Source organism: Melanotaenia boesemani, chromosome 19 (assembly GCF_017639745.1).
Source record: "Melanotaenia boesemani isolate fMelBoe1 chromosome 19, fMelBoe1.pri, whole genome shotgun sequence".
In the NCBI taxonomy this organism is placed as follows: domain Eukaryota; kingdom Metazoa; phylum Chordata; class Actinopteri; order Atheriniformes; family Melanotaeniidae; genus Melanotaenia; species Melanotaenia boesemani.
Genome location: NC_055700.1, coordinates 17828545 through 18074899, shown reverse-complemented (window position 1 = coordinate 18074899; position 246355 = coordinate 17828545). Strand labels below are relative to the sequence as shown.

Genomic DNA, 246355 nt, shown 5'->3' with positions numbered 1-246355 from the left:
TCTCAGTTGTTGTTCCAGACATGCAACCTGCTGCCGGTGCTATTAGAGATGACAGAGGGGTGGTTGGATTCACTTTATGGGGTTCCAGCAGTGGATGTTAAGCTGCTGCCAGGTGGCTTTAATGGTTTTAGGGGGTCATTTGATGTAGAGCAACATGGGTCAAGACCCCACATCCTGTAAATGTTTATGAAATTAAATAGAAAGCTGTGATTTATAGTGTGGTTAAAACAGATTAAAAGCAGGATAAATTGTCATACTAGTGAAAGCCAAAAGCAAGTCAAACATTCAGGAAATACACTGCAAAACTGTTCAGTGTTAATTTGTTGTAATTTGCTCGTACCAACTTTGTAAAATCATGTCATTGTAAGTTTCTTACTGCAGTATAAAAAGAAAATGTATTGCTTGACAATCAATACAAGGTAAAAACTGAACTAGACTTTGTTTGATTTGACTGAATGTGTACTATTAAATCCAATCTTTTATCACAACAGAATGTTGATTTTAATAGATCTGAACACTTGAGTTTTCTCCAGGTTGATGTAAAGCTCCCTGGTTGAGTTTTCTCCCAACAAGATTCAAATCCCACATTTGTCCCACATTCTCAAATTGTCTTTTTAAAAAATTGTTTTTATTCAGTTAAATCAGGTTTTTGATTAAAACAGTACCAAGAAGGTTCTTTACAGATTGTCAATGACCTCAGGTGTAACTTGGATGCACAGAAACTTTCACTCCTGGTTCTACTGAATCTAAATACTGCCTTTGATACAATAGATTTTATTAAGCATTTTATTAAACAGACTCATAAGTTTAGTGTGCCTCTCAGGCACTGATTTTACATGGTTTTATTGCAATCTCACAGAACCACATTTTTTTTAAGTATGGATACATGTTGCTCAAGGACCCATAAAATCCAGTGTGAGGATCCCAAGGATCAATTTAATGTCCAATTATTTTTAATCTTTGCATGTTTTCACTTGGGGATGTCATCAGGAGGCACAGCATTGATTTTTGCAGCTATGCAGATGATACATAACTTTACATTGCCATGTCTCTCGATGACCTGGAGCCAGTTAACATCTTTTTAAACTGTATTTTAGATATTGGGTCATGAAAAGCAGAGAATTTCCAATGGCTATACCAGGACAAAACTGAAGTTTTAATTATTGTTCCTGAAAGAGAGGGATCATTTTACGAAAAATATTTAATTTTAAATCTTCCAGAACACATTTCTCTAGTTTTGAAATTGCTGTATTGGCTCCCCGTGCTTTTCAGGATTAATTTCAAGGTTCTTTTAGTGGTCTATAAATGTTTTAATGGTCTTGGGCCTTCTTATTTATCTGACCTCCTTTTAAATCATGAGTCCTTGACAACCCTGAGGTCCATTGGTACCGAACTTTTAGTTGAAGTCAGAATTAAAATTTACAGTAAGCCTTCTTCCACCACTATGGCCCTTGACTGTGGAACAGCTATCCAGTGGGCCTCAGGGCTGCAGAGACTGTTGATGTTTTTAAAAAGAGGCTCAAGATCTACCTTTTTAGCTTTGCTTATAGCCAAACTTTTATTTTATTTTGTTCTAGTCTTTGTTATCTAATTTTTATCAGTTTCTTTTTTACTTATTATTTAATTATATACTATTCTGTTTAATTTAAATACCGCCTATTAATGTTTCTATTGTTTTATTTTACCTAAGTCCACTGTTTTTACAAACTCTTTTATTTATATTTTATTCCTTTTGCTTTTATTTGGTCGTTCTGTCTCACATCTTTAACTCCAATGTTTTCCTCATGGGGCTCCATCATGCCGAAAGCTTTACCTGCTTGGTTTGCAAGGTAGTTACTTTGGGAATTGCTTCTGTTTTGGCGGCTGGGGGTCCTGCAGTGCAGCCCTATGGCTGGTAAAGATAATGACTTAAATGAAACAGGTGCATGGCAAGCAGTAAATTAAACCCAAAGACTAAGAAGGCAAACTCAAGTAAATGCACAAAGGAATGGTTGTGTCAACAAGTGAATAAGTGAAGTTTTAGAAACTCAGATGATGTACAAGAAATATAAGATTAAACCCAAAAACACGAGGAGACCCCCCCCCCCCCCCCCCCCCACCCCCCAAAAATGCATCTTATGACCATGAGTTTAAATCAAACAAATAAATTGCAAAACATAGGTAAATAAATAAATAAAAATACATCTTTTATTGGGTCCCCTCTACCTAACTACTTACCAGTTTGCATTAACTGCTTAAAGCTTAGTAAAGCTTAAAGTTTCATAGTGTAAATCAGAAGCTGTGATTCCTTTGATCTTTGATGAGGACTGCTCTGTGTTTGGTGGAAACTGGCAATAATTACACTATCTCTCTGAACTGTGATGGTGAATGCCGTAAACATCATGCCTAACAAGAACAAAATGACTTTATGATGTAAGATTAAACTCTCCTTCACTAAAGTCAGCAGTAATAAGTCTCACTCCTCATAGCTGGCTCCTCACATCAGTTTGATTTTGGTATTAGCAAAAAATAAAACTATAAATGTTTACTTTTTGCAATGACTGATATTCTTGTTGTGTCACAAGCATGTAAAAGGGGGAAGGGGGGAAACACCATGCCTGCTAAACATCAACATTACTGCATTATAATTGTAAGCGTGGTCACATGTGTTTTTGCTATAAAAAAAAGAAAAAAAAAGTTTTTAAGTGCTTCATATATACATGCAGTTTAGGGCTGATTTAGGTACAGTATACAATAATTGCTTAGCAAATATAAAGAATACATTCAGATTAACTTGTGTACCATATATAATCAGTTTCACTCTTTTCCTTTGTTATATCCCAATACATTTGTAACCAATGTCTGAATTAGATAATGATCTAAGGTATCTTTCTGTTTCTTTGACGTTTGAAGATTTTACACCACACAATGTGGCAAAATAAATGAATTATGTACATATAACAGTTCATTCTTATTTAAGTCAGATGTTAAAAAAATATAATTCCACAATAACGCTGATGGATTAAATCAAAATTGACCCAAGAACCTTTTGACATCCAGCTGAACTATGACCAGCTTGTGACTCCTCCATTGTCGCTGAGGTCATCCTAGTGTATGATTATTAGATTATTAACCTTTACCGTCAGTAATCCAGCTCAGTGATGAATAGAGAACTATAGCGATGTTCCATCTTAATAATTCCTTAATACCTCTTATTACTCCCCATCAGCTAGATGGTGATAAATTAATTTTCATTAATCCATCAAAAAAGGATCAGCTCAGTATTATTCTGTTGATGGCGCTGCACACAAATGGCAGGGATCATGTGAACAGATTAATAATAGAAAGTGTGGGTCAAAAAGGCCCAAGTCAGTTACTGCATTGCATGTTTAAGAAGTCTTCTGAGTGAAAATCATTGCAAACTATTATCTGTAATCTCACAGAAATGCTGGAGCCTAGTTTCTGAACATAAAGCTGTTGTTTAACCTGTGTAGTAACAATAGAGCCGGTCAAAAAAAGGGCTGTCTTTTATAACATTTTCTCTGAAGTCTATGGATTTCTCGGCTAAGATGAGACCTGGGCAACAGTTCCTTTCTTTCACACTTTTATGAAGACAACAAATAAATGGTCCTCTCAGACCAAATCTGAAAATCAGTTTTTAACCCCTGCAGGATGCTTCAGGGAAATAAAATCCAGGCAGTGTCTCCTCCCTCCCCTCCACAAATAGCATTCCCTCAAGGCACTATGTTGAACAGGTAAGATGCTTGGATCTTACCCCGTGCTGGGCAGCGCATTAAGGTTGGAGGAGATGGATGGATGAAACCATTCAGTCTCATCAAACTTTTTTGTTTTGAAATTATCTCTTCTGAGCTAAACAAAAGGGGCAAAAACGTTCAATACACAGCTGCAAGTATTCATCATGGCAAAAGGCCTTCTTATGTCCATACAAGAGGAGAGTAAAGCATGTCACATCACTGACATTTTAAGCAAGCAAAGAAACTGCAAGGCTAGATTACTGCTGGCAAAGCTGTCAACTCCCTCAGGATGCCAAACCTTCTGGCAGCTTAAAAGCCTCGGGTTTGCTGTGTGGGAAGTAGTTTGTGATGATTTGATAAACTGCAAATATGTTTGGTAAATGCATGTATATGCAACACCTTATGTCGCCTTAAGGCAGTTTGTGCATTGTATAGAGTTGAAACTTTGAGATTTTGTAAATTATGCCCCAACTATTTGAGTGTGTATGCTTATCCAACCAAATGTTTTGAATGTGCAAAATTATATGATAAAGTAATATCTCCACATGAGAAATATCTGAAAATGCTCTCTACCTGCATCTAATATATTATATTACCAATGTTCTGAAACCACATGTAGAGCATTTACCTTGAGGGTATAAACCAGTAATGGTATTTGATTTGCAATTCAATCCCATGTGCTTCATTAACATGAGGGCAGATATGCTCAGACCTACAACAAGTAGAAAAAAAAGGCATAAATAACAATTCACTTGCCTTTTCCTAGTGGTTCTCATGTGGTTTAATCAAGTACCGACTACTCCATATAGCAAATCCACTGAATAAAATGTATAAATCTATTTAGGCCAAGACTTTAAAAGAAATCTCTACCTCGCCACATAACAAAAGGCTTCTCAGTGTATCAAAGTCAAATTAGAATATTTTACCTGGTAGTTCCCTGCTGTGTTTTTGGATGCACTGGGGTAGAATGGACGAGGAGTGTTTAACTGGCGCTTTGAGGTTCTGTGAAATATTCAGAAAGGCCAGCAAGAGATGGATGTCTCGTCATGCCCCCCTCTGGTGGCGTGGCAGGTAGTACGAAAGCGATGATAGAGAGGTTACAACCGGCCAGAATTTTAAACATCTATCGGCCCTCTGGGATGCCTGAGTCTCACAACTCAATATAGATCTGCTGGATAGAGAGGGAAAATAAGGGTGAGAGCGGGCTTCAGTAAAAAACAGAGGAGAAGATGAGGAAGAAGAAGTGGGAGAAGAGGAAGGCTGTGTGAGAGAAGGAGAAGAAGTGGCAAATATATTGAAAGAAACAAAACAAAGATTCAATGTTTTGCCAATTTAATTTCCCTCCCCCTTTAATACCCTGAGAACAAAATTTTGGTTTCAACGTAGCCCTGCTAAGAGACTGCAGCATTGTCTCCCTCATTCTTTGGGGTTGTTTGAGTCAAACTTTATTTTTTAAGACATGGTACTGCAAAAATAGATACATAAATAGCTGAAAGACTTATTGGCTTCCAAGTGCATGTGTAATTTGCTTCTATGCCCAACTAGACTCTCAGTACCCAACTAAATATCATTGCTGCCCTCCAGAGGATTGTGGTGAAACAGCAAAATCTGGCAGTTATGAACATATTTTATATCTTATATGACTTAATGAATTTGTTCGTTCTTTAAATTGTTGTTTTTGCATCATAAGTACCTGATTAAAACACATTATTAAATAACAAGCCAATGCAGTTGAAAACTTGAATGACAATTCATCATAGTTTGGGATGATTTGAACCATTGCATATATGTGTGATGAATCCAACACTTCATGTCACTTTATGGTTGTTTATTTATTATGTGGAGTTAAAACTTTCAAATTTTACTAAATGTGTTACAATTATATGACTGTGTATGTTAATTAATTCAACTAAATATGTTTCATGTGCATAATCACATGATAAAAATAATACATGCACATGATATCTGGCATATGCACAATGTTGTTTTAAATTAGATTTCAGTCTAAGTGAACAACTCCTCAGTGCCCATCATTGAAACTTTTACTCATGTACCTCAGATATTACCTAACTTGTTAATAACACAAAAAAATATTCTTGGGTATGTTTAACAGCTTTTTAAAATGTATTTATTCATTTTTAAACCATAAAAACATTTAAAGTAAATCTATTAACAAAAGGAACTGTTACTTTGTGTGTTTATGTTTGAGTTGAACTGCCCACTTGTGTTCTTGTTGCAACACACAGACTTTATAAGTGTGAGACACCGAAAGTGTACAGACATGAGTTTGAGCACATGTACTGATGAGCTGGTATGAATTTGATGAGTCTTGGTTTCCATTTGACTGGGAATGATGAATTATGTAGTCTTACAGTGTAGAAAAGACAGATCTGTCTCTTTATAAACTGTTGAGACTTCCTCCATATAACCCCACAGGCAGTCTGTACAACGTCCCTGCCTTGTAACACATAAATGTTATGATTCCCTCTAGTGCTGCTTGTATTTATGACACCTTTTTGTTATTACTTTGATGACACTGTATTTTAACCCAAGCCCTATTTTTTCCCTTAACATAACCAGGTTGTTTATTTGATGGAAATTCTTGTGATCTGTCCTGAAGCCAGTGGATGAGACTGACTCATCAAGGAGAACTGAAGGCACTGAAAAACTGAGTTCAGCCCTGAAATGCAGCTCTGAAAACTAATCTCAGCCATGTGCATTCAATGTATGTAGCCTGCAATGTTAACAGTTCAACTTGAGACAATGATGATTCTGGAAGTGCTTCCGGGTCCTTTATTGTGATCTCTCAAGGTGCTCTGTTGGTCTTCCAGGTGTGTAGATTTCCTTTTTACTCCATGTAGACTTCTTGCTTAAAGTAAAAAACTTTGTAGAGGCAAATAGCCTACAAAATTTGATCAAAGGCTCTCTCAAGAGTGATTTTCAAACTTATATTAAAGCGTTTACTTTTTACATGGCAAAAAAAAAAAAAAAAAAAAAAAAAAAAAAAAGACCATATAACTTCAGTCCTCAGATCTTTACACTGGTTTCCTGTCTCTAAAAGAATTGACTTCAAAATAGTTAGCTTACAAAGCTCGGAATGGTTCAGTACCAAAATACACTGCTCAAAAAAATAAAGGGAGCACCAAAATAACACATCCTAGATCTGAATGAATGATATATTCTTATTAAACAAAGTGGAAAAACACACTTCAGGCTGATCCAACTTTGATGTAATGTCCTCAAAACAAGTCATAATGAGGCTCAGTAGTGTGTGTGGCCTCCATCTGCCTGCACGACCTCCCTACAATGCCTCGGCATGCTTCTGATAAGGTGGCAGATGGTCTCCTGAGGGATCTCCTCCCAGACCTGGACCAAAGCATCCGCCAACTCCTGGACAGTCTGTGGTGCAACGTGACGTTGGTGGATGGAGCGAGACATGATCTCCCAGATGTGCTCAACTGGATTCAGGTCTGGGGAACGGTTCCAGTCCATAGCATAAATGCCTTCGTCTTGTAGGAACTGCTGACACACTCCAGCTACATGAGGTCTAGCATTGTCTTGCATTAGGAGGAACCCAGGGCCAACCGCACCAGCATATGGTCTCACAAGGGGTCTGATGATCTCATTTTGGTACCTAATGGCAGTTAGGCTACCTCTGGCAAGCACATGGAAGGCTGTACAACCCCCCCACCATTACTGACCCACTGCCAAATAGGTCATGTTGGAGGATGTTACAGGCGGCAGAACGTTCTCCACAGCGTATCCAGACTCTGTCCTGTCTGTCACATGTGCTCAGTGTGAACCTGCTATCATCTGTGAACAGCACAGGGCGCCAGTGGCGAATTTGCCAGTCTTGGTGTTCTCTGGCAAATGCCAAACGTCCTGCACGGTGTTGGGCTGTAAGCACAACCCCCACCTGTGGACATTGGGCCCTCATACCACCCTCATGGAGTCTGTTTCTGACTGTTTGAGCAGACACATGCACATTTGTGGCCTGCTGGAGGTCATTTTGCAGGGCTCTGGCAGTGCTCCTCCTGTTCCTCTTTGCACAACGGCGGAGGTAGCGGTCCTGCTGCTGGGTTGTTGCCCTCCTTCGACCTCTTCCACATCTCCTGGTGTACTGGCCTGTCTCCTGGTAGCGCCTCCATGCTCTGGACACTACGCTGACAGACACAGCAAACCTTTTTGCCACAGCTCGCACTGATGTGCCATCCTGGATGACCTACACTACCTGAGCCACTTGTATGGGTTGTAGACTCCATCTCATGCTACCACAAGAGTGAAAGCACCGCCAGCATTCAAAAGGGACCAAAACATCAGCCAGAAAGCAGGAACTGAGAAGTGGTCTGTGGTCACCACCTACAGAGCCACTCCTTTATTGGGAGTGTCTCGCTAATTGCCAATAATTTCCACCTGTTGTCTATTCCATTTGCACAACAGCATGTGAAATTGATTGTCAATCAGCGCTGCTTCTTAAGTGGACAGTTTGATTTCACAGACGTGTGATTGACTTGGAGTTACATTGTGTTGTTTAAGTGTTCCCTTTGTTTTTGAGCAGTGTACATTCAGGATCCTCTGGTTCATTATGAATCTACCAGATCCCTCAGGTCATCAGTGTCAGGTCTACTTTCTGTTCCCAGAGTCAGAACTAAACGTAGAGAGGCAGTGTCCAGCTTTTATGATCCTCACATGTGGAACAAACTACCAGAAAACTGCAGGTCTGCTGACTCAGCAGTTTTAAATCAGGGTTAAAAACTATTCTATTTACTGGAACTTTATTTCTTGCATTTTATCTATTTTATTTAGATGTTTTTCCTTTCTGTTTTTATTTAACTTTTTTTATTTCTCTCAAAGTTTGTTTTTAATGCACTCGTTATTGCTTCCTGCACCACACTGTAATGCGTTTAATGTTTTATGTAAAGCACTTTGAATTGTCTTGTACATAAAATGTGCTATATAAATAAACATGCCTTGCCTTGCCTTGATCTGTGACACAATGTAGGCTTTTCATAGGTGCATGCATAAGTTTCAACATATCAATTTTTAGTTTAATAAATCTACATACTGGAAATCACTACACCGTTTTCTTAATGACACAAGTTAATTGTTATCAGGTAATAAGAAGAAAGTTTATTTTGGGATTTTCCATCCCAGCAGCTACTTGTTGAAGCTGTGAAGCTGATTACATCCTCTCAGGGCTTCCATTAAGTAGCCTAATGTATGAGAAAGCAAACAGTTGGTAGCATGTGGTGTGTACTTTGAAAATGAGTATGGACTTAAGAATGAAACTTCTCAAAGATTGATCTGTTTTGGGATTTGCTAAGGAAAAGTCTTTAAGAGTGTGCTAATGTACTATGTTTTTACCAAGAGACGGATTAAGCTGGACCACATCCATTAAGATACAGTTTCCACTGAAAAGCCTTCTGCTTACTATAAGAACCACTAATGGTCTATCAAGTCCCTGAAAAAATGTTTTAATGTGAAGATGTGGGTGGGTGCTAAGGCTCAGCTACCAACATCATTTCTTGCCTATTCTTTTTTTTACAAGTGTGAAGTTTCACTAATTTGTGTAACATTATTATAATGGAAGATAAATCATAATGAGCATAATGAGGCCACGATCTCTATCAATCAAACCCATCAGTACAGGATATGAAGAGATTTGATTTTTTTTTCTCCACAATTAAATGTTTCATGTTTTTTTTTCCTTTATTAAATCAATTATGTTGCAATGAGATTAGCTCACTAATGTGACACTTTGTCAATCCTTATGATTAAGTTTGATTGCTTCTCATTTAGTTGAAGCCCTTCAGAGAGGAGTGAGGACAGATCTTACAATGCCAGAGCACACACAGCATTGTAAGCTTGCCCAGCAACAAACAAACAAACAACTGAATCAGCTGAAAGATGGTCTCATTAAGTGATCATTGTTGTGGTGGGCTGTGTCAGAGATGGACCAGAGTGAAACTACACTGGGTGTCACAGCCAGCCGTCTGAGTGAGGTGAAACAGGACCCAAATGGCAGACGTGAACACTGTTGAAACAGAACAATTTTATTGTTTACGGGGGTCTGAGCAGTCCGAACTGGGGAGGGTCCAGGATTTCTGGATCTCTGGGAGGAGAAGAGAATGGTAAGTGGCAGTCCTGATCAAACAATATCCAGTTATCCAAGCTTAGTGGGTGGCTTACTGTATCCAGGTGGAAATCCTGAGTGGAGGGAGAGGTTGCTGCTGCTGAACCTGAGCTGGAGCGTAGGGCGAGGTAGGTGAGGTATTTAACGGCGATCGGAGAAGGAAGACTGGAGGTAGAGGTGAACTGGAATTCCAGAGCAGCAGGGCAATGCTAGAGAGGAAGGAAAAAGGCAAGGCAAGGTCAGGTCAGAGCACTTGACTGGAAGCAAAGGTAATACTGGTGGCGGCCTGATTTACCACAGGAACAGTGAGATAATCTGGCAAGGTCTGGTTGCTCCTGCAGTCCTCATAAAGGGAGGCTTGATAAGGGTTGATGGAACACAGCTGCGGAGGCAGGAGCAGACCGGACTCCGCCCAAGGCTTACTGAAACCAGTACAGCCCCACCTAAAGCTCAGGAAAGGGAAGGACAAGCAGCAGAACCGTGACACTGGGATGGTTAATAAATATGTATTATTGTCCTGTAAGAATCATCTGGTCTAAAGACCAAAGAAATGGTGGTGAACTTTTGGATGACAAGATCTTTGACCAAACCCATTTACATCAGGAGCTAGAAAGTTGGAGTCTTAAAAATTTAGCATGAATGCACATCTGATGGACAGACTGTATTGAAAGGTAAATGTTGATGCTGATTAGAAGAAGCGGACGAGCAGAAAATCTTTCTGAGACAGCTCAGACAGCAGAGATGTCTTCAGTAAGAAACTGGAGATCTGTGGTGGTAAATGCTCCCTACTTTGCTGTGTTCTCCTGGAGGAGCAGCAACAGTGGCATAGATGCCAGCAGGATTATTAAAAGCATTCAAACTGTGAAGCAGGGTGAAACTTTGTGTGAATCTGGAGACGTTTCAGTTGGTGAAGAACAGGAGGTCACCAGACAAACTGTTCTCGATGGCATATTACAATGACAGCAGAGCTATTTCTTCAACAAACTCCTGTGGTCCTCAGCACTTTAGAAGATCATTAAATCTTTCACAATAATTCTGTACTACTGCTCATCTCTGCATATGTACTGAATCTCAATTCTAAAAATGCTGGGATGTTGTGTAAAATGTCACTAAAAACAACAATTTGTTAACAATTGGAGCAGACCAGTTGATGGACTCTTGGGAGAGGAGTATTGACCTATTCTTGTCTGATACAGGATTAAAGCTGTTTGATAGTCCAGGATCTACTTTGTTTTGCCTGTTTCATGGTGTGTCAGATGTTTTCTCTTGGGAAAAGGTGTGGACAACAAGCAGGCCTGTCCAGCACTGGTCTCTTCTGTTATGTTATGTTATGTTATGTTATGTTCTGTTATGTTATGTTATGTTATGTTATGTTATGTTATGTTATGTTATGTTATGTTATGTTATGTTATGTTATGTTATGTCAAGGCCTGCCTTGAAAAATATGTTTGTATCAGAGCATACGTGTTTTTTATAACCTGTATATATACCTTTCAGGTTAGGTGGGGCCTTGCCAGATGTGCAAGTTGCCAGTTCCATAAACACTAATGCCCCCATATAACATGCAGGCTTTTAAACTCAGTGCTGATAACAAATGATGATGAGATGAATATGATGCAAAATGTAGATATGTTCAGATTTTAAATAGCGGATGTAAATATATCTAAAGAGTTGAGATGTTTGAGCCTTTATTGTAAAACAGTTGGATTTAGTTCTGCTTTTTGTTGAGCTTTTTTGACATTATAGTATGAGACTGCAACACATTTAGATGCAAAATGTTTATATATATATATATATATATATATATATATATATATATATATATACATATATATATATAAGGTTTGATAAACCTGCTCTATGTGGCTTGTAAAAGAAAAAATAAACACCCATCATATAGTTATTTTCTAAAAAATATCAAATTTAATTTGATTATAAAAGTTGTAGTTTTTTTTTTACATGCACACCCACACATAATCATCATAAATACCATCCAATGATTTCAGTTTTACTTTTCTCTTTTTTTTTTTTTTTTTTTACTTTTTTTCTTTTTTCTTTTTACTTGATTCACAAAGCAAGCACATACGGTGGACTGATACATCTGATTTCAAAGGACACTATGGAGAATGCTTGCAGTCTTTTACAGGGAGAGAAATCTCAGTGCACTAAAAAAAAGGCTGTCGTAAAATCAAGTAGAAACATTTAGAAATTATCTACAAATGGATCATAGTACAAAAGAGCTACACCATTTGGAGACACTACACTCATTCACAGGTGAATGATTTGGTTTTGGAATACCATATTATTTCAACATTGTGAACGATTGGACGAGAAATTATGGTTAGCTTTTAAAAGAAAAGAAAAGAAAAGAAAAGAAAAGAAAAGAAAAGAAAAGAAAAGAAAAGAAAAGAAAAGAGAAAAAATGTAAACCTGTTGCACTGACTTTTTCCTTTGATCTGGCTAACCTCTGTTTTCAGTCCATGTCATCATAAATTTAGATAAAGAATGCAGAGGGGAACCTTTCTTCTCACCATTAACTCACCTCAAGGTCATAACATAATAAAGAAAAAAAAAAGATTAAACGCAGAGAATGAGCATGAAACTAAACAGAAAGTAATCAAAATATTTAAGCTATGTGCTATCCCTCCCGCTAGTATTCAAGTTCTTCAGCACTTCTATTAATCTCAACTGCACAAAAATGTTGGCACAACCTACAGAGACTTTTTTTAATCTTGTCAGATTAACACAGATTATGTCTGTCTCCTTGAAAGCCAAAGACTGAGGTATTTCTAGGTATTTTCCCTAGATTTTTAAGCTTCCCAAGATACATTTTTCTTGGTTTATCTAAGTGCCAACACCATCATAAAGATGTTTGAGCTGAATTTTAAAATTCTGATCACAGAGGGATATATGGTTTCAGAAGTGATGCTAAATATAGAACTATATCTGTTATTTTTAGAGCTTTATGTCCAAATAAAACTCTAATTCCCAATGAACAAATGTAAAATAATCTTCTTAAATAAAAACTTGCAGCTGATAAGAGCAATCTCTTTGAGTTCATCTAATCTAATAAATTATTAAATCATTCAACATCATAGGAATAGAATAAAAATCAGGTCTGTACCAGGTTCCTTTGGAACAATCACATATATGTTGTTTAACACATCAAATTTGTATAAGTATAGTCCTTATGTACTGTAAGTGCAAGTAGAACATGTAAGCAACACAAAACTTGAGTTAAAGAAATTAATATTTCTCTACAGACATCATGTAACAAAAGCAGAGAACAATGCACGCCTCAAGAGCTTTGATTTGTAGTTTTTATGTGACTTCAGCATGTCCCACTAACTACAGATCTGTGTGAGACAACCAAACTAAACAGTGCACAGGCAATGGAGGTAGCAGCACATCACTACAGATCACAGGACCAATAACTACATGAGCTTTCCGTCAGAAAAAATGACTAAACAGAAGAGAAGATCAAATATAAAAGTGCAAAAAAATAAATGCATCACATACTGCCTTACATACTCACAGGCACACAAGCTATGTCTGTAACCAATCATCGGACAAAACACCCACCTTTGTGCAAGAGGAAGATAGACACAAAATTTCATCTTGAACTAGGCGTTTCATGACAGTTTGACAGCAAAGACAACAAATATTACTGCTCTAATTAAGTTCTTAAAAATGACAAAGCACAGGCGACCCGTCATAAAACAAAAACCTGGTTTAAGTCAGTTTTGTAATCAAAACAGGAATGTCATGCTCATATTGGTTTCATAAAGGCCACTGAGACAGCTAAGCTCTCCTGGTGTTTAATGCCCTGGAGCCAATCTACTATTCTTTTCTAAATTACTTTTATCAAATAAAAAAAATCCTGTTCTCAATTCCAGCAGGTAGAAGTGGAAATCTGTCTCTTCTCCCCACATATGCTACCACCTCTCTATGATATTGCACTGAATAAAGATTTTAGTTAGCAGCCAGCATTGATTCACAGAATGTGTCATAACAGTGTAGTCTGTATCATCCCCCCCCCCCATTCTTTGTTTTTCTTTGCTGAGGAAAGCCTTTTGAAAAGTTGAAACCAGATGCTTTGTTTTCACAGCCACCCTGCTTCAAATAATTATAACATTTCTTTTGCCTGATAATAAAATAAGAGAGGAAAATAAATGTCATGAAAATCCTAGTTTTCTTTCTTTTCTTTTTTTTTTTTTTAAACATCCCTTATTTAAAGTACATCACAGTAATATGTGTTTATGTCTGCAAATGACACCGCTCTTAATTTTGGCACTGCACTGTATAAAATGGTCAAACCAGTCACTGAATATAACTACTGTTTATCAGTTGTCAGGCTCACATGGACCAGAAGACAAAGCTCATGTCCTCTTTGTCGTGTGTTGTCAGATCAGAGTTGATTGTATGGATGCTATATACAGAGCCCATCATGTACATGTACAGCACATTTATGCTTCTTTGATTTTTTTTTTTATTTCACAGGGGAGAGTCTCTTCAGGAGTTTCTTTCCCTTGGACAGTAGTCCTTTTTTCTTCTTGTTTGCCAGATCTCTGGGGTCCCTGGGATCCAGTGGGACGTGTGGACCCCTTGTAGGGCTGAGGGGTCTCATGGTACCTGGGAGGAGGGGCCGAACGATCGGGGATGGCGCCCGGACTGGTGTAGTGATGTTGTTGGCCGTGTCAGTGGTGTCTGTGGTAACCTGAGGAGATAAGTGGTGGGGAGGTGTGGAGGTAGGGGGCAGTGTATTACAAATAAACCAACATTTTTCCTCTTTTTTTACTTCAGTGGTAAGTTGCTCTGTTATTTTGATTGTCCTCAAATTAAAACAAAAAAATTAGCAATTCTGAGTTTGGGTAGATGATTTCTAGTGTTCAGACTTTATGCTTTTAGTTAATCATATGGGCTTTTTAATGATGTGCATTTTGTCAACAAGATAGATCTCTTCTTCACCTGCATCTATTTTAAACAAGCTCGAATCCCACAGAAGGCATCATTTTCCTTGGAAAATGTCTTTTATATTTATTATTTTTAGCTTGCATTTGTGAATACAGCAATAAACTGTGGTGTCTGTAAATGTTGTTTTTTTTTTAGAAGTATTTCCAATCCCGTGCAGTGATCTCCACAGCAGAATTGTGTCTACTTTAATGATATTCCCTCTGGTATATTATTGGGAACCTTCACATTTTTTTTATGATATTTTGAACCATATTCAACAAAATACTCAAATTCTTTGCAGTTTTACATCAAGTGATGATAAATGGCAAATTCACTCAAGTAATTTTTTATACAGTGAAAAAAATCCCTCAATCTTTACCTCTGAAAGACAAAGCCTATCTTTCATGTTTGTTTGTTTTCTTATATACATACCCAATCCCATTGCTGATCTTTTTATTAATTATCTATACCACTTTATCCATTAAGGGTCATGGGGAAGCTAGAGCCTAACCCAGCATTAACAGGTGAGAGGCAGGGTACATCCTGGACAGTTCACCAGTCCATCGCACACTCACTCCTAGGGAGAATTTAGAGTGACTAATTAAGTTAACATGCATGTCTTTGGATTGCTGACCTGTTTTACATAATCTTCTTAGTTAATTTAACTAATCCACTATTTTGTTTGTGTTCCAGCTTTTCCAGGATTTTGCAATAACATTTAATACTTCATACGGTATGTTGTCTTTGTACTAATATCTGTTCGAAATGTGTTTTCTTTTTTTTCTTTTTTTTTTTTTTTTTTTTTACAGGGTGTTGAGGGCTCTGAAAAAAGTAAAAACTTGACAGAGGGCTCAAGCATTTCTTTAAACCATAAAAAGGAAAGTTCAAACTTCACAAGCAGCAATGAAAACTTAAAAAGCCTTTCCATTTACTATAAAAAGTCATCATTGATCAAATAATTGATCAATCTTGACTGAGTCAGTAGTTCATAAGGTTCAGGTTCAAATGATGGTAAATCCTGCTTATGGTATGGATAGTCCTACCTGTTTAAAACCATTGAGAAACATCCACTGAGAAATATATAAACTGGGTGAAGAAGACTGGATTTAGTTAAATCTTGTCATTCATGAAGAGTTGGTAGGAAAGTACATTTAACTGCAGAGTTAAGAAGTATGAGGAACTATTTTCGATTATGGTAACCTTTAATAATAATAATAAAAATAATACTAATATTGCACATTTTACTTAAGAAATTAATTTCCAAATCCTTTTTTTGTCTTAGATGGATGCTGGTAAGGTCCATCCTCTGCTTGCCTGCCTGTTTGTCTTATTTAAATATACAGGAGAGATCATGTTTTAATAAACATAAACATTGTAGAAAAGTAGAAACAGAGAAGGAAGCCATCAAATGTTGAACACATTAGCACACCACATAGGCGAAGAGGTCCACCATCAGTAGGCCATGAGGGAACATAGAGTACAGTCAGATACAATACAACACCCAGGGAGACAACGTTAGATTCCAGGCTTCTCCTCTAATGCAGCAGCTTGTATTTCAGCTATCTTCATAGACTAACCTGTCATGTCAGTCAATTTGTGTGTGATTTCACAGACAGTGATGAGGACAATGCAAAAGTTGAGCTAAATTGACAGATTTCTCTAAACTGAGCAATGAAACAAGTCATTACACTAAGTGGCCTTTCGAAGCCTTCCCTGTAACCACAAGCTGTGTGCATCAGAGCTGCGAGCCTGTTATCTCAAGTTGCAAACTTACTGTACAAGGCAGACAGAGCCAATTATGGTGTGAAATGAACAATCTTCCTCTGTTTGTTTGTTTAGTTTTGCCAAGCGGGTGAGGAAAAACAGAAAAGAAATCAGATGTGGCAGCTTTGTCACTATTGAGAAAACCCACATCACTATGGCAACCAAAAACAACACCAACAACAACACCAACACACATGAACACAGAGCGCAAACAATAATGCTTTTTAATATCCAATTTCTTTTTCTTTTATTGTTCCATTGTAACAATACAGGATGGATGTCGCAATGCTGTGGTTAGTTTTGTCTCACGGGCTCAGAGCAAACATGGCGTATCCACTGTCAACAGGGCTGGAAAAAATAGATCTGATGTGTGGGTAATATACATAAAGAAACAAAGCCTCTTTAAGGAAATACAGAAGTCGAGCCAAGAGAGTTATTATAAAATGTATCAAGTTTGAAAAAGTCATGCTTTTCTTTCTGTTTAAACTTAAAACTTTTGTTGTCTAGTAATTCCTTTCAGTGTCATTGGGTATTGTAAAGCACTTATTTATTATAAGAATTATACACAATAACCACAATTTGATTTTGTGTTTCAGTGCAAAAAAGTACCAAATTACTGTGTGTGAAGAGTAAGTTGAGCCTTTTTACGTGTCCTTCTTAATCGGTACTACATGCATGAATCACCCGCACAGAGCTCCCACAGTTCTCTCTCTGTCCGTGTCAGGCTTTGCTTCTTCCTTTCTCTGAGACTAAGAAAGGTGTTCAATTGGATTTTGCCCTTTTCCAGAGGTTGAGGGGGAGGTTGTTAGTCTGTTTAGAGTCACCACTGTCACCACATGGACAAACACACACAATGAACAGCACACAGACTGCAAGTGGAGGAAGCAAGAGACGGAAATCAAGAGAGAGGACGAAGGATGGATGAACACAGGGCCTAGCGCTGAGAGCGACGATGATGATGTACCCGTTTTCCCTCTGATACGGTGGCGGCAGAGTTGGCAGGGGGCCGGTTGGTGGGCTCTTCCTGGGGGTAGTGGGACGGGGTATCGGTCAGATAGACTTCCACGTCATCAGGCACTTCTTCTAGGAAGTTAGAGGGAACCAGACCGCGATGGCCATTGATCTCACCCTGCAAACAGAAATAAAATGAGCAGAATACCGGACCTTAGATGAAACAAAACATCATACTACCACCACCATGTTTTACTGATTTTTAGAATCCTAACATCAAATATAATACATCATATGTACAAATGAAAATCTCTATGTAATTCTAATCTAATTAAAGCAAATGTCAAGTGTTCTTTCGTTAAACTTTTCATCCAATCAGAATAATAAAGAGCTTTAAGCAAAGAAAATTATGTGAGCAGGAGCAACACTTGCTCACTTGCTGACACTTTGAAGCCAGCTGTAGCTGAGTTTAGGGCTATAATTGGTCCAAAGTTTTGTTTTAATTAAGGTTAAGTAGTTTTTAGCAAATCCAACAGCTGCTGGACAAGTGAATGTCAAAATTAGCCAGAGTCAGAAAGGTCTGTTGTTTGAGGAGCATTCAGCTTCTATGTGGCCGTGCAGACTACTAAACACTTTGCTCTTGTTATCTTTAGCAGCATTGCGTCTCTGTAGCAACTTTCCTCTAGATATAGATGATTTGGAGGTTTGTGGGTGTTTCTGAGCTGACGCAAGAAAAAAAATAAATAAGGAGGAGATATTCTTTAGCCCTACTTTGTCCTTTAGTCTGCAGACTGAGATAAGAACCTTGTATTTATTGGGGTAGAAGTAGATTGGCTGATTACTCCCAAAATCTTAATTTTTGTCTTAATCATTTAATGTTGTAGCGTCTAAAATTAGTTACCTTTATTTTTCATTCTTTATTAAGACAAGCCTTTCATGCTGTTGCAGTGAATAGATGGATCAATATCTTGCTATGGTTGTTGAGTTGACCAAGGACAAGGAATGAAAAGAGAGAGTAAGAACTTGAGGACAAAGCATTGGATCGAAAATAAATGAACATGGCTTTCAGGGTTTTTCACATCTATTCTATTTAAAGGACTGATATAAACACCCAAACCGCTTCATAATTTAACAGGACTGTACCACATTAGTTATTTGTGTGAGCACATCTGCAGCATCCTTCCATATTTGCATGAGGCTTCACTGCTCTGTCTGAGCACTGTGGCTCAGCTGATTCTATCAAAAGGTTCAATTTAGTAGAATCTGGAAAGGATAAATATGTTTTTCTTTCGTGTGTATGTTTTTTTTTTCTTTCTTTAAATAGGCCAGATCCAGACACAGAATAACCTTAATGATTAATTAGAAACCCATTCAACTTGGAGAAGTAGCACTCACATAATAAAACCCATCTTCATCGATGTCTCCAAACACAGCAATGATGTCACCAGCACAGAATGTCAGCTCAGCCTATGACATGACAGAGATACGTTTGATCCAGTTTATTACGTTTCTTATGCAGTTAAGAAAATAAAGAATTTTCTAGACTTTTATAAGCAATACGAATGAACTTGTTTAGTAATTTCTTTTTTTTTTTTTCAAAATTTTGTAAAAAATAACTTGATAAACAACCATTAATTATGTAGGTAGATAACTGTGATAAAAATACATTATAAATCTTTGCACAAAGAAAGCTACAAGTGTAATGTGCCTTGTCATTATAAGATGTATCTAGTAGGTGTTACCTCAACATCAACGTTAGGGGAGCTCTCTCTAGGGTCATAGTCGTAAAGAGCCACCATCCGTCTTGAGGCCTGATCTCGACGCAATCCTCTTCTGTTTTGTTCTGGAGGTGACAATATACATTTTAGCAGAAAGATTCCCTTTTGTTTATGTACCTCTTCTGAAATATTATCTTTGTTTACATCCTGAAATATTGTGTTATTTCATGTTGCATAGCTCTTGCTTTTGATTTTGCACCTCAGGGCCATCAAATCCAGCTCCATGAAAGTCTGTACAACTCCAGTCTGTTTAAGGACAGACAGCTAACATGCTTCTGCGATACCTATTCTGTCCACGGGGGTGCTGAGGGGCAGAAAGCCCTGTTTCATGAGCTCGTCCATGGTCTCTTCGTCGTCTGCTCGTATCTCTGACACCATGTTACACGGGATCAGCCCCATCCTGCCTCGCACTTCTCCTCTGTAAAACCCATCTGTGTCTTTATCGCCATAAATCTGGCAGAGAGTGAAAAACCAATGTTTAGGGCTTTTGATACTAGCTTTTCTACAATGATGATTTTACATCTCTGGATACTTTTATAACTGTGTATCATTGTAAGACTAGCAGGTAAAGACAGCTGTAGCACCCTCCTTTTCCGGAGAGTTCCCCTCATAACAATCACGATCATGAAAGCAGTGCTATAAATATCATCTGAATTTGAATCTCCCACCCTAATGATTTGCCCTTCTTTGAAGGGAAGCTCCTCATCAGCTGCATCTGGGTTTGGGGACATGGACAGAGGATCATAGTCAAAGAGGGCCACAAAGATCCGAAAAGGCTCCTCAGGCTCTGACTCATCATAGTATGTAGGAGAGCGGCGATCTCGATTCCTGTGGCCATCTTAAACAGACGACAAACAAAAAAGACAACTCATAAAATCCCACCCCATCAGGCCACATTACTGCCAAGAAGCCAATAAATGTGACCAAACACTTGAAACAAGCACATTCTTGGACATTTTGTTCCATAGTACTAGAGTGAGGAGCCTTTGTTTGTGATATTAATGATAGAACAGCTTTCAGAGCACTGAGTAGCAGAACTTCAACTTTTTGCAGCACACAGTGTACATCACTTCTATGATAAACAAATGTGTGACATATCTTTGTCATGCTTCATTCAAAGGAAATCAATGAGAAAATTCTGTGGCTTCATAATTCTTATTGATTTGATCATGCTCTGCATGATTGATTTGATTCTCTAATCTAGCCATATTTGTGCCTGTCAGCATGCAAGAAGAAATCTGTGACCAGTGAACTATTTAATGAATTTCCTGCCTCAGACACACATGCTTCCACAAATACACGCACACATACTCAGGGCATGTATTTCTTCAATTCTTTTTTTTTTTTTTTTTTTGAGGTTTAAATGTGCAGAGAAACAAATGAGGGGCAACAAATTGTGCAGTACAAAGACAAATGTGAGTCATGAACATGACACAACATAAGACAAGACTCTGACATGCATACAGGATTGCAGGATTGAGCCTGAGTCTCACGGAGAGTTGTGAGCCCATTAAAGCTAGAAACTATCGGGCCAATGCTGAAAAGTATAAGCTAATGATGTCGATGTATATTGCTCCAAGGTAAGTTTTTGGTAACTTCTAAATTATTTGATAAGTGCATTAATGTGCTGCTAAGAGAGAAGTGTGAGGGATGACTACATTTGTGACAACTACTTTCTCAAACTGATATTTCTACAATATTTTCAATTCTCTAACAATAGTGTGCATGATTGCTGCCATATATTCAAAGTAGATGTGGCTGTATCACAAAGGGAAGGGTTTTAGCAGGGGTTGAGAGCATTGTGCCTTAGATTCCCTGAGCACTCAATCAACCATAATCATCTGCTACTTCGGAAACTTCATTCCTGGACCAGACGTCTTGCCAATGTGTTCACCATTCCAGTGCAGTGCAGTCATGCTGTTCAACTGTAAGCATAATACTAACTAAAATTCTTTAAGACAAACAAACAGGCAGATGCAAGTGTCCACATCTACTTCCTGCTATTTGCGAAGTGCTGGTGGCCTGTTTTGCTGCCATGCTGTGGTGGTAGAAACAGCACTGCAGGCACATACCATGGGGAGACCTGGTGCCGCCCATGTGCCTGCGGGATGACCATGTCCTGTGCCGAGCTACTCTGCCATAGTTAACATCCTTGGCGATGGGGGAGAGGTTTCCCTCACTGTTATTTTCAGAGGTTACTTCTACAGGAAACACCAGTTAGAAAGTGAGGGGGTTACACAGCAAACTTAACCTTCCCATCCTAAAATATTTGTGTTGTTCCCTATCATTTTGAAGAAATACATGTGAGCAAGTATGTAAATCTGCTATAGCAAATCTATTCTTTATTAGTGACAGAGCACATTCATTTATCACTGTGTAGCACAAAAGTTCACAGCAGTTAAATAAAGCTGCATCACGATAAAATCAAAGTCTGTGTATTGAAAGGAATGAGCATGGTTGAAAGACACAGAGGTGAGCTGAAAACACAAAGAAGCTCAAGAGGGTTTTAATAGAGCATCAAACACAAATGTACCATGGCACAAAAAACATAAAATCCTAAAACAGTCTTTACTTGCTTTCTTTTAACCACCTGTCCATACTAACCAATGGAGGGGACCATTAGAGGTCGCCTCTGGGGATGAGGACCGCCGTGATGAATTCGTCTACCCCCGTCATGATCATGGCGGCCTCCAGCTGGAGTGTTTGACTGGAAAACACACAAACAAAGCAAATATTCACAAATATTAAGAATTCATGAGCTGGTCACAGAAATTTGGGCGTGCTCATAAACAGCATGTGAAAGAAAGAGTGTGAAATTGTACAAATTATATGTCAACAAAACCATGCAGGCAAGCACTAAAACACAGACGTTTAGACTCACATTCAAACATGTACAAGCCAATGGGAAATCTTCGTGTCTGAATGAAACTATAGTTAGTGGAATAGTACTGAATCAAACTTGGAAGTTTAATAAAACATTAGCCAAAGACATTAATGATCTGTGTTAATGCCTCAAAGTTCTGTCATATCTCTGTGGTAAGCAAATCCAGTCTGTCTTTGTTTTTCTGTTTTACTGAAACATCAAAGATGCTGATAGACAGCAGCAAATTTACAGAGTAATTTGCTAAATCAGGCAGATAAAACAGTAACGGCGAGTTGAAACAGTTGAATCATTAACAACTGCAGCTGCATAGAGACTCGACCATATGTATTCATAAGAGCGTCACTTAAAACTGTGAAACAATGGAGCTCATCAGAAGTACCAACTGTTCACCGTGTGGAAGCGACTTAAAACAAAGAGTATCACTGTGTCTTTCTCTGCTCTCCATCATAAAAGAATTATCCTCAAGGAGTTCAATTGAACAGTAAAAAAATGCAACCTCCTATAATTTTTCTTGAGTGATTTTCCTTGACCAAATTGGAATAGGGTTGAGGAAAAGTGGAAGGAGGAATTTAGGATGATGACCCTACTTAAACTAAGCAGTGATATAAGTCCGCTGCACTGAAACTACAAGTGCTCAATAAATATTCAACAAAAATGTTTTAGATATTTAATCTGATTTAATCTTATCACAACATCACATTGACTACTGTAACTCAACTACACCTGAGGCCTTTTTTTATCTCTTGTCCATTGTCCTGTAATTGTCCATGTCCATGTCCATTGACCTTCTCCTCCTACCTTCTTCATCTTAAGATACTGCTGGTTTCTTGTGAGAGCCATGGAATCCAATCTTGAGGGAATCCATCTTTACATGCAGCAAACTCTGTTTGTGGGTGCAGCACAAAAGTTCAAGCCACTCAGCATCCTGTACAGGCAGCTACAGGTGGGTTTTAGTTGTAATAACAATCAATAATGGAGGTTAATATTCACTTACTGGTTCAGGTTGGAACATTTGTTCATCTGATTAGCTGGGTAATCACCAGCTAAGTTTTGTTTGGGTGCACCTGCCTTTTTCCAAACACTACTTAGGAAGGACTCTACCGGTAATTGGGTGAAACGAACTGGCGTGCCAATTGTTTCTGTCCAATGAGCTGCAACTTTTTCTACGTCAATTTGAAATAAACTCAGCACACGCACCAACAACACATATCAAATGCAAGTCAAGGCAGCAGTCTCATTTGAAGTATCTGTGCCTGTGCAGTTCGCTAAATAATAATAAACATGAGTGGTGGAGTCTTGGGTTTTATAATAAGTGCAAAGAACTGCACCTTGGGCGTGTTGTGCGAGTTGCGTCGCCGTCCCTCTTCCAGCTGCATCTCAGAGTACAGCTCCTCCTCATCCTCTTCCATGATGTCAGACAGGTCAGAGCCCCGGCTGCTTTCGCTGTGATAATCTTCATTGTGACTATAGTGAGGCTTTTTGTTGTTACAAAGACACAAACACAAACACACAGACGCAATTGTTTAAGTCTACAAACAAATGACATACCAAAGAACACAGGGATGGGCACGCACATGAAAAAACACAGAAACGTGGGCAAAAGAGTGGATGCATGCAACTATCCAAACATGCATGCACAGACACACACACATCCTAATACAGCTAAGAGGTTTTCCACTGAGTAATACAGTGTTCACAGGAGGGCAAAGAATTCATCACTTATCACTCTGTTCTTACCGGCCTCCCCAGCTCAGAGCCTCTGAGAAACTCATCAACTGAGGGCCCTCTCCTACGGCCACGTGCAAACCCTTCCTCATCTTCGTCTTCCTCATCAGAGTGATGCTGGTGAAATGAATAACCCTGCTCTCCGTATCTGTCCTGCCTCCTGTCTCCCTGAAAACACAAAAGAAATACAATGAACATTTATCTTCACTTTGTGTGAAGGTGTCATTTCAATGTCATTAGGCACAACTGCATCCAGCCTTTCATTTCCAGACCTTGCCAGTTTCTGCCGCCACCCTCTGCGCTGCTTCTCGGGCAATGGCTTTGGCCACAGTGTCTGGGATGAGCGTGCCTCTGGGCTGAGGAAGAATCCTCTGAGGGGATGGAGAACGTGGATTGGCAGGACGAGGGGCCTCAAGAGTGTGGCCTTGCATGGGCACAGGAGGCTGTGAAGGAGATCGTGTGGGATCCCAGCCAGGCTGGCCAGGTGGAATAGCTCCTCCGTGGTGGGCGGTGTGCTCTTTGGCATCCAGGTCTCTGGCACTTACTGGTCTCTGAGGTATAGGGTGGGGTTGAGGGTGGGGTAACAGAGGGAGTTGGTGCTGGGGCCTGGGACCCTGATGAGGTGGATGAGGCTGAATATGTAAAGGTTGGGGATGTGGGAGTCCAAGCTGGGGCTGAGGGGGCCCTCCTGGATGGGGAAGTCTAGGATGAGATTGAGGGTGTGGAGGATGTGGCGGAAGTGGTTGTCCATGGGGCGGAGCAGGAAGCTGGGGGCTGGGGTGAGGAAGGTGAGGGGAATGGAGATGGGGTTGAGCATGGGGGTGAGGCGGGGGACCCGTGTGAGGGTGCATTGGTGGTGGCAGGGGAATCGGAGGTAGAGGCACAAGCAGGTTGTTTGGAATGACGGCGACTTGGGAGTCCTGGGATTCTCCCTGTACTGACAGCGTCCTAACAATGACTTCTCTGGCCTCCAGGCATTGAATCCTTGTCAGCTCAACAGTAACATAGTCTGCCATTGGGAATAACACCTCAGCTACCTAGGAAAAAACAGAAGGAAATAAATTGTAAATATCAAAAGGATCTGCATTAGAAGTTTTTGTTTTCTTTTTTTTCTAGCAAAACACACCAAATGATGTTGTAAGTTGCAAGAGTGAAAACAGTATTTATGCCCAACTACTGCAAATTTTCCTACAGCTGCTGCACAATCCTTCATATTACACATTACACATATAGGCTGACATGACATCAGGCCAGATGTTTATGTCAACACTAACTGAACTGGGTATACCATAACCGTGGTTTGGTTTGACAGTCTTCCTCAGCATGACTGAGAAAGAAACTGATGTTATCTGACACGCTTTTAACTCTCAACTCTGGGTATGGCCTGTGAGTTCTATGTTTATTTATCCCAAGTAGTGTAAAAAGAAAAAGGAACTGTGCTGCTCAGTACAAACTGAAACACTTTATTATGTTTTATTTTGGGTCTTTGTTAGTCAAATTTTGAAACAAATTGATATAAGTTTGCTTGGGTGGGAAAATTAATCCTCAAATTTTAACCGACAGACAGCAGCTTTGAAGCAAATCTAGTCATAAACTGACTAAACTTTTCAAATAATTTGTGTTGATTTATTTAAGCAGTCACCAGAGGGGGTGAGAGACCTTCCCAAGACATTTACAGGTTCAAGAATGAGAGTCATGTACTGAGCGTTAATCACAAGTAGGTGGCAATGTTGAGTACACTAAAGGCACTGATGACATAATACCCCTGCCAAAGAGGCTATTAACATCCCATCTGTGATGTATATCCTAGGTTTTCAACTGGATTAAACATCATTAAACAATTTACACGGTGTTTACAGTATTTAATATTATATCTGTGAACAGCATGAGGATCTCTGACATACAGATTCCCTTCTCACTAAGCATGATACTTTTCCCCCTCTAAATCATATGCAATGCCTTTAAAACTAAAAATGGGCATCCCACTATCACTCTCTATACCTTCCTTATAAAAGGCTAAGATGAATAAAGAATAAAGTCGATGTCAGTATTATTAAGACGTGCTTACTCACCCTCTGTCCTTTAGTACAGACTGCATAGCCGATGACATTTGCCCCGTTAGACGTGCCTGTGGGAGAAAGGATGGGAGGCTTCCAGTGAACCCGCAAAACCCCTGGAGCTTGCCCACAGAGCACCTGCACATCCTGCGGAGGCAGCGGAGGGCCTGGAGGTGAAGAGCATGTGTAAGAAGAAAATCTATTATTTTGCTTCCCTAATGTTGCCATCATATTAAGAGGAAACAGATGTGAAGCATTCATCTAATGCACAAATGGGTACAAACACAACCATGCACAGAAATGCCTAGAAATAAATGAGGGAGTGAGGAAGTGGAGGGGACTACAATACAAACTGGCTTTATTTTACAATTTCCAATATAAAGTTACATGTGTACAATAATTGCATAACATCTTTTTCATCTTTTGTGGGGATACATGCAAAACCTTTAGTAGCTGGTGGGAGGCATTTTCAAAACATTCTGGGCTCCTTTTCATAACCTTAAAACTCTGTAATTAAACTGAGTAGTAGAAGTAAGTTGGCTTAATGTTTCTAAAACAATATTTTTGGGGGGTTGAGTATTAAAACTTAGCACTAATCCAAGGGCCCACCTGTCCCATTGCTACATGGAACCAATGCTGTCTCTTTTCCCTCTGTACCCGCATGCAGGAAACAATACAGAGACCACCTACAGCTAATTCTTTGTCTTTCTCTCAGCTGGAATATTGGATAACACATGCATAACTACATTCAAGCAAAAGTAAATGCACAAAATAAGAAAAATTGGATTTTCAATAAGCAGTAGGGGGGGCACTGCTTTATATGGAAGTGTTTTTTCCAGGCTAGGCTACAGGCTGAAGAAATGACTCACCACAGTAATAACTGATCATATCTCATGGTGCTTAGCCGGTCCCTAATTAGTGATGTGCTCTGCATGGCAAACTTGGGCAAAATTGCATTTGAATTTGGTTTCAAGCAACAATTCATGTTTAAATTTGAATGCAATTTAAATATAACACAAAATATTGTTTGTAAATGAGAGTAAATGCTTTTAATCTCCAAACCACAGCCAAATGCTATTTTACCCACATGCCTTCAGTGATTGATTACACTGAACAATGCATGATCATCATTCTCAATTTCACTCTCATGACCCTCTCCCTAAAGCATTAATTATATCTATATACGGCTTTCCATATTTTTTATTGCTAAAACACAGGAAAACCAGCCCAGCACTGATGTTTTATTCTGACCTGTTCTGCAAAAAGGTGTTGGACCTGGACAAAAAAACAAAAAAACAAACCAAAAAAAAATACAAAACAATTGCATAGTAAGGAAATGAGATAACAAATCACTTCAACATTAAAGCTAACTTTACAGTTTATAGGAATCAAAAAGGTATCAGCAGTCTGAAACCTCCTAACCAACAACAGGATTGTTAAAATCTTGTAAAAGAAACAATAATAATAATATTGATGTTGACTGTATATGATTGCAGAGAAAATAGTGTTTCTCACCAGCTGCTTGAGTGCAAAACTCCACACCAGCTTCTTTCCTCTCTCTCTGCTCAAGTGGCAGTTGCCATGGCACCTGGTGGGGCTGCGCAACCACCGACACCTTGTACACTGTCAGAGGCTTCAGGTTGTGAAAGCGTAGTCTATACCTTCCTGGTTTTACCACTGCATGCTCCACTCCATCTAAGAGCACAGTGTGACCATAATTACTGTTGCTAGGCAGCCAAGAGAGCTCGGCAGTGTCACGCTGGATGTCATCCACCCGAAGACCGCATGGCGCCACCACCACGTTGGCTCCCACCAGCAAGGTGCAGCGCAGCTCATCTGACAAGCCCCTGTCAGTGACAGTCAGCACTGACACGCGATGAACGCAGCCGTCCAGGTCCAGCTTCTCCAGCAAACACTTGGTCCGACCGCTGTATGGTAAACTGGCACGAAGTTCCCCGTCCACTAAAACGTTGTAGCCAGAGATGTTCCCCCAGCCCATAGGCACTACTGGAGGCTCCCAGGCCACAATAACACTTCGTGCCAGCTGCTTAATCAAAGTGATCTTACGGGGGTAAGGCACAACATCTTCAGCTAAGTCCTCGAGATCCAAGGGCCCACCTGTCCCATTGCTATATGGAACCAAGGCATTACTTGTGCCCAGGAGGCCATCTTGGGAGGCACCTCCATCCGTTGCCATCAAGGCCAGGGGTGCATGGTCCAGAGGGCCCATGTCTTCCCCTCCCTCCCCAGCTGTTTTTTCTTTGTCCTGGACAAATTCCACAAAGTTAGAAGGAACAAGTCCTCTTTGGCCATCCAGCAGCTCACCTGTGATACAGAAAAAGGAGGGATGTATAAAGAACAACTCAGAAATAACTTTTTGCCTGCCTCCATGTGCATGTTTTTTTTTTTTTTTTCTTTATTTATACATGTAGTTCCATTGAGACAAACAGTCTCTTTTACAAGAGAGACCTGTTGGGGTGATTACTTATGATTGAAAAACATGGAAATGCTGGAACCTGAAGAAGCTGTAATTCTACAAATGCTTCCACACGAAAGGGTAGCACCCTCAGTGATTCCCCCCATTATTGTTTAAATTAGGCTCCACTCATGGCCTACTACAAGACAGAGGCATTAATAAGAGCATTTTGGGATAATCTGTGAGCCAAAGGTGGGCGGCATACATCAGATGCTTCCTCTCATGCTTCTTGCAGTAAAAAAAAAGGAGAAAACATCCCTTCACAGGTAGTTGGACTTTAGTTATTCTTTTGGAAAATGTCCAGGAACACCCTTGAGTATGTAGTTTCTGCAGTAAATTCAGGAAAAAAAGGTCACATTTGTGGTGCAATTTTACCTTTAGGCAAGAAGTTTCTCTTCGACAAAGGTCCTTATCATCTTGCCCTTCAATCCCCTTTTCCACAGATGCCTGGGTGACCTTAAGACCATCTCCGTGCAATTTCTCAAGTGTTTATGAGATAGACTGTGTGTGTGTTGTTTTTGTATGATGGTGACTAAGCTGAGCCCCACTGGATTAGTCATCATACTAAAAGGGACTAAGGTCCCATCTTGTCAACAGCTTGGTCTGAGGCCCAAGTCTCCCTCCTGTGTGGTAAATACAGAGCTCCTCCACAATACCGTGCAATCTGACCGCCCACAGCTAATGAATCACTGCAGCTGAGTTCCACTGTGAGTACGACAGACTGTGCTGGCTGCACGATTGCTAGCTAGGGGGATTAGGATTGCCTCTGATGGAGAAGCCTTTATAATTCTAAAGAGATTAAAAAGAGAGTCACTCCAATCAGCAGTTATGAAAAAGTATGCAGGAAGTTTTCCTGGTGACACCCAGCATTGACTAAGATGACGTCACAGAATAAACATGGCTAAAAGGCATGTGATGGATATGCTCAGTGTAAGGGCGCCAAGTCATTCAAGCTGTTGTGTAAAAACCATCTTGCAGCAATGTTTACAGAAATTATTGCATCTTGAGCACTGTATGTTCTTTCATATTATGGTTTGATTGAGCCGTATTGTCACATATTAGCCACATAACCCAAAGTGTAGGAGATTCATCAAGAAAAGGTGCAAAATGCATCACAATATTTACTATGGGCCATTGAAGTCAATATTCCTCGGACAATAGATGAAGTGATTATTTAGAAAGCAGAGAACTAAATCAGTGAGAGCAAAATGTGAACTGACACACACTTCTTGTTATTTTTTGTCATTTTATGACAATTCACAATGATACAAATGCTGTGTTGTGTGTTTTGTTTTGTCTGTCAAGCATTCTTATCAACATCAGACAATGCAACAAAGAAATTAAATTTTTGTTCCTTGTGCAGCACTATTTAGACTTTTGTTGTGCCTATGAGCTTGATTTGCATACTAATGCTGCTGTTATTTTACACCTAAAGAACATCTTGAAATGCAGTTTTACAATTTAGGCTAGCATCTCACCTTCATAGAAGCCATCATCATCCATGTTTCCATACACGTACAGATACTTTCCAGCCACAAGGGGAAGCTCTGCTTCAGGATGCTCATTCGGTCCATCATAAGGGTTATAACTTAAAAGAAAAGAAACATTAACATTTTATTTCATTCACTTGTAAATGAATAGGCTCCACGAATTTAACGTTCTTGTTGCTTGTTTCGTTCACCTGTAACGGGCAGTGCAAAGGCGGACCTGGCCTGTGTAGCGAGGTTTGGACCTGGGTGATGGGCTGGTCTCATCCTCCATCTATTGATTAATTATAAGTAAGTGTTACTAATAATTAAGTCATAAGTAACATAAAAATACTAGTCTATTACAAAATTTGATCCAATACGTTTGAACACATAACAAGGACAGAAAAATCTTAATGACATGGCAAATTACACGTGTTTCAAATGAATGTGATTATAGGTACTGCTGCACTGTCACTCAGAGGCACCTCTGATGGAGAAAGCTGTCGAAGCCTGCAGGGGTAGTCCGTTGTCACGGTGTTGGATTTGATAGACAGCTGTTCTCTTGGTTCTCTCTCTCCAATCTGGAGAGCACCGGGCAAGAACTGGGAGATCAGTAGTGGTGTATTTGCAGCACTCTCATCACCTGGGAGACATGGATTTAAATAGCAAATAAAGAGCAGCCATCATTCCCTCTTCACCCATTTGATGCTCATTGCAAACCTATTGATTGCCTGTTTAAAAGATGGTACAGTTAACACCCTTCAGGGCGAAAGCTACTCTGTCCCCATAAGACCTTTCCCTCTGCAATCAACATATATCCTAAAGTATCACTTTGGAGGTAAAAGCACAAATGAAAAATGCAGCAAATCTCATATAGAAATCTGCAGCCTAAAAGTACAAACAGTCAAATTCCTTGAGGAAATTAGAAAAAGTCAACAACACAGATCCTCTCCATCACAGGGTGAGAACTGTAATGCATTAGCACAAAAGCACCAGTGAGTTCAGTCATAAGTGAGGAGAAAGATAAAACTGGATTTCCAGCACTTCAAAGACCTTTAGTCTGTGCTAGCCTGTATAAATCTACATCAGTAATATGGTTGTATCTGCAGGCTCTGCAGGTTGCACAATGAGCCATTAGAATACTAATGTGTTAACTCTCATTCATCTTACACATCAGGTTTGAGATCAATTTCAGTAGTTTCAAATTACAAATAAGTAGTTTCTTCATTATTGGTGTATACTTCTTATCAGGAGTAGTGGGCTGATTCAGCTGCTGTGGGAACAGGTACCCATTTCCCTAAAGGTTGGACAGTTCTCTGAAATCCTGCAGGAACTTAAATCTGTTTGAAAGAAGTACAAAGAAGTTATTTTTCTGTGTTGACAGATTTCATTGTATGCTGTAATTAATGGGTATTTTTATCTGATTAATAAATCTTTAATGGGATTTGGCATTAAGTGATAAGCTACAACCTTGGCTGGAAAGACTAATCCTCCAGTGGATGTTCCTGTTATACCCAATCCTGACACCCTCACCTGTGTTGTTGGCATTGAATTCTACATTTTTTAATATATATTTAGTAAGAAAGCAAACAATAAAGTCAGCCATTGACAAAAATGAAAATAAATCCAACACAATTGCTTATAGTAATGAACAAATTTATGCTCATTTTAGCAACTAAAGAAAGAAAATTCAAACAAGTTCAGAATATTACCAAAACTATCAAAGGTTTGACCTTTAGTCACTGACCCACCTTTTCTGGACTGGGCTTCAAATCCAACCGTGACCTTTGAGGGTTTCTTCTCTGTTGATGATGGGATCTGGGATGCAAAGGTGGGATTATTTCTAAGGATCACCACAGGTTCTGATTGCAATCGAAAATTCAGCAGCTCTTTGGAAAGCTGACGGAAGTGATCACTGTGGAACCTGCATTTCTTTTCTAGGTCACAAACCTTGACCTTTGAAAGATAAAGAGAAAAGGGAGAAAGAGTGTTGATGAGCAAAGAAAAGAGGGGTTAGGGGGAGGTTGTGGGGAAAAGAGTGAACTAATCACACATGTAATTACATAGATATGGGTTAAAAAAAAGTTGTTGTTTTTTTATCTATCAGTGTGCATGGAACACTGACAACATTACAAAAGGTTCCATAAAGAACATTTTTTTTAGCTTTGATGGTTATATTCACACCTCCAGCAGTCAAAACAAACCATGTAGAAGTGAAGAGTCATCTGCTGATACATAACAAAACCTGATTTTGATAACTAAGCCTGAGCACTGCAAAGAGTTAATCCATTATATCACAGGCATCCTATCAGAGGAAGCCATGCAGGATCTGAGGTGTTACAGTAAATAATGTAGTAATCAATCTCACTGAGTGTTCCTCTGGATTTTTATTTACTATAAAACTGTTACAAAACACTTTGAGAAGGTTTGTGACATATAAAGGAGGAGAAATCTAATCAGGGAGGAAAATAAATACCTGAAACATTCTGTCCTTATTGTTCTGTTTTGACGGGGAAAAAGGAAAGGAAAAAAAAAGAAAAGGAGAAACAAAGAATGAAAACTTAAAAGAAAAAAGAAAAGTGATGATAAAACACAATATTAAAGTATAAAAAAGAGGGAACGAGCCAAGTACAAGTAATGTCCCCCACCCCACCCCCCCACCCCCCACACACACACACACACAAAGAGGCCTGTGAAAAAGATTTGTACTGCAGGAAGAAAACTTACTCCTTGACTGAGGAACTTTAATTTTTCGAACCAAACTGTTTGTCTGAGCCAAACTCAGGCTGCTTGCTCAGTAAAATCGTATTAAAGTGCTTGATGGATGATAACACGACCTCACTTGAACTGCACTCAAAGGAGTCTGTGACCCATTGTCACAGAGGGATTTAGGGTGAAATTATAAAATAATTCCCACTAGATGAGGCAGTGACGCATCTCAAAAGGCTGTGATGAAGTATCATGGGTCAGCTATTTGAGCGCAGGGAGAGGGTTAGCACAGATGCAGCAATAGAATGTGTAGGTCTAAAACTAGAAGCCAGTTAGACAAGTTGGGTGATATTTTTCTTCAACACAAGATAAAAATATTAGGAAGGGAGAGAAAGATTTATGAATGTAAATCCCAATGCAAAACTGGTGTTTGAACGCATACCTTTCATGTTGTAATTTACACCTGCTTCACTGCAGAGGGCATCAGGCTGCAAACTGACAGTGATCCCTCCATTTGTGTGACATCACCAAAAAAGTGGCTCAGAACTACAACAGAATCCATTAAGTTTCTGTCACTGTGCATGAGAGCTGCATGCACTCAGGTTAATAGATTTAGGAGCTTTAATTTTGATGCATTACTGTTAGTAGTTGCAACATGAGGCAACCTTTTTGTCCACCATTTGTCCACCTTTACAGATGTTTATACTTGTTTAACCTGGTAACACCTCAATTTAAGGTACTGTAGGTGTCTGCAATCTGTGCCTTTTAGGCCTTGTATAAAAATGCTTTGATATTTTGACAATTGCATACTTTTTCTATGCTACTCAATCAATGATCAGTGCAGCTCCATTGCATGGAGAATAAACTATTTAGCAGATGAGAGCCAACACCTCTGGATTATCAAAATCAATGCTTTGCAATAAGAGTTAGGAGGATTCAGGAGAAGAAACTCAGTCAAAGTACTTGTGTCCATGTAAGCAAAGCAAGGAGCTATTGTTTTAACCCACAGTCCCCTTTTGGATGGAGCTGGTTCCTGGCCGACTTAAGAGTTTTGAAACATGGACCAACATCTTCAAACCAGCGAAGCAGATTATAAGAACAAACAAAACTGGTCTAAAGAGGAGACCTAGTGTTTCCTTGCATTATGGTTGTTGCTGAAATCTAAAATAAATAATAAAGAACAAAGCACTGATCAGCTAGTTAACAAATTGAAAAAGCTGAAAAGGATTTCAAGTACCAGATAAGAGAGGTGGGATGCAGACGCAATGGGAAACCCCCCCAAAAAATATTCACATTTCAATTAATTGAATTCTGTTCTTGGAGACCAGCCAGCAAACCAAACAACTGGCATCTTTAACCCCACCACAGCTGAGTCCACCCTCCTGTCCATGGTGGAGGATTTCAGGGTGGAAGCTCAGAATGCCACTGAACCTGTTAAGTGTAGCAGTTTTATGGCATTACTACTGTGTAACAAGAGGAAATTCCCTTTACCTGTGACGTTAGATATGTTATGGATGCAATGTACGAATAGATGTTTTACATGACGTTATGATGACTTGGCTCTGTTTGTGGATAACAAAACTAGCACCAAACTAGCACCTGTTCATCTTTGGTCGAAAAGGGGCTTGTGTGTGGCAGATTTCTTTGGAAAATAGTCCTGATTTGTGCACTACAGTGGGCTAGATTAACATATTCCAACAGCTACACAATGATTTCATGATTTCTCTGACTGTTTTCCCTTCTTAATAAAACAGTGTATTGCCCCTGTTTCATGATGAAACGTTAACTTAATACTCAATGAACCATCCTGAAAATGTATTACTTCATAAGTTATTATTCAAAGAAACATTAAACTATTTCTCAGAAATGTTGTATTTATGTAAAGCTTGGCAAACATGTTTCTTTCATGTCACTATACCTTTAACAGGTGTACTGCTTCCTCATGCTCCTGGTCAATTTGAGCCCAAGCCTGCAGGGAACATACAGAAACATACAGTGACAGCTGACACCGTGATCACAGTCCATGATGCAGAGTAGACAGCACACAGCTGACATGCTGTCAGCGCAGTAACATGGATGAAGCTCACTGGTTCATCATAACACAGCTCAGATGAAGAGTAACTGGTCTATTTTAAGGTATGTTAAAGTCCAGTTAAAGGTGGTAAAAGTCTAGAATATTAAGCAACACTTTTATGCAACAGAATAAGTCACTGAAACTGTGTGCCAGTGGTATCTTTTATTTATTTTTTTTTCATAAATCATAAAGTCAAAGCTTTTATGTAGGGTTTATAAGCTCTAAGTTTAACATTAGATATTGCCAGACTATGCCTATAGAATTATTTTAAATAAATAAAACATGTAAAGACAGAGTATGTAAGATTAAACTATTTGAAATAAATTTTAGTTAATCATCAGGTCTTGAAAAAGTTTATTTCGATCAAGCTTCTCTACTGTTTTACTTTTTTTTTAAGATGAAATGCAGGTTCCTCTCATCTTGAGATGAGCAGCTCTGCTATAAATGGTGTAATCCTACTTGTCAAAAAAAATCTTTCAAAGTGCAGACATGGATTTTCTCCAGATATTTTTGTTTTTAGTTAAAATCTAGAGATTTTTAAACCTTTTGCTGAGGTCTTTGTGTTTCTGGAATGATAGCAGTGATTCTATGACAGAGAATCAGCATAAACTGGCTACTGCTACTGATACATCAATAATTGAACAAGCAGCTTTGGCGAGAAGTCACCGGAAAAAATCAATGATCTGTTAAAAATAATCTTTGTCAGCAGAAAGAAAGTAAAAAAAAGTTTATATATATATATATATATATATATATATATGGCCATACCTTTTGCAGCTGATTGATCTCCTTCTGCTTGGTGTGAAGGGCCACCAAGGCGTGCTCATGCTCTATCTGCAACTGCTGCTTTAGCTCTACAGCTTCATGCATATGCTGGGGGGGCAGAGAGACAAAGATTGCTATTTAGAGATGATTTCTGACAGTATTGCCAAAGAGTTGCCCAGCAACAGGCTTTCTTTGCCAAAAGTAAAACTTTAGAAGCCTTAGAACTTGTTTAAATGCTGCTATTTAAGAGAGGTAGGTGTATTCTGCAGGAGCAAGTGGCAGAGCTAGAGGAGTGGTTAGGAAGGCACTGGGGACTTCTGAAATCCCATTAGACATCCCACATGCCAGCTAAGGTGATTGACAGATCACAGCAGCAGGAGGAGGAAGTGGTGGTGGTGGTGGAGGAAGAGGAGAAAGATGGAAACATTTTTCCAGGTACACATGGATCACCAGTGTCACTACACCAATCTGAAATAAATTTTATAGGATCCTAATTAGTAATAGTTTAAAAATATTGACATTTGGCTGTATGCTCATAGAAGAGATTTTGTCCTTGTGCAAGTACAATTGCTAATGTTATGAAAGGCTGATGTTAGTCTGAAGCTACGTAGCAGTGCTAATCTAGTTATATGCTAGCACTAGATTAGTTTCAAGATTATGTGGAGAAACCATGTCACATTTTTCTTAGTTTTCACTGAGTGTATTTAGGAACTAAACATCAACTTAAATCAATCAGAATGTTTACATAGGAAGAGAAAAAATATATAAAGAATGTTTAAAGAGTACTTCAGCATGCAAGTTACTTAGCACTGACTATGGTCCAGTTGACTTTAAACAGGAGGCTAGCAAAGCTGTTAGTGGATTTTAAAATAAGTTACGACATGAAAATGTGGAGAAATATAGCCTTTGACTTTTGTTATGAGGAAAGACACAGCTCAGGCCGAGACACAGCCCAGTCCAAGTGTCAACAGCCCTGATAGCTCCCAATGTGGAGTTGGCCACAGAAGTCTCTATGGTCAGACAAAAGGATCCTGTCATGGGTCTCTGGACTCCATCGGCATCGCCAGACCCCATTTACTGAAGCACATGCCCCATTCTAATTGAGCTGTGCCCCAATATATAAGCTACGATTAATTTTCGACAATAAATATTTATCATACATTAATTCAGATAATTCAGATGGGAAAAGATATATATTTCAACTTAAATGCGTAGCAAGGGCGTTAACTCCAAATTGGAGATCCAGCTTAGAGGCCATTCTGCCTCTGCATGTCACCGTGCACGAGCAGTGGGTGAACCACACACACGTCATGCAGCTCTACAGTGTGTCAGTAGAGCGGTGAGTGCACAGCGCAGTTTGAGGTCTCGCAATGTGTCACAAAAACAGTCAATTTTAGATTATTTTTATAAATGAAACCAAATGACCTTACGTTTACCTTTCTATTGACCCTTTTGAGGTTGTTGCAAATATTTCCACTGGTGATCCAGATTATTAATGTAAAGACATTTTATCACTCATGTCTCTCTAATGAGACAGCAGTTATCACAGCCCTGCATATGTGTTTCAGCAAGAAAAACTGAATAATTTCCTTTTTGGCCCCCCTTATAAGCTCTTGTCCATCCTCTGACCACCCAAAATATAGAAGCTAACTCTGCTACAGTGATTTGCAGTTAGCAACTCTGCATTCGGATGATAGCTGGGGGAAAAAAGTAAAAAGGAAAAATATATTGCCGATGCAAAAGCTCAGTGCATCAGCTTGATTACAATAAATCCCATAGTTTAAAGAAAAGTATTAACTAAGCTTCTCAGATTAAACCAAGCTATTGAACAAATGGTTTTCAGGAATTAGATGAGAATACTGATAGCACTCAGCTGCCTGTATATTAAATACAATGCTACCTCAAGCAGTCACTCAATTTAGCTGTAAAAACTGGAAGCAGGGAAAAACAGCTGGTTTCCCTCTCTGTGACAGTGTCAAAATATACCTACCAGCCATCTTAAATGTCAGTAATTAACACATTACGATTTGTGTTTTTTAAGGTCACACTAATCCTCTCATTGCACTCTCATATGAAATGTCACTGTGGAAGCACAGTAAGCAAATGGAGACTGAAGAATGTCCAGTCTTGCTGGCTTTTTGCTGCATAATGTTTAATGTACATCTATGACATATTTTACTCTACATTGTGATCTGACTCAGATAAAGATGTCATACATGGCCATCCAAGCTCATCTCAAACCTGTGCCAAACGACTATATAGTATCTCTCCGTGAAGTCCCAACCAGCTGGCACATCTTGCAGAAACTGAGTTAAGGCCATAAGATGGTTCTGTGAGTTTAAGAAGAAGAGACAGCTTAGAAAGCTTAGACATTTGGATTTCTCCCTGTGTTCTGTCTTCCTTGAAAAAAGAGGCAAGCTTCTTTACCTCCCAGAGTGACTTCGAAGCATCCTGAGCAGGCAGACTCTGCTTTGCATAATTGGAGAGGATTTAAGCTACCAATGACTGGGGTGGCTAAGAGGCTGTCACTGGAGCCTGAGTTAAAACTTGTTTTTTAAAACATTGCACATTTAGGCTTTACACTTACATGGTCACACCTTTTAACAATAACCCATGAATGACATGTTAAATATAATAGTCCTAGGAAGCTTCGGTGGAGCAGCATGATTTTGTCTACTTAGTACACCAATTTTAATTTCCAGCAATTGTCCCAAGAAAAAGTTTGCTGCATCAACAAGTGTAATTCCAACTTCACCACAATCAAGGCCTGAGCACAAGCAAGTTACTGTCTAGCAAGGAAAGGCCTTGAGAGATTAGTCTAAGGTTTATGATATCTGATTTTTGCAACAATGATACTGCAGTATTTACACTGCCAGGCCTAAACAAAAGGTGCCACCTAGATTGAACTAAGCAAATATGTACACGCCTCCTATTGGATAATTACTGCATGGGTGATTATCTTTCAGCTGGCAACAAGTTATTTAACCTGCAATGACTCAATGAGTTGCTTCTCATTTCTTAAACAACCATAAGCAAAGACACATCCCGTTGTTGTGGAAAAGACGTTAGTCTGTTTAAGAAGAGTAAACTCATTGGCATCAAGCAGAGAAAACATCTAAGGAGATTATTGAAACTTAAATGTTGGGTGAAATCAAATCGAAGAAAAACACTAGTATAACTCAGGGCTATGCTTGTACAATGCATTGTGCACAATGTGAAGGGAACTGAAGGGATTAAGACTGAAAAGCTGTGTAGTCGTAAGAAAACCACTAATCAGTGAGACTGACTAGAGAGAAATGTTTAATTTTGCTAGGGAGCATGAAGATTGGATTCTGGAGCAATGGAAGAAGGTCATGTGATCTGAGGAGCCCAGATTTATCCTGTTCCAGAGTGATGGGAGCATCAGGGTAAAAAGAGAAGCAGATGCAGTGATGTAGCCATCATGCCTAGTGGCTGCTGTACAAGCCTGTGGGGGCAGTCTATGATCTCGGGTTGCTGCAGTTGGTCAGGTCTAAGTTCAGCAACATTATGTGTCCAAAGAATGAGGTCAGCTGACTCCCTGAATATACTGAATGACCAGGTTATTCCATCAATTGATTTTTTTTGTCCCCTGATGGTACAGATATATTCCAAGATGACAATGCCAGGATTCATTGAGCTCAAATTGGGAAAGAGTGGTTCAGGGAGCATGAGACATCATTTTCAATAATGGACTGACCCCCAGAGTCCAGACCAGAACCTCACTGACAATCTTTGAGATGTGCTGGAAAAGGCTTTGCCACAGCAAATGTGTGCCATAATCAAGCTAAAGGCAGTTCAGCAAAATATTATAATGTGTCATCTGAGAACATATTTTCACATATTTCCACCTCCAGTCCTCAAAAGACACTTTCCAGGTGGTTTTATATAGATACACCTAATTTGTTTGTCAAAGTTTCTATAAGTTTATCAGTCCACCTGTAGTCCCACATCCTGAGGTGTTGGACAAACTCTCAAATTAAGCAAACTATTGGGATTTATTAGAAAATGGATAATGTCATTAGAGTAAAATGGCCATGGAGGCAACTGCAACATAATGTCCACAACTGTAACATCAAGCCTTTTGTTATTTGCTCAAAAACAGAATTTCTAGTGCCTATATGACTAGAAAAGCTTTTTATTACAAAAAATCTGTTGCCTCTGTTTTTTTCAAGCTTCCGCCATCTCTGAATTCTTCACCCACATCGTCCTATGTAATTTTCTCTTAATAGTCTCTTTGCCTCCATAATCAATGCTCAATAAGAAAGTGACAAAGCTTTCATTGCTGTATCTGGAAGCGGGTCAGTTCTTCTCATATGGGACATTTCTCTTTCAAATATCCTGACAAACAGACAATCGATAGGAGATGCAGGGAGGCGAGGATTTGTAATGGGAGTGCCTCTTGTAGTGCAGTGAGCCTGTGTCTGATTACTACTGGCAGACAGAAGCTCAATGAAAAGAGAGCCTCTCATTGAAACAAGTAATATTTCACCTCATATGACATACCAATTTATTTCTTAAGTTTTCTTAAAGTATAAACATATGGATGAGGGAATAATTTCAAACAACTGGGTATAGTTCATTTTATATATATATATATATATATATATATATATATATATATTTATTTATTTTTATTTTTTTTTTCAATATGATGACTGCTGTGACCCAAACACCACCACTGACAAGGGATGATTTAGGCATTAGTCATTATTAAGGTATCATAAGCTGATCTCTGTGTGTCTTAGTCCACATTCAGAGAAATATTTGACATAAGTAATCTATTAAAAATGAATAATGTTTAACTGATGATTTATCATAGAAATAATATAATGTCTAACTTGAAAACTAGACTATGAAATTTTAAAAAGGTCAACATTAATAAATTTGATATCTTACCTTTAGAGCCTGTTCCAGGTTATCCACTTTGGTCTGGAGTTGGCTCCTCTGCTGCTGGGCCACTTCTCGCTCCTGGCTTACCACAGCAAAGGTTTGTCTCAGCTGCTCATAGTTAGATTGCACCTGCAGCGACATGAATCACAAATGAAGTCCAGATATTAGAATGAACAGAGCAAGAAGGATAAGGAGAAATATGAGGAGCAAGCAAATGTAATGTTGACTGTTAACAACGACATGAATTTAAAAGACAGTAAACAGTCAGTGGAGACAAAAAGAAAAATATAACAAACTGAAAACTGTTTTACTTCAAAATGTGGCCATCTTTATTATTTTAAGAAGAAAACATGGATGCAATTTTTATGATGATTTTTATGATTTTTTTGTAATGTGTTTTTTTTTTGTTGTTGGCTGGAGGGTTGATTTAGAGTTCACAAACTGAAGAGAAATTAATCAGCACATTTTCATTTAGTCTTGATGAGACAGAGGCACCGACTTAAGCATTCTGCCTCTCATTCTGACATCAGTTATTGGCCTTGAGCTTGCTCCTCTAAAGGTGGCCTCAAAAGATTGGGCTGAACCATGCCTAAGCCATGCAACCATCTTCTCATTAATTAACAAAACACAAAGAATCTTCAAAACCAAGCAGCTGCAAAGAAATTAGATCAATTTTTGGGGGGGAGATTCATTTTTAAGAGCTGCAAGTTGCAAGTGTGAACTAATTCTCCACAAAGATGTGAGAGGAAGCAAAAAAATATGAAACGTTATAAATGTTATTGATATTTTATAACAATTTCTTCCTGAAAGATTTTTTATTAAATTTTCAATGTCCCTTCCCCCCATTTTCTATGATATACACATTAACATAAATTCAATATATATATATATATATATATATATATATATATATATATATATATATACATATATATATATATATATATATATATAAAGATATCGATATATCAAAGATATAGATAAAGATGATATCTTTGAGTCAAAATTGCACACATTCAGTGACACACAGGGACTATCTCAAGCTGGGCACCAGTTCACTCACAGCATATGACCAACCTAGACCTGTCCCTTCAAGCCTCCTGCACTCAAAGACCCACCGCTATTGCTGCTGTGACAATCACAAGACTGCACGTTACATGCTGGCTCTGTCAGGTTCCCCATGATTGGCCGAGAGCCTATTCACTTACCAGCTGACTAGGATCCAAAACATAAGGATGCATGCTCTAATATTATTTGAAAGGAAGCCACCTTTGTGAAATAAATAAGCAAGACAAACTACTTTAAAAAAACACACACAATTTACTTCACCCAGGAATCTTGTGCAATCAGATATTTCTGGCTAAAACACTGCAGCTCTCATCCAAAACAGCCAACGACTGAACCAGTGTATTATAATGTCATTATGATTATAATGGACATTGCTATGAGCTAAAATGGAAAGTTTTTGTCATTCAACCAAAAAACTCCACGGGCACTAAAAAGAAATCCTCCTTTGCAACAACCACCAGTGAAAATGCATGTGGGAAGGCAGCAACTGCTGATGATTTTTCAGCCGACAAAGGTAAGCGCAAATGAAAGAAGACCCCAAAATATACAGATAATTATATGAACTTTGGATATAATCAAGGTGCGATTTTTAAACTTAATGGCTGGTTTAAAGAGTAGATTAATTACACTTGTAAAGGATGTAACTCCAAATGATTTTGAGTTAAGTCAGTTGTTCCTAAAGACTGAAGTGCTGAATTGTCAGATGTCATGGACTCTTGTCATGACAGGAGTCAATATAGCCAAGAGGAGTGCTTTGCAAATGAATCTCTGAGGGACAAGAAGACAATGAGCTACTGAAGCACTCGATGGCTTCAACATGAAACAGTGTTGTAATGTGTGCTGGAATTATACACTTCTATCTGGAAGTTTTTACTTCTCCAAAAATGCACAGAGCTGCTGCACAATGTTAATGTCTGGATCACCAAACTCACATATCTTACTGACATTTTCAGTGAGATAAAGAAAACTCAAGGTCACAGAACACATGCCAGCTGTATAATCTTTCCTGCTCCATCTCTGCATCTACTTGGGGGTCAAATGTTGTCCCCTAATTCAAGTATGCATCTAAGTTCAAGAATATTTATGTTTCATCATTTAATGAACTCTGAGAAAACCAAAAGTGTCAAATTTGTACAAATTGTGTACCATTAGAAGCGAATCTAGCTTTTTCACATTGATGTAAGCAACCGGCTATGTTCTGAAAGCGATTGTTCATATTTGCTTGTGCAATGCTTTTATTACTGGAGGATTCTACTAGGGTGCACATTGGACCTTCTGTGAATCCAATAATTAGGGTGTAAACAAAATATTAATCTTGGCGATAATAGAGGAGAGTTAACATTTTGTTAGTTTTAAAATATGGAAAAATAAAAAAAAAAAATACAGTGGCAGCATTGTAGATGGGATGTAAGACCCTTAAAACAAGCAGGCTGTGTGTTGTCTTTGAAACTTTGTGTAATTTTCACAACTCAGTCCTTAGACGTTACATCTGGTCAAATCGATCCACACTGCCCCAACTGATTACTTGCATACTGGAGCTTGCAGCATTAATTCCTGAGGACATGCACAAACAACTTTTCAAACAGCTGCAAAATACATTTGTCTGCCAGGATATTACATATAATTAAAGTACCCTTCCTCTGGACCCATTATTCCATTTGTCTATTCCAGGCTACTGTAGTAGCATGATGGTGGAAAATGGTGGAGGATGACCCTTGGCAACTTTGAAAATAAACTACTTCTTTTAAGCAACTGAAAACCCAGTGATTCCTATTTGCACACAAGTCCACAGAGATTAAAACATAGTTATGAATATATCATTACATTTCTGTCAACAGATGATCCTAAGTGTAAGAGCATTCATTTTTCTTTTAAAACTGTCAGAAAAAAATCTAGAATGGTTAATTCCCTTCAGCACTTAAAGAGGTCTTTCAAAGCAAGTACAATTTATTTTCTGTGATTACTTTCTCTAATGATACCACGACTGTCTTGTTTCCTCATTTCACACTCTGTGTCTACAGCTCTCCTTTGCCTCTTTCATTATTCATTTGCTGTCTATGCACCGTCCAGTACATTCCGCCTGTGCCTTGCTATGATTGCCTTTACAAGCCAACCAAACACGCTCACACTGTATATTTGGCAAGAGTGGAGATGCAGTAGCCCCACTTTTTTTTCATGTCTGTGCCCACCTTGTCAGGGCACAGATGGCATCATTTTTGGAGCAAGAGCGCAGAACAGAGCGACTGGACATGTGTCAAATCTGCCCCCTCTGTGAAAGGCACTATTAGCGCCAGAGCAGCTAATCGCCTACAATCACAGACGATCACTGTCTCTCCTTCTGGGTCGGTGAGTGTGGAGTTTTTTTATATGCATGTGTGAAATCTGTGGGCTAGGCAGGAAATTTAGATTACATTAATACCATATGTAGGTTTTTAGTGTAAAAAGTAATATGATAAAAATGAATAAGGACCAAATAAAAAGTTTGTGGGTTGGTGATACCACAGCTACAGGTGTGGAAATGAAAAACGTTCCCCACTGAGCCTATAAAAAGATGCAGCCCCTCTATCACTTAGAATCCAAAATATAAAAGATTTTACATTGATCACAATCTGCTCAATCATTCGTCGTATATGTGTGAGAGTGTGTCCTTGAAATATATGATTTGCACGATAAAAGTTTGAATAACTGACCTGGTCATATTTGGATGCTTTCAGGTGGTGGTTGATCAGCTCAAGATTCAGACGATTTTTCTCCTGCAAGGCGGCATGGAGCTTTGCTTTCTGAAGAGAAGAGCAAGGGGAAAAGAAGAGTTTATTGTCTTGTCATGTTATGATACATCTTCCTTTTTCACTGACTTTATTTCTGAGTGCATAATGTATGCAAGCCACACTGAGCAACTCCACATTTAAGTCATTATGTAAGAGACAAATGAAAGACTCAGGTTAGTGCTGATCTCTCTCTATGCCTTTGTGTGTGTGTGTGTGTGTGTGTGTGTGTGTGTGTGTGTGTGTGTGTGTGTGTGTGTGTGTGTGTGTGTGTGTGTGTGTGTGTGTGTGTGTGTGTGTGTGTGTGTGTGTGTGTCTGGATAAGCTTTTCTCTAAGATGCTGTCTGGAGGACAAAACCCGCAGCTGCATACTGTCACCCTCCATTTGCTATGTGGCACTGGTAGTGGAGGAGGAGTGCTGAAAAAGACAAGAGATCAGGAAGAAAAAGATCAGGAGTGAGATGGAAGGGTGTAAGGGAGTAGACATGGGAGACTTGGATGGCAAGAAAAAGCAACAGGAAGCGAAAAGAGATTAGGAAAGACAAAAAGAGAAGAAAAAAGTGTAAAGCAAGAATGACGGCATGCTAAATATGCAAATGGGTGTATAATCTAAGTAAAACTGCTCCAGCTCAAGATTAGATTAAATTGAAAGATGTGTAAAAGGATTAAAAAGAAGTGTGCAGTTCCTGTCTGCTCTCTCCACAGTCCACATTCACAGTCAGAAGTTGTCATGCCAGTGGTACTGCAGGTAGTCAAGCATTACATAATTATGCCAGACTCAAAGTAGGGCAACGCTCTCCTCCTCTCACAGCTCTGAGCATTCAAGAGTGATTTTACTGTGACTGACCATATACTGGCACTTAATACTACTTTGTGCTGCTGTTTGTCATTCTCAATTTCCCTAAATTATAATGTGGGGTAGTCATTTATAACAGCAGTTAGTCTTTTTGTCTGGTCAGCTTTGAACAAAGAGCAAATCAGTTGTCGACCAGTTTAATCTTCTTGATAAGACTAGCAGGGCAAAGCAGCAGAGTCAGCTGAACATCACTCTGTTATTATAAAAACTATAAACACATTTATGTAAAAAAAAACAAATATATATATATATATATATATAAACTCTTCCTTCACCCAACCTCCCATCTCGGCCCCCAGTGACCACTGGTACTACTTCACCTTCCAGGCTTTCTCTAGCTCTTTCTTGAGTCCTTGGTATTTCTCTAGTGCTCCTTTTTCCTGATATTTCCATCATTGGAGATGGCTACATCGATCACTAGGGCTTTCCTTTGCTGCTTATCGATGATAACAATATCTGGTTGGTTGGCCACCACCTTGTTATCCATCTGTATATGGAAGTTCCACAGGATCTTAGCCCTCTCATTCTCCATCACCTTGGGAGGTGTTTCCCATAGTGACCTAGGAGTCTCCAGTCCATATTCTGCACAGATGTTTCTGTACACTGTGTCGGCTACTTGGTCATGGCATTCCATGGATTCTTTACCTGCCAGGATTTTGCACCCTGCTTTGAGGTGCTGGATTGTTTCAGGGGCCTCTTTGCACAGCCTGCACGTGGGGTCCTGCCTGGTGTGATCTGGGCCTCAATTGCCCTGGTACTCAAGGCTTGCACCTGTGTTGTCATGATTACCACCTCTGTGCTGTCCTTCAGTCCAGACCTCTCTAGATATTAGGAGGACTTGCTCATATCTTCCACTTTAGCTATCTCTCGGTGGTACATCCCATGCAGGGACTTGTCCTCCCATGATGGTTCCCCCATTTCATTCTCCTCCAGGTTCCTTTGCCTGAGGCATTCACTCAGTGCTCCATCCCTTGGGACCATCTTCCTGTTGTATTCATGGAGCTTGGTTGTTTCACCTTGGATAATGGTCCTGATGCTCACTAGTCCTCGGCCTCCCTCTTTGCACTTAGGATAAAGTGTCTGGAACTTGGATTTGGGGGGGAACCCTCCATGCATGGTGACCAACGTCCTTGTGGTTTGAACTTCCTCCTTTGACCAGCTATGTCCTTTAACCAGGACACAGCTGTTAATTGCCTGGATCTTGTTCTTGCCATTGAGTTGACTTCTCAGAACTTTCCTTACTCAGTGCAGGTATTTGGCTGTGGTAGCTTTCCTTGTGGCTTCTTCGTGGTTGCCGTTTGCTTGTAGTATGCCAAGGTACTTCTCAACATCTGCTATTCTGCCCTCTAGGAGTGCATTGTCCTTTGTGTGGACTACCTTTGTCACCATTCGGCCACATTTCTCCAGTCCAAATGACATTCCAATTCCCTGTTGTCCCTGCTGTAGATCCTGGTGGTGTGGATCAGTGAGTCAATGTCTCGTTCACTCTTAGCGTATGGTTTGATGCCATCCATGTAGAGGAGGTGACTGATGGTGACCCCATTCCTGAGTCGGTAGCCATAGCCAGTCTTGTTGATTAATTAGCTGAGGGGTTCAGGCCTATGTAGAACAGCAGCAGGGACGGAGCGTCGCCTTGGTATATACCATATTTGATGGAGACTTGTGCAATTTGCTCGAAGTTGGCCTCAAGGGTGGTCTGCCACAGTTTAATTGAGTTTGCAGTGAAGGCTCTAGAGTGTTGCTAATCTTGTGCATCTTCAGGCATTCCTGGATTCATGTATGTGGCATTGAGTCATAAGCTTTCTGGTAATGTCTTAATTTTTTTGTAATAAATAATCATTACCGCATTACTGCAAGTCCCACCCCCAATATAAACATAAACTGGTGAAATACCAAGGAATCTAGGAGAGCTGGAGAAAGCCTGGAAAGTGAAGGCAACATTTTTACAGGCACAGCTATGACATGCCATCATGTAAATCAGATCAATAGCATCAGACTATTTACTGTTTGATAAAAGGACGAAGTGTGACTTTAAATTACCATATCAGATTTCAACTATGTGCATGGTGACATCACATCCTGTTGTTGAACGTGACGGCGCCCGTTAGCATTAGCTGCTAATTTGAGTGCCGGCGGTCTTAGCATTTGCTGCTGATGTGAGCAGTAATACACTGCAAAAGATTTTATTGGTAAATGTAATCCAGTTGTGTCTATGTATGCTGAACAAATTATTTGCATATGACATTAATAAAATATAAAAAATATATAAATATAAACAATCCTTTCAATTAAGACATTTAATATAATTCTAATGTTGCAAATATATGTGCTGCAAAAGTGTACATTTTTAGCTTTTTATTACAAATAAAGAAACTGATTAATGTTTATTTATTTTATTCCAGCAACTGTACATCATCAGGGAGCAGCCATCTCACCCAAAGTGGTTTACTTAAAAAAAATTTTTTTTGTATTACAAAACTTACAAAACTTCATGCATGCAGATTATACATTTTCTAGGTAGAAGTTATAATTTTTTGCATGTCTCAACCAAAATTAAATGAATACCTAAGTGTATTTTGGGTGTTTCATCAGTTTGAAAAATTAGACACCGTGGAAGGCAAAACATTTAAAGTCTCACACTTGAAAGAGAAAAAACTCCACCTTGCAGAATTTTCCCCTTACAACAGAGTCCAGAAAATCTGGAACACTATTGCACCAGTGAAATATGCTTTCTAAGTTATTTTATTTCATCACAGAAGAGCTGCACTCTTTAAATCATTACCATACTGTGATACGCTTTATATAAATGCATTATGCTCTCCCGCACCCGGCCTATTACACAGTCAAGTAAAAAGAGAATATGATTTGTCTGTCAACCTCTGCGCAAGAAAATATTGGGGAGCTCAGAGGCTTATGATCAAATTTATCTCTACATTCAAGGAACTCAATAAACCCTGGCCAAGAGGAGGAGAGAGAATAACAGACCAAGTGAGGGACCAGCCAGACTCATTCATCTCTTTGCGTGCAAGCAGAAAGGCAGCCAGGGATGTCGAAGAAAGACACAATCAAGTCAAGACATCAGTAGAGAGCAGACAAGGGCAAAAAGAAACGGACACTGGTGAGTAAGTTACGTGCTGCTTTAATAGTGACACTCTGTTGCCACATCACATCACTGCAGACTACACAGTTTCCAGTGGACTGAACCACACCCAGCTGTAGTAGCAGCCACAAATGCTCATGTCCCTGTTCCTGCCTTTAACTATTAATTATGTAGACGTGGCAAATCACGAGGTGTCAGCTGCAGTCATCCTCTGCAAAGTTGACATGCTCAGACGCAGCCTTATAGTTGACATGTAATGGATGCAGGTTGGATGTAAAGGATGTATATATAATTGGGAAGATGAATGTGATAAAAAGAAAACAGACAGTTTTGCTGAAGCAGCCTGGGTGTCACAGTGAAACTCTAAACTTTCTTTTGCTCAACTTGACTTCCTGTCAGGAGAAAGAAAGTTCAACTGGGACTGTTGGAAAAACAATAGACACAAAATAAACCTACTAGAAAGAAAAGGAATGACCTTTTAATGACTTTTTTATGTGCTGCAGGAATGATTTCTGCCTCTCCACTTCCTCTCACTTCCAGCAAATCACACATTCACAGCTCCACTTAACACTCTGTAACATCTTGTGAACACACTGTTATACTGCAATGCCAAGGGACACACATATTTTTGTGCCAATTTAGACCTTCAATATGCTCAAATCAACAATGAAATCTTGTTTAAAAACAAAAGAAAAAAGAACATTTGTCCACCTGTTTTAGAAAAAAACACAACACAACAGGGACGCCTATTATGAGTAACCATGTGTGACTCTTTGCATAGTTGTGAAATTTGAGATCAATATGTGTATGCAGGGAGAGTAAACAGGCTGGGGGGGGGACCTCAACACCACTAATGCCTAATCCACTCTGACAACTTCTGTCATATTCCGTCATCGTTCCCAATCTATATCTTTACACAAACAAACACACACACACACACACTGACAGATGCATGCACTTTCCCTATTTATCAACACTATGATTGTCATTTTTATCCCAGAACCAATAACTGGGCTGTTAGCATATATCTGCTTAGGGTCGGAAAAGTTAGAAAGAAATAAACTTATTATGCAACTTGCAAAAATTCCAATAGTAAATAAATGACAGCTTGGGAATGGTGTGCCTGGGCAGTAGGAATAGCTGCCTGACTCTGGCCAGTCATGCAAGCTTGCAGAGACTATTTTCATCTTTTTTTTTTTTTTTTTTTTTCATTTTTCAACCAAATTAATATTCTGACAGACTGTGCTATAATCATCTTGACACCACATTACTTGTTTGATCTTAAATCAAACTAATCACTGGAAGTGTTCCACTTGTACCAAAAATAACACTATTACAAAATGTTTATGCAATGAGTCTGGCTATTATAATGCCATGCATCAGTGAATAAACAAGTTGCAGCATATCATATATTTTATGTCATATGAACTCCAGTCTGGTGCAACCAAGTCAGAAAATTTCCTTAATTTGGCAGACAAGGTGTCTTTATATTAAAAAAAAAAAAAAGAAGTGAACATAAGCACAGAGGCATTTTACTAGCCCTACACAACACTGACATATAAACAAACTAAACTAAGTCAAATATGAACAGTAACATGTTAAATTAAGTTTTTCCTTGTATTCCTCAAAGAGCAAACCCATCTTACTTTAACTGAATGGAAAAACAATTATCATTTTATGTTGCTCCTTTTATGTTTTAAAGAAGGAATTTGGTGGATTTGTTTCATTTAAATCTATTTTAGGACATGTTTGTTCTGTCAAACTGTGGATTTTTCAGTTGAACAAAAGCCCCATTGAAAAGCATTAATTGGAACATTTAAGTGATATCCATGGCAAGCCTGTGGGAGGACTACATAGGCTGGATCCTCCAGTTGAAAGATTCAGAAATACATGTTCTGGATTATATGATAATATAGAATATTGTGTTTTTATATTTGACAGAATAACCAGGTACTTAATACAGTTATAATGAAGAATCGATGAAAAATTAAATCATGTGTGCAAAGATTTGCAGAATGGTTACTGATTATTTTAAGTAAGCTTCATATAATTATGACAGAAGACTTGCAGTCTCCCCCCAGGATATTTGTAAATTACAGGTGTAAAGACTTCAACTATTGCCTTAACGGCCATGAACAATATCTCTTTACTGCTTAAGGTATGAATTCAGCTCATCTCCAATAAACTTTGTACTAAGTGCTGCAATAGGGTCATTATAATCAATGTGTTTGTGTGCATACAACATCGTGTCTATCTCTCTGTCAAAGGTTGTTCTGCACTTCTGATTAAAAAAAATGACAAATTACATTCATCAATGGCAGCAGCTGCAAGAATTTCTCATAAAAAAGTGCAACTGTCAGGACCATGGACAGCTCCTCAGCTTAGTTTTATTAAAGATCCCAGTTTCAAGAAGTTCATAGACATGAAAATTCACCAATACAAATCAATATCTGGCTTTCATTTACAGTTAATAAGGCTATGATCACCAATCAGTCCTGTGCCACATGACTGCAGCAGAGGCAAGTATCTATCTGATAAGCACTCACTTTCACTCTGTTGCAAAAGTGACAATGGCATCTACAAACGTTTTAAATGTTTTTGAGTCTCTTTTGTGAAAAGTATAAGCTAATTTTCTCAAAAAGATGTGCTTTTCAGGCCCTATGGTCCACCTCAAGCAAAAAGGTTTATAGTCAAAGTTCCGCCCTTCTTATTAATTCCTTTAATAGCTTATTAGAAAACATAATTTACTGGACATATATGCAGTTTTATGAGTATATGCACAGTCATTAGCACATCAAAAATAACCACACTGGTATAGTAATGAGAAATAAATGAACGCCCTTGGAGTTAAAGAATTGCTTATATTATACACTCCAATGTTGGTTCAAAAAGGGTATCGGTCTCATATGACCCTACTGTATACATTTAAAGTAAAATCACAAGTAATAACAAAAGTTACTCCTGTCTGACACTTCCAGAGGACTGCTGTGTTTGTCTTCACATTGACATGAATACCCTTGTGACATTAAAAAGGAAAGCAATAGAGTTAAGGCATACACTGTACAGCAATGACGTCACATCTTTAACACAGTCCTTAAACTATTATTTGTCTTTATGTCTTTATGAATTGGGCAATTTGCTTATTTTATAATCATGTATTCCAACTATAATGGAATACATTATTATACTTATATGTAATACAAGTTTGAAATTTGACATTTCCTATACATTCTTATACACATCATACAAAAAACCGTTGAGACTAGTCTCACCAACTTCAAGTATATGGACAATGGGTGATCTTGAGATTCACAGCAGGCTAGTCTGTTGCTTTTTATAAAACCTTTGCTGGCTGATATTCACATCTTAAAACATATAAATGTGAAGTGATAGACATATTCACATTCATTCATTCATCTTCTATACTGTTTGTTCCAATTCAGGCTTGGACTTGTGGGGAAGCTGGAGCCTATCCCATCCTTTAGCAGGCAAGAGGCAGGGTACACCATGGACATGTCGCTAGTCCGTCGCAGGGCCCTCACAGAGAGACAAACAACCACTCATGTTCTCTCCTGGGAGGAAATTTAAAGTGACCAATTAACCTAACATGCATGCCTTTTGATGGTGGGAGGAAGCCAGAGTACCTGAAGAGAGTCTATGCAAACAAAGAGAGAACATGTAAACACTGCACTGAAAGGCCACTGTTTTGAACATCCCCCCAGCCGAGGCTCGAACCAGTGACATTCTTGCTGTGAGGCCGCAGTGCTAAGCACCACTCCACCATGCAGCCCCAGGTACACACATCACTGGAAATAATAATGATGATAAACAAACAAGAAACCAATGCATGACATAAATAAAACAACTAGTACGATAAAAAAAAAGGGCACTCTGTCAAGGTTGCTGGCAACTTTAATTGTCATAAAGTGAAACTGTGCATCCCTACTTAAGGAATTGGCTGTGAAAATGAGGGACATTTTTGGGGATTTATTGTGTAGCATTAGTGAGATCTACACTGCAGAACATAGGATGATATATATTGCACAGAGTTTGTCCTCTGAAGGGCTTAGTAGACATTTGTCTTTTCACAAGGGGGTATGACTTCAATCCCACTTGATCACCAGCCAAACATTAGCTTCTTTGGCAGACTGCACTAAGTCGCAGGAGCATTTTGAGATCAATCGTTAAAAATGCTGGTAATGCTGTGCATTACCTTTGGTTTACAACACAGGCATGACACCAGACAGAAAATCTGGCCCTCTCTATGTCAGCTTCAACCTTCCATGTTGCTTTCCTTTCCTCTATGTTGCACAAAATACTGCACATGCAAACTGTTGCCATAATGTCATCAATTGATTATTCATAATATCCTATTAAAATATTCTCTTCGTAGTGCCAGAGCATTATCAGCTGAAAATCCCCCAGCCTGTGCCATTAATGTCTCTCTACAGGTGCCTCATTCATAAAACATAAATGAGTGGTTAGTCTAGTTTAGATGCTAGGCTGTGTGTGCATTTGAGTTCACGTGTGAACACACACATATATGTCACAGTCATAAGACTCCCGAGGCCATTTCCACAAAGTGTAAACTGTGGACGCAGATGGCAGCGATTAATACCAATACAATGAAGCGTGAATGGAAGTGTATGCATGCTTGTGTGTATTTGTGCATGCAAGCTGGAGAGAGTTGCATAACATCACCAAGCATGCATTAGCCTTTTGCATGTCTGCACCCACAGTTTTCCAGGCCTTTCATCTGAATCCTAAATATTCAAAATCTAAAGAAGTTAAAAATGTTGCAAAACTAAATCATAATTATAAATCTGCACAAACTCCTTAATGTAAAAAATAAGTTCTGTGATATATTTCAATTAAGAGGAAACCCCTTTGTTGTAAATGAATGTCATGAACAGTTTTGAAAGAAAATATCTCAATATAAAATATGTGATTTAATCCTGGTGATTTAATAAACTGGATGAACTGGAGCTTGACTAGAAACCTTGCTTACACAGTCAAAGGCAAAAAACTCTGCATCATGTCAGTGTGTCAGTCACAATGCACATGCAAAATCTGCTAAGAGAAAACTGAGCACTGTGCATTCTTTTATACTTAGAAACACACATACTTGAGCTTTTATTGAAGAACGAAGGGTCCAAAGGGTTAAATATGTGCTTACATAAAGACTCTTGTGTGACATGCAGTTTTTGCAACCCCTTAGGCAAAACTAAAACAGCTGATATTTGCTGCTCCAGTGTTAAGCCCCCTGCACATCCTGCTTTGTGTGTACTCATGTGTTGTGCACATACGTGACCTCTGCAGTCCGTCTCTGACGAAGCAGGAGACAACTCAGATAAAGAGGCTGGGAGAGGCCTGCTCCGCCATCAGGACAGATTAACTTCTCAACATGGGACACATACTCTTGCATACAAAGGGTTTGGCAGAGCTGAATTTCTCAATTACAACACTTCAAAATTTTAAACAAACATCTGAGTCACTTTACTGAGGCTATTCTACGCAGGTTCCAGTTTAATCAAATTTGCAAAATCTAAATTGCAATTTACAAAATAAGATCATATTCTATTTCAATAATGTTGATGTTTTTTATGTTTTAGTGACTACAATGTGTTTTTGAATCAATAAACATGCACTTGTCCTGGAGACTGGAAAAATGCAACTAAGTGAAGAGAAAAAGTTAATCATAGACCAACATTATACATGCATGGAAACCCTTGTTTCCCGTATGACCCTCTCTATTTAACCCATTCTGAAAGTGTATTTATGATATTCCCAGCTAGGGAGAAAATGAGAGCCCATGCTAACTTTGATTGTGTACCATCCCTTCAGGGGAAATCACTGCCCACTCTTAAGAATACAGATGCTCCATTGTACAGATTAGGGCATGGTATTGTGCATACTGGATTTAATGCATGCTGTAAGTGCAAACTGTTTGAGCAGACAGGGAAAATGAAACTGGGCTCCACTGACGTGGGCAGCAAAGCTTTAAGTCACACTGATGTCATAACACATTTGATGCAAGGGTGACTTATTGTTCCCTTAAGCCAAACTGAGGATATCAGAGGGCGGGACAATAAGTTCTGAGGAAGATCAGGGTAATGCTAATGAGGAGCCCAGGAGCTGGTTAGGGATTACATGTGCTTGGATGGACCTTCATGCTCACATAATGCTTGGATGGACCCTCATGCAGAATACACAATCTCAATCACACAGAGACAAACCAGCATACAAATGACTCTCCCAGTCAAACCAAACACATAGGGCAATAGGAAAGCACACACTTCCCCATACAAATGCTTGTGCTATCAGTGTGTTTTTCTAAGCCATAGACATACATCCACAGATACAATTGCATGACCCCAATCTGCAGTAAAAGTTACTGCACAAGTGCTTAATAATTTACATCTGACCTCATTGCACAGTTAAATGTACAGTACACTAGAATCACTCCACCAGAGCCTAAGTGGAGGTTTCCTCACCACTGTTTCCATTGAGCCTTAAAGTCTAAATTCTAGTCTGAAAATCATTTTACTTTAAGCCTGCTCTAGAAGTACTTATCAAAAATAGAAAGTAAAGGTAAACTATGTAAAATATATTTTCAGCAGTTGCCTCAAAATGCTGCAAACTAAACAAAGACAAAGCACTGGGAGAATGTTACGCTAGAGTTGGCCTCTTTCCATTGCCAGAGGAGCTCAGAATCTAATATAATATAGGAGATTCTACCCATCATGCACTACACAGTGCAGCACTTGGGTACATATCTGAATTGCTGTGTCCATATACTTTATTAACATAAAGTCCCTCATATTTGCAAACAAGAGTTTACTCAATGTCCAAAGATGTGGATCTAAAATAATGCAAGACCAAATTTGAAGAGTCTTAACTCTTAAATTTATACTTTTATGTGTTGGTTCTCATTACTCATCATTCTTTATTTTATCTTTAAAGTAGAAAGACTTCTTGTGAAAACCTTCTTTAAACAAAAAGAAAGTAAAAAAAAAAAAGCATTACACAAGTAAATTCTCTTTTATTTTGAAGGTAACAGAAACGTTAAGTCTTACGGCTCTCAATAGGCTCAATCACAAGTGTCAGATCAAATATGATTGTTTTTCAAAATGAATACGGGCAAGTCTTACTGTAGCTCTCCACTGAGCATGGCTCAGTAGCACAGAGAAATAGGTGACAGTTAGAAGAGCACAGGTCCTGTCATGTCGTCTGCATCTGAACAGGCTTGCCTTTCTGACATTGTGTATTCCTCTTTCCATCTGCTTGCCCTTGGTGATCAGTCCACTGCAGGCTTCTGTCCTAACCATTCAAGCCATTCCAGAGACAGAACCCCTGGGACTAAATGAGAGAGGAAGGAGGAGAAAAGCTGAGAGAAGGAAGATGTAGCCAATGATAGAGGCACAAGACAAAAACGATTTAAGAAGGAGAAGGTAATCAAATAGTTATTTGGTGAGTGAAGATGAGTGACTGAGTAATCAAAATGGTAATCAGGAAAAAATCAGGGTTAAAGAGGATGAGAAAGTGGGGTGGAGAGAGGGGAAAAGACATCCTAAAACAATTACTGGAGGCACTGGAAGACAGTCACTGATGTGGAATTAACAGGCTATTATCAGCATGCTCCTTTGCCAAAAGGCTCAGGTGGCCTGGCAGTGTCACGCTGAGATCATGGAGCAATGAAAAAGCAAATTAAGTTTTTGAAAGAGCATTTTAAGCTGGTATAACCACGTCAAACATATAAACACTGTAGAGGGCCAACAAGGTTTTTTTGTGAAATTATACCAAGGCCTTAAATTATATTAATTACATATGATGTAGACTGCATGGGAACAGAAAAGTCAAGAAGAATTCAAAAGTAACACCAGTGAATCTTCTTAAACACCTCTTTGCATCTAGTTACTATTTAAAGAGAAGCAGATACTCTGCCACCATGACAACACAAGTTAACATCTGTTAAACACTATCTGTATTTAGACTTCAATCAGACATCCATTTGCAATGATATTTCTTCTCTTCCTCTTACTTTCCCTCTCTGCCCCACCCTCTTTCTAGTGCACGTCTCCCTCTGCAGTGCTCTGAGTCTCTCCTTTAGAATAACTTCTGTGTATCTTGAAAACCAGCCAGGAAATGTGAGGAGGAAATGTTCCTTTATTGTTTCTATCTCTGCTCCCCCTGGCCTGCTAAGTGACAACGATTGTATGCAATCAGTTCAACGCTCTCTCATATTCAGGCATGTACTCACATTCTAAGCTACACACAATGCATGTACAACAGCGGTGGGGGCAATGGGAGGGGTGATGGGGTTGCTATAGAAACTGTTCTCCTTCAGGTATGAGTCAGGTTGATAAATAGGAACAAAGTATCACAATGCATCATATCTGATGCCCTTTGAACTGTGTGAATGCTAATAAGATGTATAAACAAAAACCAGATTGACTGTCTAACATATTAATTTGCAGGGTGAATGAGAATACTCCTGAGGACAAAAAACGTTCACACGTATTATAAGCAACAAAATATTATCAATAACATGTAAAACTTATAATACCCACATGTACAATAAAACATACTATAGTTAAGCTTATGTGTTCTTGTACTGAAGCCATTAGTTACTCAATAATTACTAATAGATTTGTGACTTAAGTTTGTTCAGTTGTGCATACTATATCCGTAGTGATATGTGCCACACCCCTCCAAAGTTGTCACTAAGGGGATTATTGCTGCTCTTGCATGTTCGGGTGTCTTTTGGTTGCCAAGCTTCTCAGTAATCTCAAGAAAGGAGCAGAAGAAAAAATCAGTCATGAGATGAAAAACACATGTTTCATTTCCCATATCTTTTCCCCTCTTATTCTCTCCTTCTTGCCCTCTGGCATACAACTGAATCAGCTGGCACAGCCGACCAGTTTGATATATGGAGATGTTGCAAGAGGAGCAAGAGTAGGACAGTAGCCTGAGTTTTTCTTTTTTCTTTTTTTTCTTCTTCTTTTTCTTTTTATGTATTTTCAAAGACAAAATATTGCATACAAAGGAGAAAGTCGTGCCGGTTTTAAAGTACAATATAAAATGATACAGAAAGAGACTTGTATAGTGCTGTCTGTGCGTACGAAGCACTGATTCTTTCCATCTTCTCTGCTGTATAGTATCTCCCCTTTGGTGTCTCAACCACCTACGCAGCCATATATTCAAGCATATGTATCATGAAGGCATACCCTGAGTCGATTCCAGTATTCACATTAACACACAGACATGCAGGATCTTAAACTGAAAGAGTGGTTGGCAGTGCAGTCATAACTTCATGATTAATCTCTTGTTTCAACAGCTCACCTGATAAAAGCCTGGTCAATTTCTTTTATCAGTAAGATGCCAATTTCTGCTCTGTGCATGAAACATAATTATATTAAAGAAAAGATTACAATATCAACAAGTCTTATGTTGGTGTTTTTAGTTTTTGTTTAAATGTATTTAATCATACCTTCAAAACTGGTTTAAAACGTGCAAATTAACAAAAGAGCTGCTGCATTTACAGCAAAAATGCTTACATACATTACATACTCTTTAGCACCACAAACTACACCACCCAAAATGCAATGCCATTGACTCAACACCTTTCCATTTCAGCAAAATCTTTATATCTTTACCTTCATTGTGTAGAATTATGACATTATTGTGTAACTCTGCAAAACTTTTACTTACAACAAGTGTTTGTGGAGTGCCATAAGCGCATATGGTCAAATAATCTTGAGTTTCTCATCAAGATAAAGGATTGGATCTATCAGTCATGAGTGGGTTAATATTTATCACCAACACCTGGCAACCCTTCAACAGTCAGGAACCAGGAAAAGCTCGGGTTACTTAAGCCAATAATATGAAAGCATGCACACAGAAATCCTAAATCAATTTGTTTGAGAAAGTACTACACATTCTTTCTCTCTGCATCCCTAAGTGATCATGTAAGCATGTGTCTAAAGATTTAAAAATGTAGAGTGTCATATATCATTTGACACAAAACCAAAAGGCAGCACTAACCTACACCCTATGACAAATCCATGCAAGCGCATATAGTCAGACATGTACCTTACCAAGAAATAAATGAACCATAAGACAGATACACTATAACCCCACCCCTCATCCCTCTACACACAAGCACACACACACAGCACACACCCACACATCTCCAAACAGGTGGCTCTGCTTCAGTCAAGACACAGCAAAGCTGGATGTTGCTTTCTCGTCGTTTAGTCCCAGAAGAGACTAAATGTACTAAATCCTCCTCTCCTTTCCACCTCACTGTGCACATCTGTCTCCTCCTGCAGCAACTGCACAGACAGGTTTTCCCCAGCTGCTTGGCTATGCTAACCCTGTGCACTATATATAGGACTCAACAGAGCTAAATCAAACACACTCGAGCCAATGATGCAGAGACAAACAGCAGTAGTGAAGAGAAAGCAGTGGTGATAAGGGATTTCTATTTACCGCTTGTGTTGGCTAGCACTGGATCATCTTTACAAAGGTGTCGCTTACTCCTTCTTCCTCTTTGCTCTGGTTCCTTCCCTTCTTCCGCGATCTCTATGGGTGGGGAATTGTCAAACGGCTGCAGCAGCGGCAGCATCAGTAGCAGCTCTGGGGCCTGTCTCTCTCTTTCTCTCTCTTCCTTTCTATCCTCCGCCCCCTCTCCACACGCTCTCTTTCCTATCCTCCCTTAGCTCTAACTCTCTCCCCACCCCCGAAGACCCTCCTCCTTAACACCCTTCCTCCATCATTTTCTCCTTTTCCCATCTGCGCTTTATCTTTCCTCAGCTCAGTTTCCCCCTTTCTTTCCTATACTGGATGTGTGTGCCGAGAACTGCAGAAATACACTCTGTTGAATTAATAAACAAGCTCCACTGCTATAAACATCAGCTTCATCATAGGGCTACAGTCAGGTGAAAACAAATCACAAAGATAGACATCTTGGAATCTGGATACAATAGTGGTTTCATTGTACAGCTGAAGCTGAGTGAATATGTCTGCTTTTCTGCTTCTCAATCCACATCTTCAGTCATAATGTTCATTTAAATGGGTCTTGACTAATATCACTTTAGTTTGTTACAACAAGGAACCCATGCCATGTGCGCTAATGCACCCCAAAACATTTCTAGATGCTGGCTTTTGAACTGTGTAGTGAAAACAAATTTGATGCTCTCACTCCGCTTTGGCCTGGAGGACACAATGTCCATGGTTTCTGATTTTAAAAAAATGGCTAACTTTGATTCATCTGACCACAGGACAGTTTTCCACTTCACCTGAGTCGACCTGTAATGAAGCGTTGTACCACTGAAATTTCATTTTTGTATAACAGATATTTAACTTGCATTTGGGGGTGCAAGCCCATTAACTGGTTGAAAGAGGTCTTCCTGAGCCCATAACATGATTTTCATTACAGAATTGTGTCTTTTTTAATGCAGAGCTACGTAAGGATCACAGTGATTCAGTATTGGTTTTTCAGCTTGGTCTCATGGGTATAGACATTCCTCTGGATTATCAGAGTCTTTTAATGATATTGTGTAAATTGATTGCAGAGTATTGCTGAGAAACATTCATCTTACTAATCTGTTCAGTTCTTTCCCAGAGTGGTGAGAAACATGGGCAGTTGCAGTGGGACTTATTTTTTTACGCATATTTTAACCTTGAAGGCATCACACATTTTTGATTAATTTCTAAGAACATCTGATATGTTGGTTGCACATTTTTCAAATGAGTAATTTAAATGGTTTGCAAATCTAAGTATTATCATATATTTATTCAAATTAGAAACATGATCCTGTTTTTTTTTTAAACAGGAGTACACTATATCAGAATGTATCCAAATCCTAAATAATGGAATTTGGGTCTCCAGCGGCCTTATTGTTATTGTTTAATTTATAGTAGTATGTTGCATGTGCTGCAATTAAAATAAATGTAATTTTCTTGCACTGCATGTTAAGTGAGCAAATTAACTCAACATTAACTATTAAGTGTTGATATACTTAAATGTGGATATCTACTACACAAAATCTAGTAAAGTTTGTTGTTTTGTTTTTTTTAAGGAATTATAAGCAATGATAATTGAAAAAAAAATTTAGAACTCTTCAGCTTATTAAATGTGCAGTTTTAAGCTTTTGTTATTGGAAATAGTCAAAAGATTAACTGCAAAAGCTGCATCAGGTTTATGGAACCAGCAGGGTTGTAAACTAACTTCTTTCATCACTAGCACAATGGGGCTGGTAAATTCCTAAAGTTACCAGGGAATCCGAATTTCCACTAGCTAATTTTTTTGTCAAGAAAAATAAGCTACATTCAAAGTGCTACTTAATGCATTTAACATACACATTTCTTTCTTAATTGTTTTTATTTATTTTTAAATAAAGACCAAAAACATTTTCTTAAAGTTCTCTTTTCCAGCAAGGAGAAAAGTCACCATTTTTTGTTAACACATTTGAAATTATCTACTATACCTTTAGCTTGGTAGATTGTATTTTACATTACTTACATGTGTAAATGTCTTTCATACTCTTTGGTTGTCAGCATTCTCCTCTATCTCTTTTCTTTTCATGTAACCATCCTTACTACCACGTTTTTGTTTTTTGCTCAACATGTCACTCCATTAAATTGTGCTCCTCATTCAGCTGCGCACAGCCGATACATCATAGGATAATGTTCACGGGACATGTATTGATAGCACTGCCAGTACAAGTAACCAAATTATTTGCTCCATTCACCTCCTGCCAAACTGGCCAGTAAGTCACAACTGCCCACCAAAATAAATTTTAACCTGCTTTTGGCTGGTTATGTCTAGCTATCTATCTTGTAATACGCTAACATGGCAATGCTAACATGTTAGTCACAGAGCTAACGTATTAATATTTATTACATAATGTTTACTATGTACAACATCATACATTTGCATGGCAGTATGCTATATATTTACTAAGAAACACTTCGTGGAATATGTAGTAAAGGGTGAGTTTGTAGATATCTTCCTTAAACTAGGTAGGAGTTTTGTCAGTAAGTGCTATATGCTAAACTGTGCTAGGCTGTTGTTGATGGAGAAATTGCTAACTCGTCATTTAGATGCAACAACACATACTGTTAACAAAATCAGTCTTTGGATAAAAACTTATCTCGTTTTTCAACAAAGTTATTTTCTCTTTAATTTATGTCCACAAGTATTTGTTCATGGGAGTAATAAAGTCTATTGGGTATGTCAATATTGATTTGTGTAAGTCTTTTATATCTCTCCTAATGCATCACAACTCTTTCAAAAAAGGAAAAAACATGATAAAACTGAGTTCTGTGTCTACCTGTTATATCATTTAAAAAATATGTTATATTCATCTATATATTACCAAGTACACAACATTATATTTGCATACCCTTTTCTGAGCTAGTGGGACTGTTTCATATTAGTTTTGCTTTGTAATTTAATGTTCTCCTATATTTCTTGCTGACTTACCCTGATTATATTCATTGAAAGATTACTGAAAACACAACCCAAACACACTGAAAACACAACCCAAACATACAGTTTTTTTGTGTGTTATATTCTGCTTGTGTAAAATGTGGGGCTGAGTGGAATCTCCTGTTAAGCCTATATTATATTTTCTGACTGTTCCAAGAGTAAATTCACAGATTTTGGCTTTTAACTACAACATGGCACACACTTGCCATCACACTGCCTACACTATCTTGTCACAATGAGTAATTATATCAAATAGACATGCAGTGACTCATGCATATACTCTTATGTGTATGTGAGTGTGGTTACAACATTCTTACCCCAAAAAACTATATAATCCGGTTAAAGGGATTTCAAATTAATCCAAAAGGACCCTAATACACAGTGCTATATTTTTAGCACATTTCTCATTTAATTTTGAGACGTTTTTTGTTTTTTTTTTTCACAGTTTACATAGGTAATATGATTTAGCGCCTTCAAAAGATAGATTCCAAATTTGTTTTTGTTTGTTCGTTTTTTTGTTTTTTATTAGCAACAAGAAGTGTTCTGAGAAGAGGCCAGTGGTAACTATTTATCTAACTTTAAGTCTTCATTTCTTAAACGAATGCAATTCTATTATTCACAGTTTTGCTTTTTGTGTATATATTTTAAGCATCTTCTGAAAGTCTGAAACAGTTTCCAAGGAAGCAGCACTGTTAGGTGCTTTATTAATAGTAGAAAGAACATTGCAACTATGCATGTTGAATACACCTCTTGTTTAAGGTCTGCTATGAAGTCTCAGAATATGTCCTAAATCAAATCACAGCTTGGCATGGCCCTCCCTGATATACATCACATCTGCTTAGATTAATGCAGTCATGAAGCTGCACAGGCCAGGCCAGTGGCTTCAATTAACCACTTTGCCCTAGTGTTGGCACTGAGGAGACTGAAAGAGCTGGTAGACCCTCACAGGGCTGCAGACACACACATTAAACATTCATTTCTATTTTTTTTTTTTTTTTTTTTTTTTTTTACCCTGAAAAATAGGACAGCCTAATATAGTTATACAAGAATATCTGAAAGAACTTTATCAGAAATAAATCCAATTGAAAACAGAATTAAAAATATCTTAGCATTTTTAAAACTAGTCAAGATAGAGAGAATTTTCTGATTGTCCTATGGGTGGTGCTATAATTGTTCCTGCTGAGTTGTAAGTGAGTTTATTAACAATACACTGGACTGTTATTAACCCTGGTCTGACAGTGCTTTTTCAACCAGAGGAACTTAACATGGAGATTGCAGGGTTGGCTGAGAAAACACAGCTATTAGGGATTATTGATTAGACATTGCCTCTCTTTGCACAAGGACAGCCCATTTCATCGTGAGGGCTATCATCTGAACGGACCAGCTGCTAGCAGTACATAATTGTTGCCATAGGGATGGTGTCCAGGGAGACAGCTGTGGCCTTTTAGCAGACACCACACAGCACACAGAAGGTCATTCCTCACCTAGGGTACCTTTCTCCGTCTGTCCATCACAGATTGTTTCCAGGCAACGAGTCCAAAGGTTCAAACAGTCCACCTTGTTTGTGCGTTTTCTTGCCATTTAGGTAGCAAAATATCAAATTAAAGATCAGATGCTGACATGAGAACAGAGCTGATGGCCTGTTGAAATCCATTCTTATGAACAGCAAATACTAGATGCATCTCAGGTGATAGCCTGATCAACAAAAGAACTGGGGAATAAAACAAAGAGTGAAGTTTGCAGCTGAAAGACATGCAGAGGCTGCTGGTATCACAGAGGATACAATTCACACCACATATCAGAAACAGTTACACTAGCCAACTTTGCCAGGGTTTGTTCACATAATTTAAAAAAATATTATTTGTGTTAGTCTTGAAAATTTGACAAAACCCTGAATGCCTGTGACAACAGATAAAAGCTGGATCAATAAAATTTTGACATAAAATAATCTTTTAAAATGAATTTGGAACAACATATTAAACAGCTTACTTTTACAATTCTTTTAGTTAATCTTTTAGTTCATGATATCCTAGATAGATGTCATGGTTTTTGGTGTAAAACTCTTCTGACAATTCTTTTAACTCCTCAGCCAGAAATCCTGTGAAAAACACCTGGTCATGGCCAGTTTATGGTGAAATGATGTTCTTCCCACTTCAGGATTTTGGCCCCAACAGTGCTCACTGGAACATTTAGAAAAGTAGAAATCCTTCTGGAACCAATGCCATCAGTATGTTTTGCAACAGTATGGTCTTGAGTGCTCTTTGCTTTTACCAATCACGAAATACTTATCGTGTAAGACCTTGGCAATAAAACACCTTTTTATCAGTTGGGACTAAACCAGCTGATATTAATTTGCATTGAGGGGCAGGATTGCTCTCTAATTACTGATAGATTTTAGCTGGTATCTTGGCTTTCTGTCTTTTTGCACTTCCATTTCTTCATGTGTTCAAAACATTTTTAGCACCTTCCTGTCTTTTAATATCCTCACAAAATATAAGCCTGTACACCACATCTGCTTAAGCAAAAATATAAGAAAGAAGCAGTTCTTATATCTGAGCCTCTCAGCCTGACTGATCCATAGCTGAGTCTGTCTTTGCATAAATGAACATGATGCAGTCTGTGTGAGTAAAGCTGTCAGTAGTGAGAGCAGAAACACTGTCAGGAATCCATCTGGAGTGTCTCTGAAAAGTGTCTCCCTTAATAAAAAAAAACAATATATCAAAACTCACATAAATGACAACATTGCTTATTTAGCTCATGACCACAAATCTTGTAAAGAACTTAAAGAAAAATTAATTTAGATAAAGGAAGGCAACGCTGACATTGTACTGTGATTTATCATTAGAGAAAAATGTTCTGGTGAATTTTTAAGTTGATGTGGGAGGGGGAATTTTATCATTAATTAACTTGTATTTGACAGACTCTTCATAGAGTGGCAGCAAAGATTTGCATTGGCACACGGAAGCAGGCAGATATGGTTCTGTTTTAGCAAATATTATTTCAAGCCATCAAAGGTTACAAGAGAGGCAGCTATTATGTTCTGTCAGTTCCTGTCTGCCAGTATGTACACACTCCTGTAAATAGGCATGTTGCCAAGACAACATCTCACACACCTTGCCATCTGAGACCACCTGGAGGAAGCCTCCAAAGGACAAATTTGCTAGATACACAAATGTATTGTCATAATGTACAAACAAATATTTATGCAGTGTTGTAATATTATACTCCACAATATAAACCAAACCACATGCACCCTTTATCCATACACCACATCATACTTGCCCTCATGCCCACATAAGAAAGACTGAGCAGAGAGAGCATATGCTATGTGAGCAGAGGGGCATGTACACTACAGCTGTATCCTTGAAGAACAAAAGCTGAATCAGGGACTATCATGTGTGCAACACTGAATCTTAACCACTTTACGTCTAGCAGCAATATACAAGAAAGTAAAGCATTCGTAAACTTGTAAGTAAGTACATTTGCTGTCCAAGTATGATTTTTTATTATATGAGTGGCAGAGCAATGCAGAAGTTCTTTGTGTTTCTGTACAAGCCACTCTCACAATAGAATATGGGATTATTAAGTAGGTCCAAAAAGAAGAAAAGAAAAAAGAAAAGAAATATTTAAAATGTAAAATTTAAATTGTGCCATGTTTGCATTAGCTTGATTTCATGATTCCATGTCATGTGGTCACTGTTCTACATACAGTCTTAGGATTCATTATCATCTCACAATGTCTAACCATTGATTGTGAAACTAAAACCATTATACTATTATACCCTTTTCTGGTGACACTGGGGTCCACTTGGGGGAAGACAATGATTGAACTTGGGAGTAAAAATAGTAGGGATACCAGTTTTTTATGCTGCTGTTTCTCTTGGCGCAGCGTGGCCACTTCAAGTTTCAGAGTTCGGTTTTTCTCTTCCAGAAGTCGAAACCGGTTCGCGTTGTAGACTGTAGAGTGTCCGGTCACTGGCTGGGATGAAAATTCATTTCTCAACTGAAAGACAAAAAAAAAAAAAAAAAGAAAAACATTTAATAAAAAAATAATAGTAGTGGTAATGGTTGTAATGCTAACAGCTGGCGCTAACATGCTAACAGCTCTGGGAAACCAACAGACACAGCTCAATACTAACATCAGCATGCTGACATGCACATAGTCACACTGTTTGCAGGTTTCATGTGAAACATGTCCACTGTTATTAGTTTTTATTTAATTGTTTAAACATTTATTTTACCAGGTAAGTCCCATTGATATTACAAACTCTGTTTTTCAAGGGAGCCCTGGTCAACACAGCAGCAGACTAAATTCCATTACAGCCAGTAATCATTAAAACAACCTTTCAAAAAGTCAAACTACATAACAAATACAAAATAAAACATATAAAATATACATGTAAGTGGGCAAAAGAGCCCTATTATGCCACATTGTGCAAAAATAGTACATTTGTTAAAGACAAAAGTTAAACATCAGTATTTTGCACAGTATTTTTGTTTTGAGTCTATCACCTAGTGTATTCTGTTGTATTTACTTTCTGCTGCCCCCTGTAAAGCAGCTAAGAACCTGTTACACCTGGTTGTTGGCTGCTGATTACCACACCTGCTCCTTGTTTTGTCCATATTCTCTCAGTATACAATCTGCCTGATTTTTATTATTCCATGTTAGTTTATTGTTTGTTGCTATTCAGTTTGTGATTAAGTCAGACCTGTTCATCTGATCAACCAAATCACTGACAAAGAAACCAAAGGGCCAGTCTAATCATAGCCTGTGGCAAACAACATGCATTTGAATAATATAAGTGATGAAAATGGGGCATATGGTCATTGTCAATCTTGCTTACAACCATACAATCCCACCTCATGGGGCTAGTCCCAGGAAAATGATTATCAAGTCTAAAAAATAAGCTGCTGCCACAGATTTTGAGCTTCCAGTATATTTTTTCTTGTCCTGCTTAGAAATATTCTTGATAGCAAAGAATATTTTTTAAAAACACATTTTCGCTTTCTTGGCTCCTCAGTGCAAAGATGTCATATCTCCAAGAGGCAGGCTGCAAACTTCTCTTGAGGTCTGTGTGTAGTTTCTTTTATTGTCCTCCCCCATGAAAGAAAACAATTTTACGAAGTTGGTGGAACATTTGATTTTATAGTTGCCTTGATATGGAACAGAAAGGCTGTACTGTCAGTCTTGTACTTCTTAAAATTTCCAATCACTGTGAGGCCACCAGAGGGGCTGCAGGTAGCAAAAGAATTAAGCAGCCTTTGTAGAGAAGGTGAGAGAGAAACTGACTTGTGTGAATACAAACTCAGCCTCCTAAAATTACAAACTGTCCAAGGAATGAATGCATTTGGTCGTAAACAAACTCTAGCTTTAATCTAAATATGGATTGGGTGCTTTCTTATAGCCAACTTACTTTAACTAATTTGGTCAAAGTATGAAATGGACACATGTTGGAGAACAACAATTTTGAAGCCCAAAGGCGGAGTAGTCTTCCTATCTGCCAACTGAAAAATCCCACGCCAATATTATCACTGCTTTAAAAGAAGAACATGATCACTCTAGGCAAAAGAAACCTTTAGCTGCATTGGTCTAAAGTCTGTTCACTTTCATGTTTTTACTCTCTCTCTCTCTCTCTCTCTCTCTGCTCTCAGTCTTCACTTTTTAAATTAACATTTCTATTTGATGAAAATTAAGAAAAAGTTGAAAATATTAGATTTTTGTTGTCTTCAAGCATCTCAGTAGCAGTCTTTAATGCACCAACTGACAGATGGCTCTAACACCAGTTAATAATTCCGATAAACAAACGAGCATGCCACCAGAATATTTGGTGTCTGGCACCCTAAAGAGCTCATCCAAACAATGGAAACTGACTAGTAGCCAAACTGTCAGTATCTACTGAACAAATACTAAAAATAAACTGTTTATCATGACAGCTAAACACTAAAGTTGGGATGACAGACCTGCCAAGCAGACAGAAAGACAGTGAGATTCACCTGCTCATAGCAGACATGCCAAGCAGACAAGCCTTCCAACAGACCTGCCAGTGTAATATGAAGGACTTACCAAGACGAGACAGAGAAACGGTTAGATCTGCCAACCACTGTTCATTTTTAAAAAGATAGAAGACTAAAACATTCAGTCAGCCATTTAAAGAAACATATTACTCCATACCCACATCCCTCTGAGAAGGGATGTCAAATGGTCATTTCATTTAAATAAATAAATAAATATAAACAGTTAAAAAAAAACATTTGTTGATGCAGTCCCAGGAGAGTCCTGCAGGTTTTCAATGTGTCCCTGCTCCAACACACCTGACTCAAATTAATATATCCAGCCCTTTATAGGCTTATGGATCCATTTCATTTGAATCATTTGAGTGTTGAAGCTAGGACACATTGAAAACATGCAGGACTATGACCCTCGTGCCAAAGTATGAAAATCTGCCAAAGTATAGATATGATGCTTTACCAGCCATCTTAAAATAGTAACCAGTCAGCTTGTCACCACATAAAAACTATATGTACAATAACTGGACTGATGATAGAGATGATGTAGAAACATTGTCATGCATTTGTTTTCAGCTGCTGTGATGGAGTTTTTACAGGTCCAACTAAAAAAAATCACAGACAACTGTAAGTAATCCAGAATGCTACTGCTCATGTCCTCACAAAGACCCAAAGACATATAAGGGAACATAAAACTCCAGTTCTCAAATCTTCACACAGACTTTTTTCATGGTGGTGTGGTAGTTAGCACCACGGCATCACAGCAAGAAGGTCGCTGGTTCAATCCTCAGCTGGGAGAAGGTTCAAACAGTGGCTTTTCTCTGTTCTGTTTTCCAGTGTATGTGTGGGTTCTCTCCAGGTACTCCAGCTTCCTCCCACTGTCCAAAGACATGCATGTTAGGTCAATTGGTCACTATAAATTCTCCCTAGGAGTGAGTGTGTGTGGTTATTTGTCTTTCTATGATAGCCCTGAAATGCACTAGCGACCTGTCCAGGGTGTACCCTGCCTGCTAAATGCAGGTATAGGCTCCAGCTTCCCTGTGACCCTTAATTGGACTCAGTGGTATAGAAAAAGAATATATATATATGTATGTCTATGTGTGTGTTAGTGTGTGTGTATGTGTGTGTGTGTGCTTACACATATATATGAGCTACCAAGACTTATAAAACGTCTTGATTTCCATCTTAAGAATTTAAACTTAACATGCTAAATCCACATTTAATTTTTATGCTCCAGATATTAGTAACACAAAACCAGAAAACCAGAAAACCAGAAGTCAACTCTAAACCTTTTCTTGTGAGCTGGGTCTTAAAACTGTTTAATTTGCAATAACTTTTAAGTAAGCATGTTAATTGTTTTCTTTTTTCTCTCTCTCTTTGAATTTATTTCCTTAAGTATGTACACTGGTGATGGTGATATATTTATTATATGTCACTCATTGTATTATCTTTTGATTCTGTACAAAGCATTGGGTTGCCTTATGTATGATATATGACATATACTGTACAGTAGATAAATTCGACTTGCCTTACCTCATAGTAATTTGACAACAAAACTAGAGAATGAAAATAAAATTTGCTTTGAATATTCTCTATTTCAGATTTTTCAAGCATGTTTCTACTCCAGGGGTTTTCCAAAGTCTGACAGATTCAACCATCCCATCAGATGAAGTTTGGGCACTAAACTCACTCCAAATTTATGTTTGGTTAGTTAAATTCCCCTGCAGTGGTGATCATGTAGTGTAATATTTTAATTAATCAAATGAAATATTAAACAAGTAAAAATAAATCCCCTAGAAGTAAAGCATCTGAGCTCTTCAACCACATAACAATTATTAAAGGGATTTATTTTTCCATGACTAATGCTATATTTCCTCACACTGAAAAGCATTATTTTATTCTACACAAAATAGGGAAATGATCAAATAGATTTTAGCATCTGGTTAATGAGACTTGAAGCATACAAATCACCTCTAGTAGTGGCTAAGTCATCTAAGTCAGACATGATTCAGTACATTCAGTATCTTAATCCGTTGGTCAGGATGAGCAATGGTTCAGACCTGGTGGATGCTGACAGCATACGAAGTGACTACAACCAGTCTTGTGTCGGGCAGCAGGAGCCCATTGTGCCATCCAGTTGGTAAAACGTCATCCATGTACTGAGGGGAGATGCTACTCTGACAGGAGATGCTACTCTGACAGGAGTTGCGTCACAGATAGAGATGACACGTACGTGCACTATAGAGTCACAGAAAATACTGACAGCATTTATTTCTCCATGTGAGTCAGAGGGAAAAGAATTAAAGAGACACAGTGAAAAGTACAGAGAAATATTCAGGGCAGGTTTGTGGCCTGCTCCTTCATTTTCCTTCAGTTAGCAAAGAGAAAAATGCTTCTCATATTTAGATTTGCTTTTCCATTAAATAAATGTTACATATATCCACAGTTATGTGCTGAATGAGTCACAATCTTGGAACCCATCAGCTTTTGACTGATGATGAGGCCTCTGAGGGTAACATCCTTTTTTCCCTGGTCTTCCAATATAGTCAACACATATTAAAGAAACAAAAAACAGACACAGCATCTAGGCCAGGACGTCTTGTTCCATGTTCTGGACATTGTTTCAGTCTAGATAAAATGTAATAAAAGCTCAATTGTTGAGAGGCAGTAGCTCACAGCTACATGTTGCAGCAAGACCACTCAATCATGATTAGTCAATATTACCTCAAGTATGCACATATAAACCAAATATTGCATGGTGCCAAAAATATCTCCCTTTGCAAAATTAGCATATTCTTACAAAATTATCTGTTTTTTTTTAGATTAAATAGAGATGAAGTTAGTCATGATATATAGCTTATGGAACATTCTGCTTGTCTTTCAAGGGGTCTGTGATGGCAAGCATTAAGCTCCAGGCCAGGAACTGCAGATGACTGTAATCATCAAGTATAACAGTACTGGTCAGCGGACTAAAAATGTATAAGGATGGTTAGACGAAGGAAAATAATTAATTAGTAGATGGAAAATAAATGCATACCAGGCAGTCTGGAAATGAAAGAAAACCCTGCAGCAATCATCTTGAGACGCCATTATTTAAGCATTTTGCTTTGTGTGTGTTTAATATTTTCTCATTAAGATAAGATACCTGCAGAAATATATTCAAGTTTCCCAGAGCCTGTGATTGAAAACAGTGTATTAAAAACAGATGTTCTGACAAGTAACATCCCAGAAGGGTTTAATTGATGGCAGTGTGTTGGTAGATTATAACAAAATACAAACTATCTCGTTACTTCTTTAAAATATAAAACTGAAGAACTTCAGTAAGAAACATGGTAACTCTTTTCCAGTCATACCTTCACTATTCTTGCTATTCTGTTGTGTACTGGCCGAAATCGATATCTGCATGTAAAAATGTGTCATTGTTGTGTTATGACTTCCGCTAATGATCTGACACATTCTCAGGAATTTTGGAATTTTTTTACATATGATGGGTATGCCACTAGACGGCCAGCCATCTTGAAACTACAGCCACCAGTAAGGGACAAATAGAGCAAAAAAGGAATTCTTGCAAGCCAGCACACAGTGATTGAGACGCAGCAAGAGAAGATAAATGAGAGCACCTTACTACCCCAGCAAGTTGGAAAATCTGTTAAATTGCTTTTCACAAAAATGCAGGACCATGCATATGCTGCAGGATCATGGGAGCTATTTTCACCATTGCCAAGAAAGCAAAAAAGGGCACGTAAAAGGCATAATAACAAGATGATACAAAAAAAGGAGGATCAACATTGGGCTTGCCTTTCCCAGGTGGAAGGAGCTCAAGAGGGAGAAAGATTTTAAAAGGGATACTGAAGTTGTCAGCTTTCTCCTCTACATGTAAGTCAGCAGTACTGCCTAAATTAGCCTAAAGCTAACTTTTTTATTCCATTTTGTTAGATAGTGTTGCTCGTTACCATGGTTAGCATAACAGTAGTTTCTGCTAAATACATCAGCCTCATTGGTACAGAAGTGTATGAACGTGGTTTCAGACAATTTCATAGTCATGGTAAACACCGGCTTTTAGTTGTGGTAAAGCCGGACTAAAAGCCAGTGTGAAGGCTTTATAAGCTGTCTTTTACTGTGACAAAAAGCTGGTGCTGTGCCAAGGCCAGTTTCCCCATCAAGACCCATTCCCCTGGGAGAACCAGTCTTCTTTCTAAACAGAGAGGGACGATATCTGACAGTTTGATGGGATGTAGTTTGCAATATTTATGAAATCACAAACTTCTTTACCTGAGTGAACACTCCCATGAACTATCGGATGACATGCTTTCATCTTTGTTGTCAAGGCTTTTTGAGATACAGTGGCTACCGTTTGAGAAAGTGACACACTAGAATGCACTTTACGTTATAATGCGATTCACATTTCCAATGTTAGAGTTTTCATGCACATTCTTCATTAAAGGGACATTGCATAATAATTACTTACATTTAAAAAGTTAAAAGTACTGTAACATGTTGCACACTCTTAATTAGAAAACAACCAGAGCTGTTAGATAAAGTTCTTAAAATGGCAATTTAACTTTAGGTCTGTTCACTTATAGCCAAGAATATTTTCTATTTTTTTTTCTACTGTTTTGAATTCAAATGCAGTTAAATGCATTTTTCCAGACATTACTAGAGCTTGGGTTTACAATATTAATGTCTGTGTCTATTATTTGATTCACTAAAATCCAATTAAATACAAAAATGTTGCCATTTGGTGCAAATATCATAATGTCATTAAAATGCAATGAATTGAAGACTGGATAAACATTACTCAAGAAATTTTTTAAATGGAGAGGGGGTCATCTCGGTTGAAACTACTGATGGACTCATTCTATAAAACCTGGTGAAAATGGACAGAATATGTCAAACCAACAAGATCAGACTTTATATAAAGTTGTGACATTGCCATACAGAGAATACTAACAACGATATGATGTGAATTAGAATAGTGCCTCCTCATGCCAATTGTTCCTGTTTGTAAGCTTTTTTTTTTTTTTTTTTTTTTTTATACTTTTTAAAAATTGTGAGAGAAGTGGATCTGTTTTCAAGTTGTAGATTGCATTTCTTCAATAAAAAGTAAATGTTAAAAAAAAAAATGCAATGAATTAATTACAAAGCCTCTATTTAATTACATTAATCAAGTCCCACCCCTATAAATATATATATATATATATATATATATATATATATATATATATATGTATATATGGATATGTTTGGATATGTAAATCAACTACATGTTTCAGTCATGTCTTTGTCCTCATATATTTTGAGGCTCATCTTTTAAATCCTTGACTGTAGGCTTATATATCCTTGTTTTATTTCATATAAACACAAAAAAAAAAGAAAAAAAAGCCAAAGTGACCGACATATAAATAGTGAAAAATTGATTAAGTGTGCGAGCAAGACACAGGACAAGAATAAACATCAAATTAGAGAGCAGATGCACTGCTGTCTTTATTGTTGATATTTGTACGTAGTAACTAATTAGCTTTCATGTTCTGTGTAGCATTAATATTAAAAGAATACGACCATAATCATTTCTGTCTCTGCTCTGCACAGATTGTAAAATAGGATGAATAAAGCAGGAAAGAACACATTAAAACAGCATTTTTTTTTGTTTGTTTTTTTTTAAACAGACTGAAATGTAACAGTTAAACCTTAAACAGAAACAATTCAATTCTTTTGATGTTTTATTTTTTGTGTGTTTAGCTTTGCCCGTGGGCAGGGTCAGATTGTGATTTGATTTTAAAATGGTGGTGTTTAATCCTCAAACTGTAGGGGATGCCAAAGAGAAAATAAATAGTCAAACTTACTATTAGAGCTTTAAAGTGGTACTATGTAACTCTCTGACCTTAAGAAATATTTGTCTCTTGACTTGTTTTGATGGCACAGTGACATTTACTAGGTACATTTCTGGAGCTGCCATTGTCTAATGGCATCCCGAGGCTAAGAAACTGCACTTTGCAACTTTGAGTTCCAGCCTGGAGCAACACATTAAAGCTGTGTTTCACTTTATGCACCACATCCCAAGCTAGCAACAGGACCTCAACACACTGACCATTTTGAACACACACCATGGCTGATTTCGTCAAAGAAACAGGAGAGTAGATTATCAGAGGAAGAGAGCAAAAGAAAACGGAAGTGACAGAGCAAGAGATGAGACAAGAGTCAACATCGGACTGACTTTCACTGGCTGGAGAAAGCTCAGAGTACAGGTACGATGCAAGACGGATGCTGTCGTTATGACTAATTTGGCATCCAAAATTAGCCACAACAAATAGAGAAAATCTTACACAGCTCAGTAGCTTCTTTAAGATGTTACAACATATGAGTATATGGGGGGGGTTAAACAACTTTTTTCAGTATAATTAAGCATTCTACCACTTTTCCAGTAATTAACTCCTACCACTTTTAATTCATCATAACACACATTAAAGTTGTGTGTTCATTCAAAACCTCACTTAATAAGGTGTTTTAATTTTCCATCCATCCATCTATCCATCAGTTTCTATTTCTGTTCTATTCAATTTCTGCTTTGTTGGATGATTTGTATTAAAAGGGGCATCAAAAGTAAAAGACCGGCATGTAGTAGATGGATTCGTACCAACCACATTGTGGTGAAGTGCCATGTGCTCAACCAACTGAGCTGCTAAGATACATCTTACTTTGACAAATGGAAGGACAATTTAAATAAATTGTAACATCGCCATCTGGTGTGTGATTGAAATACATGCATCAGGGCTTTTTAATTCAGTAAACCTTGCATGTGCACCTATGTACCTACCATGAAACTGGATTTCAGCATGAGCAAATAAAACTTTTTACTGCCATCAAGCTACTTTCTTTCTAGCCACACTGCAGCTAAACTCTCCTTAAAGGTAACAGAAATATCTTTTTCCCAAAAAACATGGCAATCACAGAAACATTCACTGCAATGACTCAAAAAGAAGAACTGTGATAGATTGTTTGCAGATACAACCGTAACAATGCCCCTACCTGAAATATGGTGGTCCATTTGACTCTCCTCTCTTCTCATTAAATCACAAATTGGCATCCAAAGCAGATCTGTGTCTGAAGGTGAATATGCCGGTGAAAAAGTGCGTAAGAGTGCACTGAACCTTTTTGCAGCTTTGCCTTGGCTGCCTGCAGCTGTAGCTGGCAGGATGTATTACCCTAACAGCCAGACCAAAAACAGCTACTTTTCTGACACTCTCACACACACACTCCCACCATTTCATCCCCGCATGTATTAGCGATTCTGGCTCCATCCCTCAAATGCGCAGTAAGCCCCCCTGTTTTCTCTCTCTGTTTCACTCCACCGTGTGTACTCCCTGTTCAACTGACCAAAAACAGCATCACACATGGCAGCTGTTATTTAAATGGGATGTCTAAATCTGCTGAGCAGTGATATCTAAATTATTACATTACAGCCTGGTTTTTTGTTTTTTTTTTCTTCTTCTTCTTCTTCTTCTTCTTATAACTGCATTTCCCAGTTAGCTTTACCATCTTATTTACATACTTTCTGACAAACAAAGAGGATAAGATTTTTTTTTCTTTCGATGCCAGTTGCAATAGTTTGCATGGTGCTGCATCTTCCATGTATGCATTTGTGGTACTATAGAAGTTTAAGACACATTAGATATTTATATTACACAGCAATGACTCACTTCATTCTGTGAAAGGACAAAGCCACTGATGATCTTTCAAATGTAGAATGATCACTCCAAATACTGTTGATTTCTGCACCTTGATGGAAGTTAATAACTAGTGTGTTAGCATCCCTTTGCTCTCTTCATCTCCTCTAAATCCCTGAGAGGGCTCAAATTAAATCAGTGTGGTGGTTTTAGTGAGGTTACATCAGCAGCAGGAACTCGGTGTATTCTGTCCATAGCTGTTCTCTGTTTAACACTGGGGCGGAGCCACAGGACAGAGGAGAGGGCAGAAAGAAAAAGGCACTAAGTGTGCGTGAGTGAGAAGAGGAAGCAGAACGTACGCTCTGTTCCACTCTGTTGCCTAGCAACACTTGCTCTCTGTCTGTTCCCATCTTTACGGTGGATGCATTACTTGCAGTGAATTAGTTTCCAGGCCTGACATGAGGCCCTGTGAGACAGGAGCTCGGAAACAGATGAAAACTGGAATGGGCAGAAATAGGCAATGACCCCTTTAAATATGTAAACAACTGAAGTCAAACTGTCACTTAACTACTTGAACAAGCTGCTGCCATTAGACTGCACCCATGCCTGGACTTTTCTTTTTTTTTTTTTTTTTTTGATTTAGAGTTTAAACACTTATTGAGTTATGCTGTCCTCTTCTGGCCATATTAATTAAAGGTTTGTAAACAACCCATTACAGGTGGATGCTGAGGGACAACCTGTCGCTCTATAATTTGGCATCAGAGAGTTTAAATCACAGCAGTAGACAGGTGTGCATTTCTCAGAGTATGGAAATAAAAGGTATATACATGTATACAGAAAAGATTATTTAACTACAGCACTTAAGCTAGGTACACAAGGTTTTAAGACTGTGGTCATGTCACTTTTATGGTTAAATGGGTTTGGAAAAGCTTAAATAAACCAATGGACCCTTCACATCATCAAGAACGGGTCTCCTCATTATGATAGGCATGAAATCTATGGTGCTTTCAGCCATTATGGTTCTGTTATGGTTCTGTTCTTTACAACTCTGCCACATGACTTCAGGTCTGCTACAACTAAATATTATATATATCCTTTCTCCCAAGCTTTCAGTTGGGTTTTAACTGTGGGTCAAATTGTATTATTTTTATTCTATTATGTGATTTTTTATTTGGTCTAAACTGTTTTCAACATTTATTTTTATTTGTTTTATCTGTTTTTAATCACACTGAGTTTGTGTCAGCTATATTAAGTGTATCTGTGTTATACAAATAAAAATGCCTTAGCGTGTTTTGTTCTGTTTGTGTGCTCCACAAATCAGAAAATGCAAGACACCAGCTGTGAGACAAGTCAGCTACATTTCTTCGCATTAGGCAAAAATCTAAAATGAGCTCTAATAAAACTGGTAACTAAATGGCTGTCTGTATGCTATATGCAGGCCCAAAAAAGCTGCTAAATCATGATTAATACTAACAGCTGATGGTGGCTACTCTCTGAAATGCTTCCTGAGTGGTGCAGCTATGGATCACCATTGCTCTGGATGTGTGTACTTACTTTCCCACTGCTGATTAAATGCATAGGTCAACTTCCTGTCAAATTTGAATATATGTTTTAACTCTGCATGGAACCTGCATGCATAGACATCCTTGATATATCAAAATGAAGAATAACTTTTAAGGAATTATTTTTGAGAGTTATATGTTATTGTTTTATTACCTTTAGAAAATTAACCACTATTCTTTCCAGGCTTTGTGTAGTTTGGTGAGACAAGCACAGTTTCAAAGCCTATCAAATTACATAGTTAAATTTGATCAGCAAGTAGTACATCCCATTTATCCTGGAGTAAGATTAAGACAAATGTCCTCTCGGTGACTTTTATCTTTGCAAGCTGCACTGGCCTGCAGTGTGCATAACGTTACCTTGCCTTTGGTGTGCAGGTGGTGATGGTGTGTGTTTCTGGCAGCGATCATTGCCAGCTGTCTCTGGATCCACTGTAACTCCATCTGAGACTGCCTTAGTAGATCTTCCACATTTGTGCTGGATGTTTGATCCTTCATGATCACCTGGAAAACCATCAGCAGGTAAAATTACTAAGTATTTTACTTAATATCAAGTAGATTTATTAGCATTTTCCTAATTATCTGATTTTTTTCTGTGCCTTTCAGTTGTATAAAACAAAACAGGGGTGTGTTTAAGTTTTAGTCACTTTGAAAGATGGCTTTATTTTCAACAATGCAATTCTTGATAGTTTATTTTACTCTTTTATAATTGCATAAAAATGGGGTGTTACTAAGAAAACAGTAAATACTGCTGCAGTCAAATTATTAATAATGAAAGGTATACTGCTTAACAACAGATCTAATAAATCTAAGGTTAGTGATGCTTGTAATGCAGCAGATTTAACTACATCATAGTAAAAGCTCTGATTTCTGTATCCTACATTAATGCTGCTTCTTTTAAATGGACTATTTAGTGGAAAGAAATCACAAAATGAACCAGCTTCTTCTTCTTTTCCCATTTTCTGGGAGTCTTTAAAAGCCTCAGCCAAATGCTCAAACAGATTCTCTGTGCTGACTCACCTTGGACAGCTTCTATTTCTTCGCAGGGGATTGTGGAGGAGGAGGGCAAACACAACAACAAGAGAACACAAAGCTCAGGAGTCCTGGAGATTTATGCAGAAACATCCCAACATGCCAAAATCTCTATGACCCCACAGAAGTGCCAATACACCTCTACCACAGACTCAACATAAGAGGAGAGAGCTGCGCCTACAATATTAAACAAACCTGCAAGAGATTTTTCATTTACCATTTACTTACTTACTAATCTATCAGTCTATGATGGATTAATATCATGATTATACAGCTTTATAAAGCATCACTTAGACATTCATTTACTAACCTTATGGATTCAGCTTGTCACTGTTGCCTGGTGTGCATGTAACTTTCTCTTCTACATTTAAAAGAAATTATTTGAAAGAAAGAGAATTTGAGTGAGAGTTTATTGCAAAATTTAAAATATTATTTAACAACGATAGGTGTGAATGATTTTAGAATTTGGCTCCAAACGCCTGGAGATTATTCTGTACGGTTTCCAGATAGGTTTCAACAGCCTGAAAAAAAAGGTGAACTGCACTCTGTTCACTGAAAAAGGCAACATATTATGACACTGGGATTTAGACAAGTCTTTTTACAAATTTTATGTGACTTTAAAACAATATGTGACTCTTCTTACCCATTTAAAAAGTGGTCTTCAGTTTCTTTTATTCTCTCTTCTGAAAAAAATCTTGTGTTTTCCTGGATCCTAATTTCTCCAGTGTTGAGCTGTGTGCTCATTGTTCTTAAAAACAAAGGCAACAAAAACTAAAAACACATAGACGCACAAGCTTAAAAACAGCAGGGATTTAACGTCAGAGTCAAGAGCTTCTGAGTTTTCAGCTATGTTGTGATGTTGTGGTGCTCGTAGCTGGTATGACTGTCTGTAGAGGCTTTTAAAAAAAAAGCTCCTCCCTGATCTGACTTGCACCTTTGAAAAAGAAATCAGTAATGATTCAGATTTTCTCTCAGAGATGCCTGCTGTGTGACCATATGGTACACTTAAAAAGAGGATGAGAAAACAAGATGCAAAATATCAGCTCTTAATTCCAACCTTTCACGTATTTGAGACGAGGACGGCTTCATCGTTGTAAATTATGGGTGCATCTTTGTAGTGTAAGTAACCTTGATGTAGCTTGCCAAGTTAAAAGTACACATAGCATAACAAGTATGTTGCCAAATACTAGGCACATCTAGCTTTTGCAGGAATGTATGCATGTCCTCAATTCCTAACTTTCTTGCACCAGAACACAATGGATACCATTTAATCATGTGCACCTAGAGAGGAAAAATCTCTGACATTCCGTAGCCTCACATCTACCTCATAGATATACTATGGCTAAAATATTTTCATATTCAACAGAAACAAGGTATTGCTAAGCTGTTTTTATATTTTGCAGAATTTCTTATCATTTTTAATAACTACATGTCATTTTTCCCTATTTAAAAAAAGCCTTATTTTTACTAAAAAAGCATAAGACTGTGATCAAATACAATGCAAGAAATCTGCCCTGGCTAGGGGAAGAATAGAATACTTATATAAGTAAATATCAGCAGTTAATAAATAAAAGTGTTTAAATTGTCTTTGTAAGAATCTTTTATTACAAGCTCACACATAGTGTGAATATGTGTAGCTGGAACAGCAACAATAAAATAGAATAGTTTTATTACCATTGCACTGCACATTACAATGAAATTTAGAGTTTACACTACTCACTCTCTCACACACACAACCACACCTGCACACAGGAAGGCGTGTTCGAGCATACAATAAAGACAGTGTTAGAAACTCAGGGTAAAGATGCACAGAAAAATTAAGTGGCATCAGTGATAAAAACAAGTCAATGAGCAGTTTAGATGGTGGAAGTGAGGGGCAGGGGATAGGGGAGGCACAAGTTCAACTCTTACACCTCTGAGGGGTAGAAGCTGTTTCTCGTCAGGGCCCTGTAGCGCCTCCCAGAGGACAGCAGAGAGAAGATATAGTGGAAGATGAGTGATTCTGCAGGACTTTATTTGGCAGCGTGACGTCTAGATGTCTTTCAGGAAAAGGCATGATCCTGTTTCTACACCTTACTTTGATTAAATCTTATCATTTTCTATAGTAAATGTTAATGTGGTGGTTTAATTTTGAAAGCAAGGAAACATAGATATTATTATTAAACTGAGCAGAACCTTGAATAACATGTTGTCTATGTTATCATTTATATCAAAATCTTCATTCAATGTTATGACAGATGAAATTGTATTTTTAACTCAGTTGTCTAAATTGAAACATACGAGTGCTGTTTCTTCAAACAACTCTCATACAAGTTTCTGCTGCTATGAAATGATCCTGTTTTCAACTGGGACCCTTCTAATAGTCCCCTACCACCTTATAATGTACTACTTATCTACTGTATTGCACTACAAGTATCATACAGCTCATGAAAATAAAAGGAAATTTTGGCTTCTTTACATGTAATATTTATAACATTTCATTCATTTGTAATAGATGCTTTGTCAGAATCTCAATATCTGCTTAACAGACATAGAAATTTAATAAACTGTGACTGGAACTTCTTTAATGGTGTACATCAGTTATACATCAAAGAGTAAGAATAAAAAAAATGAAATACAGGTAAAACACATTTTTCTTGTTGCTCATGTAGCTGGTGCCCCTCTAAAAAAAAAAAAGTAATGAGCATCCACCTCGAAAGATGAACCAGTTTAGAAAAAGTGACATCACACAGTGAATCCAGCCCTTTGTTTTCAGTTTATTTCACACCAGACAAAAGTGCTGTCCTAACACGTCTCCGCCTCCTTTGAGTAAATGTGTCGCTGTTTCAAACTCCAGCGCGATGCTCTTGTTCTGCGACTGTTTCAGGTCTCTGTCCATCAACTGTCAACAAGAAGGGGGGAAGTGTTCACAAATAGATGGTGAGTGTTTGCATTACAGGTTCATTTCACTTTAATTTCTAAATGCCGACAGACACAAAAGTACATTTTAGAAAGTCTCACTTAACAAAGTAGAGTTGAGAAATGAGTAGAAAGTTCATTTAGAAGTCTCATCACCTCATATGCTGTCATCTCTAACACCTCACTGATGTCATCTTCTTGCTCTGACAGGGGTGTGTTGATCAGCATTGCAGCTTTGGCCACATCTGGATGGTAGTGCTTCTGCAGTGTCTGTAAAACAGGTCAAGAGAAGAAATGCTTCCATTAAAAAAATACTTCTAATAACCAAATATGGCTTCTTTTTTTTCATCTCAATTTCCCAAATACAAATTAAAAATGCTGACTAACAGCTGCAGAGTCATCAGTGTCACAGATGGTTCATTTGTGAATATAAAGACATCTCATACACACCTTAATTTCCCACAAGCTGCTCTCTAAGGCACGACACTGAGCAGGGTCCTCTTCATCCATCACATATGGATCCTCAATGGGCTCTGTCAGAATTAACAGAAAACAATCATAACATAACTATATTGCTTTCTTGGGCTCATATAACTGTCACATAGACGACTGTAGCCATAAACATAAGTCTGACTAACACTCACCATCTTCTGTGCTGGGTTTGTGAATCAGGATTCTGCAGGATGGGTGGCGACGGATCAGGTTATAGATGAAGGGCAGCACCATAAGAAGGGCTGTAGGTGGAGCAGTGAGAGACAGACGAGCCAGACGTTTGGCAAACGCAGCCACTAAGTAAACTGGCAGGTGACTGGAGACAAGAACAAACAGAGTAGTTTGTTTTCAAGTGTTTTCATGGACATATCTGTGGTTACAAAAAAAATACAAAAACAGACGTACAGCCTGGATGATCTTACCTGGAGCTAAGAAAGAGATTGGCTAGATGGAAAAAGCGTGCTTTGTACTTCACATGGAAAACAGACGGCTCAAGAAGATTGTACAGCTTCTTATAGAAATCAGGATATTCTCTGTAAACAAACACAACATACAAGTCAATTAAATGCCTTCCACTATTTTGTATAAACTACAGAATCTCTGAAGGCAAATCTTTTATAAATTAGCTTTTGATGCAATAATTAAAAAATGTCCAAACAAGTGTTTTTTCTCATGGTACTTACAGGTTGTGTTGATGCATTAGGACAAAAAGGCCATTTAGGGCCAGCAGACTGATGGCTCCACCTGTTTAAGGCAGACAGATGTTAATGTTACATTTTACCTGGTTATAAGAGGAGGCTGAGTCCCATGTGCCCAAATGTCTAATTCTGAAACAGCATTTTTCTCAGCACTTAGAAAGACTTAGCATCTGGCCGGACACTAAAGCTGAGAATTTTCTTTCATTTTCTTGTAGAGATTCAAGGATTGTTTTTTTATTTCTATTAAAACACTCTATTAAATCTCCATGGCAGCCTGTTTGCTACCAGCCCCACAGCCAGTCATACTGCTGCAGACTTTGAATTGAAACTAAAATGCATAGGAACTAAAAAAAAAAAAAATTCAGTTAACACAAGTTGCTAATGAACCCTTAATCCCAAGCAGCACTTTGGAAGCCCCTAGCAAACGCTAATGCTATCTCGGCATCTGTTCTGCATCCTGTTACTTCTCTGAGCTCTCTCCAGTCAATAAAAGTCTTATCTCTTGTCTTATCTTTTTCTCTATTTTCTCTTATTTCTTTTATTTGTTTCCTCCAGCTATATCATCTTGCGTTTCTTTGATGAATCAGCCACGGTGCACTTACAAAGCAGCCATTGTGTTTATATCCAGCTGCTGGTGTGTGACGTGGTAAGTTCACTTTCCATTTAACACTGTGGACTTGCTTTACATAATTACATTATAGAGACAAGAAGGAAGAAATAGCCCCACAATTATGTCAAAGAAGTTACGGTCAGCTCACTACATAACAGCATGCTATCACAAGATTTATTCATAACTTACCAACTTCATAGGCAGCTGTCAAAAAGTCAAGCAACATTGTGGGTTTGCTCATGTGTGGCAAAATGGACTCATGAAGGATCACCAATATCTTTTTATACATGCTGTTGGGCAACTATAACAGAGAAATTAAATAAGAATGAGACAAAGCATGTAGTAGCAGGAGAAGAAAGTGTCAATCAACCTTTCAATATTTACCTTATACTTGAGAAAGCCGAGCCACATCCGCTCAAAGGCACGCTTGTGGTCCTGCAATAGCGGAGAACATTTTACAGCTTATTTAAGACCCATTTAACTTGATGTCAAGATAAGATTAAATAATTGTACTTACAAATAATTTAGCTGCTTTCCAATCTTCATGCTTAGCTATATAAAAAAAATAATAAATTTTATTGACTTAAATGGAAGTTTTTTCTCTTTTACAAATAAGAGTGAAGCTAAATCACTTTATAGAAACCTGTAAAGCAAAAAAGTCTCACCTTCTTGTTTGACCATGAAGTTGGTTAGCTCTGATTCCTGGCTGGGCATAGTGATGTTGCACATGAGAGTGAAAGTGTTGTTTTGATATACAGGCAACACAGCCTAAGATGAATAAAGCATCTTTAATCACCCAAACATGTCATTACAACACAGAAAATAGCCTTCATGTAAATAAGACAGATACAGCTGATAACCTTTCCTACCCCTTTATTTTTGTCCATAACTTTGCCCACATTTGCACGTATGGAGCTCATTACATAGTAGCGCACATCTTCCATCTCAAGAAACTCCTGGAACCTTGAGATCAGCAGGGAATTGTCTGTGGTCTGAGACAAAAGGTTGTCCACCACTGCCTGACAGCAAAAGCAAATGGAAATATTTTAAGATGACCGTGCAACCAATAAGCACTGAGAAAATCCAAATTTCTGTCTTTTAGAGTAACTAGGAAAAAGTTATTGAACGAAACATATTATTTATTATAATCATTTTGACAGTAGATGGCCAAAATCCTACCTGGATCAGTTCCCGAGGGAAGCTGTAATGTTCACTCCAGTCCAAGTCCTCCAGAGGATGCTTTCCTTCCCCCGCTGCAAATGTCATCAAGCAACATAGGGCACTTTCCTGTATTCAGACATGTATTAAAAGATAAATTTAAAGAAGTTCACCGAATAATGGGGGATAACAGAAAAAAAATTCATGCGGCAACAATAATGTGCCTATTTCTAAGGACAAAACTAGTCAACTCAATAGCAAGAACAATTATAGACCAACTGCCCTGGCCAGTACACTCTCTAACGTGCTGTGGAGAATTTTAATGAACATAATAGAATTGTACAATTTTAGTAATAATAATAAATTTGGTTTAAAGATGGAACAGACATGGGTATATTTGCTTTGAAAGAAATACTATCCAAGTATAGAAGCAAAAACTCAACTATGTTTTGTGCTTCATAGGTGCCTCCAGGGCATTTGATAGAATCAACATAATGAACTGTTCCATAAGCGGGGTCTCCAGGTATATAGTCAGGATTTTGGCATTTTTGTATGCTCACCAATTTATACAAATGAAATGAGGTAGCTCTGTTTCAGCTCATTTTAATGTAAGTAATTGTGTCAGGCAGGGTGGCATTCTTTTGCCTGTCCTTTTTAATGCTTATATTGGTTGACTTCCTAACCGACTAAATGAATGCAGAACTGGTTGTCTTATGGGGGAAACTGTTAATAGTCTAATCTGAAGCTGCAGAAGTATTATATAAGTAGAGGCTGCAAGGCTGCTGTATATAATTATGCTTTCCACACAGTTTGTTTGTTTTTTATGCATACCAAACCAACCACTGAGCAAGAATTATGTACAAGCACAGTCATGCAGATGAATAAAAGTTGAACAGACTTTGAGTGTGATACTTTTAACAAGCATAAACAAGTAATGCAACACAATTGGGAGGTTAAATGTTGTCTATTAAGTGCTGAAAGATTTTTTTTTATTATTTGAACAAAGGATAAGGTTTTTGAGTGAACTCACCTTCACTCCATACAGTTCATGGTTTAGGTGCTCAAGCAGCATCTCCACACAGTTGTTGTATCGGTGTCGCATAAAAATCTGGTACTTCTTTTCAGCACTGTACCCTCCTGGACCAGAAAAGCATGTAGACAAACTTAAAATCTCCTTTACAAGTTCAGTGCCAATTAGAAATCTTGTCCTGCAAACAAATTGTTTCCTACAAGGTCTTGGGAGTACCACCTAAATGATATTTAGGTCTTTTTTTTTAACCAGGAAACACAATCTAAAAGTTCCCTGATGATGTTCTAAGGGTTGGTTCTTCAGGAAATTATCACCAAAAAGTCACAGAAGAGTAAGAAAATAACAATCAAGAAGGATTAAAAAAACATTACATTGGATTCTGGACAGTTTACACCATCATAACGTTGAAAAATCGTTCCTAATTAACTTCTTATGGTTTGGACAGGATGCTGCCTTCAGGGAAACATAAGTCTGTTACATAAAATGATTATATGAATGCATCCATTCGGGGCTTGGATCTCGGCTAACATTTTTACTGTTAAACACATCGGCATCAATGAGCTAATACTGTGGCACTCTCTTCCACTTTTTAATTACTAATTTACACTGGCTTAATGACTGATACTGACCGCTTAACGCCTCTTCTTCTCCAGGGAGTTTTCCCATGAAGAGCTCTTTTCTCTCCAACAACGCGGTAAATAATTTACTGGATGCGTTGACAGCATTAACAACATCTTTCTCTGTTTCTGCCTGTAAACAGACATTGAGAACATAAGCATGTGTACAGAAATGCTAGCATTAGCTAAATAGCATTCATTCAGTAAGTACACAAATGTGTTCCATTTCATACCTGGAGGACCCCGAGAATTTCAAAAACGTCGTTGGCATGCTTTTTGCTTTCAAGTACACACTCGACAATACAGTCCAAGTCGATTTTAGCTGTTTTAGCATTAGATTTCGATGACTTTACTGAACTCACGTTGCGTCTCTTGGCCGGCGCCATATTTACTCCCTTGATGCAACGTTCACGTAACGACTCAAAAGTAGGAGAAAAATACTCGTCACTCATTTGACAGTAGCCAAACATCCCAAGCTAGTTAATAAATATAAACTCCGCATTTGTTTAAATAGTAAAATACATTAGAATGCACAAGAACGTAAGTAAAATACACCTACATTGTTTGTTACGTCTTATTCAGTGTAAAGACAAATGTTGTTTAAATGTAACTCTAAATGGTCCTGAGGTCCTGAACTTTAGACTTTTGTTTTGTGATCTTAGAAGGGGCTTTAATAACCTTTAATAATATATGGATACAGGATATTAGGATTTCAGCGATTGTGTACAGATTCAGTAGGTAAGTCAAAACTAAAGGCTTAAATAACTCAGTAAGCTGTGTTAAATATATACACAGACACTGATTATTTCAGCAAGCAGTGCTGCTTAATTTTCATATGATAATCCAGACTTCAATAAAAACACCTAATCACACATCTATGTGTAACTGAGTGCGAAATAAACATCAGGAAATAATCAGGTTGTCAAACAGAACTTAAAGGGTTTTATTTTTTTCTTTGTTAATAACAGTAAATGAGATATAGGATTTAATGACACAAAAAAGTTTTTTTTTAAGAATGTTTTGATCAGAGAAATGCTTTGAGTTTTTTTTTCCCTCCACAGGCAGGGTGGTCTAATCAGAGTCATTCCCTTCATCTGCATTTTCCTAAAGGAAGAGAGGGAACACAATTAATTAGAATGTAGCTTAACTTTTTTGAGTGTCAAACATCAGCCATCAAATATATATAAATTAAAGATACCTGTTTTTGATCTTTATTGTCTTGTGTTTCTGCAGCTGTGGCTTCAAAGTCATGGATTGGAAGTGTGGACATCCAGCTAACCATGGAGCCCTCCTGACACTCTGTCTCAACAATGGTGGGGTAGATGTGTGCCTCCTTGAAGGCCTTTATTGCCTCCTCCTCACGATCCCATTCCAGCCGCTCGTGCAGACCATCACCTCCAAAGCGTTTATTGTACCGGTCAAAGTGAACCCTTTCCAGGACCAGCCCAAGTCCTGGAGCTTTGGGAACATCCACCTTCTCCTGTCCCCAGCTGCGCTCCATCACCTCCTCCTTTGCATAGCCCTTGATCACGGCAATCACCAAGCCAATCATCTTGCGAATTTGGTGCAGCATAAAGCTCTGACCACGCACTGTGATCACTGCAAACTCATGATTGCTGCAGATAAAAGGCTCTCCACAGGACATTTCTGTAATATATCGGCGGGCACTGGGGTCATTTGCAGCCTTCTGGGAAGTGAAGTTGTGGAAATTGTGGGTGCCTTTGTAGAGGGCAAAAAGCCGGTTCACTCTCTGAAGTGTCTCTGGTTCTACACGAAAGGCTGCTATGTTCCCAGTGTCGTAGTCTTTTTGAGAAAAGGCAACAGTTGGAAGCATATAGGAGTATGTACGGGCATCACAGTTGTTTTTGGAATTGAAACCCTGGGTCACCCGTTTAAGTCCTGTGGGTATAAAAGTATGTCATAGGTTTGTTTTATGTATCTTTCATTGTGCAAACATCCTGGCTTTTCACATTTCAAGATTACTAGAACCAGAGTCTCACCAAGCACCCTGATCTGTGGTGGCAAATGCTCATTTATCTTTTCAATGATGTCCTCAATCAACCGCAACTTCAAAGACACGACTTGACCAGCAGCAGACACACCCTAAAGAAATTTATTTGAATGAATAGAATTCATAGCGAACACATCAATATAGCTAAAATAAATTAGTGTCAACTTATTTAATGGAACTGTTTATTTAATTAATAAATCCCAAAAACCTGCCAAACTATCAACATATAGTAAGTATACACTACAGCTTAATTAACTGACCAATTGTTTTTATTGTACAGTGAGTAATGGCATAGCAATGCAGATGTACATAAAAAAAAACTGATTACAAACATGTTAGTGTGTCAGTAAACTGTGTAATGAATTTGTGCTGTATGTAAACACAAACCTTATCTGTCCTTGCACATCTTTGGAAAGACATCTTTCTCATGTCATCACCATGGTTTTCAGGAATGCAACCAGATTTAATTAGAGCAGTAACCAGATCATCTTCGATGGTCCTAAACTGAGAGTTTCCAGGATTTCTCTGACAAATGGAAAATGTGTATTAATGTAAAATATGTATAGAACAAGACCACAAAATTCTACAAACCTAGAAACAGTAAACAGCAACTAAATATACCTGCATCCCATAATATCCCTTCCCAGAGTATGCCAGAAGCAGAACCACTTTCTTTTTAGGATATTTCTTGTCATCTTCAGCATGTTCTCCATCTGCTTTTACTCTTTTGGCAGCTTCTGCAGAATCTTCATTTTCCTCATTTGCCCTTTTCAACAGCTTAGCTGTCTGCTGGTCTGTGGATCCTTCAGTCATCCTGCACAACTTAAGAAGAGCACCTGAGTATATAACACAAATAATGTGTGCCATTATTTAACGCCTTCATATACTGCTGTGTCTCTTATATCTGTGACCACATTATGGTTTAATTTTAATAAAACAGGAAAATTGCTTTTGGACAAAGGTTAACGAGAAAATCTAACTAAATAGGTCTGCTTGACAGAAAGGTTGAGAAACTGTAATAACAGCGCAGAAAGTGCTTCGTTCACATCTAAGAGAGTGAATACGTCCGTGTTTTGTTGGGTTGGCTTACCGTTTCTCTGTTTTGTCTGTATGTGGTTAACTAAGGCACTTAACAGCGGCCGTACTGGAAACATGTCACGCTAAACAATTAGTACATCCTGTAGCTACGAAATGCGAACTGCTCCATCAGTCGAAATGAATTAATAAGCACAAAGAAACACCGGACACATTTGTAAGACGAACACAGGAAGCTCAAACGTAGCATAAACAAATATCACCGCCGGAAATTACAAACATTTACACACAAACCAAAAATATAGCTGAATCCCGCTGAAATGTCCTGTCGTAAATGCCGTACTCAGCCACACATGGCACTGTCAACTTCGACCCCCAGCAATAATCTCGCGAGACTTGCTTTGTTCTTTGCTGCGTACAACGTCATGTTTTGTATTTTTCATGGTTGTGATTAGTGGTCATGAAAGTGTTAAAATTATTCACAAAAATAACAGTATTGCTAATGATAGCATGATGATACCTTTTAAAGGTGCTGAAATCAAATTTAGATACCTCTTAAAAGGTTCTGACCTTTATCTTATGAAAATTATAATCTGTTGTTTTATTTAACAGTTTATTGACCAACTTTATTTTGTGAATATTAACAGTCCAACTTATCTCAGCTGATTAATATCTGATATGGCTGAACATCGTAAACAAAATGCGCTTTTCATCCATCCCTACAAAAGATGGATACTTCCCGTAGGTAATGGTAAAATGGTAACAAAGAAAGAATGGAAATCATTTGGGGGGGAAATAATTTCCATTATTATTATTATTATTATTATTATTATTATTGTTATTATTATTATTATTATTATTATTATTATTATTATTATTACCTCCCCCAGTAGGCATACAAATGACATCCTAACCAGACGCCCAGGCCACTTCATCTGGCTCATCTCAGTATGGAGGTGCAGCAGTTCTACTCTGAGCCCCTCCTGGATGACGGAGTTTCTCACCCTAAATATATATTTAGTTTTCTTTTAAAACAAAGAAAATCTTCAAGGACACTGAAAAACTTCTTAAGGAATTCTGAGGCTCTTACAAGAATTACAGAAAGCCTTTTTAAAGCTCTCATAACTAACAATAAACAAACAACAAAATTCTCCTCAAGAACATCTGAGTTGATTCCCAAGACAACCAAAGCCCCTTCTGAGGTGGGCCAGGAATTCCTGAAAGAATCTCCCACCCAAAAAAGGCAAGATTCCTGGACATGTTGAAGATGGCTTTATATCAGTTCAAATAAATCAGATTTTTTTTAAGTCTTTACAAGTTCATCTAACCTTAATCCCTGAAAGCCCTCTGACCCCAGAGGTATCTTTGGTCTCGTGTGGTTGTGAGGACATGAGACAGATGAGATGTTTTAAGAGACCAGGCACATGGACAGGTCAACCAACACAGCTGAGAGCAGTCCTGTTACTTAGCCAACAACATTTGCCGCTGCAAATGACTGGAATACACTGCAGAACACTCTCAAACTTCCAGCTCTGATATCTGTTTCTCTGTTTAGACAGAGACTTCAACAGATTATTGTAGATACTTGTTCCTGCTGACAATGCTGACTCTCCCTTATATACAAACATTTCTCCACTACTTTTTCTCTCACATAAATCCGTCTTATATACTGTGTTCTTCCCCCTTTCATTTTTATATATTTGTACTCACTCTGCGTTTTTTTTTTTTTTTTTTTTTTTTTTTTGTATTGTATTGTTGCATTGTGGTCCTGTGTATGCACAGTTGTCTGTTTATATGTATGTACGTTATTTATTCCTGCTGGGGCCTCTTGGCCAGGTCATGTTTGTAAATGAGAACTAGTTCTCAAACATTTTTTTTTTTTTTTACCTGGTTAAATAAAGGTTAAATAAAAAAAATAATAAAAAACAAGAAAACAACACCTTTAAAGGGTATACTTTGCTATATTCAGATTAAGCCAGTCAGTCTATTAGATAATATATTTTGGAATTGATAATAAACATATTGAAATATAATACACCTGTTTTATGGATGCTCTTCAAGCAGTTAAAGATATGAGGAAAAATGAAAAAGTTTTTAGTTTTTGACACACACTGAAACAGTCTATTATGTAATTTATAAAAGCAGCATCATAGAATATTGACATGATCAAATCTGACTGCTGCTTAATAGATGAACCTGAGCATGAACCAAATTGGTCAGATGACAATCTGAGACCAAAACTTTGAACATTTTGTGAACTGTAACTTTTACAACTTGAAGAAAGCAATGCAATGTCTAAAAAATCAAAATTGCCTTGGCAATGGGATGAGAACAAAGAAAAGTTTTTACTTTCAGACAAACCCTTACTTTAGCATCCATAATACCATGTATCAATTCCAACAATTCATGTTTTAAAGCCTGAGATAAGCACACGTTTAAATAAAAAAAAACAAAAAAAAAAACAAAACATAATTTAAAAAAAGTATTTGCAAGTTGGATGACATACTACACAACCTGTACTAACAAATTTGTCCACTTGAGGGCAGCAAAGACCCATTTATTTGATTTTATAAATGTGAAAGGTTGATTTATTCTTGGTTCTTTTCTAGGTTTCCACAGAGCTATCATTTATGACTATAATTTACTTCGAGGACAGTTGTAAAAACATGAGTAATCATTCAGTTTACTACCCTCGTGACTTTAAGAGCTAATGTAAGGGCCAAATATCTAATGATCTTACATTGTTAAACAAAACTAAATGAAGGATACTTTTTGTTGTTAAAGGAAGTTGTACATTTTAACATACAATATTCATTCATTAAAATGTGCTGTGATTCATGTAGTCGTCACACATTTTGATAAACACTAAAGTCATTTTCTGGTTAAGCACTTCCTGGGAACAGAGGCGTTTAAATCTTTTTTCAAGGATACCACAACAAGGACTGATACTGGTTGCTAAGAGGCCAAACTATTAACTGTCTCATCCTGGATGTCCTTAGAATAATTAACTTTCTCAAAGCACCTTATAAGGTGATCAAGTGGTTTTCTGCTGAAAAGCCAAACATAGACCTGCCATGGGAAAATGGCCTTGGTTTACACAATCCCAAGTCAGATCAGGCATTTACAACAACAATTTGTATGACTAGATGCTGGTGATTGTCCATGAGAAACAATGATTCATTTACCTTTGCAATGCAGATATTAAGGTTTAGATGGACCAAACCAGTCATGTTTTTCTGTAAATGATCATAGCATTACATAACTTTCTTTATGACAGCATTAAACATGGGCATGGTTGAATGTTGTCTTAAAACTCCATATACAAATACACAGACACTGAAACAACATCCATGTCCAAGGAAAATATGAACCATCACTAATTGTTTTATGAAAGTTTAATGGAAAAGTAAAAGGAAATTATTTTAATAGCTAATTACATTTGTAAATGGTGGGATAATGTTTTTACTGTTAAATCAATTGCTACAATTTTCTGCCATTAAAATTCTCACGTTATTTTAATAAAGAGCAGAAAATAACATTCTAAATTTGTCACAATCAGTCCTCAGCTTTGCCATGACAATGCTCAATGTCATATGGCAGTAATTTATAAATTATAACAACTTTAAACCAGTGATACCAGTGAATCAAAAAATAACCCCTGGATTTTATACACAGAATTTTTAATCGTTTCATAAAAAGTTAGGCTTAGACATTTAAAACAATGGGTAACATATATTGTTAAATCTAAATTGTAACCTAGTCAAACTACATATGATAATTTTCTACATGGTGTCAGAACTATCTGTGGATTTACTCTCTATATAACATTTTACTCATTTGTATTAGGTCTCATGGTGGGCCAATTCAAACCGTCCATCTTCTTTAAAAAATAATTCAAAGAAATCTTTTGTGCTATTAATGTGTGTTTCAGTTTGTTGTCTTGCTAAAAGAGTCACAAACTTAATCTCAGTTTTCTGAGACTGTGTAACACATTTTGTTCTAAAATGTCTCTGAGCCTGTAGGTATTTGGTAGTTTTATGTATATGTAGAACTTTTTGAGAAGATAAATTGTTGAAATTGGGATTTTAAGATAATTTAATCTCACAATACCAGTTGATAACTTTCTGGTGTCTCTTCCACAGTGAAAGGGAAACTGGAATCAATCAGAACCTTATTATGCAGTAAAATAATTTTTGAAGAAAATTAAAAGTTCCATCCATCCATTTTCCATACCTGCTTATTTCAGTATGGGTCCCAGGGGGAGGATGCTATCCCAGCAGCTACTATACGGAGAGCCAAGGTGTAGTCTGTACAGGTCACCAGTCCATCACAGGACTTCTTAAAAATTCTGTCTGAAATTCAGAAGATGTCTACCTACCAAATGTATTTAGGCAGACAGTCTTTCCATCATGTCTTTTTTTTTGTGGGCAAGGCCTAATCTCTGAAATTATAATCTAATTGAAATCCCTTTATTAATACTTTAATATATGATTGGATCATTACAAAGCTAACATTTAATTAATTGCACCTCTAAAGGTTTTAGTGCACCTGGAATTATTTTGTATTGACTGTATTTACGATTGGTCAAATAAAAATGCACACCCCCACAAAAACAGGTGGCAGGTTTATTGAATGTTCTATTACATGAAAGCTACTCTGCTTTTAATCAAATGCCACATTTGCTCTAGCATGAAAAAAGAGACAAAACAGTATCCGGCATTTATTGATTTTCTATCAGAATAAAATGGAATACAAACCATTATCCACTAATCAGCTAAATCAGATATTATTACCACAGAAATATCTTACAGTAACATATACAAGGATTATTGTTTATTTGTTTATTTAGCTTTTTTTTAAGTTTTACTCTAACCGTTCAACCCTCAACAACGAAGTTATAGTATAATTACTCATATCCATTTGTGATTTGATTGCATGAACTCGTTTAAAGAAAATCCGTGTCAGTCATTATTAACATCAAACACGGTACTTTGCATAAAATATGTAAAAACATGAATGGTTGTTGAACTGTCTGCAAGGTTATGACACCATTTACACTTCAATACAGAGACGTGGTGGAGAGAGAGAAGGATTTCCGGTGTCTCCAACCAATGAGCAGATTCCACATGCGGACACTGAACACCGCATTCAACGAAGAGACGCGATTGGTGCCGATTACAACGCTTGTGATTCCGCAACGCACAGATAGAGCGGGGAAAGGAGTCGATCTGCAACTTAACCACATGTATAAAACATTCAATTGGACAAATTAATCTGTGGTTGTTTGTTCTAAAGAAAGGGACGACAGTAGCTATATCTGAAGGAAACGGCGGTATTGATGTGTTTCTTCGTTGACGGTTTGACGAAAAAGCTAGCGGAGCACAGCCGGCGAATTCTACCCGATCCAAGGGGGCAAAGGAACGGTTAGCTAGCATTAGCCTGTTAGCTGACCGTTAGCACCGGAGGGGTAAATCTACTCTCGCTGTACACCTGCGTCCCGCACTACCCTGCCTAAAACTATTTGACCGGTTACAGTTATCGTCGTGGTCTTATGTCGCTATAGTTCTCATTGTTCTTGTTTTAAACCAAGAGTTCACACCAAAGAAGGGAGAGGACCTTGACTGGCTGAGGTTGGGACCAGCGATACAAGCGGTGTCCTCAAGTGGTCGTTTACCATGGACAACGCACACACAAAGACGGTTGAAGAAGTTCTCAGCTTTTTTAACGTGAATGAAAGCACTGGTCTGAGTCTAGAGGAAGTTAAAAAACAACGGGAACGATTTGGGCCAAACGGTAAGGAGTTGTTTTAAATAAGTATGTCCTAATATAAGCCATTTTCCCGGTGTCATGCATGGCCCATAGCTTGCCATAATGAAACCTCAAGCCGGGCGGAAAGGAAGCTTATTACGTCACGATGTGGATGTTGAAATACTGCAAAGCATCGTATATAAGGCTGAGTTAGTAAACGGCACATAAATTGTCTTTAATGCGCATCACTACTGCCTCAGCAACTCACTGTTGTATATCAAATACTGACATTTAAATAATTGTTTATCCATTCCTCTTTTCTTCCCTTTTCTGCGGCCTGAACGGGATGATCTGCAGAATTACCAGCGGAAGAAGGTGAGTTGACCACTGTATTTATAAACACATGAATGCTAGATTTCACTTGAGCTAATTAAAATGTTATGTATCTTGATTTTTTTTTTAATTGAAGAGGAAACATTCTCAGTCATTTTCTGAAACGCTTGTTTTCTAGGCAAATCCCTTTGGGAACTGGTGATTGAACAGTTTGAAGATTTGCTCGTGAGGATCCTTTTACTTGCTGCCTGCATATCCTTTGTAAGTATAAGTACACATGTTTTATAAGCAGTGCAAGTATCCTGTTTAGTGTTCACTTAGCCGGTATAGATCAACCAGTGTAAACACAAGCTGTATTCATACAGGAGTGTCTACAGTTGTCCTTTCACACATGTATTAGAAAACAGGAGGAGGTCAGTGTCAGGTATTTTGGCTAACTTTTTGTACTGGTGGTACTAATACCAGGGTAAACACAACTTTTTGATACTTTTTGATTTGGTATTAATCTCCAGAAATATACATAGATGTTGCAAAATGTTTAAGTGAAATTGTGCTTTAAGAGAGAAAAAAAAATCAAACTGAAACATTTTTTTCCTCTATTGGCAAAAAAAAGACTATTAATATCTTTATTTATATTTATGCAGCAGTTTGGTAATAATGTCAACTAAACTAAAAAAATTGGCCAAAATGTTTTTTTTGCTTGTTTTAAGCCCCCTCATAAATAAAACGTAACTGGATTAAAATGTAATTAATGCCAGTTGGGTTGGAATCACTATCCACTAAGTTGCATATGGACTTAGTGGGTTGGTATACAAGTGTCATTTCCACTAAACTGTATACCAGTGCTGTTTCCTAGTCAACTTTATTTAAACTAAATTCCTTTCTTTTTGAATGAGTAAGTGTGACTGGTGTATTGAGTGACAGCTGCTCTTTTGTATCTTGGTTAGAACTATAGAACTTTCTATTTTCTATTTAGGTTGAGTGGATGTTTATTTCTCTATAAATTCTACTGAAAGACATTCTGAAGTTCCATCGATGCATTTGTTCCTGCATTATTGTATAATTATACAGTTATTCTACAGCCAGGAAACAATTCTTCTGTACCTGAAATTCATAACGTCACTTTCTTTCCAATAACTTTACATTATGTATTGCTTGATTGTGTCAGGTCAGAAAGAGTGGTGTCTGCCTATTTTAAACTTTAACCTCTTGATTCTACATTTTTTACAAAAAAAAATTGGGTCTGTTGTCACAGGAGGGTCTGAATGCTTGTTTTGAAAAATGAAGTGATAGTTCCAAGGGCTGAATAAGAGCAACAGTAGGCTGCTTACTGCTGATAGCAATTTGTTTTCTAACACAAACAGATAAATGTGCAGTCTTCTGCAAAGCTAATAGCACATATACTCCAATGACAACTTGACACATTAACCAAAAGCTGATTATTGACACTTTGTTTCACTCCACCATGAAGCAAAATTATCTCTCTTTGTCATCATAAGATCTATGATGAGGGGCGTGTTTTCAAGTTGAACTGCTGCACTTACTGTAAAATGTGGTTACACTGCCTCAAAAAGTCACACAGTGCAAGTAAATAGTAGCAGTCTGGAGCCCTGAATATCCAGCCATACGGAAACGATTAAGAAATAAACAATCACATTTGTTCATTGTTAATTCTCAAGTGGTTACTTGCTGTAATGACATACAGGTTTACTTGGATACTATCTGGTCTCACACGTCTCGCCTAAATGCGTCTCCAAATTTCCAGGGCTGCAGTGAATAACTAAACACCCTCACTATAGTGAGACTGATTCAGTGGTTCATATCTGACTGCACTTGTGTACAAGTGTCATACTTAATTTACTGTGTTACAGAGACAAGACACTTGTAGTCAGTAATTCATCTTAAGATTAAATTAAGTGCATGGGCTATTTGGGCGTGAGAGGGCACTTCATACACATGAAACCTTAAATGTACTTTCCTGCTTCATTTGTCTCAACACAAAACTTTCAGTGTTGAGGGCAAAGTTAAGGTAAAAAATTAGTTTATCATTACATAACAATATTAAACATAGTTATTTTATACCAACCAGATAAAAACATATACACAACATATACAACACAACATATGAAGACAAAACCAGATAAACAAATATCTTTTTTATTGGTAAAGTTGGAAAAATATGTCAAATGCGATTTGCTATATAAAATGCGATGGCCTTTCCAGGCTATTCTTCCTCTCATGGTGTTTTGAACATGGAAGTGAAATTGTGAAAAAGTGAAAGGCAAAATGGTACAGAAGATTTGATACCATTTTGTCCTTTTAAAATTTATTATCATGCAATTACTGATTAAAGCATCTAGTGGAGTGTAACAGCAGCAAACACACTGATGTAATCTGTGGCAAAAACAACACGTTTGACAACCCAACATAAAAAACTTGACATCTGGCAAACACTGTCCATCCACCTTGTCCACATTTGAGCACAAAGCATCACTGAAGTGAACGCCTCCTCCAGAATTTTGTGCTTTATCAGGGTGAAACATAGTCTGCTCAGTGAGCTGTGTTGGAGACCAGACTCTGCAGAAAAGTGAGCACAGATATTCTGATTTCAGGTTTCTGCACCCCAAGTCTCAGCGAGTCCTCTCTGTTCTTTTGTTCTGCTGAGCCAGAAGTAGGTTGGACAGAGAAAAAGCCTTAGGTTCAAACTGATTTAGCTCAAGTCTTATCCCAACTCTCTTCCCTCTTTTTCTGGGTCAATCACTCCACTTGTGACGGCTTTTTGTCCGACTGTTCTGGTTGGCCCTTTGGAAGTCAGAGGAGGCAGAGATGATTTGAGGGTCTGCTTTATTAACTATTTCCCTGTACTGTTTTTTTTCTGTCTTAAGTATGCTTCTGTAATAGCTACCGAAGTAAAAAAAAAAGTTATATTAAAACAAAATGTAGCTCTATTTCGGTGAGTCACTCGCTGCTGCATTTTCATGTATCTCCATCATCCCAGTGAAACATGATAAAAATTGGTATTATGTCAGCAGAGCACTGCCTGTGTTCATGTTCACCACAGTGTGTATATAATTTATTTGAAATCCTTTCAATGTGAATTCAGCAGGTCTTTTATTTCACATTGAATATTAGTCATTCACAGCTAGAAGATGCAGATCACAGCTAAGTAAGAATGCGACCTGTAAGAGCAGCAGAACATTTGGTTACACAAACCAGATGACCATTCCTTTTATGATGCTGTTTAAAGTCATCATAAATCAGTGTCGACATTGCATCTAAAGCTAATAATAAATCATCGAAGTTCTTCCAAACATTTCATTTTATAGAGATGTCTTAATCTGTCTGCAGCCAAGAAGTAATGCTTACATGGTGGTAATCTGGAGATGTGTATCAACATTTACAGATCATGCTTGAAGTAACATGTATGTTATATTTTTTTGGCTGTTGAAGAATGGAAGTGGTGAACACCTGAGAAGTTGGTATGTCTCCCTGATCATTGAATTTCCAGGCATTAACATGCCGGCAGTATTCATGCTGTCACCAAAGATCAAATTGACAGCGTGAGCAGAAATAACTTGTTAGTGAAGGGCAACTCCCAACTTATATTGCGTGTCCAATTGTGACACAGTGCTGGGTCCACTATCCTGTGGCCTTGTTTCTACTCTAGGATAGCTATTGGTTTGTTGGCTCAGAGTGTTGTCAGTCACTGAGGCTTGGTGATAACAGCCAACTAGGCTTAAAAAGCCTATCAATCATGAGCTGTAGTATGCTTTCAATCTAATCATAGTCGGAAACCCAGGGACATTTGTTGTTACAGTATACAAATTGTATCACATCAGTTAGACTTTGATTAGACACTAAAGAATTTATATGTGCAACATAGATAGCCTTGTATGATAGACAAAGAAGTGAAAGTGACTTGATTGAAAAAAAGCCTAAATAGGTTACAGTAAGAAAAGAGTGGGGCACTTGGCATCTCAATTGACACACTTTGCTTTTGGCACAGATTCTAAAAGAGGAGATAGTGGTTCCTGCACTCTTTCTAACACATTTGGCCCAGTTTTCAATAGAAGTTGCAGAAGAAGCCTTTATCTTTACATAACGGTTTCTTTAAGAAAAATGCATTTCCTAGTTAAGAAGCAGAGATCAGTGCACAGGCTAATTCATGATGTTGCTGATACCGTGAAGACCTGCTGAAGTGCCAAGTATTGGCAGCTTGATGGTTTGAACCAGTAAGCTTGTGAACAGCAACCATTCAGCTACCGCTTCTTGTAAATAGGCTGGTTTAATGTTAATCGTGATTTATGAAATGATAATGGTACATTCACTGGGCCAGATAATGTATAAGCAAAAGTGGAGATTACAGACGAAAAATGCTGTTGATATGAACGTTGATTAAAAACGAAAATGTATTTGGATGAATAACAAAATCAGGAAATGCTTGCTTTCATGAAAGTCCTCTTTAATTTTGTTGGTGCATACTTTTTGTGGTCTTATAACAAATATGAAAAATTGAAACATTTTAGTAGATAATATATTTTCTGGTCAATGTAAACTGAGGAATGAATAGAGGATTATAATTGTGTTTGGAAACAGAATTACATTTTATTCCATTTGCTATTCAAATCACTGGCTGGTTACTGGTTAACCCATCACAGGCCACAAAATGGACAGTTTGCTAAAACAAAATATAGCCTTGATCTTTCTACCCCTTTTCTGCAACTCTGCATGATGTAATGTGATGGGCCATGTTGATATTTTTCTGATGTGCATTTTTGTGTGTGATCTAACAGTGTTAGATCACACACAAAAAAGCACTACCATTAGGCCTTTAACTTGAAGGGATTTAGGTAGATGACAGCTCGCGTTGATGCATCGATGCTCCCATAAAGTCTTTGTCTCTGAAACCCACTACAGACGGGTGCACAGGTACGCTGCAAGACTAATTCCCTTCACATCTGTCGGTGTTTCATGAGCTATAAGAGTTCCACTGGGGCTATAGAAGTGATGAAATTACATGAAAAATACTTTATTTCAGAGGGAAATTACAGTGCACTAATGTTAACCCAAGCCAAAATCTTCAATTCTCCTATTATCTCTTATTATCTCACACTTGAATATTGTATTTTTTAGTTTATGTTTAATTCATTTTGTGTCTGTTCTATTTGCAGGTATTGGCTTGGTTTGAAGAGGGAGAAGAAACCGTTACAGCCTTTGTGGAGCCTTTTGTTATCCTACTTATTCTCATAGCAAATGCTATCGTTGGAGTCTGGCAGGTAAACATATTTGTAGATTTGACTTTGCGTGAGTCTTTAAAATTTGTATTATTGGATAAAATGTTTGTGAATACACAATGTCACCATGAAAATGGGCTAGGTATGTAGTTAACGGAGCGCCACTTTGGAAGAAAATCTGATTTGGTTTTCATTCAACTTCTAAAATAAACAGAGTGTCTGTAATGTTAGATGAAAACCAAGAGTTTTGCTACCAGACCTTGTGTTGTCAATTAGTTTTTATTACAGACTCATTATTTCATCAGACTGAAATTAGATAACTTGTGAGTAGAAGTCTTTCACAGAGTACTTTGTCAGTGACAAAGTTGATTTATGTCCTGTTTTAAATTAGCATTAAGATCCAAATGGGCAGTTCTTAAAATGAAGAAAATAATTATCTTGCTAAACTAAATGTGTTGCTTGTTTGTTGATTAAATTAAATTAAATGTTTGATTAAATGTAAGATTAAGAAATGAAAGAATCCCTTAACTGCAAATCTGCTGATGGTTTATTTTCATACTTTCATATAATTTGCTTTATTTTTAATTGATATTTCAAACTTCTGTTGTTTAGGAGCGAAATGCAGAAAATGCCATTGAAGCACTCAAGGAGTATGAACCAGAGATGGGGAAAGTGTATCGTCAGGACAGGAAGAGTGTCCAGAGAATCAAAGCCCGGGACATTGTGCCTGGAGACATCGTGGAGGTGGCTGGTAAGAGGAAAAATGTTGCCTTGAAGTTCTCTATTGCTTGTAAAGTGTTATGACACAACAAAATGTGGACAAACAACAAAGCATAGTTATTAGAAACAGAATTCCAATTTAAACTTATAAATGTCTTTTGTTGCTAATATTTGACGTTCCGATATAGGAGGTCCATAAGACAATCCTTTTATCTTTTTCTTTTTTCATGAATGTGTTGTAAACATATTTTTGGTGAAGCTGATCAGAAATTGATCAACTGAACAGTTTGATTTTAGCAATAGCTTTTTTTTAAATAGATATAAACTGTGCTAATATTAGAGCTGTACAATTCTGTAGACGTGATCAGTAGTTTTGTTAACTTTATTAAGAGTTGTAAACTCTCACACACACAGCTGATTCTTTATTCTGGCCACCCCCTTGACAATTTCATAAAACTAACTAATGCAGAGAGAATAAAGCAGTTTTCTGTACAAGGGCAGTGATTCAGTGTGTTCCTGAACACTTCTGGGCTAAACTCCACTTGTACTGGGCCACATGTGTTTTTGCATTTTGTCACTTTTCTGTTTTTAATTCCTTCTTCCAAATCAGTTTTTTTTTTTTTTTTTTTTTTTTTTACAAAAACATTCACAGAAAAATAATTATTTTCTTGTCCTCAAAGGAAACTTGAATGAAGTTCAGTCACAGAAGATGTTCTTTTGTTTTTTCTCTCCATCAATATAACACAAGATGTAATACTTTGGCCTATTTCCAGCTTCTGCTCCTTGATTACTGAAAGTAGTTGGCTCTTCTGCGCTTCACTCTACTTTACAAGTTCCAAATGCATCCATTTTAAGCACAGCAAAGCACTTTTCAATGAAAAGAAAATGTAGAAACTAATGTAATGACTTAAGACTTGACTACAATGTGGTATGACTGCATTAATTGACGGAAGCACATTCTCTCAAGAAGAAAAAAGCAGCATATTTCTGCATTTTAAAAAAATGTATATAGGTAGTATGATGAAAAGAAATACAGTCTTGAACTTGCTAATGTTTTTATAAATGTGTCAGCAAGTGCAGCTGGAGGTTGTCCTGCCAAGAGCTGTTTGAAGCATTTGTCTAATTCTAGCTAAATAATTGATGATAAAACAAACTTACATTAGTCCAGTTACCAGGTGCAGTTGATAATGCAGCAGGGGCTGTGACTGGGAGGAGGATTTTGATGACCATCATCTGGTACTTAGCATCTAGTATGCCCGATTCATGGAACAGCAGCTAAAACCAAAACTCCAGTATGAAGTATGAAGCAGAGGCATCTGTGCAAGTCCATGAGGCTGCTATTCAGATAATCTTCTGCCTATTTAATGTTTTGATATCATCAGACATCATTTATAAATTCACTGTCAGTTTTCAACTGTGTTTAGAAACAGTGTTCAGTGCTTTAATACTACCAGCTGGCATTTATAAGCGCAGTTTGCAATAAAACAATGTTTATCAATGCTTTTGCAACAGCATTGATAAACAGAGACTGAAACATAAAATGGCAGAAGAAAATGAGGCAAAGTGATCCACAGAGGAGCCGGATTGTCTCCCTGCTCTGTGGTCCTTGACAGAAGTTCAGAATAAACTAGAGGGTGGTTCAAACATAATGAAAGCCGTGTTTGAATGGCTGTTTACATCTGTGTAATGACAAGACTTGTCATTGCTTGCCTGTGAAAAGCAAACAAATTCTTAGAAGGTTTGCAGGTTGAAGAAAATCTGAACTGGTCACAGATGCATTACAGACACAACCTACAACAAACAATGTTAGGAATGAATCATGCCTATGTCAGGAGAAAAATGTAGGTTCTGCCATTAAAAATGGATCTAGACACCTTTTGGATTTCTTTTCAATTGCCCAATAATGAAAACTAATGTTGGATGTCTCAAATCCAGTTTTAAAAATTAAACATATACCAGATTATCCTGTATCATTAAGAAGCATCTCAGAAGTGTACTTTTTGTCCATTGGGTTTATGTAAAGAAATATGTTTGTTTTCATTGTTGTGTATCCTGACAAATCTAAGGGTGTTTGTATAAAAAAAAAAAAAAAAAGAAGAATTTTTGACAACAAAAATGAAACTGGCCACAAATTAGTGTAGATTTAAATATTAACTGTTTACAGCATTTCTATAAAGATCATTCATATCCTTTAGAGCAGTTTGCTTCTTTTAAAATTCATGCAGAAATACTTATAAGAAAATGCAGTTGTTCAGATTAGTGTATATGATGAATTAGTGGCACAGAAGCACCAAATTTGGCACCTTTTCTATTTGGGATGATGTTACCAGATACCTGGCTGTTTGCTTTCCTAACAACTGCCATCTTCTTCATATCCTTGAGGAAAGCCTTATGTTTGGAACCTAAATCTGAAAAAAGAAACAAATGTAAGTGAAAGTCAAATGATCTTGATTAAAAGTTCTACCAAATATTGTTTCTAACACCATCTTTATGATGCAAAGTTTTTATTGCTTCAGATTTACAGTCTTAAAGGGTTCCTTGACATGTTTCCGCCTGACAGCTTCAGACATTTTCAAAGCTTCAAAGCAAAAGCACCGTTTTCTGTGCTTCAGTCATGGTCAGTGAATAATGAAGTTGATGGGTGGAATTTAAGTTAATCTGTCAGTAAAGAGTTTTGTTTGAGAACAAAAGAAATTTGAACTTTTTTTTTTTGTTGGTTGTGAAATATCCCTTGTATATTACTCCTATGATTAATACATGTCACCATCACCTTTTAAGTTTAAAATCATGTTAAGAAAAATGTCCTAATTATTTAGTTCAGGGAACGAACTGTTTATGGCATAAAGAAATTCAACTTATCTACCTGTAAATTTTTAAAGATTTTTAAAATTCTAGTCTTTTTTTTTCTGATCAGGCAGCTAATAATTGATGATAAAACAATGATATGGGAAATTAAACAAATGAATTGTTAAATAACAGTGATTTAATGGAATAATATAATCAGATGATTAGATAAACTACTGAATTAGACAACACGGGAGTCGAGAAATCCGGTCACAGAGGCCTGCATGCATGTCCAGTGTGTAGATAAATTGGTCTGATTTGCTAACATTGTACACATTATGTGAGGCAGTAATAGTTCAGACTATTACCTCTTCAATATTTCTCATGTTAGCAGCATGGATTCAAGGGCACATTCTTTAATGGAATTCACAATCTCTCCGTAATTTAATTAGTTTAATTCTCTTAGCATTCATCTACTTAAAGAGTCAAGAACCTTTTGCATCCTTAATGGTTTTCAAACCAGCCATGAAAGAACCCTGACAAATAATGCGACCTGCAGATATCAAAGTTAACATATGTACTCTAAAGCTGCTCTAAAGCTTAAATTTTTACATGATTCATTTCACTATTTTCAATTATTGACATCTTCAGTCATTCACATTGTGACTCACTTGAGCTGTTTCAACACTGTTTAGTCTCTTGGCTATTGGAGGGTTTTATTAAAATTCCTGAATGAGTCCACTGGTTGTGCTTGCTGCCACCGCTTTACTGATGCAAAAGTGACTATTCCTTCTCTTTTTGCCTTTCTTTAAACAGTTGACCTTTGTGCTTTCAGATTTATTGCTATGACCACATTCAAGAAGGTTCCCATAGTAGAAAGACAATAATGGTGTGCAGTGATCACCTTAGATGTTTTACCATGGGAAGCAGACTGCAAGACAGGATGTAACATGCAGAAAGGATAACAGATTAAGTTTGATGAAAAGAGCTGGTTAGTGTGCCTATTGTCATCATTCCAGCAATTTCTCTGTTGCTTGTCCTTTAAACCTGTCAGTATTTCAGGATTTATTTTAATACCTCTTGCATGTTCAAGATGCAGTCTAATTATTTTACCAATAAAAATGAAATGAAATGCACTGTCAGTTGTGTTTATGTGAAGGCTCCCTGGAGAAATGTAGGGAGTCATGAAAGTCCCAGAACATTGTAAGTGTACGTGCTAGCACATCATGGAGCCATGGTCACAGGAAAGGAAAATATACAACCCCTTAAGGGGTCTAAGGTTTCAGTGGACCCCCCATGATGAATCGCTGGGTGCTAGGGAACCTCAACCCAGCTAAGATCCTGATATTAAATTCTTTGTGCACTGTTTTGTGTTTTACTAAGTTAACCTTCAGAGATTAGTGATCTTAGCAGTCTTTTTGCTTTTCCTCAGATTTGTCACCCTGAATGGTGCGTGAGAGCAACTTCAGTCTTAATAGTCTGACTGGATATTGTTGGTTGAGTGTGTGCAGTCTGACATTTATTTCTTACTCAGGGGAACAGATAATTCAGCTAAAATCCTTTGTACGCAAGGGAGAAGGAAAGGTCCCTGTCCCAGAGGCTGTCTACTGTCTCCCATTTAAAACAAAAAACAAACAAAAAAAAACATAAGAGCTAAGAACAGCTTGTTCTGTAAGACAGAAAGCACAATGTCTCTTGAGTTAAAACAGCTGTAAAATTTGGGTCACTGCAGCAAAATTACAAATCATGTTAAGAAAAAAATGTAATGACTTGTAGCAGCATTAATAAACTATTGATAATTGTAAGCCACCAGTAATTGCAGCCTACTCGATTAATGCCTGCTAAGCAAGGCTTGCTTTGCTTTTTAAAATGCATGAAGTTTTTAAGCCATAAGAGAAGCACATTTGTTTTTGGTAGAGGACATTATATCCATAGAAATGAAGTTGCCAATATGTCTACATTCACCACTGATCAAGGCCTTTTTTATATTCTAAATAGGTTTTATCCACACCATCCTCATTGCCTGTGAAAGTGGGTTAGTCTACTTGCTGCGACCTTATTCCCAGTGTACATGATTGGGTGGAAAGTAGCAGGGTGTTTTTGCTATTACTCTGTTGGTAGGATTTCTAATTAGTGACTTTTTGTGGGAACCATCTCTCAGGGGTTTTGGGTCTTTGATACTATTAGCAACTGCAGTATCTCTTTTCCTTTCTATCGTCCTTTATGCTCTGTCTGTTCATCCTCTTCACTTTTTAGTGTGTTAAAGAGAATCTAGTTTGAAGTCATTCAGGTAAAGATAAAGTGGTTGTGACAGCATGCAGTTAAGTGATAGACCAAATAAGGTAGTTTAGCTGAATCAGTCCATAAGTACAGTAAAATCACTGCTACACCAATAAGATTAAGTGTAATACAATTTCTTGATTAAAGTCTGCATTTTTAATTGGAAGGGGAAAACAATGTGTCACACTAGAATGGTTAGAATAAATGAACTGTCTGTACACAACCACACATCGTACTGTATCTATTGCAGCTTGTGACGTGGAGCAGGATTTCCTTGTTTTTAAAACGCATGTTTTTAGCATTCCCCTTCCCCCAAATCCAGCAGCATGTTCTCAACTGATCAAAATAGTTTTCCCATTTTTGGGCGTGTGTTTTTGAAGGACTCATCTAACCCTCTCTCTAGCTCTCCTTAATCCCCCTTTCTCTTACTCTTTACTCTGAAGGGCACTGCAGTGTCCCAAGGGTTGGTTTACATGTCTGTCACCACTCTGTCCACGCCATCCACAGAGCGATCTGTTAAGCGCCTTTGGGTCATTGCTTTTATCTTTACCCTTTCAAGCTGTGTGATGTCTAACTGTAAGCTGAATGGCAAATGTCTCTAGCACAACAGCAGCCATATTTGTCCTGTTTTCCTCTTTTAGAACTTCATTTAAATGTCAGCCATCAATAATCATTATCAATATCACCCGAGAAAAGCTTTAACTTGTATTAACTTGTATTTCTGTTATTGATTTGACCATTCAAATAGTGAAATATTGCATATTTGTGTAGCTCCTCCGATCTCATAGTAATGAAAAGTCAGAGATGTACATTTGTATGTAGAGCATGGTCTATTTTAAATATTTACAGATCAAACCACAAAGCTAAAAGTTGCATTTATCAGCGGTTTTATGCGTTTGTGCTGCATGTGAAGCCATGTGAAGTAGTCACTGTTTTTAAACCTTTTTTTTTATTATTATTCATTGATTTTTTTTTTAAGCTGATAAATTTCTGTGGCTTCAGTGATACAGGATTTGCACAGAGAAAACACTTGTTTGAAATATGTGTATTTACATTTCCCATTTATTTTACTGGGGATTGCTAAAGCCTGGTGTTAGTGGAAAGAATGTGCTGCAATCTATTTATGTCCCGTGCAGCGGCTGAGTGAAACATTAATAACTTTCAATGCATGACTTTCGCCCAGCCTCTCCAAAAAATAACTCAAGTTTGATTATGTTGTTACTCTAAAGAGTATGAGTATTATAACTCAGCAGTGGATTTTTTATTTCCGAGTGCTCTTTGTCTGTGTCTGGTTACTTGTTTTGTTTTATAGCTTTCAAGTTACATTTGACACACTTGTGCCTTAAACATTAAATCAAATCACTTAATTTGTCTTAACAGCTCAAATCTCTCAATTTATCTGCTCACCAGCAGTCAGTGCTTTTACCGGATGCATTTAGATTAAGAGATACCTAAATAATTCCTGTGTGCTCTTTCTGTCCACAGTTGGGGATAAAGTGCCTGCAGACATCAGGTTGTCTTCTATTAAGTCAACCACACTGAGGGTAGACCAGTCGATTCTTACAGGTAAAGTCTTTTTAAAACTTTTTTTTAACTGTGTCTGTGCAGAGTACACTTCTATTGCTCATGTGTCCTTATTACATCCAGTAGCCATGGCTGCTCAGTTCATACCAAAGTAAGAGAGAAATTGATAATGTGATGAAAAATACAGTGAATTTGTGGGTAGATAATTGGCCAGTGAGATGGCTGAAAAGGATAAGATGGGGAGAATATTGAAGGATGATTTATGTGAATCAAGTCTTTAAATTCCTTGACTTGCTCTGCTGCCTTAATTGGTAGCAAATTCCATGGGATATTTTAGTGTTTGAGCTATTTTTCCTCCTCTTCCTTTCCCCATTCATGGCCATGCCGCCTGTCAAATGCTTGCTGCCTTACTCTTTCAGAACTCTGCAATCATTGCACAGTTGATATACTTCCAAAAAGACATGCAGTGTGAGCCCACATTACATGAAAGGTTTAAAAGATAATGCCAGGTCAGGTTTTGATAATTGTCAGCCCTGCTCAGTCGAAAGTGTCAACCGAACATCACAATTACTACTTCTTGCTCTGCCGTGTACAAACTCCCACTGCTTCCCATTTTCCTATATATATTTTTTTCTTCATGTAGGAGAGTCGGTGTCTGTGATCAAACACACAGACCCGGTGCCAGACCCACGTGCTGTCAACCAGGACAAGAAGAACATGCTCTTTTCTGTGAGTGACTCACAAGACCATTTTAGACCTTTACTGTTATTTCATTTTAATGACCATCAAATGCCAAATAAATGAGCTTCTTTTGGCCCCCATTCACAAAATCTGTTTAGGAAAGTGACCCCATAACATGATGACTCAAGCTGCTTGTAAAATAGTTTCTAATGGTTTTTGGCACATATTTATAGTAGATGATGGTTTTACCTCTGCACCCAGCTGCTTAGTGCATAAAATGTTTTGTTTGCTAGTGCATTTCCTTCACTGCTCTTAACTGCGCAGGGTACCAACATTGCAGCTGGCAAAGCTGTTGGTGTGGTGGTGGCAACAGGTGGCAACACAGAGATTGGTAAAATCCGAGATGAGATGGCAGCAACAGAGCAGGAGCGCACACCATTACAGCAGAAGCTGGATGAGTTCGGGCAGCAACTATCCAAGGTTAAACAAGTTATATTTTTTAATCAAGCTTTTTGTACTGAGAATGTAAAAAAAAAAAAAACAGCTATTTGTGTTTATTTAAAATGTATAACACTGGGTCCTCTCTGACTTTAAGGTCATCTCACTGATCTGCATTGCTGTGTGGATCATCAACATCGGACATTTCAACGACCCCGTCCATGGAGGCTCCTGGATCCGAGGCGCTGTCTATTATTTTAAGATTGCTGTGGCTCTGGCAGTTGCTGCTATTCCTGAGGGTACGCTGGAAACCAACAACTATCTCCTCATAAAGAGTCCTAAGAAAGACTCTACAATATGTGCTCTCTTTTTTTTCCAAGTATTTCTCCTTCTCTGGAGCAAGTAACACAAATGGCAGTCTACATTTCTTACTGGGAAATTGTTTCTTAATTATGATCTAAAAAAATCTTTCTCTTGTACCTTTTTCCTACTCCTTTTTCTCCTACCATCTAGGACTTCCTGCTGTCATCACTACCTGCCTGGCCTTAGGAACACGCCGCATGGCAAAAAAGAATGCCATTGTTCGCAGTTTGCCCTCCGTAGAGACCCTTGGCTGTACATCTGTCATCTGCTCTGACAAAACTGGCACACTTACCACCAATCAGATGTCTGTCTGCAGGGTAAGACAACTGTGTGCAATGGCTTTTAGTACATGACTTAGGGAATAACTAATTCTTTGGTGGATTTAATATATTTTTTACTACACACCAAATCAGGAATCTGAACAACTTGAATAGACACAAAAATGTTTATCATGGAATATGAACACGTGTGTGTGTACAAATACTTTGATTATATTGGTATATCAAGAGTTATATTATTGAAAAATTATGAATAATTATATTTTTTTGTAAGCTGCTCATCTCTGTGACTTAGAACCCCTGGAACATGGCCAAATATTAAAAATGATTTTGGAGCACACAGCTGTCATAGTTTGTTCAAACTGTGAAGATGAAATCTAAATCAGCTACATATTGATTACAAGTTAATTGTGAGGAGTGTTTTTAGATTATTTCACTGTGATTGTAATGCAGAAAATATTACGTTTCTTTACCTTTAAACAGTAAATTGGTCTGATAATGTAAGTGAGGGAACAAATCTTTTAGCCAGGGTCAACTCACTTTGGTCTGACGTTATTTCTCAGTCCCCGTTTAGAACAGAAAAAAAACTGTAAATCTTGCCTGCAGTAGAAACACGTCATCAGCATGTGTCGCAGAGTCAGTGTATGGCTGTTTACATCCTCCCCACATGAGCTCTGAAGCCTGCTGAGGCTGAATGGACATTAAAGAATAATAAAGAATAAGACTGTAGACATACAGACAAAGAAATGCTGAGGCCTTTTAATGTGTTTTCTCATCTTTTATGAGCATGAATAACTTCAAATTATTCATGTTTACAGTATTTATCAAAGCATGTATCCCCCCTTCCCATCCTTGCATATTTCTCAATGCCTTCCTTCAGCACCCACCCATCCATTCAACCTGCATGCTGATCAGTATGCAGTAGTTAGTCACTTGCAGCAAACCAGTTGAGTTGCATAACTGACCTTGTGTTTCTTTCTGGTGTTTCTCTGTATCTACATCCTGCACAATATTCTGCAAGTCAGACAGATATTAGGACTTTTTGATAACCTTTCAGTTACATGCATTACTGGTGGCTTGGTGCTATAGAACACATTCACAATCTGTGAATGTACTCAAGCTGTGAGGGTAGCACTAAAACTAGTTGACTAAATGTTTCTTTTTGGTGCAGTTTCTTTTATGTGCTTGCTTTTTTTTCTTCTTTAAAGACAGGAAAGGAAGTCGTTAAACCCATGACTGCTTTTTGTAGTCATGTTTATCTGCTGCTGCCCTGAGGAGTTCTATCGTAATACCTGGACATCATCTAGATTTTTTTTTTATTTCATCATTCTCATTTTTTTTCCTCCCTCTATTTTGTAATTTTCACACTGCAGTCATTAAAATATTTATCTTCGAGCACCAGCATGATACTGGATCCTTAATTTCAAACCCGAAGATTCTAGTTAAAATAATAAAGCCTAGAATTATTAACTTATCCACACATATTTGGCTTGACTGTACACAGAGAAATTGGTGCCTAGTTTTCTGTAAGATGACATTTATGGACCCTCCCCACCACGGTTCGGTGTCTGCTTTGGATCAGGATTTTATTGTTAAACCCTGTTCATGTTGCAGCAGAGGGGCTCCTATGAATGGATGGTAGTGTGCTGCCACCTGCTGGGTGCAGTGCAAATCAGCCTTTCAGCCATTCTGTTTATAGTTTACATTTATATATGTCCATATTTGCACTCAACATGGTGTAACAGAAGGAGTAGATTATTCAACAACTGAACTTTCAGCTTCACTGGGTAATTGTCTACAGGAAATAGATGGGTGTTTCAAGCAGTTTTTCAACCGTTTGATTCCACGTTTCATGTTTCTTTCAGATGTTTATCATTGACAAGGCAGAAGGTGATCACTGTTCACTAAAGGAATTCAGTGTGACTGGCTCCACATATGCCCCGGATGGTGAAGTGTGAGTATTAAGTTTCTCAAATGTTTGTTATAATCTCAGTTAACTGAATATATACCATAGAAATTAGAGATGCACCAATCCACTTTTTTCACTACCCATACCAATATCTGAGATTAAGAATCTGATACAGAAAAACGGAGCTGAATTACCTAACAAATTATGGCTCATTTTCTGGAAAAGACAGATCTTTCTTTTGTGCAAGGCAACACCAAACTTGACTGAAACATTTTTCCCTGATTTTTAAAAACAGATATAAATTCACTGAATTACTTATTTATAGCTTGACTACCTAATTAAACATGTAAAAATAAGAACAAAGCCTTTTTGAAATGGTTCAGTCAGTGCAATTAGGGATTCAAAATCCAATGTAAAATAAGTAGGGCTGTCAAGTGATTACAATATTTAATCAGATTAATCACAGCTTACAAACTAATTAATCATGATTAATCACCATTCCCGACTATGCCTGAAATCTGCCCATTTTTACTGTATTGTATCAACAGAAAGAGCAAACCAACGCTAACTTGGGTTTTTCATTTTTTTACATTAGATGATCACTTGAGTTGTAATAATCCGCTCAATATTACATAAAATCAAGATCTTAAAAGAAGTATATCTCATTTGTGCCACCCATCTAAACTTTTCTAGACCCGCCCCTGCATATCTGAAGTGTAAATCCTTTCTACCACCTGTCAACTACTTTATTAGAGAGGAGAGCTCTCATGATTTGTATCTCAGAACTTGTTCATAATTTTGCTCATGGCATTCACGGCCCCTAAATGATCAGACCTGTGTCTCCAACATCTGCACAGCAGTAGAGAAGATGTCTCATTGTTTCCATGACAGTGACATGAATCTGATTGACATGAGACTGATAAATGTTTACTTTAGCTAGCGCATCCAAGAACACAAACAAAAGCAAAACAACAATTGCTCCAGTAGCTTGGTTGATAGATATTCAAAATAAACAGATCAGACATTTACAATGGTTTAGTGCAATTATTTTTGTAATTGTGTTTATTTTGATCTTCATTAGCGGTTAGAGTACAGCACCGGTAAACACCGGTGTTTAAAAAGCTTATCAGCCTGATGCTATTTACCTTATTTAAATGATGGCATGTCCTCTCTGACTCTACAAGTTTTCATCAATGTCTCTTTTCCATCGTAGCAATCTGTGGTCTAGCGTAGATTTAAACTGCAGCTGATAACCACACGATTTCCAAGGTCCAGCTCAGCCTAACTTCTGATTGGTTAATGTGTTTTCTGAATAATTTTTTGGTGCAAAAATTCTGCAAGCAAGCTGCAGCACTGTGCTATGAAATTAAACATCCATTACAAAAGCTGCTGAATAAAACAATAACTTTACTAGTTTGGTTTAAAAACAAAAATTAAAAATCAGATCGTTCCAACTTGTCGAGCTTTTTCACACACATACCACTCAGTGTCAGTGACCTGCTCAAGCAGATTTCTCAAGCTTCTTGGAACATTCACTGGGCAGGTATTGCATGCAGCCGTTGAACGTGCTGGCCGATGTAGTGTGAAAAAGTTTCAGATGGCTGGTCCTTGGATGTTATTGCATGACGTCACTCATAGAATTACACCTAACAGGTCTACATCTATCGACATTGTACTCGATCTAGAATTTTCTTCAATATCTGTACCGACACCAATATCAGATTGTTGCATCCCTAATAGAAATCAAGGAGAAGTTTAATTGTTGGATATTGCTTGAATTTATCTTTAAATTTAATATAATTTATTTAGGTTTCATGATGGAAAACCAGTCAGATGTTCTCAGTATGATGGCTTGGTAGAGCTGGCCTCTATCTGTGCTCTCTGTAACGAGTCGTCACTGGACTATAACGAGGTGGGTAACGTAAAGCTGATCTTGCTCTTTGAGCACCAACATAGTAATACTTGAAATATATTGTGTAGGATTTTCTAAAGAAGGTTGCTCATTATTTGTTCTTGTCTACATCTGTCTAGACCAAAGGTGTGTATGAGAAGGTGGGCGAGGCAACGGAGACGGCGCTGACATGCCTGGTGGAGAAGATGAACGTGTTCGATACCAACATTAAAGGACTGTCCAAGATTGAGCGGGCCAATGCCTGTAACTCTGTATGTCACCTGTTAACTCTTTGAAGAGGAGCTTTCATCTTTGCTTTATTCAGATATGATTAAACTACAGAAAAATTCATTAAAAAGTTGTAATTTTCGTTTATCCTAGGTGATCAAGCAGCTGATGAAGAAGGAATTAACCTTGGAATTTTCCAGAGATAGGAAGTCTATGTCTGTATACTGCACTCCTAATAAAGCTCGCTCCTCTGTTGGCAAGATGTTTGTTAAGGTAAAGATTGCACAAATTGAACTAAACTGCACATTTTAATGCATGACACTGCCTGCTGTGTTTTTTCCCCCTTGTCATTTTCTTATCTATCTCTGCTCATAGGGTGCACCAGAGGGAGTGATTGACAGGTGCACACATATCCGTGTAGGCAGTAACAAGGTGCCCATGACCCCTGGCATCAAGGAAAGGATCATGTCTGTGATCAGAGAATATGGGACTGGCAGGGACACCCTGCGCTGTCTGGCTCTGGCAACCCGAGATAACCCCATAAACAAAGAGGACATGTTGTTGGAGGATTGCTCTCGCTTCATACAGTATGAGGTGAATTTAAATTTCGGATAAGATTTGGCAACATTTTCAGATTCTAACTTTGTTTTTAAATTTGTGATTTGCATCTTTTTCCCCTTTTTATCACGCAGACTGATCTGACATTTGTGGGCTGTGTTGGCATGCTGGATCCTCCCCGGGCAGAGGTGGCAGCCTCCATTAGGCTTTGCCGCCTTGCAGGCATCAGAGTCATTATGATTACTGGAGACAACAAGGGTAAGCTGAGTTAAAAAAAAAAACAAACTGAAAACTGAAACCATGTGTTAGACAAATAAGGAAAAATGGCTGTCTGAAATTCCTGGGAAGTCTGAAGAAGTAAACATTGTAAATTTTTGGTTTTTTTTTTTATTTTTTATTTTGTAGGAACAGCAGTGGCTATTTGTAGACGTATTGGTATTTTTGGAGAAAACGATGACGTTTCCAGCATGGCGTTCACTGGCAGAGAGTTTGATGACCTGTCATCTGCTGCACAAAGAGATGCTGTAGTCAAGGCTCGCTGCTTTGCTCGTGTTGAGCCTGCACATAAATCCAAGATTGTTGAATATCTGCAGTCTTATGATGAAATTACAGCTATGGTAAGAAGTAAAAAATTATTTGATTTTTAGCCACTTAAAAATTTCTGGTATTCCTCATATATTTGGCAAATAGTTGATTTTCTTTCTTTTTTTTCTTTTTTTTTTTAACCCTGACTTCAGACTGGTGATGGAGTAAACGATGCCCCTGCTCTCAAGAAAGCTGAGATTGGCATTGCCATGGGCTCGGGAACAGCTGTGGCCAAGACGGCCTCAGAGATGGTTCTGGCTGATGACAACTTTGCCACCATTGTAGCAGCAGTTGAGGAAGGCAGAGCCATTTACAACAACATGAAGCAGTTCATCAGATACCTCATCTCTTCAAATGTGGGCGAAGTAGTGTGGTAAGGATGGCTGGTTGATCTCCTGTATAGCTCTGTCTCTCTAAATTCACATGCAGTTTAGCTATAAACTGTGTTCTTGCTGTGTAACATCATCATGCTGCTTCTGTGTTCAGCATCTTCCTGACAGCAGCACTGGGGTTCCCTGAGGCTCTCATCCCTGTTCAGTTGCTCTGGGTCAATCTGGTTACTGATGGTTTACCCGCCACTGCTTTAGGCTTCAACCCACCAGACCTGGACATTATGAGCAAACCTCCACGCAATGCTCGAGAACCCCTCATCTCTGGATGGCTTTTCTTCAGATACCTTGCAATTGGATGTAAGTTTGCACCATGAGGTTATGTTCCAACAAATCCCTAAAGAAGCTAGCATTTCATTGCTAATGTTGTGAAAGTAAGATGTACGTGGGTATTACAAGTACTTGCTTGTGATTGCTGTTCGTCTGCTTGTCTTATCAGTGCAGACAAGCATTATACAGTGATGATGTGTTTTGTGTCACTAGGTTATGTCGGGGCTGCCACCGTTGGTGCCGCTGCATGGTGGTTTGTTGCTGCTGAGGACGGGCCGAGGATCACCTTTTACCAGCTGGTAGATCTTAAAAACTGCTAGCATTCTAGTTTGCTACAATTGAAAGTATAAACTAAACTCGACTACTGTTAGCTCTGATTTATTTTTTATCTTTTACCTTTTACAGAGCCATTTCCTGCAGTGTGGTCCAGAAAATCCAGACTACCAGGGTCTGGACTGTAAAGTGTTTGAGTCCCCTTATCCTATGACCATGGCTCTTTCTGTGCTGGTCACCATTGAGATGTGCAATGCTCTTAACAGGTTGGTTTGAGCAAGACACCATCCAGGTTGTTGCTAATGCTAATAAATCTTCTTTGCATTATAGTGGTCTTCATTGGCTTCCTTTGGTCTGTTTCAGTGTGTCAGAGAACCAGTCGCTGCTGAGAATGCCTCCCTGGGAGAATGTGTGGTTACTGGGAGCAATCTGTCTCTCCATGTCTCTTCACTTCCTCATCCTCTATGTGGAGCCTCTTCCAGTGAGAAAAAAAATTTGCAGTTTGATTAATACAGAACAATTTTGTAAATCTGGGTAATACAGAATAAAAGAACTGGTGATATAATGGCTTAGTAAATCTGCCATGCGTGCTCTGTTAAACTGCTCACTCCCTCTTAAATTTTAGATGTTAGTGTTGCTGACTGAACTTTCCTCTTGTCCTTTACAGATCATCTTCCAGATCACCCCTTTAAATCTGACTCAGTGGCTAATGGTGCTCAAGATCTCCCTGCCCGTCATCCTACTGGACGAAGTGCTTAAGTTTGCTGCCAGGAACTACCTGGAGCCTGGTAAAGAGCTGGAGAAGCCTGACGGCTCCAAACGCTGCTCCCTGTCTGCATGTATGGAGGGCATCTCCTGGCCCTTCGTGGCCATTTCGCTCCCCTTGGTCCTCTGGATCTACAGCTCCGACACTAACATGGCCGACATGTTCATGTCCTGACTGACTTGAGCACAACCTCGACTTTTCCATTCCCCACCCACTGCCATCACTTCCCTGTTTCCTCTCCTTATCTATCTCTGCCTTCTGAAATGTGCATAGCTAGAGTGTGTGTTTGTAGAGTTAGTGTGTGTATGCTTGTACGTATGAAAAGGACCAACTTCAACTCATAAAACATAACAAATAATATAAAATGTTAACATTGAAAGAAAAAAAAACACTTGTTTTGAGTTGGGATAGGACTGGTGGATGGGTGAAGCTTTAAATGTGAGTGTAAGAAGACCATCACTCCCATGGCTGTGGACTTTGTTGCTGGTTAAAAAAAATATAGTGTTTCCATTTTTTTTTTTTTTTTTTTTTTCCCCCTATGTCAATATTGCCTTTAAGGTATGATTTAAATATGTTGGAAATGTCATGTCCTTTGTCACTACAATTACTTAAAATGGTTTTGTTTAGTTTCCCTCCTAAAGAAAAGGAAATTTAAGATATCAGAAATTATTTGATCTGTACAGAGATTGAACACTATTTTATGCAAATTTTTTTTATGGCTTTGTAAAATTGTTTGACCGGCGTGGCTTAGACATACCGCCTTCATTTTGTTTTTTAATGTTTACCATTGTGTCTTCAGTACAAACATAAATCTCTGAGAGGGCAAGCTCCATGTGGCAGACAAGGACGGGAAAAGGTTTGGGATGCTCGACTTAATTAAAAGAAAAGGAAAAAAAAAAACTTTAAAAAAAAAAAATCCCGAGAAACAAAAAAGCTGCATGTCCTGTGACCAAGCATGAACTGTATGCAGTTTCTCATTCCTAATTTAATTGTATGTGTCCCTTGTTCAAGCATAAATGAACTTTTTTGATGTTCTTTTTTTTTATTTTTACAAAATTGAAAAATAAATCAGTTTTTCTGCACTGGGCAGAGCACAGCTACCTCAATAGGATAAAAAAAAACTATTTTTTTTGCTCATCTCGAGATGGTTTCAACAGTCTTGCTAAATGATAACATCTGAGGTGTGCCCCTATTTGCTTGTGCAGAAAACAAAGAACAAAATCTTTCTCTAACACTTTGAAGGATATATTTTCTTTGTATTGACTGGTGATGTTTATTAACTCTGTGTTTTGCTGTGGAGACAGAGCTGGGTGGGGATGCTGTATATTATTTACCGTCTCCGTGGCGTTTGATTCAAAGGACATTAATATTAAAAACTTAAGAAGTAAAAATTCAGCAAGTATTTAAAATCATCATTGATTGCAAATTGAAAACCCTAAATGTTTTTTTTCTACAAGGAAAATACATTTTTGAACCCTTTGAATCAAGTGTTTTCTGTCTTTATTTAATCCAGTTGAGTTGGCCCATGTTTATTCTTTCTACTCATATCCTGTGTATATTTACTTTCTGTGGATATAATACTTGAATACACATTAATTTCAGACATCTGAATGCTTCACTTTTCTTAGTGCAACATGGCAGGCAGCAGAAGTTCTGGCACAGGATCTGATCTGGTGAATACTTGGCTTTGAACGCTCAGTTGGTGTTGGTTCAGATCTGACAGTCAGCTGATCCCTAAGCATCATTGTGTGGACGTTTCCATGTGTGGGGTGGAAAAAAAAACAAACTGAGGCATGTTTAGGTAGAAACTTGGGTTTGCATTGCCTGTTTTTCTTTTAACAAATGTGTACTTTTTGCTTTTCTTCAATGCCTTCCACTGGCTCCCCTGTCATTTGAGTGAGTATTCATTTCTTTCATCCTTTAGTAAATACAGAAGAAACCAGAGGAAATACTTTCCAAGACATGCTACCAGATTAGACAGATTTAGCTTTGTTATTGTATTGAGATGAAATTTGTCGTATGTTATTGTACATATGTAAAGGACCAGTTATGTGTCATCATTCCATCACATGCCACTACTGTGAATGCCACTGTGCTATTCTTTTCACATTCTGACACTCGCTTATAGTCACAAAGACTGCAGGGGGGGATGGGGGGGTTACAATGAAAGATTTTAGGAGCCAGTATTTGTTTTGTTCTGACACGGTTTCTTCTTTTTAGGTTGGCTTTCATAATGGCTTCTAAAAATTTAAGAGTGGACTCAGAAGTTGAAGTTGTCCTACCATCCAACATGTGCACTCATGCTTAACTTCACTCACCTCAGACGCCATGACGACTAGCAGTACGTACCACTACACAGGCGAAAGTTTTTCAGGATACAACAACCAAATATGTAGAAGTATACTTATAGTAGTATGTGTTGAAACAGATGAACACACATACCTCTGTGTGCATATGCTAAATAACACTGTTCTAGTTTTAACATCCAGGGAAATTTCCTCCTTGCATGAAGAACTTATTTCCACCTTCCATGGTAGCTCGGCACATAGGGAGTCTTTAAAACCCTGGTTTGAATGGTCTTAGCTGTACATCAGTGTACAAAAACATTCATGCATGTGATTCAGCTGTATATTGGCTTTGCAATTTGTATTTATAGATTCTAATGTATAATACTCAAACGACATTAAAGGTTTTAAGAGATCTAATAAATGTTGCAAAATCTTTTTATTGTAATTGTTTGGATAATTTGCACAATATTAGGAACTTGTACCATTTTTTTCTTCATTAGTTAACTGTTGGCTGTTTCCTCATCCAGTTACTTTAATTTGCAATGAATACAAGAAGATGTGGCTCATACACTGGTAAACCTGCAATACTACATGTTTTTTTTTTGTTTGTTTTTTTTTAATTGCCTTTGCATTCTTCTTATTGTATATTTATCTATTGCTGGAAAACTGTGATTAAATGTGAGGGGTGTCCTGTGCAGTCTCCTTTGCAGCACCTGGTTGAAGAACAATATTAAACATGTAAAGAAGACGCAGATCATTACTAGAGATTAATAATGATCGTCCATGCATTGCTGAGGTTGTGGTTTCAGGTAAATAAAACATTAGTATTTGATTTTTGTGTTTTTCATTTTTTCACATTAATGGGACGTTTTAATCAGAGTTTGCAGATTTAATTCCAGTTTCCTTTGTTTTATAGAACTTAAAAATACCTTTTAAAACTCGTTGAGTAATAGTTAAATATTACAACAAGGCTACTCAGTTTGCTTCAACACACCTGACTCATAGATCCAATGGCCTATTAATTTCTGCACAATGACTTAATATTTGAGTCAGGTGTGTTGGAGCAGGGAGAAACTGAAAACCTGCAAGATTGTGCCCATTGTAGGAATGAATTAAGTAGGCCGGCCAGATGTACAATAACACCCCTAACCCCTTTCTATTCTACCACCCAAAGGTGCAAAAATTGTCCAAGGAAGTAAAATGTCTGTGTATTAAATTGTATGCAATGTGTCCACTAGGTGGCAGCATTACATTAAGGAAACCATCTCCACTTACTGATCAGTAGCTACTGATAGAAGAGCTTTAACTTTAAAGGGGAAACAGGAAGCAAAAGGTCTTAACAATCCAAATGAAAACGTCCCTCTAAAAGTAATAACTTGAGAAATTCAGAATACTTTTATTAGAGGAATCAAATTTACATCAGACTGATAGATTTGGAGGCTGCGCTGCATGCTGGTGAAAGATAAAGAAAAAATAAATCTTGTCTTTTGTCCAGACCTAGTGAAAAGTTTGAAGCGCTACCTAATTTTAAACGGCGCCTACTATCCAAGTGACGTGTGAGAGCACGCATTCTTGCTCTGTCTCTTTAACCAGCAGGCTCCCTGTCACCCTGGTCCCTCCCATTCTTGGAGCCCATCCAGTGTTACTGGCCTGAGATGGGAGCGCACACAGCAGCAGCACCATCACGGCCGAAGACGCTGGATGACTCTGGAAGGGAGTATTAAAATCAGCAATAACCGATTGGTTCTATGGGATAAAAATGGGATAACTAAACCAAGTAGCTCACAAACCACTCTATTCCATCCTAACAGTACCTCTGATGTTGTCGGCGCTCGCGTTTTGCGCTTTTTATCCATTCTTCTGGCGCTGCTGGTACAAAGGCGCTTAGTCCGAAGAGGCAGCACCTGGGATTACAGTTATGTGAATGGGAAAGATTGAACTGAAAGACTACGTTTAAAAACCTGGGATGAGTAACACGGAGAGTGAGTAACCCAGACGGATGTAAACACTTTCCTTCTTTTTTCCCCCCTCCGTGGGAAGCATACCACCCGTGTAACCCTACGAAGACATACTGTCATTGTGTTGGAGCAGATTTTTTCCATTTTCAAATCTTACTCATAAAGTAGCCTTTTTTTGGAATAATGAACGAAAAAGATGAGATCCTTTCCAGTGTTTTCTTCCCGTTCATGACTGGCACATTCCCTGTTTTTGCTCTGACTGAGCAGCCGGGTTCTCTTGTTCAGAATGGGATGCATCGCTGCGACGGCGCAACCTACGGCAAGTGTCAGCAATTAGGCTGTGTGTTTGTGTACGGGTTAGCTCAAGGCCTAATATAAACAGCCTAATATTTTTATACTGGACCCTTGTTCTCTGTAAGGAGAGTGTGGCGAACTGGACTAGGAAGGTTGAAACGGTGCGCACTTGGCGTCACACCCCCTTCATTTCTGATTCAGTGTTGGTCACAGAAATAAACCGGGCACAATATGGTGGAGCCGGTGGGATTCATCGAGGCGTGGAAAGCGCAGTTCCCGGAGTCAGAACCCCCCAAGATGGAGCTACGGTCTGTTGGGGGCATCGAGCAAGAGCTGGAGAGGTGCAAAGCATCCATAAGACGCCTGGAGCAGGAGGTGAACAAGGAGCGCTTCCGTATGATCTACCTGCAGACTCTCCTGGCCAAAGAGAGAAAGAGCTACGACAAACAGAGATGGGGCTTCAGGAAGACACCCCTTAATGAGGGGATGGACCCTGCAGCCACACCGGGTGCAGAGTCCCAATCCCAACAGCCTCACATGCAGGAGACTGGTGGAGTTGGAACAGTTGCTGGTGGATATGGTGTTGGTAGTGTGGGTATTGGGGATAGAGGTCGCTATCAGCCTCTTGGAGATGGAACTGGCAGATCTAAACCCAGGCCTCCACCAGCCAGGAAGTCAGCCTCCCACGGAGATGGCCTGGAGTCAGCCTTTGACATTCCCCAGCAGGCTGAGTCCACATCCTGCGACAACCTAGACGGCCTCTCACCATCCAAACAGAGAGGTGGCGTGTCAGTGTCACCCCGCAGGCCCACCCTTCCTCCTCCAGACAAAGAGCTGCCTTCTGATCCCAAGGACAAGCTAGGGATGGGACTTGGTGTGGCAGCTCTGAGATCCAACTTTGAGAGGATCAAACGGGCCAACTCTCACTCTGCAGGCGATGTAGCTAAGGCACAGGAGAAGCAGCTGCCTCCACCACCACCACCTCCGTTTTACACCAATATGGAATTCCACCATGATAGGGGTTTGGTAAGGGTCAATGACCGTGATGTGTCAGATAAGATCAGCTCTTTGGGCAGTCAGGCCATGCAGATGGAACGAAAGAGATCTCTACACTCCCTACCTGGTAATCTGGCCACTGTAGCAGGTGATCTCAGACCCAGGCCAGTATATAGGGGACGGTCTACCGAGAGCACCTGTGGGTATGATGCAGAATATGAAGATGGCGAGCCCAATCAGCGACATTCAGGCAGGGCCAATGGGGGCAAACCTCCACCTCCTCCTTGGCAACCCTCAGAGTTCCAGGCGTACTCCAGTGTCTATGTTGGTGGGGTAATGATGGGAGAGGGTGGTAGTGGAGATGGAAGAGGTGGAGGTGGTGGTGGGGTCACTATGAGAGATCATGGTGGAGGTGATGACCACCTCCTCACCTGGCCGCGCCGCTCTTACTCCCCAGGTAGCTTTGAGGATGCTGGAGGAGGTGGCGGCTATACGCCTGACTGCAGCTCCAATGAAAACTTGACATCCAGCGAGGAAGATTTCTCCTCAGGTCAGTCTAGCCACGTCTCACCGAGCCCCACCACAGCCTTCCGTCGACCCTTCAGAGAGAAGAGCCGCTCACCGTCCCAGAACTCCCAAAACTCTCAGCACTCCTTCGACAGCAGCAGCCCTCCGACACCACAGTCCCAGAAGCGACACCACCGGCAGCAGGGAGGCCATGTGGTCATGTCTGAGGCCACTATAGTGAGTGTTCGCAAGACCGGTCAAATCTGGCCACCTGCTGCCCATCATGACCTCATGCCCCATGGTAGAGCATCCCATGACAACAGTTTCCATGGAGACCACCTAGGTGAGTGGTTGCTGCTGTATCTAATGTATACTGTAGTAGAGTTTACAAGACATCTTCAAACCTGCACAGAAACAGTTAAATTGAACAACAGCTTGTGTGAGTGAGAGTAATTTAGTCATGCTTGAATTTATTGGCATTTGTTCCTTTGCATTTTCAGACTGCTCTTCACATGATTTGTCTTTCCTCTTAAAACCACAAAGTAGCCAAATGTTCAAGTGATTGATAATGTGCGTAGGATTGTGTGTGCATGCACTGACACATGCAGAACTGTGTCCTTTGGATGGCCTTCTGTGGGAGACAGATAAAAGATCCACCTCTGCGTATTCCCGAAATATCGGTTGGGTGGGTGAACAATGGATGTGGTCAGTCTGGGTTGAAACTACAAGTCTAGCCTTTCTCAGACGACTCCCGCGGCTCTCGTATGCAATTCAAATCACAGGTGTTTTTCTTCCTGCCTGTTTTTCTGTATGCCACTCTGAAATGTGAGGGTTATGAACCAAAAGCTGAAATTCTTTACCAGCTTTTAGCTCAGATTATACAAAAAGAGGGAAAAATCCTTCTGGATCTCTCTATTTTTTTGTATTATGCTTAACTACTGAAGGACAACCACTAAGCCATGGCACCTAGAACCTAACAGCTATCAGGATACATTTGCACCCCAGCAACTGGGCTACCAGGCTGAAACAAAACAACAATTGCATTTTGCTTTGAGAAAGGCACATTACGATGCCTTAGTTTACTGTAAAAGCTCAGCAAAGTTTCCATTGTAGAGTCTGTGCCAGGTCACAAGAGCTAAAAGCAAACACTTCATGAGTAGTTTAAATATTTGATTTTTTTTTTTTTAAACATGGACTGTTGTTTACTGATGTGTGGTTGAAAGGAATCATTCACATTTTGGTGAGTTGTGTTCCAGTGGAGTTCTGCTGTGGAAATAAGTTGTGTTTAAGTGTTTAAGTGCCTACTGTATTGTAACAGTTTTTGGACTGGTGCCCTGTTTGACCAGACAGGCAGCAGGGTGCTGGCATCTCAGACCTGCAACTGAGCCAGGAAGAACGAGGAAGAAGGAGGATGGTAAGATAGTTTTAAAAAAAAAAGAGAGAAAATAAAAGGGAGAGACAGACTGTATTAGGGAGGTTAATGTGAACACTGAAAGTTAAAAGATATCTCATGCTAGTTCTACCTGCACAAAGCGATTGCAAACATAAGAAAATGCCTTGTTAATTTTATGTTGTTCCATCATGTGATTAATTTCTCAGCACGTTACAGTAATTCTCTGTAGCATTGCTCTCTGGTACCTGATAGTGTTTGCAGGTTTCATAGCATCTATAATTCATTTATTTGAATAGAAGTAAGGACCCTGGTGGAATTAGCTAAAATGCTTTTCCAGACAGGATGTGATCATCAAAGTACTGTAATATCCTGTTTGGATGTCCTTGTTAGAAACACTTGCAGTAAAAGGGAAAACAAATTTTGCTTGATGTCAAGTAAAAAGTAAGTACTATCAGCATTTTAGAGCCACTCACGAAGCTCTAAGCTCTAAAAACATTTAAGATTTGACTGTATGCATCTGCAAACACTGATAGCTGGTATCCAGCTAATGGCTAGCTAATTCTCCAGCTGCTGTGTTCAGGATTATCACTGCACTGTCTGTTCTCTTTGTTTTAACATATTTTCCACAACAATGAGCCCTGTGGGAAGTTAAGCGAGCTGGAAAGGGAATGATAGAGATGGATTTTTGGAGGGTTATGTGTTGTAGACAGCAATGCGTTTAGAGGGATAATCTGGAATTTGAGCATAAGAAGTGAAATTTTGGTTAGACACCCTGCAGAGTGGTTGTGCTTTCTAGTTGGGTTAAGCTGATGCCAGACAGGGATGATGCTGAGAGAGAAGTGGATGATCTAGATGACTCTTGCATCATCTTGTGCTCTTGTGATGTGCATATTTCTATTTTTTTTTTACCAAGTGTAATAAAGAGATAGTAAGGGAAGAAGGGTCAGCAGTGTGTTTTTAGTGTGCAGCTGATGATGCTAATAAGAGGGACAGTGTTGTGAGGAAGACTGAGGGAGGCAGAGTGCAAGGCAAAGCTGTCGTTTCTCGCTTCATTGGTCAGGGATGCGGGGGCTGCAAAGAGACACAGATGGGAAGAATTCTCCCGTTGTGTAACAGAAACACACAGACTCAGGCTCTCTTACAAGGACATACACATACTTGATGTGTACTCTTTAATACCTTTGAGGCTGCTTTGCCTTTAGAGGTAGGTGTACTGTAAATGTACCTTAAGTGTTCCTATGGCCTGAGAGTTCTCTTCTCTTCCCTTGTAGCAGTAATTGCTTTGTGGTGTGTTTTGTTTATTGCATGTTGAGGACATTTTCAGTATGAGAGCTTCTACATGCTGAGCCGAGATGAGCAAGTCTTTTGTGGTTTTGACAATAAAAAGACAAAATGAGTGAAAGATTAAATGAAGATATTTCCTTTGAGTCTTGTTCAGTGGGAAAAGCAGGGATGCACTGCAAGTTAAGAACTTGGCTGAGTGAAAAAAAGGAATATGTTAGGAGGCAAAACCATTAGTTGCCAACTCTAATTTTTTTTAACTAAACTAAGCAAACATGAGCTCGGCAGTCTTACATCAAACATTTCGTTATTCACTGTGCGCTAAGTGGCTGACAAGTCTCCTACATTGCCATGACTCAGATTTTATAGCTTCCTGTTTAGGGAAAGACAATTCTCAATAGATATGAAACATAAAAATATTTTAAGATGACAGAAGGAACTTATAGTTTATAAGATCATGCCCTGCAGCACTTGCAACCCTGCGGGCTTAGTCAGCATCAGAAAGTCATCAACTGAAAGTTTGTTTGTTTTTTAATTTAGGAAGCTTACACTGCCTACTATAATGTAGTCTGTGGTGGATGAAAATTGCAAGACTCTCTACATAATATTTCCATAAATTAATTCCAAGATAAATCTGCCTCTAAACCTGTGAATACCTGTGGTTTCGTGCCTCTGATTATGGATACCAAAGCAGGACAGACACAAAAAAATGCTTCAGTTGCTGCATTGTACAACGTCTTTAACTTCCTTCTCTGTGTCATGTTAGTAATGTAATGTAATGTCAGTGAGCATTTTTCCTCTCTTTAGTGAGCATTTCTACTTTTAGGATTATAAATGAAATGCAGTATGTTTATGCATTAAGTAATAAATATAAATGGAAATGTCCTAGTCATTGGTAACTTGTGGCTTTAGATTAGGAATCTCCAACTCTGGTCCTCATTGGCTGTTGTCTGGAGATTTTAGATGTTTCCATGCTTTAACACAGCTGTCCCAAATGATAAATAGAAGTTAACAACATGCTATTGGATCCATTTAATTTGAATCAGATTTGTTAGAACAGAGAAGCACCTAAAACCCATAGGACAGTGGCCCCTGAGGACCACAGTTGAAGATCCCTGCTTTAGACAAAACTTCAAAACTACCAGTAATATCCTGTGAACTTCTTACCTTTCTGCCCAAACAGCTCTCAGCCATTGGGGCTTTTTGTGTCTAACATTGGACAGTGTTTCCCTTAGGACCTGTGGGTTACAGCGTTAGGCATCCACAGATTAGCTTGCACAGGTGTTAACTGTATTCGGAGGACTTGTTGATGTTTCGTGGTCTTTGATTTGTTCCTTTCAGGGGGATGGGATGGTGTTAGACCCATAATCAGTATGTTGACATGTGGTTAGAAGAAAAGAAAAAAAAATTGTTATTCTGACTAAGACCACCCTATAATTTCCATTGTCATTTTAAAATGCATGTAAACTTCAAATCCTAATCCTACTATAATCTTTATTATTGGACTTAAAACATTCAGAAAATGCAGTTGGGAGTTGAATAATTCCCACAAATATATATTATACAGTCAACACATAACATCACATCACACATCTGAAACTACACAACAGTTACAGATTTAGCTAATAAAAGGTTAGCTAGGTTAGCATTGACATTTTCCGCTCATTTTAAAGGCAGAGCGTGTAAGATATACCAACATCTAGTGGTAAAGGTGGGCATAGAAATTACTTCAAAGGCCAAGCATAGTTATGCATGGACAGTGAAATTCTTCAAGTCATAAACATGTTTTCATCTGCTAGTGGATCCAGTGGTCTCAGGTACAGTGATGACTACACTACAGGTAGCTACTTCAATCTCATGTACATATGTACTGTCTTCTTTTATGTGCCTTATGAAGCGTTACTAACACAAACGGTGCTCTTGTAGCTACTTAATACTGGTACCACTTGCACTTTTAAAGTTCAGAACTTCTTTTTACTGCACATACAGTCATTTGTCCATTCAGAGACACTGTAGTAATGTGACACAAATATGGCCGCTGCCATAAGTGGACTCATGGCAAGTAGATATAAATGGCTTATTCTAAGTTATTAAAAACACAATGGTTACATTATTAAGTAGATTAGATACCAATGGAAACACAGTTTATAACGACATATTGCATTTTTCTGCCATTGACCTGTGATTTTGTTACATGCTACGCCTTTAACTTGCACAAGTTATTTTGAAATGCACATCTTTCTAATTAAAAAATTTAGAATAAGAGTAAGAATAGAGTGTTGCAACTTATTTTATTAGCTAACATTTTCCTTAGTGACATAACCAGATTTACCAAAGTGCTAATCTGAAATTAGCTAGCAGCTGAAAGAAAATATGGAAGAGATTTTTTCCCCCCACCATTAACAAAATTCACTGGCACTGTCTGATGAAGGACATTGTAATAAAAAATGTTAAAGTTTAACCTAACTTTTCTTTTCTAACTCCATTTTGTGTATGGATGTGTTATTGAATCATGTGCTGGAAAAGACAAAAAGAAAAGGGCTTGGAACCCCTGAGGGCCCCTCACAGATTACTGTAAATCTGATTATTCCATCTGTGTCATTCTGAGTATTTTTCTAATATAATTTGCTGTTTAACATCATAAGAAACACTGTCGTTCTTCTGTTGATCATGTTGCTTGTGTGTGCATGTGTTTGACTTTCTCATGGTTTTTTCTTTTTCTCTGCAAACACTGGTTAAAGCTGTGCAAGAGTGCTGCCAATGAGTACGAGAGGCTGTATGTGTGAGGTTTTTGTGTGTGTGTGTATCTGCAAATCTGTCCTCTGCATCATGTGATTCGACATTTCCACACGTTTATGAGGACAGGGAGGAGGAAGAAGACCAAACGGAATGCTTTACAGTAGTCTGGTGTGGCACAATGACCCCTTTTCACACAGGTTGGGGAGTGACTATTGCTCTTAACAAAGCTTGTTCAGTGTTTGCAGTTGAGTGAACTTGGCAGGGAAAGCCGGCACACAGTAGCTTCAGGCTCAAAGTCAGGCCCTAAGTGGTGGAAGGACAGAAACGGAGGAAGGGAGGCGAGGGATAAAGAGGTGGAGTTGGAAGGGGGAAAGCGGATCTGGCTTTCTTGCCAGCTGGTGCTAAACTCAGCTTTTCATTGGACTGGTGTGACCTGCTCAGACCAATTATACAGGCTCATAACTGTCTTTTTGTCCCTTTTACTTGAACCAGTCATAAAACTGACTTCTTTATTTGTATTGATGATGGATAATATTAAAAAATATGGACCATAACTCTATTCTGACAAAATATTTACAACATAACCAAACCTTCTGGCAAGTCTGTAAGAGATCCCAGCTGAGTCAGATGGTTGGATGTTTTTGCTCATTGTGTGTTGACTTTCGTGTTTAGTCAGAAGAAATCCCGGCTATCACCGGGGCTGGTCTAGTGTTGGCAGCGGACATCAGGGTGAAGCAGTTCCAGCAACTCCCCCACTGAGAGTCAAACTGGCTGACTTTGTATGTAGGGCTGGAACAGCCAGTGTTAAATGCTCGTGGATGAAAAGTTTTGAGAGTATGAGTCAGCTTTTTTTGTTATTATTATTATTATTATTATCTCTTTGTGTGTGCATGTGTATTTCCTATGCCAAGCATGCAGCCACAATTTTCCGTTGGTGACTGACTAGGCTTGTAAAGAAAGGGGGAAAAATAAAAAATAAAAAAATTTGGAAAATCCCTAACATACATTTTGGTGACTTCTTCTTCCCCATTTGTAACAGCCCCTTTTGAATGGCAGCCATCTTGGCTCTCCAGCATGGCCTGTAGTACTTCATTCACAGACTTCATCAACTTGATAGGCTGCAGCTCAGGGAGACAGCCCTGGTTAAACTGTACTCCTGCTAGCCACAAGCCTTTGGCTTTGTAGTATAAAGTCGTGGTGGTGTGTGCTCTGGATTTCTACAGGTCCTAGGTTAAATGCCTAGGTTGTAAATCATAGCCTCTTCTTGAAGAGAGCAATTTGCAGTTGGGGGGTGGGATGGAAAGAAAATCCAGCTCTCTGGTTTCTGGTAAAAACCACAGAGCAATATGGTATATGTGAATATGTTAATGACTCACACAGTGATTTGCTAAGTGGCACTGAATTCCTTTTATTTTCCGTTTACTCTGCTTTTGGGGGCGGCATAGCTCAGTGGGTAGAGTGGTCATCCTGTAGCCCAAGGGTTGCTAGTTCGATCCTGGCCTGGAAAGCTCATGTCGAGGTGTCCCTGAGCAAGACACCGAACCCCTAATTGCTCCTGATGGGTCGTGGTTGAGAGCCTTGCGTGGCAGCTTCTGCCACCAGTGTGTGAATGTGTGTGCGAATGGGTGAATGTGATGTATATGTAAAGCACTTTGGATAAAAGCGCTATATAAGTACAGACCAGTTACCATTTTCAACTTTTAAGGAGCTTTCAAGTTATTTTACATGTGAATCTTTTGGGTGCTTTAATTAAAGGGGAAAAAAAGCAAAATTCACCACAAAGTTTGTTGTTATGCATTGTCTGTAAACACCTCCCTCTACCTCTCCGCCACCTCCAGCTTGCCTTGTCTATGATTGAAAGTGCAAAGTGTGAACAAACGAAGAAAAAATAATATCACCATTTTGTGGAACATGTCAAAGTAACGTATGACGTTTATGTTGTTACTTACTGTCCAGGAGAAGAGCTAGCTCCCAGTCAAATTGTAGCCTCTTCAGCTCTTGCAGTGCTCACCACTTTGGAAATACAAGGCCAATGTTAATCAAGGTTACGTCGCTTTCTTTATCCAATACCTTCTTTGCCAACGAACATAGTGGGTTTTTTTTAGAGGTAATGTCAGATCCTGGTCATCTGCAGGTCAATGTTTTATTCGGCTCTCCACCATTTTCCTTCGAAAATATGAGCTGACATTGCTTGCTTGCTCCAGTGAAGTGATAATAGTATCTCAACCTGACAGGGACAACTTTTAGTGCAATCTAAAAGTGGCTGCAGCTAAAGAGATGGTCATTGCACCAGTTTGATTCTGCCCCCAGGTGACACATTGACCCAGTGACCTGAGTCTGTAGTCTTGTTGCTCACATGTCACGTACTTGTATGTAATTGAGATTAAGTAGTGACAGAAACCCCTCTAATAATCTGATTATAATAAAGTATGAAACACCATACCAGACTCATTGCTGCACTAATGCATCATGTCCTATATACAGTATTACTTTTAGGATTATCACCCCTCTCAAACCCGTTCTGGCATGTGTGCTTGTTTGACAGCTATACAGTAATGTTTTCATGTTACTTTTTTGATCATGTGGGATTAGTCTGTTTACATTAATACTGGTTATGTCTGCACTACAGATTTGGGATAATCCAGATGTTAAATGAAGCTTTTCTTTTATTTAATCATGCATTTTCTCTCAACACAAAGCTCTGCTCCTCTCCAGTAAGTGTTCATTCAAACAGCTGCTTCCAGTTTTCTTTGCTTGGAGCCAATTAGAGGTGCATCACCTTCTCTGTTTTTGTTTTGGTTGGTTTTCCACCAAAGCAAGGGGAAAAGCAGGGAAGAGATCAAAGTCACGACTACCCCCCACTTCCTGCAGGCACAAGCATGCTTCTCTCTGTAATTGCCGAAGAGGGTTTTACCTGACCGATCCTTATAAAACGGCACAATCAATGCCAACTGTCAGCAGCAGGCGTCCTTGCTGAAATGCAGTAAGACTGTTTAGTCTGTTCCCCTGCACCTCCATGGTTGTCTTAATAAGAATACCAAACCTTGTTCCCTGTGTGTTCCTCTCTTTGTCAATGTTTCTATCGTCTATTTATCATGTTCTCCAAGTACATATACCTTTTAATCTATAGTGGTTGCGTGAACAGACTGCTGATTTAGAAAATCGGTTTAATTGTTGGAGTCTAATTGGAGTTAACTGCAGCTTATTGTCAACGTTAAGGAGTGTTGAAGGTTGTGCAGTGTGCACATCATTTCCCATAGTATCTTTTTTCTAAAATGCTTTTGAATAAAGAAGCTGGACAGAAAATCTATAAAAATAATGAGAAACATTTATGGCCTATATTATCTTTTAGTAACCGTTGCTAGATTTTTTTTTTTTACCACAATTTGTAGATGTTAATTTTTTTTTTTTTGTAACGTTCCACATTCGGATGCTGCTGAAGACCGAAATGATGAAAATGCCAGCTCATTAAATAGCTCGTTATCCAGAGTGGGGATTCCCTCTTTTTTCTTTAGTCAGAAGTAAACCACAGGGTGAAGTTGTTTCCGTTGCAAAGCTAAACTAAGGAAAGAAGGGAGGAAGTATGTCAGACCTTATTAACTACTGTCACTAATGAAGACCTACAGCCTTCAACCTCTTATTTTGTCATATAGGACACATTTCTGTGAATGTGTCACTGCAGACATACTACTTCGATTTTATGTTTAATTAATCTGTACTATAAGGAATGAGATATGCACTTCCAACCTAAATAATACATGACTTAGCAATAACCTGATGATAACTTGAGCAAGAACTGATAAATGCTAATTGTATATATCCTTGATACTTTCCTATTTCTCCAGTGTTTGTTTTCTTTTCTCTGTGCAAGTAAAATTCTGTTTATAGTTTCTTTCTTCTTTGAGCAAAATCTTTTAACAAAACACAGGAAGTAACTTATATTGCAATAGTCAAACAATTGAAACCCACCAGTTTATCACTGCAAGATGTTTTAACTTTGAGAATTAACTCCTCTTTCTTAATCATAGTGGCATCTTTTTCTACCAATTACATAAGCTTGGCTAAGCATAGACTATAGACTGTGGCCTATATGTAAAATGGAGTTAAAATGGCCATCAACAATAAGAAACAAAAAAAGCAAAACAATAAAACAATAAATGAAAAACCAGTGAAATTAAACAGATAAAGATCCAGTAGAGGTGACTCTGCTTGGTCTAAGGCCAGGGTGAATAAGTGGGTCTTAAGATGCGTTTTAAAAATGAAGAGGCTATTTGCAAACTGCACACAGAGGGGCAATGTGTTTCTCAGCGTGGGGGCCACAACTGTATTAACTGTATTGGCACCATCTTCTCAAACAGACTGCACTTTTAATAATGCATAACTTTAACTCTTAATACAAGCTAGCTAAGATTCATGAAAATTAACCAAAAACTGTAGTTACTAAAAAAATGTAAAGCATTTATATAAAAAATAGTTATGCATACACCATGTGCAAAATCTACAGATCTGTAGTCTGTAATTTGACATGGTGCAAATTTGCTGCCATCCAGCAGATTGCCAGTTGTTTTGGTTTCAGACGTCAGGTTAACCAAAAAAGGTCAGTGCTAAAAAGCTGAAAGAAGGATATATCAACAACAACTGTAGTGGAATAGGACATACTTTAATCTATATCCCATTCTTTTATACAGAGAGAAAAAAAACAGTAGTCTAATTAAGAAGAAGAAGAAATACTTTATTAATCCCTTTGGAAAGTCCTCAGGGAAATGACAGTACATAGAGTAATAACTGGAACTAATTTACAATGCTACTGTGAGTGCAAAGTATGAGACTTGTGAGGGACCAAGCAGTTACACTTAGGTTACAGAAAAAAAAAATAAATAAATAAATTTAAAGTAATCTAAACATAAGCTATACAAAATCAACAAGAAAATGGACATATAAGAGGTTAAAGTAACAAAACTCTACTCAAATAACTGGCAACAAAACACCACTAACCCAAACAAACTTACCTAACAATGTGAGACAAAAGGGGAAACAAAGACATGGGGGGAAAACACACAAAAACCTGACTGAAACTAACAAAGTAAAACCCAGTTCCCCCCATGATAATGGAATGTGGTATGGTCCACTTTGTCAGCTCACCCCATGGCCGCCTACTGGTTCCTCAGCCAAAAAACTCAAAAACACAAATAAACAACTAATAACTCATTACAAAACAATGTAAACTAAAATGTACACACTAATTTTAGAATACAGTATTGCGTCACTGACTAAATAAACTAATGAAAAAAAAAAAAAAAAACACAACTGCACATTGCTATGTAAATTAAATCCTGTATGTACAGAAAAACAAAAAAGTATGTTATGTGAATAATACTGTTTATTGCAGGTTACCGCATTTGTGTGGCTGCAAGTGCTGCCATCACAGACTGCAAACATGCTTATTTTTGCAGTAAAGTTAGACATTTTAACAAGTACGTTGATGTAGAATGACTTGCTTTTGGAGCTTGGGCATTCAAGACACTGCAGTTTATTTTTTTGCACTCACTCATTGTTACACACAAAGTATGTACACCATCTTGCAGAGAATATTTGATAAGAAAACTGTCAAAACTTTACTCTGCCTTAAGGCAATGTAGATGAATTATTGATAGCAATTGTCTACAGATGTAATAGTCTGCTACCTGCAATGTTACATTTGCAACTCAGTGAATCTAGTTTTATTATTATTTTTAATCAATCTTAAAGGAATCTCAAAGAGCACCAGCTGCAACAACAACAACAACAACAAACCCACCAGAACGCAGCAGCACGTCTGGTCTTCAACCAGCCCAAAAGCGCTTATGTCACTCCGCTGCTAATCTCTCTCCACTGGCTTCCAGTTGCAGCACGCATCAAATTCAAAGCTCTGCTTTTGGCTTACAATAACCCAAACAGCTCTGGTCTACCTCCACTCCTCAATCCAGAGTTACACACACCCTCTCGACAGTTACGCTCTGCCAGCGAAAAACGCCTAGTGCTCCCACCACAGCATGCCGCAAAATCAGTAGTTAGACTCTTCTTCTGTTGTCCCCCTGGTCGTGGAACGATCTGCCAAACTCCGTCCGATCCGCAGAGTCCTTATCCACTTTTAAAAGCAAGCTAAAGACTTAGTTGTTTAAGGATCATTTCCGCACTTAGCTTAACTCTTCTACTCAACAGTATGAGTTAGAAAGATTTGTCCAGCTCTTTGGTTCAACCAAGTACTAAATAAGCTGTGTGCACTTATGCCCAAGTTGATAGTTTGATGAATTCATGATCTTGTCTTTAAACAAAATAGGATTCAATAGAGAAGTGACCCCAAACTTTTGAACGGTAGTGTATATATATGTATATATATATATATATACATATACATATGTATATATATATACATATATGCCTCTAGCACTACATGACAGCACCTTGGTCCAACTGGACTCACAACAGTCTACCACTTAATTAGGACGTCCCATCTTGTTTGAATTCTTGCTTGTGTTGTTCTTACTCTCAAATGTAAGTCGCTTTGGATAAAAGCGTCTGCTAAATTACTGTAGAATAGAATAAAATAGAATAGAACCTTCTGACCATAGCTTGGACACACACATATAACAAAACCAAGAACTCAGTACAGCCACCCAACCCTTCTACCTGCAGCCTCGTACTACGAGTCCTCTGTCTGCTCCCTCACTCTCACTCTTTCTTTCTGTGTGTGTGTGTGTTTTCCTCTTCCCTCAGGCTCTCTTGGACTTTGTTTGCACTGGGTAGCTAGATAGGTTTTCTCAATAAATGGCAGTTGTTAAAGGCAGCCCTCGCTATTAGAGGTTCAGATGTGCGTGTGTGTGTGTGTGTAAGCTAGTGAGATTGCAACACCAGGAAGAAAAATATAGTTAATCACTTGGCTACCTCTTTGTGGTGAAGAAAAGAAGCCAGTGGAGTGAACCACTAGGCTGTAATGACCAAATTCTTTCGTTTATCAGTTTGCGGGGGGTAACGGCAAACGGGCCAGTCCTCAGCTGATGAGTTGTCATAGTTAAACACAGAAAGAAAGTATGGAGGAATAATAGATGTGTAACAAAAGAGTGTAAAAAATGGCAAGGGGAGATTTGTGTAATTCATGAAAGATGTCCTAAAAAGTGTACTTCAATTTCATTCATTTTTTCCCTTTTAATCTTAATTGATAATAACATGGATTCAGGATGCTGTTTGGAGGATGAGCACTCAGACGGAGAGACAGGAAGAAAGTCTGTTATTGATTGAAGAAGAACAGAATTGCTCTGGTTTGAACAGGCCTTGCTTATTAAATGCATAACAACATTTAAAGGAAAAAAGAAAGGAAAACATTTTACCAGATTGCAAAGTGAAGTTTTATTTCCATTATGCTTTTTCTGTCTCTGGCTCCCTTTTATTGTCTGTTATTTGTTGAGCTTCTTGCTGCAGAGGGACTGGATAAATGTAGGCTCCAGGGGAGGATCAGATTTCATGTTGCATCCTCCTCCCTCCCCTTCCTCCCTCTCTTCCCTGAATGCCCTTCTCTCCTTCTGTGAAATCTCTTTTATGTCACTTAATATCCCTTTCTCTATCCCCCTGACCATTTTTCCCTCTCTGCCTGCCCTTCCTCACTCAGTGCTGCTCAGCCTGGAGCGCACTACACAGCATAAAGGATGATTTTAAACCCAATTTGGCCATAACAGATGCTTTTCAAGTTTGCAGACAGTGCTTGTCCAACACAGGACACATCTCCATGGGTAGCTGGCAGATTGTATTTGTAAGGTTTAAATTTGTTGCTTTCGTTATGAGGCGCTCATGATGAAATCAGATGTTTCCCAGTCAAAGAACAGAATGTGATCATGGTTGTGAATGAAAATCTGGGAAAAAAATCTGTCATTAAATGTGTGATCAGCATCTTTTCAGTCAGTCAGAATTTAAAAAGGTCTTTTTATCTACAGCTCCATTGTTCCTTTTCGTCTTTCTCCCCTCAGTCTATTGTTAAGCCGTCTTTTCTTCTGGCAGGCGGAATAATCCAAGCCGGGAGTTCTCCGTCTGATTCTCCTCCTTGCGTACCTGCCAAAGTGAAAATGAGAAAACCAACTTTGTAGCTTTTTCCGTTTCAACCTGTGCTCCCCTCCTTAAAAAGTACTTAAAAATCTAAGAGGCTCAAAATGCCTGAGAGCCACTTTACCTGAATAATTTCCCTGTTTAGGTTTGGAACATGACAGTCTTTGTCAGAAATCTTGTGTTAATAACCCCGACAGTGAGAAAAAAATGCACACTAAAAGTGTGTGATGTTTCATTAGGTTGTTGCTTCATTTCATAAAGCTCAAATTTCCCCTCTCAAGAGACAAATGAAGGATTATCCTTTTCTGTTCTAAAACCTGGTTGAGCTTTTTCAGTTTCACAAAAAGTAATAAAAATTTGTGTTTCTTGGATTATTTTTACTCTTGTGATGTTGTCTTCTTGGGGTGCTAAGCAGCCAGGTTTTTCATGGGTGCAATGTAAATACACCTTTCAAATATGGCACGAGTTTAAAGGAAAATAAACAGGCTTTCCAGCGGCGTAACATTTATTACCAAGAAGAAAAGAAAAACAAAGAAATAATCGACCAAATACAAATTCTTTTTCTTTTTGTGCTGAGATTAGGAGGATGTTATAGTATGGTAGCACACTAGCTGTTTGTGTTCTTACCACATTTATTTTTAAACCAAGAGACAAACTCCTGCTATGCTGTTGTTTTTGACACTTCCTTTTTACTGTCCACAAGGTCAAAATAGTCTCATGAAAACACATAAACATGTTGAAGCACATGCCAGACCAACAGGTGCCTCTCTGTTCTTCATGTTTATGGCTATTATGACTAAATATGAGGTGTGATTCATCATGTAACATGCCGTGATAGGTGGGTCAAGCACAGGAGATAAACACACAGAGGAAAAAAAAAAAAAAAACTTTTATCTGTCCAAACATCAACACTACAGTTTCTGCATGTCCTCATACTGGAAAGACTTCCAAAAGATCCTTTTTTATTAACCTCAAATTTGGTTTATGTAGATGAAAGTATAACCTTAATATATTTTTAAATACCTGATTCTTGTAGGGAGAGTTTTCCATTCTTGTTTTGATTTATTTCTTTTTTTTTTTCTCATGTTCTTTGCCAGCTCTTGGCTTTTTCTTTCATTCCTTTCTCCAAGTGCTCCAGATTTACACACCATTCTGTGTCATTGTCACTGCTGCTCTTCTCATTTGGCCCACTTTATAAACCTATAAATGGCAAAATGTGCTTGGGGCAAAGTGGCTGTGATTTGCTTAGTGTGACAACTTGTGAAGTGTTGCATCTGTCAGAAGAACAAGGTAGCTTTCCTTACTGAATTGGCACTGTGTGTATGTAGTATAGACATTTTCCACCTCAAAAAATATTTAATGATCTTTGTGTGCTTTATGCACATCCCTTTCTTCTCTGCTGTCTCCACATCAATAAACACAAATGCAAATGCAGATTTTCAGGGACAAATTTGCTGCTTTCGGAGCTGCATACTGACTGATAAAAGGGTCATGTTTGCTCAGATGCCCACATCACTCTCCCTCCGTTGCATATTCACTTTTGTATTATTCATTATTGATACTGGAGCCCACTTGTTGTAAAACTTGAAACTGGCTGTCATGACACTGGGTGTCATATTACCCATCCCACACCCACTAGCCAGACGTCTGTTTATGGCCCCACTGATGCAAAAAATTTTCCACAAATATACTCATGTTTTTCCGTATTTTGGTTTAATATGCAGTGAAAATACAGAAATGCTGACTTCCTTCAGAGTTGATCAGCAGTGCAACATGATCAAATTCAATAAAAACCTGCAACTCTTGTAACAACAACAATTGTATTTGCAGATTAGTGTGCTTATTATTGTATAGATCTTATCTTTTGTTTCAAAATATTTAAAAAAATTGAGGAAAAATGACCATGACAACCTGCAACAGTTCCCTGCAGACTTGAGCATGGGGCACTAAAGTTAAACCTCAGAAATGTAGTAAGCCATGGTGTTACTGTACACATTTTTTGCTAGCCTTGTATAAAATGGGATGTTTAGTGTGCAAACAGAAGAGCTTGTTTGAATATAACACCACTGTAGCAGCAGATCCCTGCCAGTAGATCCACCTTTGAACTGCAAGCTGGTCACCAGCTTGACCAGTATGTGTGTTTGACAGCTGGTGATTTACCAGCTGATCACCAGTTAAACCTGCTCAGGCAAGCTGGCCCACCAGCTAAAGCCCGCAAAACAAGCTATTGAGGTTTGAAGCAGGTTTTAGCTGGATTTTTCCTTATGCCTTGAAAGTCCTGTTATTACTGCTGTGTTACATAATTACTAATACTTATGTGTTAAAGTGCTAAAGTGGGCCTTTTTTCTGTAAAACAGTTCAAAGCTGATAGTATATCAATAACCCTAAATACTGGACTCATAATAGCAGATGATATGAGCAAGTTTAGGTTAGTTAGTCACCTATCATGTGAAATTATTTCAAATATCTAACTAGCTAAACACTAAGAGTCTATATTGAGCATAATACATACTGGGAATACTACAAATAAAGTTCAATGCTTTTCTAGATTTAGTTTTTCTGCATTTAATCATCAATTTTAATTAGTTAAGACACACACTAAAAGAACAGTTTTTGAAGCCCATAAAAACACCATACTCACCATTTCAAAAGCGTTAGAGAATGACAGACATCTGCAGTGTTGACATTAATGACATGCTGTTGTCCTGTTGGATGACAGCCAGTAGACAAGGTGTCTGAAGGATTCCCTGTGTCACAAGAGAAGCTTTGGCTAAGAGTCACAGAAAGATAAACCACACAGAGGTCCTCACACCCAGCACTGTTTGCCCTAGACACACACTGCCTTATGCTTACAGGTGTGTCTTGAGATCTTTACAAAAGAAAAGCGTCGCTCTTTTGTTGCAAAGCATCTGTCTATCAGTGCATCTAATATGTATGCTCCTTTTCCTCTGTGTGCTTTAGATGAATGAGACGCCATGTCTTTGATGTGTAGACAAATATATCTCTTATTTACTGTGTGTACGAGTGGGCTCTGCAGTTTGCCTTGCAAATGGTAAGCATAGAGTGATCTAGCTGAGAACATGGTGCACATAGTCTGCTTTCCAGGCCAGAGATAACTCTATTGGTCAATCCTTAATGGTCCACATCAATCCACAATAACGGCATCCATCTGAAGGTTTTTTTTTCAGTGTAAATCTTTCATCAGAATCAGCTGAGTCTCATTCTGTGGAACATGCTTGTAAAAATGTGATGAAGAAGCCATACTGCCTCACGGTGCATAAAACAGTTCATGGCTGTAATCTTCCCTAGCTTGATTTTAAATGCCCACATTTTCAAAAAGAAAAAAAAGAAAACAACATTTCTCCCTGACAGTATTAGCTGTAATCAATTTAATTAGCTTGCCAAGGAAGAGCTGGCGTCTGTGAAAAATAGATCCTGACAGACAGAAAGCTACCTCTGGCAGCAGAAACATTGTGGCATCAGACTCTAAGACCTTTGTTTTTGTGAAGGAAGCAGATGTGTTATTCTTCTGAAAGTGTGTTTTCTCAAGCAAGATCTTGAATCAAATCCTTTAAGGGCATGTGTCTTTGTCTCGTTGAGTGTGTGTGTGTTTCAAAGCTTCAAGGCCTCTGCAGTGAACACATGGCTGGATCAATAAATGTCACTCCCAGTCTGATTCAGTCTGTGATAGCTGGAGCCTTGTGAGTGACATTAGTAGATTTAGTTATTGTAAATTACAGAACACACTGTGGCTTCATGCTACTCTCATTTATCTTATAGCTGTGATAAAACAGAAGACTTTACCATCTCTTATATGATCTTTGAATGAAATGGAAATTAATCACCAAGGACGATTTTAATGTAACAAATTATTTCTGATATCAACCAAGCAAAAATCAAAAGTCAACCACTTGAAATATATGTTCTTGTTATGTGTGTTTGCACACCTGCTGTTAATTGACCTGTCAGTCAGTCTGCTAACAGGCCAGTCATACAGAAAAACACCAGAAGTGCAGCAACAGAGATATTTTTTTCCTTCCATGCCATCCAGTGTTAAGGAAGACATAGACTAGGACTCAAAACATGCATCCTGGAAACAGTTGTTCATGGAAAAAAAAGGAAGCACCTCAATTCAAGTATAAAATGAGTGTTTCCAAAACATCCCCTCTCTGTCGACTTGAGTGTTGATCATCGTTACTAAATCTCTGCTGCCAGTGAGTGTGTCAGTGTGTGCCTGAGACTGACTGTAAGATGATTTGTGGAAAAAATCTTCACATGGTGTCTGATAAGGAAAAAGAAAAAAAAAGGATATAAAATTTCCTAAAGTACAGGGTGGATTTTAAGAATAATTACACTGTAGATTATGTATATTTTTTGGCATTGTAATGCATTTTTCTATCCACATGTTCTGTTAACTCTTAAATTTATTCTTTGCATTTCTCTCTGTCACTGTTCTTATAAGTTTATGCCTCAGTTAAGGCTGTTATGTAAGTGAATTAGCCAGCAGTGTAGCCTTCCATTTTTTATGTGCTGTGTTTGTGATTAGAGACTAGCTGGCTTATGTCGCTGCTGTTCTGCTAAAGATTTGGACACGAGGAGCACGATGAATTTCACAGCCTGAATGACTTCTCTTTCTCTTCTGTTTTTCTCTGGCCTATCCAGCGTAAATTTCTCTGAAATCTTCCCATCTTCTGGGTACATGTTGACAACCTTTTGACCATGTCACCCTTTTGCAAGTTGTACACAGACTGATCCTGTAATCCTACCTTCTTTGGGCTGATTCACAGATCACATATGACTTTGCACTTTTGCACTTAGAGATACACATGGAAGATACTGCAGAAGGACCGACCTTTTACAGAAACACTTAAATAACTGTTGAACTGATCCATCAGATTCAGCAGCGCAGCAGCATGTTACAGAGTACCACAGGTTAAACTGAATGTAATAGTTGCTGAATCCAGGTTAAAGGAGGGAGGGGGTATTATACAAAACAGGGGTGAATGGAGTCTTATTGACTTTATGTTTGTTGCTGTTTTTGTCCCAAGGTCAAATCTCTGGAGAGAAAAGCAAGACAATAAAAAGCGATTTTCTCTCTTTACAAAAATGTAAAAAAGGCCAGTGAGCAGATTTATTTTTAACTTGCTCAAAAGCACGGTTGTTGTACAAGAAGAAGGTTCCTGATTCAAGTCTCAGCTGTGTAGAGTTTCCACGCTCTCTCCAGGTACTCCAACTTTTTCCCACCATTCGGAAAGTGTACATCTCAGGTTAATTGGATTTTAAATTGCTTCTAGGAGTCAGTGTGTGAATGCGTGCTTGTCTGTCTCCTTTCGCCCTGTGATAGATCGGCAACCTGTCCAGGGTGCACCCTGCCTGTCAACGGGCGGCAGCTAGGATGGTTCCAGATGGTTCCTGAATTTGATTATTTGTGTGTGGCAAATAAATAAATAAATATAAGCTTCTCCACTTAAAGATTTATTTTTGTTATTTATGTTACATTCTTCACTGAGATGGGAGAAATCTCCCTAAATACATCTTCCCTAATACGCCAAGCCAAGAAGCTTCTGCTCAGACTTTTAAGGCAATGTAGGCAGCACTTCTATATTTTGATACTGATGTGACTCGTCTTGACTCCAGGAGGCTGATTCATAGATCTCAGACAGGAACTGGAGCATTTGTCTGTGGGGACAGTCAGATTTATATTCAGGCTTGTCTTTACCTTTGTTTTCTTGAGAGAGAATGAGTCTATTTTCAGTGTGAAAGCATTTCTTCAAGGCAGAGAATGTGAACTCGCAAAGTGGAAAAGAAGGGCTGTACTGTTTTATTCATTTGCTTTACAGATTTAAAAAAAATCTCATGGGATGAGTAATGAAGAAAAGGGCCATAAAAGGCTCGCAACCATGAGAGTGACCTCCATGACAACAAATGCTAACGCAATTAATTTAGCTCTGGAGGCGAAGCCTGTTACCACATATTTCAGACATGTGCCACTTGGTGACTCAAACAAAACAAGTCTGGGTCCCATATGGTTGTTTAGGACACAGTTTGGATAATACAGGTACTTATTTACATCCCATGTCTGTTCAAGCATATGTACGAGTTTTTTTTTATATATATTTTTTTATATATTCCTTCTGATAATTAGATCCAGGTTTGCTCTTTTTAAATAAAGGTTCAGGTTAAACAGAGCTTTAGTATCTCTGTCCCTGATTAGACTACTTAGAAGCTAAATCTGTTGTTGCTCTCGGAGAATAATGACCAGCCCCTGTTGACAATGGCTGGCAACATCAGGGTTATCAAAGAGTTGATGCAGATTTACATTTTACATGTCACAGTGTGTGTTGGTGTATTCACATGCAGGCAGTCTTTCAGCCTCTTCTTATAGCTGCAAGATCTGTCTGGTGGGTTATTGATGCTTTCAGTTACAGACCGACTCTCCCTCACCTTCCTATACCAGTTAGCTATTTCTCCACATCATCTTTCTCCCCTGGATAACTCTGCTCTGTCGTAGCTCTGCAGATGCACTGATATAAAAATAGTTTCTGAGAAGACAGAAAGCCAACCAGAATTTATGAGATATTATGAGAAAGGACTGTAAGAGGGTAAAAGTGTAATAAGATTATTTGATTACAGTTTATGAAATTTAGTTTAGATGTGTGGACTTTGGCTAAGCTCATTGAACAAATGTGTTCCTGCTGGTTAACCTTGGCATTATCTGAGCATGCATTCCTCTCATTTTTTGAAAATTTGGAATATGGTTCACAGCTTGCACAAAAAACACACTTCTACTTTTAAGCCATTGGTGGTGCTGGAGGAATTGGGCTGCAGACATAATGCAAGTTGAAGTGAATCAGGAGATTGAAGTTTTAATCCATTTGATCTACGGTGCTTCAGTTATATTCCAGTGGCAAAAGATGATGAGAAAGATGACCCCATCTATTGCAGGTTATCCAGTAAATGAAGTAGTTATCATGTGCGACTGGTGCTGCAACAATCAAAGACATAGAAACAGCAAGGGGGTACAACTGACAGACACAAAGAGGTAAAGATGAGCTGAAGCACATGATGCTTTCCCACGCCCCTCCCTGTTTCTCCTAAAGCACACACAGATCTTTCTCTTCACTTTCTCTTTCTGTCACACACACCTACAGCCTCCCACACTTATGGGTGACTTGCTAATCATTTTGGAGTATCACTGTACGACTCATGGTAAAAATGTGGGTCAGCGCAGGGTCTAGTCCCATCCTTTGGGTATTATTAATTCTCACTCAAGTGTGGCGAAACCCAACTGCCCTTTGTCTCTCTTCTCAATGGACAATGGTTCCCTCTCTGTCTCTGCATCCTTTTGTCACCCACCAGTTGATTAGTGCTGCATCAGTCTTACAGCCAAGGGTTGACAAATCCTCGTTTAATGGCATTTCCAATTGTTAGTGCAGCAGAAAATGATGTTATATCATTAAGTTGTTAAATTTTCTATTGATTGCACTGACAATACTGTTGTTTTCATTTTCCAATCTTCCTGCTATAAAAAATAAATGAATAAATGAATTAGCTGTAACATTATAGTTTGTTTCTCAACAAAAAAGTAATAATAATTCTGTATTGTAAAACAACTTGTAACACTACGTGTCAAAACAGACTAATCTAGGACTGAATATTAGTGAAAAAATATATATTTAAATGCAACATTTTCTTTTTTTCTTCTTTACTCTATCTCAGCAGATGCACATAGCAGCTGTGCTATGCATGTTTAAAAATCAGTTTAATGCTTAGCTCTAAGGTTTATTAGTGCAATTTTAATTTCAACGGAAATAAAATTGAACTGTGGTAGCTATTTTTCCCATAAAAGCTCATCTGTGTGCCTCAATTTTTAAAAAATATTTTAGGAGTTTGTTACCAAAAAAAAAAAAAAAAATCTTCTTATGGCCTTAAAATGTGACTCACATTTTGCCTCTTTCAGTGAATGGATACATAAGAGTATGCTAATCACACTGCCCCAATCCCTCCTGTCCATAGGCGGAAATTTAGGTGGGGACACAGGGGACTTAACTCCCCCTTCCATGAAGCTGGGGTCACGCCAACTAGTTGCCGCCTAGCCTAGTGAGCTGTCTAGCAAGCTGGCTGTTAACAACCCCTTATATGGTCAGTTTTGTTCTCAATGTCTTGTAACATGTAAAAATTTACCTCATGTTAACAAAGTTAAACTCAAGGGCTTTTATTGCCTATCTTGTCTGACAAAATGGTAATAGATAATTTGAGGAAGGGCTGGGTGATGCAGCAAATTTTGGTATCGATGTGATACCAAGTAATCCAAGGCAAATATCACTGATACTAATACCGATACTTTTTGCTTGGAATTTCACAATCATTTAATGATTTTTGCCTTTAATAATTGATGATTATCAGAATCATAATCAAACACAGTATAAAGATTATTGTGAAATAAAACTTTTTTGTACCAAACTAAATGGCAGACTTGAAAACATTAAATTTAAGCTTTTCATATTTGTAAGAAATATAAAATAACAACATCGACAATGTAACAAAATAATAAAATAACTCTGTCATTCCCTTATTCCCATACCATTCCGTATCCGACACAATGGTTTGAGAAAAATAAAGTCAAGAGTGCAAATTAGCTAAACAAAAGTAAAATCTATTACTGGTTGGCTCTCATTCACATTCTTTGACATTTGTGCCTCCAAGCACTCTGTAAGAAAGATATTGATATCAACACAGTGGTACTGATACTCACCTTGGTATCGATAATATCGATATTTGGATCGATCCTCCCAGCCCTAATTTTTGCAGCTTTTTTTTTCTTATATTTACTGGAAGCTGTTAAACTGAAGCTATCTTTGCAGCTAAGCACAGCAGATCTTTAAGAAACTTGACAATATGAAGAGTGCCTGTCCTTACATTTCTGTCATTAATTTGGCTTGATTGCTTCCTTGCACACAGCTGAACTGCTGTTTCTCTTCATCTGCCTGTGCCTGTCTGACAAGCAAAATGACACACACCTCACATTCTACCCCCCAGTCAGACATGCTGTGTGCAGGATTTGGGTCAGACACCTCCCCTTATACAATGATGAATGTGTGTACGTGTGTGTGTGTGTGTGTGTGTGTGTGTGTGTGTGTGTGTGTGTGTGTGTGTGTGTGTGTGTGTATCAGTCTAAGGGTCCTGGGCTCTTAATCCTACAGATATCCCAACAGTAGCTTGATGCTATCTGTCTCTGGTCATTGTCAGGGGGACAGGTCTCTTCTACTACTATAAGAGTCTTGTCTGTTAGCAGATGGTGAGTAGCAGGAGTACTCATGCTGATGTGTCAGTTAGTAGGCACTGTTTATAGTTTTAGTGCTGACAAATGATAAGGGCTTCTTTTTTCTTTTTTCTTTTTTTTTTTCCTTTCGCCTGTGAGATACAGTCCACAATTCACAAATCCTTTCTCCTGCTTGATGTTTATTATTTTAAAACCAAAAATAGATCAACTCAGGCAGGTTGATTTAATGATTTTGTTTAATAAAGTTTTGACTTCTTTTATGTGTGTATTTTTTTTTTATCTTTTTTAAATTCTAGTGCCTGTGAAAAGTCCATTTTATGGCTGAAAAGACTTTGAAAGAAGGATTTTTACTAAAATTTATAAAGGTTGACAATCAGAAGCACTGTAAAGCTGATTACTTTTGCTTTCTGTGTGCTTCTTTTCTCACCAACCAGAGCCTCATCTGTGTGTTTTTGTGTGTGTGTGTGTGTGTGTGTAAGTATGCTGACAGCGTTTTTTGAGCAATGTGCTGATGTTAACTCCCATTACAACACCAAAGCTGACTCCAGTTGAGCAATCTAATTGTTTGTATGAATCTAGATTCATACAAACAGATGATCTGCACCTCAACAAACATACAATCGCACAAACAGATGCATGGCTCCACATTTAAAGTATGTGGAGACAAGTTGTGGACAAGCACACACCCACTCCTGTCGTGTACCTTCATCTCGCTTCGTCTCTTTCTTCTCTCCATCATTCAGATGCTCAGCTGGGAAGGTTAGTGGAGCGCACAGTGCCCACAGGGGAATTGTTGCATTTGTGGCTCTGTAGAGCAGAGCTTTGAACTTTTGGGAGACTGAAGCTTTAATTTGATTTTTGTTCTTGAGGACAAAGTTCTATTTCAAGTCAGATACCACTTTATTTTGATTGTCTACACTTGAAACAATCTACTCTTTGGCCTCGCAAAAAGCTTTTTGTCAAGTTTGTTTACAAAAAGTGTATCCATGGTTGCTTATGCTGAGATAAGATTAAGCATCGATGCATATTGTTGCTTGAGGAACATACTAAGTGGTTTGACAGAAATACGTGTCTATATTATAAATGCCTTGCACATTTTTTTGTTGAGCTCCTAACTGTCAACATAGTTACCATTTTTCTCTTTTGTGTTTTGAATGGCTGTATAATGAGACATGTTCTTGTCAAACGGCCTCCAGCCATCTTTGAGTGGGCTGCAAAAGCAGATCAGAGCAAAGGAGCAAGCAAATAAAACATAACAATAAACATGGTCTGTCTCCTGTTGCAAAGCAGTTGTTATATTACGAAGAATCAATGCTAAATCAGGACAAACACAACTGTGATTATTGTTATTGCAGAGAAAAGAGACTAAATACCCTTAATTATGCTGTGAATTCCCCTCCCTTCATTCTACACTGCTCCCTGTGTGTTTGTAGATCTAGTTTATTTACCTTTGTGTATTAGCTTTTGGAAGTTTGTTAACTGTTTGCCTTTGAATCTGATGTGTTTGGATCTTCCTGAGTGTCATCAACACTTTGAAGCAGAATAAAATGTATGAGAAGACCTGCAGAAATAATTGGCTGGTGGATGCGTATTGACCCTAGACTGGGGAAATGCTGTGAAAAGATAATGAGCTTTAAGTATTTCTTGTGGATCACTGCATATTTCTCCTATGAAATATATCAGATATCAATAGAAGTTAAACAAAAGACAGATACTTGGAATGAAAATATTTTAAGTCCTGATTATGCATCATATGGATGAACTGCTTTATACAGCTGAAGTAATACATATATCACCCCTCTTGCTTCAGTCCTCAGCACGAAGCATACCAGCCTTGCACAAATTTTTTCAAAGAAATTTTTTCCATCAGCTCTAAGCTGAGGCAGTTGTTTTGCTCTGACTTTCTCTTTAAAACGCCCCAAAGCTGTTCTGTTAGACTCAAGTCAAGGCAGCATATTTGGTCCGGTCATAGTTTTCACCCTTTTCTTCTTTGAAAACTTGGGAGTTTTCTTTTTTTTTGTCAGGCATTAATTGTTGCACATATAAAGTTTATCACTTTAACACATGTAGCACTCATGCAGCCTCATATCATCATACTCCCACCTCCATGCTTAACTGACAGCTATGCTATCACTGTGTTATTCACAAGCAAGTTCATACCAAAATACAAGTAATGTGTCCCCAACATTTAGCAGTCCCCAACATGTTTTTGTGAAACTAGTCTATATAGAAATTTTGCAGCATCCTTCATTCTGTCTGAGCTGAGGCAAAGACTATAACCCATGATTGCAGCTGCAGATGTGTTTCCACGGTCTTATAGCTGGTCCTCCACCTTTCTGTGTCATTTTCCATTTGTGATATTTTATAATTTTTTTTTTTCCCCCCAGCTTTTCCAGACGATTCTTTTTCACAATGTGGACATGCAGACAGAAACAGCCCAGAGGTCCAAAACTTCTAAAACTGCGATGGCCATTAAGACAAACAAGTGATTAGGAAAACATAGATTTTTCAGTTTTGTGTCAGTGTTTGTGGTTGTCAGTGAACCCTCCTCCCCCCCAATCCCCAGAGACCCAGAATAGAGCAAGGTGTAATTTCATGTTGTGTTGACTGTGTTAGAATGTGGACAGAGCTGTTTTGTAGGAGATCTCAGCCTGTTCCAGACAGAAAAAAAAGCCTGGATGTGTTTGTGTGAATGGACAAACAATCCACAGACAGGTTTGCTTCTGCCTTCCATTCTGAATGCCATGATTTTAACTTTTTTTTTTATAGCTAAATCATGGGTTTTCACTTACAAGATGTTTGGATTCAAGGGCAGTAGTACATTGGGGCTTTTGTTTTCAGTTTCCTACACTGCATTGCTGTACTACTAACATGGGAGCACATGCTACACTCAAGCGAGTGGTGAGACAGGCTTGATTCATTGTCACAAAGGAACGGTGGCAAAAATTACTGCTGTCCCGCTAGTGAATCTCTACACTCTTTGTCTTTACGTCTCTGACTGCCTTTATTTCCTGATCGTGTAGAATCTAATATTTCTTTTGTCAGGGTGTCGTCAGGGATAAAATTGTAATTGAGCCACAAAACGTGCACATCTGGCCTGACGTGTGAGTTCCACTGCATGTGAAAACATATTGGTGTTGATAGATGGCATTCATGTGTCCTTGTGGTTCGTTCTGCTCGATATGATGTCATGTTAGCTCAGGCTTGTGTATGTCTGTGTGTGTATATCCTCTGCCGTGCCCTTGGTATATAATAAGCATGTGTGACTGCGGCTCTTAGCACATCTGTCTAGTGGTCGAGAAACCGAGCAGTGCTGCTGTGCACCATTTCCACCCATCGCTGCCCCACCCCCCACCTGCTCTGCCCTTCCAATCACTTTGTACACGTACATGCTCACAGAAACACCAAAGGAGGTCGTTTCCACAGAGTTTGAGGACGCCCACGCTCTGTGGGGAAATCTGCCTTTGTTTGAATGAGTGCAAGAACCTGCTGTGCTTTCATTGTGTTTTTCCTCAAACTGTGATACACTCATACACTCATCGCCTGATGTGGAGTCCTGAGAAAGAGATTTTTTTACTTAAAGTAAAGTGAAAATACTTTCAAAAACAACACTATGAATAGTTTTTATTTAGCAGTTTATCAGCTTTGTTGAAAGTGCAGTGAGATATATTGAGCCAACATTTTTTAGTTCTTGTTAGACATATTCTAACATCATCATATCAAGGAACTCACAATGTTGCTCCTTAGGATTTGGTCACATTGTCATACTAGGCTGACTTGATTATATTTAAATTAAAAATGACTTTCCTTGACAAATCTAAGATGCCTGTAAGAGTCATAATTTTGCACAAATATGATTACTGAAGTTGACACAAATTATTTATCAAACTAAACCATTTAAATTCACCTGTTTAAAAACACTTAGATAACACTAGCAGAACAGATTCAAAGCAATTTCCATAAAGTTTCCAAGATACCACATATACCCTCTTCTTCTTCCAGACTTAATGGCACCCAATCTTTATCAAATGGCATTAAACTACTAATATTTAACTAACTGCACTCTGCTGGGATTATTTTTCTTTTTCTAGACAAATTAAGAAAGGAAAGCCCAATGATGTAGAGGAATCAGTTTATATATTCAACCCACCCCACACATACACAAAGAGAAAAATGTAGGCATCACCGATTATTCATTCATTATCTACCGCTCTGTTCATTATGGGTCGCAGGTAAGCTGGAGCCTATCCCAGCACCAGGTGAGAGGAAGGGTACACCCTGGACAGGTTACCAGTCCATCGCAGGGCCAACACATAATGACGAAAAACCATCACACCCACACTCACTCCTAGGGAGAATTTAGAGTGACCAATTAACATAACATGCATGTCTTTGGACGGTGGGAGGAACCCGGAGACAACCCACGCATACACAGGGAGAACATGCAAACTTCACACAGAAAAGGCCACCGCCCCCAAGTTCAATCATCAATTAAAATGTAGTGATTATCCATAATATTAAAACCCTCTCTTTTATTGTAATCTTTTGTCATTGTTTTTCATTGTTTAACTTTTAAAAAGTTAAAGATCCAGTGTGTGAACTCTAGTGACCTCTAGTGACATAAACTGTTTATTGCAACAAACTGGACATACCTTGACCAATCCTCTTCGTCTAAACACGCTGTAAAAACTTTAGTGGCTGCTTGTCCCATCTGTTCTGCTCGAGAATTGTGGTGATACAGCATAACAAAAAGTTAAAAAGGCTTACTACATCTTTGGGCATAAATGATTCATTATACAGCAACACAACACAATAATTGTTATTTGCATGCAATTTCACACCAATGTCAACATAATTATGATCATTTTATAACTGCCTTAATTGTTACACACTGGAACTCTAAAAATTAATGTTTCATATTTGATTTAGTTGTTTTTTTAATTTACTTGAGGCGCTGTATTGCCAAACGATTTATAGCTCACTCTAATAATTGCTTGTTTCTGAATATTTTGAGTGACATTGGGTTGTTACTATTGAGTAACACCAATATCAACCTTCAGTAGGAATGAAAGGTTTTAAAAAGCTTATGTTCTCATACTCTCTTATAGTGTACTGAAGTTAAATGATGCCTGTGGGCGTACACCCATGCATACATATGAGGCTCTACAACCTGCAGTGCCATGCTCTCCCTTGCTTGGAGAGTCTTGTTACATAAGCAGGCTGATATTACCCAGGCAGGCCATGTAACGGGCACCTCACTATCAGTCATCGCCCCAGAGAGAAGGAGAGGGGAAAGATGAAAGGGGAGAAGATACTAAGGAGGGCAATGAAATGATTATTTGAAACTTTGAGATGTGAGAGAAGGGAAGTTGAGAAACAAAGATGTGATTTAAAAGGTAAACTAGTAAGAGAGAGAGTTCTGAGGAGCCAAAGGTGAAGTGAGAGCATATGGCATCTTCTTTTTCTTAACCATACCAGTCTTGTAGCTGGTTTTATTCCATTTCTGAGTGACAGTCAGCCGCCTTGGTGGCCATGTTTATAGTTTCATTAGTTGTACTTTTTTTTCTTGATCAGTTAAAGATCCACTCCTAAAATTCTCAGTTGAAAGAGAAACAAAGGGCATTTAAATCCATTTCTTGCACACATTTCAGGCCTATCATAGTGTTTACTTTCCAAATGCATTCTTTTAACCTAAACAGAATATATCAATCCTCCCTCAGGGTGCCAGAGTAGAAGAACTAATTCTCCCCTATGTCTGTCTACAAGTAGTAAATTATTTTTAAAGGTTCCTATCTTCTCTTGTCTCTTTTTGTCTGTTTTTTAAACATGGTAACTTTTTATCAATTTTGTTTTTGTTTGATTTTTTTCTTCTGTCTCAAGTTGTGTTGACATTTTAGGACAAGAGAGAGTTGTGTGAGGTCAGTTTGCTTTGGAGACCAGTGGATGGGTAAATGGAAAGTCATGCTCTTCTCTTTGAGGATTCAACAAACTTAAGTGTTGACTGAGAATTTGTCTGGGTTTTTTTTTTTCCTTAAGAGCATGTTTCTGTTACACCACTGCATCTATTACATAAGCTACTTTAATATTCCACCTCTGTATTAGTCAGGTTTTTTTAAGGTAACCTCACCATGCGTATGCTACAGTGGTGATCTAAACCTATTTAAGCTGGGGCTTTAACTCAGACAAAACTTAAAACACACTTAAAAAGATAAAATCTAAATATATGGTGACAGATAAGTTACTTTACCTTAAAGTGTTCTTAATCATTTGAAAAATTTTTGTTAAATTGAAGAAGCTGGAGGGTATGAACTGAGTTATGAACTACCCTGGGTACTTAGCTCTGCTTGTGTGGGTGGGGAGATATGGAGTACAGCATTGGAGAGACAGGTGTAGTGAAGTAAACAGCATTTTAGTTCACATCAAGCTTATTAAGTTACTACAAGTTTACTAAAAGCTTTCCAGTTAACATTAACTCTCTAAAATCAAAGTCAGAAAGATGTAGATATGACACATCTCAATACAACATCTCCATAACTGCCATGGAAATAATTGGTAATTGCTTTGTCTTCGAGATAAAACCTACGAACAAAAACATTGCATTTTCCTTCAGAAAGGCTATAGATGATTTCTAGTCACAAGAAATCAAAGTGCAGTTTGTTGGTTTTATTAATTCCCTTCTTTCTTTGTCATGCAATTTTGGAACTATGCAGCTTATAAATTATAATCTAACAAAACACAAAATGTGCATATACATAAAAGTTACTCAGGTCTTCCCACAGTTTTCCATGTCCTTACTTTGTCTTGTTGCCAGGGCGACTTTGCCTGGGATGAACCAGTAAATACAGTGAGCATGTGGGAAGGAAAATGATTAATTGAGTGCTTCATTTAAACATGCCTATTCATCATATCACAACACAGGCATAACAGGTGTTGCCTTGGCTGATTTTCATTGTTAGTCTTAACATCACAAATATCTGTTGGAATCCTTCAAAACTCCTTCATTCATCATTAAAACTGGAGCAAGATATTAAACACAACCAGCTGAGGAAGCTGTAAGCCTGACTGATGTAGCTGTCTCTTAGGGTGGAGACAGTAGTTTTTTAAGACATTAAAATTTACTAAGTCAGATAGCAACATTTCTTCCTGAATAGGCCCTATTGCACATTGTGGTGAGCTGAGTCTTTAACCTTTAAGAGACAGCTGGAGCCACACTGCCAGAGGAATAGAGATAATTGAAATGATTGTCTGTGTAGACTCTTTCATCTCACTAATTATTCCCTGTCCTCGTTTTTCAAATTATGCTTGTGTTTTCACATGAATATAGAAAATCTGTAGGGTTTTCTTTATTTCAAAGTGTGTGTATGCTTGTCCTTCTCAGTGTGAATTTGATAGAGTATTGGCTGAGGAGGTGAGACATTTATTGTATCAACTGAGTGTGTAGGTTTCAGAATAATCACAGGGATGTGCAAGTGCAGGAATCAGGTAGTTGATGCTGGGATGCATAAAAGTGGCCCAGTGCTAGTGTAAAAATCAGGAATAGAGAAGTAGGGAGGATGAGGAGATTGGAGCAGAACCAGTGCAGAAATTCCATGGCAACCATACTGGATAGATGTTGACAGCTAACCTTTTGGTGGAATATAGCCTCATAGTTTACATCCACCTGCAATCTGAGATGTATTGAGCATGCTTTGTATTGGTCAGAATTTCTAAATGGGCACAGCTTAGATAAGTAGCATGACTAGGCAGATCCTGGTTTGATCTGTAGGACTAAAAAACTAATATTCATTAGCCAAAAACAAACAAGAAAAATTAAGATAAAATGTTACACAATGCTATCACATTCAATACATATTCATCCAGGACATTTCTGGTTCATTTTTTTTTTCATGAATGAGAGCCACTTATGTATCTTGACAGGTTACCTAATCAAAACTGAAATTCCCTTCTTGTTGGTTGTGGTAACCTTGGCAACAGTTCCCCTGGAGACAGGCTTTGACAAATCTCTATGGTCCGTTTAGCAAAGTCCTAACGTGGGTCCCCAGCAAAAAGCAGCAGTTTATTGCCCTAAGCAGCGATGATGCTGCCGCTTGTGTTTGACCAGAGATTAGCAGACTGGAGCCTTTTGTACTCCTTCTGCTGTTTATAGATGATAAGCGCTGCTGCGGGGCTGTAATGTCTGAGCAGAGGGCAAGGGACAGGACGGTTAAGGTAAACTGAGTACAGGCTGTTTTGGATTTTTTTGAAAGTTTCACATGTCAAAATTAGTAATTAGTCTTTTTTTTTCTAGTCTTAAAGTTGTCAGTTTCTAAAAAAATACATTACTACATCATCCTAAACTCATAAAGAAATCAGAAATGTAAACTATCCCATTGGTCAATAGTTCACAATGTTCCCGACTCGTATATCTTGACTTATCAATAAACATGAGGAATTTTAAAAATAATACCAAACATGAATGTTTGTCGAATAATCAAGCTAGACACCTACAAGTACCGGTCTGTCAGTTTAATTGGCTACAGGTATGTAAAGCTTCTGCAGTCCATGAGAGAGGCACAAGTGCACTTGTTTGTCACTTGGTTTGGTTTCTTAGAGACAATCTCAACAGCACCAACAGCAGGTTGGTAGCATCAGCTGCTTTACAGAACCCTGGGGATCGTAGTTGAGGTGGTGTGATCTGATATGAGGTGAAATAATGCCTGAAGCACACTCTTACTGACTGATGATTATTCCATGAAATAAAATATTGCACACGTCTGAAAGATCATTTGAACCATCTTTGTACTTTGTCAAAGACTTTGTAGCTTTGCTTTTGGAGAGAAAAGATAGCTTCAGACCTAGAAAATCAACAGGCTTCTTATACTATGGGTTGTGACAGCTGGACACTGATGTGGCACCAAACTAGATTCTGTTATGAATGCCTTTTGTGCCTATATGCATCTCATTGATTATCTTTGTATATTTATCCCTGTCACACAGATGATTTATGATTTATGATTTGTGTCTTTTAATAAGTTGCTGCACATTCTTTGCAGCCATAATTGTCTCAAGTCAAGTCCAAATGATGAGTGTTATGCTTATCAGTGAGGCCTTTACAGTATTTTAATTCGTAAAGATAATTTATTTATTTTTCCTGCAGTTTTTTTTTTGTCAGTTAAGGCTTATTTAAATCCTTGCAATGCCTTATATGTTACTTTTTTATCTTCATATCAGACTAAAAGCTTTTAGGTTGATCTATAAAGTCACGACCTTTAGAAAATGCACTGCATTTACCGATGGTCACTGATAAAATACCAGCTGTAAGTAAGACTGGAATTTGTTCTGTGCACTTATGTACAGAGACAGCTTAATGCCTGCCCAACATTCAAATGCTCCAAACCACATGTAGTAAATCTTAAACCCTGCAGATACCAAAAACAACCCCCCTCCCAAAAGACCAACCTACACTTGCTTGCTGATATCTTAGTTTTAGTGCATGTTTGCTGAAACGTCTTTTTCTGGAACATATGCCAATACAATTCACTAGATTTATGTTAGGCATTTACCTCAGTAGATAATTAAAATGTCAAGCCCTATTTCAAACGTTTGCACAACTAAATGTTGCCAGCTTTTGCTAACAAGTTACTTGAAAGACAGTTGTGAAGTTCACTGCATTGTTATTGTTGATTAAGATGTTTTACCACAAGTCATAAATGTTCCTTGATTTTGCAAGCCACCTTCGAAATTTGTTGAGTCACATTTTTAAATAATCATACAAAGTTCATCCGTTTTATTGTTCTATAAAGATGTTGTTTTTCTGGGCTTGCATTTGAGGCTTTTTTGTAATCTATACTAATTGATGAGTTCAATTAGCAAATGTTCCCAATTTAACAGCTCGGATAAAGAATATTAATTTCTGTCAGATACATTTGAGTATTCAAAACCCCACATTACTTATGATGGGCTGCAGAGGTTTCTAAGTGAACCATGGAGATTTAAGTGGCAGCCTCGGTGTAGACAAATGAATGAGGTTGCTCTCCACCAACACAGAAACACACACAATCATCGCGGTGGTCATAGTGCATTAAAAAGCATGTCAGAGAGTTGAAGTCTGCCCCCAAAATTTACCACTGAATGGAGATTTCAGACTTGTCCTGGCAGAGGCTAGCTTGGAGAGAAAACAAGAACTAATCAGGCACACACAAAAAAGAAACACTGATAGCTGAGGAGACAGAAAATGGAAAAAAAAACCTTTTATGTAATGAGAGAGAAATAAAGAGTGTTATTTGTCTAAGTGTTGTCTGTGTAAATATTTTTGCAGCCAGCTTCTTGGTAACTTAAGATCTTAGAGCATCATTATTTTCATCACATTGCTAAATTTGCTTGTCATTCTGAGCGTTATTCATGTTACAGGGTAGGACTAGTTATTTAGCACATTGTATTATTAATCAGTCTGCAATTTATTTATTTTTTTTGCAGCAATTTGAACACATATTTCTGACATAATGCTTTAGGGGTCGGGATAATGAGTCTCTTTCCTAATGACTTTAGTAGTTGATGAAGAAGACATGGCAGGCACTTATAAAATCAAAGGTTTTTCTGGCAGGATGAGAGTTGAGCTGTGTTCGAGTTTTTGAGCATGCGTCTACTAAGACAGGAAAAAGTTCAAAAAGTCTTCTGTGATAAAGGAAGTGACAGCTGTAGAGAGAGACAGAAAAAGAGAGCTGTAGACTGAAGCAGTGAGAGGACACTCACTGCTCTCATGTTTTTGCCAAACATGACACTGTACATGATGACCAAGCATCAGCCCAAAGGACATTTTTCTTTAAGTGTGATTTGCTCAGCTAGAACTTTGCAAACTTAATTGTGCTGCCATGTCTTTTGTCAGAGAGAAAAGGATTTCTGCTAAAAAATCCTTCCCAAAAAGCCAGACTTTAGATTTTAAATCCTTACTACGACATGTAGAGCCTGAGATGTAGCTGTTGGGTTTCTCTGCACAATCTGAGCTTGGGCTAAACTTTCTGGGACATTCACATCTAGGAAGATTGGCAACTATCTTGAATGTTCTGCACTTGCTAATAATCTTATCTTTCAAATGATGTACTCCAAATTGTTTGAAAGTTACTTCATAATACTTCTCAGATTGGTGAGAAATAACAATTTCTGTTCTGAATTCTCCAGAACAACAAACTGCATAAACCTCTGCTTTTATACAGGTGCTTACAGTTGATGATAATCAATTAATCATGTGCATTAAAAAAGTACCAGGCTGCTACTTACCCCCTTTCATTCCTGTGGAAGCAGTGCGGTTGTACCTAGTGCACCATTGACTCAAACAAACAGAAAACATGCATTAAATTTCCATTTCCATACTTAGACTTGCCAGGTGAACTTTTGAAAAGGCTCAGCTGAGCCATGCATGCCTGTCTTAAGGAAGTGAGATCTCTCTAGTTGATATGGAGACCATGCCTGTGTGTCCTGGTGCCCTCAGGAATGTCTGCCATGAGTTGGATAAACAACTCAAGAAAAAAAAATGCAGAAATACTTCCAATTTATACTGTAGTTAATTTATCTTATCAGCTTTTAATGAAATTCTTAGACAGAAAAATTATTCAAATAAAAAAAAAAAGAAATAATGGTAAAATTTGTCATGTTTAGAGCAGTGGTGGGAACCCTTTTATATGGCTCCCTAATCCAACACACCTGATTCAAATTAATAAGTTATTGTGCAGAATGTGATAAGATGTTGGATCCATTTGATTTGAGTCAGGTGTGTAGGAGCAGAAAAACATCTAAAACCAGGAATGCAGCCCTCGAGAACCAGGGTTCCCACCCCTGGTTTAGATCTTAGGTAAATTACGACAGTGATCTGCATACTTCTGCAAAATCTCCTAAACTATATAAGGTTAAGGCTTATGGAAAAAAAAATCTCTCTCTCTCTCTCTCTCTCTCTCTCTCTCTCTCTCTCTCTCTCTCTCTCTCTCTATATATATATATATATATATATATATATATATATATATATATATATATATATATATACATAAAGGTATCTGGGAATTTAAGTGTAAATTAACCAGATCTGCATCTGAATTTAATGGATTTTATCTTTGCTCTACCTTTCCAGCAAGTATAGCCAAATTCAACATGCTAGTTTATTCAGTTCTTTTACAAAAACCACTGAAGTCCATGAGGAATTATTCAGTTATTGTACTCAAGGAATTAGGAATGATTCATTTTATATACTCAAAATATAAATTTTGTTGACGCTACATAACATAGTAGCTTTTCCCTTCAACATCTACTATATAAACAGTATTTTGATGTCTCTCTACACAAATTAAATTTTCCCAAGTGAAAATAGTGAATCTCCAAAAATAATAAAAGCACATTTCATGGTATAAAGATACTTTTAACATTTAATACCCATCATACACAAAACCTCACTGATGATAAAAAGCTGTCATAGTTCAGGATTGTTAAAAATAAATCTTAGTTTGATTTTTTTTGTTTGTTTTTGGCTAGTCGGTGGATGATGGAGTCACAGGCAAGAAGAAGTAAAAAGCTCACACCTCACAAACACAGTATGTATGAATGTGCTTCTTCTATCATGCGGTGTGATCTCTTGCCACATCACTCTGAAAAATATCTCGTTCATCCTTGTTTTTTTTCTTTTTCATCCCTCTTTTGTGAAACAAAGGGCTGATTACATCACTGTAGGGGGCGCTGTTAGTTTTTAAAGGAGCATCATCTTTGCTTTGGCATTCGCTCCAGCCTCATAAGTGAAACCAGCTGCTGCAGCTGGGTCATTTCCATGGAGCTGATCAGTGCTGAGACAAAAAGATTACCTACAGCAAACATAGGGGTTTATTATGATTGCTCATCTCGAGTATATTATTAATACCACAAGGTGGGAAACAAGGTTTTCACCAGATATCAGATGGCTCCAACTGCTTGTTCATTTGGTTAACAAAAAGAAGGAATTTCAGGTCTTTTGGTACCACTGGCTCCCTCAGAGGAGCAATTGATATATAAAAATCTACAAGCTCTCATTGACACAGCTTCCCTGCGGACATGGATGTGTTGCCAAATAGAAATTACATGTTTTTGTCTGAGGAATCCTTTTAGGATTCAGCTTTATCTCATGGGAGTCATATTGCTTCTGTAAAACATTTACATGAATGGTTTCTGTGATGGCTGCAAAGTTCCCACTCTCTTGCATCTTCTGAGTTGCTAAACACATCCACACATATACACATCCAGATTTTTGTGTCTAAATAACATATTTGTGACTGTAAGAGAAATATGCCAATATGCATCGGCATCTGGCCTCTCATGACAAGATACCAGCTTTTATGAAATTAACTGCTGTCACTTGCTGTGCAGTGGTGAAAGGATTACAAGAGAAAACTGCTTGTGTTCATTTGACAGCACGTCTGTCGCCTCCAGCGATGCCGTAGCTGAGGCTTCACTTTAATTTCCACAGTTTCCCATTCTCACTCATGTACCACTCCCCCTCTTTTTTGTGCTAAATTATCTCTAAATTGGATATTTAGGGGCTGGGGAAATCCAGGGAAAGGAGTCCCCTGTCTGCTTCCTCTCCTTCCCACAGCTTTCTACAATACTGCAGTTATACAGTGTTTATATTAAGCAATAATGAGAATTCCAGTTTATAAGATCCGTCTTATTTATCTCCACTATCCAGACCTGGTCTCTTCAATGAGCTTAGGACTTCCAAATCCACTGTGTCCTTTTAGCACTCTGTATATGAATCGTGTTTAGGCTGTAGAGGTTGGGGTGAGGGCTTGTTATCACCTTCTTTCTCATCAAATAGCTGGATTAAGAAAGAAGGCTCTGATTGCTGTAGCATAACATCAGCATTGTATTGGGTTAAGGTAAGCGGGTGAATGTATTTGTGTGTTGGAAGACAAGGTAAAGGTGGGGTTATATTGGCAACGTTGGGATGACAGGGCTCATCTGTAGGTTCAATAAAGGCGTCGACAGCCAGTGCAGATTTATGACTGTCAAGCTGAAGGGGGAAAGTCTGGTGGGGGATGGAAAGAAAGCTTGCTATCGAGGAAATCTTATGCCTCCTTTGAGAGTCGGCCCCTTTTTCTCTTTAATTTCATGGCCCTCAGTGTGCTGCATTGTCTCTATGCTTTCTCTTGATTGTCATTTCGTCATTCTGTTATTATTTCAGGCTAGCTTTTTTTGTTGTTGTTGTTTTTACTGTCACCCCTCCTTTCCTCCCATACCACACAAAAAGCACTGCAGGTATTAAAGCTACATTTTTTTTTCTTTCTCTGCCAGCTACAGCTCTTTTTTTTTATCTCAGTTAAATTCAGAGAAGCCATATAATTCCTTGTATGTGTGAAAATGGATGAAGTAAATCAATGCTTAATTGCTTTTGTTCTACAGCAGTATGTTTTGGGTTACAACAGCAACATTAAACATGACTGAGACCAAGAATACCTGAGCTGAGACATGGTCAAAAACAGGGCAAAGTAGCTGATAGGTGACATATAGAATAAAGAGAAAAAGATAAATGAAACAATTAAAACAATATAATAAATAAAGGCAGGCTATGGCTGCTTTGAATTGTTTCTTTTTAATTGGAAACTCCCGTTTGTACATGGCGATGCTAAAAACATTTGCACAATAAAATCTATCTACACTAGTGTTGTACTATATGTTGTTTTGCTTTGTTAGCTTACACCAGTGGTAGGCGAGTTTTGTCCTAAAGATCTGCAATCCCGCAGGTTTCCGATGCTTCCCTGTTTCGGCACACCTGATTCAGATGTATGAGTCACTGAGCAGAACCCGATAAGCTGTTGGATCCATTTAATTTCAATCAGGTATGCTGCATCAGAAACGATGGCAAACGATGAAAACAACCATATTAATAAAGATATAAAGCTATTTTCAGTAGACAGTTTGCTTTCTTTAGCATGGACCATGTTGGAAGACTATAACATTGCAGCTTTTAATTAAATGCCTACATGCATGAAAACGGGAATATTTTTCTAAGTAAATTGCAGGACCCACAGATGTACAGTATATCATTATATAGGATATCCCATCAACAAATCAGAGTCACATGACACCCCGATATCCCTGCACTGCCTGTGATATTGTTTTGGAAAAACCCATGTGTTGCCATGGCAGCTGAGCCCCTGTTATTCCCACTGTGATTGTAGTTTTCCACCTGCAGCAGGAAAGAGACCAGTTCTCCTCCTAAACACTGTTTCCATGTAAACATTTTACAGGAATGGGTGTGTGTGTGTGTGTGTAGGTGTGTGTGCTTGTATGCATGCAGTTTTATTTCTGCAGCCCTAAGCAGAATTTGATTGTTTGGTTTTGCAGAAGCTCCAGGTACAAATCAATGGGTCAGCTGTTTGGAGAAGTCATGCCCCCCCAGCGCTCCTTTCTGTAATATTTTCCTTTTATCTCCCTGTTGTGGGATGCAGGAGAGGAGGGGCAAATGAGGCAACTCAGAGATCATGAAGATGAAGAGGCCAGCTATGGAAGCCACAGAAATGGAAATGCAGGCATCAGTTCATGAGAAAGGCAAAAGATTGCGTGTGAGAGAGAGACAGAGAGAATGTTGCTCAAGGCTGCATTAGAAGCAACGTCTAGACCTGCATGAAGTCAGACATGGAGAGACTGAAACCCTAATGTTTGACAACCACAGGCTATAGTGACCCATTAACAGAATTTTAAATATCTGTCCTCCCCCCACTACAAAGTGGTGCTTGTACACCTGCACCTTATCTATGCCAGGTAATGATATGCTAAGATATTTTGAAGATACATGCTCATAGCTCATAGCTTTTGTGTGCTTTCACACCTCAAACAGATTCAGAACTGAATATATAATTTTATCTATGCTTATTTTGTCTGCTCTTTACATCATTACTCATTATTGCAGTTTTTAGGTCTGATTGTTCCTCCTTTTAACCAAGAGATGGTTACAGCCTACGATGTTTGCTGGGTTGCTCAGTATGTTTGGCCTGAGGCATTATGTGTAGGCACCAAAAGGCATTCCCAGAACAACACGCACACGAGCATCCACACAGGGTTTATTGAGTGATGTTATTTTTCCAAAGCAACATGATTTGAATAAAAAAAAAAGGTCCTACATTTGTTTGAGTTTTGTAGAAAAACTGCTATTAAAGGTCAGTTATGGAGAAGTCGTGTCTCCTAACATGAACATACAGAGTTAGAGTTAGAAAAACCAAAAAGAAAAGAAAAAGAAACCAGGAGGGTACACACTTATTTCCCACTTGGTATTTTTTTCATATCCAAACCCAGTATTTTTAGACTAGTAATGAATCAGTGTCTATTACACTGCTGAGTTTGTTTTGGTTTGGCATTGTGGGAAGACACTGTTTGCTCCACACAGAGTCTTTATGTTGGTTTTCCCCTGGCAGGATGTCACTGGTAGAGGCAGGGATGGAGCTGCACCCACCGACAAACAGCAGGGAGTATGCTGAACAAATGGTGGGTGTACTGAAGGTCAGACATGCTGTGGATACACTGGACATGCTCTTTTTATTAAATTCTCTCCATTTTCCTATTTACATAAGAATGAGGAAGAAGCCATAAAATCATCATGAAATCACAGCCACCACATTGTGTTTTGTCTAAACTATGGTGCTTAATATTAATATCTAGTCCTGGCAGAACAAATTTAACTCTCTCTAACATTGTAAAACAAGTCATTCCTAATCTTGCTGACCTTTGTAAAGTATTCAGATGTTTCTTCCTCTCTTTGTAAATGGCAGCAGTTATATTCACAGACAGAAGCACTTTGTACTGGAAGATCTTCTATTTTTTTCCCCACAGAGAAAGTGATAATGTCCACCGTGGAAGCAGACAGGTCAAAGGGAGGTTGCTGAAAATTTCCCTTGAGATGCTGCACTTGGTGTTTAACTTATTTGAACCTTGAGCTAGTTTTTGCTTGGCCTTTTTAAGTGTTTCCTGCCTAAGCTTTGTGTTTTTGTGTGAATACATGAACAAAGATGCAGGAGAAATTCATTTTATGTGCCCCAGTTTCCTGAACTAAGCATTAATTAGTGTTGGAAATTAACTCTGCAAGACTTGGCAGCCTTCTGAGAGTGTGAAGCCAATCAGCAAACGTGGTGCACATCTACCTATCTTTGTCTTAAAAACTGAGCAGAAAACCATATACGAATAAAAAAATATGTTTTGCAAGTCAAAAGATATCTTGATATATAACAATGAGAGATTTTAAGCATCTTGGTTTTGTCCAGCCATTGAGCCAACTGTATTTAAATGAGTACTTCTAAATGTATTTTATATTATAACTAAGTTTATTTCTTACATTATCCAGTTGTTGGTGTCTGTGTTACTATGGCTAATATTGAATTGCAGTACGGAAATGGAAATGTGTTGAACAAATGTTGAACAACACTAAGTCAGTTTTTTTTCTTATGTCACAGATGGTCATTTCACAGGGACCCCCCCAACATATGGTTACGATGCAGACCGAGCAGAGGAACAGCGGAGGCACCATGACATCCTGCCGTACATCGACGACTCACCGTCGTCCTCTCCGCACCTCAGCTCCAAGAGCCGTAGCAGCCGGGACACTCTCTCCTCTGGCTCACTGGAGTCCTCTAAGTCGGTCAGTGAACCATCTCATTATCTCATGTAAGGTTAGAAAAGTAGTCTTTGTTTTGAACAGTCATCAGCTAAATTTCCTCTTTCTAATATACAGAATTCATACTGGAGCTGGTCTACATTGACAAATGGTGCCAGCTCTTCCATATTTCGACCTCATTGCAGACCTAGAACTGGGCTAATCTATTCTTACAACAATCCCGCCCTGTCAAAGAGCCATCAGTTGAGCAAAGAAATCTGATCAGATTTTAGAGAATTGATGAAGAAAAAAAATCACTTCCCTCATAAACACAGGAGTGGTCTTTCATTAAAGTAACCCCTTCTCCTTAAAAGACTGACTTTTTTTCATGGAAGGTATTATGTAGAAGTACATACCTCCCCCACCACTACATCAGTGCATTTATCCTCCTGCCCCTCCTCCTTCACTCTTTTTCAGCTGTGAAGAGAAAACCAGTGATCTGTATCATCTGATGCTTTTTTAAAGATAATCAATGAGAGAGCATATATGCACAAACATATTCACACCGTTTTCTCACCTAGAATCTATTCTTTTGGTTTTATTTCATTACCAGCTGTCACATATTATTTTTGCATCATTTACTTTGTATATACCCAACACAATTTAGCTATAGGCTATAGGTTGAGTTAGAGTGTAGGAGTACAATGGGAGAAAGTATTAGGCTAAGATGATCTCTATCCACTGTGGTCTTGGAGGAAGTATGAAGCATGAAGCTCCGTCCCCTCAGTTCTTTTGCCTGAATTGGTGAGTGTGTGGCAGTTAATCTGAGTAATAGCATGAATGTGCCAATAAATTATGTGCTTCTCTGCTGCATCTAACCTTTGACCTGTGAACTCTCACTGATTTAATTTTATGCACATACACACCGTGTCTCCTCTATCTGAGATTGCACATCTGCTATCTGTTCAGGGAAATGACCCAGTATTTCATATCTGTGAATGGTAGGGATTTGTAAATAATAAGGAATAGCAGTTGTTTTGAAGGGAAAATGGGATGGCTCAAGGAAAACGCTGCATTCCAGCATAGTGCCTATAGTTTCACGATCTGGGCCTCTTTGCCACATCTAAATAAGAAATGCTTACTGGCATAGACAACATAAGGAATTTTAAACTAGATGGATTTGTCCATAAACATAATCTCAAAAGAAAGTGTTTCATTCACAAAGACAACAATTGAGAGTGGATTAATTATTTCGATCAAAGAAAATTTAAAGAATGTAAAAAATTTAACGTATCCTTTGAGGAAATCCACCAACATACTAGAGTTGCACCTCTTCTCTATGAAGAAATGGGATCAACTTTCTCCAGACTGATGAGCAGGACTGATCAATAGCTACTGCAGGTATTTGGTTGTGCTTATTGCAGCACAAGGGATCTTAAATGGATCCTACCCACAAAGATCCACATATTTTGACACTTACAAATATGTAATGTTTAACCATTTTTCAAGTTTTTTTTTTATTTTGTTTTAATTTCATTTGTTTGTCTGCTATTTATTTTCCCAGTTTGGAGGATTAGCTGAGTAAACAGTCATGTTTAGAGGCAGAATCCCCGACTCAACACTGCATGCTTGGAGTTGGCAGAGTTGGCTCTTAGATGGCCCGTTAAACATATTATACAGCACTATAGCAGTTATCTGTCGGCAAATTTCCCCACACAGTCAGACGGGCTTTCAATAACTGCCATCAAAATGAAGTTACCATCGTCCTAAATTTGCCCTTTGACAACTCCTCTTCAAACACCACCCGTCTCCTTCTCTAATTGATGAATCAGAGCCCAGACAAGCTGCGGTTGGTTTAGCCTGATGGTTTTATTACATCACTGTGATGAGTCACCATCAGCAATGCTACTGATTTAGTTTTTGACTTTCCTAATCTGACTCCTTCTGGCACTGGAGAGGGAAAAGAGGGGAAGTTTCTGATCAGAAGTCAGCTACAGATGTGAGGATGGTTCTCAGAGCTAAATCAAGGACAACCAGAGGTCACTCCTTTTTCTTCCTAGAAAAGTACAAGATAATTTTTTATATGTTTATTGGACTTTTATACCAATTAGCAGTAGAATAAGCATGCAGCAATTGTCCTTCTTTATCCTGTCAGTTCAGTGTGCATGCTCTAAGCAATGAGATCCTCACTGTTGTCACACCCTGCATCTTCTTTTCACAATCTAATAAGTGAGGTCATTTTTCTTCCTGCTAAGTCAGCATTAAATTATCAACATCAGAAATTTAATCACACTGCATGATTCAGCATTGTGCACATCATTTCCAGGAAGGAAAAAAAAAGGCACCAGCTTTGTCTCTGTGGAGCAAATCTAACTGAAGTTTAAACAACCAAAAGTAATGCTTCATTTCAAATAAAACCCATTGTTTTCCTGTACCAAAGGATCATTCTCAGACAGCTCTATTACCTAGCAGACGTGCAGATAGGAAGCAATCACATTAGACATTTTAGAAAATGAGGGACAGCAGAACAGGATGCTAAACAGATTATAAAATGAAAAATGAAAACTGAGAAGTGTGAAACAGAGCAAGCAAAGCCATTCACATCTCCTCCCCAACCTGATCCTTTATAATTTACACTCCGTGGGAAAGCCAGGCAGAGAAATGAAGAGTAATGCTGTTGTAGTTGCTTTTCTCAGAAACTATCTCAGCTATTTGTATCCAGTTGTCAAGTAGGCACTTTTTTCGGCTGATTTGTATGTTTTTCCTGTGAAATGTATCCACCCAGAAACAAATATGAAGCGAATAATATTAAGAAGAGCTCCTGCGTAGATATTTGTAAGCTCAAAGGGTGAAGTGTGGCTTGTAATATGACATATTGGAGATTGTTGACACTGGACATGGTTATATTGGCACACAAACCTAATATTTACCAAAATGGCAGAATGTGCTATTGACTTTTTTTTATTACAAATATGCAGTGAGAACCCAGAGATGGGCTCATTAGTTGCCACGGTGATGAATAAAATATGATATGTCTGAAGTGTGGGTACTTCCTAGGGGAGTCGTTTGGGATCTGAAATGATTCACAAACCCTTTATGTCTCCCTTCAGCTACATCAGTTCCATCCTTCTAGACATTTAATGTAGACCCTCATGTTATTTTACTGGTAGAAATGTTCCGCAAAGCTAATACCCCATTGTTGCCCAACAAGGATTTTTATTCATGTTTCATCATTTAAAAATATTGCGGGAGCTCACTTGCTACCTCAGGCTCTCCATTTTTAAGGCTGTGGGTGCAAAAGTGCAATCATAAATTGTAAGTGCATTACTTATTTACTTAGAAAACACTTTCATTTGCAGTCTCAGTTTGCAGAGATAAACAGTTGTTGTGTTAAATATGTAAGTGTCCAAACATAATGAGTAATTCAAGCATTTTTCTGGTGAAGGTGACTTTATTATGCAGGATACAGCACAGATCCCCATCACAGCTTTGTGTGATGCCTAACATACATCTGTCAGAATTGTTCTTTTATCCTTTCTGTAACGAGGAAAAAGAAAGAAAGAAAAACTGAATGATGAGACGATACAGTTAAAAAATTCATGCATTTTCAGTGCATGTTAGTTTTCATGAGACCAAATCATGTTAATGAGCTAAGCTGCATTGATTAGTCACTTAATGGATAAGACGGGTGACAGGAAAATCGTTTTGATGATTAGTTAAGGTGTTGCAATTTTTCAAGCAACATTTGTTTCTTCTGGCTTCTCATTTGAAAATATCTGCTTATTGATTTGTGGATGCAGATATCATGTTATTTATTTATTTATTTTACATGCTCTGTATTGGACATTATTGATGGAAATAAACCATTAGCTAAATCAACAATGAGCTGCAGCTTTAAGTAAAGTGATGTTTTGTTAAATCATGTGCTTTTCATGACAATCTCACCGTCTTATCAGAGCTGTGTCCTGTTCCTATCTGATCTGATTGCATTACTATGCACTTTATAGTTTTGTAATCCATGATAGTTATATTTACATTTAGTTGAATTTCCAAAGTGAAATAAGGTTCAATGACTTTAATGTCACTGAACATATGGATAAACACCTACACCTCTGCTATGTTGGTGGGGCATGTCTGACTAATGTATCCGTGAATTTGGTGACAAATCAAACCTAATTATCTCAGAACGATATCTGCTAGTAAAGAACTACTATGTTATGCAGATCACAATACTCCTAAAGTGTTTCATAATCTGTTGGGCTGAAACAGCCCCCAGAGATCTGTGCCATCATCTGCTTATGCAGTGACTATAAAAACAGGTTTCAAACCCATTTGCCCCATCATTTAAATAAATGCATCTACACCCACAGACATCTACATGTATGTGCTCACTATATACATGTAAATTCATCTCACAAGTGGTACTTACACATTTACTCATACTTTTTTTAATTGATGATAGTACGTAGTTGTGTAAATGCTCAAACAAATACAGGTCACTGCAAAAATTGAGGTGACGGAAGCAGTAGTTGGTTCTAGTGTTGCAAGAGAAAAATGAGTTTTTTCTGTAAAGCATGTTCACACCTCTCATGTGGCTCTCACCTTGATTCCAGCAGGCTGGACCAGCTGAAGTTACAGCAGCAATATTTGAACATGCTCCTCTTCATGTGACCAGTCTTGACCCTCTAAGTCTTATCACATCTTGACTGTGTAGTTTGGACATATTGTGTGTTAGTGTTTGTATGTTGCCAATAAAATGTGTACAACACAACAATGCAGTTTGTGGTAACACAGTCCTGTCGTCTGACTCATTATACTCTTGTTTTCCTCTTCCTTTGTTGCCTTCTGCCATCTTTTGTCTCTTAATTACCCAGTTTTCTTTGACTTGTTTGACGTTCCCATCTAATCTGTGCTCTTTTTTATTTATATCACGTCTCTCATTCTTCATGCCATCTTCCCTTTTTTCCTCCTCAAAAGCTACAGGATCGAATGTTTCCACATCCAAACTTGGGCTGGTGTGTGTATGTCTCTTATGCATGCACGTATTTATACCCCGACCCTGTTTTTCTGTCATGGGAGATCCTGCCTGTTTGATTTATTTCTGAATTTTGTGGTTAAACAAGACAGCGCAAGGATTTTTTCTCTGTTTTCTTCTCTCTGTTGTCTGTGCTCCTCAGTGGGCTTTGACTTATCTGAGGGGAATGAGGAAGTTACCAGACATGAATTCAACATGTTACATTGAGAGATTCTTCAAGAGTTTTATGTTTAGCTTTTAACAAAGAATCCTCAGTTTAAGACTTAAGTTTTTCAAGAGGCCATTTTGCCATCTGATAAAATGAATCCTTCTTCATGACTCATACAATAACTCATGTTCACTTCAGCATGAAAACAAGGAGGAACATGATCAGTTTAGACCAGATGAAGCTCATGTACTCTTGGAGGTAAAAACACACTGAACCAAACTGGCTATTGTTGAACTATAATTCTTGATTATTGAAACTCAGTGTGTGTGTTTGTTACAGACTGAATGTGACCCGGAAAAAGGTTTGGAGATGAGGAAGTGGGTCCTGTCTGGGATCTTGGCAACAGAGGAAACATACCTCAGTCACCTGGAGGCCCTTTTGCTGGTGAGAAAACACTTAGATTAAACATAATATACCAATGATGATCAGTATTATCTGACTTCTAGATTAGGAGGTAATTTAAAGCTATTTCCTTGGTATTTGTAGATGCATCTGAAAAGTAAGAATGAAACACGGTAATGCGATAAAGTGGGCTAATTTTCTACTGTCTGGTTTTTACTATTAGAATACAAATGATAATCAAAATAATGGAAAGCTGTAAAAAGCAGAAAAGCAAAAAAATACTGGCTTTCTTTCAATGATGATTTAGTGATTTCAATCATACTTCAGTGAAATTTGGCTCTGACTTTAAATGCCTAAGCAATACTTCACAGATCTTTCAGATTTATTAAAAAATATAGGAACTCTTGAGTCCAGTGGATGGAAGCATTGTTCTATTGAACAGATCACTTCACCTAGTTAAAGGTGATAATCCTTCCCTCTAAGGGGAATACAAGGGCACCCAATCCATTCCAGCAAAATACCTCTCCACAGTGCATTAAAACTACCAGATCACCTCACTTTAAGGTACTGAGCATCTTAACCTGTTGCATGCTTTGTTTGTTCCTCTCAGCCAATGAAGCCTCTGAAAGCTGCAGCTACAACGTCACAGCCCGTGCTCACCGTGGCCCAGATAGAAACTATCTTTTTCAAAGTGCCTGAACTCTATGAAATCCACAAGGAGTTCTACGATGGACTTTTGCCCCGTGTCCAGCAGTGGAGCCACCACCAGAGAGTCGGAGACCTCTTCCAGAAACTCGTAAGGCTTTTTGTGCATATGGACAGTCAAAGTTGGGCTGAACCGTTAGTGGTTGGAGTGTTTCATGTGTGTGCACTCAGGACAGCAGTTAAGTCCCTGGTGTAACAGTCTGACATTATCCCTAATTAAAGTGACAGCACAGGTCACCAAAAGACAATCAAGGTTTAACCGCGACATTTATGGTTTATGGATGTGCACCCAAAGCAAACAAATAGATCTGGAGTGGTTATTATTTATAGTAATGTTGTTTCTTTAGTTAGAAGGCTTTCAGAGGCAGAATCTTTCAGCTAAATTGAATAAACTGATAAAAAGTGGATTTGTGGTGATGTTCCTCTTTGTCATTTTAAAACGAGACAAATCAAATCAAATCTTCCCTTTCTTGCTATTTCTGTTCTCTTTCTGCCCTATAGCCGTTTCTGCTAATGATGTTGGGGCCAAAATGTACAGTACACTGGTTCTATTTAATCATTTTCACAGTGGGTCAATTAACTCACAATGAATCATTTGTTAATTCTCTCAGAAATACTGCTCCTCACACTGGTGTGTCCTTTTGCTTCTTTCCCTCTTATACTCACTTATGCTTGAACACACACATGCACATGCATGCATGTGCACACACACACACACACAGAGGGAGGTGCAAGCATGCTTCACAATGCCCCCTTTCTGCCTCAGGCAGTTGAGGCCATGGCAGCACTGTGTGCTTTGTGTCTCGAAGAAGCTGCTATAAATAGGAGCCTCTTTCTCTCACAGACGCACACATACACACTCATTCTTATTAATTTATCTCAGGAGTTTCCCCTTGGGCTGCAGATAAGAAATTAGGATTTATTATGTATCTTTTGCTGTTAAGTAGGTGCATGTGAAAATCCAATTCTGGTAATAATCAAATTAATAGACAGTTTGACTGGTCCATATTTTATCCTTTTATCCTCCTGATTGGGTTAGGCTTCCATCCAACAAAAAAATGACCCAAAATCAGCCCTAAGAAAAGATGAGATATGTTTCTTATGACGATAGGGCAGATTTACGTTAAAAGTAGAATAATTGTTGACTCTGAGAAGAGTTCAGAACAATGCTGTCCGTTTGGTCTGCAAATTGTAGCACACCCTCCATTAGTGGACCCTAAAGATGTAAAGAGGAAGGGTGAATGAAGTGAAGTTTCTGGTGAAATGTGACAAGAAAAAGAAGACTTTCTCAAACATAGAACTTTGAATTGGAAAATAAAGTGCATAATTCCTTAGACTGATGCCAGTTTGTCTGAAGATTTACTTTTTTTTGTCTAGTTCACTTTTTTGTCCTTTAGAGTTCTCTATCAACCTCGACAATCTGGAGTTTGTAGTCACTGTTTGTCACCTTAATGTTTTTACTGTACACACACATGCTCACACTGAAAACAGTTCCTACTTCATTCCCTCTCTTTCTCCAAATAGTGTTTAATAAAAGTCAAGGGAAGAAGAAGCTTAGCTTACAAGAAGGAGAAAAAAAGCTGGGGTTAAAAATGCTACATTACACCCACTCAATTTAAATGAGGAGGGATGGAGAGATTAGATGGGAGTAGAGGAGGTGATGCTCACAGCCCGACAGCATTTGTGGGGGTAGGGATGTCTGAGAGAGGATGGGAGCCAACATGGCAAGTAGATTTAGACTGCTGCAGCTCTGATAGAGCTGTCTCACCATGACTCTGAAATCTGAGAGAGCTTAGGAATCATGAAACATCAGCACAAAGATGGTGAGAAGACGAGAAAAGAGAAAGGGGCAAAGCGTCTGTGACAGGTTGTGAGTGTGAGTGTCAGAGAGAAGCGTTTGAAGACTGAAAACAGGGCTGTGATTCTGCTCCTCCTAAACACTGGCTTCTTACAGGGTGGAAAAGGGAGGATTTTGAACTGTAAAGGAAGACAGGCTAACAGATAAACCGCCTTTGAGGGTTTTCTTCATAGATGGAGCACCAAAAATATATCAGCATCCCCACTGTGTATCATGCAGGCTGATGTTGGCATCAAACTCAAAGCACTAATATACAGCCTCACAGAGCAAGCTATGTAACCTGCTTCATTTAGCTGTAAAAATCCTTCTATCTGTATCTATCAGGATATCTATGAACTAAACAGCACTTTTTCTCATTTTAAGAAATTATCTTGAGGCTGTCAGAGCAGCTTTTAACCCAGGCTAAATTCATCCTTTTCATATAATGACTGTAGCCTCTCATGAGCCTGTTTGTGTAATGTTGTTTTCTGCTGTGGATTACACACCTACTCTCACACAGTGTAAATCCTGAGCTGAATAAAGCTAATTACTTTTTTTTTTTTTATCAATCAAAGCAGTTTTTTAGTAGTTTAGCAGTTTTGTAGGCACACTCCGTAAGCCTTCGTGCCGTTATGCATAGCTCTGTGGATGTAGCCGGCAGACATGTGGGGTGTATTCCTTCCACATTCAAACTGTCATGCTCTGAATGGCCTCCGCTGTGGTGCAGATTGTGTGGCCCAGGGCAGGACACAGGATTGCAGGATTAGAAAGCAGCCTTACTTCTCACCTTCCTCCTTTGTCTCCCTTTCTGGGGTAAAAAATATGTGCACAAGTCATCATTTTGGGACAGTTTTATGCCATTAAATGTCACAATTCAGGACTGGTTTCAGTCCTTTTGTGTGCTGTCAAAGCTGTATATGGCTTTTGCTTACACAAAGAGAGATCTGTCACACATGAATACATTGTAAATACCAACTATAACTAAGTAAGTGCTAACAATGTTTAGAAAACTTGTGACTATACATTCCTGTAAGAATCAGTTCTCCCACACCATGTGAAAGCAAAGAGCATGTGGTCAAGGCTAAAGAAAAAAAAAAGAAAATGAACAGACTTAAAGATGTAGCAGTGGTTAACTGCAGTGTATTGAAGTGTATTGAAGTACTTTATTATCCCACTGAGGCAGGAAATTTGTCTTTGGTCTTACCAGTAACAATAAAAACATGCAAACACACATCAAACACTGTCAGCCATCTGCATGCAGCCTGCACGCTAATGTGTTACTTACCGTTATTTGTTGACTACAGTAACTTCATTGGAAATAAAGGAACTCTTACAAATGAAGTGGATTAAAAATAAACTTAAGTGAAATAATTTTGTTTGGGCAAAGTGGGTAACCGGCAGGTTTTTCTGCTGAAGTTGCACCTTAGTCAGCCACTGCTTCTCTTACAGTATATAAAGTACAGCACTCACCATAGTGTCACCATCAACTCCAAGGTGTAAAGACCCCAAGAGGATTCAGCAAATTAGTCTGCTGATACAGTATATAAGAAAGCCAGAGCAAGGTCTCTGCTCTTAAAGCGAAATAGCACAGTGTGTGTGTGTGATGGCTGTTTCAAACCACCATATTAAAAGAGTAGCAAAATGACAGAATTCATAAAAAAATCTTTCCACGAGTCCCCTTTCTTCAGGCTTTCTCCATGGATCATTTACACTTTAGAACAGAACTGCAGTGAAAATACAGTTCAATTTGTTTGATTCAGAGCTCTTTGTGGTTACAGCGGTGGTTCTTTTATTTCACTCCCTGTCTCATTCAACCCTCTTCCCTGTGCAGCCTTTACTTTAGACTTTTTTCTACCTGAATATTGGTATTATCTGCTCTCATGCCCCACATTAAATTCTCTTACGATGAAAACAGGATCATAACTGATAATGTTGCAGCACAAAGAGAGGTCTGACAACAACACAGCAGCAGTGAGATTCCCAGACCAGTTGGGGAGGGGGGGGCTCTAAGAAACATCAGCAGAGCTATTCCATTATAATCGATTTGTGTGTTGCAGAGAGATGCTGCAGTTCAGTTGGAGAGTAAATGACGCAGACGTCATATGCAGCCCAGATACAGTATCTTCTAGGTTTTCACCAAGTTTTGTCTGTGACAGCTCACTCTATGCTAATCTTAAACAATGAACATGATTTGTCATGAACTGGCTCCCTCTTGTATTATTTTGCCATAATTTCTGTGAGTGATGATATTGTGAACGCTTTGTTTAGTGATAGAATGGGTGCATGCTATTTCTGTTAATCTTTCAGATAAAGCTGTAGAGGCAGTCTGTCTGATAATCTGACTTCTCATTTTTGCTTGTAACTGATACAAATGATGTGTGTGAATGAAATTATTTATTTAATAATTAACCTGAATGGCTCTTTAAAAGTGGACTCTGACTCTTATGGGTCAAAAAGGTCTGAAATGTAGCAACATGATAAAATCTCTTCTAGTAAAAATTCAAAATTATTATTATTATGTTATTTTTAGAAGTGTGTGCGTGTGTGTGTGTGCGTGTGTGTGTGTGTGTGTGTATTTGGCTTTCAGCAATTCCCACAGAACCCATCTCTGCTCCTCTGTACTCTCTCCTTCGCCAGCTTTTGTTCAGCAGAATTGATTGTCCTTTTGTTCACAGCTGAGATGGATCACAGCGCTGGCAAGCAGCGTTTACTGGAGTTTTGTTCAGCCATCTAGCTTCCTAAATGTTCTTTCATAGCCTGTGTTACACTAGTCATTAATTACTCAACCCAGAACAGTGCAGATCCTGCTAGTTGCTATGACAATGAGCTGCAAGGACCACCGTAGTTAAACACTGTTATTGTTATCCATCTCTTTCATTTGTTTGTTTTACTTGAGTTTTTTGTGAACACAGTCTCTCAGACACTGCAGACTGGATGAAATCACTTGTCTCAATTATATTTGAAGGATTTTGCGTCTTGTTATAAAATTTTGGCAATTTTGTAATTAAAGTGTAATTTTTTTTTTAACAAATTTACTGTTGCTGGATTAAAACAAACACTGATATACAGAATCCGTCAAAATGCCAAATTTGATCATTGAACTAAACGCCGTTTAATCCATTTAATATTTCCTGCTCTCCACCAGGCTAGCCAGTTGGGAGTTTACCGAGCATTCCTGGATAACTACGAGCTGGCTGTAGAGACAGCAGAGAAATGCTGCCAGGCCAACACACAGTTTGCTGAAATCTCAGAGGTAAGACGGAGATGGAAGAGTTAGCACTTTTTCTCATAGGTACTTGTAGATTATTTGGTGGAGTTTCTTTGGACAATAGCAAGTTTTTCTCTTATTCTCAGTCTTGTGCTTTGCAAAGGCGTCTAAATCAAAGGATGAACAAGTGTTGTTTCCACATAGAACAGACAAGTTCGCAAAGAAACTGTTGATATATGGGTATAGGATAGGGTACAGTTCTATAATGGGGTAGCTTTTGAGAATCCATTTTTCAGGAAGGGGAACAGGGACAAAAGGCTGAGGCATGCCAAATGACCCAAGAACCTGACTGAAAATCAGTGGTAGCTGGTCGAATGGAGTGATGAATCCTCGTCAGAGCCTCAACATTACTGGCCACTTACTGGAATAAGAAGCAGTCGAAGTCCAACGAAGAGCTTTGGAAAGTTTGTTGAAAAGTACAAACACTCAGATCAGCAATCCTCTGATATTTAACTCTGATAACATTCCACAGTGCAATAGAAGATGAGTGTCACAAATGTGATGTCCTTTCAGCTTTACATACTGATGTCATTATTATTAGAACCGTCATCTGTTGACTCATCACCAACGAAGACGACAATCTTGCAGCAGAGTGTTTCTCAGAGGTGTTGGAGAGTCAGGAAGAGTTGCAAGTGCTTAGCAGTTTCGTCCCTGATGTGCTGTACTGCAAAACACACTCTCATTATTCACCCACACAGTAATTTTCATGCATTTAAATTAGAATGTTGTGCTGAATATTTCTATACAAATACACCCAGAAGCAATTAAGTGTGTGAATCCATGCGGATAGTATTATTTGGCTTGATCTCATCCTCAACCCTCACCTTCACTACACATAGTCTTCGTGCCAACATGTAACGTTTTCCTACATTTCCAACTTATTTATTTATTTAAATCTTGGGAAAACCATGTAAAACCATTTATGGTCAGACTGCAAATGTAGTTTTTGCAGTATTTTATTAACTTTTGGAAAATGGAATGAAGATCAAATTCTGTATTAAACTGTGTATGTTAAGCAGTTAGGTAGCCAAACCCTGGAGCTTCTGAACCATTTCTTCTTCTTGTTATCGAGTGTATGACACTATCTGATATATAAGTCTTCGTCTATGTTTTATGAGGCCTGCCAGTCAGTGCTGAGGTTGGTGTCTACGTGCTGGATGGGAAATTTAATCATGTAGGGTTGTTAATGGTCTAAGTAATGATGCATGACCATCTGAGCATGATGGAGGGAAGAAAAGCTGCTGAGGATGGCATAATTAATCTGAAATGGGATGACCTCAGAGCTAATAACCTCACCATGACTTCATGTAGCTTAACCATACTGAGCTGGTTTTTAAATGCCTCTTTAACTCTTTCTAAACAGAACCTGAAGGTGCGGAGCCCTAAAGACTGTAAGGAGACAGCCAAGAACTCTCTAGAAGGTTAGTCGTGTCATGTAATACTTAGTTTATTTAAAATATAACGTGCATTTGAATCTTTACATATGATATTAATTCAGTCAAATGAAAAATTCAGTGTGGTTTCTGTCATATTTTATTTGCAGCTTTGCTGTATAAACCAGTGGACAGAGTGACTCGCAGCACACTGGTGTTACATGTAAGTAAGAGAGGGTACTCCCATGTTGAGATCTGCCTTTGGAATTAATTTTGCCATTACTATGATGAGTCAGGACTTTAGCTAATAGCATCTAGCTAACCTTAATAAACTTGAGCCAAATGCCAAAAATCTGCTTTTTCATTGATGGTTCTGTGTTCAGTAGATCTGTATTTTAGCTACAGGTTTTAAGAAGGAGGATGGAATAAAATACTTGTATGTGTAACTGGGTATTTTCACTTTGACAACTTAGCTTTTCTTCATGTGCTGTTAGGACTTGCTCAAACACACACCCACAGGTCATCCGGACCACGCGCTCCTCCAAGACGCCTTGCGGATTTCCCAGAACTTTCTGTCCAGCATCAACGAGGAGACTACATCCAGGCGGCAGTCTATGACGGTCAAGAAGGGAGAGGTGTGTGCTCAGACTTTCACAAATTCACTTTCCAACCAAAAGTTGTGCTGAATTATTGAGACAGCTTTGATATGTCTGAACTGTCAGATAGGGTAAGATTTTATTAGTTTAAGGTGGTAGCTGAATTTGCAGTCAACATAGCTAATTTGAAGCAATTTTATGAAAATCCACAACAACAAGAGCTTGTGTGTCATGTCGTCTTAATATTTGCCACTTCTGACAAGTTTTACACTCTTCTGAATGTGCATCACAAAAACAAAATTAAAACAAAATTAAATGAACATAAAAACAGTTTCCATGCACTCTTCTAATTGCAACTGAAGGTTTTACCAAAGCTGATGTTGCAAAATATAATTTCTTCTTTAAATAGAAGAGAATATAACTCAATCTTTAAGAATATCTTTATTCTAAAGTAGCAAAAATATTTAAAAAATGTATAGACGTAAGTACTTTTACCACTTTATGTGTTTATATGTTGAACATTTCAGAAACAAGGAGACCAGCTAAAACTGTTCTGAAAGTATTTTCCCAGTCTTGCTTAATAGAGGATTTCGGCTGCTCAACAGTTTAAATCTTCTTTGTTGGTTTTTCGTAATACACCAAATGTTTTTAGTGGATTGTAAGTCTGGATTTCATGCAGGATTTTACTTTTTTCCTTCACATTCCTACAACAGTCACACTGTTGTGAGAAAGGATTGCAGCTTCTGTTCCTCTAAAGTGTGTTTAAAATATTGTTTGATATAATGTGTCTTCACAAAGGTGAAAGAAAACCATGCTTTGTGCTCTTGAGCACCTCATTATCATCATGGCTGCTGGCTTTTTAGCTTTATGCTGATAATGAGCAGAAAAAGTCTTCCTCTTGTTGGCCTGGAGGACTTGCCGTTCATGATTTCCCAAAGAAATGTTCTATTTTAATTCCACTTCACCTCAGTCCATCTGAAATTAAATTGAGCCCAAAGAAAATAGTACTGTTTCTGGATCTTGTTTATGTATATTTTAATCTTTGCATTTTTAAATTAATGAAATATTTACAAACCCAGACTCTCACAGCAATGTAGCCCCCCACCATCTTTACTTCCGAAAGACTGATCCTCTCTTGGGTGCCCTTTGACCTGCTGCTGCTTTTTAACCTAATTATGTTCCACTACATGTTTTATTTAACATTACACAATATTTTTATTTTTGTGGTCCCCATTTCTTTGTTTTTAAAGCATTCAGCTGGTTTTTCAGAAAAAAAATGATCACTTGCAAGTTATTCTACTCTAGCTTTAATATTTTACATTGCATCCCAACTTTTTCAGAAACAAGCTTTTTGAATTCTCGTCAGTTTAATTCACGTAAACGATGATGTCATAAACCCACCCTCCAAATGACTTTGAAGTCACTGCCAGATGACTGTACAGGAGCCACCAATCTGCAGCCTAAAGCAGAGCCCATGTCCTTATATGGTCATGCCAGGGATGCCTAGATGAGACTGATTCTGTGTGTTTGCTCTGTGTCTCCCCATCCCTCCATCTACTCCCCCACTTTCAATGGCAACCCCCACTGCCCCCCTCCACCCTACTGCCTCTCTCATCCCTGGAGATGACTTGATCCACATGAATGGCTGCGTCTTGATTGATAGCTTACGTGACACTGCCGTACACAGTGCCGTGTAATGAGTAACCAGTCTACTCTGACTGACAGATTCCAAGTTAATTATTCATAAATGGTGGGTAGGAGGACGTGAATCAAGAAAGCTCCTCCCCCTGCTCACAGGGGGGCATTACCACACCTTTTCCACACAGACACTTTCCTGCTCTCTGTTCCATATGCTCTCTGAACATATACACACACACAAACACTGGCTTTATTATCCCTGCAGGCCATAGTTTCCATCTCAGTTAGCCCAGGCCCTCACACCAGTCATCAAATATTTATTATGGATACATGAAAGAAGCACTTGGAAATCAATGAAACTCATTATATTTTACCTCATCACTGACAGAGCCCAGACTTTTTTTGTTGTTGTTGTTGTTTTATGTACGTGTGTGTGTGCACGTTTTTGTCTGCTTTTCATCAAATGAGCTTCTACATTCATTGAAACACTAAAACATTCATTCGTGCTATTATTTGGAAGATGATGAAAAGACAATATCTTGCATCCAAAGAGGATGATGATGCTTGCAAAGAAGACTGCTGACAGGGTTGGAATTCAGATTCATTATTAACTAGTGATTGTTAGTAATGGGGAAAAGAAAAAGCATTCAACATCACACATAGTAAAGCAGGACAGAGTGCTTATTTGTGATCCAACCTGAAACACACTGGCCTGAAGAAGCGCTAATGGTCAGTGGAGGCATGCAGGAGCAGAGCAGCACAGGTGGCCCCCAGAGGCCCTGGCAAAGCTCTACAAGGGGAGGGTGCAAACAGAAACTGCTTAATTAAAATGCAAATGACAGCACTCATGTCCTCGCTCGGTTTTGTTTGCCTTTGGGAAAGATACATCACTGACTGTTGCAGATACTGTTGCAGAAAAGCACACACAATTTACACAATTCCATGTAATCTGAGCATAAACAGGTCCCCATGCACAAACACAAAATAAAAATAATAAACATATATACATACACATGTGCGGAGGTGGCCCTTAAAGCATATATTCTAAAAATAAACTCAAGCCATTACTTGCGCACAAGCTGTCAGCAAGACCTCTCAATATTTAATCTGTGTTCTGTTTCTTTCATGATGTGCTGGTCAGCTGTTATGAGTAACAGCAAAAGCCACATTTCTCTTACTCGCTCAAAGACATTATGAAATTCTGACATGCTGAGCCAGCTGGTTTGTAGCAGAGCAGCAGCTACATAGGGCAAAGCCTTAATTGCAATTTGTCTGCATTCAACCCTAAAATAATCAAGCTGAATTACACAAGAAGAAAAGAATAATGACCCATTCATTTCTAAACGTTTTATTTCCGATTTAAGCAATGCTCACCATAGATGTTGCATTAGTTTGGTAATTAAGGTGATTTCTGAAACCAAATCCAGCCTAATCTGTTGCTGTGCTGTTCAGTCATTTGGTCCACTGTAAGAAGTAGCAGCCTACTTTTTGTAATAATTTAAGATGTTTAATTGCCAAAATGACTGAAACTGTATTGTTTGCCTTTGCACATCATAATGTGTAAAAACTGTATTTCTTCATATTGTGATACCCCTAATATGTATATGAAAATAAATTGTTCTGGAGACTCTTGTTTCTGTAACTTAAAGAGTACAGTCTAAAAAACGAGAACTATCATACAAACCCCAAAGATATTCTTTTCTCTTTTATGGAAAAAAATAAAGAAGCAGCAAAACCTGTGTGAGGCTGGGAGAAGTGATTGTTTTGTTATTTTTTTATTGTTAAAGATCCCCTCCACATCAGGGCAAAAAATACTCTCATATGCTTTTGTCAGTTTTTTCATCAAAAGGTTTTAATATATATAAAATATATGATCCCTTTTCCCCTCATTAAGACCTCCAGAATGGCAGAACATCTAAATGCTTGTCACTTCACCAGTGTAAAGTCTCCACATTGTGTTTATAAATGCTGAATTTTGGACCAGGATTGGCTCTCTCTGTTTTTCTGATCTCGGAAATCATCCTTGTTTTAATCCACCTTTTTAGATCGGATAATCGGTGAGCTCAGAGGTAGCACACTTTCATCAATTACTGAGAAGTCAGCTTTCTAGCAGAAAAAAGAAAAAACAACTGAATGAAAAAAGTGACCAATTATTTGTCTGAAGGACTTTAAATTGTGCAAGAAAATTTAAACAGACATTTTGTAGAGCCAACATAAGTTTAGTCTAATCTTCTGGACTGGGCTTAGTTTCTTGAAGACTGTCATGCAGAAGAGCTTCTTCAGTTCTGATGGAGATAGTTGGAGAGTTCACTGAAGTAGCCTGTGAAACCACATGACTCACCTGAGCTCTTGTTACTGTCCTTTTGCTATAGTTTCACTTGTGGCCTAGTGTGATTAGGTGTTGTCAATCTCCTAGGGACAGCTGAAAGAGGTGATGTCTTAGTACTCCTCTATGAGGTTAAAGTTTCTCTATTTTGACATAAATAGCCTCTTTTACTCTCAGCTCAAACAATTTGTCTTCCCTGTCTAAGACAGAAATGTGTCTTTTATCATTACAGCAACTCTACATAAGTTTCTGACCTGAAAACTCTGTGCTTCTGACTCATTTTGATGGCACACTGACATGCATTATGCGCATTCTTGGAGCTGTTGTTGCTCTTCAGCTTCGCAGGATTAAGAAATCGCACTTCACAACCTTTTTTCCCGCCCAGAGCATCACTTTAAAGCTGTGTTTTGCTTTCCGGCACCATGTCACACACCAGCAACAGAGATGTCAACACACTGACTATTTTGTAAGCGCACTATGGCTGACTCTGCAAAAACAAAACAAAAAAAGACATTATCAGAGGAAATGAGAAAAAGAAAGTGAGAAAGTGACAGAGCAAGAGACAAGACAAAAGTCAACATCAGACCGAGAGAGCTTAGAGACGAGACAGGGTGCAAGACAGATACCAAATAAGGCTTCATTAGGGGGTGTTAAAGTCCAAAAATGTGTCAATAGTGCTGCTTTAAGGTGTAGAAAAAGAGCCTGGCCCAATGAGTTGGCTTTTCTGTGTTTGGCCGTCTGTATTTTGAGTGGTTGTTTGGTTTCCCAAATGCAGAGCTCATCCCAGTCCTTAATGCAAAGAACTGTGAGGAGTGTGGAGTTGGGTTCTTAGGATGGACCACTTTCTGTCTGATGGTGTCTCTGGGTTTGAATCTGTACGTTACACCACATTCTTTATATGTTATTTGAAATTGATTAAATACATTGGATTACCATGAAACTGGCCAACTGAAAGCACGTGTGTGTCACAGAAGGGCCATTCTCACATGAAGAACAGTTACATAGTCAGAGAGATGTGCAGAGATTAAACACACATCTCAGTATGTCTTACAACCACATGGATGCATTCAACTTGTTAAAAGAGAATGTCTTTTTGTGAGTGGACTCGCAGATGTAGTAGACAACTGCTAGACAGACAGAAAGCCATTCATCCGAAAGTTATGCATTACAGGATTTTGTCATCACCCTCTTCATTTTGTATCTATGAATAATCACGTTCGACGTTGGGAATGAGGTTCTGTTTGGTCAATGTTTCAGTGACTACGAGTTTAATCTGAGGTCAGTGGAGGTGCCTCAACAGCTGCTTTGGTGATTAGTCACGTGATTTGGTATCTATGTGCATAAAGAGTGTGACGAGTGGTCCACCAGGACCTCTTTTATCTATCTTTGGCTGCTTCCTCATCTCTCTGTTCTCACCAAAACATTACAATATGAGCTCTGTTTCTGTCACACTCCCATTTCCTTTATATCTTAGTCATCCTTCCTCCACCCCTCTCCACATCATCATGTGCAAACGTTTTAACTCTGAGTGACACAGAATAATCCTTCTCTGTGCCAGTAGATGCCAAATTAGGTTCCGTAAGCACATAACTTCTCTTTCATTAGCATCCAATCAACTCCTTTCTAGCTGTGACAATAAGTGTGTGTTCATGATGGAGGTGGGGGGAGGAGGAGCAAGACAAAAGGGAGGAAAGTCACAAACATAATGACAAGGATGTGGTTGGTTGTGAACACATGTGATGTCATGCTTTGTGGCTCTGCTGTAGAGGGTGGTATGGACTGGTTTGGTTGCAAAGGGCTTGTATGGCCTCTGGAACAACGTGGAGGTGAGTTGGTAGGAAATTATCACACAAGAAGCCAACATGCATTGTGGAGAAAAAAAAAAAGCTATGATTTTCTTGTATTTTACAGTGTTGCTGCCATTCTTTCTTGTTTTTAGGGGAATAAAAGAAACCTTTTTTAGGTTGCTGCCAGTAAGGTGAACATCTAGGAAAGTTAACAAAGCTTGAAATTTTCAAAAGAGCTGAAATCAAGCAGCTGTATTCTCTTCTTTTCTCAATAAGCCTTTTGTTCTGTTTTTTTTAAATACCACATGTAAATTCTGAGGTTATGAGCATGTAAAATTGAGCCAGTTACTACTGAGCTGTGGTTTGACATTTGCCTGTCGGCTTGGTTTCCTTCTTTAGAAAATGACATTACTGCCCCCTTTTGGTAATTGGCAGTATTACACACCTCATTACATAGTCTGACATCAGTGAAAAAGTCCAGAGCTCAACATCACACATCCTTTTTCTTCACCTCATTCATGTGTCTGTGGCCTGCAAGAAATTAGATGTATAAATCTGATGTGATGCAAGTCTCTTCACAGTTTTCAGTCTTTTTTTGTAGATATTCATTTAGTAAAGGGGACTTCTTCAGGCTTATTTTTTATGTCTTCTAATGCCTGCCTTTCACTCTCTCCTCTAATTCTTATGCTAGTCAAAGAGAAGTGAGAATATGATCAGAGCAAAGTAGAGAAAACGCTTTCGGCAGTTTAAGCACAAAAGCTCTGCAAACTAATTGTGACCTTTTTACAGAATATACCAGCTTTGTTTCTGTGACTGTCTTAGAAATGGACTCACTGGTAATATCATACACTACAAAGAACCTCCCTTTACCATCCAAAGCTTTGTGCTCCTGACCCAATGATGTTTCCTTTTTCTGCCACAGAACCGACAACTGCTGAAAGACAGCTTCATGGTGGAGTTGGTTGAGGGAGCCAGGAAGCTTCGGCACGTCTTCCTCTTTACAGACCTGCTGCTCTGCGCCAAGCTAAAGAAACAGATTGGAGGGTAAAGCACCTTTATAAACAATTTCATCCTCACAATGTGAGAGCAACTCTACAACAGAGGATGAGTACAACACGATGCAGAGACTGCAAACACTACAGAAGATATCTGACATCTTACACTTATGAGATACATGAACTATATGACAACTAACTTGCAAATCCATCATCATCATAAATGATATAGGGTTAAATGTGATTGTAAGGAAAGATAAGAATTACATTAGAAAACTACAAAGAAGGTATGGGTTAGCTTGTAATCCAAAGTATACACATTACTGTAATTAGCTAAATATGTGGTAATAAGTATTATTAATATTATTATAATAATGTAAAAAGTATCAATAATAAGTATTAATATTATAATTTTATATGAACCCCTTAAAAGTAGATTGTATTTACTTATACTTTCTCCAGTTTGGATGTGAATACCCCAAAATTAAACCAGAAAACCACAATTAAAGCCAATTTTATACCAATAGCCACAATAATATGTTTTAGTAAATAGCTTAAAAGACTAAAATTATCTCAGTGTTTGGATGTTTTATATATGGACCTAAATGTTTATTTTAAAAAAATTTTAAATACTAAAAATATTATGTAAAGCTTTGTCTTGCTATTACTTGAGTGTGTCATTACTTAGGAGTTGACACCTACAAGAGAATGTTTATCATTTATCCTCCTTTATCATTTCACCTTATGCTTTCATACCTGCTTCCTCTTGTTTTTGCCTTTTACAATTAACCCCCTCTCATTTTCCCATCCTACTCCAGCAAAAACCAGCAGTATGACTGCAAGTGGTACATCCCCTTGACTGAGCTGACCTTCCAGGGCCCCGAGGAGACGGAACCACTAACTATCCCCCAAGTCCCAGACGAAGAGCTAGATGCCATTAAGGTCAAGATTTCACACCTCCGCAGTGAGATTCAAAGGGAGAAGGTAATGTGGACGTCAGTGCAATAATCGCAAACAAAAACTGAAATAAAATTTACAAGTAGTCATTTCTTAACGAGGCAAATGTAATTTGCTTTAAAATCTTTTAAACGATTTCAGAGAGCCAACAAGGGTTCAAAAGTCATTGACCGTCTCCGAAAGAAACTGTCCGAACAGGAGTCTCTGCTGCTGCTAACGTCCCCGAGCATGCCCCTTAGACTCTACAACAGGAATGGCAAGGTGATGACACCTTTATCATAACTACCTGTCTCGTCTTCTGCTGATATTTTTTGGTTCTTAGTCTCATTCCCAGCACCATAATCTGTTATAGGTGGTTCAACCACAAAACATAATCCCAAGTTTGAGTGTGTATATGTGCATATACGGTATTTAAATTAAAGTATCCAGTCTTCTATGTTTGTGTTTTAGAGTTACAGCTTCTTGATTTCATCTGACTACGAACGTGCGGAGTGGAGGGAAATAATGAAGGAGCAACAAAAGAAATGTACGTTTTTTTCTGATCTAATTAAAAGAGAACATCCTTTCCCATTTCATTCTATTGTTTAATATGACTGGCTTTTATGAAGAGAAGCCTGTTTGTGTTCAAAGTACAATTTTAGCACATTTTAGAAAGTATTGTGATGTTTTGGAGGTGATTTACAGTCTCAATTTATTGTCTACCCTCAAGGTTTGAAAACATCCTCCTTGACTTCCATGGAGCTACAAATGTTAACCAGCTCTTGCCTCAAACTGCAAACCGTCCACCACATTCCTCTTAGCACCAATAAAGAAGGTAGAATTCTTCTTTTTGTTGCTTTTTATGGACTTTTTAAAATTATTTTTCTTCCAAAGCAAGTTTGTTATAAACCATAAAATGTAGGGTTTCAACCAAGAGTTCTTTTTTTTTATCTTTTCCACAATGTCTGATTCTGCTCCAACGCAAATAGAGATCTGCATGCTTTTCTAATCCATCCTCCTTTTTCCCTTTATTTTTCTCCGCTCTCTGACTGTTTTTCCAGAGGACGAAACCTCCGGTCTCTGCGGGTTCCTGAATGTAATCGTCCACTCTGCCTCCGGCCTCAAACAGAGCTTGAGTGAGTCACTTAACTTCAGCTTTTATGCAAACAGAAAATCAGACCAAATGAGCTATGAAAACAGCTAAACTTTAATAAGACCACGCCAAAAATAGTTAAAATTACTGTTGGTTAAACTTTCATGTTTCTTTACTTCTCTTGAAATCTCTTCTCTCTGTCAGATCTCTACTGCACATTGGAGGTGGACTCCTTTGGTTTCTTTTCAAATAAAGCCAAGACGAGAGTGTATCGCTATACCACAGAACCAAAATGGAACGAGGTAAAGGATCCCAATAGAGCTGGTATTACTAGAACTTTCATACAGTTGTCAGTGTTAACAGGCCAATCATTTTTAACAATTTTATGCATCAGGTATAACCACCTTATCCCTGCATTAAATCCTAAGCTGCACACATGAATTTCCCTGCAAAGGGATTAATAAAGTATTTTTCATTCATTCATTTCATTCATTTGTATACAGAAATATTTAACAATGATTCCCGACAGGGGAAAAAATGCACTTCAGCTGTTATATACCTGCGTGAACTCATTTTCTTCAGCATAATTTATGTTGCATGTCATTAATTTGACATCTGGGCTTTGATTTATTTGCTTGTCTGTCTCTGAGTAGTTAAAATATGTTTCAGAAATCTCACAAAGAGCATCTGCATCCCCTGTAAACATACAGCAAACACAAATATGCACACATATACTGGGTGCATGCGAGCAGGCACGCATGCACAAATGTGTATGCAATAATTACAGCCCAGATGGATGAAGGAAGAAGAGCTTTGAGACTCGGTCAGAGGATCAGTTTGTCTGTGTTGTAAAACTGAATTCTCTTTGAGGATTTTGCTCAACTAAGTGGAAATAATATTAACTAATGAGAAGCCTCTGCTTGGGATGACTCACATCTGTCCGAAAGCTAAATGAACCAAAATAGTGTGGTTCTCAGAACAATGTGCAAACCATATGCAGAGTGTTCACTTACATAAGAACAGGGAATGTTGGTCAGCCGTGTGTTGCGTTGGGATACGTTCAAATACAAGGAAATGCAGATTTTTCTGAAGGTATAACCACTTGGTGTCATTCTGCTAAAACCTTCTTTTCCACCCTTTTCACACAAGATTACCCCCCTTCAGCTCTTTTTTATTTTCTTTCTTCTTTCCTTAAGGAGTTTGAGATCGAGCTGGAGGGCTCTCAGACCCTGAGGCTGCTCTGCTATGAGAAATGTTACAACAAGACCAAACAGAACAAAGAGGATGGAGAGAGCACAGACCGCATCATGGGGAAAGGACAGATCCCGGTATGACATTACGTCACCCCCTCCATCAATAGACCATGACTTGTTACTGATATGAAGTTATGTGACCAATACTGTCACAAAAACATGAAATGCCCTTTACTGCGCTTGTTAGGATTAGCTCCATTTATCTCAATACACAACGGATGAATGGAGAAACTGATCAGTGTCTGATTGTCAAAAAAATAGTGATGAGGAGGTCAGGTCAGAAAAGATTCAGATTTGAATTCAAGTACTTTGATGGAAATACCCAAAGCTGTCATTTTCATGTCACTGATCTATTACTTTGCTGTCAGTCTTAGCTGTTTAAATCATTTCCTGCACAAGTGGAAATGACATCAACACAGTGAAGCGTTCTGTTCTTAAAAATGATAAAATCCTGCTGATTGACGTTACGCTGAAGAGCCTGGCTATGAGGCTGACTGAACTCAATTCATGGCAGATTTAGCTGGTCAGTATGTTCAGGTTGCTAGGACAACAACCAGCCTGCAGCTGTCACTGCAAATAAATAGAGAGAAATATACAAAAGAGACAAACACCATTCTCTACCTGTGCTGTCAACAAAAACCTCATCCTCACCCACAACAGGGCAGGTGTGTGATGTGTATTTTTATGTGTGTAAGCACAGCAGTGTTAGTTACAAGCTGATTGCATCCTGATTAGTTTGGCTAAATAATAGCAGACAAAGTCAGCTTCCTTGTCATCTACCAAACTTACAGTCACATACTCCACCTAGCGGTCCCTGAGTCGTGATGCCTTCATGGTGAATGATGTCATTGAAAAGAAATTGACGGGGATTGAGATTGCTGCTCAGCTTGATTTTCACAAATCTGAAACAAAAGGCCACTTCTGTCTGATTAAACTCGTATTTAAATCTGATCACAGATGATAACCCTCGGGGCTGATGCTCAAACATGGTATCCAGGTGTTGGAAGATGCACATTTCTGTGGCTATAGCACATCATATTGCAAAGATGCAACCGCATTTCATTGCAAATAAAAGAAAAACCTGTATATTTGTGCCAGAAATGCTATATTTGATTATGTTTTTTAATTAATGAATCCCTTGCACTAAATCCTAGTTGTTTTTCCCTTTTTCTTTTTCTCTTGTTTCATAAGCATCACTTGTTTTTTTCTTACCTCAGGCCTGTCCCATCTTAAAGAGCTGCATCTTTTTCGCAGTGTTTTATTCATCCCACTGCTCCTCGGCAGTGTGTGTTTTTATTTTACACATATCTTATTTTTAGGAAAATTGTAGCTCTTAAACACCGACGTTTTCAAACTCATGCATTCCAGAGAAAGTCATTTTCTCTCACAAATTTGAGTGAGAGTGATAACAGCTGTGAAACTGCAGCCATTTTTTGTAAAATGTTTTTTTTTTTTATTTAATTTTAGATGCATGACTCAAACCAAGAAATCTTCTCAAGAATGAAAGATTCAGTTGTGAGAAACATGATCTGACTTTGCAGGCAGCCAGATGGGGCTCAGGCTACATAAACATTGAGCACACTGTGTCGCTGTCTGTATGCTTCATCACGTCAGCTGTGTGAGTGTGCACTCATCTTTTATTGCCCCAGATTGCACAGCTCTTCTGATCTGGGTGTAGGTCTAGTCTTTCTAAATAAATCATATTTGTTTATCAGGTTTCTAAAAATACATTGTAAAGGACGTGAGAAATCAGCATCGCCTTTGAAAACATTCTGCTGCCGCAGAGGGAAGATTTGTACATGTGAAGTGATTATAATTTTATGCCCTGCTGCTCAGTCATAGCCGGGCTGGACAGAAGTAGGACAACAGTGTGTAAACTTAATCTAACAGAGCAAATAAATATTAGGAGTTCATGAAGCTGCAGTAGTTCATGAGAAAGGGATGAAAATGTCTTTTATCTTCTTTAATCTTGAGAAAAGCTTCTGAATTGCTATTGTAATGCCATCATAAGGTTCCCCATTGGTTTATGGATTTGTATGTAGTGGCCACATGAGCTCGCTGTTTTGGGGGCATTGATGGGTTTGATTATGAATTTAAACTATGTACTTATAAAGATATAGTGGTGCAGCTGCTTTATTATTTAATAAAATAAATAAAAATAAAAAACATAATGTGCTAAATAAACTGTAAAACTAGCAAGTGAATAAATAAACTTTTTGAGAAAATGTTTACTTAGGTTAAAATCAAAAGAGAAATAGTAATTTCCTCAGATTTCTACACAAAAAACTTCATATTAAGTTATAGTTGCCACCTGCTGGTTAACGGATTGAATCCATGCACTTGTTTGTCTTAGTTGTCCAGACAGAAGACTAAAACCAGCTTTAATAGACAGTTGAAAGTGATGTGATGATGTTATTAATGTGGCAGGCAGAGCTAAGAAGTATCTTCTTAAAAATGCTGAGGAAAAGAAGAAAGTAGCTGTAATGGAAATACTAACTTAATAGGTTGCTAATAATGATCTTAAATGATTTTTTTTTCCTGTTAAACATGCATTATGGTGGGAATGCAAAGAAATGTGCATTTAGTTGACGTGAAATGTTACTGTGGCATTATAATGCCTTTATTAATTTATGTTTGTTTATAACGTTTCTTCTCAGCTTGACCCTCAGACTCTTCAAGGAAAAGACTGGCAGAGAACAGTTATTCCCATGAATGGGGTGAGTGTCCCACAGAAACATTATACCGTGGTGTTAATTATTTGGGTTTTTTTTTTCTTTCCTGTACTTTTAATATCATTTTCAAACTTTTTACCTTATTTATATTACTGTAACACAGCCCAAATGGATATTATATAAAGCACCTCTGCAGGATGTGGCTCAGATTTTAATTTCTTTGTTATATCTTCATGTGTTTTCAGTATGGCTGGATTTCCTCAAGATCACAGAAAGCTGCCACACATAGATTCCAAACTTGTAAAAAGGCTTTTCACTTGCACCAATGTTTTGGACATAAACTCTTTTTTCCTTTGTCAGATTGAAGTAAAACTATCCATGAAGTTCACCAGCAGAGAGTTCAGCCTCAAGCGGATGCCCTCACGGAAACCCATGGGTGTGTTTGGAATTAAGATCTCCACAGTGACCAAGTGAGTTGACATCGCCTTTGTTTCTGTCTCTTTTTTATAATTATTTATATTCCATATCCCTCTAACAGCTTTCAGGGCTTGATTTCAGGCCTCAGCTTCTTGTTTATTCAGTCACATCTCACAAAGTTGCTATGAGGATTTTTTTTTCTCTGTTTTTTACTGTATGATGTTTAGCCCAAATGTTAAAGAACCCATCATGTTAGCCTAGCTGACATCTGAATTAATGCTTGTCTTCCACATCAAGACGAAGGCTTGTTGCAAATGACAACCTTTAATTGTCTCATCAGGAACAAACCCACATTACTTCTTGTAAAATCGTCAAAGTTGTGTCCTTATTTGCTGTGGTTCACATCCAGAGTCGAAGGTTTGTAGATTAGGCTTGGATGCTAATCATTCTCAAACACCTATAATTACTCATAAGCAGCAGGAAGATGTGGATCCCCTTATAACTGGCAGTGAATATGGTTAATGAATGAGGCAACAGAAGTGACATCCTCATGGTGGCACCACAGGCAAAGATTTAGCAAAGTCACCATGAACGTCTATAATAAACCTATGTCAGTCAGTCAAATGAAGGTTGAGATATTTCACAACATCTTTATAGATATAAAGATATTAAGATGTTGGCCAGGCAACAGGGCCATGGCCAATGCTGGTGATGATTGACATTTTTAAGAAAAAAACAAAAATGTGTTTCTTCCAGTGGTAAAAACAAGTCAAAACATCAAAATCAGCTGTGTTCATTTAGTTCTTTTTTCACATAAACAGATTTATTAATCATGTAGAAATTATTTTCTGCCTGGAAGTTTTGTCTTAAGCACCAACCATGTTGTGGTGATTGTGTTTGTTTGCATTCAGGCGAGAGCGCTCCAAGGTACCCTACATTGTTCGGCAGTGCCTAGAGGAGATCGAGAGGAGAGGCATGGAGGAGGTGGGAATATACCGTGTGTCTGGGGTGGCCACTGACATTCAGGCACTGAAGACGGCCTTCGACACCAGTGAGTTCTGCCCTCATCCATGCGGTGTGCATGCTTTTCACAGGTTACATGTTATGAAATGGTAAGTCTGTAACTGCCATGAATTTCTAGGAAAGAAACCCAAGAAGCTCTGCTGACCGTCACCACGAAGAAAACTCTTTTCTATGCTTTTTGTCTCTGTTGATCAGGTGATGAGTGTTATAAAGTGAGTTAATGAAGCTGGTGTATTTTGTTGACATGAAATGATTAACCAGACTTGTTGAGAAATTCATTTATGCTAACTTGGCTTTGCATTTTTGGTTTTTGTATTTGCTGATAATGCGTGCATCTCTTGTGAAGTGGGCGTACTTCTGATGACAGACTGACAACCTAAATGTCTGGCAGCTGATGTTTTTGCCAAGTTCTCTGCCTTGTCATCTCGTTTTGTTGTTGCAGTCATCTAGTCTTCACTAAGTTCTTCGTCTTTTTTCTTCAGATAACAAAGACGTGTCGGTGATGATGAGTGAGATGGACGTCAACGCTATTGCTGGGACCCTGAAGCTGTACTTCAGAGAGCTGCCAGAGCCCCTCTTCACCGATGAGCTCTACCCTAATTTCACCGGCGGCATCAGTAGGAACACACTGCAAATTTTATGAATGATTAACTCTGAAATCCAGTGAACTCACATTTAAAACTGACGTTTAGTCTGGCAGCATTTGCTTACATTTCCACATCTTCTAAGGTTGTTACAAAAGGATTAACTTACAGGATATGTGTAAGGATTACTCAAGCAGTGGCATCTTCTCCTTTGCTTCTGTGCAGCCCTCTCTGATAGTGTTGCCAAAGAGAGCTGTATGTTGAACTTGCTGCTTTCACTGCCTGAACCCAACCTGGTCACTTTCCTATTCCTTTTGGACCACTTGAAGAGGTATGAACAATTTAAAATGCACATACATGCCTCGTACTGTATGTAAACATGAGTGCAAACACATGTACAAAAACACAAATTAAAATTCATACCGTAGTTTTCACAGCTACATGCTGTAGATTCCTCCTAGTGTAACATTTTCAACGTATATTAAGTACATTGTTTCCTAGTACCACCTTTAAGTCATTCTTCATCAAATTCCACTTACTGTGAGAGGGATGCTATCTGCAACGGCAGAATGTTTTCTGTTACCATGGTGATTTTGAACGGCAGGTTTAAAGATGCTCATGGATTATAAGTTAGCACTAAAGTAGATGGATCCAGTACAAAGTACTGTTGGACTGTATCATGGATGGTGTGGATGGAGATGAAGAGAATACTTGTTTTTATAAAAATTTGAGTTTTTTGTTTTTTTTAAGATAAACTTTAAAATGCCTAAGCATTTATTGGCTGTAACCAGGGCTGGAATTATGCAGTGTTTTTTTTGTTGGGGGAAGTCTTATTTTGTGTACGTATATCAGTGAATGACATGGCAGTGTAAAACAGGGTTACTATTAAAATATTCTGCCACTACTAAATGCAGCAGATTCAATTAGAAACATCCAATATGGGACGGAAAGTTGTTTTGACAACCACAAAAGCTGCAAATGAATTGGTCACCATTTGGACTCACAGTACACAACAAACAAATGATGCCGTCCACAGTGCTGGAAGAAATGAAACAGATCACCTGCATTGTTCGGAAAATTGAATGTATAAAATAAATAAACACACAACACTGACAAGGTAATATAATTTTTATTTAAGAAACTTCAGGAACCTTTAATTCCCCTTTAGTGTCTCAGGTGAGTGTTTTTAGAGGAGCTGAGCTTCCCTTAGCTTGCCTGTAGTTCAAACACTACCTGTAACTTTTGCAGTCTGCAAAATATAAGATGTCTAAAACTGACCATAGATAAAATATTTCTCCAAACTACAGTTAAATTAGGTGTTAAATGATATAAGATGGATAAATTATATAATTCTTCACATTTCAGCTGCTAAAAGTAGCAGATATTTGTTGCTTTTGCCTCACCCATTAAAATGCCCTCTATATATGGGAACAGGGGAAACACACTGTATGTATGAAGTGGACTCGCCACCATAAAATAATCTTTTGAGAGAAGGCTAATATTTGAAACCTAATTTGAAAATAATCTGCCTTTTTGTAGCGTAGTAATATCTGATTATGAAATCATTTCCACTGTAACTGCCAGCACACTGACCAGCAGGAGTGTATTAAGCTAATGACAACATAATGACTTGTAGGGAAATTAGATCATTTCACCAGTATAGGACACTAGTGTCTATCAGGGTTCATGTGGAGGTCTATCAACTGTGCTGCAGCTTTTGTATTCTTCTAAAAAATTTTAGCTTCTCTGATAATCACATACCACACAGACCTATTAGAGGCACTGATGTTATCTGTGTGGAGTCTTATTTTCCTCATATCACTGATGGGTTGGTTTGTCTTCCTCTCTTCAGGGTGGCAGAGAAGGAATGTGTCAACAAAATGTCTCTCCACAATCTAGCAACTGTGTTCGGGCCAACCTTGCTAAGGCCGGCAGAGAAGGACAGCAAAATCCCCACTAACCCTACACAACCCATCAGCATGGGGGACAGCTGGTCCCAGGAAGTTATGTCACAGGTGAGCCTCGTACATCATCCTCTGTCTGTTTTCTCTGGCATATTTTTTAATGTCAGAAATATGCATCTAAGTTAGAATTTGGACAATCAAAAAATTTTTTTTCCAACAAGCTTATTTCTCTATTTCAGGTCCAGGTGTTGCTATATTTCCTCCAGCTAGAGACCATCCCCACCCCAGACAGTAAACGACAGAGCATCCTCTTCTCCACTGAAGTATAGAGCTAACATTGTCTCTGACCAAAAGGGTGTGAAAAGGAGAGAACACTGGCTCAAAGTGAGCTTATTGTAGTGTGTTTTTTAATTGACTGCCTGCACTCGGCTCAGATCTCTGCGCTGGAAAGGATCTTTTCTGGTAATACTGGCCTGAACACAAGAGGGAGCCATTGGGCCTCTGAAGCTTAGAGGACACGAGGTCATTTCTCTCATTACCTGGTAGTTAGTATGATTCCTTGTACCTGTAGTGATTTTATGGGTACATCAGCCATCTGCATTCCTGCACTTGGCTTTTTGTTTGTGTCAGGACTGAAACTTTGCAACTATGGTTCAAGAAATAAGAAGTTGGATCACAATGAGCACAAGTCTTTCAGAATTTCCATGATGTACCGTTGCGTGTGGGCATTGTTTTGTGTGTGTTTATTTTGGACAATCATTTAGTCTAGGAAGAAACGTCTTTTGCCATCTCAAACAATACTTCATGTTCCATTGTGGAAAACCATAACGTTTCTCACATAATCTCGTTGAAGTCTTTCAGACAAGAGGAGATATTTGTGCTGTTGGTCGGAGCAGAAAGTCAACACGGGGAGCTGCCAGCATACTGGCTTTTCCCTTCTTTTTTTTTCTGTGTTACAAAAAGCACAGGAGACCAAAACCTGTAAAAGTGTTTACAACGTAAACAAACCCGGTTGGAATCAAATGGTTAAATCGTAAAAAAAAAGTAAGAACCCAATGTTCAGTTTTTCTAACCAGAGAAGCAAATTTCCTCTTTTTGTGTTTTCTGTGTCTCAATACTGTCTTCAGCTTAAATACCCAGGAAGCAATATATTTTCTAACGTAGAATTGTCTGTGATCATTTCCTTGCTGATGAAATGCCCATCATGTTGCAACATAGGATGTCTTGCCAAACTTTTTTTTTTTTTTAAGGAGTTACATTTAAAGATATTGAACATGTACATAATCTTAAAGCTGTATTTTTTCTGTTTGATTAACAATATAATCATTGTTGCTGATATTGTAATTTATTTAGGGGGCTCAGTGGATTTTTTTTTTTTTATGTAAACTTTTTTCTCTTTAAAAAGGTGTGACATCTTAGCCTTGATTACAAGTCTTGCAGAAAATGAGCAAGATTTAGCCTTTATTTAATAGAAACTATTCAGCCATTCAATCCAGCCTTTGGATTATTAATTTAGATATTATGAAGGTAACATGCACGCACACACATATTGTAGTTACGCACTCTTTGCTGCTGTGGAAAAGGCACAAGCTCTTGAACTGTTGAGTGTTCCTCAGCAGCATCGTCTCATGTTCTGAGACCGTTGCCTCTCTAGTTTAGACTTTATGCAATGTCATAGTACAGCACACACACAAACACATAGGACATTGTCTCCTTTGTAACATTTTTTTTTGTGGCTGCAGAAGTACATTCATGCTATGTTAAAACTACTGTATTACAATTCAAGTGGCCTGAGTATTCATGTCCAATGAAGAGCATATCTATTTGTTATACTAAAGGAATTGACCTGCTTCATCTTTTTTGTTATTATTTTATTATTATTTTTTATTTTATTTTGACCAAAACATTACAAAATGTTCCATTCAAGAGCCTAGTTTGAGATGAGCTCTGTAGATATTTTCCTTGTTTTTAATTTCTCTCTCGTTAATTTAACATGCAGGCATGTTGTATTGAATTTTGCTGTTTTTTCTTTGCCGGCTCTTCACAAGTGTCTCATCACAGACTTGGATTTGTTAAGTGGTAGTTTATGAGGATCGTTACTTTTACACTTCAACAGCCCATCCTTTTCTGGCCAATGTCAGCGTAAAGCCTATGATTGGGTTACTGTTTACAGCAATCAGCCCACAAGATAAACACAAAATCGCTCTGACTGGTTGGGATGATGGCAGCAGATCCTTTTTTGGCCTTTGTGGATTAAACCTGTTCTGGCCCAAGGATGCTCGTTCACATTTGGATCTGGGGAGTTTGATAGCCCTGTCAAGGTCCTAGGCTCTGGAAGAGTTCATTGTACTGCTTGTGGAGGGGTTCACCCATCAGTGTGTGGTGCTGTTGTCACTAATCTATGCCAGGATCCAATATCTCACAGCAGAACATTGTAGTGTAACAAGGATCAACATTGTGGCTGATTGGTGCACATTAAATGCAGAGTTAAAACTGGTTTAACAGTAAGAGAGTTTATGACTGCTTTTGTCCATAAACAGGCAAACCTGAATGAACAGTGATGCAAAAGTTATTTTGGCCTGGAAAATGAAGGGAAAGAGTAATGTTTGCTTTTTAATACATATCAACTCTCCAGATCTTAAGATTACATCCATTTTGCCCTCACCATGTCTCAAAGACATCCTTGCGACCTATAGTTTTTAATTCACCAATAAAACACCATGTTGTGTCACTCTCCTGAATAATACAGACTTTATTCTCAAGTTTCTCCTGCACCATTGTGCTTTTCTTTACCTGCCTTTGTATACTTCCACTAATCTTGACCCACTGTAGCATGCTTATATTCATGCATCAAAGAGTGAATCTTCTAGTGAATCATTCAGCCATTCTCCTTTATAAGTCCTAATTGCCTACACTACTCCACCCTATCGTGCCTCAAAACATAAGCTTTTGTTTAGCGCCTGCTTAACTTTAAATGCCAGTGAAAACATGGATGGTGGAAAAGCTCTTTCTCCTGTTGCCTTTTGCTGAGGACAGCCACACATTTTTCATCTCTTATAGGCTAAGACAGGACCTTACATTGAAGCATGGTCTTAGCTCATGCTGTACATGGGTGTAATACTTACCACCTTCATTTGACTGTGATGCTGTAAGTAAATGAGACTCTGCTCTTAAATTGGTCTCTGTTGGGCAACACGTTAAGTTTCATCTCCTATAATGCCTTCTTATTTTTATTTATGTTTCTTCCCAGTTTGGTATAAGACAGTCTGCTGGATCTATTTATTTATGAGGAAATATCATTTAATACTAAATTAATGTTAGAAAAGTGTCTTTAGATGTGGTTTCTTTATGAATTGAAAGTCTGCTTTTAGCTTTTGTTTATGGAGTTAAAACAATTTCTCTTTTTTGTTTCTGAATCCCAACAGCTGAGTTAATCTGCAAATGTCTTTTAACTTTATTGTTCAGCTCAGCTTTAGTTATTTGTGCTGTACAGCAGACTGGCCACTGTGATTGTTTAGATTATTAACAGAATAGCAGGTTCTTAATTTAATTCGTAGGGTAACTCAAATTTCTACTTTTCCATGGATTTGTATAATATGTATTATACTAGAGAATACATAATTTGTTCTCCCTTTTATTTATTGTATTTCACTGATCATTAAGGATCGAGCTGATACACCTTTTAGTCTCTTTAAAAATCTGAACTGTCAGTTTGTGGTAGAGGACAGAAGAGTCTTATATTACTCTAAATCTGCATTGTTCTGGTCTGTCGATTGTCACTGTAACTGCATGTACCCTCCATAACCTCAGCCCCCAAAAAACACAAGAAGTTTTATTTTTCTGTGGACTTGCTTGAAGATATGGTACATGTTGCTTTATATGAAAGTTACAAATATCTTGCATTTATTACACAGCCCTGGTATTTATCACTATATTTCCATAATATAGTTAAGACTTTCAGTAATCCTCTGATGCCACTTCTCTGACTCCACGATACCATTAAATTAGGCCACTTTGGGGAAAATTCTAGTTTTGTTTTCATCAGCACATAACAATGTAAAGTTCAGGATGAGACTTGCTGACCAAACACAAAAACTGTCTCTTTTTATTCCGTTTTTAACTCTTGTTCCTATTAAATATTCAATGTTCTGCTTGTAGAACTGTAAAAAAAAAAAAAAAAAAAAAAAAAAAAAAAGGATTACTGTATTCTGAGGGCAAACATGTTTGGAAGGCATTTGCAGCCTATGTTTGTACACAAAAAAATGTTAAATAAAATCTCCTGTATCTACATAAGTTTGGTCCTGTTCTCTGTGTCTTATAAAGAAAACAGGAGAGGCAGTTAAATTCCTGTACTCACACTTCAACATGGTCATTTCTTTGGGCAGTCAGGCTGATTTATTCAAATGTGCAGCAAATGTATTGTTAGCTGGGTTATTTTAGAAAAAATCTAAATGAAACTAATCTGAATGTGGTGACTTTACTGCAGTGCTTGACATGTTTTTCTAAAAGTGAAGAAAATCCAGGACCTTTGCATACAAATAGTTTGAGTTAAGTCCACTGCTGACAATCGTGTTAAAAAAATTAATTTGAGTGACAGCAAGCATGACTAAACTTAACAAAAAAGACTGCCTTTGGTGGATTATGTCTATGTTACTACAATGCCTTTTGGTAATAAATGCTACATTGTTGGAAAACCAGTTCACTTCACTTTTAAATGATGCCACAATTGTAAGATAAATGCATTTGTAGGATTAATTGAATTAGTTAAATATGTGGTTTGCACCCATGACAAGCATCCCAAATCTTCGCTGCTAATAACAAACATCTTATTCTGCCTTTGACTCTAGTTTGGTTTTGTTTATTGTACTGGATGATTTTGTCTGAAGAAAAATACTGGCAATTTAACAAACAAGGGCCTCAGTAGCACATGGAAGAAAGAGCGTACACAGCCATAACAGCCTGGCTCCTTCTCACACACTGCTGTTGGATGGCCTCCCCTTCTTCAACCAGCATTTGTTGATAGTCAACTAATGTGGTTGTGTTGGTTACTCTGGCACAAACAACATGCAACAAGCTGATCCCACAAATGTTAAATGAGGTTGAGATCAAGACTGCTGCAGAATCTTGTCTTTATCTCTACATTGAGATTGCCTCTAATGTTGACAAGGCTTCTTTTGCCATTGAGGGAGTTGCTGCCACACAAAGAAAAGAACAGAGAAAAAAAAATCAACCAAACACAGATTTCATTACTTTTTGTTCTAAGAAAATAAGTGAATACATCTTAATCATACACTTATAAAAGTGTAAGCTGTTACTGTATATTTACTGTAGGTTACAACACCATATTCTGTGAGTTTTCATTCATACTACAAACATAAAATTACTTTTATCAGCACAAAACACAAATCTCTGACGAACAGACCCCACCCACACTAATAACTCACATCATGTGTTTAATGAATGTTTGGATTGATGACAAGTGATGGTCTGTTTTCAAGAAATTCCACCCTTAAGAAGCATCACAAACCTACTTAGCAGACTTGATTCCTGAGAGATTCATCTACCACCCCACAGGCTCCAAGCACTGCAGGAGCAAAAAGAGATAAAACATGAAGGTCAGTAATAACATTGATCATGTTGACTTGAAAATTTACATGTTGGGTCTTAAAAGTGCACACTGGCATTTTAGCCAAATAGTAAGAAATATGTATAATACATAATAAAAATAGTCATGTTGTAAATAGTCTCACAGAATGAGGAAGAAACTAACGTGGCAGACGTCAGCAGTGGAAGGTATCTTTGAGGCTCTACACGGACATGTCACCTCTCAAATATCTCTGATCCCTCCTCCAGGTCCTTCCTGTCCTGTTCTGTGCCAGTCTGTCATGTTTCAATTTAAAATGCTCTCTGTTGTTTCTCTGCAAAAAAATACAAAAACCTGGCAAGAAATTCTTAAGTTTTCAGACGTTCCTCCCTCTAGCATGGGAATTTTACTTAAATGTTGGCTTTTTTTAAAGCGGGTGTATGAAAACCCATGAACGGGTTGGCGAACTGGCTTATATAACAATGTCAACTGTCACAGAGTTCATAATCTGTCACTGTCTGTCACAATCTTAGTAGCCTGGACAAAGAAAATGACTAAAAGTAAATCCTGCTAACTGATTCTTGGAAGCTTGGGCTCAATTTGCCACTAACTTCTGATCATCAGTCAAAATCAATGTTTGCAAAGATTTGGTGTTAAAGGAAATCCTCAGGAAACTAGATTTTGTAGATGGAAAAGGCAGATTGGTGTAATTACATTGTGCTTTAAACATTCATGTTCTTATTTAGCATTGACAAATGTCTTCAGTGACTTAACTTCATGGCTGCAGACACAAAAGCTTTTACTGATTTGCAATCAGGTTTCATTGCAATAAATCTTGGAAAGCTTGTTAATTTCCCTTTGAAATTATGCCACATTTGCTGAAATATGTAAGTTGTGCCCATTGTTTTGCCAATGCCAAACAGCTGATTCCCCTACTAACTCTCGTTTAATGTAACTTATTGGGCTGGATGACTGAAGTCTGAAAAAACAAGAAGTCCTTTACCAATTAAAAGGTTTTTTGGTTGGACAAAAAGGTAAACAATGCTGGGCCACGAGAGCCTGATTCATTAAAATGTGCACAAGGATGTGTTCATGAACATAGTCACTGACAACAGATTAAAACAGATAAATTACATTATTTTGATTTGATTATTTGAATTATAAAGTGACCTTAAGGTGCTCTTAATACAATGTATTATTATTATTATTATTATTATTATTAAAAGAAGAAACAAGTTGTGCATTCATTCAGCTGAAGTAAAAATTAGTCTCCAGGGTTTTCCACAACTTGCGCAACAAGGTCTGTGCAATTTTTGTCTTTCCTGCAGCAAACTGTCATCAGACAGTGATGCTGAATGGATTTTTTGGCCACAGCAAAAACATCACATAACAAGCTTCCAGGTCTTTTGATGCAGTGGTTGGAGCTTTTCCCTTTGAGTCTTGGGCTGACCTGAATTCAGCTTATTTCCTCCTTTAAAAAACTCAGGTGGCTTACCAACAGGTGTGCTTTGTGGAAAGATGCTTCTGGAGATGCATTGGCATTATGCTGCTGTTTTTCTCCCGACATAAAAAACATGCTTTGGCTGGGTTGCAGTATGTGGATGTAAATCCCAAATAAATTCATTCATTTTCTGAATCGCTTAGTCCATTAAGGGTCGCGGGTAAACTGGAGCCTATCCCAGCATTAACAGGTGAGAGGCAGGGTACACCCTGGACAGGTCACCAGTCCATGGCAGGGCCAACACATAGGTGACAGACAATCATTCACACACACTCACTCCTAGGGAGAATTTAGAATCATCAATTAACCTAACATGCATGTCTTTGGACAGTGGGAGGAAGCCGGAGTACCCGGAGAGAACCCCACATACACGGGGACAACATGCAAACTCCACACAGAAAGGTCACTACCCTAAAGGTTCGAACCTCCCCCCAGCTGAGATTTGAACAGGGTGACCTTCTTGCTGTTAGGCTTTGGTGCATATAGACTTACAGTAGACTAAAACATGACTAAATAAAAATGGGATGAGGTTGACTAAATGTGATAAAAACTAATAAGTACGATTGAAACTGGACTAAAACTGAGACTAAATTTAAAAATGACTGATAAAATTAACACTAGTGTCTTGTAGCAGGGAGACGTCTAAGACCTCCAGGATAGTGCGCCTTGAGGACTAGGGTTGGGAATCACTGGCAAGGAAAATATAACAAGTGTTTGATGGGCGCAACCCACATAGCCTTCTCGATACTGCCACTCATCCCACACATGCATTTTCCTTAACAATGTGGCACCATTTAAAAGGGAAATAGGCTTTTAGGGGTATAAGATTTGTTGCCAAAAAGCACAGAAAAGAAATAATCCACCACATTTTGTACTAGGTTTATATATATATATATATACATACAAATACAGGAGCTCCACAGCTCCACAGAGAACTGTTTTATTCCCTTTTTTATTATTTCTTCACACGCCTGATTACAGGATCAATCATCCATCCTGTGTGCGGCAAAAGTACTTAGACGATACTGCACTTGTGGGTCTGCTGACCCGAGGTGATGGTCTCACCTACAAAAGAGAGGTGGAAACATTTGAAAGCTGGTGTGATACAAACTTTTTTAAATTGAATGTTGAGAAGACAAAAGAGCTTATTATTGATTTTAGAAGGGAGAAAGAGGATCCCTCCATAACTTCCATTAAAGGTCATCAAACTGAGGTGGATGAATCATACACGTACCTCAGTGTGGTTTTGGATGATAAATTGAATTTTAGAAATAATACGGAGGTGGTTTACATGTAGGCTCAGACATGGTTCCTCTTTTTGAGGAAATTCAGATCTTTTAAACCTTCTTTATGTGTTTTAATCAGGGAATTTGAGGAAGTGTTTTTTTCTATGCTATGCTGGGATGAGGGAACAGCATTTGTGTAGATGACACAAACAAGATCAACAAGTTGATTAAAAAAGCTGGAGCTGTGACTGGCATCACCCCTGACTCTCTGGACCTCACTTTAGCACAAAAGAACGAGGTCCAAATTTAAAACAATTCTGGTTTTGAAAATCAGCCTCTACATGATGTTTTTAATTGTCTTAAAAGGAGACGTCATGCTTCAGTGTTCTACTAAATGTTTCAAAAGGTCTTTTGTTCCTGCATTTGTCAGATTTTTTAATGAACACAAAACAACTCCTTTTGCACGGAACCATGTTTTTAGTATAAATATGTATGGTTTTTATTTTGTCATCGTGGAGATGTTTGGTGGCAAAGAAATTTCCCCTTTAGGGGATGAATAAAGCTTCACACACACACACACACACATATGTATACATATATATATATATATATATATATATATATAAAACCATTTGCTCTATTAAGTCTTTAAATCAGGCTAAGTTAGCATCCTCACGCGCACCCAGACTAAACTTCAAACCTGATCTGTCCTATCATTTGACATTTTACCGAGCTTGTGTATGCTTATTTATTACTTAAAGAGGAAGTGGGTATCTACCGTGTAGCTTCAACCCAATGTCCTCCCGAGATTAAGAAATACATATACAGACACGCACGCACGCGCACACACACACACAAACACACACACACACAGCCCCTCACCAGGGTGTCGTGGTTGCGTGTTTTCCTGTTGCTTCGTGTCGGTGCGCAGCATCTTGATCGGTGGGCGCCGTGTCACAGCCTTTTTCCTGTTTCTTTTCTGATTCCACTTGTTCGACCACGTTTACTTTCATCTTATTCTTGTCAGTTTTATTTCAGTGTAAACTGGTGGAAAGGCAGCGCGACTTGGTTAAAAAAGACTACTTTTGTCATCCTAACTCAAGGTAAGAAAGGATGAAACGTTTCTTCCAGTTTAGACTGTTAATAACTAGGGAAAGCAAAGTTAATTGCGTTCCCATAACGTAGAGTTTTCTTTGTTCTTTCAAAGTAGGTGTTTGGTTAACAGGTTATTCTTTAACTGATGGAAATGGTAGCAGTCTTGTTCTGGCGGTGAAATGGTGAAATAAATGCCTTATTGGGGTTAACACTTATTATTAATTTATTTGAGTTAAAAAACAAAATCCATAATAAGCTTAACCCAGGAATAAGCCAGCTATGTGCTTATTAAACTTTAGGCTGTTATAAGTTTAGCAGTGTGTGAAGCTGTGATTTGTAGAGCTGATGAAAGCATGAAAACCTTTCTGATGCTCTGTAGCGATTGTCTTTAATCTTGCAGCCTCTCTCAATGGTCAATGCCATCAAGAGGTCACCATATGCCAGCACCTTCCTCATTAGTGATACATATTCTAATAATATTACAGCTGTGTTTCTTTAACAACAGCTCCAGTTTTTGTTTTCTTTGGACTTTGGTGGAGCTGAGCTGGTATGTTTGATTGACATGGCAGTGACAGATCCTGTCCAGCAGGATGTGCATTTTCTTATCATTTCCTCTGCTGCTGTTTCTGACCCTGTTCCTATACTGATGGGGGATGTTTCTGCCAAAGCAGTCAGCTGGAAGAAGGTTAAGAAGGTCCACTGTGTGATAGCTGTTTGCTATGAGCTCCACTGAAGAGAAACTGTAAGTTCTTCATCATTCTTTTTGCACTATAACTCTGCAGGATTTGTGTGGAGCAGAAACCATTGCTGCCTCATGAGGTCTTTTACTGCAGCTTTTAATCAAACTGGATAAATCCAGGGTTTTGAATTCCTTTGGCCTATGAGAATGTTTAAATAGCACAACAATAGAGGAGAAGTTGGACTTTGGTTCAATAGACTGCCTATCAGGATTACTGCTTGTAGAGCAACAGGGTTACACTGTATGTGGTCCACAGTGGGTCATTTAATGAGTCATGTTAAAATGTTCAAAAACACCCATGAGTGTGAAATGGCATGTCTGTTTTCTTTGTTCTTTTAACTTTTTACTTTTTACTAGGTTTATACCAAACAGAATAAGGACAGATGTTTCAGTAATAGGGTATTAGATTATTTTTTTCATTATAATTCACAAGCTTTGACTTCCACGGGAAATTCCACATAAGCAGGGAACTTCTAAGCTAAAATGTATATTTAGAGGTAAGTCGTCAATTTTAACTAAATGATTAAAGGGGTAAATTTAGTATCCATTTTAATATTTCAGTGGCTTGATATACTGTAACTCTTAAATAACTCATGGGGAATTCCCTATCTCTGAATTTAAACAGTGTGTAGGATCTTAGCACAGCTCTTTCTGTGGTCACTAATGTTTAATCTTACCACACAGTGTGCTCTGTTCCTCAGTTGACAAAAACTGAAAGCAAATAAAAATCAGCTTCTTTTTTTCAGCTGATAAAATCAGTAGTGTACTGATGTCCATCTTCCTGTAGGATTTAAAATGTAATTTTTGGTATTTTGGCTTGGTCTCTAGTATTTTCAAATGCATTTATTTATTTTTTTTAATGAATTAGGTGATCCTTAGGTTCTGTGTTTTCTACCTCAGCTTTTAATATAAATATATGGACAACAGGACAGTGTGTTAGAGACATTGAAGACCTCCTCGTGTGTGTTTTGAAGGTTTTGGGGTTCCAAATGACAAAAACAACTGATAATAATTTTACAGCCTAAAATATTCAACTTGCAGACATGGTGTGCATTGGTGGCAAGAAGCAGTAGCTTCTTGCTTGTTCACGGGTGAATCTAACAGAAACATGGGACTGAATTCAAGGCTGTTTGTCCTCTGTAACTTGAAAACCTGTTTAGATGTGCTGGCTGTATGTTGTCTCTTGTTGTCTTTGCTGAAAATGCCAGTGTTACAGTTTCAGTGACTGTATAACACTGATGCTTACACCATGTCTAAAAGGTTTCCTTTTTCAGTCTATTGATAAATGTGTCCACAGAACTTTGGTCTACAGCTCTTTACTTATCAGAATGTTGACTTGTGTGAACTGTAGCCTGTTATTTCTGTTTCTTAGACTTTTTGTAGGTTGTATGTTGGTTGTATATAGGACTCAGGATATCTTGTATTTATCATTGACCAACATAGCTGCACTTCCTTCATCTTCTGTAAAGTTTTGCAAAGATTTCCTTGCTATTCAGGTAAATATATATATATATATATATCAGTTTTTTTATTCTGGTAGACAATTGTAGGAAATATAAAAAGAGCAAACACCAAATGACATACAGTTAAGGTCTTGCTGCCTGGGCATTATACAGATGACTCATAAATATCCCAGCATCTGAGCCCTCAGCCAACTATGATCCATCTTTTTTTTTTTTTTTTTTACAATCTGTATCCTGCCATTGATGTTGACAAACCATCTAATCTCACTGAGTGACAGCTTCCAAATCTAACGTGCAATTCTAACACAAATGTCTTGAGAAACATGACATAAAACTGCTCTAATTAAAACCGGGACTGAATGTTTTAGCCTGGTTTATTTTCATTTCCTTATTTGAGAGTTTATGGAATTATGATATTATTGCATAATAACTACTAATATCAATTCTTACAGATTATATTTCAGATTTGATGTTGAAAAGTTTTATCCCACAAAGACTCATCATAAAAAAAAGAAAAAAAATAGGATCTACAGAATTCTTTTAATTATTGGCTCAACATTTCAATTCAAAGCAGATTTTCCCATAAACCTCCACTACAACTTTGCTTCTTTCCTGCTCTGTTGTGGCAGATCTGTTTTCAAACAGTTCGGGAGAAAATAAATAATAATGCTCAATTATCCTCTTCTTCACTGCAGCTTATCTGACATGATCTGGGAACCTGTCTGTGAGTTCATCTCACTTCTTTGTGCTGTTTTACCTCAGTAACTGGAAAAGCTTGGCCCTCATTGCTGAAGCTGTCTGAGTTTGTACCAGTTTTGTGTAATAAACCCTAATCTGCTTACAACACAGAGAAATTTTTGGAAAATAGCTCCTGAAAACCTAGCATACTTTAACATAGTGCTCCACTGATAGTAACGTTACACTAAAAAACTGCCCCAACTCCTCAGTTTGTTTTGTGTAATTATCAGTGATTTTGGAGGGAAGTGTGTCAGTGGCGGGAATGATTAGTGAAGGGGTTTTGGGAAACTTTTCCTGAAATAAAAGGTCCATTGTTAGACTGTCTGCTTTGGCCCTGTCTCCTTGTCTTCCAGTGATAGATGGCTTCTCTTACGTATATGTGCATGGGTACTGTATGTCCACATGGTAAGCTGCAATCTGTTGATACAGACTAAAACCACTGACGCTGTGTTCTCTTTCTATCTTTCTCTCCACACCACTGCTTATACTTTGGCAGCCATCGGACAAACCTCCCAAATATCCCACCTTCCATGTTCTACTTCTGAGTGTGGCCAAGATTCCGGATGTAAAGGCAAAAGAGATAAAGGCCTTTACAGAGACAAAGAGGAAGACTAACAAACCTGTAATAGTGGTTGTTATGGTAAAAGGTTCAAGTGAAACCAGGCATCACGTGTGATGCTTGTGGTGAGAACTTCCTGCTTTGTCTCTCAACCTGTGACACAATCAACAGTTTTTTTCAAGCAGCACCATGCAGTTTGGCAAGCGGTTAATTTCTTTGGAAGCAAGTCAAGAGGCTGAATGTGTGGGATGAAAGCACAAAGAAAGCAAAAAAAGAGGAAAAAACAACCATGCTGAAGAGCCACCAGGTGGTCTATATTGGCCTGGAGCTAGTGATTGCTCTCCTGGCTGTGGCTGGGAACATCTTGGTCTGCTGGTCTGTCTGCCTCAACTCCAACCTGCAAAGCATCACCAACTTCTTTGTGGTGTCACTGGCAGTGGCTGATATTGCTGTGGGGCTACTAGCAATTCCTTTTGCCATCACAATTAGGTACAATTTCCTTATTATTTCATTTAGGACTGGGGTTAATGTTGTTCCACAGATAAATTTCAAGATCCAACACAATGTATTACTTGTTATGTTTGCTGTGATGGCTGTCTTTCTAATCTGTGTAATTTTCGGTTTGTCTATCATCAGTGTGGGTTTCTGTGTTGACTTTTACGGCTGCCTGTTCATCGCTTGCTTCGTCCTTGTGCTCACTCAGAGCTCCATCTTCAGCCTGCTGGCAATCGCTGTGGATCGCTACATCGCTATCAAGAACCCACTCAGGTGAGAGAAAAAAAGACCAATCATCTTCTTACTTGTGAATCAGACTATAATGAGAATAAATCTTTCATGGACTTCATCAAGAAATAAAGTTATGCTTTAGTAGTATGGCATTTTTTTTTTTTTTTGCATTGAAAATGAAGCTGCTTTCAAACATGGTACTCATGGCACAGGAAGGAAGAGGTATGTGGAGTTGTAGCAAAATACACTGAATTACACATAATACCTAGCTAATAGTTTGATCTTTAGTCCCCATAAAGATTAACATCAATTAAACGCTATTTTAGATATTTTTGTTTTAACAACAGAAATAGTACAACATGACTCATTGTTCATGCGTGTATGTGTGTAACTAAACCCACAGTTGATTAACAGCTGCATTCTTTTCTCCTGTCATGCAAGGGTATTTCATCTATTAAGCCATAGCAGGTGATGCATTTGCATAAGCGGTTACATAACAGCTTTATTGTGTGTTTGTACACTGATACTGGTCCTACAAACCTGGCACCAAAGACCAATGGGCTAATAATCTGTCTAAATTAAACCTGATAATATGTGACGGGCTTCCAACTTGTCCATGCAGGATTCCAGTTAAAAACCCAGGAATGGTTTTAAGTCATATGATCTTAGACAATGTCATCAATCTTACAAATGGTTTTATTTCTCCAGCAGAATGTATACATACTTGGTATCTCCATCATACATTACACATATGACACTATCAATAAAACTTGTACAAGTAGAGAAGAACATACGTAGTATAACTTACATTTAAGTTTCTCCTCAGTTGAAATCTTATTAGTTGTTTTAGGTATGTTTTTTAAAAGGAGGCATACATTATTTTGCCCCTTTCATACTTTGATACAACTATTGAAATCTAAGCTGTCTGGTGTGGTTGATACATTCTTACAGGATTTTACAAATGGTTACTGAACCATTGCTTACATATAATCAAAATCTTCTTCTGAGCCTGGATGCCAGTTTTCCTATGGTTACTGCTTTGCACATGGTCTAACTTCATGATTTTCTGGTCCTCAGGGGCCACTGTCCTGCAGGTTTTAGATGTTTCCTTGCTTAAACACAACTGACTCAAATGAATGGGTCATTGTGCAGGATTTGACAAACTAAGGGATCGATTTGATTAGAAGCAGGCATGTTGGAGCAGGAAAAGATATAAAACTTGCAGGACAGTGACCCTCAAGTACCAGAGTTTGCGATCCCTGCATCTCTGTAGGGATGCCTGAATTTGCAAATCTGAAGGGTTATTGAATAACATATTTTCTGACTCAGGTGGTCACAACAAAGTGATGAGCTTGTGTTATGTTTCAGTTTTTTAAGCCATTTAAGATATCTAATATGCACTAAGCACAGAAAACCATTAAGATACATTCTCAACTTAATTAAAAGTCATTCAAACACAGAATGATAGAAAATTTCATTTTAATTACATTTACATTTTTAGGTCTTTACATTGTTTAATCAGTTTTAGTACAAAATATCCTTTAAAAATAAATATTTTCCTCGGCAATTTCACTGAATTGCTAGTAGCATCTGCGTTCATGTCAGAGGCTTAAAAGATATGTTCTGGTAGATTACAGTTTGGGAAGGAAATGTCTTTCATAATATATGTATGCACACTCAGGCAGTTGTGTGCAGAGTCATTAAATGTCAAATAGCAGGATGTCACAGTTTATCTACTTCTCCGCTTTTAAATGTGGCAGGGTGGAAGAGCTTACAGTACTTCTGCAAAGTAAAGCCCTGCATGTATGCATCCAAATTATTACTTATTGTAACAAATCTTTACAAAATCATGATGTATTTTAAAACCTGACACACTGTTTGTGGCATCTTTAGTCAACAAACCAATGAATGAACACAGGACCACAACTGTAAGGGTAATTAGATTCTTTTTTTTTCTTCTTTTTTTTTTTTTAATTTTTAATAAACATCATATGACAATTGTAATATAATTTTAGCTCTTTGAATAAATATTGTGTTTAGGCTTCACAACCATTTTGTCCTCATGTAAATTGGCAAATATTGACTTTACCTCTGAGGGATACTGTCACAAAGAGATTAGATAAAGCATCTAGCCCTACAGTGTTTTATAGTGTGTTTAACCTTACAGGTACAACAGTCTGGTGACAGGGCCAAGGGCAAAGGGCATCATCGCATTGTGCTGGGCCCTTTCAGTTGGCATTGGTCTGACACCGATGTTTGGATGGAATACAGGTGAGATGTATTTCGGTCAGTGGCGCCTCTGTTGTTATTTCTGGGAGAGAAAACCAATTGAGAGAGCTCTAAAAATGGTTATGTTGCAAATATGATACATTTTTCATTTGAATCAAATGGTTTTGTTTGCTGTTCACTTTTTCTTTATAGGCAGGATTTACTTTAAAGGATATTTTGTCTCTATTGGCCATACTCAGTAGACCTAGTCAACATGTGTATGTCAGCCCTTTGTAGTTATTAAATCAGTTGGAAAAACAGGATTCATGTGGGATTATTCATGGGAAACATACTGTTCAAATGTAATTGCCCATGTCTATCTGATGTGGGATTTCACTGGTGTCTTTCTGGACCCGATCTGTTTTCATAGTAATTTGTTCAACCCAAATGGGCCCAGTTTGTGTCGCCCTTTTTGACTTACGCACATATTTCATGTTAGTTGTCCAACAGGACCCATGTTGGGAACCATGGTAGCTTTGCCCATGTGGTCAATCTAATTGTGCTTCAGAAGATGCTGAAATGTTTAACTAATCGCCATGTAAATGAGTATATACCCACATGCACATATTTTGCACCTATGCAAGTGTTAGAGAGTAAGCATGTTTTGATAATTTGTTGTTGTTTATTGATAGGTTCCCAGGTGCCTGAAATAATAAATGAAGATTTATTTAGTGAGTGATGGATTTAAGGAAAATGTTGCATTATTATATTTAGCCTTACTCATAGGCATTCAAGACAATAACATAATGGTTGTGTTTTTTTTCTTTCTTTTTTTTTACTGTACTGTCCGGTGTTTTAATGTAGGTGAATGAGTGGCTTTTTAGGCCCCAGCCCTTGTTAAATAAATTATAATAGAAATTATTATCTGTACTGTAAAATTTACTTGGTTGAAATAATTTTTAAAAAATCAAGAAAAACAAACAACAACAACAACAACAAAAGTCAAGACTGGAGTTAAACCAACTTTGTTTCTGTCGTACAGGTTGGAACTCTACCATCATTGCCACCAGGAACAGCAGCTGTCCTGAAGGCATGACGCAGTGTTTTTTTGAGAAAGTGGTCACCTTGGACTACATGGTCTATTACAACTTCTTTGGCTGTGTGCTGGTCCCTTTGTTGGTCATGCTGGGGATCTATGCCCATATCTTCATGGCAGCACGGCGACAACTCCGACTAATGAATCTCAAAGTTGCACACACACCGGCTCCTGGACAGAGAGCTCTGTCTTCAGGCTCTTCTCGTTCGATTCTGCAGAAGGAGGTGCATGCTGCAAAATCACTGGCCATCATCGTGGGTTTGTTTGCTTTCTGCTGGCTTCCTCTGCATATCATCAATTGTTTTAACCACCTGTGCCAGGACTGTGAGCGTCCGCACATCTGGGTGATGAACATCGCTATCATTCTCTCCCATGCCAACTCTGTTGTAAATCCCTTCATCTATGCCTACCGTATTCGGGAGTTCAGACAGACTTTTAGAAGGATTTTGCACCAGCACATCCCGGGACAGAGAAATGGGATTGGGAGTACTGACAGCAGAGGTGTTGGGAGCTCTAACAGCATCAGACGGACCTCCCACACTAGTAAAGATTGTTCATCACATGGCACAGTGGTAAAAAGTTACATCCCGAACCCCAGCTCTGATCAAACTGGACAAAAAGCTACTAATGAAACATTTTGCCACTGGGCATCAAATTTCGATGCTGCATCAAACAGCCACATACCCAATGGACACCAAGTAAAAAGTGATACTGTGTCAGCAGTGCAGGAGCAGCCAGGCATGACATTTTCTGCACACAGTGTAGTAGAGTCAGCCATGTATATGGGAGAAGCAGTGGATGTTTTTGAGCTGAGCAGCAGGGGAAATTGCACTGCTTTTGTAAATCTTCAAGCCTTCTCCCCAAAACAGACTGATTGTACCTGCTCTACAAATGTTAGAGAAGTCTCATGACAAAGATGTTTGTGTATTAAATATGTTTCTCCAACAAAACACACCTCACATTGTGCAAACATAACATGACAAAAGACTGATAATGGTTCAACAAATTAGCAAAACAGCTTTTTATGTCATATTAGTTTGATATTTGATCTCATAAACCAGGTCTAGGTCAGATGTGATGCACAGCAAACATGCATATTGCTCAAAGCAAGTGGACGTTTAATATGCGCTGTTTATGTTTTCTTGCAACGTTTGGTAGGGACATCTTTGAGATTAATGCTCTTTTTTTAGTAAGAAAAATGTGCACCTTAATCTTGACTAATTTCTTTGATGTACATTGCCAAGTAAGAGTTTTCAAAACTTATTCAAGTTTTCCAGATTATGTGAACTTTTAAGCTCATGTTTAAATCAATTCCAATTTTTTTTTTCTTTTTTATCCATGTAAGTCTCCACAGTGAGAAAGTGAGAAACACTAACTGTTGGGGGGGATTTTGTTGATGCAATAAAAATATAGGACTGGAATATTCCATTTTAAATAATCAGACCCAATGTTAAAACACTTGGAATTGAACTGTGCTATTATCAGTGGTCCATATGATGCTTCAACAGTTTGACTTAGGTCTAACTAACTGGACGAAGTTAGAGAAGGAACACATCTGTTTATAAAACATCTGACAGCTGATGGTATGTGCCAGAGTTAAAACCACATCTGAAGAACGATACAGAAAAACTCTACAGCATTAAAATGTTTGAGATCACAACAGTCTCCATCATTCTGAAACGGAAGAAGCTTGAAACTATCAATAAATTTATTTTCCCTGCCAAACTGACTGATTAAGTATGAATGGTCTAAGCCAGACAAGTAATCAACAAAGGCGATGGTATCTGAAGCTAATCTGGTGTATGTTTGTGTAAATGGGGGAAACATTTAGTGGACAGTCACTGGTGCAACACTCAAGCAATTTTAAAGTAGAATTGCTATTCTTTTTATAGAGGAGCCATTCTTTACTAAGATGCACAGAGCATGGAGAATTTATACAGAAGAACTTGAGTACCGCTCAGATTAAGAGAAGCTAAATCTTCTCATCTCATGAAATGAAGATTAAACTATTTGGCCATATTTTCCAACAGTTTCTGTGGAGGAAACTGGACAGTTACCATCATTTCATTCTTACCACACTCACAGTGAAGCATGGTGATGACAGCATCATGCTATGGGCTCTTTTTTGTGATAGATTGTGATAGATAAGTCAGGACAGAGGAACAGATTATGTTAAATACAGAGTTAAATAATAGAGGTCTTCTAATTCTCCCCATAACACATTAATGTGAAAGATACTGTGATTTGGAAAGTCACAAACAAACAAAAGTTGGTGTTCAAAGCCTTTAAAACTTAAAATTATTATTATTATTTAAATGATCAACACAATTAAAAAGAACTATTTCATTTTGTTTTTTTAGGCACTGCATATAATAGACAGAACTTATAAAATAATGACACGTGATCAGTTGTTGTACTGATTAGGATAATATGCAAAAGCATGAGGAATACAATAATTAAATGTCGCTACATTCATACAGTGCAAACCATCTCTCAAGTAAACATCTAAAATACTTTCTCAACGAGCTGGATAACTACAAAACAATGTTTCTGGTGTGATTATTGATTTGATATTTGCCAAGCAACACATGTTCGTTGTCAGTTCAACATCCAAGAGACACAAATCAAAAGCACAGATGTACACAAGCCAGTTACCAACTACCCAAAACAAAGGGCTTGTTTGCTCTATGCAAATACCACTCCATATGCCTGCAACACAACTACTTTCAGAGTCAGGTTAGCACACATCAAGAGCATAAAAAGAAAATACACAATAACACATGAACACACGCACATATAAAGTGCATATTGATGAGAGGTGTTTACACAGTGGCCTGGCATCTGACACCAGTCAATGAGCCTAGTGCAATGGAAATCAAATGAAAGTTCATTTGGGGATGACTTTTATTATCCCATTATGCTTTCTCTTTCCTCATTATAAAGCCCTTCCATTTTGGGATAGACCTGCATTAGGCATTTTATGTGCCTTATAGTAATTCTAGAGACATGTCTCCAGGAATAAACACACACAGCATGTATATAATTCCTACTGTATATTGAAAACAAAAACAAACAAAAAAGATATCAATTGTTTGTTAAACTTTGTGGTCATGTACGGGGGTATTCTAGTGGATTAAAGTTTTTCATTTTAAAAAGTTGTGTGTGTGTGTGTGTGTGTGTGTGTGTGTGTGTGTGTGTGTGTGTGTGTGTGTGTGTGTGTGTGTGTGTGTGTGTGTGTGTGTGTGTTCTGCTGTTTTGATAAGCATGAGATAAGGGTGATGGAAATTGTGTGGTTATGGGTGATTCAAATTTAAGGTGCCATAGTGGCATGGCATCATGTCCTGGGAGGAAACAACCCAGCTTCTTTACAGTATGCCGTAAAGTCATAAACGTCAACTTGTCGAGGCACAATGACACATGCAAAATTATATTGTGTACAGAAAAAAATGCAAATTGACAATACTGCACTTGAAACAAACTCCTAATCAATGTTTGTTTGAGAATTCTGATAGCATTCCCATAGGTCATTGGTAATGACAGATACAAGATGTGAACATTGGAAAGAAAGAAAGAAAGAAAGAAAGAAAGAAAGAAAGAAAGAAAGAAAGAAAGAAAGAAAGAAAGAAAGAAAGAAAGAAAGAAAGAAAACAAAAAAATACAGATCCCAAAGTGCACTGCGCTACCGGAAACACTTTGTTGAATTGTGGGTAGCCGGAAAAAGGCTCAAAAACGACGGTACCGCGTCAAATACACGTTGCGGAGGCGATTAAGAAGAGACAATAAAGGGAAAAAAACCGTTTTCAGCGCCGAATTTAGGTAAAAACGAATAAATAAAAAATAAGAAGAGTCTATATATTAACTGCTAAACGACAAAAACTTATTTTGATCTAAACATTGTCTCGTGCCTTTGTTTTATTTTAAAGATAGTTCATTCATTTTCCAACATGGCTTCGCGCATTTGCCGGAGGTTTACTTTAGAAAATAAATAAGATATTAATGTTTTAGCAGATATTTAAACAAAGTAAGAGTTTTTGTTGCATATCACGTGAAGACGGTCTTACTTTGTTTGCACAGGGCAACGTTTGTTAAGAAATGTGTTGTAGCTCAGCTAGCTAATGCAGCTAGCTTAGTTAGCTGTTAACATGTCTTTGGTTAGCATTAAATCGTTAATAGTAAATCCCTAACTGCATCTGTTCCAAGACCAGTTTGTATTTTATTAGGTAAAAGCGATATTTTTATTGCTATGTTCTGATAATTTTATAAGAACTACAGTAGTTAAGGACTATTAAATGCAATGGTTGGGATCTCCCTGTATCTCCTTGTATTGCATTGTGAACCGTATGCATTGTGTGATCATATGACTCACATTATCTCATTAAAAGCTGATAGTTAGTAGTTGACTTGTAGTTAATTAAGAAAATGTGATTATTTCATTAACAGTACAATGTATTGTGGTAGAAAAAAATCAAAGTTTACTACTTGGAATGTTTGTAATCTTGTATATTAGTGGGTTAGATCATTTTTGCTATTACAGAACTTATTGTGCAGCAGAACATTGTAATATATCGAATAATACTGTTTTACAGGAAGAGTGGTAAAAATGTCTATTGGCGTACCAATCAAGGTCCTGCATGAGGCAGAAGGTCACATTGTGACCTGTGAGACCAACACTGGAGAGGTGTACAGGGGCAAGCTGATCGAAGCCGAGGACAACATGAATTGCCAGGTTAGTTCTTCGCTAAATGAGTAAAACAAAAGCAAAACTCCTACTTCAGCCTATTTTCCACTACCTTGCCATCTACCGTTCAAAAGTTTGGGGTCACTTTGCCATGGTATTCAATAGGGAAGTGACCCCAAACTTTTGAACGGTAGTGTATATGTTTTTCTAAGGTATCATGGCTTTTGTTAGTAGCTAAATAAACTACTTACATTGAGTGAGTAGAGCAGTGTTCTGGATTACCTAGGCCATAAATGTGACAATTCGTGGTAAATGCAGAAACAAACAAACAAACAACAAAAAAACAAACCCAAGGGCCCCTTTAACATATCAGACAAGCTGGCCTGATCCTATGCTGGTTTGTCCTTTTACAAATCGTTACAGCATATTAAAAATCAGAGGAGGTGTTAAGTTGGTGGAGTTGGCATGTACTGTAGCCTATATAATGTGCATTTGATACTTCATGTCATAAGTAGCACACAGTATTACACACAATGATCATGTGATAAAATATTAGGGTTAGGGCTGTACGTTTGATTCAGTGCGGAATCATATATTTTTTTAAATCCCATGGCAAGCTAGTTGCTTACATCACTGACCATCACATTACGCACTCATGCTGGTTTAATGCGTGAAAGCTAATATTAGGTGGGCCTGTTTCACCTCTGTTCCAACCTCCCATGCCAGTTCAGAAGCTTTTTAGGGAGGGGGGGCTTTGAACTCACTCATTCTGCTGCTGCCCTTTCACAAATTGCACTGATGTGCAACAAACTGATATGCATCGGTCCTAGCTTGAAAAGGTTTGTGAAAGGTGCTAATAATTATAAGTGGGTTACCCTACATGTATGCATAATTAGGATTGGCAAGTTGTGCTGAAAGTATCTCATAAATCTACATTTCATACACGACTAATCCAGCCCTGAAAAACTGCTGCTACTTTACACCATGGATTTAAAATCAAAGCAGCTGTCAAATTTAGTGTGAACTATTTTTCATTTATTATTATTATTATTATTATTATTGTATCACCTGTAACATGTGTTGATGCTGCCCAGTGCACTGCATCAAATGGTTTTACAGTAACCATTTTTACATGAATTCACAAAACGCGTACAGGCTGACATTAACATCATTGAATGGCGTTCATAGATTGCTCTTGAAATGTATAAATTTAGGGCTTAAAGTATTCTGGCACTGTGCCGGATCTGCAATGTGCAGTTTTTACAAGGGTAAAAAAAAAAAGAAGGCATTTTAATAACTTGTAGTAATTTGGATTAACGGCATGATGAGTTACTCTGCTATTATGAAAGGAACACAGCTTTGCTCTCAACTAGACACATTATGAACCAATCAGAAGCTGAGTGGAATTTGAAAACTGATTGGTTAAGAGATCCAGCTGCAACCTAGACCTATGCTGGACTTCACATACGATAGAGTAGAAACACTGATGAATAGCTTGTAAACTTAAGCTACTTTGTTGGTGGGATGTTTGTCATGCCTGGAGAAGCCTTCCAAACACAAATATTTCCATTAGACTTGAAATAATCAAATCTGGAAATTGAGTGAACTCATACATGTACTGGGGGAAAATGTTTAAAGTGGTGTAATGACATGGCTCTCTGCCTGTAGAATATTAAACTAGTTCTTTGTTGGTTCTTTAAATAACCAGCTTAGACCTGGCCGTAGCACAAGAAGCACTGAACCAGCACTGTTAATGCTGTTTGAAAAGCTAGAATTGCAGTCATTTTGACTCCTGGGCTGTATCCTGTGTCTGTATCTGTGATCTGAGGTACATTCAGTCCCACGTTTATACTTTCACATGGGACACCAAGGTGCTTCAGGAAAAGAAAAACATCTTATGTATAGCAACAAGGGTGCACATGTGTAAAATGGTGTCAATGTTCAGTGCCAGTTGTGAAGCCACAGAAATTATATTTGGAGGGTATCTCGTTTTTCCAGCTTCAGACTGCAACTGTCAAGCTATCAGGGGAAAGTCTTAGCTTTACTGATTGGGAGGGAAAGGAGATGAGCAGTAGCTAAGAGGGTGCTAATTCAAAACATCCTCAGGACAAGACAGGATTTTAGATTTTACTTTCAGGCATTACACCTGCACAATGACAGTGACAGCTTCCAGTTCTACTTTAGGCTGAACAGGGAATTATGTGACAACCTGCTGGGGAGACTCACAATATAACATACTTTAGGTAGCTGATCCTTCTGTAGAGCATCTGGCAGTTTTATTGGGGTGAGTCACCCACATTTGACAAGACATTGCATCATTATCAGCCAAATTATCTCTGACTTGACACCTCAGTGTCTCAACAAAGCTCTGGACAGAAGTTTAACATGTAACACAGCACATAAATTGCATGGCTGACTTTGCACTGCACCTGTCTGTTCACACAGACTGTCTTGTAACATGTTGGTATGGATGAGTTTGGAAATGGATCTCTTACTTCATCCCATGTAAAAACAGCTTAAAGTAAGCAAATCTGTACTAGACCAGCATTGGCCATAAAAGATGCAACTGCCTAGAAGTTTATTTTATTTGTTTTTCTCTAAAATATGTTTTACTCAGGATTTTTCTGTCCCCCACAGATGTCGAATATCACAGTGACTTACCGTGATGGGCGAGTTGCACAGTTGGAGCAAGTCTACATCCGTGGCAGCAAGATCCGTTTTCTGATCTTGCCTGATATGTTAAAGAATGCTCCTATGTTAAAGAGTATGAAGAACAAGAACCAGGGATCTGGTGCAGGAAGGGGCAAGGCAGCTATTCTTAAAGCACAAGGTGAGTTGGAAGTGTTTAGACTGTCTGCCCACGTTTTAAAACGATACAGAGAATTTATTAATCTAATCTGGACCTTTAGCAGCGCTGAGTACATGTTGTCATTTTCCTACAGGGGATTTGAGATGTACCCATCAAAGATGTTTTACATCATTGCCTTTTGTATATTATTGTATTATCAGTCTGTAGTATATTCCTGTGTGGCAATTCTACAACATATTACAATAATTTGATTTGATATTTTCTCTCAAATGGTGAGATTCCTGTCTCAGTTGAACCAGGTGTGAAACTGCCTGTGTTATGTTGTCTTTTCCACAGTGGCTGCGAGAGGACGAGGTCGAGGTGGAATTGGAAGAGGCAACATTTTCCAGAAGAGGCGATAACTTACTGTTCAGACTTTGTTTTATAATTCTGTCATCATTGGATTTTGAGTAACTTCTGTATTGTTTGCAATCCTGTGCTTTGATTTCTTTTTCTTATATTTTTTTTTTCTTTTAATAAACATATTTCACTTTGATCTTTCTTGTCTTTGCCTTGACTCAGCTTAAATATTCTTGGACACTCTGTATTCCTTGCAATCAAATATACAGTTTCTGTATGTCTACACTTCATTGCCTCAGTTTGTAGCATCCTGCCAGTTCAAAACAGCTTGGGCTTCATAGGTCTTCAGCATATTATTGGGAAATAACTTGTGCATTTAAAATCTGTACATCCCAAAGGTTGACATCTGAAAGTGTCTTTCAGTGATTTGGCCTCCTTAAATATTCACTATCACTAAAAACAAATATCAAGAAAATGCATATAAAATTACGTAATGGCATTTCATTTTGTGGGGTATAATGGGATAATTGAGACTTGAATCTTTTTTTCTGGTTTGCCAAGGAGACTAAAACTGAAAATTTGGCAGTGTTAAGTCATAGTGTCATGTTAAACTTAAGGAATAATATTTGTGGAGCTTGCTCTTTGAAATTAGAATTCACAGGGTGTGGGATATTGGATCTGAGTATTTAAGGGTACCTGTTAAACGCGGAGCTATTTTTGTTTTTCAAGGTGCATTTCTGCTGCGCACCACCAGGGGGAGCCTGTTGGCCATGAAGCGTTCATAGCAGAACTCATGAACCATGAATTGTTTTGTGTGGAAGTGAGAAAAACGACAAGGAGAACAATTGTCAGCCCACATCTTCGCGGGTGCAAGAAATTTCTGGAAGCCTATATTTGCATGCAGTATGTTAAATGGGTACTCTCAACACTTTCTCCACGTGAAGGACGGGACCTGGGTGGTCAGCTGGATTGGCCCATCACAACATCGGTTGTCAGTCCGCTACATTCTCCGTTTCTCAAACCGCTAGCTAGCTGACAAGCTACTCACACCTCCGCTTGAGAAGAAGGAGCCTCTTCATTTTAACTTGAGTCGAAAAAACACATCAAGGTAAGGGTTTAAGGGCCAAAATGTGTGTTTTAATACCTGAGGTTCCGTTATGAGCTGCAGTCTATTGTTAGGGTTAGAGTCGCACTAGCATCCTTGACGCCTGGATCTACAACATCTGTATCTTGACAGATGAGGCAGCTGCTAACGTTAGCTGAGCAGTTTGACTTTGAAGCTTAGAGCCGAGTTAAATTGGTGAGACATTAGACGATGTTAATCAATCGCTTGACAGGGTGACAGCGTTAATAATAAAAACGCGGAAGCGTTTTAATGTTTACAGTTAATGTAGCACCTCGTTTGTGAGTGTAAGTTAGCTGTTAACTGTACCAGGAAAGCTAAAAATTGCCAATGCATCGGATCATTCGAGTGAAACTCATCCATGTTAGTGGTCGTTCGTGTGCTTGGGGGGGAAACAACAACAACAAAAACGTTCAAGCAAAGAGTCATGGATTAGAGGTCTTAATGTTTTCTCGGTGTAACGCTGTCCAAGATCGTCGGGGGAAAATGCTCTATTGATATTATGTAACATTATTTACATTAAGAATCCAAAGTTGCATAACCTCTTTTTCTATAGAAGAAGAAGCTATAGATGCCTCTCGTGTTATTTACTTGTTACCCAATATTTTAAGCCTTACAGAAACACCACAGATAAGACATAGGATTAAAACCTGAAATTCTGATTAATATACATACCTGTCTTACTGGACAGTTAGACTGGTAAAGATATAAATTAAAACTTGGTAGTCTAAATCTTACAAGAATGTATAATGGTTAAGATTAGACCCAAGCTGCTTTAAGCATTGTTCAGTAAATGGATCCTGTTTGGAATATAGACTATATGAAACGAGCTTTAACTTCATGAAAATGTCTGGTCTGAACTTAGATGTTGCTTCTTTTAATTTATATTACATTTATATATTTATATATATAAATAATATAATATTATATATTTGTATTACATTTATATTGTGATTTAATTATGAAACTGACTTATAGACAACTTACTGAAAACTGACTCAGCTCACTGAAACAGATTAAAGATCAGGGATTAAAAATAACTATATCTGGAATTACTAAAAGTAAATAGATAAATTAGTCAACTTATTTGATAAAGTGTAATTGCTATAGACTATAGGGAAAACCCCAAAATGAAAAGAGGTATTTTACTGTTATTGCTTAACAAAAAACACCAGACACTATGTCGTTATTAATTAAGGTGAGATTATGCTGTGATGGAGACTTACATTTCTGATAATTCATTTAGAAAGTAGTCCTTAGTCGTAGCCTTGTGTTTCTGTGATTTATTTATATTTGAATGTTGAGGTGACCAGTTTGATCTTTTTCAGATTTTCTGAAATTTCCCACTGTGACTTAGTGATAACACTGCAGTAGGTTGAACGACATCCATCCCACTATTTACAGGAGCTTATCTCATGCACGGCCCCTAAGGTCGGTGACAGTGTTGCCCTGTTGATCTTTTAATGAAGATGGGGATCCTCCTCTGCTCCAGATGGCCCTGTGTAGTACTGGTGTGTCTGTGGGATGTAGGGCCGTGCCTGTGTTGGGCTCGGACCCCCCACAAGCTCTAATAAGCCCTCCCTTCCCCTCCTTTCCTGCCCAGATTGTGAAAGTCAGATCATGTGACTTTTGTAATAAAAGACATAGTAGAGCATCTGCAGCTTTGCAGCATCTGTTGGTGTTTGACGGGGCTCAAATCTAACCCTTTGTTTCTCATGATGCTGCTGTGATCACTATGGGGAGGGGGGGGGGTTAAAGGTTTTAGACAGCAGTTCAGATATTTATGATGTCCTAAATCTTTGTCTATAGATTCTCATTTTTATATTTGCAATATATGCTGAACATAATGGACAATTCAAGAAAGATACAGGAGGTCCTTCCTACTGGTACCCACCAGAACAAGACTTTATTTATTATCAAAGTAAAGCTGTCTGACAAGTGCCAGCCTGACAGCAGTTTATATTTTTAGACAATCTCAAATAATCAAATAATGGGTGTTGATGGCATCAAGTAAAGCAAACTCAGATGCTCATTATGCTACGGCAAATTTTCAAATAAAAAAAAAAACAAAAACAAAAACTGTTGTCTGACTAACTCAAACGAACTGATACAGAGGACAAAACCTGTGGTGTAGGGAACAAGAAACCATCATCAGTTTTCAAACTGTGCAAACATCTTGTCCTGTGAATGGAAAAATCCATTGTCATGACTGTATTTCTCTACTCCGCTGAGACTCTGATCAGAGAACATTGTGTTAATTTAGTGGTGGAGATCGCTCTTAAAGCTTGATGTCAAGAGCTTTTATTGTCAGCTCGATGCCAGTAGAGCCTCACTCAAGGGCAGTGAGTGTCAGTACTGTCTGGTTTTAGGAATAGTTGGGGAAACTTGAATGCCGTGAAGGTCAGAATAGTGCCAGAAATAGCTTCTCCAACATCTACCTACATTAATGCAAATAAGATGTTGCAAGTTTTAAGATGCTACATTACTAAATAGTAAAGTCTCCTAATGGCAGTTTTGCCAGCTGTGGATAAAACTGGAGGGAGAAGGGAGTCAGAAACACCATACATATAAAGAACAGCTATTTTATTTGTTAGTTTATTTGTTATGTATAAGCTCGAGATGCCATCTGGAGTGGGTATCTCTTCCCACGTTTCCTAGACTTGGCTAGAGCACCCACTGCCTTGTTTACTTCTTGGCTTCCTTTTATTTTTCTGTATCTGTGAGCTTTATCTAATTCCTTGACACCAGCATTGCAGCCCTTCTCTCAAATCTTTCTTTTTCTTTCCTTCTCTGCCTTTCCCTTCTCTCCATTCCTCTGATAATGGGCAGATAAGAAGCTGAATGGACTCGGAAATGGAAATAGTGTTCTTGAAATTATGCAGAAAAGGTTCTGGTTAGATGCTGTGCAGATAATAATTAATGTTGTATAACTGACTTCAAAAGCAGACTGAAAGGTGGCTTTTGGGGATGCATCACGCTGTATCTGCTTACCAGAGCTGAAATTTGTGAGACTAGATGTGTTTGCATGAATTAATTAGCTCCTAGCAGAATGTGTGGGAAAAGTCAAGACTCCATGGATGTTTCATGTGGAAAGAGCCACGGCTGATAATGTCTCAGTGCTCATGAATATCATCTCTGATTGTATTTTCCACACTTCTTATGATAGAAGCCCACAAATTGGTTTGTTCGGTTCTGTTTCTGTGTTTTTAAACCTTTGATTTATATGTTAATACTGCTGTCACATTCAATACTGTCACAGGATTTATGCCACTTTAGAATTAGACAGTTATCCTAAATATTTATTAGTTTTATAAAAAGGTGATTTGTAGGGTTTATTTGTTTGTTTGCTTCAGTTATGCTCATCCAGATTGGTTCATTCTTTCATGAATAATACAAGGTGTGGGTTATTTGGTTGTAGAACTGAAACACTAGTATTGAAGAAAGGAATTGTCATTGGTGATAAATTACTTCAAGTTCCATATCTACAATCCTGTTAACGCCTAAAATCGTAGATAAAAACTAATTATAACTCCATCTCTGGGTTTTTGTGCGCATTACAGGGGTTATTAGGGTGATCGTCATGCAGCATACCCGTGTTAACATTAAAACCCTGTTACTTTAAAGCAGTATTAAAGCTTTCTTTTGCATGCTGTTAATTGATATTTGTTAATGTTCTTTACAGACACTGCAGTCTTTTACTGAGCAGCTTGATGGTGATAACTGAGTTAGTTGCAGTTGTATTCATTGCTTAAGCTTGTGTCCATTGTCGTGTACAGTGAAGGTGCAGTTCAAGCCAAAGTTGATGTCTTCAAATTCGATTTATATGAAAAACAAGGATGAAAACTGCACATTATTGGGATTTGGATTAAAAATTCATGGTTGATACATTTCAGAACCTGAAGGAGCAACACTGGCTTCCTTTAATATCTTGGGGTAACTTATAAGAATCTGCTTGAGCACAAGCTAGCAGCGTGATTGTCAGCATAATATTTGATGAGATGGCATGAATGCCCTTGTAGGGTGGAAGATTCAGAGTTTAGCATTCAGGACAGCCAAAGAACTGGCATGCAGCATGATTTATTTCAGGAGAGGAAAGCATATTGGAAATGACGCAGCCTTAAAAGGAGAAAATGGTTCTGAGAATTACACCTTGATGGGGGTCATTTTGTCAGGAAAGAGCAGGAAAGTTTGATATTACTGTCATTATAAGAATATTCAAGAAAGATAGAAAGAGCATTCACTGCTTTGGGCACCAGTAAAGGTGCCTTTCTACAAAGTCTGAACACCTTTTTTTTTTTTTTTGAAAAAAAAAAAAGCTTTTTAAAGCGTGGCAGTACTAGTAAATAATTAAAAGCAGACAAACAACATTTACAATATACAAAAGTAATCATCAGTAATCAATCATGTCTAAAAACCTGCTGTAAGTGTGTTAAGATGCTTTTGGTCTGGAGCCTATGGGCAGAGGGCGTGTCAGCCAGTGTTCTATAAAAATGGAGCGATCAGTTTTAATTGTCGTCTCTCCCTCTTCAGTGTTCTTCATGTTGACGTCTGTGGTTCATATAAAATCTGACAATGCAGTCCCCCCCCACAAGGTTGCGTGGAGGTTAACAGTGGAGTGGATGTGTTTGTGCTTTAGCATAAAGTTGCCATGGAACAGTTGTTAAATTAGTCTATCTCTTTCTGAACACACACTGATCTCTCAAACATGGGGAGGGGCTGAGTTTATGTGCTGCATTTGCAAAAAGTAACCACTTACTCTGTCCTCAATAAGGGCAGAGTTTCTCTAAATTGCATTCTTCACATTTATATCCTTGTCCTGCAATTTGCTGTTGTTTCCAAGGAACATTTCCTGCTGAAGTTCCCATCTGATGGCGCAGTGGTTGGCAGTTTTGGTGAAGAGGCACCATGTTTCCTTGTCATGTAACCCCCTGGCCCTCTGCTGAGCCTCCAGCATCCTGTGGCAGTCATGCACCCCAAGTGCATCCCTCACATCCTCTGCCTGATCTGCTGTGCAGCTGTCCTGCTCCACCTTTAAACACCCACTCTGAGACGCCCTCCCCGGACCCCATGGAGTCCCTCATCGTTGTCACAGAATATGAACCCACAAGACCACCTGGAGAGGACGGGGAGGAGGAGGTAAGATGAGATCTACTCTCTTGTAAATACAAATGCATTAAAGGATTGTCTTACATTTTAATGTAAAATGTCTGCTTGAAAATAAACAGAAATGTCAATGTCTCATTTAAAGTGAATCCAGATGACTAAACACTGATTTTAAATCAATTTCTATAAACAAGGGAAATGAAAATCAATTTATTGTCTCACATCAGGTAGAAGAAATGGACAGTTCTGAGACGCCTGAGCCAACTTCCTCTACAGCGGCACCTTTCCGGACTCCATCCTGCGACCTGCTGTCCCATACAGTCGGTCGGCCAGAGGCCCTGCTGCCCGAAAGCCAAGAGCAAAGGGGCAGATTAAGCCTGTCTGACAGAAAACTTTCTCTGCAAGAGCGCTCACACACTGCAGCATCCCCTTGCAGCTCGCCTGGACTTAATGGACGTTATATTTACCCATCACTGCCTTACTCCCCTATAACATCCCCTCACTCGTCTCCACGCTTGCCCCGCCGACCCACTGTGGAGTCCCACAGTGTCTCCATCACAGATCTCCAGGTATGATAGCCTTGAAGCTGCAATAGTTCCACATTTTTGGTGGTTTTGAAAAACACATGAGGCCATATGTGAACTTGGCATATTTGCTTCCACAATTTGAAAAATTACATTGACTTCACCAGATTATTTTATAATTAGCTTCCCATGTTGATAATTGATGTTTAAAATCATCCCTCTGTAGGGTCACATTATTTTTGTTTACTAGTTTGTCACTAATTATACATTACAGGTCATTAGTAATTGTGGTTATATAGTTTTGAATCTCTGAACTATCTTACCTACTGTATTCTCTTTTGACATGTGCAGTCCATAAAGCATCACACATGGATAGATTTAATAATGTTGAAAAAGATCCAGGCTCTGAGGTAATCCTCATTAACATCTAGTAGTGTATTATAATATAGTGTATTAGTGTATATAATATCAGATTTGACTCAAAGTAAGAACTATATGTGCATTTGTCTTGGTTTGTTGATGGAAAGGTAAGGCTTTGCAGTTTTAGTGGAGGTACTGATACTGTAGTCCCTATGAGATGTACATGTTGGCATTGAAAGATCTGTCTTAGGGGAACAACCTGCTTTAACATTGGAAGGTGTATTTGATTCCAGAGTGTCTTATAATGTAGATGATAGAGATTATTTAGGTGGGATTATTTAGGAAGCTTCCTTTATTGCTGGTATACATTGCTGCAACTAAGTGTACTGTAATAATAAAAGAAAATAAACAACGAAATAGATTATGAATGCAAATATCATAAATTGGTATTCTATTCACAGTAGAACATAGAAAACATTTGAGTGTTTGAAGGGAAACATTTCACTGCATTAAAAACACATGATTCTGTAATGCCTGTTTTTAGTGCACGACTAACCAAGACAAGGACCATCCAGCTCGTAATCAGCTCAGAAGCATGCAGCTTTGATGGTATGGGGGTGTGTTAATGCCAATGGAACTGGCAACTTGCACATTTGGAAAACACCATCAATGCTGATGGTTATATACATGTTTTAGAACAACATATGCTCCATCCAGATAAATTATTTTTCAGGGAAAGCCTTGCATATTTCAGAAATAGAACGCTATAGCACATACTACGTCTACAACAGCATGGTTTTATAGTAGAGGAGTCTGGGTGCTGGACTGGTCGGATGTTTTACCAACTGAAAACATCTGGCACATCATCAAACATGTACATGATTTTGTTTGGTATTCCAAGATAATAGCAGTAAGACTATCCAGTTGTTTTGAAAAGAAACAATTTTCTCTTCTTTTTGCTTCTCTCTCACTTTTCAAGGACTGTGTTCAGCTCAACCAGTACAAACTGAAGGATGAGATTGGAAAGGTACCATCAGAAACAACTCACTGATTGCTCCCTTTCACTGACTTTCATTTCCTTCTCCTCTCCGCCTACTGCATGTCTGTCAAGTAACGCACATCATCAAGGACGTGCAGTAACAGCCTCTGATATCCTTTCTCCCTGCTGTCCTCATTTCCTAAACTCTGTGTAAACCACCAGGCCACAAGAGAGTTGGAAGATGGATGAGAGGCTGGTATAAATAGCACTCTCTAAGGGTTGTGCTAGGCTTAGTGGAGGGAGTGAGAGCTGGTTCATTTATGCATGTTGTAGACTGTATGTTTTGTAAGACAGAATGTGAGTGTGTGCGAATTCCTGTATGCATAGACATGTTACTGTGTGTGGATTTGAGCCCAGTGGAGACAGTCAAAGGCTTTCGGGATTGTTGAAGAGGCTTCTACTATCAGATTGTCTCTTGAAATGTAGGATGAGCTCTCTGCTGCCTCTCCAAGCTGCAATCTGCTCCCCCAGCATGAACTGATCCTGCCCTCTCTCCCCCTCTCTGACTCACTGTCTGTTTGTTTTTTGTGCATGAATTTGTCTGCACAGGCTTCTAATCGGGCATACTATTCATCCTGGATTTCCGGCGTACGGGCAGGAGGGGGGGGGTCTTGATAGCTCAAACCAGATCCAGTTTCCTTAATTAGCCCAAAATCAAATTGAAAGGGGAAGGGAGAGAAAATCTGAATTTCTCTGTTCTCACTTTGAAGCAGCTTGTACACTGTCAGTGTACACTGACAGCCCACTCATTTCTCTTGTGTGTAAATGTTTGTTTATCAGCTCTTGTGTGTATTTTCTGTTCTTTAAATGTCCCCTTTACAGATTGTGTGATTTTACTTTTTTATTTGCTCAATCTCACCTTTGCTCATTGGCTTCTGATCTCTTCTACTTAGGGCTCCTATGGTGTTGTAAAGCTGGCTTACAATGAGGATGACAACACATACTACGTGAGTTTTTTATGCAGACAAGATTCCAGCTGTCAAAACTGTCTTGTTTGTCTCACTCTCCCCTCCCCCATCACAATCTAACCTCACAATAATCAACTGCTCTCATCTCATTTACTGGTGTGATTTCATGTGAAAGCTCCTCATGTGAAAATGGCTCCTGATATTTGAGTTCACAGAGCTGTGTAAAATGCATCAGCCCAAGCTTCTCAAGCTGTACTGTTTGCTGTCTATAATTATTGCAGCAGTTCTCATTAAGCTGCATGTCAGTGACTGTCAATGACATGGGGATTATTTTGATATTTCTCCCAAGTGGCAAAGCCCACATGTCTCATTCAGTGATTAAATCGTTGTCATAATAACTAAAGCCATTGAGCTACATTATTAAAATTTGTTTGCCCTCCTAACAATGTAGCCATTATTGCTGTTAAACTCTCACTCAGTGTTTTGTCAGCTTTAGTAATTGTCATGGAAATGATCATTGTCTCTGACTCATTACCAGCTACACGTTCTCATGGGCTGATCAGCTACTAGCAGATTAATGTCAGCTTTCATATTGTATATTTTCTCAAGGAAATAGGTTTTTTTTTTCCACAAGATGACCCTCCTTCCTGAGGTCTTAATGAAATTTCTGTGACATGTTTCAGTCAAAGTACAACAGTGGGCTATTACGACTGATATGACAGCTCTTTTCCTTGCAACTTGTTTTAGGGTGTGGAGTGAGCAACTGGACACACTCCCACTCACCATAATAATATAGAAATACTTAGCTGATGATTTTCTTCTCATAGACTTACATTTCCTGGTACTGATCCCTGTTTTACACTCAGTTACGTTATGAATCAAGCTTTAAACAGGCCCAGGCTGCACCACACTGCACCACAAATACTACTAAGTAGTGTATGGGGTGGCAGGTAGTTTAATACTCCATTCATAGCTAAATAAATCCTATGTCACATAAATGCTCCATCATCGCTGAGCTGCATTGTCATGCCATTCCTTTTGGTTTATTTTTTTCATTTTTTTTATAAGTTATTGGCAGCTAATGTTAAGTCTTGTTGCATATATGGGGTATTTCTTACCTAATTTTGTGATTGTACAGATGTAATTCATTGACTGAAAAATGCTAATCAGGTTTCTATTTTATTTAGACTGGAAAATAGTAAAATAATGCTACTTAGAAACTTGATTTTCTCATCTGGATGTAAAACATAGTAAAGCAAAAAGTAGCAAAATATGATGAGACTGAACAACAAATCTGGGAGTTGTGGCATAGTTTTACCTCTGCAAGTCTTAATGGCTTGTGTCAGAGCCAGCGGCCACAAATGAAGGGATAGTGTTGTATTTTTTTCTTAGTTTTGAGCTGGAAGTGATATCAGACATGAAAAGTTAGTAAAATAAATGCTTGCACATCCAAAAAATAGCCACTAGGTGATGGATAAAAACTGTTGCAGTTAAAGTCTGCACATTAGAATTAATGTTCCCATAACTGTTTATTTGATTACTAGCAAGATGTTTTGGGAATCTTTGTGAGGTAGTGTTTAGATAATACACCTATAGTTTTGGGAACATTAATTCCACTATGCAGGCTTTATGTTTTTTTTAAGAATGACTTTAGATGCCCAAATATCCAAAGCTTTTAGGTTAAACATGTTGGAAATTGAATGTTTTTTATCATTCTTTTAAAATCTATTTGTGTCGTTTTGAGATGAAAAAGAAAATGCTTTGAGCAGCCTTAGCCATGAAAATAACAGTTTGCAAACTGATCAGTGTAGGAAACCCTTTTTCCTTTGGTATGTGTTGAGAATGTGTCATCTTAAATCAAAATTGCAGCTGAGAGCTTTGTAATGTTAGTCTAGCTATTATAACAGTTGTGCTGATGACTTTGTTCTATGTTAAATAAAACATACAATGGTTGTTCAAGGTAAGAGAAATTTCTATCTGCTGGCATAGTCATCCGTCTGTGTAAGAGAGAGGGTGTGCACTGTCAAATAAGCAAGGTTCTGCTGTGCTTTATCTTACTCTTATCTGTCTCCCTGTTCATTTTTTCTTTGCATCTTTTACCCACTGGACTCTCCCACCCCCTCTCCATTTTTCTCTTATCCTCCTTCAAACCAAATCTGTTTCCCTCTCATGTAGGCGATGAAGGTGCTGTCCAAGAAGAGGCTGATGAGGCAGGCAGGTTTCCCACGTAAGTCAGAGGCAGACAACACAGCAGAGAGCAGATGCAACATACCCCCGTCTTTGTTTTTTTTCTGTCCATCCTTGTTTTTTTCACTGATTACCCATTGTCACTTTCTCCTTCATCAGGGAGACCACCCCCTCGTGGTGCCAGATCTGTCCCCGAGGGTCCTGCTCAGCCCAAAGGTCCACTAGAGCGAGTTTATCAGGAAATTGCTATTCTTAAAAAACTGGACCATCCCAATGTAGTTAAACTAGTCGAGGTGAGTAATGTTAAAACATCTAGGTATTAAAAATGTTTGGGTTAAATCTGGATTGAGCCTCTTTCATCCTCAGCAGAGTATAGCAGGGGATAATCGGTAAAGAATAAAAATGCATCTATTAAAGACTTTCTCAGAGTGCACTGCAGTATGATCTTATCACAAAGAATTCAAGAGCCAAAAGGGTTTTAAGACCCTCGAATACTAGAAAATTTGTTTTACTGTTACACTCTCAGATATCTATCTATTATTCTATTTGGACTGTACGGCAAAGTAGTATTTTATCATTTTATTTATCTTATATAAAAGAGGACGTGTTGTATGTTTAGGTGTGTGTTTACACTAATTTGTGCTCCTCTCCGATTTGGTGCCAGGTTTTGGATGACCCCAGCGAAGACCATCTGTATATGGGTATGTTCTAGCCAGGCAGTCAGCCTTTTGAACTGCACATGCACATAACATAGCACCTTACACAAAGAAAGCATATAAGAATGTCTTTGAAATTTATCTTAAAGTTGTTTTATTGTTTGTCTGAAATTGTGTAACTGCACTTCCTTCCTCACTAATGTCATCTGTGTTTTTTGCCACAGTGTTTGAGCTGGTGAAGCAAGGGTAAGCTAAGCCTCTTTTATGGTAGCATTGTGGCTCTGGAATCAGTCTTATTAGTTATGATGGCTAATTAAGTGCATTTGTGTGTGTGTACCTGTTCATGTGCCTACATGCATATCTAGGGCTGTGATGGAAGTCCCGACAGACAAACCATTCAGTGTGGACCAGGCCCGGTTTTACTTTCAGGATCTTCTCAGGGGAATTGAGTTTTGTGAGTCATCCAAACTTGTACTTTTCCATTCAGCTTGTTTTTTTATGTGTGGGTTGAGATTGGGTTGATTAGGGTTGTGTATATAATTGTTACTCATTTAAATCAAATATAATTCACAGCTGAAACCGTATTTGCTCCACTGTTGATCAAACTTCTCTTTAATATAGATAATTAGCTCCTAAAATAGAAACAGATATGACTTAAAACTAGCTTGTTACAGTGATAGATTTTACAATCTGCATTAATATGCCAGATATTATCAGTTTGGCATGAAAGTTTATCCTTAACAATCCACTGATTGCATAAACAATAATGAGCTTTCCCTGTATTTCCAAGACCTGTTGCCCCTTGTCCTATAATTCTTCACTGCTATTTACAAAGTCCTTCATCTGAGCTGTTGACTGTAGCCACCCACAAGGCTCATTTTCCATCATTTCAGTGGCTCTTAATGCGTTTCGGCACAGAAGAAGCTTTTGCACAAATGTCGTCTAGGAGACTGGCATCAGGGGAGGGAGAGGAAGGACTCTTGCATCAAGACAAAAAAACAGTCAGGACTCATCCTAATAATAATATTCAATGAAAATAATATGCTTTTATTTAGTTTCAGTGTGGGTTGTTTAGTAGAACAATGCAGCTACTGAGCATGACACATCTCAAGTGGGAACTGTAGGTGTGAGTCTTCTTGTTGGTGGGAATAATCAGGGGAGATTGCCAGACATTTTATAATGGCTCTGGAAGACTTATGATTTCCATGTTTCTGAGCATTGCCAGAGATTCCTCCTCATGTCTCAGAGCCTACAACTGATTTATTCACATAGTTTAAAACTAAAAGGAAAATGCTTTTTTAAGCCCTCACCTGGTTGTACTTACAGAGAAAAATCCGTTTTCATTAGCATAATTTCATGAAATTGACCTTGTTAGTGTAATGTTTTTTGTTTTCTTTCTTTTAACAGTGCATTACCAGAGGATCATCCACAGAGACATTAAACCCTCCAACCTACTGGTGGGAGAAGATGGACATATTAAGATTGCAGACTTTGGAGTTAGTAACCAGTTTGAAGGAGCGGATGCCCTGCTGACCAGCACAGTGGGAACACCTGCTTTCCTTGCCCCTGAAGCGCTCTCTGAGACCAGAAAGAATTTCTCTGGGAAAGTGAGACAGCTTTTAGTTATCTAGTGCCATCTGGGGATGGCTTTTAGAAATGCAATAAGCTGCAATAATTTTCTTATACATACATACATACATTTGTACATGTAATATTGATATAAAGTGATTTAGGCCATACGATTTCATATATATATTTATATATATATATTTTGTAATTCTGTCTGTTTGCTTTATTCTCTCAAAGGCATTGGATGTTTGGGCCATGGGAGTAACACTGTATTGTTTCGTCTTTGGAGTGGTGAGTGTGTACAGTGGAAAAAAATAGATGATTAAATACTTCTAGATGTTGGTAGTCTTCCATTAAAGCAGGCTAATTTCTTGTATTCATAGTGTCCTTTTATGGATGAACGTATCCTCAGTCTTCATCAAAAGATCAAGACACAACCTGTGCTGATACCAGAGCAGTAAGCTCTACGTCTCCTGTTAATTTGCTGTAGAATGGCTTTTGTTTATTTATTTGATTTAATACAAATTCAGAATTTAATTTATTTATTGCTGTTTCAACAGGGCCGACATATCGGATGATCTCAAAAATTTGTTGTTGAAAATGCTGGACAAGAATCCAGAAACCAGGATATCAGTACCACAGATAAAGGTAAACACTCTTATTTAGTTATTATTACCTCTGCCAAGGTGGAGGTCGTGTATTTAGTGGCATTGGTTTGCCTGTCTGTTAGCAACACAACTCAAAATGGTAAGGACTGATTTTAATTAAATTTTCAGGAAATCTCAGAAATGGAGTAAGAAACAAGTGATTTGATTTTGGGGGTTAACAAATTTTTAAAGGCTTCTAAACTTTGGGGAGATAGGGATAATTGTGCCATTAGAGTTTCTAACTCAAAAGTAATGCCTACAATTTAAAAAAAAGAAAGAAATTACAATGACTTGCCGGAGGTTTGCGCTTTCTGAGTGCCTCTAGTGCCACACTGTTTTTTCTGGACCAACGTGATGAGAAAACTTTGCCCTCCATAATACATTTGCCTTATGATAGAAGTAGTATCATTGTACATTGTGGGTTTGTGGCTTCAAGCTAAAAACCTGCAATCTATAATGATACTACTGGACGTGACAGCTTATTACATTCAGGTTTTATTTAACAAACTCAAGAAAAAGACCAAAATATCTTTGTTAACAATATGCTTTCTGTTTGATTTGAAGTACAAATCTACCGTGTACTAGAGGTCTCTGTGGTCATGAGTCATTTGACACTGGTAAATAGTGGATTTTAACAATGGGTTTGCAAAGATTTCTAATATGGCAGCATTATTTTTTGAAAAAGTTACAACCTCTGACTAGCTGGCAAAAAAATATTACTTCTCTCAAAATCACTCAATAGAATTATAAAAGCTTAATGGCATAACAAATTTATTACTTAGATGTTCCATCAAAGTCAGCTATAGAGAAAAACACTCCAGGTTCTATGGTTATTTAAGGACAGTTATAAGGAATTAATATTGTAGCTAAATCAAAAGATAAATTGCATTTTAGACTTTGTGCTTGGAGAGATGATCGAAAGTATATAGCAAAGATTGAGCTGGAAAAGGTTGCTTAGAAACATGACACAGTCTATGAAAACAGCCCTGAATCCGATGGCTGCCCTGAACATGATTGACAGCTGTAAAGCTGCATTTGTATCATCTTTACAGTTGTGACATCTGTGTAAAGTGCACAGAGAATATTGTTACTCTGCTGCACTTCATGTGGAGACAATAAAAAGTCTTGTTGTGGAAAGATAAAGTGAAGCTGATTCAACACAAGGCAGTTACAGAGATTCCTGATAAGGCAAAACTGTATACCATACAATGTTAATCCTACTCTTTTCTCTCACAGCTGCAAAGCTGAGCCTTTGATTAAGATGTGCCTGTTTTTAAGCTCAAAGAAGGCTTAAGGATGGAGCGAGAAATTGCACCCTCTTTTGCAATTTAGAACCCAAACCGTGCGGTCAGAGAAAAATCAAAGACATTTAAACAAATATGGAACAAATCTATGCCATTTTTGTAAAAAAAAGGATCAGGCTAAAATGATTGGATACAACTAATAAATGAAATGGCAGCGTATTTGAAAACACCTTCTGTTGTGTCTCATCAATATTGTTTTTATTAAGTTCAGGTGTTTATTCTATATTATATTTTTATATTTATATATTTAAATAAATTAGCATGTTTTTCCTTAATTCTATTTATTCATTTGAATAAATAGTCTTGATTGTTAATGGTGTGGATGCAGACAGCAAAATTAGAGTTTTTGTTAACTTTGCTTGTGTCCAGGTGCACCCATGGGTGACGAGGCATGGTGCAGAGCCTCTTCCTCCTGAGGATGACAACTGCTGCATGCTGATTGAGGTGACTGAGGAGGAAGTGGAGAACTCTGTTAAACACATCCCAAGCCTGGCAACAGTGGTGAGTTTCTTGGTTTATCTCATCAGTTCAAACAAACACTTTAGCCTCTAATATCATTAAGTAAATGGTCACATATTGGTTGAGTTTATATTTTGTAGCTGTTCGGTGTTTGAGACAAATAGTTATTCAGACCTTCTAATTGAAGCATTCAGCCATCACAATTGACATTTATGTACAGATTGCATGTTATCATGATTAGATCACATTTGACAAATGTGCTATGATTTCTTGTATGGTGTGTCATGAGTGTTCAGTTGAAAGAAAGTGGAAAGAAAAACTCATTTTTCACCTTTTTTTTTATTACTTTTTGCAGATCCTGGTGAGAACCATGTTAAGGAAGCGTTCTTTTGGGAACCCCTTTGACTGGGGTCGGAAAGAGGACCGCAGCAGTTTGTGTGCTCCAGGGCAGATGCTCACGTAAGAATTGTTTACAGATACATTACAGTGACCGGATCTGTGTGCAGCGTACTCTCATTGCTCTATTCTTTCACTGATTTCATCAGTGTAGCCAGCTGATGCTTGTCAAGCCTTGTGTCTGAGTGACTGTCAGTAGACTGTCATCATTTCTCTCCCCTCCCCCTGCCCTGCAGGAAAGGCAGAGCAGGCAATGTGAGATACTGCTACATTCACTGTAAACCAAAAAGGTAAATAATGTCAGGACAACTCTTGCCTGGTTTTATTGGTAGAGAGAAGACTGTGCAATACCTGGCATGACATAAGCAACTATTTCCCCCAAATTATGGCTGTGATGGTCAGACAATGACATGCGTCAGGTTTGCAAACTAGCCTGTGCTAGTTTAGGGTTGTTTATGCAAATAATCTCTGGGAATGTTGTGCTTGGCTCCTCTGTCCGTAGTAAGCTACCTGCAAACAAGTCTGTTGAATATTTCATTATGTAGGGTGCTTTTTAGTGTAGCATGTGCTGTGCAGGACATCCCATTTGATCATTAACTAAATTAGACTAAGCTATTCTTAGTCTATTCAAAAAATACTAAGTTATTCATGAACTAAAAATGTACTAAGTCAAAGAAACAATAAATAAATAGAGAAGTTTTTTTATCCTGGGTATAGCATATTACATTTCTTATTAATAGCAGTGTGCAACAGTTATTGGGCACTTGCACAATCTCAGATAGTCCAGTTTTAATTGAAAAATTCCAGAAAGATATTGACACAGATGTGCAGAAATATTTGATGCTGCAGTTTGTTGGTGTGATGTTGTCCAACACTGTAGCATGACGTGTTTGCAGTGAAGTGCAAAACCTCCCTTAACCAATGAGGTAAAAAGAAAAAAAGAATTATTTGTGTCCACACACCATGAGCAGAGAGCATCCTTCTGTTGATAAGCTTGCAGTGCTTGCAAGACAAATTAACAAAAAATAACCATGTTGAATAACCTCTTTTCCTTTCTCAAATTCTAACCTTTTTTTTTATCTTTATTTGTGTATGCAAGTTTCTCCTTGTGCACTTTGTCCTTTAGAAATGAGCTTTTAGTGCCTTGCTTTGTTTTACTGTTAAGTAGTTACTGTTCTGTGAGTCCACAGCATCTCCATAACTGACAATGTGTCACTGGTTTGTTACTCAGGAAACAGGACAGCGGTGATGGTATGAAAAGTATGGACCTGCCCTACGTTGGAGAGGATGAGGCCCTGTCCTGATACAGATGCTTTAATATGCAAGCTGGTATCTTCCTGCCTGCAGCCAGACAACACAACAGCCCTTTACTCAGTTTTAAACTGGCAGCCCATACAAAATGCTTTCTTTGGAGGTGGGCAAGTGTGAAGGATGCTAAAAGAAGGGAGAAGTTAATTATCTAAGGCACTTTGACACCATTTCTTAACTTTTATTCTGTTGTATCTTTTTGTACAGCTTACTTGGGGTAGTGGGACTTGTGACTGTCATGTAAACCTTCCAGGGGTTGATCCCCATGAACTTTAAACTTTCACCCAGTTTCCCCAACTCACTCTCCACGTTTTCCTATCCTGCATGCGTTTATAGTCCCAGCATGCTTTGTCTCAGGCTTCAACTGTACAGTTATGGCGTTTTATCATAGTTTAGCCTCTTGTGTTTCTTCTTGTCTTTACTTGACACTCTTCAGGTATGCAGGGCATGGGAACGTGAGGTGGTGGTTAAAGGAGAAGGATGGTTGTCTTCAACATCATCATCAGCATTTTCTGTAGAAGAGAAGGTTTCTTAACAATGATTGTCCGGTTCACTCTGCTTCAGAGTAGCAGTGCCCAATTTTTGTAAGATATTTTAGATTAGATCTGTTCGGTTTACCCAAAATGAAAAAGGGAAATGAAACGTGTTTACTTGATTGAATGCATGTGTTTTATTTCTCAGTGCAGACACTGTATATGCTATTTATAAAGAGTCACATACAGCTAAACATCCTGGTTTGGCACTTTAATTACCCAGTTTCTTATTTCCTACAATAAATGAAGCTTTAAAATTCTTGATAAAGTGCTTAGTGAACAACCACATTTGAAAAAAAAGAAAAAGGGATTTTCATTGCTAATAAAACTAGTGCTTTTTTTTTAAAGTGAACACTTGTTTTTGATTACCAGTTTTTAAACAAATTGAGCTGCAGCAAATTAAATTAAAGATAGCGATTTACCAAATGCAAATTAAAATAACAGAACATGTTTTTTTTCTAAGCTGTAAATCTTTGTGTTGTGATACTGAGGAACAGAGCTGCACGTGTTAATGCATCATGTATTCACTCCACCTCTGAAAGTCGACGACTGAAAGCAGAAAATTATGGTGTTGAAATTGTGAATGTTTTTACTTGTTTTATCTGTTCGTCTTGTAAGAGTTACTTGCATTATTTTAAAACAGCACATTTCAGGACACCAAAAAAAAAAAGTGTGTTTTGTTAAGTAACCTAGAAAAAAAAAGAGTTTGACTTATTGTTGAGATGCCAGAGCTGGCTGCTACTGAAGTAAGGTTGAGACAGAGGCAATTTGCAAATGCAGACTTTTCTACAAATCTATGCATGACATATCTGTAGAGGTCTTGAACTTAAAAACGTTGTCATGTTTGGTCAGAAGTAAAGGCCACTCTACGAGTATACGTTTTGTTTTTATTCATTGGTATCTTTTATTTAAGTTTCCAAAACAGCAAAATAGAAAATTTCACCCACTTTTATTCCTTTTTTTATATAAACTTAAATTGTATACCACATTATCTCAAAGATGTTAGCTTAGATGTAGATAAAGTCCTTGAATGTGTCTGAAGTCTAACGTAGAATACTGACACAGCATTGATTAAGACGTGTATTGCTTCCACACACTTATCAGTTCAGCACTAGTGTGTTGAATGTATGAGAAAAGGGACTGGACTCTTTTTTGTACTTGTTACTGTACTTGCATGTCACTCTGAACTTTCCCTGCTGTATGTCTGTTTTTTTTTAAGACTTGTACTATGCACATGATGTGTCTTTATGGTGCAATGGTACACCCTGTCAGATTGTAGTGAGCACACTCAGTGGTAAAATTCAGAGTGCTGCATGTGTTTAAATGATGCTAATATATTATTTTGTTCTTTTATTTTTTCCAGGAGTATTTCATTAGAAAGGCAATTTGGTTTTAGATTGCCATGAAATGAAACTTGATTTAGAAATTCGACTCCAGCGACGATTTAGTCAGAAATGTAATTGAAAATGTCTCAGATGTTGTGTGGTGGTGATAGCACATTTACAGTGTGACAGATATCCCACTCTGACATATTGAGAACCAAGATGAGCATAATAAGGCAGATAAATTCTCTTTCCTTTGAGTATTTAATCCTCAGTGGTGAACCAGAATTAACTGGAGATTGTGAATAATGAATACAGGGTAACAGTGTAAGCTACAAGAAAAAATAAAATAAATAAAATAGATGATGAATATTTTACATTTTAATATTTAAACTCACAGTATGTTTCAGTACACCTGACCATTGATGTCAGAATTCCCGGGCTAGGTGATTATCTGCTGTTGTTCACATTTTTGCATACTTTGGTGTAATTGATTTTTCTAAGAGCTGTGCACGCTCTTTTCTACTAAATGCATGCAACTGTATTGTCATCGCATGAGAGGTCCTTCACAACAGGGTGGGACCTTAGTTATTCTACAAATGCTGTACCTTGTTCAACATTTAAATAAAATACCACTGCCTTTCGGTAATGTCTTTGCAGATGTTAATTGTTCAGATAAGTTCCCAATGTGTTTACAGTTCCAGACATTAGCCACTAGTGTGTGCTGTTTACTATTACATATCTAAAGATGAAGGGAAGATTTCTGACTCGCAGGTTTACTCTCATATTTCACAAAACAACTTTTCTATTTACATCTCCTATATTATCCTAGCTACTTTCAGTTTATTGCATTTAATACAAATTTTAAATTCAAACAATGAATATTTGTGAACAAGATTTCCTAAAATGGAAAACTTTGTATTTAAATGTTAAAAATGACTTAAATGTTGCCATTGTTTAAGCCAACAAAACTAAAACTAAATTACAGAATGTAAACAATGTGGATTAAGAAAATAATTTAGCATGAAAAAGATCAAATTTGTGTTCTTCAATGATTAACTCCCCCAATTTAATGGTAAATGTCTCAGATCTGGTATAGTACGCAATGCTGAACAGAAATCAGTACATTTGATTAACTTTTCCTTATTTATGTCTCTGCTGCAACATTTCGACTGGAGATCACAAACATGTTAATGTTTTTTGTCTCTTGTAGCCTCAGCTATACTTATGAGTAATGCCTGTCATTCACACCTCTGGTGGTTTAAGTTATCTCAAAAAAAAAAAAAAAAAAAAAAGCATTATTTTGTGCAAATTTTATTACATTGCAAAGATGCTTCTTTTTTATGTCTGGGAGTCTGAAAGAAAATAAAAGAATAAAAAAAAAAAAAATTGTTTTAATTTGACCACAAATGTGCCTTTTGGGTTTTATCTGGTCAGTTAAAGAGAAGTCAGGTCAATATGTTGTTACAAAATAAATTCAATTAACAATGTCTTTTTCTTTAAATCCCTATTTAACTGTGTTTGACATACAAAGCTATGCAACTATTTAAAGACTGTGTTTAAGCATCAGATTTTCAACATGGAACCATGCACACCAACACATCTCCATACAAATCTATAGGGCCGGGTTGAAAGGTTACAAGTCCGCAGGGCTTACACTTATAACAGATAGCTTGCTGCAGCATATTGTAGGCTAATGTTCATCATCTGAGGCACAGTGTGAATGCAGTTCACAGGCTGTTCTGGGCCTTGAACTGCTTTATGTGTGATGCTTCCCGCTGGGGCACATAAAAAACGCCTAAAACTCCACATCAGCAAATAAGAAGTGCTGATTGTGACAGAATCAGAACCATCACTCGTCATCGCAGTTAATTGTTTACCAGCTGGATAGAAGCAAAGAACAAAAAGAGGCAAAATAAATGCTCTCAAACAAGCCAACAAAGGCCTTGATCAGCATTCTGTAAAGATGCAGGCCGAGACCCACATCTGCAGGTTGATTGTTTCTTCCCTCTCTTCCTTTAACTTGCAGTCAACCTACATTAGAGTGAAACGTTTATTCTGTCTTTAGTCTCTAAATCTGTGCCTTCCAATAAAAGGATAACACTGAAATTGCTGTCACTACAGAATAAATTGTCAGTTTTGTGAAAGATTTCAACAATCAGTCATGTACATGAAAAATAGCTTTTGAAAAGAGAATTTTTCACTTTTAAATGGTTGCTTGAGTTGATGTAGCGAATTCCCCTTTTAAGTTTTTCACATTTTTATTATACTTTAAACTCATCTGACAGTAGTTCAGTCTACACATACATGTATGTATCTGGACAATTTTGTAGTTCATTAAAGATAATGGACTAAAAATATCTCATTTACTTAAGGGATCAGACCCTTTTTTGGTGTCTCTTGAGATGGTCTACTGGATTTAGGTTCAGATTTAAAATCTGTGCAGTTTTGAAAAGTAGTTAACTACATTTATTCAAATGACAAGACAAACTAAATGCATTTTTTAAAATGTGCATATTTGTTTTTATTCTTGTATGGCAGGTTTTACATACTTAGTAATATTACATGGCTTTATGATAAAAAAAACCATGTTGTTGAAGAAAGAACTAGTGGTTTTTAACACTTTTATTATTATTATTATTATTATTATTATTATTATTATTGTTAATTAAAGCATCATGTCATCAGGCTCAGAATCGCCATCATTGTCATCATTCACATTGTATCCTTTCAATAAATTTCCCAAAATATCACCAGATATTTGGGATTTGTTTTTTTTCTTAATCATCTCACAACCTTCCAGGTTAGTTTTTGTTCATTACTGTAAGTAATTAAAATCAGCTCCACCTCCACCAGCTGTTACAACATGTTGCACATGGAGATGAAACCAATGCTTTGCTTTTTAGGATTAGGGGAAGAGATAAGACATTTTTAGTTGAGCCTGGCTGAATTGAAAAATATCTTGAAAATACCTCATATTCAGTATTAGAATCAGTCAGCACACAATCCAGTGGTATATATGGGTGTGATGTGAATGCTATACAATCTGGATTGTGATTACCTGCATGTGGAAGCGTCTGTGCTTGGTTTGTGTGCTTTGCTGTGCCCTTTCTGCAGAAAATGTCAAGCGATCAGTGTATAGATTCAGACTTTGGAATTTATTGCTGGTGTAAATTAAAACTTTGGTATGTGGGAAAATGTCTTGACGATGTCTGTGAGCTCTTTCAAGCAGAATGTTCACAACAGTGACAAAAGAAATAAATACCCAATTTAATATATTTTACTATTGGATAATACTTAATTTTATGCTTATTTGGATTTCTATACAATGCTTTAATACTATCTTTTTAATATTGAGTTTTTAAAGAGATTTTGTTGTTGGATTAGTTTAGTAATGATACTCCTTGTTTTTCTAAGACAATACCCTTACTTGAAGTACTTTGTATTTGTGTTACATCACTGCTGTTATGGTGCCATAATGTGTGCAATTAGCAGTTGTGGCATAATAATGAATGATTCATGTTTTTGAACGCTCCTCTAATTTCTGGGTCCTTGATGCTTTCATGTTGCTGATTTTGATCTAGAGGAAAATTAATATTCATGTTTGAGTCTCATCGCTTTTTGTGTCCGACAGGCTGCAGTGGTTTCATGGCATGTTTCCACCTGGCTGTTGCCTTTGATTTTGTGGAGCACCCACACACAGTTTAAAGGAATACTCTCTGGGGTCATTTTCGCACTGGTTGTATCACAATGATTCTCTCAGGTGTTGGAAATGTATGAATAGCATGGAGAAGCACAGTATGAAAAGCTGATCTCAGATCTCTGTGGGGCTTTTTCCTTTTGTTCTGCTACCGCTTTACTGTGCTGCTTTAAGCCATATACACTCATAGTCATCTGATGTTCATTTATTTGCAAAAGACGTAAGGGTATTTACTGAGGACAAATTACCAATATAGCTATGTTGAAAAATACATTGCAATCCACACTGCTACATAAACATGTTTATTTAAAATACATTGCAATAAAAAAGTAAAGGTTTGGTCTCTGACTCATCAGTTCTATCATTACACGTTTAATACATAAGAGTCAAAGTGTTAGAAGCCTGTTTTACTGCTTTAGATTCATGATGTTCTGATAAGTGACCCTGATGTAGGACAATAGCAGGTAAAAGTAAAAAGGTGATGTTTATAATGCAAAGCAGTGATCAAGCATTAGTGGTTCATCCAGCGATCCAAAGTAGTCTGTAGTTTAAGTAGTTGGAAAGTCCAGGTGCAAAACATAGGCATGAGAGATCAGACAAACAGCAAGAGCCCTGAGCAAGAAGAGGTCATCCACAAAAGACTAACAGAGTGAAAGCTTAAGTCAGTGGGATAGAGGCAATGTGATAAATGAGAGCTAAAAACATATGTTCTGATTCCAAACAAACAAAAACAAAACAAAACAAAAAAAAATCAATGTACAAAGGACCCCTTAACCCCTTAATGCCTAAATTTATTTACAATTCTATAAAAACAAAACTATACACTGCCAATACACTGCCTCCTGCCCCCCCCCCCCCCCCCCCCCCCAAAAAAAACAAAAAACAAACAAACAAAAAAAACTGGCTATAATATAACAATTTTATATTACATCAGAAATATTTTTAGCTTTGATTACAGCAACATTTGCTGTGGCATTGTTTCGATAAGCTTCAGTGTCACAAGATCTATTTCAATCCAGTGTTGCATTCATTTTTCAGCAAGATGGGAGACCACTGCTGAACCTGGACCTGACCAACTACACCAACCCCAGATCATAACACTGCCCCCACAGGCTTGTACAGTAGGCACTAGGCATGATAGCTGCATCACTTATCTGCCTTTCTTCTTAACCTGATGGTAAATGGTAAATGGTCTGTACTTATATAGAGCTTTTACCCAAAGCGCTGTACATATATGTCACATTCACCCATTCACACACTGCTGGCGGATGCCCCCATCACTCTAGAACAGGGCAAATCTGGACTCATCAGGCAACATAACCTTCTTCCATTGCGCCTGAGTCCAGTCTGTATGCTCTTTATGTTCAACTGTCTGATTTTATTTATTTATTTAGTTCTTTTTTTTTTTTTAATTAAAATTTTTTTCAAAACAAGAAATTCTTTATCATTCATTATCTTAACCGCTTAGTCCATTACGGGTCGCAGGTAAGCTGGAGCCCGTCTCAGCATTCTAACAAGTGAGAGGCAGGGTACACCCTGGCCAGGTCACCAGTCTGTCACATAGATATGGACAAACAACCATTCACACACACACACACACACATACACTCATTCCTAGGGAGAATTTAGAGTAACCATGCATGTCTTTGGACGGTGGGAGAAAGCTGGAGAACCTGGAGAGAACCCACGCATACATGGGGAGAACATGCAAACTCCACCCAGAAAGGCCACCCCCCCCCCCAGGTTCGAACCTCCCCCCAGCCAAGGCTCGAACCGGCGACCTTCTTGCGGTGAGGCTGCGGTGCTAACCACCAACTAACTTAAGTCATGTAAAAGGAAGTCTGAGAAGAGGACAATGATAGACACACAAATCCACTTTGGATAATGTGTTTGAGCCATTAAAATTGACAATTTTATACTTTTTTTTTTCTACAAAGCTGGTACATTGCCAGTTCAGGATACCCTCGTGGATACCGTGTGCATTTAAAATTAATGCTGCAGGCTTCTTACCAAGCATCAATGTGTGATGAGCTCATAATGAGAATGGGTTGGAAAACCAGAGAGTATAAATATCAATTAAATGTTGGCTGATGATGAACAGGCGTGTTCGGCATTAGTGGAAATGGAGCAGTGTGGTAATTGATTACACTCAGCATATGGAGCACACACAGGAAGCAAAGTGAACAAAAATAAACAAAACTCACATCTTAACAGGTGTGGAGCTTCACATGGACCAAATTTCCTTCTTCAGCGCTAATGTTTAATTTTTGGTGAGATACTATATCGCTGTTTAAAGGACATGTTGGGTGATGCAGCATACACACACACATATATACATATGTGTGTGTGTGTGTGTGTGTGTTTGTGTTTTACCTTTAAAGACTCAAGGAACTAGAAACTGATTTGAGGAAACAAGTAGACCAGAGTTTTTATGCCTCCAGTCAGGACATACTGCAGGTTGCACTACATAGATTACAGTTGCTTATCAATCGTCTTTGATGTTTGCAAACTCAGTTTTGCATATCATACTAAGCTAATTCACCATTCCAGTTCAAGTAGGGGAAGAAACAAAGTGTTGAAGGTGGAGAAAAAGTGTGTGAAGTGCAAATACATGGAAATTTAGGGATTCAAGACATTTCTGGGAGAGGGTGATAAAGGACCTTTAGGGGAATTTTTCAGTATTAGGTTTGCCTCATGTACAGTGGTATAAAGTATGATTCACGGAAGACAAAGTCATTTAAAATTTGTCTTAATTTGTCAACATCCCTCTGTACCTCTTCTAATGCTTTTTATTTTATTTTTGGGACTAAGACTGTGTTGATTGCATTTCACACATAGGAAAATCTGTGATAGATTGCTCCTCTGCTCCTCATTGCTGACTTCTGCCATCCTATTTTCAATTTGTTAGTTTATTGCATGAATCGGGTAGCAGGAAATTTCCAGTTTGGCTAAGAGATCTTAAACCATCTTCCTTTCTAAAGTGTTCATTAAATATGTGTGCTGACTTCTTGCTGACCAGAAGCATGGCTTAAACAGTGAAATTACTAACACACTCAAACACCGACTCAGGTTTTCTAATGCAATTGCATTTCCTTAGAAGTTAACATGGACTTTATTTAAATAATGTAGAAAAGTCTGATATTTTTTTATATACATGAAAAGAGTAAAATTGAATGCACAAGCCTCATTTCATACCTGAAGGGAGGAAGAAAACTGATTCAGTCATTTAATACAGGGCAGTTACGAAGGACTAATCTGGATTTGTTTGGATAAATGTAGGGAGTGAAAACCATCAGATGTTTTTTGATTTTGGGGTTGGTATATTTATTCTACTTGATATGTCAAGAAAAAAGAATTCCAACTGTATTTACCCCCTTTTTTCTGTTTGTGCCCAGAAATTTGACAAATGAAAAAGCAAACACAAGAAAATGGACACGTTAGAATCTTTAATTTGATTTCCAGAAAGATGTTCTATGATTTCTTTTCTTTTTTTTATTTGATGATTTCTTGGCCCAAGACAAAGAAAATAAATAAATAAATAAATAAAAAAAAAACTCTCTGAAAAGCCTGAGACATACTCCTCATATATGGTCAATGCATCTGAATGAATTGTAACAGTATTAAGAATCAGACATAGTGTAAGTGAGTCAATTTTAGAAGAATTCATATTGAATTTTCTGTACTGTGGCACCGTTTGACTAAATCTAGCCATCGCTGCCGCTTCTGATGTGGACAATTATTCCGGTGTGAAGCTCTGAAAAATAATTCCATTAAACCCAGCAGCTGTTTAGGGCGACTTCTTGGAGAATTTGGCAGCTTAATGCTTTTGCTGGAATTAAAGTGGCTGAGTGATACGACAGGCTGCACAACTGCTGGATTTTAAATCTGTAGTGAAAATATATTGTGTGACTCAGACTGCAGGAGAGCACTTGTCTGTGCCAGACAAACTGTAAGCCAGGATTGCAATGTCAGAAAAACACAAACGCACACACTCACACAAATTTCTGCTGCAGAGGGAACACTCCTGTGAGCCTGCTTGACTTTAACACAAAAAGCTTTGGCTCATTATGCTCAAATGTGAAAGCATCCACACAAATGATGAAAAATTGCTCAGTATTTATCATAAACTAATTTAGAGTGTCATAGACTGGTGTGTGTTTTTGTGTCTGTGTGTTTAAGTATGCACAGCAAAGGCCATTTGACCACATCAATCTGAAAGCTTTACCCATAAGTACTGTGAGCTTCCTGCATCCATTTTCCTTTTGCAAACACCTGAGAGCTAACTTTATACCACTTTATAATATTGCTAACATTCAGGAGCTGTTGTCATCGTACGATGCAGCTCTAATTGGCTGAGCCCTGAACGACGTATTGCACCTTTTTAGAAATCCCTCTTCAGTTCATCACAAACGTTTTTATGATAATTGTTTGTTCTGAGATGGTACTTAAGAGGCTCAAAAGCTCAATAATTTGCTCGACTTATTTAAGAGGCTGACAGATTTAATCTGCAGAAACAATCTGAAACATCAAATGACAAAAGTGAGGCTCAATAATTTACCTTTGGAGTGTTTCTGCTTCCTGTTACATAAAATAAATCATTTTAACACACATTCAACAAAACAGGTTGTTTTTTTCTTTCAAGAAAAACAACAACAAAAAATGATCATTTTTATCATGAAAGTGCTTCGTTAATTTCAGTTTTGCACTTCCATTGAGTGGAAAATAGACATTAAATATCAGTAACTAATTTGTTCGTCCACAGCTCAAAATGTTGAAACTTCACTAAAGGATAAAAAAAGATAAAACTGCTCCAAAATTTTGTACACATACATCTGCCTTTTAAAGTTATGACATGGTTAAGTTTTGCATAATGTAAAAGTGGCATGTATGTTCTAAAAATATAAACTGACTGGTTTTGTAAAGGCTCCAAAATGCACTGTAACAATTTTTATGCTATGCAGCTGTCCCTAACTAATATAACACATTGATAATATACCCAGGACTATTTGGAAGGAAGACAGAGGGGTTAAATATTGAAGGTGCTGCTACACCCCAGAGTGTCATGCCAGAGTGTCATGCCAGAGAACAGAGATTAAGCCTTGTCTGACACAATATTGTCCAATGGTTTGTCCCATTTCACCTTTGCTATTAAAGCAACACTACATAAGTTTCTGACGTTAAAACTCTGTGCTGCTGACTCGTTTTGATGACAAACTGACATTCACTATGTACATTCCTAGAACCATTATTGCCCTGCAGCCTCCCAGGGCTGAAAAAAACTAACTTTGCAATTTTGTGTTCCAGCACACAGCGTCATGTGACAGCTGTGCTTTGCTTTATGACACTGCATCACACACCAGCAACTGGATATCAAGACGTTTTGGATGTGCACCATAGCTAATTCAGAAAAAAAAACCCAAAACAAAACAAAAAAAAACAAAATAAACGAGGGACATTTACAGAGAAAACGAACAAAAGAAAGAGAGAAAGAAAGAGAGCAAGAGATAAGACAAGAGTCAACATCTGAATGATTTTTACTAGATGGCGAGAGTTCAGAGAAGAGACAGGATGCAAGATGGATGCCGAGTTAGCCTTCGATAGATGCTGCCAAAGTTCAGTAATGCCACTTTAATCATAGTTTGATGGGGTTAGTCATTAAAAAATTTTAAATAAATAAATAAAAGCAATAGGGTTTAATATAAATAATAGTTACAGATTAGCATCATGTCGCACAACAGTGAGCTATACAAAACAAAAAGCAGAGGAAAATGTTAGGGTCACATGTTCTGTAGCTTTATGATGATATTGCTACTTTTTGGACATGTGGGCAAATGTACAAACTACATGTTGTGTTGTGAAGCTGAACTGTAATAAATGGTTGACACTGATGCAGCAATCCAGCCCAACCTCTCCAACAAATAAATAAAAATCTCATCTACACATTAATACCACTTGATGGCTTCTTTCATCTTCTTATTTTCTTCCCATTTTCCCTGTCCTGATGATGACAGTACTCTGTGGTGTGAAGTTAAAGTCAAAGCTGAAATGACGTTGTGGTTATTTCCCACAGGAATTGTCCCCAAAATTCACAGACAACTAAATGTTTTCAGCCTTTTAGATTAGTCCTGATTTGCATCTTGAAATCTATTTTTGCCCCAGTCCTAGCATGTATACAGTATATATGTGCATGTGTGTGTGACCTGCAACCTGAATTGGACGAAGCAGTATAGAGAGATAATGAATGAATGAATGAATGAATGAATGAATGAATGAATGAATGAATGAATGAATGAATGCATGAATGAATGAATAAATGCATGTGTGTGTGAGCACTAAGCCATC

General features: G+C 38.1%; 8 protein-coding genes and 1 long non-coding RNA gene across 25 annotated transcripts; 5 read left to right on the top strand and 4 right to left on the bottom strand.

Moving 5' to 3' along the window:
• Positions 1–9771: 9771 nt before the first annotated feature.
• Positions 9772–9984, bottom strand: LOC121630234. The gene is made up of 2 exons (XR_006008497.1): positions 9924–9984; positions 9772–9846 (listed from the first exon to the last, which is right to left on the bottom strand). It is a non-coding gene; the product is annotated as an uncharacterized LOC121630234 (long non-coding RNA).
• Positions 9985–11766: 1782 nt separating this feature from the next.
• On the bottom strand, positions 11767–77990 carry rimbp2a (RIMS binding protein 2a). 8 transcript variants are annotated; one of them, XM_041970881.1, is made up of 25 exons: positions 77917–77990; positions 77257–77400; positions 65524–65670; positions 44142–44231; positions 40390–40512; positions 35476–35580; positions 34552–34602; positions 31676–31880; positions 30410–30567; positions 30137–30216; positions 29934–30043; positions 27495–28304; positions 27231–27254; positions 25995–26146; positions 24195–24959; positions 23935–24090; positions 23526–23672; positions 21918–22020; positions 21386–21514; positions 19982–20028; positions 19598–19766; positions 19278–19378; positions 18931–19002; positions 17549–17713; positions 11767–14584 (listed from the first exon to the last, which is right to left on the bottom strand). In XM_041970881.1, exons 2-25 carry the CDS (start codon positions 77392–77394, stop codon positions 14357–14359), a joined length of 4275 nt encoding a protein of 1424 aa, XP_041826815.1. In that variant the 5' UTR covers positions 77395–77400; positions 77917–77990; the 3' UTR covers positions 11767–14356. The 8 variants fall into 8 exon arrangements, with proteins under 8 accessions (XP_041826815.1, XP_041826820.1, XP_041826821.1 ...); XM_041970886.1 differs by having other exon boundaries at positions 31676–31742; positions 77917–77988; XM_041970887.1 differs by lacking the exon at positions 23526–23672 and having other exon boundaries at positions 77917–77989.
• A 2480-nt stretch (positions 77991–80470) lies between these two features.
• noc4l (nucleolar complex associated 4 homolog) lies at positions 80471–85843 on the bottom strand. Its single transcript, XM_041970905.1, has 15 exons — positions 85665–85843; positions 85444–85564; positions 84815–84921; positions 83806–83913; positions 83496–83645; positions 83292–83394; positions 83144–83178; positions 83011–83061; positions 82816–82927; positions 82002–82062; positions 81741–81851; positions 81471–81634; positions 81277–81359; positions 80983–81096; positions 80471–80809 (listed from the first exon to the last, which is right to left on the bottom strand). The coding sequence occupies exons 1-15, from the start codon at positions 85815–85817 to the stop codon at positions 80690–80692; spliced, it is 1593 nt and encodes a 530-aa protein (XP_041826839.1). The 5' UTR covers positions 85818–85843; the 3' UTR covers positions 80471–80689.
• A 640-nt stretch (positions 85844–86483) lies between these two features.
• pus1 (pseudouridine synthase 1) lies at positions 86484–88850 on the bottom strand. 5 transcript variants are annotated; one of them, XM_041970911.1, is made up of 6 exons: positions 88772–88850; positions 88064–88278; positions 87830–87967; positions 87432–87534; positions 86630–87330; positions 86484–86535 (listed from the first exon to the last, which is right to left on the bottom strand). In XM_041970911.1, exons 2-6 carry the CDS (start codon positions 88253–88255, stop codon positions 86503–86505), a joined length of 1167 nt encoding a protein of 388 aa, XP_041826845.1. In that variant the 5' UTR covers positions 88256–88278; positions 88772–88850; the 3' UTR covers positions 86484–86502. The 5 variants fall into 5 exon arrangements, with proteins under 5 accessions (XP_041826845.1, XP_041826848.1, XP_041826844.1 ...); XM_041970914.1 differs by having other exon boundaries at positions 88064–88264; positions 88772–88838; XM_041970910.1 differs by having other exon boundaries at positions 88533–88834.
• Positions 88851–93623: 4773 nt separating this feature from the next.
• Positions 93624–118849, top strand: atp2a2b (ATPase sarcoplasmic/endoplasmic reticulum Ca2+ transporting 2b). 3 transcript variants are annotated; one of them, XR_006008546.1, is made up of 25 exons: positions 93624–93944; positions 94070–94270; positions 94583–94600; positions 94737–94819; positions 99730–99834; positions 100405–100543; positions 107062–107142; positions 107744–107829; positions 108106–108261; positions 108377–108518; positions 108733–108899; positions 110726–110814; positions 112579–112681; positions 112801–112932; positions 113042–113161; positions 113264–113482; positions 113581–113704; positions 113852–114063; positions 114184–114404; positions 114518–114720; positions 114904–114989; positions 115096–115229; positions 115327–115444; positions 115631–117625; positions 117950–118849. XR_006008546.1 is itself a non-coding variant. In XM_041970893.1 (23 exons), the coding sequence occupies exons 1-23, from the start codon at positions 94153–94155 to the stop codon at positions 115901–115903; spliced, it is 3129 nt and encodes a 1042-aa protein (XP_041826827.1). In that variant the 5' UTR covers positions 93624–94152; the 3' UTR covers positions 115904–118849. The 3 variants fall into 3 exon arrangements, 1 of the variants encoding a protein (XP_041826827.1); XR_006008545.1 differs by having other exon boundaries at positions 93624–94270; XM_041970893.1 differs by having other exon boundaries at positions 93624–94270; positions 115631–118849.
• Positions 118850–119680: 831 nt separating this feature from the next.
• bcr (BCR activator of RhoGEF and GTPase) lies at positions 119681–196596 on the top strand. Its single transcript, XM_041970890.1, has 23 exons — positions 119681–122115; positions 161983–162167; positions 167645–167749; positions 168318–168503; positions 173395–173502; positions 174881–174938; positions 175061–175113; positions 175385–175525; positions 182160–182281; positions 183051–183216; positions 183331–183450; positions 183640–183715; positions 183899–184003; positions 184230–184304; positions 184466–184563; positions 185458–185589; positions 188172–188231; positions 188547–188656; positions 189515–189654; positions 190109–190243; positions 190436–190541; positions 192063–192225; positions 192354–196596. Exons 1-23 carry the CDS (start codon positions 120501–120503, stop codon positions 192441–192443), a joined length of 4149 nt encoding a protein of 1382 aa, XP_041826824.1. The 5' UTR covers positions 119681–120500; the 3' UTR covers positions 192444–196596.
• Positions 196597–201403: 4807 nt separating this feature from the next.
• LOC121630556 (adenosine receptor A2b-like) lies at positions 201404–210472 on the top strand. The gene is made up of 6 exons (XM_041970908.1): positions 201404–201528; positions 202192–202262; positions 204957–205508; positions 205656–205787; positions 207913–208016; positions 208996–210472. The coding sequence occupies exons 3-6, from the start codon at positions 205309–205311 to the stop codon at positions 209958–209960; spliced, it is 1401 nt and encodes a 466-aa protein (XP_041826842.1). The 5' UTR covers positions 201404–201528; positions 202192–202262; positions 204957–205308; the 3' UTR covers positions 209961–210472.
• Positions 210473–212756: 2284 nt separating this feature from the next.
• Positions 212757–217071, top strand: snrpd3l (small nuclear ribonucleoprotein D3 polypeptide, like). Its single transcript, XM_041970939.1, has 4 exons — positions 212757–212865; positions 213636–213775; positions 216365–216557; positions 216873–217071. Exons 2-4 carry the CDS (start codon positions 213650–213652, stop codon positions 216935–216937), a joined length of 384 nt encoding a protein of 127 aa, XP_041826873.1. The 5' UTR covers positions 212757–212865; positions 213636–213649; the 3' UTR covers positions 216938–217071.
• A 592-nt stretch (positions 217072–217663) lies between these two features.
• Positions 217664–237633, top strand: LOC121630552 (calcium/calmodulin-dependent protein kinase kinase 2). Of its 4 annotated transcripts, XR_006008547.1 has the most exons (19): positions 217664–217983; positions 222839–223134; positions 223329–223670; positions 224965–225012; positions 225918–225971; positions 228108–228159; positions 228279–228412; positions 228784–228820; positions 229000–229021; positions 229141–229229; positions 230183–230382; positions 230582–230635; positions 230728–230801; positions 230905–230992; positions 232665–232796; positions 233110–233213; positions 233387–233440; positions 234382–234564; positions 234666–237633. XR_006008547.1 is itself a non-coding variant. In XM_041970902.1 (18 exons), the coding sequence occupies exons 2-18, from the start codon at positions 222904–222906 to the stop codon at positions 234452–234454; spliced, it is 1788 nt and encodes a 595-aa protein (XP_041826836.1). In that variant the 5' UTR covers positions 217664–217983; positions 222839–222903; the 3' UTR covers positions 234455–237633. The 4 variants fall into 4 exon arrangements, 3 of the variants coding, with proteins under 3 accessions (XP_041826836.1, XP_041826837.1, XP_041826838.1); XM_041970902.1 differs by having other exon boundaries at positions 234382–237633; XM_041970903.1 differs by lacking the exon at positions 233387–233440 and having other exon boundaries at positions 217665–217983; positions 234382–237633.
• Positions 237634–246355: the final 8722 nt, after the last annotated feature.

Bases quoted from the DNA above. Each gene is read 5' to 3' on its own strand.
- rimbp2a (XM_041970881.1), bottom strand. From the start codon at position 77,394: ATGAAGGATCAAACATCCAGCACAAATGTGGAAGATCTACTAAGGCAG. The intron at 34,603-35,475 runs GTATGGCCATAT...TGTTCCCTGCAG, and splicing joins AGATCAATCAGCTGCAAAAG to GCTTGGGCTCAAATTGACCA. The intron at 23,673-23,934 runs GTAAGAACAGAG...AACAACAAAAAG, and splicing joins GCTCTGAGCTGGGGAGGCCG to CCTCACTATAGTCACAATGA.
- noc4l (XM_041970905.1), bottom strand. From the start codon at position 85,817: ATGGCGCCGGCCAAGAGACGCAACGTGAGTTCAGTAAAGTCATCGAAA. The intron at 83,914-84,814 runs GTGAGTTCACTC...GTCTGAATACAG, and splicing joins ATGAACTGTATGGAGTGAAG to GAAAGTGCCCTATGTTGCTT. The intron at 83,395-83,495 runs GTAGGAAAGGTT...TATTCATCTTAG, and splicing joins TTATGGACAAAAATAAAGGG to GCTGTGTTGCCTGTATATCA.
- pus1 (XM_041970910.1), bottom strand. From the start codon at position 88,596: ATGTTTCCAGTACGGCCGCTGTTAAGTGCCTTAGTTAACCACATACAG. The intron at 88,279-88,532 runs GTAAGCCAACCC...TTATATACTCAG, and splicing joins ACAGACAAAACAGAGAAACG to GTGCTCTTCTTAAGTTGTGC. The intron at 87,535-87,829 runs GTTTGTGTTTAC...AAATTTCTTTAG, and splicing joins GATGTGCAAGGACAGATAAG to GGTGTGTCTGCTGCTGGTCA.
- atp2a2b (XM_041970893.1), top strand. From the start codon at position 94,153: ATGGACAACGCACACACAAAGACGGTTGAAGAAGTTCTCAGCTTTTTT. The intron at 94,820-99,729 runs GTAAGTATAAGT...TTCTATTTGCAG, and splicing joins TTGCTGCCTGCATATCCTTT to GTATTGGCTTGGTTTGAAGA. The intron at 113,705-113,851 runs GTAAGCTGAGTT...TTTATTTTGTAG, and splicing joins GATTACTGGAGACAACAAGG to GAACAGCAGTGGCTATTTGT.
- bcr (XM_041970890.1), top strand. From the start codon at position 120,501: ATGGTGGAGCCGGTGGGATTCATCGAGGCGTGGAAAGCGCAGTTCCCG. The intron at 167,750-168,317 runs GTGAGAAAACAC...TGTTCCTCTCAG, and splicing joins ACCTGGAGGCCCTTTTGCTG to CCAATGAAGCCTCTGAAAGC. The intron at 192,226-192,353 runs GTGAGCCTCGTA...TCTCTATTTCAG, and splicing joins CCCAGGAAGTTATGTCACAG to GTCCAGGTGTTGCTATATTT.
- LOC121630556 (XM_041970908.1), top strand. From the start codon at position 205,309: ATGCTGAAGAGCCACCAGGTGGTCTATATTGGCCTGGAGCTAGTGATT. The intron at 205,788-207,912 runs GTGAGAGAAAAA...TTAACCTTACAG, and splicing joins GCTATCAAGAACCCACTCAG to GTACAACAGTCTGGTGACAG. The intron at 208,017-208,995 runs GTGAGATGTATT...TCTGTCGTACAG, and splicing joins GATGTTTGGATGGAATACAG to GTTGGAACTCTACCATCATT.
- snrpd3l (XM_041970939.1), top strand. From the start codon at position 213,650: ATGTCTATTGGCGTACCAATCAAGGTCCTGCATGAGGCAGAAGGTCAC. The intron at 213,776-216,364 runs GTTAGTTCTTCG...TGTCCCCCACAG, and splicing joins AGGACAACATGAATTGCCAG to ATGTCGAATATCACAGTGAC. The intron at 216,558-216,872 runs GTGAGTTGGAAG...TCTTTTCCACAG, and splicing joins AGCTATTCTTAAAGCACAAG to TGGCTGCGAGAGGACGAGGT.
- LOC121630552 (XM_041970902.1), top strand. From the start codon at position 222,904: ATGTTTCCTTGTCATGTAACCCCCTGGCCCTCTGCTGAGCCTCCAGCA. The intron at 230,383-230,581 runs GTGAGACAGCTT...ATTCTCTCAAAG, and splicing joins GAAAGAATTTCTCTGGGAAA to GCATTGGATGTTTGGGCCAT. The intron at 233,441-234,381 runs GTAAATAATGTC...TTTGTTACTCAG, and splicing joins ATTCACTGTAAACCAAAAAG to GAAACAGGACAGCGGTGATG.